We start from the raw sequence: 280,844 nt of genomic DNA on the forward strand, positions 1-280,844 counted from the left end.
AATAATTTCTTGGTCTCGAAGTACCGTGTCTTATTGCAATTGAAGTACTAATGTATTTTGCTAGCAATACATGACTTGATATATCAATTGTGGTAAATTTATTAGCAAAACATAATTCTTTTCTAACTCGAAGACATTTGAATGGAATTAAATATATACTTCGATATCTCCGAGGAACAATGGATATAAGCTTATGTTATTCAAATGCATCAAAATAAAATTTAATTAGTTATGCAGATGCAGAATATTCATCTGATCCACACAAAGCTCGATCCCAAACAGGTTATTTGTTCATATATAAAAGTATGGCTATTTTATGGCATTTTATAAAGCAAACTATAGTTGCTACTTCTTCTAGCCATGCAGAAATTTTAGCAACTCCTGAGCAAGTTATAAATGTGTCTAGTTAATATCTGTAACATAACATATTTGAGAAACGTGTGGCATGTCAACCAATAAGAAAATTCCAATAATGTTATATGAGAATAATACTGCTTGCATAACACAGTTAAAGGAATGATACATTAAAGGCGATCGAACAAAACATATTTCGCTAAATTCTTCTTCATTCATGACCTTCAAGAAAAGAGTGAAATTTGTGTTTAACAAATTCAATCAAGTGACAATCTAGCATATTTGTTCACCAAAGCACTTCTTATTGTAACATTTGAAAAGTTAAAATGCATCATTTTAAAGATCTTTATAATGCAATCATTAGAGAGAGTAAAATACGCACTGTACTCTTTTCTTTCATCAAAGTTTTTCTCACTAGGTTTTTCTTGATAAGGTTTTTAATAAGACAGTATTTCAAAAGTGTATTCTTGAAAAGAATTATGTACTATTTTTCCTTCACTCGAATTTTTTCTCATGAGGTTTTTTTCCCAGTAAGGTTTTAACGAGGCATATTCTTAATATAATGGACATTCAAGGAGGAGTGTTATGAATAAATATGTGAATGTCCATTATATTATGACCCAAGAAGTGTAGACCAAGTTAAACAGCGTAAAAGGTAAGATACAAGAAATGTAATATGATTTGAACTCTTAAATAGAATTAGATTAGAACTATAATTCAAGGGGTTATTAGCCTATAAATAGACTCCTTCACTTCATTTGTAAAATATATACACTTCAATAAGATATATTTTCTCTCCCTAAATACTTTCTTTCTTCTCTTTAATTGTTCTTTCAATTATCTTTATTTGTTCTTTTAAATTATTTTTTATAACAGTTAAAACCTTTTATATACATATTCTATTCTAATTAATGACATTATTGTTGCAATGTTCAATTATGGTCTGACAAGCAACACCACATTTCCACACAGCGTACGTCTACTTGCTAACAATGGAGCTTCCTGTATTGTAAATAAATAAAAAGATGTGTCGGATAGAACAGAAATAAATATTGATACAGTCTATGTTGTGACATTTATATGGTGATGAATAAGATGTAGAGAATTAGTGGTAAAATAAGATTAAGAATAGGAGAGAGAAATGTTAAGCAACAGAGAATTTGAGAGAGAACATTAAAGAAACAAAGCTAAGAGTGAAAGTCAATGTGCCTCTACTCAAAAACTCTCAAACGATAACAATTTTTTTTTTAAAGTTATAATGATTCATTAATTTAAAAAAAAATCATTAGTTAAACTCCAATTAAAAATACAGAAAAGAGCTGCAATTTTAAGATCTATGCGCAGTTCCAAAAAATGGCATAACCTTCAGAATTACATATTTGAGCAACACTGAGTCCTCTACCAAAGTATATCCCTGTATTCACAGCCCCAGTCCTAGAAGGTCAAAAGCAAAAGGATCACAAAAATAGGATCAACCTATACAATAAACGCACAATTCCCACCAACTTAAAGACGGGCTTTAATTTCTGTCCTTTCCACCAGCTTCAGACAACCCTTTTAGCAACTCTCCCCACCTCCGAAGCCAGAGGAACATCAACAGGCCCTCCGCCTGCAATCAAATGTCAAGTCCACAACATGCTGAAATTAAAACCTGCCCCAGGAGATGCACCGAACCAATTGCAATAAGAACCACCATTAATCTCACTCATCAGTCACTGACCCCTGCCCCCACCTCACTTCTCCCGCTTGGTGTGTCATCCCAAACGTTACAATAATGTGGTGAGACTTGTTTGTTCTTGAGTACAAGAAGGTCTTTTAATTATCTTCATATTTGAATCATCAAATCAAACTTTTCAAATCATCTCAAAAGAATAATAACTTATGAATCTTATTATTTGTTTCAAGTTACTTTCACTAATTTTATTCACATAGTTAATTGTTTCACTTATTGTGATTATTATAATTGCTCTCCATATAATGTTATATTTGTTGTAAAATAATTTTTTTTAAATTAATAAATTAATAACTAAAATTTAATATTTATGTCATCATTGATCGATGGAGATGATCACAGTAGAAAAGATGCAGTGACGCTTATAAAAGTTTGTTCGTGAATATGAATTATTATATGGATTGATATTTTTGTTTGTCAAATTTATTTTATACTTTTTACTAGAGATTATAAATTGAGCTTGGAAATAAACAATAAAGCTTTGCTTGAGACAAATGTGTTTTGTTAGGGATGATTTTCTTTAAGTTTTCGTGTTGTGTAATATGTAGGGTGAGTTTTTTAAGTTAAAAATGGAGTCTATACATTCCAACTATAGTCTACAACTTAATAATTTTCGTTCAATAAGAGAAAATTCAAGTTTGTCTAAGTGTTTTAACTCAGCTTTACAGTGTTTGTCTTATTCTATATGAATTTTATCTCTTGCATTAAGTTCATGATTTAATATTTCTTTTAAACAAAAAGGGCTAAGGGATCTGAACTTAGGCCCAAAGGACTTGACTAAGGCCTATGGGGCGGATCGTCCTTCTCTTGCTGATATACCCAGAATGAAGAGCGGTATGGAAACAAAAGAGAAAGGGTGGAAGGAACGAGAAGATGAGTGTATTCGGAGGGGATAGCTGGGGAAGAGAAGCACAATACAGGAAGAGAAGAATAGATCAAGTTGTTATCGAAGGGGTTGATGGGTCATGTTATAAGAAGCTCTCTACGGGCAAATACGTCTGTATTGTCTGCCCTCACAATCCCATCCTCGATTCACCTCTCATGCTTTCTGTACGAACCACTTTTATTCACTCTCTTCCTTTCAATTCTCCTTCAGTTCGCTTCATTCTTTATTCCATAATTATATGTCGGTTTCTACTGAAAAAAAAAAAAGAAAACAGATTATTGAAAACCCATGTCTATAATCAATAATTGGAAAGCAAGAAAAAAAAAAGTTGGTATTTTGGTTATTCGGGTAGCGTATTCCCGTGAACTGATTAGAAGGCATCTTGTTGCCTACTATCATGAATTTGGGATATAAATGTATTCGATAGTTAACCCATTTTCTCTTTTTTTTTTTTTTTTTAAAGAATACCCCTTGAGAGCTTCTGAATTGAGGCAACTTAGGTGGAAGGAAATTTTTTTTATCTAATGGTTACAACTATGTCACCTTCTTTCCTATATTGTAGGGTAGCCATTTGATAAGGCAATTTTCCATCTTTCCATTTTCCTTCCTGCATTGAATTAGTCGCCTGCTTGAATGAACTGGGAGTTTAGAATTCATAGCTTTTTGGTGTTTCCTTGGGATTTTGGTGGAGGAGGTTGTTCTCAAGGCAGCTAACTGATCAATCTTAAAGGCTCAGTTATGTAGTTCGATATGTAGTTGACAGTTTTAATATTTTCCTTGCTTCCTGGTGGCTTGTAATATAGCTCGCTTGTTTGATTTTTGTTGGTTCAAAGGGTTTTTCTCAAAAACTAGTTCTTGATTGTTGAAAAACATTTTGCAGATGCATTGCAAAGGATCACGTCATAGGGCTGCAGAGTCCAAGCTGAAGGAAAAAGAACATATGAGACTAGATGAAATGAACAAGAGGATAGCTTTGTCAAACCCTCCTACTTCCTCTGTTAACTCTAGTACCACCATGCAAAATGCTCATTTAGGTAGCAAACCATTGATTCAAATGGCACAAAGGGCTGCTTCTGAGACACTTACTGATAAAACACCTGAACACAATTTGAGAAATGATTACCATGACATGGTGCTGAGGCAGAATGATGTTAAAAATGTGACACTTGACTTTTGTCAGAATCACTCTTTCCCTACAAAGGAAACATTGGACAAGTCATTACAGAAGCCATTGGATTTTCAGGAACGTCAAGAGAGAGAACTTAAATTTACATCTGCAGGTTGGAAACGTGACTGCCATGGTAAATGGTACAAAGATGAAAATGTGAGCTTCTAATTACTTCATTGTTTGTGTGTTGTCACTTGTTAGCTATGATTTCAAATTTTGAAGCTGATAAAATGATTTTAAATCAAGAAGAAGAAGGAAAGAATAAAAGTCTATGACTGTTGAATAATTACCATTTATGCTATAATTGGCTTCCAGGTTGAATTTGACTCAGATGAAGAAGATCCAAACTTGTTACTTGATTGAAGATTGACTGGGAACCCATTGGAAAACTGGTGCTTACAGATAAGCAATCTTGTTGATATTGGAAGCAGTCCAGTACTTGAGGACTTGGTATGCAAAATTGAGTGCTGGCTGTGTTATACAATACTCAATAACCCTTCTTAAACCTTTGTTTCTATGCTAATGCCTCTCTGGGGCAGTAGGAGCAATGTACTGGATATAGCTATTGAATCATGCTCTGTATCTTCACAATGCAGTTGTCTGATGGATCTACTTCCAAGTTCCATGATGCGGTACATTGTATTTCACTGTTGATATGGCAGGAGTTGTAAGAGTCAAATGAAAGGCAAATAGCTGAGTTTATAATTCTGAAGTATTTTTCGTTATTAGAACTATACAAATACTCTTGGATTTTTCATTTGATCAAGGCATATTCTGAACTCTGTTCATATGAGGAGGGATTAGGCATTGTAGTATTATTTAAGCTAACCTCTGGTGGATTTAGTATAGCTTGAACTTCGACATGAAATCAGTGTAGAACTGGTATGAGAAATCCAACACCACATGCTTTTAAGGCTCATGGATTATGAATATTACTTTTTCCTTTTTTATTAATCGAATGAAACTAGCAATTTTCACTTTCATAATATTCTTCTTTCTTTATTATTGTAAGAAAAATGGTGTTGCTTTTATCAGGGAACCATGTTACCTGCAATGGATGAAATATAGGACGCTGAAATGATCTCTACTCTCGTGTCCTAGTTTTCTTTGTAAATGTTGAATCGGAGGCAAAATTGTCATCAGTTATCCCCCATTTAATTTCTAATGAACCAAAAGGGTCATCTTCTAAAGTACAAACCATCACTGTAGTTACGATGAAAGCGGAACTGTATGCAAGCTCAGGAGACATGCAATGGGTTCGGATAGGATCGGACAATAAATTAACAACCAAGGATAGGTTGCGGACGAGAAATCAATAACGACACTCCTGATGGATTGGCCAAGGATGCCATGCCATCACTTGCAAGCAATATTGACATTTTGACCCCAATGAAGCACAAATTTCACCACAAACTACATAAAAACGACACTGTTATGTGATATTTTCCCCATAAATAGACATTGCTTGTAATGTCATTCTCATCTCTTTTCTATTAAATGAATACGTCTACATTCTGATGGCTGTTTATGTCTATCAGAATATCTTTATTTTCATTGTTCCAAAATGTTTAGGACCATTTTGGAAGTTTTGTTGGTACTTTTGTATATATACAAACTGATTAGTCGTTGTTCTCTCTGTGGTTAGCTTTCGCCCAACCGCTGCAAAAGCTAATTCAGATTTCATGTAGCTTTGAGCATCAAATGGATACGGCTCCGCCTAAGGACCACGGTCAATGAGCTGTCAAGTTCAGCTTTTCAATAGCTGTTCACTGGCCCAATAAAGGTAGAAACTCCGATGATAAATCATTGTATCACCTCTCGTTTTTTCTTTATCGGTCGTTAACGTGTTATCAATCATCCCCAACTCTAATTACTTAACATTGTACTTATCCCTTCTTTTTCCTTCCCAGACTCTGAAAATTTTCTACTTCACAGTTCCAAGTTACAAAACAAATCAACTAGAGTTATACCATCTTCTGATCATAGCATGAATAACCAAATGAACATGTTTTCGCATCTGCCTGACATATAGGGTTATTTTATATCAACGCGTGCAAAAGGTATATATATGGACCAATTAAGGGTAATCGATGCAATCTGAAAAGAGTGACTGATATATAACTGCAATGAATGCAAGAAGATGATATCAGTCCGTAGGGATGTACCAAGTCTATGATGCATAATTCAGTACAGGTGACAAACAAAGAGAAAATTAGAAAGAAAGAAAGAGAAAGAGAAAGAGGAGACTATGATGCATGATTTACGTATGCATTATGCATTACACGTATGGCCATCACATAGAGACGTGTGGGCACCCCAAAGGTAGACAGTCGACGTTTGGGAATGGCCAACATCATCTATCGTGTTACGTAATTAAGTAGACGTGGACTGTCGTCTGCTTTGTTAATTATGTAGTTTTTCTCTTTTAGTCAGCCATCCACGGTGGCGGTGCTAGTTGTTTTCGGAAGTACTGTTCCCAATTTAGCAGTTGAGACTGCATAAGCCTTAAACGCATATTAATAATTTCTTCAGGTTAGTATTAGTTAGTAGTTCAGATCAGGTTGCAAATGACAACAACTTGTTTTGGCAAAGACTTTTCTTGTTTACTCGTATCGCCAAAAAAACAGATATAATTAATTAAATTCATCACTTCCAGTCTCAGAATTGATCCAAAAAAAAAAAAACAATTCTTGATTAGCACTATTAAATGCCATCTTTTCTTACCACATAACCCAATTAATGTATTTCATAATGCTCCAAAAATCAAGCAGCCTTTTCGCTTTCTTTAATTAATAAGTAGTAATATTTTTTATAACTAGTTCACCAAAAGTTAGGCAAGCAAATTTCATAGATACATAGAGTAGTGAAATTACCAAATAGACGTGTCAAAAACTAATTTAAATTTTAAAAATCTGTTTTATCTGTATGAAATTGACTCAACTTGATTTGATCTTTAAACTCATCTAAACATAATTCTGCATTGATCCCTATTCGAATCAATTTGAATCCAAATTGATCTAAATGTGAATGAACCTAAATATGAAATGATCCAAATCTGAATTGATCTAAACTTAAATTAACCTAAATGTTAACGATTCGAAAGATTAATCCGCTTTATCTATCTGAAATCAACTCAACCTAAATATAAAATGATCCAAATTCAAATTGATCTGAATTTAAATTAACTTAAATGTTAATAATTCGAAAGATTAATTCTAAATGACTTAAAAAGGATTTGTAATATGATGTTGAAATTGTCAATTCAGCACTATGATCTCGTCTGCTAATATAACAATATGGGTCTAAGCACCACTAGCTCAATAATTTTTTGAACTTAAATCATGCGGAGTTCAGAAACTTAGACTTTTATTATTAATAATGGTTAATTTAAACTATTATATAAGTGTTAATAATCACATTCACATATGATGTAGGATTGGATATCACATCATATGTTTACAAAAAGCTACGTTGTTTTTAAAAAAATTATCGACAATTTTTTAATTTTTTTAAATAAAAAATTAAAAAAGATTTGAAAAACAAATAAAAAATTGAAAGAAAGAGAAAGGGAAAAAAAGAAAATAAGAAAGAGGGAAAGGATGTGATACCACATCTCACATGGATGTAGATGAGATTGTTAAAATTTATATAAAAAATCTAAGTCAATCACTAAGAGCAATATAAGCTTAAATCTTTTAAAATCACGTGATTAAGGTTTGAAAAGTTACTAGATTAGTGGTGCTTGGACTTGAATCGTTATAATTGGTATCTAGTGTCTACATTGGATTGGTGAGATCTTTTAAGTGTCCCCTTTAACTGTCTTGAGCCAAGTAAATCACAGCTTTGGTTGTGATTATAATGTGTGATTTTAATAAGGACATCAAGAATTTGAATTGATAGGATTATGATATCACATCTCACATTGAATGTGAATGAGTCTTTCTCTCTCTTCCCTTTCTTGCTATTTCCCTTCCATTTTTTTTTTTATTTCGTTTTATTTTATATGGTTTTCTTTTGAATTTTTTTTTGTTTTTTTAATTTTTTAATTTATGACATATTATGATTGGATGTTTTTGGACATATCGCTAAGGATGTCAACGGGTCGAATACCCTATAATTTCAAGGTACCCGAACTCTAATCCTATTAAAAATTAACTACCCTAATTCTAACCCTAATACATTCCTACTACCCTGTAATTACCCTAACCCAATTAAATAAAAAAATTATTAAAATTTTCTTCATGAGTACCCAATTACCCAATTAACTTTTTTAATCTCATAACTTCTCTTTAGATTTATATGTTATAAATTTTTATAAACAAAAATATATATACTATAATTAATAATTTTATGAATTATAATTTTTGTAATGTTAATACAAAATAAAAAGTAAATATATTTATATTTAAAGTACATATATATATATATATATATATATATATACACACACGCATACATAAAAAAAATTTTAATATATAAAATAGTAATTATGTTTCTTATAAATTAACACAATATATAAACTATATATATTAAAAGACATTACAAGTTAATTAATAATAATAGTTTCATGAATTAATTTAATTAATTATAAGAATTTGTTCTTAATTTCATGAAATTAAAAAAAAAACATTTAGGTTCTAAAACTATTCTAATCTTAAAAGCTTTCTTTAAGTATATATATTATAAGATTATATAAATAATGATATATATATTATAATTAATAATTTTATAAGTCATAATTTTTGTAATGTTAATACAAAATAAAAAGTAAATATATGTATATTAAAAGCACATATATAATAGTAATTATATTCATTTATAATATGATATAATATTCAAATTATTTAAACATAATTAACAATCGAATAAATTTTTAATTTAAATATATTAATGTCATTATATTAATAATTAGAGTAACCATACTTTTCATATATTGGTTAGTTTTTAATAAAAAAAATTGCTTGTAAAGTTTATAGAAATTGTAAAATTTTAATTTAATTATTAAAATAATAATAAAATATTTATAAATATTAATCAGTTTCAGGTAACGGGTACTCAATGGGTGGTACCCGAACCCTACCCAAACCCGATTCGGATAGTGAAATCACTTATAGAGTACTCTCACCCGGTGTAACAAGGTGGGGTACCCGTTGGTACCCTATAATAGGGTACTCGTTGACATCCCTACATATCGCTCATTTGACTAAAAGAATCAATCAAAAATTCAATTAGCTTAAGAGAAACAAAGATCAAATACCTAATTATGAATTTTTTTTCTAATATCAAATTAACAATTCCATTATGATTAGAATACTAAACATATAATTAATTTAACACTAACAGGAAGTTATAACGTAAGATAACGAAAAGTTATAATAAAGATTAACAAATAATTGTAACACGTGAGAAAAAATTGTAATAAGGATTAACAAATAGTTGTAACACGTAATAAAAAATCTAACAAGAAATAACAAAAAATTGTAACCAGGGAGTATAAAAAAGTTATAACTATGAGAAACAACAAGTTATAACATATACATAACAAAAGGTCCTAATAAGGAATAACAAAAGATTGTACCAAGAATAAGTAACAAAAATTATGCATTAATAACTAAAAGAAATGCAAAAATTCATCCTCATACTAACTTAAAAACAAAGGAAAAAGAAATGCAAAATAAAATACTGAGAATTGAGAAAGTAAAGGTAGTGCATGTAGATGGGACCAAACCACACAGTAACAGGAAATGCCATTGATTAAGTGAATATATACAGATTGATGGCTTCAGTTGAATGGTCAAAATGGGGTCCCTACATGTCAAAAACATCTTGATGAGAAACAACAATGGCATTCTTTAACCATTTAGTGGGGATCCCACTTGTTTTTCTTCATACACAATCATGGCGGTGAGACTCAGACAAGGGATGAGAAATTTCAAAAAGGGTTTTTTTTTTTTTTTTTGCCCTCTTGAGTGAATAGCGTTGAGGACTCTTTAAGGAACAATAAAGAAATAAACCATAAACAAATGTGGGGATGGTCGACGAATTCTCTCTTTGCTCTTAGATATTGGAAAAGCTTTTACCTTTTTTCTTGACTTTGGTTGCAATTAACTTTGCGAGATTGCTTTCCACGATTAACATCATCTGCCAAAATTGCTTAATTTAGTCATTATCAACAAACTTTTATTAATAATTTTAGTATTTTTTGACGAATTTGTTATTATAATTATCGATGGATTAATTTTTGTTATATTTAAAATTTTTTTCAACAAATTTTTCCATCGAATAGTTTAAAATTTTATCGATTAATTTTTCTTTTTTTTTCAACTTCTATAGCATTATCGATAGTATTTTCAATGAAATTTTCATTGAAGAAAATTTCAATTCCAACATATTTTTCACCTATTTCTATAAAAAAATTTGTGGAAAAAGTCAAATTTTTTTATAATATTGTATACGTAATAGAGAGTTTTCAAGATAAATTATTGCTAAAATGATCATGGTTGGTTGGTTGGCAGATTAATGATTGAAGTTCAATTGCAATATTCATGACATGTTAAAAAAAAATCAATACTTTTAAGTGATTAACGGATTTTTTTTTTTTTGCCAAGAACCCAGGTCGTTTTTTTATTTGAAGAATTATTTAGATGAGTTTTAATTTCTATAGTATATACGTATCAAAATCTCTTTTTAGGGACGTATTACACCATCATCTTTTAATAGATTCTATTCTCAATGTTTGAAACTAATTAAATTAATTTCATATAAAATATTATAATATCTAACAATTGAAATATTTTTCTGCAACGTGTTACTCGAAGTTATTATTTGACTGAAGGGTTTCCAATAAATATAGAATCAAATGCATTAATATCAAAGAAACGTAGTTCTTTGACTATCATATCAATTTGGATAATAACAAATTTAATTTAAAGTTCTAACCATAGGTCTAGTTTCAATGTTTTCTTTCATTTGCATTAATATCTGTTTTCTCTTTCAAAAGGAAAAGGGTTGATATATATATATATAAAAGCCGTTACTCGTTACAATAATTAAGAACTCTTTATACAATAATTAAAGGTCTAATTTGTCGTTTACTAAATCTTATTTTACCTTAATTATCATTAGACCTTTGTCAGAAGGCATCACAAGACGAGGAATTACCTCAAAAATGACAAATACCCTTTTGAAAAATAAAATAAAAAAAGGAGGTAAACCATAAGTCTCATTTAATGTATGCTATATATGGCTGGTACAACGGCAAATACCCTTTGATCAAAAACAACAAAAGGCATGGACTCCATGTGACTTTATTTATGGTGCTTTGCTTTTTTTAAGCCTCAATGGTATATTTAGTGCTCTTAACCCCCTTATGGTCAATCAGATCATGATACATTACATTTATACGAATCTTTCATATCTACATTATTAATCCATGAAACCCATGATTTCTGCTGATATTTTAATGATGATATCCATCCTATTCCACACACAGGAACATGCATTATTGAGATATTTTCATTCAAAGCTTCAACTATAATCCAAGGTATAAATAATTAAGAGACTGGTGACCTGGATAAGCCTCAACTAAATAATAATCAGAGCTGAGAGTTTCCTTACTGACTAAATTTCTTTGTACGTGCAAGTCAATTTATGTTGCTGGCTGCATTGCTAGTACTGCAAGGATTGTATCTGTTTCGGATTGTTTTGTAACTCTTTAAGAGAGAGAGAGAAATATATATATTATCATTTAAAAGAATATTTTAGCTTCTAGTTGGGAGAAGGGAAGAAACAAAGACATTGTTTTTACTAGTTTAGGGTTATATTATAGGGTGGGAAAAGAGCATGGAATAATTAACCCCACAAATCAAAATTTAAATTTGCTATACTGCTTTCGTTAACCTTTGATTAGATTGAGTAAAGTAAGCTTTCATGTTCCATCAAATGACAGGCACCCATGATCTCATAGAGTGGGGGAGAGGAATTTTACAAGAAAAGGTGTGAGAAAAAAAAAAAAACATGCCAAAAAGGAGAAAATTAGAATGCATGTTTTCTTTCTAGGCAACTAACATGGTACAATTTTTTACAATGAGTTCCAGAGGTCTCAGAACCAGAAGTCTAGTGGTCCCAGTGGATGAACTTAGGCTAAGCTGCTAAACCCTTAAAATCTAAGGCACTAAGGCTGCAAACCCCCAAAGTAGTAAATGAAGATGAATCCCTTTTACCTCACTTTGTCCATAATTATGAGCTGTTGCACACCAAAGATTTTATTAATGTAAAAAAGAAAAAAGGATCCTTAAACTTCTCAACTAAGTTATGTAAATGTGAAGTTTGGTCATTTAACAAAATGGGCAAAACTTGGTAAAGTGATCGAGTTCAATAATCCAGCATATGATTGCGCTTTTAAGTAAATGATCGGATTAAGGCAATTTTAAATAACAAGCTATGAGAAGCGGTTTCGATCTCTAAAAAGTAAGAATATTATTTTAAATACTTAAATAATTATTCTAGTAATATTTTTTTTAACATGTAAAGCAATCGGAATTATAGTATTTGTTTTGGCAACGATTGTTATGATTAAAAAATATTATATGTTATCTCTAAAAAATATTATATGTTATCTCGATCGATAAATAATGTACTTTATGTTTCATAAAAATTTATAAATGAATGGATAAGCTAAAGAAAAGAGAAGAAGCAAAGAAAAAAAAGATTAAGCTCCCAGCAATAGATCATATAGGGATCACAACAACAAAAGACAAGCTAAATTGGAACTGTTCCATTGATTCCAAAGTGAGTTAGTAGAATTTAACAGAGCAAAAGCTTGTTTGGAGGGTTTATTATACATTTTTTAAGGGCAATGAAGTATGGGCATTGCCACTACCAAACTACTTACAAACACTTTTACACACTGCTCAAGGAACATTCAAAGCAAAACAAAAAGCTCATGTGCATGACACGTGGATGCAAGCTTGTACGGCTGACGTTAATCACTTTCACTTCTTTTGTTTCTCCTTCCTCTTCTTACAACAACAAACAACAGCAAAATCTCACTTTTCTCTTTGTTTTTATATTTTTTTTCCTTCTCTCATCTCTCTCTCTCTCTCTCTGTCTCTTACAACAGGCTGAACCTCAAAAATCTCTCAAATGCAAGCAGCATTTGCTTGTTGATTTCTTGATTTTGCCTCTGCAATGGGAACCTGCACCTCAAAGCCTCCAAAACCAAACCCATTTGCCTCAAGAGAGAACCAGCAGAATGACTATCCTGCCCCTACTCAACCACCCAAATCCCCTCCTCCTCCTCTCCCTCCAACCACCCCTTTCCTCCCCATCTACACCCCAAGCCCTGCCCACCCCAACAAACCCAAGACTCCTTCAACTCCTCTCCGGTTTTTCCGGAGACCCTTTCCTCCTCCTTCTCCCGCCAAGCACATCCGGGCTGTGCTGAGGCGGCGGAAGGCCAACAAGAAAGCGGAAAATGAGGCGAAAATTGCGGAGGATGAGGAGGACGAGGAGGAAGGAGTTGAGTTGGATAAAAGATTTGGGTTTTCAAAGGAGTTGAGGAGTAGGTTGGAAGTAGGAGAGGAAGTTGGCAGAGGGCATTTTGGGTACACTTGTTCTGCTAAGTTCAAGAAAGGTGAGTTCAAAGGCCAGCAGGTTGCTGTTAAAGTCATCCCCAAGTCCAAGGTTGGTCCTTGTTTCCTTTTCTCTTTTTAAAATTTATACATTTTTACAATGCATATCAAATCTATGTATCTGTAAATGTTGATTTTATATGCTTACAAAATGGTTTTTTTCTTTTGTAAGATTGAATTTAAGGGACATGTGCTTTACTTTCTCATAAGTATTAGATTTCCGTTTTGGCTGATATTAGTTCTCGATTTGTTTATGGTGATCTTTTATTTCCTTTTCCGAAGAGGGGTTATTTGTTTTTATTTTTTTTATTTTTTACATTTTAGTCTTGTATTTTTGTTTCCATTTTCTGTTAAATGTTAATTTCAAGGTGCGTGGGTTGAAGACTTTAGTCTGAATTTGGTATGAAGTGAATAGAATCTTGAAGGAGGAAGAAATCGTGGGGGAACTTACTCCTTCTAGATGGAGAAAATGCGAGGTTAAATTCAGTACTATACGTTTCTGATTTTGAGTGTAATACCTCATAAAGTGACCAACTTGTTTGTTTATTGATTTCTCTGGGTCCATGGTTATGATCGATAATTTATTATGTAGGTCCACCTGACCCCCTGGATTATTTGATGTGTTAAGCTTACCGCGCCTTACCTCGATATTTTAGTTCTAAATCACATCTTGGCCCAAAAAAGTGCACCTTTGCATCACTAAGTTGTATGGCTGGAAGCTGCTGGAAGTGAATATTGTATGACAAAAAAACTGTTGAAATTCTCTAGTAAACTTATTGCCATATCACTTTTGCTGCACCTCAGAATTGACAGCTGCTACTGAAGCACTACTATCCAATGGTTATGAATAGACTGAATTATTGAAAAGAGTTATGGTCTTAAATGGGGTCTTAACTTTGGGCCTGTAATTTAGTCTGGGTCGTGCAGAACCGGTCAACTAATGCCTTATGTTCTGTTATGCTTATACATACAGCCCAGCCGAACAAACAAATGGTTGTAGTGTGATTGCACAGCATTATCTGGATTTGGTATGTAGTTGGGCCCTAATTTTTATTTGGTCAATTGACCTTGAAGAGGTGCTTTGAACCTTTACATGGTGGAGAGAAACATTGAATCATTTCGTTCTTATGCTTTGATTGATACCAAATATTAGATGATTCGTGATAAGAGTGTTCTCAAGTGAGAGAGAGCTGACTAAATCTTAGCTGCAGGTCAATGTCTTATGACAAGGACAAGTTGATTGAATTTACCCCTTCTTGCAAGATGGCTTAAGATTTTGTAATAGCTAATAAGTCGCTGTATTGCCTGCTTTCCTCCTCTCATATGTTAATCTTTGATCTTTGATGCACCTTGTGACTGAATGGAAAAAGAAAGTATTGGAGGAAGGGATAGGGATGAATTTCCTTTTACAATATGCAATAGAATAGAACTGATGAAAGTTTCTTCAAATTGACCTTTTTTTTCCAGTTGCTCCCATGTGACTTAGTCTCAAAGAGGGAAAGTATTCAGTTGATTGTCATTTCTGTAAAATATTTCTTTTCATAGAAAAGCACTTGTATTTTTTCTAGTCAAAGGTATCCACTTATTCTGGGAAATAAAGACGGACAAATGTTATGAAAATTATAATGACAATGTGAGTGGTTAGCATTTGTCAGTTTTTGTCTGTCAACTATGAAAATTATATTGACAATGTGAAGTTGAAGAGAGAGGTCGCTTCTATCTATCATTTTCTTACTTCTTCATTTGAAAATATCAAACAAAGTGTGAAGAAAAACGCTCTATGTCTAGTTGTCTTCGATAAAGTTGTGTTTGTTGGGAGAAGGAAGTTCTAGGTAATGAAGGCTTGAGGCAGTGAGATTATGATCTTATGCTGTATTTTGCTTTTTCTCTTGGTTCTTTTTCTATGTGTAGGTAATGAAGGTTCGAGGAAGTGACATTATGATGTTGAATTTTGCTTATTCTCTTGGTTCATCTTCTATGTGTTTTTCTCATGACAGTTTATTCTTTTTTGTCAGATGACAACAGCTATTGCAGTTGAGGATGTGAGAAGGGAGGTGAAAATATTGCGAGCCTTGACGGGGCATAACAATCTGGTGAAATTCTACGATGCATTTGAAGATCATGATAATGTCTACATAGTAATGGAGTAAGCTTGAAACATGCACTGCTATTCATATGATCCTATTTTAATTTTGCACAGCAATATTGATTTATGTGGAAAAGTCAATAAGAAGCATTAGCATTTATTTCATTTGGGTGTTCTTTACAAACTATTAATCTTCATTTTTTGCTTTCTGGCACTTATAAATATTTTTAAATATTTAATAATCTGGCAGTTGGTCTTCTTACTTGCTGGTTCATTATAAGTTATTGTTGATCTCTGATCTGAGATAAAATTTTGAGTAACATAATTGAAAATGCAGGTTGTGTGAAGGAGGTGAGCTTTTGGATAGAATACTTGCAAGGTGATTATTCTAGTAATGGATGGCTCAAATTTTGAGAATTGTTTATTGTAGCTCTCATACCTACTTAATTTGTTTGCTCTAACTTGAAGGTTTATTATGTTTGTAGGGGTGGAAAATACTCAGAAGATGATGCAAAGGCTGTAATGGTACAGATACTAAATGTTGTTGCTTTTTGTCATCTTCAGGGTGTTGTGCATCGAGATCTTAAACCAGAGGTGGAGCAAATTCTCTTTTCTCTTACTCAATAGTAAAAGCATAGATGCATGACTAGGTAGTGATCTCTAAAGGGTGCAAGATTAAACACATTCTGGATATCTTTCTATAAACACAGAGCATAACAGGGATGTAATGGGAGTTATATTTGATGATTTCCCACACTGAAAATTGACCCGATGAGGGTTTTGGGGGAAATTCTCGAACTGGACAAGGCCATGTCTACTCTCTGCTTAAAATTCTAGGACATTTCTCATGCCACATTATCATGCCTGAGTCTGTTACCATATTTCTATGGTAGATATTGGACATGAATTGGCTAAATAAATTAAGAATTTTTATGTGTTTTTTAATTGTTGCAATCTAAGTAAGCACTTTTCTGGACCAGAACTTTCTATATACATCGAAGGATGAGAACTCTCTGCTGAAGGCCATAGACTTTGGGTTGTCGGATTTTGTCAGACCAGGTTTGTGTTCTGCTCACTCAGCTTCCTCCTGCTCAGCCCTGGGGATTCTTCTAAATTTCTTGTGCTTTATGGTGTTTCCAGATGAAAGACTTAATGACATTGTGGGAAGTGCATACTATGTGGCCCCTGAAGTTCTACATAGATCTTATAGTACAGAAGCTGATGTTTGGAGCATAGGCGTGATAGCATATATTCTTTTATGTGGTAGTCGTCCATTTTGGGCCAGGACTGAGTCTGGAATCTTCCGAGCAGTCCTAAAGGCTGATCCAAATTTTAACGAAGTACCTTGGCCTTCCTTGTCTTCAGAAGCTAAGGACTTTGTGAAGCGCCTCTTGAATAAAGACCCCAGGAAACGAATGACAGCAGCTAAGGCCCTGAGTGCGTGCATCATTTTTACTCATAATAATGTTAGGTTGCTGAAATCATTGCGCTAGAGTAGCTGACCTTAGTCTTCCTTTTACAGGTCATCCTTGGATCCAGAATCATAATTATGTTAAGGTCCCTCTTGATATTTTAACATTTAGGCTCATGAAGGCATATATGCGATCGTCAACTTTGCGTAAGGCTGCTTTAAAGGTGTGTGCTAATGAGAAAAATCCTCTTCTTGTACTCTACATATACCGCTTCTGATAGCTGGTCGTATGACCATTATGCTCATGGTCAAATCATTGTTTGCAAAAATGTACTTTCTGTTTCTTTGCTTATTATTACTTCGTTATCCCAGTAATTTGTCATGCAAATTCAATACAGCATGACACATTGATGACTTGATACCTAAGTGAACTTGTTAGTGTGATGTAAGAAGGCATAAATGATCTCTTGTGCATGTCTTTTACCAAAATGATGAACTCCACAAAGCCCCGGAGAAACAAAGACCTTTTAAAAATTTATTTTTGCTACTAAGAAATAAGCCTTTAAAATCAACTCCAGTGAGTGCTTTTTCTTAGTTTCTTGATCCATAAGTATGTCATCTATGATATTTAGTGGGGAGATCTGATACATGGATTGTTCTTAACGGATTTTATCAGTTTTTACATTCTATTACCTATAGCAATCTTATATCATTCCTGCAGGCATTGTCTAAGACATTGACTGTGGATGAACTCTTTTACCTGAGAGAGCAATTTGCATTATTGGAGCCCAAAAATGGTAGCATAACCTTGGAGAACATAAAGACGGTTAGTCTTCCTCCCTGTCGCAACTCCCCCACCCCACCCCACCCCACCCAAAAAAAAAAAAAAAAAGAAAAAAGAAAAACGGAAAAAGAGAAACAGAAATAAAGGTTTGACATTGTGTTGGTAAATAAAGAACTTGTTCTGATAATTTATTTTCTTGCTAACAGGCCCTGATGAAAAATGCAACAGATGCAATGAAGGAGTCTCACATTCCTGATTTTCTTTTTTCGGTATGAACTTAGTTGTCATTCTTTCTTTATGTAGCCATTCCTTGACCATTTGGTTATAGAATAGTAGCTTATCCAAGTACATTTCATTTAATTTCCATTGCACCACAGCTAAATACACTTCAATACAGAAGAATGGATTTTGAAGAATTTTGTGCAGCTGCATTAAGTGTCCATCAACTTGAGGCACTTGATCGCTGGGAACAACATGCCCGCTGTGCATATGAGCTTTTTGAGAAGGATGGAAACAGGGCTATTGTAATTGAGGAACTTGCTTCTGTAAGTTCAGATTTCTTTTAGATATTAAAGAATAGCTTATGATCTGTGTGATGATACTAAATTAGAAATTGAATCATCGCATGCAAACTGAAGTGGCACTGTACTCGAAGTGACAAAAGTTTGTGAAATTCATTAGTTCTTGGAACAAATTAGACTTACTAATTGATACCATCTTTTGTGAAAATTAATCTTTCAGGAACTTGGTCTTGGACCCTCTATTCCAGTTCATGCTGTTCTTAATGACTGGATAAGGCATACTGATGGGAAGTTAAGTTTCCTTGGGTTTGTGAAATTGTTACGTGGTCCATCCAGTCGAGCCCTTGCAAAGGCGCAATGATATCTTTAAAGGAATTTTGGTGACTTTAGGAAGTATTACCATGTCATGTTTGCTCAAGATTCAATGAGATGCGGCATCAGCATACTGTAATTGGATTGATCTTTCTAAGTTGGGAGACTCCACAGGCATGCTGCCTGCATCCAGCTTCAGCTCAGATGGTGTGAGGCTTTAACTACATGCTAATTCTTTGAGGAGTTTGAAGTCATGGGATCCTTTGAAAGGCAGCAAAGATATCATTGGCATCACAATGTAAAAATATAGTTTAGCTTGCCTGAATGGGCCAAACATATTTGTCTTGTTACACGTTGTGATTATTTATATATGTTCGATTTTTTATTTTCCCAATTCTAGCTTATCCCAGACAGGGAACTATTTGCTTTAAAGGAGGATTTGCTTTGTTTCCAATGGAAGACCAGATATTTTCTTCATGACTTGGTAATACAGGAGCTAAACAATGGCAACAATATTGGTAAGCAATCTCGATGCTACAAAGAAGTAAATAGATAACCATTTACAGCTGGAAAAGAAATAAATAAAAATGTGGGCAATTTAAAAATGAAAAATTCCTTGGGGGCATGGATGGGAAGATGAGCATAAACCCTTCCTAGGCCCAACAAATATAAAATAAGAACAAGAAAAAAGAAACAAACTTGGAAGTTGAAGTAGAAACAACCCTGCAAGAGAGAGAGCTTCCAACTTTAACGGCTCTGCTGGTTCTTCCCGTTGAACCTCTGTTAAACCTTGCCTCTCCCCGAAATGCCCTTATTAAACCTCCAAATTCACCGTTCACTCTCTTCCGCCTCCTCGCCCGCCGATGCCCTCCTCGCGGGCAAAGCCCTAACTTTCCTCAAGCGCCACCCTTACCACTTAAATTCCCTCACTTCCAATTTCACTCCTGAAGCAGCTTTCTGTTTACTTCTCAAGTCCCAAAACGATCAAACCCTAATCCTGAAATTCTTAAAATGGGCTCGTCCCCACCCGTTCTTCACCCCTCAGTGCAAATGCCTCACTCTCCACATCCTCACCAAATTCAAGCTCTACAAATCAGCACAATCCCTAGCAGAGGACCTCGCCGTTAATACGTCCGATGATGAAAAGGGTAGTTTCGTCTTTCAATGCCTCAAGGAAACCTACCATTCGTGTGCTTCAAGCTCCTCTGTTTTTGACTTGGTGGTAAAATCTTATGCCCGTTTGAAATTGATTGTTAAGGCTCTTAATATTGTTAATTTAGCTAAATTTAATGGTTTTATGCCTGGGGTTTTATCTTATAATGCTATTTTAGACGCGGTGATTAGGTGTAAAAAGCCGGTTAGATTTGCTGAGGAGGTTTTTGCCGAGATGATTAGACATGGGGTAACACCAAATGTTTTTACTTATAACATTTTGATTAGGGGTTTTTGCACGGCGGGGAATTTATATATGGGTTTAAGGTTTTTCAGTGAAATGGAGAGAAAGGGTTGTTTGCCGAATGTGGTTACTTATAATACCTTAATTGATGCACATTGTAAGTTGAAGAAGATTGATGGTGCATTTAAGTTGTTGAGGGCAATGGGATTGAAGGGTTTGGAGCCAAATTTGATTTCTTATAATGTGATCATCAATGGGTTGTGTAGAGAAGGTAGGATGAAGGAAACAAGTGAGGTACTTCGGGAGATGAGTTGGAAAGGTTTCTCTCCGGATGAGATTACTTATAATACACTTGTAAATGGGTATTGTAAAGATGGCAACTTTCATCAAGCACTGGTTTTGCATGCAGAGATGGTGAGGAATGGCTTGACTCCAAATGTCATTACTTATACTTCATTGATTAATAGTATGTGCAAGGCTGGGAATATGAACAGAGCAATGGAGTTTTTTGATCAGATGCATGTTAGAGGACTTCGTCCAAATGAGAGAACTTATACTACTTTGATTGATGGGTTCTCCCAGCAAGGACGTTTAAATGAAGCTTATCGATTACTAGATGAAATGGGTAGGAACGGATTTTCACCTTCGCTAGTTACTTATAATACTCTTATTAATGGACACTGTATGGTTGGAAGCGTAGAAGAGTCTTTAAAATTGATACAGGATATGGTGGGAAAAGGGTTGGCGCCAGATTTAGTAAGTTATAGTACAATTATTTCTGGATTTTGTAAAAGCCAGGATTTGGAGAGGGCATTCCGAATGAAGCAGGAGATGGTTGAGAAAGGATTTTTACCAGATGCAATTACATATTCATCATTGATTCAAGGTCTGTGTCAGCAGAGTAGACTTACTGAAGCTTGTGATCTTTTCCAGGAGATGCTGAATGCTGGTGTCACTCCTGATGAATTTACATATACTACCTTAATTAATTCTTATTGCAAAGAAGGGGATATAGAGAAGGCTTTTCTTTTGCATGATGAAATGGTTCAGAAGGGCTTACTTCCTGATGTTGTTACCTATAGTGTGCTCATCAATGGTCTCAATAAACAAACTAGGACAAGGGAAGCAAAAAAGCTTTTGCTCAAGTTTTTTTATGATGAGTCTGTCCCAAGTGATGTTATGTATAATACGCTTATAGAGAACTGTAGGAATATTGAATTTAAAAGTGTTTTAGCTCTTATGAAGGGATTCTGTATGAATGGTTTGATGAAAGAGGCTGAACGAGTTTTTGAGTCGATGCTTCAGAGAAACTTTAAACCTGATGAAGCCGTATATAATGTTATTATACATGGTCATTGTAGAGGTGGAAATATTCAGAAGGCATATGATCTGTATAAAGAAATGGTGAATTCAGGTTTTGTTCCTCATACTCTGACTGTTATTGCTCTGGTTAAAGCACTATTCATGGATGGTAAGACTGACAAGATAAGTCAAGTCATAGCAAACACAATTAGAAGCTGTAAGCTTATTGATGCTGAGCTTGCTAAAGTACTTGTTGAGATAAACCATAAAGAAGGGAACATGGATGCAGCTTTCAATGTCCTTACTGAAATGGCCAAGGATGGCCTTCTTCCAAACAGTGGCTGAACTGCATTTGCTGGGGAAGGATGGGCAGAATGAAATATAAATCGATGAGCCCTTGATAAATGGTAATGACCATGCACGTTATTCATACACAGAGGGCATTATGTAGGAAGCGGGCTGAATGGCATAGCTTTCCTGGTTTCAGTAATCTTCAAATACGAAGGAGGCTTGTCATGTCTGCTACTAATTGTTATCATGATAATGCCGAAAGCCCTTGAAGCACACTGTTGGGATTACATTTTTTGGGACTTTACATCTCTGTTACTGCCAGCAACTCAAGAGGTATTTAAGTTCCATCATACTGTACATGCTTAAGCTGTTTATAACAACAAAAATTATGGCAATTCTACTGCATTTTGTTTAAATTACTTTCTGCTCTATGTTCATCAGTGGCACACTATGTGTGGATGTCCACGACAACTCTACAAGTTATTCTTGAAGCTCCTTTGGGAAGATTGATTCTGTTTTCACGTTAATTTGACCAAGGTTATTATTAAGTTGACAAAGAAGAGCAGCTTGGATACGTACAACAAATGGGAGACTTCGATTAATGATAACTAATCTCCGCACTCTTTCAGAAGGGTTCCAAAACCGTGAGATGAAGCCAGGGGTTTCTTGAAGTAACTGCTGATTTTCTGGCAAATCCATTCTTTAAATGGAAAAATATTTGCGGTTCTTCAACAAGGCACGAAGGACACTCTTCCCATGGAATCCAGTATATCGGTGCTGAACGTTCAAACTTGTTGTCTGCAGTCTGCACTACTCCCTTGGCACTTGTAATTTGTGAAGTGCTTACACATTCATTTAGTCGTTGGATAGATTTATTGAAGCCTTTATATTTTGCCTTTTCTTTCTTTAACTTGAATTCTTCATTCAATTTTCTTCATATTTCATTTTTACCAAAATAAATATCACCGTACATGAATGAACAAGATTTCTTAGTAAAGAAACTGCAAAAAGCAAAGGAGATGTTTGTTTTGAATCCTTTATCTCTTCTAGTGCTGAACATGTAGTAATTAGTCATTGTAAATAACTGTGTACGCTCGAATAGAAATTTCCAAAGAGTCCCTGCACTAAGAATAAGGTAAGCATTTACATGAAAAGTGTCTTCGACATTCAGGCACATAGATTCGAAAAGGGAGAGGACAAGCATGGGGTGGATCTTACTTCTAGCCCAACCTGAATCAAAAAGAGTATCTCATTGACTTGTCCAGGATTCCAAAAATATTCCTCAAGGACTTTATTAAAAAATACATCTCCTTACAACAGGACAGAAAAGAACACTACCACAATTTTACTTCCAACATGTATAGGATGTATCTCTTCATCTATACCACTTATGTAGGTCAATGGAGCTCCGTTGCTTTCCCATATACTTACGCACATCCTCCAGTACCTCTTGGCTTTATCCAGATGAATCATTCAAGCGTATTTACATTAGGGTCTTGTAAACTAGGATCTATGAAACCTACAAGACCATAACTAGGCAGTTGCTACTCCAGCTTCACCTCAAGTTAAAGCAATGATCAGCTGGAACTCTAGCAGCGCATGTCTTCACTGATCAACCTACTAGAGACCTTAGACCTTCAAGAAAGATGTGAGAAAAATGAAGATATAGGATAGGAGCAGGAAGGCATGGTGCCGTTTATTTTTGATGAATATGATGAACACTAAAGATGACTAAGGCATGGGCAAGAAAAAGCTTACAAAATCCCTCTTACAGAACCTAAGAAAAGAATATGTGCCTATTGCACATTGTCGCACTCCGTACAAGGTCCAACAGAGGAGGAGCAAAAGAACATCATATATCATGAAGATTCATGCCAAAAATGACCATTTCATACTAAAAAACAAGAGAGCAAGAAAGCAAATGCACTTGCAGCACAGGGCAGACAGGGAAAGATGCCAGAGAATAAAAGCTAATGCAGATGGGAACACAATACAAGATTGCTCTTAATATATCCTTAAACTAGAACTCCAGAAAAAGAATTCTTTCTATCAAATGCTATAGGGTCAACTTAACATAGTAGTCACAACTATGTACATCAAAGCAAATAATAACTAATCAAGCAAAAGATGAGAAAAGCATCCATCAATTAATAAGATGAAACTAAAACTTTGGCATTGCCAGATTTAAACTCATAACTTTCTTATTTTCAACTTGCAATGCCAGGTTAGTTTGCCACAGCAGTTAATGATAAAGTCCCTACATATCAACTATCAACTTTACTTATCACAAAATCTACTTCTATTGCTTACCAGAAAAATATGAAAAATAGTGAGTGAAATCACACATGTTATCTCATCCATGTTAGAAGTACACAAAAGCATATTCTTACAGATAAACAAGGTTAAAAAAATCAACCTTTTCTCAAAAGTGAACATATTATCGGGAGGAAAGCCTTTGGTGCAAATCATCCGCCAATGCCTGTCTCAAGCTTTCCCCAAAATAATAAAACTGCTTCTCACTCTCAAGCACCCTTGCCAGAGCCCCATTTTCATCAGGATCCTTCCGAATCTCAGGCTCAGGCTCTCTCGCAATCTGACACAAATTATGCAACACACAACAAGCAACAATCGTTTGCGGTGCATGATTGAGTCCCACATTCAAATCTTGAAGAATCCTCCACCTTGTTTTCAGTAGCCCTATTGCGTCCACCACCACAGACCTCCCTTTCATCAGCATCCCATCAAACAAATTTTGTGCCGGTGTCCCAGCCCCATCCGGAGAGAAGGGTGTCATCAAAAATGACAATAAAGGATAACACCAATCTCCAACAATATAAGGCCTAACATGATGACCCCTAACATTGATCATCTTATCCCAGACAATATCCCCTGAAGTAAGCCTATTATACAACAAACTATCCCTAAAATGAGTAGCATCATCTGCCCCACCAGGAGCTTTAACACAAACATCCCAGAAAATTTTTCTATGGTCAGCAACAACCTGAAGCAAAACTGAATCATACCCGTATTTGGATTTATAACAATTCATCAAATTCCTGTCAAGTTTCAAGCCACGGACCTTCATCGGGCTTCCATCAATAGCTCCACAAATGTTGGGCAGTGAAGTAAGTTCCTCGAAACCCTGAGTAGTTTCGATCAACCTTCTGCGAGAAACTGGGATCTTAATGAACTCCGGGTAGAGCTTAGTGGCCAAGAGACGAGTCACCATGTTCGTGATTTTTGAAACGAGGTAAGGGTCCAGAGAAGAGCGTGAAGCGATGGTTTTAGCAGAGTAGCCATGGGAGAGACGGGAAAGAACCATGGCTACGGCGTAATCAGAGGGAAGGGAAAGATTTGAGGCGGTTATAAAAGGTTTGAGCTTCTCAACCACGGTGGTAAAAACGGGGTAGGAGAGTCCGTACAAGGACCGCCATCGGGCGTCACGGATTTGGGCGTCCATGGTCCAGATGTGGTCGGTAGAGAGAGCACGAAAAGCTGAGATGGAGAAGTGGGAAGAAGACGAAGGAGAAGGAGAAGGAGAAGGAGAGGAATTGGGTTCTCTGTTCTCTGACGAAGGTGAAGAATTCTTGGATCCTTTCTTGGAAGAAGAAGTGGCGAGGAAGGAAAGGAGGGAGGCAAGGGTGAAGAAGAGAAGAGGGGCAGGGGAAGAGGAGGAAAGCAGAGAGGAAGGAGAGGAAGGGGAAGGGGAGGAAGTGGGAGGAGGCGAAGAGGAGGCAGGGGAAAGGAGGGAAGTGGTGGGGTCAAGAGAGTTGTGGAGGTGAAGGAGATTTGATAACATTAGCAAGAAAGTTTCATCCATTGAGAAAGGAAAGGAGGGCGACTTACTCTCCAGATTCTGGATTTCGGAGCGTTAGGGTTTTTGGGTTTGGGGAAGAAAACGAAGATGGGGGACTTGGGTGTGAGTTTGGGTTGGGGTTCGTCTTATTTTCACTTGAATGCGGAGAAAAACATCAACTTTGACACCATTATGTTTATCTCCTTTCCTTCTGAAATCTTTCTGCAGAGGGAGGCAAGGAAAAGGAGCTTGGTTTCAGCCGAAGCAACAACCGGAGGGTGTGAAGAGAGTTTTGATTAGCTAGGTCACCTTGTCGGGGAAATCTAGTGAAGGAGTGGGCTCACAGCTGGTGTGGCATGGGAGTCAAAGCAACAGAGTGTCTTTCCTTTGTCACTTGATCGGAACATCATTCATGTTTCAGAACAAACCTCGTTTTTCACTTTGGGTGTTTAAATTTATGCAGCTGAAATCTGTACAATCCTCAATTAAGATTCCCATTGTTCATTACCTGCTCTCTTTTATTGAACTAAATTATCAGATTCTATGCATTACTACATTCCCACTTGTTAATGCCTTTTCTTTTAAATATCCAATTCCAAACTCTTTTCATTTACTTATTCTCCATTTCTTTTTCTCTTTTTTTTTTTTTGTTCCTATAAATGTTTATTGTACTTCAAATACAGTGTGAAAAACATAACAAAGTCTGAGATAAATTTTGTTGATTATGATGAATATATAAAGCTATTCAATTAATGTTCAATTAAGTTTAATATAACAAACTAAAATTCAATTAAATCTACTTCAATGAATATACATATAAAAATAAACATTTGAGAGGAAAAAAAAAAAAGAAGCAGGGAACAACCAATTTATTTTCATAAGATAAACTGCTCATAAATTCTTAGTGATTTAAACTTTTTTTATATCGCATCATGTAATTTGATTTTTTTTATTAATATTTTCTAGATACGTTATATTTTTAAATAAAATTATATTTTTAATTTCACTCAATGATATTATTAACATATTTAAAAGTATTTTCGTAATTTTATTTGATAAAAATAAGAATTTAACCTTTATAAAAAAATGTAATACGGAAAAAGTAAAAATCATATAAAAGTAATTAGAGCTTATATTTGTTTCTTAACTTTTCCTATAAACACTATAAACAAATCTTTATTTATAGTAAAATCACAATATATGGATTTTAAAATCATATTATGATATATCATGAGATATCCTAATTTTTTATATTCAATATTAATTTATTTAACTGACCTTACATAACATAAACTTACAGTAGACAGTAGCCTTAATACAGAAAATACTGTCATCAAATTTATTTATTTATTTATTGCCGAAAGGAAGAAGATACGGCTATCTTTCTTATGAAATTGCCAACGGAAAATAAGAAAAAGGGCCGACCCAACAACCCGGTTGAAGCGAGATATCCGTTTTGTCGGTTTTGGATCCAGTCACCGGTTAAACAGGAAGCAAACCCGCTCGATTCAATTCCCTTTTGAAACAAGGAAGAAAGAATCTAGGGTTTGACAGCAATTCCGAAAATCATCAATAATTACACCCAAATTTTGAATAATTAGCATCCTAACGGTTCAGATTGTCGCAGCCATGACTGAGGTACTCCCCAAAGCTTTCTTCTTTTAATTTTATTCGCTTACAATCAATTAGGAAATTGAAACCTCAACTTTTCACTCTTTTTTTCTTTTAATGCTTGAGATTATGGATGAATTCCCCTGATTTCTTTTATACATTGTATGTCGTGATTAAATTACAGTAAAATTTTGAATGGATTAAGTGCCTTTATTGTTTTGTAGTTCTTTTGTTTTTGCCCAGTTATTTGCTTGTATTTGCATTAATTTTCTTATTTTTTTCTTCTTGTGTTCAGTATTGGGTGAGTCAGGGTAATAAATGGTGTGATTTCTGCAAAATCTTCATATCGAATAACCCATCAAGTATTCGAAACCATGAGCTGGGTCAACGGCACAAAGAAAATGTTGCTAAGAGGCTTACTACTATGCGGAAAGAGAGTGCAGCCAAAGAGAAAGAACAGAAGGAAGCGGTCCGTGCACTTGAACAAATTGAAGCTGTAAGTAACCTAACCTTCTATATGGTTTTGCTTTATGCCTTTTGCTTGTTTTAATAATTATTATCACTTAACAATGTTTGCCAGAAAGCTAAGCGGAGTTATCAGAAGGATGTTGCAAATTTTGAGGCAAGAGATTCTAATGCTCAAGCATTAGATGGTCAAGAAGGTAAGTACAAGTCATCTTCAACTTCCAATCTTTTAAGATACTTGTTATGGTTGTAATCCAAGTTTTTGGAATATGTTAAGCATATGATTATGTTGCATCCAGATCATGGACTATTGTCTTTGTTAGTAAGTTTTTTATGAAATTTTTATTTGCAGTCATTACCTGCCTGATTTTATGGTCTTACAATCATTTTATTCGGCTTTGGGCTATTAAAGAAACTGAGCATGAGGATGACTCACAGAGGAGTGAGAAGTTTGTTTAATTAATTATTGTATTCCGTTTAAATAGGAGAATGTCAAACCTAAGTTTAGCTGAGATAAACAGGTACATGAAATTGAGGCATTCTTCATGCAGCTGTATTACTAAACTTACTTGATTAACAGTGGAGTTTTGGAGTTTGGATTATAGCACAAAAATGAATGTCTAAGCTAGTTTATTTATTACACTTCTTTCAATCATGAGCATGAGTCTTGTTCAACACATTCTGTTGTGCCAATACTTTCCTAGACATGATTCAAGATACCTGAGCTCGAACAGTAAAAAATTTTCATTGGTTGCATTCTGGTCCAAAGTCACTTTGCCTGTTTCTTTGTCTTTGGTGGTTTGCCATGCTTTTTTTTTTTTTTTTTCCAAAAATCACTCTAGATATATTTGGTACAAAACTTACTTTAGATTTTAGGTTTAGTCTTCTATCGCACTACAAAAGCTGCCATGCAGACCCTGCTTAACTTTTGTTTTTGTGCTAACTTGGTAGTTGATGCCCAAGAAGCAGGCCTGATGGATATGTGGCCTTAATCCCTATCAGGTCCAATGTCTTATTTTTGGTTTACAAATCGGGCATTTTTTATTAGTATTATCTGAATGCATATGATTTTATTTGGTTTCTGTATCATTTTTACATTGAGTTTAGTGCTGTTCTAATTGATATAGTTTGATGCAGACTGGGACTATGACAGTAGTTCAGGCTATTACTACAATCAAAGCAATGGTTTATACTATGATCCAAAGTCAGGCTTTTACTATTCTGATGCTATAGGTATGAATCTGCAATTGGACTTTAAAGTTTTTCACTTTCTTTCTTCTCTGAGATAATCTATTAGATTATATGTTATTTGTGGTATATTTACTTAGAGGGAATGCAACAGGCAGGTGGGTGACACGGGAAGAGGCATACTCCACGACTCAAGTTTCATCAAATCCTAAATCAAAAGATCCTGGTTTGAAAAAGTCATTTCCAACTTCAGGGGTGCGACCAGTTGCAGAAAGCAAAAGTGCTGCTAAAAGTCCAAATGACGCTGCAGCTGGGCCTGTCGTTTCAGCTTCTTTAAATCCCATGAGATCTGCTAAAGGTGCTCCATCATCACTTGCTGTTAAGAGAAAAAGGCAAGATGAGAAGCCCAAGGCTATATCTAAAGAAGAGGACGCTGCACTAAAAGCAAGGGAAGCTGCAAGGAAGAGAGTTGAAAAGAGAGAAAAACCATTGCTTGGTCTGTACAATGGATCTCGCTGATTGGGACTGGCTCAAGCAAGCATCCTGCCTCTTCTTGATACAAAGGGTATGCTTCAGCATGCTATTCAACTTCTTTTTTCTTCTCCCAATTTTGGGAGTGGGGAAACTTAAATTTGACCACATTCTACACATGTTGAACAACAGGATGAGCTATAATTGAAGTCTTGTACTCTAATCTCTCTTTCTGCTAGATCCCTATTAAGAAGCTTGTGCCTTTTAACATCTATCCTTTTTTGTGTTCACTATGGAAACTAAGTGTCTTAAAGGAGCAGATGAAACAAATTAGCTTGTATTGTAGCCACATAATTGATTGCCCAGGCTGTTTGCCTTAATGTGTTGATTGTATGATATTTTAAGCAGGAAATTTGGAGACAAAATTGAACGTGTCTTTTAGTTAGCTAAGTTCAAGTAGCTTTTGGTTGTCTTATAATGGTAGCTGCTAATAATTTATGCTTCAGAGGGGAAAGTACTGAGATCAGACCCCCTGGGCTTTAGGCTTTTGTGTGAGAAGAATGGGATGGAGAGATAAGCGGACATTGTTCTTTAGCATGCATCTTTTTTTAATTTCTTCTTTACAACTAGAAATACCAAACTGGTTTATGGTCTTAGGTTGACGTACTTTAATTGCATTTCATTGCAGATACTAGGAACATGTATTAGCAGGTCACAGATATCTTGCATAACATGCATTATGTGTAAAAAATGAAGTAATGAACCGATATGGCAGCTCTGATCACATTCCTTTTATTGTGGAATATTGATTTTAATAGGAATTTGTGGTGTGTGCTAACAGCCAGTGAATTCAACAAGTGTTTGTGATTCTCCAGTCATTTGCAATGTGTAACTTAAAACTCTCCTGCGCTTGTAACATCTGTGCCTTCTTTGTACTTTTGCTTTTATTTTGGAATGTCAGCTGCATTTCAACTTTTATGGAATTTGTTTACAACATTTTAACCAAGAAAATTTGAACCAAATTTGTGTATTTGTTTATATAATTATGGGAATTTAATTTTTCCATGTATCTTTGTTAATGAGAGTCTAGAAGCTCACTCAACCCTTAAGACCCGAGTTCAGTATATTGCTTGTTATGGAAAAGCTGTAGATGATATAGTCTTATATTACTAGAGCATGGGTGAAACCATTGTGGTTAAGCCGGGGCACCTAGATTAGATCTCATGCAGGGCCACTAAAACCAGAATGGAGCCTAGCGAGATGGTTGTGATTCAACAGGAATGCGTATGTATAGCTGATGAATGGCTGCCTGCCTAGCCTTGGTTGATAATTTCTGCCACTTCAGTAAATGTGTGCACCCAAAACCATTGAGCAGTAGAGAAACTTGTTTTGTTGGATCCAGCTTGGGCTATGAAGCAGGACTTTGCTGGGCTTTTTGTTCCCGAAAGGACAGAAAAACGATTATTTCAGACGTAACATGACGTTGACTTCTCAATACAAGGCATTATTTACAAAAGTGCCGGATTATTTATTATTTTATTTAGAAAAGGGTTTTCGATGATTTTTTTTTAAGTAAGAGATTATGTTTTAATTAATAAGTTAAATGTTTTGATGTGTACCGGGTTACTAAATTGAGCTAGCTGCTTTTCTTTTCTTGCAGGCCCCTCTTTCAGCTTTTTCAGCCATCTGTTTTTGCTGCTCCACCCTTTAATTTTAATATATTTGGTTGTTGAAAGCCATGAAATGAAAAAAATATTGCTGCTCATGGAGGAAGCTCTTCTTCCACTTTCCCCTTGTGTGAAAATTTTTATGAGAATTAATTAATGAAAATTATATACTATTAATGAATATGAAGTATATATTTCCATGAAAATGCTTGAAATTGCTAGACAAGTTCCTTTCTTACTTACTCTTCCCACCTTGATTTGGCCCATTTCTTTGACTCGTGAAGTCAAGGAAATCGGCAAAGGACATGTAAGATGACATTGAATATTGGTGTTACATTGACCACGTGGCATGCAATGGTACTCCCTTTTTGGTTTGAGTCAAAAAGATAGTGCCTTGAGTCAACCAGCGTCCGAGCAAATGTACACAGCTCTATTAATGCAACCTTGAAACTTGTACATATTTGGGGCACCATTAATTCATAATTTTATACATTATCACTATGATTTGCACTTTGTTTATTGACCATTTATGATGAAAAAAAAGTTTTCACTTTTTTGAATCTGCTGCTTGTGTTTTTTTCAATATCATCACTCAGTCAAATGGGTAACTACCATTGAGAATGGGGGATGAACCTCCATTAACGATCCATCTTGCAAAGAAATGAAACGAACTGTGGGGTAGGGTACTTATGTCTTGCTTCTCCTCATCTTCTCCTAAATTTGCATCAAAAAAACTACTTTTGACTTGGTCTTTGTTAACTTTCCAAATCCCTTTTCTCTTTCTCTTCCCACGCATCTCCAAGAACACCCATACTCAATCCCTTGAAGATCAATCATTTTCCAAGAAAGTCGCCCAAGAAAATTCAGTCAAAAGATTGTATTCCACGCCAAACAAGGGGCATTGATGAACATTTGATGGAAGTAAAGGTAAAGCTTAGTCGAGTGAACGTACTTGTTAATTAAGCATGAGTGTAGATGTCTTGCTTTGTCAAGCAAGAATTTGGTGCAAAATGCATTAGCTCTTCATATACCTAAAGTAGATGTAGACAGGCAGAGCCATAAATAAATTTAAGTTAATGATCCGCTTTTGTTATAATAAGGGGTGCCCCATTTTCACCATTGACTAAAGTTTGTCATTTTCACTAAGGCTCTCTCCCGTATCATTGATTGGTTCTTGGGAAATTTCGTTCAGATTTACTAATCGCTTGATTAACTTAAACACGATTCTCTCTCTTTGGAAAAGAATGCTTGCATACGAAATATTCCATGCATAAATAATATTCAAATGATCAGGTTATACATATTTAAGCAGGTAAATCAAGTAAGAGACGTTTCTTGGGGAACACAAAAAGTGCAGAATGATGACTGCATTTAGAAATATCAGAAAACAAAGTCCTTGAAAGGGTTTAGTCCATCCCGTATATGATTCTCAATTTCAAAAGTTTTCAAGGTAATAACAAGAATTTCCATTAATTAATCTGCTCTAGCTCTCAAGAAAAAGCTAAGTGTCTTCAGAGATGTAGAGAGGGGTGTGACCAGGCTTATTGATCGTTCAAGTGCTTGTAAATGATATGATAAAACATAACAAAATTGCAGTCCCCTAATCAGACTTGAAACTACTCATGCAGTCATCGCTACAATCATGAATCAATATCATTGTCACCAAACAACCATGCAATGCAAGCCAAGAACTCTGAACAAAAACAGGCACCAACCTTGCGACGTTAACATCGTGTTCATCAACATCATTGTCATTATCATTACCATAAATGAGACAAACCTTTTCTTTTTTTCTAATATGGAAATTTTTTGCATATTAATATGAAGTAGGGTTGGAGCCATTATTGCATCACATATCATAGGCAACAGCCATCCTAGCTCTCCTTTCTTTTTTTTGACCTTTTCCGCTCTAACCACCATGATTGCAGGATTTGATGTGGGTCTCCTATATAATCGACATGGCTAGACTTTCTGTAAAGCTAGCATTGTATGCATGGCTGGTTGCTCCTTCTTTTCCCTACAGTGAGATATAAATCCCTTACAAAAGCAGAACACTGTAGATTAATTATCTACCTCTTCCTTTACTTAACTTTTGTTCTCATTTCTCTAATTGGTATTCATTGCATCAGACTGTAATAAGAAGCGAAAATGAAGTTATCGCAGTCATGTCTATGATTTGGTTACCGGTTATAATGACTAGGCTGCATGCTATATTGATTAAAGACCCTTTTTGGAGCTGAATGTGAACTGTCGTCATCCTAATTATGAACATCTGATAAAAACTAAAACGATGCAAAAATGAAGGTGAACTATCAAGCAAGTCGAATTTTACCCACTTGAGCCTATTGCATTATATATAAATAAAATCCAGTTGCTGGCCAGTAGCTGCTAAATGATTACATTTGTGTGTTCAAAGGTTGGTGGAACTGGGAACTACCTGTACTTCTAATGGGAAGTGTTTTATGGTGGCCATTCTGGAGGTTTTATTATCTAATTTTACTTTTCTATATGTCCTTTTTGTTCCTGGTTTTAAAACAGAGAATGGTACGAACTGAAAGCATCACAAAAGAAGTTAAACACTTCACCATCATTAAGGCAAATTGAGATGATGTTGTGCAAATTTTTCAAATGCCTGCTTTACAATTCTTTACACACAATTTGTTCTTATTTCCTTGAAACTTTTAAGTACCAAGGACGACAGCAAGTTAAATGGGTTGAATTTTTAAGGCAACGCACATGCGTTGAGCCATTTTTAAAATAAGAGGCCGTTTTGGCCAACAGTTCATCATTGCTGCTTGGGGTTTAATGGAAAAATCATATTAATGGTCACAAAATGAAGGGAAAAAGGCAGGTTTTGGTAGTTTGGATTATCTGTTTTGATTGATTCTTTCCACCTTTTGTTTGACTGCAAAAACCCAATTACACTACTTTACACTGTATAAACATCATTATTCCACAACCTAATGATTATGGTATAGAACTAGCTTTCCCCACTCCCATGTGTGGTGCTAATATTCCTTTTTCCTCTCCCTTTTTCCCCTTATCTTTTGGCTAAGCCATGCTGTGTGATATTATTCTCCAACATTTCAGCTTTCCTGAGATCTAGCTTGGAATGCGTAAACTAACGTTTTCATTAAAGAGGAAAACTAATCAAGCAACCATTTTCCCGGTGTAGATTGATTAATCTGAAATTGAAAGTTCACACCTACCAGATATGCAATTTGGAACCCAACCGATCAACTCAACCAAACCAGCGGCTGCTTAAACTAGCCTGGTTTCTATGCATTGAAAGTCTGCCTCAGCTCAAGGACAAGCAGATCTTTAACATCTGCTTTCAAATATAGAAAATGCCATTAATGTTGGCTCTGTTTGGAAATACTAGCACCTGCTATAGTTGACATTAAAAGAAAATGTTATTGGCAGGTCGTCAAGTTAATTACTTGATGATGAACAGTTAAGAACAAGGTTTTGCCTTTTGTTTAAACATTAATACATAACTACCCGAATAAACCCAGCAAAGAAGTAGTTTAAGACATATAATCTATAGCTGTCCTTTTTATCTGTGATGTAATTTCATACAATTTGAGTTGAGGTCCAATTCATGGATAGAGACACTGTATAAACAAACAAATAGATTGTGATTCATAACCATATGTAATTTTTTTTTTTCATTTTTGAAACATGAAAGAAAGAGATTTGAAAACTCTATGTTCAACAAAGAAACACCAGATCAGGAAATCTTGATCATCCACGTGTCAAAGACCCAATACCCCTGGAAATCTCATGCATTCCAGGGTTGAACCCCAAGCATCCAAGGAGGCCCTGCTTGTAAGGCAGAAAAGTCTTCCTCCTCATCTCCTCTGAGTTAGCCCGGTTCACCGTGTAATGCAACTCGTGAGCCGAAACCGGTGCTCTCCTCCTGGAACTGGACACTGAACCAAGGCTCTCAGTGGAGCGGAAGCTCGCAGCTTTGACATCCTCTGGCTCTTTCTTAGACAGCAGGGCATATTTCCTAAGGGGATCTTTACTTGTTGCTCTGCCTTCTGATGCACTCCTAAACAACAAAAAGTCTTTCAACTTCCATTTTCTGTTACCTTTTGAAAATGAAATAGCGGACAGGATTGAAGAAACGTAAGATTTAGGATTGCTTGTGGTGGAAGCAATAGTCTTTTCGGATTGTGATGAATTTTCCTCTTGCTCGAACATAATGTCAGACACTCTAAAAGGAGACAAAGATCTGCTCTTCTTGTGAACGTAGTTGTAGCTCACAGATGATGAAGACGAACCAGAAATTCTTTCTCTCCCTCGTTGTTGTGATTGTATGTTCGTTTGCTCCTGTTCTTGCTTCTGTTGTGGCGGTTCTTTGAGTACTAGCCCTCTTCTACGAGTCTTCTCTATCGCTGCTTCAAATGGATCAACATCTTTCTTCCGAAAAGTTGTTGATCTTGGAGACTTTGGAGACCTCGGAGAAGAAACGGTACTTGAAAACTGTTCATAGCCAGGCGGGGGTTTCAGAGGCCGAATCTTTCCACCATCGAAAAGCTCCTCAGCAGACAAAGAAGTTCTCTCTAACTGCCCACTAAAGTTGAACTCGAAATCTTCACACCCATCACCATCATCATCATCATTGTTGCTCTTATCTTCTCTGTCGACTCTGCCATCGAAACCTTTTCTTTTGGGGGTACCAGGCTTTTCCTCCCATTGGAAAGGAACCGCAGATGAAGAACTGGTGGCATGAGATACATCGTCACGATAGAAAGAAGAGGCACGAGTGGGGCTGGTTGGAGCACTGAAGAAGAAATTGCCAAAGCGTTGAGGACTTGAAGGAGCAGTCATGTATGGAGATGAACATGTGCTATCGAAGTTGAAGTCCACTGCGGGAACCGGCACCACCACTTCCATCTCCATTGCCTACTTGGGTTTTGAGAACCAGGGTAAAGATAGAAATGGGGGAAATTTATAAGGAGATAGGGAGGAAGGAGCGAGGAGGAGAAAGGGAGGAAGGAGAGGGGAAGGAGGAGGGGGGGAGAAAAATTGACTAAGGGGAAATTGGTTATGACTCACGAGGAGCCGCCCTTATAAATCTACCTACTGTTAAATGTGATATAATAATTATTGTCTTCTAATCTAGGTGTTGAAGCTTGCTTTGTTGCTTCAACTCTCACCATTCATTTTTTTTTTGGCCATCCTTCCTTTCATTATATTTTTTACAAAAATCTGAGTTAATTAAAAACCTTTTTCAAGTTCAAGCTAATGCTTTCTTTAAATGTTGGGATTACATTTTTTGTTTTATCGTTTAACTCAAGATTACCATAAAATAACTTTTAGCTCATAGGTTTAATTTCTAAATCAACATATATTAATATTTAGCTCTCCTATGATAATTAAAATTGAATTTAATTACCTAGACCTTAGTTCTCCTTATACCACATGAAACGGGTTGGGTTTTGTTCACATTTTTTTTTGTTATAAATACTTCTAATATAACAATTACCATTCACATGTATATGTAAGATTTAAGTTATTAATCATGAATTTTTCACATGTCAATAGGATAATTGTTATATTAAAAAATATTTATATAAAAATGCAACGAAAGGAGCCGTACCCAAATTAAAACATCAAATTTATGAATGGTTATTGATAATAGTTAAGGTTCGATTATAAAAAATCAAAAGCTACCAAAAATGGCCGCATAATATTTCTTTGTTTATTTTTCCCTTTAATGTTTTTTTTTATTGTGGATTTAATTAAATGGAGAAAAGATGATGATTAATTTGATTACGACGTTTAAAAAGTAGGCAGCCATGTAAGGCCCTGAGTTATTAAATATTAAAATGCTGATTTGGTGTAATAAGATGAGTACTTGTTATTTTGACAGGTGAGAGCATCCATCATCGTGCAGTGTATGCGAATCACAAATATAATTGGTTTGGAACATCTTTTTCCTTGGTGAAAGAAGATTTTATTCTAGCCTGGGCTTTCACTGCATCATTTGGCTGGAATGGGGTTCATTAGGTTGGACAAAATGAGTGCCATTTGGCACATCTCTTGATTGATCCAAAAATGAAAACTAGCTATGGCCGGAAGAGTTTCATTTCAAGCACTCAAACTGGCAATCCAGGCTCCTGCAGGATTTAACAGGCCTAAGTATGTGTAAGGCACCTTGATAATAATCTTGTATTTAGATCAAATTAACACTTAAAATCTCATTTCCTGTCATGTGCTGCAGCCAATGAAGAAAAACTGGTTACCATTCCATGAACAGTTGAATCATGCACGTCCTGCTCAATTACTGCTCTTAAAAAGGGCGATTAGATGGTCCATATTCCATGGTAACAACTAGAAATCATTTGAAAATTTGATAGCTATGGACCCTGCTAGATTTTAGTTTACTTTCAAGCTTTGTGAATAGGGGTCGGCCTACCTATATGATTATTCGATACTTTTTTCCCATCCAATTGTTACGACATATTTGCAGTCAATACTCTTTGGCAAACTGTTTTCATTTATTTTGTTAATGTACTTGAATCTCGTTAAAATCTTCACTTAATTTGATCTTGTAGTTCACGCAGTTCAGACAAGACCAGAAAGACCTTAGCCAGCAGATTTTTCATTTATGACAAGATTTTGACTTTCTGGTCTGTTGGAGTTTGTTGGGTAATGGAGTCAAGTCATCCACAACCATCCCCTGTTCTCACTTCCCTCACAAGATTTTATCATCATGTTCACCTTTTGCCAATCACATGCCCAAAAGGCCATCAGGCCATAAGTGGTAGCAGACATTGAATTGCTGTTGCATGTTCAACGTCACAGTGTTTAGCAATTCTGCTGGAAAAATTTTATATTTTGAAGTGAACAACCCAATTCTACTAGGCTTCCAATAGGAGCTAGTCAAAGCTGTAAGCACTGTAAAATATCCTGACTCAACAATGAAAACCCAAAAATTCTCAGTTGGCATTCATGGCATCTCAACATGTGGCTCAAAGCATGCAGCAGAGTTTCCATAGAAACAACATATTATTTGCAACGGCAATTAAGCTGTAATTACCATAATTTTCAGGCCGCAACATGATATACAGACTGATGCAATCTTTGTTTCACCATTATAAAACTAGTCTACCAATGAAATATTTTCTCTCTTATTAACAGTTTTCCACATGCATTGCAAGGACCCAGTGGAATTCCAAATTGCGGCCAACCCATTTCATACCTTCCTCAACTTATTTAAAACAATTTAGTACTGGCTGTCTAATTTTAATGTTTCCAGCGACATACTAATCTAGAACATGAGGAAATATCAAACAAGATGGCTCTGCTTACAGACAGACATTAATATCCTTGTCCACCATGACAACATGGAAGAAATGCTTTGTCCTGTTATGGACAGGAGGGTTTTCCCTTTGCTTGTCTTGGGCCCGAAGTGAAATCGCAGTAATTATAGACAAGAAATTGGGATGTGTGTCTTTTGCCCTGTAAGATCCCGTTTCCACCCAATTGATTCTGGTCCTGCTTCTTAATTTGATTTTTGTGACCGCTCTTACCATGAGGATAGCTATAGTCTGTGATTTTGACACCCAACTTGCAATTTCTTTTTTCTCTTTATATATCTATATACTAGTAGATAGATACTTCATCGGCGTGGTAAAAATACCATGATATATAATTGAAAATTTTTTTAAAACTATTTAAAAAAATTTAAATGAATTTTATTTTTTTATTATGTTAAATTAGATTTTTGTGTTTTTATTTTAAATCAAACATAATTTTATAATTAATAATTAATTAAATATTATCAATTAAAATATCATTAATTATTTTATGCTTACATGACCTTAATATAGATAATAAAAAATTAAAAAAATCATATGATTATATTATCATAGTCACACTAACATGTTATATTATCACCATTATAACATGTCAATATATCACATTAATATCATATGACATAATATATAATAATAAATAATATTTTAATTAAAAAATAAATAATTAATTATTAGATATAAAAAATTATTTATCTCAAAATAAAAATAAAAATCTAACGGAATTATATTTTGATAGAAATAATTTACATAATTCAGGAAAATTAAATATTGTTTGCCTTGAAATCAACATAACGTACATACCTCTTGATTGACTTCCCGTATTGGCTGCTGGGCTTCTCAACACGTGGTTTCCATTTTTTCGTACCCAAACAATCCATTTAATCAAATCCCCAATTTGACTTCAACAAAACATTCTTAGTAATGTATACATTTTGCAACATGTGATTTTATTTTTATGTCAACTCTGAACATTTTTAATGTCAAATTTGATCAACTACGGGGATATACAAAGCTCAACTCCTTTACTTTCATTTTAAGGAACTGGAATTTGAGGCTTAGTCCAACAATTTTCATCCTCCATGAGCAATGTAATCGTGATGTCATTTGGATTTAACTCATGTGATAGGAATACGGCAAAAATTTTATATTTAAATTATAGTAAATTCTCTTTTTATATTAAAAAAATTATAAACTATGATATAACTTTGCTGATAAACTCACTAATGAGAATATATCTAATATTTCTGTTTCATTCAATACCATACCTATTATTCTAGATCCATTTTTGTCGTGACGTGCGGGTCCGGGAACCCGTCCGTCAGACGCGGGGCGAAAATTAAAATCGCAAGGTGTGGGAGTCGCCACCAATCTTTTTTATCTAGGTGTGATTGGTCACCTATTAACCCGATTCTTAATCGACGAAGTCCTAAATTAATTTTAGGTCCGTCGAAAGAACGAGAACTAGTCCACGTTTTCTAGAGATGGGTTCGGGAGTGCGGTTACGCACGGAGAAGGATTAGCACCTCCGTGACGCCCGTTCTACGAACGGTACCATTTAATCTTAAGTTATCTTAATATAGCCTTTTCTTAGTTTAATCCCTAAAATTTTTATTGAATTGTCAGACTGAGTTTTTCATTTGGTCTTACGTATGCATATGATGCAAGCGTAGAATGATGTCGTGACTTGTTTATTTTAAATGATGGAGTCGGTAATCTTTTATTGGAAAATTATTCGAAGACTATCCCAACGCTTTGGTGAAGTCTCGAAATTCTCCTCACCTAGAGATATCCCCGGAAGAACTCGTCTCTACGAGCTCCTCGGGGAAATCCCATCATCGGGATTCCCGCGCCATTTGCAAAATAAGCGTGGCATGCAATGACAGTATAAAATGATGGTATCTATATGCACGCGTTTAGTGATTGTTTAAAAATTTTGATTATTTATTTATTATTTTTTATTTATATATATACTTTATTTTTTGGTTATTTAAATCCATGTTTGTTGTTGGTCAATTTTTTACTTGTTTACAAAGCTTATCTAAATAATTAATTAATTAACTTTTAAACGATTAATTTAACTTTGTTTAGTAATATTTATTTGAATTAACAAAATCTTTCTACATATATTATTTTCTAATAATGACTATTTGACTTAATGGGTTTTGAAATTTAGAGTTCAGATTTATCTCGACGCTTCGGTGAAAATCCGTCTCGAATTTCGTACTCGGAAAACATCCGCCCGAAAGAGGCAACTCTTTGCCCCCTTTTTGGCGGTAATACTCAAATATTTTCTTCCAATTATATTATTTATTTATTTTTTATTTTATTATTATCTTTTAATTTTCATATTTTATATTTTTTTATTTTTTATCTTAATATTATATAATATATATATATATTTGCATCATAAATTACTATTATTATTATTTATTTTATTTTTAGATTTTTAATATTAAATATAAGTGCCCATATTATACAAATATTTATTCCCTAAAAAAAAAATAAATGCATTTAAATTAAAAATGGGCTAGACCCAAGCAAAACAAAAAGGGTTATACCTTGTTGGGCTGCGATTGGCCCAACTCGGCGACCCGTGGGAGCCCAAATCCAGCACCCCAGCCTGTTTCAGGAAGCCCGCACGATGAAGTCCAAAACGCACCGTTTTGATGCCTGCGAAGCCGCTCAAAACGACGCCGTTTTGCCTGGTCCTTCCAGCTTCTGCTTGCCTCTCAGAAACGACGCCGTTTTGCCCACGAACCCTAGGTATTTAATCCCCTTTTCTCTCTTTCTCTCTTCAGTTTCACTCCTCACTTTTGCTCTCTAGCCGCGGCGCCCTCTCCCTTCTCTCTAAAAATCTTCTTCTTCTCTCTTCGCCGGCGGTCTCACTCCTCTCAAATCTCTCCCTTCCGTCGGTCTCTCTCCTCCCAGATCTCACCGGCTTCCTTGCACCTCTTCCCTTCCGATCGACCTCTCTCCTCCCAGATCTCAGTCTCCCGTCGACCTCTCACCTCTCCGATCTCACCCCCCTTTCCTTGTTTTTCTTTTTTGTTTCTTTTTCTTTTGTGTTTTTTTTTGTTGTGTGTCTAACTTCTGGCTTCTTTGTTTTTGCAGGGTTTTAAAGAGCCGGGTTGTCTAATTTTTTGGACAACCCGGCGAGGGGGGGTTCTGGCACCCCCTGGAGTTGGTGGCCAGAACCCCCCATCCCGCGTAGTGGGTGGGGGATGGGACGGCGACGGGATGGCTGGGCGTACGCCCAACCATCCCGATTTTTTTATTATTATTTTATTATTTTTTTTTATTTTTTTATTTTTTTATTTTTTTTATATATATTTTTTTTATTTATTGTTATTTTATTTATTTATTTAATTTAATTTAATTTTTTATTTTATTTGAGTGTCTACAATTTTCACACAGGATATTCACTTCACTCTTTATTAATTAGTGGTACTAGTTAATTAAGTTTAAAATTAAGGTGGAAGTTTTCCATTCAAGAAGGATGAGAATAGAGCAAGGGCCCGAGCTGGTTCATTGCTTGGAACGTAATGCCCTGCTCCTCTTACGGTCACAAACGTAAGATTCTGGTACCCGACTGCATACCCTCCAACCTTAACAAGGAAAGGAAATTGAGTTCATACTTGGTTATATATATATTAGTATTGAAAAGCTGATTAACAGAATCGATTAAAGCAATTAGGAATGAAAGTAAGGCCATGTTTTACCTCACCATCGGTGTACCAGGGATGCTAGGGAGTCTCAACTGATATATGATCTATTTTTTGGAGTTGTTCTATTGCATATTTAGTTGATGATGCCGGCACTCTGCCATCTGCATCTCCACTGCAGAAAAGGTTCAAACAATTGGAACTACCTATTAATGGATTCAGAGCAAAATTTAAACATCAGAGACTGTTTACCTGTAGAGCCAAACGTTTATCCCGCTAGCCATCAAACGCTAAATGGTGGGCAACACTGTTAAGGGTGAGTCCCCCCAAGCTTGATTAATGCTGCGGCTGTGAAAAAATACCCAAAAAACTTTTCTAGTGCTTGGATACCATTCACAGGCTTTTGTTCTTCAGTATTTGAATAAGGCAGCTTAATACCTGCATGACTGCCATCGATATGGAATCCTAGTGAGATTTGATGTTGGAAAATAGTTTATTTTATAAGGTTCAAACATCCCATATTATCAAGATATATAAAAGGTGAATGTTTTATATATGAAAACCAACTACAAGCTTATTGCAAGTAAGGAAAATAAAGTGGGTTTGTGTGCACACAAGATTAGGTCAAACCTTTAGAAATTTCAAAATTTTCCTCTTGTTTGCTAATATATAGCCTACGTGACTTTTTGTACCTTGGCTTTAATTTTTAAGTTTTTCCCACCTTTGATTAAATCAAGCTCATCTTGGAGAATTTGCTTAACTGGAGTTAGAAGTTAGAAGACTAAAGCCTTAAGAAGTTAGAGGATCGAATACCAAATGCCAGAGTATATTAAAGGCTTAGTAACAAGAGCCATGTGCAAGTCATGTGACTATTTAATGTAAATATATATATATATATATATATTTTACTATTTTACCATTCCACTGTAAAGTAATTATGTAGTTAGCCTAGTCATTAGTCAGTTACTTAAAACAAACTATTATAAATAGTTTACTGGTGATATTTTCTTCCTTTTAACGAAGAATGAAAGAATTTCTTCTTCACCATCATTTTGCTCTCTTTTCCAGCCTTTGATTAAATCAAACTCAAACTCTACCATGCTTACTTGGTTCTCCTAGTTTTGCTCAATATTTATCCTGGTTTTGCTCCAACATTTATCTGACTTAGTTAAATGCTGACCAGGTTTTTCTCAACTCCTTAATCTGGTGCAACATTCACCTTATTTGGTGTAACGTTCACTTCCCTCCATGCCTATAAATACAGCCTCACACCCTCACTCACAACACACACCAAAGCTTTTCTTTTCTTAAGCTTTCTCGACTAATTTCCTCTGCCTTCTTTCTTCTCTTAAGCTTTCTTTGCCTTCTCTCTTTTCTAGCTGGGTTTTCACTTTTCTGCTGTTCTTGTCATCCCTTAATTGTTTGTGCAAACTATAAGGAATGGTCTATTGAATCTTGGAGGATAACTGCTACAGTCCTTTTGCATCGAGTTTTATACTCTGAAAGGGCGAAAATTTTCCTAAAAGATAATGATACCACGCCTCAGACCAATTACTATTTTTACTTGTTTTATTTTCTTTTGTTGCTAATTTTTTTAACATTCTTAAGGATAATGGATTCCCACGTTGATAATACTGCTGCCACTGTTCCTAATGTTACCTCTGTCCCTACTGCCACCACCACTATCAACGGTTCCCCCATAGCTCCGACTCCGATAACCATTCCTCCTATGCCTTTGGCTTCATATGCCAAACCATTTTCAGATATTTTCAAAATAGAAATCTTTGATGGTAGAAATTTCAAAAGGTGGCAAGAAAGGATTTTTTCAATCTTGATGTTCATGGGGTCGCTTTTGCATTAATTGATTTCAAGCTAGATGATGTCAAGATGTTGGAACCATGGATGCATGCAAATAAGGTATGCAGATATATAATCATTAGCACACTTTCTAATGAGTTGTTTGATGTATATAACCTTTACAAAGAAGCAAAGCAAATATGAGAGTCAATGATAGCCAAATACACTGCTGAAGATGTTGGGAAACAGAAGTTCGTGATTGACAACTTTTATCGCTGAAAGATGACAAATGATAAGGACATTAAGAGTCAGATCAATGAATACCACAAGCTGGTGGATGATTTGAAGGCTGAAAAAATCAACTTGCAAGAAGAGTTCGTTGCTGGGTTGTTGATTGAAAAGCTACCAGAATCCTGAAATGGATACAAGCAACAACTGAAACACAAGGAAAAGCAGTTGTCACTTGCAGATTTGATTGTGCACATCATCATTGAAGACACAACCTGCAGGGAGATTAAGGCCTCCAAAGCTAAGGAAATTACAACTAAAGCCAATCTGGTGCAAGGCAAAACCCAGCGTCAATAAAGGTACCCTTACAAACCTGATCATAAACTCAAAACTCATCATCCCACCTTTAAAAAGAAGAGTAGTTGTTTTGTTTGTAGAAAGCCAGGGCATCATGTAGCACAATGCAGGAAAAGAGCAAAGGGAAATGACAAACCTGTTAATCCAAGAGGCAACTTGGTCAAAGTAGATGAATCCGATGATATGATTGTTGCGGTCATTTCACAAGCAAATATGGTGGCTAGTGTGAAGGAATGGGTGGTAGACTCAGGTGCTACCAGGCATATTGGTGCAAACAAAAATGCCTTTACCTCCTATACTCTTGTAGGGGAAGGAAAAGAGAAAATACACTTTGGTGATTCTCGAACTGCTCAAGTTCTTGGTAAAGAGAAAGTCCTTCTCAAGCTCACATTTGACAAGACCCTAGCTCTAAATGATGTTCTTTATGTTCCCAATATAAGGGCAAACCTGGTATCTGTGGCCTTATTAGGCAAGGTTGAGGTGAAAGTGTCATTCGAATCTAACAAGATCGTGATGACAAAAAATAATGTATTTGTGGGTAAGGGTTATTGTAATTAGGGACTCTTTGTACTTAACATTTCTAATGTTTTGAATGAAAATGGCAATTCTTCTGCTTACATGATTGACTCTGTTGATTTATGACATGGTAGACTAGAACATGTTAGCATTCCTTATATTAAGAAAATGTAATCACTGGGTTTAATTTCTAGTATTAAAAATGGATGCTTTAATAAATGCGAAATATGTGCTGAAACAAAATCAACTAAGAAAACTTGTATTTCAGTAAATAAGGAATCTAAATTATTAAGTTTAATTCATATAGACTTAGGAGATCTAAAACAAACTGTGACTAGAGGTGGTAAGCAATATTATGTTACATTTATTGACGATTATTCTAGATTTACTAAAGTTTATCTACTTAGGCATAAAGATGAAGCTTTTGACATGTTTATTAAATATAAAGCTAAGGTAGAAAATCAACTGAATAAAAAGATAAAAAGAGTTAGATCATATAGAAGGGGTGAATATATACCGATTAATGATATTTGTGAAAAAGAATGAATAATTCATGAAATTACTCCATATTCTCCTGAATCAAATGGTGTAGCTAAAAGAAAAAATAGAACATTAAAAGAAATGATGAACTCTATGCTTATTAGTTCCAATGCACATGAAAATTTGTGGGGTGAAGCTTTATTATCTGCATGTTATATTCAAAATTGAATACCTTATAAGAAACTGGTAAAACACCTTATGAATAATGGAAAGGTTATTCTTCTAATTTAAAATATTTAAAAGTATAGGGGTGTCTAGCTAAGGTAATGCTTCCTGAATTTAAGAAGAGAAAAATTGGTTCTAAGACATCTGATTGCATGTTTATTGGTTATGCTGAACATAGTGCTGCATATAGATTTATTGTATTAAAAAGTGATGTTCTTGATTGTAATACAATTGTTGAAACAAAGAATGCTGAATTTTTTGAGCATATTTTTCCATTAAAAGCTGATACAATTTCTCATGTATCTTTTAATAAAAATGATTTTAAAATACAAAATGATGATTTGAGAAGGAGTAAAAGTCTAAGGAAGGAAATTTCTTTTGGTAATGATTTTTATACTTATCTTGTATATAATAATTTTTTAATTTATGCTGATGCAATTTTTTCTAAAGAAAGTTTATTTTGGAAAGAAGCCATACAAAATGAAATTGATTCGATTTTACAAAATCAAACTTGGGAATTAGTTGATTTACCACCTAGAGCCAAACCAATTAGTTGCAAATGGATTTTTAAAAGAAAATTTAATCCTGATGGTTCTATTGATAAATATAAAGCTAGATTAGTTGCAAAGGGTTTTACTTAAAAACCAAATATTGACTATTTTGATACTTTTGCTCCAGTAACAAGAATTGCATCAATTCATGTTTTATTTGCCTTAACTTTAATTTACAAACTTATTATTCATCAAATGGATGTAAAAACCACTTTTTTAAATGTTGATTTAGAAGAAGAAATTTATATGGCACAACCCGAGGGATGTATTCTTCCTGGTCAAGAAAACAAAGTTTGTAAATTGATTAAATCATTATATGAGTTGAAACAAGCACCAAAACAATGCAATCAGAAATTTGATCAAGCTCTTGTTAGTAATGGATTTTCTACTATTGGAGTTGATAAATGTGTGTACACAAAAACTGTTGATAGTGGATGTATGATTATTAGCTTATATGTTGATGATATGCTTATTTTTTGTACATGCATTGATGTGGTCAATAAAATAAAATGCTTTTTAGCTTCTAAATTTGACATGAAAGCTCTGGGAGAAGCTAAAGTTATTTTGGGTATTAAAATAATGAGATGTGATAGTGGCTTAATACTAACATAAGAGCATTATGTTGAAAGGCTACTTAAAAGGTTTGGACATTTTGATGTCACACCTGTGAGTACTCCTTATGATAGTAACATCCGATTAAAAAAAAATACAGGTGATAGTGTAGCTCAGTTTGAGTATGCACAGATTATTGGGAGTCTGATACATTTGATGAATTATACTCAACCAGATATAGCTTATGCTGTATGTAAATTGAGCAGATATACACAAAGTCCTAATAGGGATCATTGAACTGCCTTGAGTAGGGTGATGAAATATTTGAAATGCACCATAAATTATGGTATTTTATATAATGGATTTCCCATTGTATTAGAAGGATACAGTGATGCTAACTGGATCTCAGATTTAGATGAGACAAAATCTATAAGTGGTTATGTATTCACCCTTGGTGGGGGTGCTATAACTTGGAAATCAGCCAAACAAACAATAATTGCTAAATCTACAATGGAGTCAAAATTTGTTGCTTTAGAGTTGGCTGGCAATGAGGCTGAGTGGTTGAGAAACTTCTTAGCAGATATTCCGTTGAGAATGAAACCAACACCTTTTGTGTCCATGCATTGTAATTGCCAAACGGCAATAGCCATTGCAAAGAATAAAACTTTCAATGGTAAAAATAGACACATTCGTTTGACACATGGTGTAGTAAAGTAGCTGCTTAGAGATGGAATTATATCCATTAATTATGTGAAGTCAAAGCTGAATTTGGCCGATCCTCAAACTAAGCCTTTGGGAAGAAAATTAATTAATGTTACATCTAGGGGAATGGGACTTAAGCCAAATGAGGAAATCAACAAATAATAGTAACCCAACCTATGTGATTGGAAATCCCATGAATTAGGTTCATATAGGAAATAACAAGTTATTTGTTGATAAATTAATGCACTATTGAAATTATTGTCCCTCATTTAGTGTGTAAGTAGTGCAAAACTGCAATGTAAGAGAGGTTGAGTTAAATTTTTAATGCATTCCATATCCCTTTTGGATCGTATATTATACTGCAGTATGCACTTGATGGAATCAACCTATATAAGTGTGGAGTGGGGCCGCTCCTATGAGAATTATGGTAAATTCTCTAGAGCACTTATAAATAACCAGGCACACGCATGGCCTATTTGCGCAAAATCGCGTTGAACAGCAAAAATTATGGAGGTGTAATGCGATTGATGAAAACTATATTTCACATAAAGAATTTTGGTTCATATAAGTTACAAATTTCACCAAAATTTTGTTATTTATATTTTATTCTTTCTATGGGTGGTTCATAGCTTAAAAAGCACCAGTCACGATGCATTACACTCAAATGAAATTTAATCCAACGAAACTTCTTCTAAAACCTTATGAAATATGTCAAAGATTGTTGAAAAATAGTGTATTTCATAAGATTCAAACATTTCATATTGTCAAGATACATAAAAGGTGAATGCTTTATATATGAAAACCAATCATGGGCTTGTTGCAAATAAGTAAAACGGAGTAGGCTCATGCGCACACAAGATTGGGCTAAACTTTTAGAAAATATACATGTGGATTGTGCCTAAGTGACTTTTTGTTACACAAAGTTTTATACTCCGAAATGATAAAAATTATCTTTAAGGACAGTGATACCACGCCTCAAACCAATTACTATTTTTACTTGTTTTATTTTCCTTTGTTGCTAATTTTTCTAACATTTGCATGAAGAGATTTTTGTACATGATGAGTGTTGAGGTAGAAATCAACGTAATTTTCTGAACATGGATCGAATCCGCAGCCCTGTTTCAAACAAAAGAATGAGTTGAAAATAACATGGCACTGTTCTGCTATATGTCCCAAGAGTCATTCATAAATGCCCGTCGTGTTTTGTTAGATAAACAGAGAGGAGCACAGAAGTTGTAGATGTCGTTGTTGGAGAGATGCTTCCCAACTTCACCATCGTAAAAGTCAGAGTCTTCTGAATTTTTTGGGGAAGAAAAACTGCAACTCGAAGTAATTCCCTCATGAACTTCATCTGATATAAGAGCATGCGTCCAAAAGAAATCCTACATCCCCTTGTATGAAGTTTCAGAGTCGATTAATGCATTACCCATCTGAAAATAAAATATAATAACACTTCCTTGTAAGTTTTTAAGAGACATATTTGTCTAGTATAATAGTGTAATGGTACAATTCTGTATAAAATATACACAAGCTTAAATATTAAAAAGAATTCTTGAATTATATTTATTTATGATATTAAGCTTTTATTTTTATTATATTTAATTTTTTTATTTTTTATTTATATAAAATATCAATAGACATTTTTTATTTACTTGATATATAATGTGATTTAATAATGAAATCATATGGTAACTTACGTGATAACATGATAACTCATGTTCGAGGTGACTTGGTATTATAACATCACCACTGCAACTACCACATGCTCGTATCATCCGTCATAGTGAATAAAAAGTGACTACTTTATTTAGTTTAATAACTGTTTCTTTGGCCGTCAAATTAATTAATTTCATTTAGGTCTTGGGAAAGTAGTAAGATTAATTAGAGCCGATTCAGACAACTTACAGCAATTCCTTTTAACTTGATGACAGAATGGTTTGTGTTTTGATTATTTTGAAGGATTTTTTGTGCCAGCTGAGGGACATAATGCCCAGCGTAGCTCTCTCCAGTTATGAAGAAATCTCTATATATTTTTATATTCAGGAAACCTTTCCAGCCAAATAATCAGGACAGTATACTTATCTTCCGCTGTTAGGCTATCTCCACTGCGATCATAAATATCAGATGTTGTATTTGAATAAGAAAATCCAACACCACCCGGAGATTCCAAGAAGAGAATATTTGCCACTGTTTTGGTCAAAATGAATGAATATATGTTTAATGTAACGATGGAAATCTCGTTTATTATGGAATAATAACAAGTTTTTTTTTTTCTAGTGAGATTCAAGTAATTAGGGCGGGATTCACCTTTGTTCCATGCATATTCGTTGTAGGAAAGATTTTTACCATCAGGATTAACTCTAAATGGTCCTAGTTCTAACATTGCCCCATTGCCAAATGAAGAACAACCAGGTCCTGATGAAGATTACAAAAGAACATAGATTAGAACGATTTTTACCTTTGTTAACCATAGAAAAAGTTTAGTATTTGGAAATATCTCAAGGGTAACGAGAAAAGTTTTTACCTCCATTAAGAAAAAACAAGAGGTTTCGTGTCAGGTTTCTTCCGAGACTCAACAAAATAAAAGAAGAGTGCCCTCCCAGTTCCAGGATCAACAGTCACATCCCCCGAGAACTGACTGAAGTTGAATCCATCAAGTTGGCCTGGCAGAGCATTCATTTTGTCGGCATCCTTCAAGCCATCTTGACGTCCGACATAAACATTTGAAATTTTTGTATCCTTAAGACAGAGAAGACATGTACACCCCTTTCGATCGTCGAGCCTTGATGAATTTATCAAGAGGATCAAATCTTGTCCCCCCAAAACACAGTCCAAAGGGCACAAAACACGAAAAAAGAAGACAAAGACAAAGAGTGTGGCCTTCGTTTTCTTGTGGTGCATGCTTCTTTTGCATTGAACGTTGCTTGTATAAGCAGCAAAATATGAAGTCGCAGTTGGTTTAGTGATAATCTGTTTTTTTTTTTTTTCAACTGTTGGCGGTGGAATGAAATAATGATGGCCCCGTTGAATATGCAGCTTGGTGATATATATTCAATCGTTTGTTGATATTTCATTAGTGCTTCATCTTAATCTTATCAAAGCTTACGGCTAAAATGGTAAATTGGAACGGATGGCTACTAATTGGCCATCTAAATCTAGACAAGATAAACAAGTGCCAAAAGAATACACAGAGTAGGAAGAAGTGAGCTTATCAGTTAGCTTGAGCCAAATCCAGCAAATGCTTTGTCTCTGCTGCACTAGAGTTGTTGGAAGAAGTTGGATGCCTAAAAATTTGACAATGGCAAGTCGTTTGCCTTGAAATTTCTAGAGGTGTTGCACTAATTACTGATATATATGGTTAGAGAAAGACTTTCTCAGTCTTTTTCCCTCTACTGTAAATGTGTTGTGAGACCTGTCCTCCATTTCTTTTCCTTGGAGATTATCTGTTCATCTTCAATCTGAAAATTAAACCCTAGCTTATTACTTTCACAACTTATTTTTCTTCTAAACATAAGAAAGAAAAAGTACAGCTTGATATAATACCAAACTATTGAAAAATAAAAATTGGAAATTTAACTTTATTAAATAATAAAAAGCAAGCTTTTTGCATTTATATGGAACAATATGTTATGGTTGATATCAAAAAACAGATGTTCAAATCATTAAGGATTATGAAACAGTAATGCAGAGAACTTAGAACAAAGTTAAGAGGAAAAATGACTTTGTAGACATCGAGCTGATCATTAACTCAGGAGAGATACAAGCATTTTTGTACACAATATGCATGATTAACACTTGTGCAATAACACCAAGTGCTTAACAAAGCATTATAGTTAACATGCAAAGCTTACACGTTCATAAACATCAAGAGCAGCATAGGTTCTGGTTTATTAAACCAGTACAGCAAAGCAAAATGGACACATGTCCACTTCTTGATTCTGAAAGCACTCCAAAATATAATTCAAGCTAGTTTTTATCTCAACACAATATTCGAATGAGTAGTGTGAACTTTAACCATTTGTTTATCCTTAACCAGATAGTAGGATTTTACTTTTGAGTATCTGTTTTTCAACAAGTAAAAAGCAAGTACTAAAAGCAGGAACTAAATTGGTGTTCTACATAGAATGAGACTGCCTATAACATGGTCATGGCGCATTGTAGATCATAAACGATGTTAAACAAATGACAGCTACAACACCACAGAGAAACCCAGCCCAGACCCCTCAATGAAGTACAAAAGTAAAAGGCTATGACTTGTAAATACCATAAAAATATAGATTTGCAAAACCAGCATCCGATCGCCTTTCATTCACACTGAATGAAGCCCAACTCAGACGAAAAAGCTGCTCTGTATTTGGCATTAGAGAGACATGGAAGCTTTGCAAAACCTTTTCAGCTGCTGCACGTGAGTAAAACTCAATGAAGCCATATCCTTCAGACTGACCAGTTTGCTTATTGCGTATAATCCTTACAGAAGAAACCTGGATTTTGAAAGACAAAATGTCAGTAAGCAAGGGCATAATGATGATGACAAATGAACATATTTACTTAGGAGAGCCTGTCATCTGGACAAGTCAAGTAAAAAGCTCGAATGGTAATCGCATTACACATCAAGAATATAATCTGCAATGAGAGGCTATCTTCCAAGAAACTAAAAGTAATGAAATCCTTTGCAAAATTTCAACTTTCCATAAAGAGTAAAAGATAAAAAGTCTTTTCTGCTAGGAATATTTTCAAGTAACACAAGCCACGAAAAGAAGAAAGCTTTCTACAAGATCATGGGTACATGAAAACTTTCTCAGAAATTAATACCAAGATGAGCTGAGCACTTTCTTTAAGATGGTGTCCATAACTTCACACTAACACATAACCATCTCAGTAACTGCTGAATCCAAATCAAGGGAATTCTGTTTCATGAGTTCAGCAATGAGTTATCTATGTCAAAGATCTTGTGAACAAAAAAGTCTATTTGAAAGGCTTAGAGTAGTCTGTGTAGCAGGGAAAATTGCATTTTAAGCGAAATTGATTTTGTCATCTGGCCAACCCACCTAACACCCAATATGAAAAGACATTGCATTTCTAGTTTTAGAACAACTTGAGACACTGGGTTTTTTATAATTAAATCACTTTTCAACTGATCATGTTCATTACATGAGATGTGAACTGACTTAACCCAAACCTAATCCTCTAGACAGTAGACACTATAACATAAATGGACATTTCACATTTATCCAGTACTAATATATTATGGCAATCACAATAGTCTGTTCAGCTTAAAGAAACATTTTTTTTGTCTATGCATTAACCAACTTTAATGTTCTTGTCAAAAAGTTTAGGACACAAATGTAAATTACCTGCAACATCTACAACATAACGGTTAAGGTTTCATATAACCTTAATCGTGATTTGTGCTGGTATAGAGAGATTAATTTACTAACAAAACTGTATCATTAAATGAACATCTAAGAAATTTGTATCATTCATATTTTGACTAAAGCATGAAAATTTTTTATGGTTTCATGGCTGACTAATCCCTTGATAAGCATACCATCGTGGTCAAATGTAAGCTGTTAGATTGATCTAGAATATTTTATAATTTAAACTTGAATCTTGTAAAATTTTCTGGAATCAATTTTGAATTTTTATTGTATGGATAATACTAGTTTTAGATATATGACGTCAGACGTATACTCAAGCAATTAGATTATCAAAATTGTAATATTGTATTTAATATGTTGGATGTTAAATTTCATTAGGTCACATTCAAAGATGTCGAGAGTAGCTTTTCATCAAGTAAAAAGCAAGTACTAAAAGCAGGAACCAAATTGGTGTTGTACATAGAATGAGGCTGCCTATAACATGGTCATGGAGCATAGGAGATCAAAAGTAATGTTAAACAAATGACAGCTGCAACACCACAGAGAAACCCAACCCAAGCCCCTCAATGAAGCAACAAAAGTAAAAGACTATGACTTGCAAACACCATAAGAACATAGATTTGTATTTGCTCCAACATGTAGGAATTGGTGACTAAGTCCACCCTTCTTCATTGTCTGTAAAATTCAATTCTGAACAAATAGAAAATTAAAAAAAAAAATAAAAAGAAGGAAGCTTCCCGACACATAAAAAAAACACCTCTCAAGCACAAAACCGAAGTTGTCAATGACATATTAATACAGTTCTAAAACAACTCCAAGATTTAAAATAAAATCCAGCTACAAAATTCTGTGAAGATTGAGCCAAAGCAGCAAGCAAAACCCATCCTACTTAAATAATGAATCTGATGAATAAACTTAAATTCTCTCCGGTAAGTTCAGATTACAAGCCATTGGTAGTTGTCAAACCACCCTTCTTAAGAAGCACCAGGAACAGCAGCCGCAGCATACATGCTTGGGTCCTGATTTGGTGGTGTAGCATAGCCATAACCGTAACCCCCATAGCCTTGCCCTTGATAATATCCTCCATTCCACTGGTTACCAGAATCACCTCTCCACTGTCAAAACCAGTTTTAAGAAGTAAGCTATGATATATAAACAAACAAAAACTTGGATGAGAAGCTAAGCTGAGTTACTCAGGGGAAAACAAACAAAGAAAAACAATTGCAGAAAGGGTGGGGGAAGAAAGGAAGGCTGCATTTCCACCTTTATTAGACTGTAGTATAACTCATGCTATTCTATAAAATATACAATCAAGGGCAAATTAATTAGGACTTAGCAAAGAACTTCCACATTTTACTTTTCATTCTGAAGGACGTGCAGAATATGAAGTAACTTTCTTCTATTCCTTTTCCCCAGCGCCAGATGCGTCAACTGCGTTAGTTCTATTTTAATATAACTCATGCTATTCTATAAAATGATGCAACCAAGGGCAAATTAATTAGGACTTAAAAAAGAACTTCCACTTTTTATTTTTCACTCCAAAGGATGTGTAGAACAAAGAGTAACTTTCTTCTATTCCTTTTCCCCGGCATCAGATGCCTCAAATGCCTGGCTTAGACCTAGGAATTGTACACCCTCCAAGCATTTTTGCTTGCAGGAAGGCAGCATTAGGCCATAAGGGGGTAGCCTACTAAGAATATCGACTTTGGCATAAATTTACCTGCTTGTTTCCTAGACTGCGGCCCCAAGAAAGACGAACAGTCTGCTTGCCTATGGTTGTCCCATTCAAACTCTGGATTGCATCCTCAGCATTCTTCCTAAAAAGAGAACAGAGAATGTGATCATTACATTGCTATGACGATCAGAATTAAATAATAATATAACCATGATACCAACTATCAGAAACCTATCACCCTGCATGACTTAATCTAAAAATGCCCATCAATATTGGGAAGGCCGGTAGAGCTCCAAATCCTTAAAGTAACCACACTTCAACATAAGGTAAGTACAATCTAGTGAAGTAAACATAGGGAGGCACCTGTTTGCAAATTGCACAAACCCACAACCTTTTCCAGGTGGTATTTTTACAGAGATGATGTCACCAAACTGGGAAAAAGGTTGTCTGAGATCATCATCACTAACATCTGAGTCAAGTCCTCCAACAAATATCTGCAGAAACATAACTTCGTTATCAATGCTACATATCAGGGTGAAGATGGGCAAAGGATGCAGAAGGACTCACAGTAGCATTGTTTGAGTCATTATCAGATTGAGAACCTTGGGCCACAGCACCATTTGATCCATGACCACCAGCCAATACCAAAGCTAACAAAAAGGAGAATATAAATATAATGAATTAATTTAATAATTCTTACAAGTTCCTAAATTTAATACAGTGAAATAAGAATTTTACTATTTAGAAATAACTGGCTCATCAGTTATTTATTCAAGTGACAATAGAACATGATGACAAAAACAGGTTTCTTCAAGGAATAAAGAAAATCCTGAGACCTTCATGCACCAAAAAAAAAATTCCAGATGATGAACCATTTTGAAATAGCATAGTTCAAGTTATTAAAATACGCCTCAGATTTAGACTTAATCTTAGAAAGTAATAAAAAGGGGAAAAAAACAGAATACGACTCCTCTGAAATGCCAGTGTTCACTAATGAACAGGATCAGGATGCTCCACTAAGGTCGAAGAGAGGAAGATTTACACAGAAGGCTACCCAAGAATCAATCCCCTCACCCCCACCCTTATTGTGGAAATCATATAGAACCCAAAAAGGGCCCCTATGATTTTTGACACTTCACAATTTTATTTAAAACAAAACCAATTTGGTAAGGATATAATATTAAGATACCTTGTGAAGAATACTGTTGCTGATATCCAGATGCTTTCTTGGGAGTAGCAACACCAATTCTCATAGGTCTACTTGAGCAATACACACCATTCATTTCAGTCATGGCCCTTGACCTTTCATTTTCATCACTGAACCTCACAAAACCGTAACCTTTTGAACGACCAGTATTTGAATCAATAACAACTTTTGCTCCTTTAACAGATTGAAATCTACCAGAAAAGGTTTCATGCAATATCGTATCAGTTACATCCGCAGCCAAATCCCCTACAAATATAGATAGGTCAGAACCAGCATCCGATCGCCTTTCAGTTACACTGAATGAAGCCCAATTCAGACGAAAAGGCTGCTCTGTATTTGGCATTAGAGAGCCATTAAAGCTTTGCAAAACCTTTTCAGCTGCTGCACGTGAGTAAAACTCAATGAAACCATATCCTTCAGACTGACCAGTTTGCTTATTGCGTATAATCTTTACAGAAGAAACCTGGATTTTGAAAGACTAAATGTCAGTAAGCAAGTGTATAAAGATGATGACAAGAAGAACATATTTACTTAGGAGAGCCTGTCATCTGGATAAGTCAAGTAAAATGTTCAAATGATAATGGCATTACACATCAAGAATATAATCTTCAGTGAGCGGCTATCTTCCAAGAAACTACAAGTAATGAAATCCTTTGCCAAAATTTCAAATTTCCATAAATAGTAAAAGATAAATAGTCTTTTTAGCCCCTCCTCCTCCCTGCTTCTTTGCTGCTAGGAATTTTTTCAAGTAACACAAGCCAGGAAAAGAAGAAAGCTTAGATCATGGGTACATGAAAACTTTCTCAGAAATAAATGCCAAGATGAGCTGAGCACTTTCTTTAAGATGGTGTCCATAACTTCACACTAACACATAACCATCTCAGTAACTGCTGAATCCAAATCAAGGGAATTTTTATTTCATGTATTCAGCAATGAGTTATATATGTTAAAGATCTTGTGTTGAACAAAAAAGTTTATACCAAAGGCTTAGAGTAGTACGTGTAGCAAGGGAAAATGCATATTAAGAAAAATTGATTTTGTAATCTGGCCAGCCCTCCTAACACCCAATATGAAAAGATATTGCATTTCTAGTTTTAGAACAACTTGAGTCACTGTTATTGCTTCGGCTTTTATGAACTGTAGATTTTTTATAATTAAATCACTTCCAATTCATGTTAATAAAATGAGATGTGATTTTCAAAAAAGAAAACATGAAATGTGAACTGACTTAACCAAAACCTAATCCTCTAGACAGTGAACACAATGGCATAAATAGACTTTTCACATTTATACAGTACTAATATGATGGCAATTCACAATAGTCTGTTCAGCTTAAAGAAACATTTTTTGTCTTTAAATTAACCAACTTAAATGTTCTTGACAAAAAGTTTAGGACACAAATGTAAATTACCTGCAACATCTACAACTTAATTAAATAACCATTTCTAAATAAATAACCATAATTACATTAACAGATATAAACCACAAACTTAACATTCATTAAATCTTGAAAATGAACTAAACCACAAATCGTCTACAACATACTTCAATGGTTAATTACAGCGCATTTTCCTTTATCCTAACATTGACTAGACCACCATATTTATAAGAAATACTTTCAACTGCGACCCATTTCATATATTCACTTCAATTAATTATTTTTTTAATATAGCATAAACCTCAAACCTTAATTTTCCTTAAACCCCATAAACATGTAAAACCCTCCAAACAAAAAATGACAACGAAGTCACAAAACCAAAAGATTCCTTAAACCACCAAAAAGGATCTAACGTAAGATTCATAACAATTCATATCCATCATATCATGTTAATGGTATTATTGTTTTTTTTACCTCTCCAGTGTGAGAGAAGCAACCATGAAGATAAGTTTCATCCATCCAATGAACAAGGTCACCAACCCAGATCGTTTTAACCTCATCCGTATTAGATCCTTGCTGCTGTTTCTGCAAGTAGCCTTGCTGCTGCTGCTGTTTTTGTTGCTGCTGTTGATATTGTTGGTATTGAAAATGATGATTATTGTAAGGCATGTAATGATGAGGGTACATCATCATCTGCTGCTGCATCATTACCATGGCAGCCGCCGGGTATTGCATGGCTCCCATCCACTGGTTTGGCACCCACTGCGGCGGCTGCTGCAACTGCTGGCTGCCTTGTTGTTGTGGCGGCTGTTGTTGTTTTGAGTTCAGATCAGGACCATTGGTTGACTGCATCTTGATATGTAGATAATATAACCTGATCTGAGACTGGGTTTTCTTTTCTTTCTCTCTCTCCGCTAGTAGGCCAACGAGAGAAAGAAAAAACAAGAGAGAGAGAAGCGTGGGTTAAGGGAATGTAAGCTTATAAAGGGAGGCGGTGGATCTGAGTAATGGGTAAAAATAGTGAGGGCCTCGGTTGCAACGTTGGTGGTTGTTTGCGTGTTTTGTTGCCGTCCCGTGAGTTTTGACAGGGACCCACTCGGCGGTCGTGTGGGGTATCGTGCTGACCTGGACGGGGCAGATGCAACCGGCGGTCCAATTAGACCCTGCTTTTACTAGTGATAAATAATGATTAACTAAGTTAAGGAAAGTTTCCACTTCTTGGATTTGGAAAATATACAAAGACCCAAACTTTCCACATTTATAACAACATAGTAAAAAATTTCCTATTGACTTACATTTCAAGAATTAACAAAGTCAGCCTAGTCGACATGCAGGTGCAGATGTTAACAACAGAAGCTTCATGTTAAAACCAGAAGATTGAAAGCACAAAAAAAGGGAGTTGTTTTTAAGTATACCACATCATTGGAGATGTTATCAGATAAAGGTATCTGTTATTTCTAAAATATCTTAATCTGAATTTTATTATTTGTTAAGATTCATAAACTGTACAAATATTCGATTAACTTGTTAAATTATTATTCGAATTCGTACTTAATTTCGTTATTAAACTGTTGTTTTGTTTTACCTTTTTTAGAAGTAAGGTTTTGACAATAATTTGTGTCTACCTCTAAGCACAAGTACACAAGTTCTTTCTTCAAAAGAAGTAGGTTTTAAGGATTAGCATTGGCCAATATCAAATGTGCTTACTCTTTTTCCATCATATTTGATGTAGTAATTTTTATTCCTTTGTCTGAAGAACCTGAATTTCTATTTATTCTTTAAAAGGCAGATTCCATTTAAAGATTTATTTGATAGCCTAAAAGTGTATTTTTTTTTAAAAAAAAAAAAAAAAAAGGTCTGATAGGTTTTTGGATGTTTAATTTTGGACTCCAACAACCACCCCAAATTTGTTAACCCCCACTTGACCCTTTCTTTATTATTATTGAAAATGAAATCCCATTTAGTAAGGCTAGTGGTAGTGGATTCTCTCATCATTTTGCCTTTCCTGATTTTAGCGCGTACATCTAGTCTGTTAGATGAGATTTATAGAGTGAATCGTTCTATAATTTTGCCTGGAAATGTCAACCGTTGATCATTGGGTGATGAATCGTGGAGTACCAAATTGGAGAGTAGAGGAAGTAAATGAATGAATATACATGGAAAAGACAAAGCACCGTTTTTGTTCACATTTGGGAATGAAATAAATTTGACGAGTTGGTGGGTCAAAAGGAAGGTGGCGTCTGTGGGCTGTAAACAAAACGGGGAAAGCGTGTGTCACGGTTTTTGCCAGTTAATGCTTTAGGCCCTGGAGGCTGGAACCTGGAACTTTCAACTTTGACACAATCTTTTTCTCTTTTGGGGTTCGGACGCCACGCACGTACCCACTCTTTCTTTCCTCGTGCTAATCCAGTCTAGGGCTTTCATTGGTCTTGCCTGGCCTGGCAAATGATGCTAGTAAGACAGCACGTCTTGCCAGTATAGCCGTGAGAGCGACAGAGCAACAACCATTGAAGCAAAGCTGTTGCAAAGCATTTTAGTTGGCTGAAAACACCACCCCTCTCTCCCACTTGCACTATTTGCCAATAGCAACAACTGCACTAAACATCAACAATCCTCAAACTGATTCGTTTCTGCCTTTTCATGTGGATCTACTCCACCTGTAATGTAATCCCAGTGATACACTGTCGTACATACATGACATCTACGATATATAGAAGTATTACTACGTGAGTTATAGAGAAAATTAAAAAGCATTTTATAAAAGGAGGATGACATGAGTAATAAATAAGCTTTTCTTAAACATTCATCACAATAATCAATATTATCTGCAAGAACTGGAAGAGAAAAATGAGAGCACATCAATTTAAATTTATCTATTAGTATACTCAATAAATGGACGGACATGAGCATATACATGGCAAAAAGGCAATTTTCTCCTTTGATTGTCATAAATACAGCAGAGTTTCTCTGTTAAGGTAAAGCGAGAGAAAAACAAGAGGGGGAAAAAGAATGAATAGAATACTAGTTGTGAGGTTTAAGGGGGAAAAAATCAGGTTTCTAAGAAGTTGAAAGCAAAATGAGCATGCTGTAGCCAAAATTCCAACAGGGTAGCTTGACAGGTTCTCTGTTGGCTCTTGCAATGATACAAACAGAAAATAAGGAGAAAAAGGGTCAATAGTAGAATGTACATCAGGCCAGTGCTTCACTTCCTGTAATCTCCATAAAGGTAATTTTCATACTGCGTTCCTTTGATTGCCTTTTGTACATCATCCCAATTCTGAATGTGATTGGACAATGATCCCTTGTGTATCTTTACCTGACGACTCCTTAACTCCATCCTTGGAACCTTTAGGAATTCTTGAACCTCTACTAATTTCTGCGAGATGAACAGAATTAACTATCTTAAAAACCAACACTTGGATAAAAAATACCTTAACCAGAGCAAACGATGAGCTTTCTATAAAATTTTCTTTTTCTTACAGTACGGTTCTTTACTACATCCTCATAGTAAAGAATGATGTGCCGGGTGCTTTTGAAGTACTCCAAAGCCTTTTTAGTTGTCTCTTCCACCTGCCTTAGATTTGGAACAAGCAAGGTTGCATTGACTGCAGGCTTGTACCTAGCAAGTATCTCAGCCTGAAATCATTACATGAGTTAAAATTTTTGGATATGTGAGTTGAAGAGAGAGAGAGAGACAGGGAAGGAGAGGGATGGAAACCTCATGAGGTGAATGAACATGAGACTTGTGGGTTCCATTTAATAGCTTAGCATCCCGATCATAAGAATTTGCTAGTATTGAAATCATCCTGCGCAACAGATTCCTTCTAAAGAGAAAAATGGCTGAAACACCCCGAGTATTAAAGTATTCCACTATTTCTTTATGATGCTGCATCAAGCCCTGCAGTAAAGGATATGATCATCAATACAACAAAGACCAGCATAATCACATATTCATATTACCAATTCCACACTTAGAGCAATGTGTGTTGACAAAATACCACCTTTATAAATTGTTCCAAAATATAGGAAGCTGTATTCGTTAATGAATATTTCATCACAGCCATTGTTCTCAAATCATGAAGAAGACATTTATCTCAAGGGCTTACAGATCTTCATAGGCAAGTTCTAAAGAAATATGACCTCATTGAGGCCATTAAATACATGTTCTCTTGAGTCCCCCAAATCAGCCAATAAGGGGATAATCTCCCGGTTAATATACATCTTTTTCCACTTGTAAATGCAGGTTTCAACTACTTTAGTCCCTCACAAACGCATACGCTGCCATCTCATCTTTCCCCTGCTTTTATTTGTTGCCAGAAACTTATCTCCTGTTTCATTTTCAAAGTTTTCTTAGGTCTCTGACTAAATTCATTCAATGACATATAAAACTGATATCTGTTCACCATTAATGTATGGGTGAATATTTACCGATAATTGTGCTTCTCCTTAAAAAATGAATGGAACCTAAGTAGCTACATCTAATAATGAAACTTTTATCAACAAGCAGTAAAGATTATCTATTCAATTCCAATCTCTCCTGTCTCTTCTAAAGGCAAGGCCTTGAATTTCCTCCACTTCCCTAAATGGACACCCTACCATTTCATGAAAGGAAGGTCACCTCTGGTCTAAATTCTATAGCTCCCTCTTCTACTATCCTGCTGGGAAAGAAAATATCTAGAAAGCTTGACATGATCCTTAAGGTCATCAAATATGTTAGGAGCCTAGAAGAGACATTGCGTTTGTCTCCAGTTTACCCCCTTAACTCATGAACTAGAAGAAACACGTGAAGAGAAAGAAACTCCAAGAACTTATGCAAGAGCTCTCTGCTCTTTAGTGATCCACTTAAGAATTATTTACTGAATTATTATCAGCAATGTGACAGTTATTCAGAAATCCATAGGCTGGGTTAAGAATATAAGGTTGGTGGTATTCTGGAATGGTGGCAAAATCAACAGGATGTAGGGTTGTTTTGTGGGGAAACATGCTAGGATGGTCATGGAATTAATTTTTTGGCATTAGGGGATTAGGTTTATGGTTACAGGGTAAATGCATCTGGTTGCTATGAGAATTACATAAAAAAGTGGATCTTGAATTAAAGATAATGGATAATTTCAAATGTCATTTAGAAAAAAAATGAAAGAGAATGAGATCACGAGTTCACAACCATGCCTCCAGAAACCAACCAATCCACAAGTTGCATTCACCAAAATATTAAAAGCACATGCATATTCATAATATAAAGGACGTTATTCCTGGTTTCTTTCTGCTTTGTCTTTGATCAACTGATTGTAGAGTTTGCTTCAGCACACTATATTAGCCATTGCTAATATGACTCTAGTTGGTATAGCTAAGGCTCTGCATGGCAGATAGAGTGAAACATTTAGTTTACGAGGCTACTCAATTCCTGTTCAAAGTCTCATAAGGGAAAGAATATAATAGATTTCACTAAGACCAAAGATTGCTGCTATAGCCATATTAGCTAAATTGCAGTTCAACTCAAGCAATTACATTTCTGCCATGAGATGCTCACCTGATTAAGCATCCACTTCAAGCCAACTGCAGCGGTGCACTCATTTTTTGAGGCACTACTCAACCAGTCTAAATTATAAACTTTGTCCAGAGTCTCAAAAATCGAAGACACATTACTCCTCCTAACTTTGACAGAAAATATCTCCCCATTTGAGCTTATGTTAGTATGATTGTTCAATAACGTCTCAAACCATCCACTCCCAGATCTCTGCATTGACATTATGGCAAAATACCGGACAGGATGGCATGCACATTCAGCCCTGATCACGCACAACAAATCCCATAATTAAATCTTAAAACTAAAACCAAACTCACAAGCAACAAAATCATTTTGTTACCTGCTATAAGTTTTGGGGTTTGGATAGTGTACGTAAGAAATTTCCCATGGCTGAATATTAGGTTCAGGACACGGCTTTTGAATCACCCCAATATTCAAAAACTCAGTGGTGCTGCCAGTGCTTATCTGCTTCAGACAAATCGAGCATATATACACACCACAAACCATTACAACCAACAATACAACCATCCTCAACAACAGTGGAGACTTCTTTGGCGCCTTTAGGATGAAAGAATCCTGAAATTTAATGAATTAACGAGGTATTAAAAACAAATTAAACCACAAAAAAGGATCACTTGGGTATTGATAATCCATAAAATGGAGCTCTGTGAAAGATAGGATGTGGGTATCTGCTATAGGACCAAACCCTTATCTGATTTAGCTAGAAAATCTCAGCTCTGGGTTGAATAAGACATTACCTATTTAATTTAATATATATTTAGCATTAATTAATTAATCAATCATATTTAACGTATAAAAAAAACAAACCAACATGCACATTATAATCAAAAAAACACATCTTTCATGAAAATGATATCTGGGTGTTGCTTCTATCTCCATGAAGTGATAAAAGCAAACAAACCCCCTAAAAACATGGGTCAAAAACAAAGATCCTTTTCTCTTTTTTTACAGGAAACCCAGATCAGAGTGTTCACATGATAATAGAAAATACAAAAAATTAATAACAGCATCTTCAATCTCACTCCAGATAACGACAATGGAACCAACTAAACATACCAACAAAAAAAAAACTGACCTTAATGAAGAAACAGAGATCGTCGGCCATGGCTTTGAAAGCTCAAAAAGTAAGGTAATCAAAAGGCATTGGCAACTCCTTTGTCTATGGGTTTTCTTTTTTTTTTTTCTTTTTCTTTTTTCACTCAAAGAGAGAAAAAGAAGCTTTTAATTTTCTCTCGTTACTTTCATAGTATCACTCATCATCAATTTAATCCCAAATTTTTTTAAAAGGAAAGCAAAATAATAGAGAGATAAAGAAAAATGAAGGTTATTGTCCCCAAGAACAAAATGATTAGCTCTTTCTTCCCAAATACCGTTGATGAAGAAGGCCCTGCCCTCTGTTTTTTCGCTTTTGCTTCATTTTAACGGATCTCTCTCGTGTAATCTGAACTCTAAAAATGTACCCGGGTAGTGTGAATGTACGGACTCGAAGCCTCGAACGATACCAGACGACGTCGTTGCATGGACGAATTCCCCGATGTTCCTGCTTATGCATACCTGTGGGGATCATGACTTTTTTAAATCTCTATTTATTTAAATATGTTAACGGATTTATGCTTTTGCTAGCCCACTTTTAATAATAATAATCTTACTTTATGATAAAAGATTTATTATTTTAATAATGTTGCTAGAGCTAATGATTTGGATTATCAAAAGCAGATTTTTACCTTTCTTACCAACCTTGTGAGTCCCACACGGTTTACCCTTTTTACTTTTCCTTCTATTTTTTTTAATCTAAAATATGTCTCCTTAACAATGTTTTGTTCAAACTTGACTTGTTCTATCGAATTTAATTTGTTTCTGTAAATACATACATTTCAATGGGAATACATCAAGATGCAAGATTCTTGCCTTTTTTTTTTTTTGGTTAGACTTCCTCAAATATTCTAAAAACAGATTTTCTTTCCCTAAATTACTGACCTATTCACATTCTTTGCTATAGTTTCCCTTTTTGACAAATAATAAAATAAATAAATATCACTTTCCTTTTAATTTTTAGTTATAGTAAAATATTACCACATCTATGTGTAAGTCAACAGCTTCCATGTAAATTTAGAAATTATAGTAAGTGGGTGTAATAATCCTAGAATTAAATTCAATATACGGTACTATTGAACTTGATTATATCATTCTAGTATACATATTGTTAGAACATATGACTGAAAAATTGTAAATGTTAGAAAATGGCTTTAAAACGTGTATTTATGTTACTTTTTTAAAGTTTCATTCATCCTCACCAATTATATATTTAAATGTATAAAAAGATTTCAAGTGATAAACTTTGAGATACAATGAAACTTAATAAGTAATTTTATTTTGTATTGACAAAATCAATTTATTGAGTACTCACCGACGTATGATAAGATTATCAAATTCTTATAAATTTTTTACAACAAAATAATATAGAAAGAATCTAAAAAAATTTGAAGAAGGTGAAAAGAGTGATTGTAAATTTTTTTATTAGTCTATTTTTTAAAAAACAAAAAAAGTTTATTTATAGAGAAATATACATCTTTATACATACATAGTTTTTTGAATAAACATAATTTTTGAATAGTCAATAGATTTTCTTCCTTTCGTTCTTTCACTATGGAAATGTCAAACACATATTATAATAACAGTTTTTGCATTTATTAAAACTTTGAGACTGATTCACGAAGAAATTACTTCTCTTTTTCCTTTTCACAAATTTAGGTTTGCTTGGGACGTTAAAGTAAAAAGTATCTAATGTAGTAAAAATGAGAACAGTCCATATTGTACTTTACAGTAACTGAAATTTATTTGTAAAAAAAAAAAACTTTTATAACGCACACTATAATATAATCAAATCATTGTTTTGTACCTAATTTATTTTAAGGGGAACCATGATAGATTTGCCGGCCACAGCAACCATAATCGTTATGAGAGGCTTGCTTTCCAAATCAGCAACATTGGGAAATCTGATTTCTTTTCTGTTGTTTTTGTTTAGTCCCACTGCCATGGCCAAAACTGGGAGATTCCATTCGAAGATATACAAATACAAAAGGAACTTTCATTTTCTTTCTAAATTATTAAACCCAACTTGTTCTTCATTTTTTTTTTTTTTGTTGATAGTCATGTTGCTGTCATATCTTTCGTATTTTCAAAGTTTCGATTGTTCGTGAATGAGCCTCCAATCTGTTGAACCATTCAAACGAGAGAGAAAAGGCACAAGAAGGATCTATTTAGGGTGTGAATGAAAGAAAAATGGAGCTAGTGTGAAGGGGACGAATTTGATCTGAAATTGTAGGACCCGAATCTGAAATTTTTCTTCTATATTACATTGAATGAATGATGAAGTTTGCTCCCTTTTTTTGTAGATCCCCAAGCCCTGTTACTCGATTCATCTCTTCACTACCTTTTACTTACTAGTATTTTACTTTTGTAAAATAATAAAAGAAAATTGTATTTTATGGGATCATTGTTAAGCATTGCATCAGAAACTCAAAGTCAGTGAAACAAAGGTCAACAAGATTAAGGATAAATTCAACTTTACGCTCTTTATAAATTTAAATTTTTTAAATGAGATTTCATTTCATATTAGTATCTTTTTGAATCTCTTTTCTTTTAATTCTGTTCAATAAAATTATCAAAATATTTTTTAATCTAAAATTATTTTATTTATCCATATTTAAAAATATTTTTATAATCTTATTTCACCAAATTAATAACCTAATCTCTTAAGAGAGTATAAGTTATCCATGTTACTATGTATTGTTAATTGATTATATATATATATATATATATTGTCTGTTTTTTTATCTTATCTACTCCATAAGTCCGATCAAATAGAATATCTATGCTATTATGTATTGTTAATTGAATATATATATATATATATATATATAGTGTCTGCTTTTTTATCTTATTTACTTCATGAATTTTGAAAAAAAATTTAAAAAATTATTTTTTAAAAACAAAATTAAAAAAAAAAACTTTAGGAGAAATTCCATAAGATCTTTCTCTTTTTTAAAAAATCATGTCTTTTTTTATTCGAAAAATGTTATAATTTTAATATTACTATTTATAATCATCTTAACCAAACAGATTATTTTTAAAAATTTTATAAAAATAAAATTATCAAATAATTTTAATTTAATTTTAATAATTATTTTTATTTCATAAAAATTTTATAATAACTTTTAAATTAAAAAAAATCAAGTCAAACAAGCTCATAAACCTTATTTTAAAATAAAAACTTTTGAGTCCTATTGGCCATAGAAAATTGTTAAGACATCATGGCTAATCTGCGCAACTTCGCTTTGGCACTTTCGTCCGCATTTGGTGACAATAAAATTCAGTTAAAAGGTGCAAATTTAGGTCACACGTCTTAAACGATTTAATAAATATTGGCCCTAGCTATATTAAATATTTACATCAATGTACGCGCATTGGGAAGCACACATTAAAGCCAAATCACTTGTTGCTCGTTTTTCAAACGTACCAAAAAATATACGTATGTATGTAAAAACAAGACAATTTTACTTTATTGTTTGTATTTTCAATTCAGGATATGAAATTTCAGAAATATAAGAATCGACTTTGGTTTATACAAATATATTTGAGAGGCAAATTAATTTGATTAAGGAATATTTTGTTTCCATTAGCACTATTAATACGCCTTGTATATGTTCGACTAGCTATAGCCACCGTTTTATACTAACTAGAATTTGGTACATTCATTCTCTAATATCAGATTACATAATAAATTGTAATACTTTTTTATCTCCAAAAATACTAGAAATTAAAATTTTAAATTCTAATCATAACGACATCCTTTTAGAGGCACTGCATGTAATTAATTAATATTTAATTTATGTCTAATATGTTATTTTGTTGACTATTTCTTTTATCTCATTAAAGTATATTACATGATTTCGTATATTATAAATTGATAATTATAATGATGAAATGATCAGCTTTAATTAGTTTGTCAAATGTATTGATTGACTTATAGGTAAATCACATGAATCCAAAATCCTTATTAGTTATATGCAAACGAATATTAGATTTAATTTTTGATAAACTTTTACACGATTGAATTAAATTAATATATATTAATTGGTTGTTAAATTACAATAATTAAACAAATATAAAGAAATACTTAACTATTTACTACTTCTATTTAAATTTTTTAATATTTTAAAATATATATACATATATATATATATATATCAATTGGATACAATTTTTCTCATATGTTAAATAAAGAAAAAAATGCAACTTGATGACAAGGGATTCGATATTTTTCCAATGAACGGAAAACGACGTCGAGTAGAAAATGAATCCCCACCAGCCCGCCGACCTTGCCATCCAATGGTAGAGTCTCCATGACTTTCAGCTCTATGAGACTATGACTATTATCATTAACCTCTATATTTAGAACCACGCCCTTGCAAATTTAGGGGACCAAAACCGGCCATTTCCTCAGCGCCAGATATCGTTTTCTATCACCCACCTTTCTTCCAATATTTTGCCAATGGATTCATTCACCGACAATGAGATAATCCGTGATTGTCCGCCTTTCTTCAAAGTATACAAAGATGGGCGTGTAGAGAGGTACACAGTCACGACGCCTGCTCCCGAAGGCATAGACCCAAAGACCGGAGTCCAATCTAAAGATGTGGTGGTTTCACCAGGCGTCAAGGCCAGGATTTTCATGCCACAAACCAGAAGCCCGGGTAAGAAGCTTCCCCTCCTTGTCCACTACCATGGCGGTGGATTTTCCATAGGATCGGCCCTCGACACTGTCACCCAAAAGTTGCTCACGCCACTAGTAGTACAAGCCAATATCATCGCCATTTCGATTGATTACAGGTTAGCCCCCGAGTACCTTCTACCAATTGCGTACGATGATTCATGGGCTGGGCTACAATGGGTTGCTTCTCATGCAAATGGACAAGGGCCCGAACCGTGGCTTAATGAGAATGCAGATCTGGGGCGGGTTTTCTTGATGGGTGAAAGTGCCGGAGCCACCATTGCTCACTATGTTGCAGTCCAAGCTGGTGCTACCAAACTGGTTGGCTTAAAAATCATAGGGACCCTTATTGTACATCCATTTTTCGGCAGTAAAGAGCCTGATGACATATACAAGTACGTTTGCCCAACAAGTCCCGGCTTCGACCAAGACCCGAAACTGAACCCGGCTGTGGATCCGAACCTGAAGCAAATGGCATCTGATAGGGTAATCGTCATGGTAGCAGAGAAAGATGGATTGAGAAGTAGAGGAGAGCTTTACTATGAAACTTTGGTCAAGAGTGGGTGGGGAGGAAGTGTTGAATTTGATGAGTCAAAAGGAGAGGATCATTGCTTCCATGTTTTACATGACAATGGCAAGGCTGAGGTCTTGAAGAAAAAGATAGTTGATTTTATAAAGAAAGATTAAGATTCTTTTCAGGTGATCGATCCATTATAATTTTACTTAATTTATAGCTCCATGCTTACTTTACTATCAAGCCCGCTGCTCCTCTAATTTGCAAGATAGTCGTCTCTCTCTTTGAAGAGATATTGGAAACCCTTTTGGAACAGTTACGATCTTGGAAATGTTTCAATGGAGGTAAGATCTGGAAATTGGAGAGGAAGCTGAAGATACCGAATTTAATAAAGTAAATAAGATAATTAACAAAGTAACTTACTTACCGAGTTACCATGTCCAAATTCTCAACTCGTTCATTTCTCCTTTTTAGATACCAAATTTAACTTAAACTGAGTTAAAAGTGACATGCATGCAACATTATACATGGTTCAAAACAAATTACTATATGACATTTTATTGTGTACGTACTGAGTTGGTGCAAAGCTGCAAATCAATATGATAAGTTTTTTATCGAGATATCTCCTGATCATTCAGGGTTTTATATTTCCATTGCTAAATTAGTCGAATATGCATCTAGCACTCTCACAAGTTAGTAATTTTTAAACCACGACCGCTGTACCAAAAAGCAAACCATTTATGTTGGTAGGTAGTTTGGTAGTATAATTGTCCTTTATATTCGTCCTACTTTTCGGACTTATTCTTTCCTCTCATTGATTTCTAGAGCCTCTTAGCCTTAGCTAGCTATCTTCTTCTCTAAAATGGCTTCAAACACCACAGAAATAGCCCGTGAGTTCGTCAATTCATTTCCGCTATTCCGAGTTTACAAAGATGGCCGCATCGAGAGACTCCGTGAAACAGAAACAGTACCACCTTCCAATGACCCTCAAACTGGTGTTCAATCCAAGGACACAATAGTCTTACCAGAATCAAGCCTATCGGCTCGCCTTTTTCTCCCCAAAATCACAGATCCTACTGCGAAAATTCCTCTCGTCATCTACATCCATGGTGGCGCGTTTTGCATCGAGTCCCCTTTCTCCCCTCTCTACCATAACTACCTCACTTCCCTTGTAAACAAAGCAAATGTGATAGCAGTTGCCATCCAGTACAGAAAAGCCCCAGAATACCCTCTCCCTATTGCATATGATGACGCATGGACAGCAATCAAGTGGGTCGCTTCACATGCTAACCGAGATGGCCCTGAGCCCTGGCTCAATGATCATGCTGATTTTGAGAGAGTGTTCTTCGCTGGCGATAGTGCCGGGGCTAATATTGCACATAACATGACAATGAAAGCTGGAGCCGATGGCCTGATTGGCGTCAAACTTGTTGGTATGCTTTTGATGAACCCGTTTTTCAGGAACAATGAGCCTGATGAGCTGATAGAGTACATTTTCCCTTCAAGCAGTGGTTGCAATGATCCTAGGATGAATCCAGCTAGTGCCATTAAGGAATTGGCTGGCCTGGCCTGCAGCAGGGTGCTGGTTTGTGTTTCAGAGAAAGATTTCTTGAAAGACAGGGGCGTAACTTACTACGAAGCAGTAAGAAAGAGTGGATGGGATGGGGTGATAGACATTGTAGAGACTCCAGGAGAGAAGCATGTGTTTTATTTATTTGACCCATCTAGCCAGAAGGCTATGGATTTGATGGATCAAGTATCTTCCTTCCTGAATCGTTGATGCCCCCCATGGTCACTAAGACTCAGAATCTACATCGTTGAAATAAAAATCCGCCTGTATAATTTAGCTAATAATAGTGAAGGTACGTAAGCCTTTTCTGCCCAAGTAGTTGGGCTAGTATTTTTTGTTTTCATAATAAAGGTCGGCTTGTCTTCAAGCTCCGGTCTGTTATTTAACCTAATTAAGTTTCCTATTCTATAGAGTTTTTGTTTATTTCCCTCACTCCTCTTTCTAACTCTTGCCGCCTCTCCCTCTCCTACCGGCACAATCCACCTCCAGAGAGATTCCGATCGAAACATACCTTCTTCCACGGACTCCCAAACAGGTGTCCAGTCTAAAGACACGATACTCTCCCACAAGAAAACAATTAAACAATGCTCCCTCTCCTTATACTCATCCATGGCGGTGCATTTTGTATTTCGTCCCCTTACAGTCCTTTCAACCATAATTACCGCAATTCTCTTGTCAACAAGGCTAATGTGGATGCAGTTGCTGTCCAGTACAGAAGAGCTCCAGAGCCCCCTGTGACCCTGTCCCTACTGCATTTGATGATGCCTGGAAAGCAATCAAAGTGATTTGCATCTCATATTCGCAAGGATGGCCCAGAGCCCTGCTGGCTCTTTGAAACTTTCAAAGTTATTTATGATATTCTATCTATACACTGACTCATTTTTTGAATCTATTAAAATTCAATATGTTATAAAATGTTTTTCTGATACATTCCTTATAATTTTTTTAGGATAAATTATGGTGTAAGAAAATGTAAATGAAATTGGAACATGGAAATATTGGACTGACATACAAACTAGACGGTGATAAGATGCAAATGGAGATTGGAGAGAGGTCCAGCCAGGCATGGCAACAACGGGAAGGGAACAAAGGATTAGCCAGTTTGTTTCTTCCTGTGGACTACTAGTAAAGATACTTCTTGCGGTCATTTTCTGTTACGAATTCCATCGTTGGGGATAACGCCAGATGTCGCTACATCCTTACTCATCTTTCCTGACTTTTCGCTCGCAGATAGGAAAAAGTGAACCTCCTATCTCTGAAAATTCAACTCCACGTGATGATGTTTCTTGGTTTTACCGCTCCCTTCTTTCAAAGTTCATCTCCCTTTTTATTGGTCGAAATATTCGCTTGATGCCACTTTCAAACCAAACTTTATATTTTTCCATAATCAACTGCTTCTAATGGCACTTGGTTCACAAAATAAAATAAAATGAAATAAAATAAATATTTTAAGAGAATAAAATAAATTAAAAATAAAATAAAAATATTATTATATAATTTAATTGATAAAAAATAAAATAATAATAATTTATTATAAAGTTTTATTAATAAAAATAAATTTAAAATAATAACAGAATAGAAAATAAAAAGATGAAAATATTTTGTATTATAATATGCGATTATTTATCTTTTAATTAATAATTTAAGTTTTTTAATAATATTAATAATTAATAATTTAAATATTAATATTTTATTTATAATTTAAATATTATTATGATTAAAATATTAATAATTTTAATTAATTTTTAAAATTTGAAATATTATTTTTTTATATATAATTGAAAATTTAAACTTTTTTATAATAATATTAATAATTGATAATTTAAATATTAATATTTTATTTATAATTCAAATGTTATCATGATTAAAATAATAATAATTTTAACTCATTTTTAAATTTAAAATATTTTTTTTTATAATATATAATATATAAATTTTCAAACTTGTGAGGAGTATTTTGATCTTTATCAATTTTTTAAAACCATTTTTCAACTAAAGAATAATTAATATCATGAGAAGATTAGTATTAGCTATTCTTTAATTTTAATTGATTTTAAAAAATAATCATTTCAAAAAAATGACTATTCTTTAAAGTATTTGACAACCAAATAAGGAAACAAATGTTATCTAGAAGCACTGCCCCCAATCCGTCATGCCATAAAGTGTAAACCCCCTAGGGGATGCGTAAAATCAAAAGATGGACGAACTTTTTGGCTCTCATGCTTACCTCTGTCCTATCAAAAGATAAATATTCTCTTCTGTGTTCCGCTTGAATCACTCTATCCTCTACCACGAAACGAGGTCTCTCCATCTGCGTGCTTTGCTGTCTTATTTTTCACTGCCATGGAGTCCACCACGTCAGAAATAGCCATCGATTGCGCTCCTTTGCTTCGTGTATACAAAGATGGTCGTGTCGAGCGGCTTTTAGGCACTCAGACCGTCCCTCCAGGCCTTGATCCCAAGACAAACGTCGAATCCAAAGACGTTGTTTTTTCACAAGAAACTGGCCAATACGTTAGGCTTTACATCCCAAAAGCCATCAGATCCTCCAGCCAGAAACTTCCTCTTCTGGTGTATTTTCATGGTGGAGGCTTTTGCATAGAGACTGCCTCTTCTCCTACGTACCATAATTACTTAAACTCCTTAGTTTCAGAAGCTAACATCGTTGCTGTTTCTGTTGATTACAGAAGAGCCCCCGAGCACCCTATCCCTGTTGCTTACGACGATTCATGGGCTGCCCTTAAATGGGTAGCTTCCCATTTTGGTGGAAATGGTCCTGAAGAGTGGTTGAATTGCCATGCTGATTTTGATAAAGTTTATTTATCAGGGGATAGCGCTGGTGCTAATATAGCGCACCACATCGCCATTAAAATTGGCAAAGAAAAGCTGGATGGTGTTAATCTCGCTGGTATTGTCTTAGCACATCCATATTTTTGGGGCAAAGAACCTGTTGGTGATGAGATTAAGGATCCAGCTGTAAGGGCAAAACTAGAACAGATTTGGCGTTTAGCCTCTCCGACGACGAGTGGTTCCGATGATCCATGGATCAATCCTGTCGATGATCAAAGCTTCGAGAGCCTGGGGTGCACCAGGGTGCTTGTTTGTGTTGCTGAGAAAGATTTATTGAGACATAGGGGCTGGTACTACTACGAGAAGTTGAAGAAGAGTGGGTGGGGAGGAGAAGCGGAGATTATGGAGGCACAAGGAGAGGAGCATGTGTTTCATTTGGCCAAGCCCACTTGCGAAAACGCTGTGGCTAAGCTGAACAAGGTTGCCGCTTTCATGAACCAGGATAAGGCTTGAAACGAAGCACTTGCGGCTTGTATCCGGTTCCAGTGCGGCACCACCGACCTTTTGTCTTGAATTATGTCTTCTTTTATCTTTCGATAATAACATAAATAATATTCAGCCAAATATGAAAAGGCATAAGCAGCCTCTTACTCCTATGGAAATGGAGGTGATCAAATTAGTATAATTTTGATTTCAATGAGAACGCTGGTATTTGGTCATCTAGATTGAATGAAATATGAAATGGAATGAAATCTTATTATATTTATCCTTAATCAGATTTTTGAATTATGATTTTTGAATTCTGATACATGTATTTAGGCTCCCTTGATTTACGTTAATTTTTTTGAGAATATTGATTTTAAGAATGTGCTTAATTATAAGAAGAACAAAGATACATAACTGAACATTTTAAATATAGGATGAAAATAATACTAATAAAATTCATTTATTAGTAAATATAGGATAAGATATAGAATCACATGTGAATGTTTCATTCCATTTTAATGCTATAAATTATAGTAACCCTAGAAAGATACACAATTTTAATTTCTTGCCACTATTTGCTTTTTCAGCTTTGTCTTCTTGCAATTTTTAAATCCAGAAATTATAGCTAATCCAGCTAAATTAAGGGGAAAGATTGGAAGGTAGAGAACATTTAATTGCATTGATGATGCTATAATGAAGTTTGGTGACCAAAAAGAACTACTCCTCACTCCTTACTGCAGCTCCTTCTTGAAACCAGGAGGGAATTGTCCCAACCACCACTTTCGCATCATTTACCAGTAATACAGAGAGATCAGGTATGCGAAGGAGAGAAAAAGAGAAAAAAAAAAAAAATCAGTTTAGCATTACTTGTGGGCAATCATCATCAATGCAGCAAAAGACATGGGCCAAACAATGAGCTAAAAAAACTGAGCTTTTATTTAACACAGTACAAATTTTTGGTGTCAACCTAACAGATTGATTAACACGATGAATCCTGAAGTTTAAATGCATCCACCAAACGTATTAGAAATTCCCTGCCCCATCTCGTGCCTCACTTTTCCCCCCGTTAATGTAATCATGCCATGTGTCCTATATATCTTGTAGTTTTTAACTAGAATAAACTTGTTAATTAACAGCATTTGAAGGGGTTTGTAATATCAAAACGCAAAAAATAATCGAAGAGAAGCCAAATCAACTTAAATTCAAACAAAAAAAAAATCCAACGTAAGAACCTAAAAGCTGAAATCTTAAGAGAGAGGAATTTGGTAGGAAGTTTTTTTTTTTTTTGTTATTGAAATAATAGAAATCTGTGTCAAAGCAAGATGGTACGGCGAGGAGAGCAGTTGTGTATCCAAGCGGAAAGAAAAGATTCGTTTACTATAACTTATTTGGTTATAGCACATAAATTTTTTCGACTCGGTTCTTTGTCACTGCTATGAAGTGAACCTAATGTCCTGATATGATTCCGTAGAGGTTGAGAAATCATGTACTGCATACTGTTGCCCTAACCAATAATCCTCAACTGTGGCAAATTCAACATATGGTTGGATTTGGAAACAACATGGTGGATTTGCTTGCTAAGGCCAGGGTGGGGAGGGAACATGATCTTTTGTTAATTTCACTCTGTCTAGGTTCTATTTTGAGCTGAAAGAATAGTTTTTGGATTTTTTGTTTCTCTCTTCGCATCCTTGGCTTCTTTTTGGGCTCTATTGTGTTCCTTCGATCTGAGTTTCCTGCCCTGTGCTTGGGTCTTGCTGGTTTTGAGGACTCTTGTATCTATTTGATTTTAGATATTTTGTGAGTCCTACTCATTGATTTGATCACTCCCTTGGCTGTTTGGTGTTGTGAATGTCTGCTTGATCAGGTGTTTGTGAAATGATTGTTGATTGCCCCTATTGGTTTTTGCTTGAATCATTGAATTTAAGTAAAAAGTAACAAGATCTTGATGGATGGAAAAGATAGGAAAGATGAAAAAAATATATAATAAAGTCTCTATAAGTTAACATTTTTTAAATTATAAAAATTTATTAATTAATCGAGATATTACTTAATTGATAAATTAATAATTTATTAATTTATATATTAATTAAAAAATAATTTATTAATAAAATTTTTAAAAATATTACACATAATACATGTATTATGCATTGTGATTATATGAATATTAAGTAATTACCGAATTACAAATTATTATTATTCTATATATTTGTTTAATTAAAACAAATTCATGAATGTAATTACTCTTATTAAATAAAAGTTATAAATCTATCTATTTTTGCAACAAAATAAAATTACATATACTTAATTAATATACTTCATGAATAATAAATCAAATAAAAACATTTATAAAAAGAACATATAGTATCACAAACGGTTAAATTAAACACAACGGTTCTTATTTCAAAGTTATAAAAAAATTAACGATGATAGATGAAAAGTTAATGTATTAAAAAAAGGTAAAGATGAGATTTAAGGAGATATCAATTTTAAAAAGAAACAAGTAACATTGGAGTTATATTTTATAAAGGCTTTCTAATTGAGTAATTTATATATATATATATATATATATATATATAATTTTGATGTATAAGGAGATTATTAATTTATATATCAAGTAAGACTTATGTGTTTTTTAAAACGTATTATTTTATAAATTTAACGAATTATTAATTTATCACATTGATTTTAAATCAGGACTAATCAAAAATATTATTTAAAAGAGATTATTAATTTATCGAATATTAATTTATAATAATTTTACTGTATATTTAAAGAATACAACAACAAATTAAAAGCAACACAAGGTTGAAGAAGAACAGTAGAATTCTACTGCCCTTTCCCCTTCAAATACCATTACTCAACATTTATCTCAACGTTAAGGGATAGAAGAAACTTGGCATTAAATTAGAAAAGGGCACCAGCTAGGGGTAGGGTATTTGTTTTCCGATTAACTACCCCTCTTCGATTCCACCATAAACCCTCCTATATTTGGCCCTCTCAGTAATCTGTATTCACCAACGCTGAATATTTTGATTTTGTCTTCTAGATGTAATACCAACTACCAAGTCATCTAGCTCTGCAAATATTAGTCTATATCTTGTTTTGTTCGGTACTATGGCTTCAACCATGCCAGAAATAGCCATTGATGGTTCTCCCTTGCTTCGCATATATAAAGATGGTCGTGTAGAGACTCCTGGGAACAGATATTGTTCCTGTTGAGTTTTAGGTTGACTAAAATTCTAGATCTTATTTGATTAGGATTTTTGTTTGTATACAATATCAAGTAGTTGTATGGTTTTAAACTTCTTATTCCACATCGAATCCTAATCACATTCTACTTTGGACTTTTATACTATAAAAGTGTATTTCTAGGCTTTAGAATTGAAAGTAGTGCTTTGAGAGCTCTAGAGAGGGAACATCTTGTAACTCTATCTTTTGCTTTAGGTGGAGCTAGAGTGGTTTGAGTGAATGTTCTTGGGAGGTTATTGAGAAAGATTGTGCAAGGGATCTTGGGTTGTTTTGGAGAACCATAAAGGTCAATTTATTGTATTAAATTCTCAATAATAGAAGAACAGTTTCACTCCGTGGACGTAGGCAAGAGGCCGAATCACGTAAATTCTTGTATTTTTCTGTTTGTTTATTTTCTCTGAATTTTATCTTTGTTGATTCTTGGGCAATTTCCACAGCAGTTCCTCCATCTTTTGATCCCAAAACCAACGTTGAATCCAAAGATGTCTTGTATTCACTTGAAAGTAACCTCTCTGCCTGGTTATTCATTCCAGAAGACATGACCAACCCTGGCGAGAAACTTCCTCTTCTAGTCTATTTTCATGGTGGAGCCTTTTGCGTAGATACTGCCTTCTCTCCTACCTATTATCAGGAGCGGTTCAGTAAGTTCAAAGATTTAAAATAAAATATTCAATAAGATATTTTTTTATTGAAATTAAAAAAATTATTAAAATTTTATTTTTTTACATTTTTAAAATGTAAAAATTTTTATATTTTTTAAATGATTAATACAAAATCAATGATTAAATTATCACATAAAATAAAGTAATATAACAATATAATATAAATTCTAAATCAAAGTAAAAAAGATAGTAAATATTAAAATAATAGTATCTAATTGTTGAATGCTTATTGTAAACCGCAAATGAGACTCACGGTTTTATGAAGATAATAACATAACAAATTTCTTGTGCATTTTTTAAAGGAAAATTAAAGTTAAAGGAAGAATGAAGAAAGAACAAATGAGAAAAGAAGAATTCAAAAATAGATATTATATATTGAAAAAGAAATAATTGATTTTATATATAAAAAAATAGTTGTTAGAAATTATTAAATATGTTAGATTGAAAATAAGAGAAATAAGTAAGAAAAAAATAATTGTTAGAGATGATTAAATACATAAAATTGTTAGTTAATTGAAAGTAATATAGCATTCTAAAAATTAAAAAGTGATAAAAAATTAAAATTTATTAAGCACATAATTAAAGAAGTGAAAAAATAAATAATTTTATTAATTATTTTTTATATTTTTTAATTTTTATATATTTTTAATATAATAAATTATATTATAAAATTATAAAACCTCCTCAAAAATTGAGACTTGAAGCCTTGGGTTAGGTGGCTTCACCTTAGGACCAGCCCTGCCTATCATAATTACGTAAACACCTTAGCTGTGGAAGCTAAACTCATTGCAATATCAGTTGACTACAGAAGAGCCCCAGAGCACCCTGTCCCTGTTGCTTATGATGATTCCTGGACTGCGCTGAAATGGATTGCGACTCACTCGGATGGAAATGGTCCTGAAGTTTGGCTAAACCAACATGTTGACTTCCATAAGATTTTTTTACCTGGGGATAGTGCCGGTGCTAACATAGCACTTCGAATGGGCATGAAAATTGGCCAAGAAAAGTGGGAGGCTATTAGTATTACAGGCATCGTTTTAGTACATCCCTTTTTCTGGGGCAGAAACCACGTTGGAGCAGAGACTAATGACTTAGCTGTGAGAAGAAAACTAAGGGGATTGTGGCGCTTGTTGTGTCCTACAACAAATGGATATAATGATCCATGGATTGATCCCGGGAATGACCCCAACCTGGAGAACCTTAGGTGCACCAGGTTGTTGGTTTTTGTTGCTGAGAAGGATTTATTGAGACACGGAGGCTAGAACTATTATGAGAAGTTGAAGAAAAGTGGATGGAGAGGAGAAGTGGAGATAACGGAGTCCCCAGGAGAAGACCATGGTTTCCATTTGTTCAACCCCACTAGCGATCATGCTATGGCTATGCTCAAAAGAATCGTTTCCTTTATGAACCAGGAACGAGACAAGTTTACCAATGATGAGAAGGAGGAGACTAGAACAAGTTTTACAAAATTATAGTGCAATCAATTAGCCATTGAGATAAATTAATTTTGACTCGCACAATTAGTTCTTTAGGTTTCTATATTCTGCTTGGCCTGTAGCTATTTTATTTCTTTCCTAGTTCTGTTTTCTGCTCAATAAATTCTTGTCTTTGTCATGGCATGAATACCCATCATTTTCTCGTAAGTCAAACGGGTCAGCAGCAGATCCCAAAATTGGCATTGTTCCTTACAAAGACGAAAGATTTTGAGAAAACTTACGAACTTTTTTCAGAGAATAACAGAGTGCCTATGGCTAACATACAATGAAAGAAGAGACTATGCTTAATTTGTGAAGACAGTCTGTTGGTTTAAATCGCTGCTAACCAACTCTCTTAGGCGCCGTCATGTGATTGAGACTGAGATTTCCAACGGCCATCAAACTGAGTTCTAACTTCTAACCAGTAACTGATGATCGAGGGTTCTCCCAGTAGACCATTTCCAGGCTTGTTTCAAGATGTTGGAATCCTCCTTGCACTGTACTCGACTAAAGGAGATTACCATAGCAAAGGGTTTGCATCATGAGATCAAAACAAATAGCATGTGCAGCTCATAGACAATTGCTCTTTTAAACAAAGTCTGTAGGCTTTAGACAGTAATTGGATTGATAATACAATTATCCCAACTATTTATGATATTCAACATAGTAAATCAAAACTGACATTGTCTAGTTGCAGCAAGCCTCAAGCACTTTAGTTTAGATCAAATGAATCCCAGCATAATATCAATGAAAATTGATGGTTCCCAGTCAACAAATAAAACTCATATTTTAGTAGCTAAATTTCATGCACGATATGCAACCAAAGGCTATTGGTAACAGAGATGACCAAAGATGCCGAAGGGCAAAGGAGATCATAGTACCAATAGAGGTCCATTTGATAAATCTTAAAACATATCTCAATTTGCTTCTCATCTCATGAACGATCGATATAGGTAATCGTATCACATGGAAGCAGCCTTGTCTTGATTAATAAAAGATACAAGCCTATTCATAAGGGCTAAAGCCCTCTCCGATTTTTGATTGAGCAATTGAAAAGCATGATCCTCCCCTTCAGTCTCCACAATCACCAACTCTCCACCCCAGCCACTGCTCTTCAACGTCTCACAAAAGAACAGCCCCCTCTCTCTCAAATTATCTTTCTCTGCAAGAAAAGTTAGCACCCTGCCACACCCCAGCCTGGACAACCTTGAATCTACTGCCGGGTTTATCCTAGGATCATCGAACCTACTTGTTGGAGAGACAAACAGCCAACACTTGTCCACATGACCATCTTTCCTCCCAAAAAATGGTTGAATCAAGCAAATTCCTAACAACTTCACCCCAGACAGGTCTTCAGTTGATGCTTGGACCGCCATGTTGTGCACGATATTGCCTCCCGCACTATCCCCAACTAAAAAAACTCGCTCAAAATTGGCGTAATCCTTCAGCCAAGCCTCGGGGCCTTCACCGGAGCAATGAGAAGCTACCCATCTGAGTGCAGCCCATGAATCTTCATAAGCTATGGGAATAAGATGCTCTGGGGCTAACCTGTAGTCAACAGAAACAGCGACAACATTTGCCTCCGAAACGAGAGAGGTAACATAATTGTGATATTCGGAACAGAATGATGAACCCATGAAGAAGCCTCCACCATGGAAATAGACAACCAGGGGGAGCTTTTGGCTTGGTTTAACGGAACTCGGGATGAAAATACGCGCTGACACGCTTGTCTCTGGAACAATTGTGACGTCTTTGGAGGATACACCATCTTGAGGATCGATTGATGCAGGAACTATATCGGAGCCGAAGAACCTTTCCACTCGTCCATCCTTGTATGCGCGAAAATAAGGGCGGAATTCGTGGGCTATTTCACTATCTCCTGAACTCATTTTTGAAACAAATGTATCAAGTTAGTAAAAATGATGGTGTATGAAGATCAATAAATTCTCGCTAGAATTCTTGCAATGGCACTGTAATTAAATGAAGTTATTGGTGGTTGATTCCCTGACTCCCATCCACTAACTTATAGAATAACTTTCATTGTTTGGAGTCAAGTCGTGTTTCACAGATCGACCCCATGGCCAATGGGGCATAGGCCCCAGAAAACACTTGGAAGTCACGTTCCTTGTCAGGTAGTTATCCAAGTTCATGTATACTTTTTGGTAGGTAGAAGAAACTCTCGGATTCCTCCTATTTTGCTGATTCGGAAAAACAAAGTAAATCGAACCTGTTAGATTGGCAGAATTTGAATTCTGCTAAACTAAATTGCATATATACAGAAAGAGTAGCCACAGTATAGATCAATAACCTGAAATATTCAGCAGAAAACTGAATTTTGTTTTTCATTTATACTCAGTTACACACATAATCACCTAAGGCAATATTTAATTTTCTGGAGAATGGACTATTTTAAAGTTCTAATGAACAAGAATATTACTAGTTGACAGTAATTGGTTTATCAGAAAATACATGGCAAGTGCCGGCGAAGAAAAAGTTGGATTTCAACGTGAAACATGCTAAAGTGAATGATACTCTCTCTTGACTAGACAACCAACAGTCAGTCAAAAGAGTTACTAATATTTTTTCTCTTTTTTGTGAAGGTTTGAGCTCCGTTTTTTCCTCCTTTTTGGGAGTGGACGACTTGCCAATTACCGACGAACAATGGCTGGTCCCCGGGCCAGTACCAAGGAATCACTGTTCAAGCCCACCTTGGCCCATTTTCATTTTGTTGGGGGCATTGAAGGTAATGGATGTGGAGCTTCACGGTCCTGCTTACCTTTTTAATTCGAAAATATATTTATTAAATGAAAAAAAGTTTGTATTATCTTGTTTTTGATATAAATTGCGTGACCTTTTTATCCACTTAATTTATAAGAGGAGCAACTCTCTCATTGTATAGAATTTTTCACTTATAGAGTAACTTGAATTAATGTAGATTTCATATCAATAGAAAATTGGATAAGTTCTAATATTTCTTTTCAAGAATTTATATTTTCAATTCAAAAAATATTTTTTAGATATATAGGAGAATTTAGAAAATATTTATTAAATAAAAATTTTATTTACAAATTTAAAATTTAGCTCATCTAATATAAGATTTGTAACATCTAAATATGACGTGTTTGACCTTTCTTTCGTGTCCAAGTGTCCAATAGAAAATTAAAAAAGAAGAAAAAAAAAAGAAACCATTTTCAAAAAGAGAAAATTTTGGCAAAATGACTTGGCCGATAAACAAGAGAGAAACATTTCTCACTTTTCCTCCAAGAAAAGAGAAAAATAGTGTTGCTGTATTTATTTGTATTTTTAGATTTTATTTATTTATTCCTGTCTTTCGAAATTTTTCTGGGCAAGAATTAACCAACGGTTCAGACTTCAGAGTGCTCAAGCAACCTTGTGATATTTTATTTTCCCTCCTAACATAAACCCCCAAGCCCAAGTTAGGCCAGGGTTTCTGAAAAAAGGAAAAAAAAATCCATCAAATAATTAATATAGAACTAGTAGTTATTGTTATCGTCATCTCCGTCTTTCCAGAAAAGGAAATCACCGATGGAGAGAACAGCGCTTCTCCGCTCGCTCTCCTGTTCCTCTCTTGCCTGCAACAAGTTCCTCTTCTCGGCTCCCAAACACTCTCGCTCATTTCTATCCAAATCATCCACCGTCTCAGCCGCCGGCCGGTATCACCGCCGTCTCATTCCCAATCGCTCCCTTATTCGACGCAACAACTGGAGGTCACTCTCCGTAGCTTCTTCTCACTCCTCTCTTCGCTTCACTTATAGCAACAAAAATTTCAGTTCCTTATCCCCGCGCGCCGTTGCCTCTCCTACACAGCCTTCTCCAGGTAATGTGTTCTTCTTTTTCTATTGTTCTTCTAATCTAAGTTAGATGAGTTAAAACGAGTTTTGGTTTTCCTTCTTGGTTAGATATTGCTGGAGTTGAAGATGAAGTTGCGGAGAAGCTTGGATTCGAGAAAGTATCGGAAGAGTTCATTGGAGAGTGTAAATCAAAAGCTGTTCTTTTCAAGCATAAAAAAACTGGTGCCGAAGTCATGTCCGTTTCAAACGATGATGAGAATAAGGTTTTCGGAATTGTTTTTCGAACTCCACCGTAAGTTCTTCGTTTTTTTACAAATTCCCTCTATAGAATTAATTAAGCTTCAGCTTAGTACATTACACATTCTAAATTTACCATTGTCTGTTATTTATGTTTTGGAAAATGGTTTCTTTCATGGTTAATTCTGAATTTGAATTGGTAATGGTGGAGTGCTTGGATTCAGTAGCCGAATAATGATGTTCAACATTTAGAAGACTTTTATGTGATGATTGGAATTGATAGTTGCATGTGTTCATATGATTTCCTATGTGCCAATGCAGGAAGGATTCTACCGGGATTCCTCACATCTTGGAACACAGTGTATTATGTGGCTCGAGAAAGTATCCATTGAAGGAGCCATTTGTTGAATTGTTAAAAGGGAGCTTGCACACTTTTCTGAATGCATTCACATATCCTGACAGGACTTGCTATCCAGTTGCTTCCACCAATGCAAAGGTAAAACTTTTGCTTCTGATTATATTGAGAAATTGCAAAAGAGAGGGCAGCCTGATACACAGTAGATGCAAGATAGCACCAATCGGAGCTCCTTCCCTGAACTTCCCAACACTCATGCACACATGTGCAAACACTAATTTGAAGGAGAAATTAGTTAGTATGTTGTGAGAATGAAATGTTTAATGTTATTAATTTTTCAGTTTTTGACTTGGTTTTATTTTCTGAACAGGATTTTTATAATCTTGTTGATGTATACTTGGATGCTGTCTTCTTCCCCAAGTGCATTGAGGACTTCCAAACTTTTCAACAGGAGGGTTGGCACTATGAGCTCAATGATACTTCAGAAGACATAACTTATAAAGGTGTGTATGTTTGTACACTCACGCCTTTAGCCTCTAGAATCCTCTGCTTGTGTGTCAAACATTCTTTACCCCTCAGCAATGTGCTGGTCCTTCATTACTCTTGATAAAATTTTCTTTTTCCTTTGTGTTTTCTTGTAGGAGTTGTTTTCAATGAGATGAAAGGTGTCTATTCCCAGCCTGATAATTTATTAGGGCGCACAGCTCAGCAGGTAAGTTTTCCTTTCTTTTCTTGCTTATTTATGCATTTTTCTTACATTCTGTAATATAGTGCTTATATAGTAATCAGCAGTCTATATCATTTTTGAAATGCTGCTGATGATTTGAGTATTTAAACTCTCATGGCTAATTTAAGAAGCTCCTGCCCCCCTCCTCTTCTCTCACATGCATGGTTGTGTGTGCAGGAATGCAGCATAACACATATATTAATAATACATAGCTAGGGAACTTTGATAAGTTTTCCTTTTCCATTTACAACTGTTTCATGTAACTTCTGTGCAGCTTTTCCATTTACAACTGTTTCATGTAACTTCTGTGCAGGCTCTCTTTCCAGACAATACCTATGGTGTTGACAGTGGAGGTGATCCGCAAGTTATTCCCAAGCTGACATATGAGGAATTTAAGGTAGGCTGCATTAATTACTTTGGTAGACATGTTTTAATGTTTTGAACTTCTAAAGGTGTGTGATGACTGATGAGGCATTTTATCTTGGTAAAGAGTACAACTTGTTATGTTTGAAACCTAGACTACATCATTCTAACTTAATGCTACCTAAGCTATGGAAAAACCATTTTCTTTTTTGGGATCATTTTTTTCTCAAAGTGAAACTTATTTTTTAACAAAGAACTTTATTTCTAACCAGGAAATGCATTTTAATTGTTGAATTTGGGATGTCTATAATGCCTATTTCAATGTCTTGGAGATGCAGAGTGAGACTTAATAGGATTTGAAAATGGAATGTTTTACAAACACTTATTGCATATGAGTACTGTTGGTTTGTTTACATGAACTTTTTATTAAGGTTGTGGTAAATGCAATTCTTATTAGCCTCGAGTTCATAGTTCCAAAATGATATGGCTTATGATGTCTCTTGCATTTAGTTTTATGTTTCAACTTCTGTTGGTTACAAGGCAAGACTCTTGGTCTTTTTCACTGAGTATGGTGTGTGTTTGGGCGTATGCTTTATTCTGGTTCATCTGTATATTCATAGGTACTCGTGCATGTAGATTATGGATTTATGTGTTTATGTCTGTTGCTTTAGTGGTTATTACTTTTGCTGATGGTAAATATGGTTTCTCTCATTTTGTGAACCAAATAACAGGAATTTCACCGCAAATATTACCATCCCAGCAATGCTAGGATATGGTTTTACGGAGATGATGATCCAATTGAACGCTTGCGTATCCTAAGCGGTAATAAATGACTATTGCAGTTGTTGTTCATGTATGGATGGCACTTTTCCTAATAGATAGCCCCTTATCTCCCTTGAAATATGTGGTGACTCTGTTCAAAAGGGAAGTGATGCAGAGTGGAATTGCATATAAGGATATTATAGAGACTGGAAGCCTCAAAAGAAAGAATAGGCTTTGAAATTGTTGCCAGCTTGGCTGATTAAATGACAAAATGATGCCCCATAATATAAATTGGTTATGCAGTAGGTAGTTTTATTGCATCTTTTTCAGCACAGTATGGTACTATAATCTTTTAATTGTTTGGGTATAATTATGTATCATATTTATGTTCTTAGACTGAAATTCAGTATAAAACAGCTTTTTTCTTTCCATTTCCTTTCCCCTGCAAATCAGACAGTTTGACGAAGTATCACAACATTTTCTCTTCTCCAGTTTATAGATATATAATGCTTGTTTGAGAAGCCTTTCTTGGTCTTTTACCATTATATTTATTTCAATTGTTTATTCTTGTGGTCTTACTGATTGTTATATTCTATGTAAACTGTAACATTTTACTCTTTCTATCTCAGAATATCTAGATATGTTTGACGCAAGTACCGCTCCAGATGAATCAAAAGTTGAACCACAGAAGCTTTTCTCAGAACCAGTCAGGTTTGTTGAGAAATACCCTGTTGGTGAAGGTGGTGATTTGAAGAAGAAGCACATGGTATGCCTTAATTGGTTGCTCTCTGATAAACCCTTGGACTTGCAAACTGAACTTACCCTTGGGTTTTTGGATCATCTTATGCTGGGAACTCCTGCTTCTCCCTTGAGGAAAGTGTTGCTTGAAAGTGGTCTTGGAGATGCCATTATTGGTGGCGGGGTGGAAGATGAACTTCTTCAGCCTCAGTTTAGCATTGGCTTGAAGGGAGTTTCTGAAGATGACATCCCAAAAGTAGAAGAATTAATAATGAGTTCTCTTAAAAAGCTAGCTGAAGAAGGTTTTGACACAGATGCTGTGGAGGCATCTATGAATACGATTGAGTTTTCACTCAGAGAGAACAATACTGGGTCATTTCCTCGTGGCTTGTCTCTGATGCTTCGCTCCATTGTAAGTTTTTCCATTCCTAGCTTAATTTAAATTTTAGAATATTGTCCATCGTCTCATTTTTTTTTTCTTTGCAAATGTATGATTTTATCTTGCTTTTACTTTGAAGGGTAAGTGGATATATGATATGGATCCTTTTGAGCCATTGAAATATGAGAAACCTTTAATGATCCTGAAAGCCAGAATAGCTGAGGAAGGCTCCAAGGCTGTTTTCTCTCCTTTAATAGAGAAATTCATCTTGAACAATCCCCATTGTGTTACCATAGAAATGCAGGTATTGCTCTAACCTAAAACATCCCTTCCTATGTTTATTTAATTCTTTACAGTAACTAAGCAGAAACCAATGAACTTCTTTTCTGTTAGCCTGATCCGGAGAAAGCCTCTCGTGATGAAGCTGCCGAAAAAGAAATTTTGAATAAAGTTAAAGCCAGCATGACAGAAGAAGATCTAGCAGAGCTAGCACGTGCTACTCAGGAGCTGAAACTTAAACAGGAAACTCCTGACCCTCCAGAAGCCTTAAGAAGTGTTCCAAGCCTATCTTTACATGATATTCCCAAGGAACCAATACGTGTTCCCACAGAGGTTAGCATAAAGCTTAATGTCCATCTCTTCCCCTAAATGTTCTCTTTCAGCTTTGTGTGTGCTAGGTTTCTGTACATCTGGGTGTAGGTTGGAGATATCAATGGTGTAAAGGTTCTGCAGCATGATCTCTTCACAAATGATGTCCTTTACACTGACGTTGTTTTTGATATGAGTTCACTGAAGCGAGAACTTCTTCCTCTAGTACCATTGTTTTGGTGAGATGGATCTTGCCTCAAAAGCTAGTTTTCTTTTTCTTGTTATGAAGGCTGTTCTCTCCTATTTGTTTTTTGTTCTAAACATATTAAGTTATTTTCAAGATTAAACTGAGACAAGATAGTTCAAATCCACTTGCTTTGCATAAACAATGGTGGTGTTTTCCTTTTTATCTACCACATAGTTTTGCTAAATTGCTGATCATTATTTGAATTCCTTTGTAAGTCTCTTACCGCTTGATGATGTATCTGTGATCAGTGTGTATCGGCTTTTGGATGTTTAATGAAATCTTTGCTTCTAAACAGAAGGGCAATTCTATATGTTGTAGCATCATTTTAGATATTAGGGTCCTACTTCAATACTCTTTTTCTGCAATCACCATACTTTTCTCATTCCAATTGCTTGGTAACCAGTGTTATCCTTATAAAGCACCTAAACTTCAAGTAGCCATACTGCCTAGTTAGGTGAAATTTATTGGCCTTCATTTCCATAACCAAAAACCTCTTTGCAAACTTTCTGTTAGAAAACAGCATCTTTAGTCAATCTATAGCTTGACCTTCAGCAGCTATTTGCTCTATAAGTCTCTCTTTTAATATATGAGAGAAGAAGTGTCTACTCTGAAATCAGTTTATAGAACATAATAGTTGTAATGCAAATAAGTTATGACCGACTTCTTTTTTTTTTTTTATTTGTTTAAAAGAGCTATCAACAGCATCTCACATTTCTATTTCCATGCATAAACTTTGGCAGTCAGTCATTACTGGAGATGGGTACAAAAGACTTATCCTTTGTGCAACTTAATCAATTGATTGGAAGGAAAACTGGAGGAATTTCAGTTTATCCATTCACATCATCTATACAAGGCAAGGAAGATCCCTGTAGCCATATAATTGTTCGAGGCAAATCAATGGCTGGGCGTGCTGATGATCTATTTAATCTGGTATATCATTCTTTTCTGATTTTGTGAACAGATATGATATATTGTTGCAACATGTCAGTTTGTGTACCAAAAATGGTTCAACAAGTTGTTGATTGATTGCTTTCTGCTGATTATAGTTTGTTTTTGGAAAATATGTTCCCTTCAAAAGATTGATTGTCCAAAGGGTTTTTTCTTGTCATTCAATTGTAGATTAATTGTGTTATTCAAGAAGTACAATTTACAGACCAACAACGGTTCAAGCAGTTTGTATCCCAAAGCAAAGCAAGAATGGAGGTATATATTTTGGATTTCTTAGAGGGGTTTCTGTGGAAATACAAGAACTGAAACTTAATTTAGTCTAATGGTTTATACGCATTTCCAGAGCCGATTGAGAGGCAGTGGTCATGGAATTGCAGCAGCTAGGATGGATGCAAAGTTAAATGTGTCTGGGTGGATTTCTGAGCAAATGGGTGGAGTCAGGTAGAAATTTTGGATTCTTTATGTTTTCTTTTACATGCTAATCTTTCACGTTACAAGGCCAAGCAATACCTTAACAGTTCGAAAGTTTAAAGTATCACACTGTGCAGTCGTTGCTTAAGATTTGTCTTTGGTTACAACTTTACAATGAAATACAATTTTTCTTGTAGTTATTTAAGTAAATATTTCGCTTTCTTTCTGAAGTCATTTTATTCACGCATGTGTGAAAAATTCTAGTACTCCACGTACAAAAGTATTATAATGAATGAATTTAGGAAATTTATTGTATTCATATTTTTGTTTCCTAGTTACCTGGAATTCCTACAAGGGCTGGAGGAGAGAGTGGATAATGATTGGGCAGGAATTTCATCATCTCTTGAGGAGATCCGTAAATCCTTACTTTCCAGGGAAGGTTGCTTGATAAATATGACTGCTGATGGGAAAAATCTCTCAAACACAGAAAAGCTTGTTAGCAAATTCCTTGATTTGCTTCCTAGCAACTCTGTTGTTGAAAGAGCTAGTTGGAGTGCTCGACTTCCTTCAAACAATGAAGCCATTGTGATACCTACTCAGGTGAATAAATTGTCTCTTCTTGTGGTCAATCACTTTTTCTTTATTTATCTGAATAATTACTTGCAAGCCTCCACCTGTTACAGGTAAATTACGTTGGGAAAGCAGCTAACTTATATGATGGCGGCTACCAGCTTAATGGGAGTGCTTATGTTATTTCAAAACATATTAGTAACACATGGTTGTGGGATCGTGTACGTGTTAGTGGCGGAGCTTATGGGGGTTTCTGTAACTTTGATACTCATTCAGGTGCAATAGGTGCTATATTTGCTGGCAAGCATCTTTTATTCCCACTTTTATGATCTTACCTGCAGATTTTCTCATGTAGGTGTATTCACCTTCTTATCCTATCGAGACCCCAACTTATTAGAGACACTTGATATATATGATGGAACTGGGGACTTTCTGCGGGAATTGGAAATGGATGATGATACACTTACCAAAGCAATTATTGGGACCGTTGGTGATGTTGATGCATACCAGCTGCCAGATGCTAAAGGTTACAGTAGGTATGGAGAAAGCCTCTGTATTTTTCCTTTCCCTTATGTTTTGTTTACTTTATTTGGTAGATTCTTTGATTTTTTTCCTTAAGTCAAATCATAGGAGACATTATGAATGAGAAAACTGAAATTTGTGTTAGTTGTTCTCAGGTTTCTCATCATTTATCAGGTTAAGTATTCTGCATCTCCATTTTTTAAACAGTCAGATTTTGTTTAATAAACTATAGAGGGCTCTTTATACAGTTGAAATATGTTTATAGTTTACCCATGAATTCTTCATTTTCTTTTGTGAAAGCAATAAATGTTGAAGACTGACATTTTAGTTCTGCTTCTGCCTCAAGGACCCTAAACCAGACAGTGAAGTTAGTGCCTTATTGTTATTGTTATTGTTAAATCTCAGAGAGAATTTAAAGATCTCTAAATCTACTTTTATTGTTCCTGCTGCTGATTTCTATCTGCTGCTCTGAGCATTATCATGCCGTATACTGACTTAAACATTTTTCCGGTAGCTTGGTACGATATTTATTGGGGATCACTGAGGAAGAAAGGCAGAGGAGACGAGAAGAGATATTATCAACAAGGTAAAATGATGCTTTTGACTGATGGTTTATGCTAACTGCTGGGATTGTGCTTATAATGAACCATGGTAGTTTGTGATATCAGAAAGGATGATAATAAATGTTGTGGGTTGCAAAGATGTGGTAGCTTGGTGGGATATTTATTGGCGATCACTGAGGAAGAAAAACACGTACATGGAAAATAATGGCCATCTGATTTTTGAATTGATTTTTATTACTTTCTGCCTAAGCTTCAATTTGATGTGGGTTACAAAGATATGGTTTTGATGCCTTGCACGATGAATTCACATTTTTTCCCTTCTCTTTGGGAAGTATAAGGAAATGAGTAATATTATGAAATTATTGGTATCTTTTTATCCTAGTTGAATCTCATGACTTATGTTTGTCTAAAGTAAGTTCTTGGATGTATTTAGTCATCTATAAGTTCTTTGCTTGCAATTGTCTATTGAACTCGTTGTGTTTATGGCTCATTCATGAAAACTGTTCTTTTCCGAATGATTGGTTTTGATATTTAAACCATCTTTTCACCCCTAACTTTGTCGCGTCTGCTCCACAGTTTGAAGGATTTCAAGGAATTTGCGGAGGCCATTGATGCTGTTAAAGATAAAGGAGTTGCTGTAGCAGTGGCATCACTGGATGACATCGAGGCTGCAAACAGGGAGCGCTCCAACTTTTTCCAAGTGAAGAAAGCTCTCTAATGCCCTTTAACAATTGCTTCAACCACGACCAAATCTCATACTCAAAAAGCATTTATTTCAATTTTGTCATACTATGGTACGAGTAGATGGAATAATAGTAGTGAAATGGAGGGAAATCATTGCGGCATGAAATCTGTGCAATATCAAGGCTTATAATGGACTTAATATTTCTTAAAAAGCCAATATTTGTTTCACTTTGAGCAATGCAGGTTTCATCTAATCTTTATACTTCTCACACTTTGTTATTAAACTGGTTGATCCCACAATGTAGAGTGTTGAGCCCTTTTGATCAGAATGTGATCATTATTATTAGGTTGACAACAAAACTCTATAACTGTGATGTTAAATTAGTCTATAGTTTCCCTTAGAGGTTAACTCCATGTTAATGTGATTAGTTTCGGGTTTTGAACTATTTTTTCTTTAATATTGTTACAAGCATTGGATTATTTATATAAAAAAAATAGATTTGTTTATGAATGTAAATGGATACTCTATACATCAGTATCTTGTATTGTATGTATTAATAAATAAGATCAAAATTCATTACTTGTTCTACTTATGAGTTTAATTAATTTTTTCATGAGTTATTTTTAATTTATTTTATTTAATTATTATTATAAATAATATACATAAAATGTTATTTAAATTTATTTTAATTGAGTATTAATGCGGACGGATATTTATAATATTCGGTTATGAATTCGAGTATTTTTTCAAATAATTGAGTTCAATTTAAGTCATCGAAAAAATAACAATACTAATTGACACGTCTAAACTTGTTGAAGCTTCTAGTATTGGGCAAATAAAAATTAAGAGGTTGTTGGGCCTAGTGCGGTAAAAGCAGGCAATCGCCGTTGGTCATGAGGGTCTTTGTTCAAACATTTTTATGACAACAAGAGAGAGTTAGCTAGAGCAGGCGGAGTTGGATGTGTCTTGAAATTCCTTAATTGTTCCGAGGGTTATTCCCGCTTCAGATCATCATCTACACTTGCAAACTTTAGTTCCGAGTGGAACTACTGGTGCAGGATTTAATTTATTTATTTTTATTCTTGAGAGGCTTGAATGTTCCAACTTTCTGAGTTAATTGAATCAGTTGCCACGAACAATTTTGTTACAATGTATCTTTTGTCAATTCCTCCCGGTCACTTTGATGTAGGGTATAAAGTTGAATGCCAAACATCTAAGTTTCATCTACTCTCATTCATTCAACTGGTGAGATGGTTCAAAAACCAATGTTGGGGTCTTAATACCTCTCCTAACTCCTTCCCCCATCCTCTCAAAGAAACTGTAACAACATTAATGGTGTTGAACACTGGCTTTGAAGATCGGCCAATTATATGTCCTGCTGCTGCTTCTTTCCAGGGCTGATAACTACCAATCTCTTCCAACTCAGGGTTGCTTAGCATGGCACAATATTACATCACATACCTAATTAGTTCACACAAGTCAAAATCAGGGTACGTAGAACAACTCCAGTAAATTCAATAATAATCATCATCTGTCAAAATGAATCATCGTCACTCACAATTAACCTTATCCGCATGCAATAAATGATTCGTCTACAGTTCTGATCTCCTCTCTGACGATTTAAATTACGACCTGTTTTGAGCTCTCCAGGCCTTGCTGTCAATATAGAATTCTACCATTATTGATGCTGTTAAGCAATGCATTATATATATGTTATCTACCAAATGGTACCTTGAGCACAATCCCCATGGATCCCTTCCAGCACCACTAGTGTCTTGTCATTCAAAGTACAGGTCCTACCTGGGCTACCTCATCTGCCATCCCAAAATGATCTGTCTTTCGTTTCCTTTTCCCAGTCCTCCAGGTTAATAATTTGCCAGCGTGGAGGTGGCAGTGAACGAATAGGTCGTTAAATTCTACTATAAATTTTGTCAAATCATAGTACCTAATTTACTTGCATTCCATGATTTCTCTGGTAGCCATTCGTAATCTACATTTGCACACTTTGAGGTGGACCAACTATTTTATTTATTTATTTATTTATTTGATTTGAAAGAGTTAGGTCATCATCTTCATCCATTTCTCTTTGATATTTCTTCTTCGTTTAATAGGTGAATCATCCGCTTAAAAATAATATGAATCTTAATTCCTTAAAAAGACACTAAATATATGAATGTTACTCAGAACTTATAATCAACATATTACCATAAAAGAGTATATATGCATAGCACACTCTTAATTATTCGAAGTTATATACAAAACTATTTGTTAATTATATCAATAACTAAGTACTTTATATATTTCACTAACCTTAAATTAGTGAATATTTATAAAAAGTTTCTACAATAGATGCAAATTACCTCGAGGACAGAATATTTATTTAATACTCAATTTAATTTGGGTTCAGATCGTTGAGAATACAGGTGAAATCTGCCTAATCCATGGAAAATAGTTATTCCATTGTGTCTAGTACTTCTTACCCAAGGAAAGAGCGTGCACATGTGTACGTGATTTCCAATTAATTCGAGGTCCCTAATGACGTAAGTATTTTCATTGTGAATATCTCTAAAAAAATTTAGAGATAACTGTTAAGAACCTCCACATTCTCCGAATTAATGTGCTATCTGCTGCGACTGTGGATGTAAATTGTCCCCAACCAAATGTTGCATTGTTCTCACTAGATAAGAGCTAGTACAAACACCAGCCAAGAAAAAGGAGAAGGAAGAAAGAAACCTAACAGCATCTCAAAAAAATAAAAAAATAAAAAAAACCCCATAAATCCAAGTTTCAGTACGAGGTATGAACAGTGGGTTTTTCAGGCCCAAAATGCTTACCTAATGAAGTTCCCGCGGAGGCTATGATTGAAATAGGAACAGTATTCATCTGATAGTAGATTTCGTAATTCATGTATTCATATTGTGTAAATATAAAATATCAATAGTTATACGAGTAAATATAAATATAATATGATTAATTAATCGTATTAAAATCTTAAACACGACGTGCTGAGTTAAATTTTATACGACATCACGTGATTAATACGATCAAAATTTGTATGATTTATGACATGTTGTTTATACGACTTAGATGATTAATAGAATTAAAACTATTTAATTAGAATATATATGAGTAAAATATGATTATGTTATTCAAATTTATAATAAAAAATTATAAATATCATAATATTTATCAAGTATAATAAAATTTAATATCAATAAATCTTAATCACCATTAAAATATTTGTATTTATAAGGATAAATAAATAGTTACTAAACATGTCCATACAATACATGAACATAATTAAATAAATAAGTAATAAATGAATCACAGATTATACAAGTATATGATAACACGATTAACTAATCATGCTTTAGACTCGATTTATTCGTATTTTTATCGTGTCTATATGATTAATACACGAAATATAATTAGCTTAAATTTAAATCTGTTTAAACTCGTATCGTTTTTGAATCGTATTACCATGTCATACACAAAATTATCAAATCTATCTTATTGAAAGGGGATAACAATCGGTATTTAATGAATAACTTCTTTAGCCTCTAAGACGCAGCGTATTCTCAGGCTCTTGTCTCTACCTTATAAATCACCAGGTAGGGCTTTGTGGCGATGGGCAATTCACCTTATATAATTCAATTAAAACATAATATAAAAAGTGTTTATATGTTAAAGATTATGTAATATTAGATCTAATTTTTTTTAAATATTGACTAATGGTGTTAACAGTCAATGGACAAAAAACATTATTTTGAAACAAGAAGAACAAAAGTGTTATTTTGAAGTGTTTTGAAGAGTTTTTTAAATTTTACTCAATTTGTTTATGTATATAGATTTGTACTTGTTAGAGAAATAAGTACTAGTAATAATCAGTTTAAGCTGATTTATATATAAACCTGTCATCGTTAAGTGTTACTATCTTAATTAACAAAAAGTCAAATAAAAAATTTTAATCTTGTGTAAATGATGATATGATATGCAGTGTATATATGGGCATTATTGTGTTATCAATGATCAAACCAAGTCACAAGACATGCTAACAATAGGAAGATATATATATATATGCATCGTGACCTCAAATTACAAGAGCAATTTTACATGAGGTATTGGTACAATTAACACTGAAATCTTGTTTGTCATCTGATTTAAAGGAAAAAAATTTGCAACTATGGCGTCAAAAAAATATGGCAACACAGTACTTTTCATAGAATTCAACTTTTGTCATGCAGTGGCAAGATGCATGTTGATGATGTTGCAAAGGGGAAAATGATGACAAGTCGAGAAATAAGGATAAAAACAATAAAGAGCACAGGAAAAGCAAACCTGGCCTTTTGAATGTAGTACTAGTAGATTAGGTGAGTAGGTCAAAACAAAAACTAGTTGAAGCAAGTTATTCTAACATGGCACTTTAATGAGTAGACAGTGAGATGCACGGTGCATTTATATGACATTGTTTACACGTTTAATCAAAGTAAAAAAATTATTCTTACCCTTTTGCCTTCCAAGTTATTGCAACTGTATTGGATTATAGATGTTAATAGGTCCAGTTTAGCCCTGTTGAGATGGGAATAAAACAAGAGAGCAGCTGGGCATGGATCTCACATCACCTACCGCCCAACATCCAACCTTTCCAGAGACATTTTGTTTTTTTTTTTTTCTTTCATTTTCTTCCTCAAAAAGCACATTCAAACTCAACACTTTGAAGGGTGAATGACTTGATGTTAGCCATAAATGTAGACTTTTTTTAGGTCTTTTTTAACTTTTGGTTTAGGACTATATTAGGAGTTGGTTCTGAAACTGAGACTACTTTTGGGTAACACATGGTCCACTTGGCCGCTTGCCTCTGTTTATTGGAATTATTGGGCAGTACTGTACCAGGTTTCGAATCCGGTTTTCTGGATTTCAGATTGTTTTGGCTCCAAACAAAAATAAAATTTACAGGTTTTACATTTTTCGATTTACATTGGCCTGTTAGAGATATAGAGACATATATAAGAATGCCTTTCATAGGAACAACAAAAGAATTGTATGGTCTGTACCCCTTTTCTTTCTGAAAAGCACAGAAAGGAGATGCTAAACCTAGCTAGTTTCAAACACCTCCATTCTGAAAAGACAAAGTGCCAATTCTTTTAGGATAGAAGGAAATGACATAATATGCCAACTTTTTAATTAGATGTTGCTTACATATATATGTACGCCTAAACTGCTGGACAATTTATCGTTTCAGGCATGTACATATGGCTGATGATTAAGCTTCTGATGTGATTAGAAATTGTACTTTTCACCCAACTTTCGATACATGAAAATATACCAGAAGCCCCCTGTTTTCTCTCGCAAAATTTTCTCCTCTCTGGATTTCAGTAAAATGTCGGTGACTAGATACGGTATATGCTTATGAACACCTAGCTTGAGTTAGCTGCTTGATGCGGTTAGATCATAAATGTATCAATAAGAAACTCTGCAGAGAAACACGTGCTGGGCTTCAGAGTTGGAATTCAAAACCTTACCAGATTACCAGTACAGTTACAGTTTCTCCGCGTAAACTACGAGGTTGGGACCAGTACTGCTGATTATTCCCAAAACCTCCAAAATGGTTAACTTAATACATTTGACGTGATTCAGTATTTGCATACATCTGTGATAATCTTTTAAAAACCTACTCATATCTGTCAAGTGTCAACCATCTCTCTGCTTCCCTAGTGTGAATTGCCTGTTTATCTTTGGTGCATACGTTTTGGATGTTCAATGCGCATGCATCAAGATTTTATCTACTCCGAAACTTCCTAACTTATCTACCTCTGACACTGCTATAGAAGTCCAGGTGTGTGTCCAAACGGGAAAATGACCAGACGCCATCCCTTTTATCTCATGCTTGATAGTAAATCAGTTTCTGCAGCTTTCAACGAAAAAGATTGATGCTCACTGTATGTCTTGCCCCTGCCGGGGGCCTCGACGACCCTGGCTCACTGTTGCAGGGCGGTAATATTAATCTTTTCAAATGTGCTCATGGTGACATGGTGACATGGTTTGTATATCTGGGTACGGATAATCACAACTATGCATGCAGGGCTTGGAATTCGGAAGATAAAAAAAAATGTAAATCCGGAAGGTACATAGCTAACTGACTACCTACAGTAAATCCGTAAATCTGTCAACTTTGGTCAATCAACAGAGAATCCTAATCAGAATATGTCCTCGAATTCCCCCACTTATCCCTTAATGTGGCCAGGGCTGCTGTCCAAAGCTCCAGCCTTTCTATATTTCCCCGCCAGTGTGCAATTTCCACCCCTAAGCCATCTGCCAATAATAGGATCCACATAGGTAATTTACTTGCATGATTTAGGGGTTGTCATACATCTGTCAAGTTGTAATGCATCAGAACCGAAGGAAGTAATTAATGAAAAGAATTACTTCGATGTCTAGATTGCTCCAAGTAATCTATCGCAACGAGCCAACAATTTCCTCGATATCAAACTTTGAACGTGTGTGTATTCGTAAAGTAAGGTTCATGCCAGAGAATACGATGAAGGGCTAAAGAGTTACTGTTTAATTTTCTTTAATTACAGCGAATGGGCGTTAACATTAATAGCAAAAAATACGTGTTGTCACCCTGTATGGTAAATGTGGAGGATGCCCAAAAAATCATTCAACTCTATAATAGGATTAGTTGCTTTTATTAACTTCGTCCTTAAACTGTTTGTCAGGCATCACTTTATCACTACATAATTTTGCATTGGAGATAATCTCGTAGCCATCGCCCTTCCACGGACAAGTCATAACAAGTATACCCAGGATCGTCTTTTTTCTCTTGGTTTTTGGTATACTATTACATATACGTATACATATACATACATGTTGATCTGAATTCAAGTATTTTAAATGCAAACAAAAGAAGATAAATACATCAGGTGTTAAATCTTTTAAATAGTTATAGGGTTGAAGTAATGGGTGGAAGGTTGTTATCCCAAAAGATACTGTTAACAAATGCAAAACTGAAGCAAGTGTGGTAGTTAATTTTTTTCCTTTCCTAATCATAGCCATTGATTTGCCTCCACCCACCGGCCTACATTTTCAACATTAAAATTGAAAGTAATTGTAGAGCTAATTTCGCCTTGAGGCTTGTGAGAGACCCGAGGGATCATATTCATTCTCTCTCAAGTCGCTCGACAGTCCATGTACTCAACTCATTTATCACGTTGCTTTGGGATGAAGACGAAGAAAAAAGAAAAGGTGGATGGAAAGAAAAATATGTACGTTAGCCGCAAAGGTTTCCCTTCGAAAAAGGCTTTTACAGGGTCATCAACTTTTGGACATACTAACTAGATATAGAGATATGCTTTTGAAAGGGAGAGCACCTTATTTTGTCTTCGATGACTCTCTCAATGTCTTATCTGGTCCTCTTCACCGTCTCTAGTCTTGGAGCTAAAACACATACGGATATGGCAATTCGAATGGGGTTTTTCCTTTTGTCAATCTGTTCCTTCTGCACTGCCAGCTCAACTCATGAAGTAATTAATGATAATTCAATGTGAACATAGAGTGTTTATCTATCTCGTTTTTTCATATATTATAAATAGTTCGTAGGCACAAGGTACACCAGAAAAGTTTCGAATGAACAAAAGCCTCTCATTTTTCCATTACCAAGGTGCTAATAAACGTAATGCATGCATGTATATTCCATAGTTATGATTCTGCCATGCATATATAAATCAAAACTAATTAATTTCAACCTCTAATTTCCTCGATACTTCACATGCAATTTTAACTTTCTTCCTTTCTGATAGCACAGCAATGCAATATCTGAGAATATATACTGTTTACCTGATCAGCAGATACCAAAACTTTCACCAATACCTTGCGTGAATAGATCAGACAAGTAGCTATACATGCATGATGCATCTAATCTAGCATCTAGAGAGAAAGCTATAGCTACGAATGAAGATAATAATCATGATCCACATCTCCTACAACAAAAAGGCATGCAGCAGCTATGCTAAGTTTCTGATGCCTTGAAACTTAGTTGTATAGCTAATCCCATAGCATCTTCAGAAAAAACCCAGGCCTAGTTTGATTGATGATTAAAATTTGAATCAGAAGTAATTAGTAACCAGGACCCCATTCCTATGGTCCCAACTCCACCTTCACCTTTTAAGGGCCAACCATAGTCTTGGCTGCTTTGAATAAAAACCCCCCTCCTGCTTCTCTTCCACTATATGGATTACAACATTTCCATGTGCATTTATTCCTGTATTAATCCGCGTAGCGACTCTAATAACTAAGCCAAATGTTTACGCTACCAAAATTCCCACTTGTTTACAATTCAAGTATGGTGTTCGTATAATAGACACAGTTAATAAATTTACAGTTATTGTATGTCAAAATTTCAATTTCAATCATATATTAATTCTGTTTCCCTGGACATGGAAGCAAACTTAAGTGAAGATGGCGACGTTTGCAAAGAGGAATATCTTATCTTCTCTTCTTTTCCCCCCATCCCACCATTTTTCTTTTTTGTTTTGTTGCTTTATTATGTGCTTTTCTCTTTATACACAAGCACATAATTGATTCCATCAGATCGGTTTGTTGCATGGCATTGAGATGTTTTACTTTTCTTCTCATCCTTTTTTCTTATGTTTTCAATTTAGATTTTAGGCACATTTAATTAGTTTCAAATATTCTATTGCTAGTTTGACGAAAAATATTAACTCTTAAAATGAGAGTAAATATGTACGTATTATTGAATTGGATATATGATCATGTAGTCGTAATATATTTTTATAATAAAAAAAATTAATTTTAACATTCATTATTTATAGAAATTTAGTTATTTCATAAATTAAAATGTTCAAACTATATACGATTTGTGAACAATATTTTCATTCAACGTTTACTTTTCAGATGTTCGTCAATATAAAGTTTCGTACAACAAAAAGTAAGCTATAATTGAAAAAGGAAAACCGAAATAAATTTAAAAATATTTATGAGAGGGACAGAAATACCTTTCTTTTTTACTAAACTCCATTAAATAATTCACGTTTCACACGGCACTGGCTTAGCCATTTATATGCCCATCAATAATCGTCTATACCTATGCCCCTTATTTAGGCTTTTAGGCTTTAGCGGTCCTCCCCTACACCAATCAAAAAATATATATATATATAGCAATTACCATTTCTTTTTTTAAATATGTTATAGATATATTAAATTCTTTGGATTAAATTAATGAAATTAATTCAGATTAAAATACTATATAATATTAATGTGTCATTAGTTAAGCCAATTATGTTAATTGGCTTTCCTATGTGTAGATGGGTTAATTAATGAGTATTCAAAAACTTAGAGGCCAATTTTAAGGGAGATGACATGGCAAAGGATTCGATTTTTCTACGTCAAAGTAAAAGCGTGAGAGATGGCCACCGTGTCATACATGTCCCCGATCACGGTGTCACGAATAACGGAGATAGGACCACGTATGATACACACACAGTAACAAAAGAGAGAAGAGGAAAAATTACAAAATAAAAATAAAATCTGCACCGTTGAACAGATCAACGGCTGCGGACGCATCATCTCCTTAGCCGATCGCCTTTTTAACACTCTCTCCTCCGCCTAAAGCCCGAAAAGGAAACAATGGTTTTTTCCTTTCTTTTAACTACAACCAAAAGAGAAAAGAATGGGTGATTGTATGAGGAGCTGCAAACGAAGTGCCGAAACAGCAGAGATGGAAGCCTCGAGCACAAGCTTCTCATTATCAAAGAGAAGAAAAACCGTTGATTCTCGAGAATTGCAGGAATTCGAGTTAACTTCACCGGATATTGAGCTCGAAAACCCTCACTTCCTTTCAAATTCCCAGGACAAGCCTATTACCGTTGCCACCTCCTCGAATTCCGGTGGAGTACTCGCTGGCGACATGTGTTCAAGCTTCTGCTCCGGCGAGTCATCGGCTTCTCGTTGTTCTAGCAATGAGTCTTGTGATATCGTCAACGATAGCTTGAGATTCGTAGATCTAGAGGTGAATTTCGAATTTCCGTTTCGTTTTTCTTTTGCTTTTTTTTGTTTTACCGTTTGGTTGCTGAGAAAAAAAGAACGAAGGAAATGAACAAAGTGAAAGCCTCTCTATTCGTCAAAAGATTGCCGTTTCGCATGAGCTTTAATTGATCGTTTTTAGTATATGTTAGACATATTAATTAGTTACCTAATCATAGTTCATGAATGTGCTTTTGCAGGCCAAGAGTTTCGAAACTGAAATCTCAACGTGCATCAATATCAACAAGTTCAGGTTAATTTTCACTAATTCGTTCATTAAATACTACTATCTTTCTATTTATTTTCATTTATATCCTTCAAATTTTCAAAAAAAACCGAATCGTTTCCCATAACTCTCCCGTTTTTATGATCTCCATTATTACTCTTTTATTTTTTCAGTAGAGAAACAACTCCATTAAGCGAGCTCTGCGGAGACTCAGACGAAATGGAATCGCCTGAGAAAAAACCGCCACCGTCCCCGGCGAAGCCACCGAAGAAGCCGTCCCAAGAGGAGATCGACGAGTTCTTTTCCTTCGCTGAAAAGTACGAGCAAAAACGATTTGCAGAGAAGTAAGTGTTCTTTCTTTCTTTCCTTTTTTGGTGGCATAGGATAAGGAGTGTCACCACAAATGCTCAATGGCGCATTTTAGCATTCGTAGGATCAGGAATCCGAATCTGGCAATCTCTAACTAACTAACAAACTTTTTATTTTTGCGCGATTTTTGCAGGTACAATTATGATATTGTCAAGGATGTGCCTCTCGACGGTCGATACCAATGGGTTCGGTTAATGCCCTGAAGACAGAGAAACAAAGAAAGAAAATGAAAGAGAGAGAGAGAGAGGGGTTAGAGTAACACGAGGTAGCACGGAGATTGCATTTGACAAAGAAAGAAGGGTTGGCCGGTAGTTTGTTATTTGTACAGTTCTTTTGCCACTATCTAATGTAAGAAAAAGCAAGCAGGCTCACTTTTTTTTTTTTTTGCTTTTGTGTACAACGATTTTCAAAGGAGCTTATTCTATGAATCCTTTTTCAAGTTAGACGAATTTGGAAATAAAAATTTATTAATATCTATCATCTAATTTTAGACCTGTATCCCTATATGGGTAAATGTCTGTTTTCTGATATTGTTGCATGGCAGTAACTGTCAGTAATTTTTTTTTTTATAAGAAATGTAGAGCATTGATGGGGATTTGGTTCTATATTTGAAAGGTGGTTTTTGTTTGAGCTTCTTTTGGCTGTTTTTGTATTGTTGTTTAATTCTTTTTCAGCCTTTCCTTTTTTTGCATTTTTTTTTGTTTTGTTATTATTGTTCTTACTTTTTTATCTTTATGGCTTTTTTCCTCTTAGGCCAGCTTCACTTTCGAAATTACTTATTTGTTTGAAATAGCGGAGGACTGGATTCCTTCAGGTAAATAATATCATTCCGGACGAATATGGCCGGGGGACCATTAAGAAAGGAAAAAGCATCTGTTTTGAGAGTAACATCATACTACCTTTACTCATTTGTGTACAAAATGCCTAAACCCATTTCAATCATTTCAAGTTTCAGTATGCAAATTCACAAAAGAAAAACATCAACACTTTTTCATTAATTGAGTAGTTTAATCTGAAGCTTTGGGTGTTTTTCTTTTGAGAGAAAGTGAGAAACTTTTTGCCCCCCCCCCCCCCTCTCACTAGGATAACGCAAAAAAGTTGATTCTCTTTTTTTATGGGGATTGCCCAAAGAGGAGGAATGTGTAAATCGGGTCGTTTCATGATTGCACTTGCGCGTTTTTGTTTTTGCCGTTCAGAAATATTCCAAATGTTCACGCTTCAAGGGAAAGGAAAAGGCTACTTTTACCAGGAAAGTACTGCAAGTGATAACCGTTCATAAAATAAAATAAAAAAAGGGAACAAACCACACCTTTGTGTGGGTTGTGCACAGAAAATATTCGACATGAGGAGATGACTGAGCCAACAGTGTGCAGCCAGCCAGCCAGCCAGCAGGAGATTTAAAAAAAAAAAAGAAGAAAAAAACTAAACAAACAAAAGGTGGCAAAGAAGGGTACTGTCGGAAACAAACAATGAACATTTGAGGCTAATGCCTAATCGGCTTTCAACACAGTAGTCGTGTCAAAATACTAGCCTACCCTTCGCGTACCCAAAGCTCCAAGTGAATAAAATAGCAGTCGTAGTAGCAGTACTTTATTGAGAAAGAAGGTGGGGGTGAAAAAGAGGGAAGGGGGAAGTTTACACGTGCAATGGTGGAGTTTTGGTCTCCTTACTTGTATGGTTCGCTTTGGATCTGATGCGCCTTAATTTCGTTGCAGCCAGAGTGATGGCGGGGATAGAAAGAATGTTGCTTATTAATGAAGAAGGGGAATTGCTTCGATTAGAATGATGCTTCTTACTACTACGGGGAAAAAACCCATTACGATGCTTACAAGGGAATTACCGTGTGATTCATTCTGTTCAAGGTTGTCGATTCCTGTGTTAATTTTTTGTTTCAATCTTTATTTAATTGTTTCATCATCTCTTGGATTTAGACTTCTCATACGGAATGAAAAAAAAAATGCCGAGGAGCTGAGTGACAATGTGACAAAGTTGCAAACTCTGTTCTTTTTTTTATTGTTAATTAATTAATTTATTGTATTCTTGGTCAACCTTGAAAATGGACCCATATTTTTTTTTTATGTTTTGCATTACAAAAAATATATAAAATTAATATATATATACACACACCAATGCTGCAAGTGACAACCACTCCAAGTGCCATGGCCTGCAAAAGCAGCAGGCCAGAGAGAAAGCTGGCAAAGAAGTATATCCAAGGTGTCTAATGCCTGCGTATGCCAAATGGAAGGGGTTAAAGTGGCTTAAAGATTATTTATTTAGTACAATTTGTTTAATAAACATAAAATCACTTTCGAACTTTGCGAGTAATTCATTAACTCAACTTTAACTTAAAATTCTCCTCCTTTGTTTTTGCATTTAAAAGGGGAAGGTGGTACAACCGTTTGTAGTGAAAGTGTCCAAAGTAAAAGAAAACAGGGCTCCCCCAAGCCCTAAAGTTCTGACAGACCGTTGGGCCTTATTCCCCACGTACGTGAACCCAGACAACGGAGCCTGTCGTCAATGGTCCCATCGGACCCTTATATAGCTTGTAAATGCATAGTGCTAGTACTCTATATTTCAAGAGTGTCGAAAATGAAAATTAAATAATAAATAATACATAAAAAAAACAAGATGTCACGACACATATGAAAAAGAAAACAGCGTTTGAAGCTTGGTTCTTCCAACAACTGAAATTGGAGTACTATTTTGACATCAATAATGTGAAAGTCCAGAAACGTGTCATATCAGACTAGCGTACGTTGTCTCATTTTTTTCATACAAATAAGAAATTTGTACTTATTTTTGGATGTCCAACACTCGTCTTTATCTCCACAAATACCTTATCCAAACTTTTTCTAAACTAAATAATACTACTGCTGCCGCTGCTGCTGCTGCTGCTGGTTAATCTCAAAGTATATATTGAAATTAAATTTCTCATGTTTTTATCTCGACAATGAAAAGACATATTTCTATAATTGTTAATTATTAACTTCTAGATAAACGTCGAAATTCAAGTCTCATCATGTCGGAGTTTTATTTTTTATTATTATTTATATAAAAATAATATAATATTTCAAAAAAATTAAAATTATTTTAAAAAATTTAAATAAATTAAATTTATTATATTTAATCAAATATTTACTTTTTAATTTTGAGTCAAATAAATCTTTATGATTAATAGTTAATTTATTGTCATTCGTCAATATATTACTTGTCAATTTATACTCATATGACACTGATATGGCATTAATGTAAAAAATGAAAAATGTCATATAACCATGTCATCGTATCACGTTAACATAACACATTATCATCAATTATGATATTCAAGCATACCACATCAATATCATGTGGCAAAAAATTATAAGTAATACTTTAACTAAGTCAAATATTGATCATAAAAGTTTATTTGGCTAAAATAAAAATATAGAGATTTAATTGAATATAATAAAAAAATAAAGACTTATATAAATTTTTTTGAATAATTTAAAAACTTCTTTAGATATTATGTTATAAAAAATTTATTCACACAAAAACAGTATAGAAACATCAAAACTACATTTAAAAAATGATATTTAATGTGCAATTACATTTCTATATTTGCTTTCTGTGCTTCTAACTTCTTACAAGCGATGTAATTTTCAATTTTCAAATTCATAAATTGTTTGATTAAAGGCATAATTTTCAATTCATTGTATAAATTATAATTTTTAATAAAATTTTTATTAAAAACAAAGAAAGAAAATTAGTTTTTAAAATTATTTGTAATTACTGTCAAATTAAAATTTAATTAATTTATATTATAATTCACTTACGTCGTAAGGTTATTAAAGTTTATTTTGAATTCAATTATATATTGACTTTGAGACAATGTAATAAATTATTTAATTAAAATAAATTAATTACCATTTGTGTGAAAAAAAATTAATGATAAATAAATGGATTAAAACAGAAAAAATTGAAAAAAGGAGAAAAAAAGGAAATATAAACAAAAGAGGACATTTTAGTTTTTAAGTAAAATTTGAACAAATATTAATTTGAATAATGGTATTTTAATATCAACTACTTTTTAAAAAGAGATAAAGTGTATTTTCAAAACTGATGGCTAAAGGTTTATTTTCGATAAAATCTCATGCATGACAATTTTTTTTTCTAATTGAATAACATATAATTTAACATATTTAATAAATAGTTAAATTATAGTTTAACTTAATTAAAATTTAATTTGATAGTAATCAATGGTGATTTAAAACTAATTAAATATTTCAATCGTATTTATAACTAATTAAATCTCACAATTTGTAAATAAAAAAAAAGTTTTGAAAAAAATAAGAAATACAATATAAATGAATAAATAAATAACAAAGAGGTATATTTATCTTTTCGTTTAAAAGTAATTTAGGTATGAACATTATTACATTTTCAAAACCAAATATCGAGAAAGTAAAAAGGTGTTTTTGTCACGGGCTAGAACTTTAGATCAACCTCTCATGGTCTTGAGCCATAAAAATAGAGCTTAAGTAAGCACATAAATCACAAGCCCACTTTCCTAACCTAAAAGATATGTTTAATAGATGGTGGAAGACTTATGTTGACATTCTATCTCACTCAATTGTGCAAGCTCCCATTGCACTAGCTCGAAAGGGAACCTCGATCCTTGTATCTTTTAAGGGGACCTTACAATAGAGAATATCTAGATTTGCTTTAATATCACTTGTCATTAATTGGAGTTTAAAGCTCTGGTTTGAGAGGGAACCTCAACCCTTGTATCTCTAATAAGGGGCTCACATCAGTGAAGATTTGAATTTGTTCTAAAATCACTTGTCATGAACCGAAATTTAGGCTCAATTCCGTGTAGCCTTAAGCTATGAAAATAAAGTTTAAGTAAATTTATAAATCACAAATCCATATTATCAACTTAAAAAATATATCTGATAGATGATGAAAGATTCATATTTATATACTTAAAATCTATCTTATCTCTTATTCATGTGAGATACGTAATATTTTTCAAATTAACAAAAATAAATATATTTTTTAATTATTTACCCTAACAGTAATTATTCAACTATTTAGAATACTTATCATACGGCACCAATGGGCTTAAGCTTCAAGGCCGCGACCCGAAATGGACGGTCAATTCCCATTCCGTTACGCCAAAAACCAAATCCACTTACCGGCGTCGTTCATTCACCTAAATCCGGTGCACGATAAAAAACCTTATCCTAAAATGCGCTGGACTGCGTAATATCCAACGTGGCAAATGGCATCTTTACAGCACCTCCTGCACCAATATCACAAAATTTCTATTCCACAATAAAAAAGAAAAGGAAAAACCCGACGAGAATTCACCAACTAAAATCTTATTTAAGTTCTTGATAACTGGGTCCGGAGAATCGTTGGAACCAAAAAAGGAAACCTAGGAATTGGGAAGTCTTGAAGATATGATGGGCGGTGGAAGTGTGTATTGGGGAAGGAAAGAAGAGAGTAAAGAAGTGAAAGGAATAGTGGTGATATTTGCTTGGGTTTCGATTCACGACAAACACCTTCAAAATTACGTGGATTTGTATTCGTCTCTCGGTTGGAATTCCCTCGTTTCTCGTGCTGATTTTCTTAACGCGTAAGTTTCTTTTATAGTTCAGTTTGGTTATTGAGGAAGTAATTTAGAGTGGGTTAAGCTTAATTTAGCTATTAATTATCTAGATTTTATCATAATTTCGAGGATAATTTCATAGTTTTTTCTTTGTCTTATTGGTGGTTCTCTGGTCCAGGATTCTCATAAAATGGGTGTTTGTAGGTGAGCTTGTGCTTCTATTTTGATGGTTGAAGTTCAATTCGAGTTTTTTTTTTTTTTGTCCTGGTAATGATTGTGATAATAATTGGCTTATAGGGGTGTTGTAATGGGATTAGGAGAGTAGTTTGCCAATGAAGGGTACTAATTGTTTGCAAAAAAAGAAGCCCGAAGCTGTAATCTTAGTTATTGAGGAGGGGAAGATAGAAGATTTGGGAAAGTAAGGACCTCAGCAACAAGTTGTTTGGTTTGGGGTTGGGGCTGTTCCCAAAATGATGGCTTAAATGAGTGTTCATTACTGCTATGAAGAATGAGTTGCTCGCTTACATAGAACACATAGAAGATATGCCTTGTCGGGGAGGAGTGGTAGTTGTGTGTTGTATAAGTTATTTGTGGGTTTGTACAGATTAGAGATTTTGGCATTTGTGGATGCTATTTGTTAGATTTTAGGATCTTGAACTTGGCATTTCTTTACTGCACTTTTAGCAAGATGCTTTTTCCTTGTTTTCTTTTCATGTTTTTAAAGTCTCATGTTATATTCTTTATGCAGATATTATCCTGAGAGGGCTATGTCCTTAGCATTTGTTCTTCTAAATGAACTTGTGGAGGTCAGTTTCATTAAGTTTACTATCTCTCAAGATGTCTTAAAATTTCAGTCGGATTTTCAAGAAAATCTTAAACTTAAAATACCTGTTGGTTTGGGGATTGCAGGAGCTAAAGTTTAGAACTTGTCCTGTAGTCTTAGTTGCTTTCTCTGGCAGTCCTAAAGCTTGTATGTACAAGGTGTTTCAGGTACATTTATTGAAACTTTAGGTCTCACTTCAATTCCAAATGATTCGGAAACTTTGTGTGCTTTTATTTCCGTTGTTGCAGTTGAAATAATTTGCTATGTTTGATGTAGATTATTCAGGGAACAGGTGACAGTCAGCTTAATCTGGTATCCTTTCTCTCTCTCTCAATTACTTTTAGTGACTTACAAGTTAAATATAATGTTGTTCTAAAATCTCTACTTCTTAGAGAGGGATAATGTTACATTAGGCTGTATAGCATAGGAAAATGTCTAATGTGATATCTATACTAAAAAACATTCAATATGGTTAAAAGTATTCAATGTGGTACTTGAACTTTCATTCTGTTTATCAGTGTGCCCCTACGCCCAAAATTTTTAATAAAATTTACTTATGTCCGAATAGGACAATCAGCAAGCTCCATGGCGTCAAACAAATGCCACTTCACTTTATAGGTCAATGATTAGGATAGACATGTGGCGTAACCCATTGGTTAAAATTTTAAACTTTTATTCTTTAAAAAATAAAAATTGGAACTTTTAAAAATAATTTTTTCTATTTTTAAAATTAAAAAGCTGAAAATTTTATAAAATAAATTGCTATTCTTTTGAAAAAAAAAACTCCAAAATTTAAAGAATATTTTTTATTTTATGAACAATTAATTTTTATATTTGAAATAGAAAATGCTGAAAATTTTCCTTTTATCTATTTAAAAATTTTTTTTTTTCCTTCTTTCCTTTATTTCCTCTTCTGTCTCTCCTTCTGCATGTTGCCTGAATCGGGCCATCATGAACTTAGATCTAGACATTGGAGGCCCAATCTGGTGTCAATTTGGTCAGATCCGACTTGTTTCAAGTTGGAAAATGGCTTGAAAGTAGTCCATTTTAGGGCTGAAAACTGGTCTTTTCCAGCCTGAAATGGGCCGGATCTGGCCTTACCTGTGTTGAATTGGGTCTTGGCTGGCCAGATCTGGTCGGATTCAGCCTCAAAACAGTAGGGATGGCTGGCAAAGAGAGAGAAGAAATATGAGAGAAGAGGATGGAGAGGAGAGAGAGAGAAAAAAAGAAGAGGAAATTATTTAATAAAATTTTCTGTTTTTTATTTTCAAAAAATAAATTTAAAATCTTTCAATAAATGGCAATCTGTCACCTGTCCATCGTAATCATGGATCCAAAGAGTGATGTGTTATTTATTTGGCCACATGGTGCATTTTGATTGATCCATTCACATGTCATCAGATTTCCTTAACAGTGTTAGATGTTGGATCACATTGATAGATAGAATGAAAGTTTTTTTGTAGTACAGGTACCACATTCTACGTTTTCCTATATTGTAGGGGCCAAATGTGACATTTTCTTTTTTAGAAATTAAACTGAAGTTTTGTTGTTAATGTTTTTCATTTTGTGAAGGATGGAGACCAGTTGGTTAGAAATTGTGTTTCTGGACAAATCTATGATTCTAGTCCAGTAGATTTTGCCAGTGATCTGAATGCCCAATTTGCTTTGCATCCCTCCATACGCAAAATGCCTGGACCATCAAAACTTGTTTCTTGGATTGCAAAAGGTGTTGCTTCTGGTCTGGATGGTCTCTATCTAACTGGGTTTCAGTCTCAACGTGCTGAGTATTGGCAGACCCTTTACTCCTCAGTTGTGAGTTTATTCATTCCTGTACCTTGTTAAGTTGTTTTTGGTCTGTTTCCATCAGTTAATTTTTCCCTCTCCTCTTTTGTAGGATTTAAATGCTCCATATCTCATTTTATGCTCAGAGAATGATGACCTTGCATCATATCCAGTTATCAGCAATTTTGCTCAATGCTTACAAGATCTTGGGGCAGATGTTAAGGTTGTAAAGTGGAATGACTCTCCTCACCTAGGTCTGTTCCAAATCATGTTTGGTTTATTATTACTACCAAGTATTGTTGTCTTTCATAAATTATTATTTCAGTTACCATATATAAATATCAGGAGTATCTGCACGTACTATATTATGGTTTTTTCCATCAGCTGAAATGGAAAATTCTACCCATTCAGTAGACCCTTAAAGTAGACTGGCCATGTTTGGCGATTATGTTTAAGATCAAGTTTTGGGTATTTATCTAGTCTATTCAGCTTTAGGGCTGATAGCTAAACAGGACATCTACGACATCAACCCCATATCAAGGGCATTGATGAGAGTAAATTGGAGACATAACATCTTATGTGCTCAGTTAATAAGAATGTAAAGGGATAATCAGCTGATTTATTGTAATAACAGCTCATTTTATGTTTTCTTGTAGATTTATGAAAAGCTGAGGTTGCCTCACTCTAAATTGAGAGTAAACAGCCAAGCATAGTCTGTCTTTGTACTTTTAAAATGTTCAGTTACTTCTGTGTTTGTGACACATGAGAAATGACCTAATCTCATTCTTTGCTAGTACAGAACACTACAAGCATTATCCTATCCAGTACAGGGCTGCTGTGGCTAGTTTTCTTGAGAAGGCGACTTCAGTTTATTCCCATAGGATCCAGAAACTTCGAGAAAGAAATGGTATGCATGATGAGATATCTGAGTTAATCTGTGACCTGCAGAAAGCAGCAGTCAACTCAAACCAAAGCCTTAGGAGAGTTGCTCTTGGACCTAGTGACCACTTTTTCTTGCCAAGTTCAGCTGAATATCGCAATGGTAGAGAGTCGGGGTCTCTACAAGATGAACAAAGAGAAAGACTAATATCTCTGCCTGTACCCCCGAGCATCAATGCTCATAGTGTCCTTGGCCAAATTCTCTTTGATGCTTGTGTTCCGAAGAATATTGAAGGTTGGGACATTAGATTTTCAGGTTCTGTAAAAGGACAGCCATTTGCAGCTGCCCGTAGACATTCACCTTTCCTTGGTATCAGGTGCAATCGTCGTTCAAAATTGTAATGTCTCTTAGATATTGAATTTGAGGGGAATCACATCGGCGTGAATGTTTTTTTGGATGCTGTCTAGAGAAATTGAAAGCAAAACACTCCCATCTAGATGGTGTATTGAACATGAGGTCTGTGGACATTTTGTGGAAAATTGTGTCCTTTTGTTTGTGATCTAATCCTCTGGCAAGGAGTATACAGGTAGCATAGGAATATGAACATATGTATTGTATGAATATATATGTATAGGACTTTTTGCATGTATGAAATTGTACAGATGGTAAGTTGACAGTTTGTCTGCGTCTAAGAAGCAGTCATGATGATCATCAGATGGAAAGCCCCGGAAGGAAGAAAAAGGTCATCAACTGGGCTTGGATTGGGAGAATTTCCAGATGTAAATAATAGAGTATCAAGGTCTGTACAAAGATGTCAGCTTCCCTCCGCCCCTTCGGCAAATACCAAATAATCTGCACGTAGAGGCTCATAGTAAAGAATTCAATTCGTTTCTTCATTAATTTTATCAGTCAACTTGAGTAGTCTCAGTTGGATCTGAACATTTAAATGCATATAATAGCGATTTTGATTGATTTTACTTTTTGTTGTGTTATCCTTTGTAAATTTAACTGAAGCCTTTACCCCCTCCGTCCCTTGCACTGGAGCTTAAAGTTGTTGGTAAGTCATGATGGCCGTGTATCTTTTCTCTCTTGTTACATTTTCCTTTTCTATCAATGTCTCTCAGCTGCAACGTAATATTGTGAGGTGGCCTAACATATGCTCTACAATTACCTTATATTAATTTGTGAAACATAAACTTCGATTTCTTTCACCTTTCTTCTTCATTTTACCACATGCAAATGCAGCGTACCATAGCAGCAACGTAGCAAATGTTAGATCCTTGAATTTGATTGATTAAAATGGACGGCCCTCATACGTCTCACATAATTTCTCATCCAAAGTTCCAAAGGGAAGCTAGGCTACACCTTAGCCCCGGTAGCGTCTTGGTAAATCTGAGCCTTTATATCCATCCTTAATTCTTTGTAATATACTTTATAAATACATGTATGCATTGTGCAAGGAGATAAAAGAGTGACAGTGAGTGATCATAAACAGAAATTTGGGTCTTCATTATCATTTTGCTAGCCCACTTGGATCGAGGTTGGAATAGAGGAAAAAAACAAAGAAAACAATGGGAAAGTAAGAGAGAAATTAATAGAGGCTTTGTGGCGTCGATGAATGATGATGCACATGAAAATGAAAGTGAAGGTGGAGGAGGAGGAGCCCACGCAAATGCAGCAAGAGCCTTTGGTTGATGAAGATGAAGAAGACCATCTGCCCATTTCTCAACTTTTTCAGCTCCTTAAACAACGCCAACACCAATCTCTTCTTTCTTCTTCTTCTTCTTCTTCTTCTTCTTCCATGTCCATGGTATCCTCTCCCTCTCTTCACATACATAAAACGTGTTATGCTACATAACATACTCTGCCATGTGCATGTAAAGTATGTATGGTTTTGTACGTAGCTAATTTGATCCAACCATCAGAGACTATTTGCTCCACATTTTCTAATATTCTTTTTTTTTTTTTTGTTTATTGTTATTGGTGGTGATCTCCAGCTACTTATACTTATCTGCTCTGGTTTTCTTTTCATGTAGCCGAGGTTTTCATGTTTCCTTTTCCATTTTCCTTTCAACTACGTGATCATACCAGAAAAACTACTCTAAATATTGGAGAACCACCAGAATGTTTTATGGACTAAAGCTCGTTTGACGTTCTTCATCTTATAGTTTTGCTTGTCTAGTGTTTGCTTTAGGAGCCATATATAAAGTGCAAAAAAATTTAGCCATTAAAATGCTTGAATGCATTTGGAAATTGATACCCAAAACCAGAAGCCAGATTGGAATTGGTTTCTCCCTTGTGTGGCAAGCTGAATTCGTGCATGAATCTGGCTGGATCATTCTATCGTATTTTTGGAGTATCCCGAAACCTAAATTGATTTTAATTCAAACCAAGGAATAATGGGTAATTGGTTTCTTGAGCAGGAAATTCATGATTATCCTCAGAAGGCTGCAAGGTTGGTAAATTCATCGGTAACTTTTTTTATCTATTCTCAGTATTGTACACAAATTTGCTTAAGTACCGTTGATCTGGTTCATCTTTATGGATGCAAAAGGAAGAGGCCAAGGGCCAAGCATTCCAACGATCATGTTATCAAGGCTTTGCCAGCTGTCAAAGTGAAAGCGGAAGAGGCTTGGGCGAACTCCTCTGTAAACAAGAGAGCAGAAGAGGTTCAAGCAAATTTACCAGCTGAATTCCCTAGTTTTTTTAAGATTATGATCCCATCAATGGTTTGTGGTTGCTTTTGGATGGTAAGTTTATTTTAAATTTATTCCCCAAGCCTAATAAAGTTCATTTACCACGCTTATCGAGTCCAGGAAGAAATTTTTGCACTGATTTCCTTTTCTTTTTCTTCGCTGCCAGGCATTACCTAAGGAATTTTGCCAACTGCATTTGCCAAGTCATAATACGACCGTAGTCTTGGTTGATGAAGGTGGAAAAGAATACAAAACAAATTTTCTTGTTCAAAGGAGGGCGCTGAGTGGTGGGTGGAGGAAGTTTTCCCAAGAACATGGTTTACTTGTTGGGGATGCTTTAGTTTTCCATTTGATCAGGCCTTCCAAATTTAAGGTATTGCCTCTCATACTTTTCTCCATTATTGCATTAAGAATTAATGGATGAAAGGCATTCAAATGATTGATAAAACCAAGTCATCGTGCAATTCAGCTGCCAGTATATTGAATAAAAGTGCACGGAGAAGGACACTGGTGTGGCTGTTTTAGCCCATGCTTTTTTGTTTCTTTTTTATGTTAGTTTAGAAGAGGAAAGCTGAACTCTTATTAACGGACTAATGGCAGAATAATTTTTCAAATTGGAACATTTGTTTTGACTAATAAAGACCCACAATGTGTGAGGGAGCCAACTATACGTATTGGCTGGAGCAGAGCCTAATTCCCATACTTGTAATGTGTGATTTGTGGTTGATATTAAAGTTGTTGGCTGGTTCAACTTTTCCATTATCTGTTCCTTTGTCAAATTTACAGGTGTATATTTTGAGAGTGAATGGCTTAGGTGAAGTGGACGCTGCTCTTGGCCTACTCAGATTAGAGACTAGTGCAAAGCAGACATGTATTAGTAAGTCATATAGTTATCAGCTGTTCTTCGTTAGCATTCATGTGTAGCCCGTCAAAGTTGATTCAGTTTGATTATTTAACTATTATCATTAACTGGAAACTGAAAAAGATCATGCAGGAAAGAATAATGCAGAGCCTTTTGCCCAAGATATTAATCAATACGAAGTCCACAGGAATAGCTTGTCTTATCCTAGTGCTGAAGAAAATCAATCAGACAATGGCAGTTTTGGTATTGGCTCCAGTGAAGTGGAAGGCATTAGGTCATCACCAGAAGCAAATGCTGAATTCGAACAATCGAGAGGTACTGAGAAATTCACTATTCTTGTGAATGGTTTGGCCACAGATTCTCAGCTTTCTAAAAGGCTTAGGAAAAAATATTTATGAGCTCTGCTGTTGCCAGAAATCATATCTGCATGACAATCTTCACTAGAATATAAAAAGTACACTGGCAGCTGACATAATTACTGAGACTGTTAACATTGCAGATGCCATTGGAGCTTCCAAGATTTCCCCCCCACAAGCTGATTTTGTGGCTTGGGACAACACTTTGGCTGGCTTTGAGCTTTTGGGTATGAATGTTGGTGTTTTACGCAACAGGGCGAGCCGGCTTCTGGACCCTGCTTTTGAATCAAAAACACAAGTGAAATCAAGGAGGTTCAAGGAAGCCGAACCTGAGAGAGCTTATGTAGAACAGGAAGCAAGGTCTCTTAAATTGCAGCTTCTGGAAAAAAGGGAGGAAATGGGCAGGCTGGATGCTGATATAGAGGCATTGAAAGTGAATGCTAGGAGGCATAAGCTAATGTTTGAGCCAGTTGTTAATGCTCCATGGTAATGAGAAACATTTTACCCTGTTGGTATATACAGCATAGTATTAATGCTTAGCATAGACTTCTTAACTACACATCAACTATTCATCATTTCATTTCATATAGGAAAAATTAACTGATACTTTTCTCTTTCTTTTTTTTTTTTTTTTTTTTTTTCAGCATGGGGATTTAGGTAGGTTTTGGATATGCCTGAACTTAAATTTTTTGAACCCAATATTGTACTAATTGGGATTGGGTGATCAATGCAAAATTTAAAGTGGCAGGGGAATTGATAATTCTTGAAGATAGTTCATAATTCATAACCATAGTACATGGTCTAAGTGCTCTAATATTCTGAATGCACTTTATAATTGATTTTATGGGCAGTGTGGAAGATTCTTGAAATTCTCTTTTTGATAATGTTGAATAAATTTTTGGGGGATTGGCAGCTCACCAGTGGGCCAGAAGTTAAAAATGCAAACTTTATACATATATTATATAATTTGACAATTTTCAAATTAAAAAAAAATCAATTACACATAGTTAAAAAATTTTGTATTTGGTTAAGTAACTAGTATATGATTTTCTTGTTCAAAGGGTAAGATTTGAATTTTCTTTCTTTTAGATAAAAAAAGTTTTTATTAAAAATGCAAGAAGGTACCAAGATAACTAAAACATAACTAAAGATAAAATTCAATTGTTTAACCAAAAAATTATTTTAATGATAGTCCTTGCCATGCTTCGTTTTTAGAATAAAAAGTAAATTTATCGTATGTTTGTAACTTTTTAATAATATTTATTTTTTATTTTTATTCATAATTTTTTAAATTTATTTCAAAGTTGTTCATCGATTAATATACTTTTAATTTCCGGATAAATCTTATCATGTAAATGTCCATCAAAATGTCAGCTGATAAATTGTCACTTTCGAAATTTGACGAATATTAACAAATGAATGGATTTGGAATCAATTTAAAAAATTATGAATAAAAAACATGAATATGTAAATCATAAATAAAAATAAAATATTATGAAAATGTCAAAAACTAACAATTAATGAAATTTACTTTTGAAATAGAAATCTTGAATTTGAATTTGTGTGCTCCTCGATAAAACAAGATTTTTTTGTTAACAACAAATTCATGCTACCTTAAGTTTTATTTAAAATATATTATATTATATATATATATATATGTAAAATTACATTCAAATGTATAAATTTAATATTCAAATGATTTTCAAATTCAACCCCCATATTCTTTTTAAAATTTCAAAAAACATTTTTTAATCAAGGCGCCCAAATCCACGTCAAAATTTTATAGTGCTAGCCATCAAAGTGTTCTATAGGGCTCCTCCAAGTAAAGCAGGTGTGGTGAACTTGTTCGTTTGAAAGACTCCACAGTGTGTAAATTGGGATCGTTTTCCGTAACCGTTTTTCTCTTTGCCAGCTGAAAACAAATTTCCGAAACTAATAATCGTCTAATCCACTAATAGTACCTAAACGATATGGTAAATCCGTAACACTCCTGAACATCCGACCGAAACATGTCTTAAAACTGAACATCTGCCCTGAATTAATATCTTGAAAAGGGTATCGAGTCTCATCTTGTAGCCTGACCCATTGGATCGGCAGGGCCACTAATTCGCTTCCTTATGTTAGGACATAATGGAGACCGAGAAAAAATAAACGGCAAGTCCTGACTCCTGGAAGAGCAAAAACCTGAACACACTCCACAACTTCAAAACAGTGCCAGGTTTGCAAATTTCACCAGTTAGCAGGCTCCCCCATTTCTCTCTTCCTTTGTATGTCTGATTCAGGTGACTGATTACTGTGAATCTGTTTGTTCGTAGCAAGATTCTGACAAGTGAAGCCAATGGGAACCAAGATAGAGGAGCCCCAGATTTCTGAAACGTCTTTGGATCCTGATAATGTTAACCGACAAGTAAGAAGTTCTTTCTGCCATGCTTTTTCACCTCCTGATGTGAGATTAGTGTCAAATGTTGCTTTTCCTGTTTAGGTTATCAAAGAATTATTCCTGGGTTTTGCTTCACTTTTTGTTCTGTTCTTGTTTCAGCTTCTTGCTTTTGTTCTGGGATTTACAGGGTTTGGTGATTCGGAATTTTTTTAAATAGATAGCAAGATATACAAAAATGTGCCCAAAAACCCGTACATGCAGATGGTTCTCGTTCATCTGTCCGATGTCAAGAGCAACTCTACCTCGAGTTAGCTTTCGATTTAAGCAGTGGCTGGATCTTTTCCATTCCCGAGGTTGTTGTCGTAGAAACAAGACGGGATCGAAGATCTTACCTAGAACGTCAAAATACTTTAGCAGCTAAGATAGCTGATGTCCTTCGACATCAATGCCAACTCGAGCAGTATTCTGGTGGTGGGCAATTAGCCATCCCCGGACTTGCTGCTCGATATATTTTCCACTCGCAGTAGCATTCGCCTTTTCATTTCTGATCGAAATCTAATTGCGTCGCACTATTTTTGTGCCAAGGAATTATTCAGAGTTCTCCAAACTCAAAAGTGAGTCTCACCTGGAACCTCAGGATTGAACATTGTTCCAGTAGCAGCAGCTGTAGCCCGTAGCCAACTACTCCTCCAGTCCACCTTTCTCCCCAGTGCATCACTCTTCACCCTCCCCCTCAAAAGAGAGGGATAAAATATCCATGGACTAATTGATGGAATGCATTAAACAAAGCTCCGTAAGTCTATTATGATTAGAAAAACAGTAAAAGATTGAAATAATGTTCTTTCCAATCATGGAAGTTTTATTTATCTAGGTAAGCCTTATCAGGTTCTTCTGTTTCTTTTCTGACACTGGGATAATTTCCACATTTTAGACGGATACTTGACAACATTTGTCTAGTAATGTTTAATTGCCATAGACCTATAAGTGACAAATTTAAAGTTGAGCCGATTTGTCTTTGACTGGTCAGCTGGGTTCCACTGCAAACTTAAATGATCTCCTTCCCAGTTTCTTGAGCATTTTGGTTGGTGTTCTGCTCCATAAGTTCAAATGCTAAAGTAACAGATAAATTTTTTTTTGCAATCTGGAGCAGGTAGGTTAGTGATATCATCTTAAGTCTTTGGTTTTCTAATTAACAAGAAGTCAAAGTAGGAGTTGCCTTGTGTTCATTACTTCATGAAATGAAGCTATAAATAAAGGAGATCTCTGATAATTTGTGATCATGCCAAGCCTTCTGTTATGGAGCGAGTGGAGGAGCTTCAAGCAAATCTAGCTGCCGGATTCCCTAGCTGTATGAAGACAATGGTTCGCTCAAATGTTAGACATGGATTTTGGCTGGTAAGCCCAAAATATGTTAACAAGTCAAACATGAGATGATATCCATCATTCCAGAAAGCTTTAAATGTTCTAACTTCTAACTCTTATGGTGAGTGGTTACAGCATCTTCCTATGCCATTCTGCAAATTGCATATGCCCAAGCATGATGCAACAGTAATTTTGGAAGATGAAAGTGGGGAAGAATACAAAACAACCTATATTGCAGAAAGGACAGCATTGAGTGCTGGATGGAAAGCATTCTCAGCTGGTCATAAATTAGTCGAGGGGGATGTTCTAGTGTTCCATTTGGTCAGTTCTTCAAAGTTTAAGGTACTGTCTGAGTTTTTTCTCTTGTATTTGAATGTCAAAGAATGCAATTCTTGAGAAATTTTTTCTTTCCATCATGTCCTAAACTCTGCAATGGAGCTGGATTGATTAATTTGGATATTGATAGAGCAAACAACACCTTCAGGGTTTTTGTGGAAGCAACGCTTCTCCTCCCCTTTTACACTTTTTATTTATCTTTTTATTTCTTGTGCATCAAGTGGTCTGTAGATCCTCTGAGGATAGTTGACTTACTCCTTTTTGCCTTCCATTCTATTCTTGTAGGTTTACATAGTCAAAGCATTCAAATCAAACAAACTAGATGGCAGGTTTGGCTCACTAAATGTGAATGTTGATGCAAAACCAATTAGGTCAGGTATGTTCTTCTCGTTGAACTTCTTTCTTCTCCTTCTTTTTTTTAATTTTTAAGTTTTTTTCCTTTTTATAAATGGGAAGGTTCCCTAATGTTGTTGATCCGATTGTCCTTTCTTCTTGAAATGTTGAACTTGAAACAACAATTAAAGTTCGCATGAAGAGGAGAAAGAGAACCTCTAAGAGGGCCAAGTGTTTGGAGCTTCTTCCACTCAATCATGCACAAGACAATGTTGACAATAACAGCCTGATGGTATTAGACACCAAGAATGAGCGTTTAGTAGATCAATCTGATAACGACAGCAAGGATCTTAGCTCTGGCCTTTTTGATGGTATCAGATCTTTGGCATCCATTATTGATTTTAATGAGGTCAAAAGCATTGACAGTTTCGTCATTACTGTGAATGGTTCAAGAATAGACTCCGAGCTTTCAGAGTACCATAAAACTAAATACTATGAACTCTGCTGCAGTCAGAACTCATTTCTCCATGATCATCTTCTCAAGAGTATTAGCAGTAAATTGGCAGCTGAAATAATTACTCAGACTGTTAACATTGCAGAGGCCGTTAAAGGCTGCAAACTTTCCTCCTTTCAAGCAGATTATTCACTCTGGGACAAGACTCTGAAAGGATTTGAGCTGTTAGGCATGAATGTTGGATTTCTTCGAGCTCGATTGAACCGGTTGAAGACCCTTGCCTTGGAATTACAGGAGGCTGTGGAGTCAGAGAGGCATAGAGTTAGTCTTGAGCAAGATCACATGAAAGAAGAGAAAAAATCTCTTGAAATGAAGCTTGTGAAACTCAAAGAGGCAATGCATAGGCTTGATGCTGAGATAGAAAACCTGAAAGCGAATGCTGAGAAGCATGAGCTTATATTTCAGGAGGAGGTTAATGCTGCATGGTGATCATTACCTGTGAGATAGATGATGTCCACTTAATGTAATATATATATTCCCCCATCCATGACATGTTTGGGTCATCAAGAGTGTGTCTGTCCATGTAACTTTTACAGGCAAAATGTTGTAGAAATGTCTCAAGTTCTATTTGCATATGACGAGACCTAGTATTGAAAAATGAGCAAGTTTTCCAATCTGGCTACCATTTTACAGTCGAATGTCATTTGATTTTAAGTCCAGACTAGTTAATGAGTTGTAGGGTATTATTTTCTCTTCCATATTGATTTCTTCTCATTCTTCCATTACATAACAACAACTTTGCACAACGCTTACAATCCTGATGATTATCAGTATACCAGGAAACTGCACAATGTTTCAAATACATTCATTGCAAAAGTATTTAATTTATTTGTGAACATTTACAATTGGGTTTGCATGATTTAACTTTTTTTATTATTATTTTTTGTAAGAGGATTGAAATCTTAAGTTTGAACTTTTCGCTGTTTCCTGTACCTTTCCAATATACACAAAAAAAAAAAAGAAGAAGAAGAAGAAAACCTCTCAATAAAAATAATTAATTTATTACTAATTTAGTCAACACTTTTTACCATTTAATCCACTAAAAATTATATTAAACTTGACAAAAACCTTCTATATTATATAGAAAAGGAAGTCTCAAACGGTTTCCACACTTGGCCAGTTATAGTAAGAGAAAACATAATTAGATACAACACGGAAGCAGATAATGTTTTGTTCGGTAATTTTTGGTTAACAGATTTCAAATCAAGCGGTCTTTTCATCTTCTTTCTCCTTATGTACTTCTTCAAAGTTGAAAGTCTTTAATTAAACAATATTTTTCAATGAAAGAAGATTCAAATTTTTGGTTAAATTCAAAATTTTCGAATACCCCAAATATAGCTTTTGAGTGACTGTAGCACCCACCCTTTACCAGGCCATGGCTGTTTCTCCGAAACAAAGAATAAGCCCGGTCAAGGTCTCTTTCTCATCTATCCAAGCATCATACATACGTACATACGTACATACATACATACATGAGCATCATTCACAATGTTTTATGTATGCACGTATTTTTATACGTATGTATGCGATGGTACCATGCATGTTTTTGTAGGAGTATCCGGGTGTGTGACTGTTTTTTTGCTTCTTTCAGGTTAAGCGAAGGAGGCCACCCAAGTACAGGTTCTTTAGGAACAAGCTTTCAGGGCTAGACAAAATGACTCCTAATCAAGTGAGCATCATATATCTCATTTACCCTTTTTTTATTCTGTTCATTGTGTAGTTTCTTTCCCTTAATGTTGTAGACTGTGAAGTTACTAAGCAATACGATGATCTCATTGTTGAGTTTTGAAAGAAAAAAAATACCAACTTCCTAACTGAGATGGACACGGGATGCAGCAGCACCATCTGAATATCATGTCCTTTGACTGTTTTCTGCTTTTGAAAACAGGGAGTGTATAAAGGACTGGGTTTTTGTAAAGGAAACTGAAAAGGGCTGTTTAGTGAATCTGTAGAAAGTTAAAAGGACCCTTGTGCTTGATATTTTATTTTGTAAAACCAACTCTAGCTTCCTACAGGAATGATCCAGCTTCAATCATGTTATCCCATGCTGTTCCTAATGCGTTACTTTCGCATTTAAGCTTCCTTAAGGCAGTCTCTAGACCAAGTCTCAGACTCTCAGCAATGTGTATAGTTAACTGATGCAGATATTTTGTGAATCTTTTGACAGTTCGTTTCTCTTGGAAAGGAGAAGGCCCAACGGTAGTTTAATTTATTTCGAAATACTTCTTTAAGTCTTTGAACATTCTGAAATTACATTGTATTCTGATGATGTTGCCTCTATAATTTCCTCTTAGCCATAAACGGAAGAGAGTTGATGACATGTATGAAAATGATCAAGTCAAGTCTGCTGTAACGGAACGAGCGGTGGAGGTTCAAACTAATCTATCATCTGAATTCCCTAGTCTGATTAAGTACATGCTCCCATCACATGTTACTGGAGGATTTTGGCTGGTATACCTCAGTTTTATCGATGCTTTTGTAATTTGGACTACGTCTGCATTAGAATATTGATCTATAGATGTTCAACTTTTCAAATGGCAGGGTCTTCCCAAGGACTTTTGCTTGAAGCATTTGCCAAAGGAGGACAGAATGATTGTTTTGGAAGATGAAGAGGGGAAAGAGTTTCAAGCAAAGTATTTGGTGGAAAAGACTGGTCTCAGTGGTGGATGGAGAGGGTTCTCCATTGCTCACAAATTACTGGAGGGAGATGTCTGTGTCTTTCATTTAATCAAACCCTCCAAATTGAAGGTAATTGTTTGAGCCATCTTATGCATTACATGTCTGGCATTTTATTTGATTCTCCTATGATTGTCTGTTTTAAATTGTTTTTTGAAGAAATTCGATGGAAGGACAAATTGAATGTACCAAAACGCTGTCTGTTTGCTTTTCTGATCATAAATTTGCATGAGAAGTACATATTGCTAATTTTGCATGGTATAATTCTTGATTGTTTGGTTGAATTTTTAGACTTGGTCTTTCTTGAGAAGTAGAAGAGGCCAACTCAGGCTTTGTGCTCTGAGTATTGATATTCTGTTTCCAGTTATATTTTCACATGTTTAAGAGTGGATGAAATCTCCACATGTTTAAACCTTTAACCATCTGCTTGATTACCTGCATTCATTTAGGTGTACATTGTTAGAAGAGAAGGTTCAGATGAAATGAATGTTGCCCTTGGCCTTCTGAAATTAGAGTCTTCCACCCAACCAATGGACCTTGGCAAGTCATTTCTATTCCCAGTAGCAATTTTTATCTTCTTTATCAATTGTAACTTTCTTGAGAATTATACCTTAATTAAGGTCTCTCAATGATCAGTGAAGGAACCCAAGATTTGTGAAGGAACAAGAGATGAGTCTTTGGGAAATTATGGGGTGGAGGAAAACAGGATTTGTGTAGAAACAACGGGTAAACCTTTGGAGGTCCTTCCACTGGGCATTTATCCAAAAACTATTCATAACAATGACCCGACACTCTCCAGCACTAGTTTGGGACCTACTCCATATCACTCTGAAAATGATAGCGAGGATCTTGGGTCTGAAGTTTTGGATGGAATCAGGTTGTCTGAATCCATTGTTGATTTTAAAGAAGTGAAAAGCATTGAGAACTTTAAAATTCTTGCCAATGGTTTAATCATAAATTCTGAGCTTGCCAAATATGTTCAAATGAAGTACTATGAGCTTTGTTGTAGTCAAAAGTCATTCCTTCATGATCATCTTCTCGAGGGACTCAACTATAAGTTGGTTGCTGGAGTTATTGCTGAGACCGTCAATATTGCTGATGCCATAAGAGCTGCCAAGCTTACAACCTCCCACCATAATTTTCTGACTTGGGACCAGACTTTGAAATCGTTTGAGGGGTTGGGCATGAAAGTTGGCATGTTACGCTCTCGATTGGATCGACTGATGAACCTTTCTTTGAAGGCAAAGAGACACCAAGAGGCTAGACTTGAACAAGTTCATGCAAAGGAGGAGGAGAGGAAACTTGAAGCCAAGCTTCTGGAAGTAACTGAGGCACTAAATAGGCTTGATAGAGAGATAGGGTCATTGGAGGAGGAGAATGCTGACAGGCTTGAGATTCTGTTTCAAGAAAAGGCAAGTGCCCCTTGGTGATAGTGGGCACTTTGTGTTGGTGGCCTATGGTTTTTGTGCTGAAACATGAGCCTTTTGTTTTGGAAGAAAGTTCCATGTTTCATGGTGATCCATTTTCTGAAAGATCCCGGCTTTCATGCTTTGGTGAGTCTCTTTGTGGATCCCAGGCACAGCAGCAAATAGTATTTTGTGAAGAAGACATCAGTACATGTACTTATATTTTTGTGAGGGAGGTATTGTATGTGGTCCTCAGAAGGAGATAGCTTTTGAATTGCCATAAATCAAAAGTGTGTACTGTTGTATGTTTATAAATCAAAAGTGTCCAGTGTTTGATGTAATCATTCTGTTTTGCTCTCCATTTTCTTACTTTTGGAAGTGGATTTTTGTCCATTTGTTTAGACTTAAAGACAAATATCCATATCCTAGCAGCAGCAGCAGCAGCAAGGGGTTCAAACACTAAAACCAAATGTAGGATATCTATGCTTTTGTTCAACCCGAACAAAAATTCTTGAGTATTTTGTAAAAAGTTAGTAAAAGCAAAACATGGTCCTGCCATCCAAGGTGAGAAATTTCCACATGGCTACTTCAAATAGTGGCAGAGCCACTTTACCTCTGGACATTGCAAAATTTATGCTTCATAACACTTTTAAGTTATCCAAAATCCTAATTTCTCAATTCTAATTACAATGCTAATAAATCATTTTAGATATAATGTTTTAAAAAATTTCTAAATTATTTTTAAAAAAATTTAAATAAAATTTTTATTATTTTATTACGTTCTATCAAGTTTTTATATTTTTATTTTAGATCTAATCGACTAATTAACGTTTGAATGTAAAAAAACTACTTGATCAAAACATCATGTCGCATCTACTTTTGTTATGACATAATAACATGTCATATTAATATCATGTAACATAATTTTTGAATCAATTAATAGTAATAAAAATTTATTTGATTTAAAATAAAAATATAAAAACTTGATTGAACATAATATAAAAATAAATTTTTTTTTAAATCATTTAAAAAAAATTTCAAGTGCTATAACAATATATTAGTATCCATATAATTTTTTAAATTAGACATATTTACTTATTCATGCTTCAAAATTTATCTTTTAAAATTTTTTATATTGAGAATTTTAAATTTTCTTTTTTTGAATTAAAAAAAATAATTTAAATTTTATTCTTTAAATAAGAAGATTATGTATCAATTAATAAGTCAAATACCTAAATACATATTAAGAATTTTAAATTTATATTACTCATTTTACTCATTTTCAAATCTACTAATCTTTGTAAAAACTGACTACTCATTTTCAGTCGGGTCCTCAAAAAGCCTTTTGCCGCTGACATCAACATGGTTACATTTGAATTTCAAAACTCCGACCTAAAGAAACAAACCGCGCACGCTCAGACATCAAGACACCGTACTGTGCTCCTCTCCCTAACCAAAACCCCAGAAACAGAGCATTAAAGACTGGGTTTCCTTCCTGGGTCTAAACCATAAACCCAAAGGTCACCCCTTTTTTCAGTTTTCTCTTTTGGACAAGAAAAGAAGAGAACCCCTTTCAATCCATTTCTGTTTTCGATCATTCCTGTTCCATTTCCTGAATCCATCGGCTGAAACAGAGTGACAAAGAAAATGGTGGCACCAAAGGCAACGTATGAACAGATGCGTAAAAGGAGATTGGAGGAGAACAAGAAGAGGATGGAAGAACTCAATCTCAAGAACCTCTCCCAGGCTTTGAAGAATACTAGCCCCAAGCCATCTCCTGTGAGTGTATGCACCCGTGTTTTTATTTGATGGGTTACATGTTATAATATGACTATCTATCTCCAAGGATTTTGAGTTTACATACACGCAGATGAAGCAGATGAAGCCCCGAACGCCTCGGCAACGAGTGGACTTAACAGCAGTGAGAAGGTCTAGCCGTGTTGCGGACAAGCCCAAACCGAACTACAAAGATGTAAGCTTTCTCTCTCTATTAGCAACAGGATTGAAATTTTTGAAAGGTGGAAGTGTTTCACATATTTAGCAATACTCTGTTGATTGTTAATGTTGATGGCCCAATTTCTTGATGGTTGGCAGATCCCTCTTGAACCTTTGGAGAGACCCAGAAGGTTAAAAATGTTACTCAATATTCTTCTTTTGTTGTTGTGCGTGCGTTTGGCCATTCGTTAAGCTTCTAAGGTTGGCCCTGTCTGACACTTCATAGCTAGAGTTTACTTGCAGGAGCCACTCGCGGAGAAACCTGTGGGATCGAGTTTATGCTTCAGATGAAGAAAGAGCCTATGCAATTGAAAGAGCAGAACAACTTGAATCTACTTTAGAATCTGATTATCCAAGTTTTGTGAAGCCCATGCTCCAATCACACGTAACTGGGGGATTTTGGCTAGTAAGATGACAGCTCACTATCTTTTTGATTCTTTTGATTTTTGTTGTCCTTCCTACTAAAAAATATCATTACATGTATTTTGATTGCTATGTTCTAATAGGAAAATGAAATGGTATTAATTTGGCTTGCCTTGGTGATGAGATATTGTTTGTGACATGTTCAACAGGGTCTGCCAGTCCAATTTTGCAAGAAGCACCTGCCTGATGAAGACAAAATGATTACTTTGGTGGATGAGAAAGGAGAGGAGTTTCCAACCAAATACCTTGCTGAAAAAACGGGTCTTAGCGGTGGATGGAGAGGGTTTTCAGTTGATCACAATCTAGTTGATGGGGACGCTTTAGTATTCCAGCTTGTCACCCCTACAGAATTTAAGGTGACTAACAAACTCAAACTTGAATTTTACGCCTCATTCATTTTAGCTCTTGTAGGAGCACCTTATATGTTGCTACTTTCTTGTAAATTAAGCTTGACGAATGAAATAAATGGTCTTGAGCTTTTAGTCTATGGATGTTTACTCTTCTATAAGTTATGTCAACCACTTTTTTTCCTTAGGTGTATATTATCAGGGCATACGAGTCAGAAGACAATGAAGATGGTGAACCTGGAGAAGATGACAAGGAGCCAGAACCAGATGTCAAGCCAGACGTCCAAGTTTTGGACAGAAGTGCAAAACGAATCCGAGCAAGTAACTACTTTCTGCTCCTCCTAAACCTTCAATTTGTAGAGCATGTTCTAGACTTTGTTTTTCCACCAAGCTCTTCAGTACAAAAGAGATTTGATAAACCAAGTCAATCAGGCTTACAATATCTTTAAAATCCCAGATTTTTTTTTTTTATTTTTTTGGAACGATTGGGTTGGAAGTGTGAGCTGAATCTGAACCCTATTACTAAAGGACAAAGAGATACAGCTAAATGTTTGGAAAAATGCCGGAAATATTGATAAAGCATAAAATGTCACTCCCTTTTTGCATTTGAATAATTTGATATTTAAATGTTGGCACTCTGATTTTGAACTGGTTTTTGCAGGGAAGTAAAAGACATTCTACAGCCGACACCTCATGTATGGCTGCGGAGAAGCGATGGGGGCAGAAGTGATAACAAAAAGTTTGAAAGCACACAAACATTCAGCTGAGGACTTGTACGGAAATTCGCCAGCTGCTTGACTGTTTTTGGATCTTTAAAGTGATCAAACACAAGATAGTTACTCAGGGATTACGAACCCAGACAAGGTGGGAAAATGATTGTCATTAGCTGATGACTAGTATGCATTTTGCACATATCCAATTAGGGATTGAAAAAGATTGGGTTTGGGTGAAATTATTTGCTTGATTCCACACATTATTTCTGAGTGGCTGCGCTTGACATTAATTAAAATATGAATGGACTGAGATTTAACAGTGATATGTTCGATGTATAATTAACCATGAAATTTGTCTGATATCCATACAATACAGAGAAAGGGCAGTAGTGAATGTGATTTAGGTGTTTGATAAACCAACTTTTTTCCCTTTCTATAAATCTCTTATTATAATCCTCTATCCATTTTATTGGAACACAATCCGGCTATATTTCCAATAGAATGTGTATATCTTGGTATGAGATGCAAAGAGTGTAATACAGCTCAATTTCTTCTCACGTGTATACTTATTTGAAGAATTGGGAGAGACTTCACCCAGAAGGATGTTTTTTTCATCATCGTCACATCATAACTTAGCCATTTGCTGTTCAAAGGTCGGATCGATGCAAACAACCACCTGTTAGAAGTTTATAGTTACATAAACGCATTAAAGGCCTAGATGGTTTGCCTGAATGCTCATTTTAACAAGGATCAACTGAATAAACAAGCAAATACTGACCTTGCCTGCACTTTTACCCGAATGGAGATACTCAACAGCATCTGCAACAGAACGCAAGCCCAAAAATCTTTTCGGGTCTATTGCAACCTATTACAATTCAATTAAGAGCATGTAAGGAATTCAAATCACTGCAAGTAATCAATTCAAATGGTATCAAAGAAAAGAAAAATATGACTAAATAATGCATAGATAACTGATCATTTAAATGATCTTATGCATCCTAAATAGATTGAAATTTAGACTGTAATTCATATTATTGAGGGAGAAGTATATCAAACATAAAACATGATATATATTACCTTAAGCTTTCCCGAAGAGTAAAGTTGAAATAGTCTATCCAGGTGTTCTTTCCATAAATGGCTATATTGTACCAGGAAAAAGCCAGCCTGAAAACAAAAACATTGTCAAAACAATCAAACCGCAAGATTTTCATGCCATGTGCTTCTCCCCAGCCCACTACCCCACACCCCTACCCTGAAAAGGAATAAGGTTCAAAGAAGACAATATGAGCTACAGTCTTAGTTGCTTCAATCACCAGAAAACGAAGAAAAGAATATTGCTCAATAAATTTTCCTAAGTCTATTTGGCTAACCCATGTTGGCATTTTTATAGTCTCAGAAGTTAGTGGGTCATTATTACAAGACCCTTTTTCTTGTGTAAAGGAATCATAACCAAAGGACAACTTCTAAACAGCTTAAAAGTTCATCATTTAGCAATTACATACCACAGTTTGGCTTTTAGACAAAAGCTTCTCAACAAGTCCAGGATAATTTGATGGCTTCCATCCATGCTCCCCTTGATACTATATAAAAATGAATTAGTTTGATAGGACTAAATAAGAAGTATAACATCAGGCCCCAAGAAAAACATCAGAAGCTATAAAAGTTGCATACGTGAAGATTAACTAGATTGTATTGGGGTAAATTAACAATTCAGTAGTAACAATATTACGTAAGATTGGGCCTATAAAAAAATATATATTTTATGTAAGATTGGGAATGCATAGTTTGTTCAATTCTCTCACAAACACAACTAATATATCCATAGAGTGCAGAAGTGAAATAAATAAATCTGCACTCCAAATTCTTACAAATTTAATGTTTTTTTTAACAAATATCCACCTTTAAAATTACCAAAAAAAAATCAAATATGAGCTAAAGAGATAACACGCAAACTCGATATAAAATATGTTAAAAACTAAAAGCTATGTGTCAAAAGTTCTTTAAAAATTGTAAGCTCATTATAGGAAAACAACCTGAGATATCATTCCTATCACAATGAGTCGTCCATGGATAGCCAAAGCATTCAAGCATAAATCAAACATGTCCCCACCAACAGATTCGTAGACGATGTCCACCCCTTTAGGAAACTCCTTCTTGAGAACCTGGAAAACTACAAAGTCATAGATGTTCCTTCTGTGTTGAGATCAATCTCAAAAGTCGGGGCATGGATGATGATTGAAGGATAGCACCCAAGATCTTAGTCACGGAAAAGGTGTTGAGATCAATCTCAGAAGTCAGACCATGGATGATGATTAAAGGATGCAACCATTGGAGAACCAGCTAAGTAGACAACAATCCCTCTTAATTGAGAGTTCAAATACTTCAATTATATCATACAGAGACAATGAGATACAACAGTACTTAATGTTAAAAATCTTATAATCCAAAGTGATCGAGTTAAAACAGTTGCACTCATGTAATCAAATTTTATTCACTAAAATATTTCTTTGAATGAAACCAATGAAGTTAACTTCATCTTCCTAACCTGAATACCCCTGCCCCAAAAAAAGAAATAAGAAAAGAAAAAGGTAGAATGGTGAAAAAGGAAGAAAATTTTAAAATAAGAGTTTCAGATACGTACAGTTTTGATATCTTCAATTTTATAATCTATGACTCGATCAACACCCAATTCTTTCAAAAGCCTTGCCTTTTCTTTCCCTCCGCAAGTGGCAACAACTTTATTGCCTGCCAGTTTTGCAAGCTGCATATGTATTTATGATTAACATTTTTACTTACTGCCCAAAAAAGGTGGGGTTAGGAGCTTACAGAAGTGATATATCAAGGAAATAAAAGGCAATATTATGTTGAAAATACAATCATAAGACAACACTAAACTGAACAAGTACAGAACTACATTTGCCATAGAGGAAGGAATTATGATGGTCATATAAAATATGTGTTTGATGTTTTAGCAAATGAATGAAATATCATAATTCACTATGTATAAAACTAAGATAAGCATGAAAGTACAATAAGATAATAATAAAATAAAAAAGCTGCACTTTATTCAAACAAACAATAGGGAAAAAAATGAATTGATAATGTTTAGTCCAGATTAAAGTTGGCAACTGTCAAATACAGCTTATACAAATTCAAGTAATGAGAAATATCTTCTTGTTATTATACGAACCTGGACTGCAAATTGTCCAGTCCCTCCAGCAGCAGCAGTTACGAGGACAACTTTTCTGGATTCCATCTGACCAGCCTATAAGGTCAAAAAAAAGGAGATAGAAAAGGTTTCAGAGAAAAGAAAACAACTGAGGGCTACAACGTAGAGTTAGAAAAAAATGAACAAAGAAGAGAATATGGCCACAAAATCTTACAAGGGAGCAGAACTCAGACACATACAGAGACGTGATGAGGGAAAAAGGGGTCCATGAACGATAAGGGGGGTTGGGAGAATGGGAAATTTTACTTCTAAATAAGAAAAATTAGAACAATGAGGTACCTTGTCCAAAGCAATTGATGCTGTTAATCCTGAAGTAAGCATAGCAATAACTTCTGGGTCAGGTCTACCAATGGGAAGTATGTGCTTTGAAGGGACCTGTGTTTTGTTCAATATCCAATAATATTTATTAACTTAACAATTTAAATTAGTAGGTTCATGATTAAGTAGGAAAAGGTATGAAAAAAATATTGAAATAAGTTCATTATAAACATAATAAACAAACAAAAATGAACATTATACCGTTATGAATTCAGCATAACCTCCATAAGTCATGACTGCAGCAGGAGTTCCGACTTTCAAATCACTTACAGAATCTCCAACGGCAGCAATTATTCCCACTGCCTAGAACAACAAAATAACATGAAGTCAACTAGCTATCACATGCAGTGATGATTTTACAACTAATGAACCACAGGATATCAGCATAATTGAACTATATTACCAAATTAGCATTTTAAGTTAATATTTTTCCCACACCTCAAATCCGGCATCGAATGGAAGAAGGGAACTAAGGTCTTTATTGCTGCCTTGAAAATAACGACCTGAGCTAAAGTTCACCTGTGTGTAACATGTCATTCAAGTATATACATGTAAGTAGATAGCACATAATTATACATCAAAGAGCAGTCACTGACAAATTTATTTGAACAAAGGCAGAAAAATACTCAGCATAGTAATATTTACTAACGAACGGTAAGCTTAACGAAGAAAGAAGAAGAAAATCATGAGACTTGTTCTCTTTCATACCTCACCCATACCCTCACTGTCTTTGTAGGAAAAGAAAGATAAACCGAATTGTTTTTGTTATTTAATAATAAATGAGGATAAACAAGCGGTTTGCTAACCATTTTTCCTTCTTACTTTCCCAAGCTTTGATCCTTCAGATGCAAAGAACCCACAGCCACTAGTTCCAAGTAATCTGCTTTTCTCCCCTTGGCTTGAAAGTATCCCGAAATTAAGAAGGAATTCCTTTCTTTCATCCATCTCTTCTCTTTCATTTTCTTTTCAAAATGTCTACACCCACCGTACTCTCTCCAAATATATATCCTACATTCTCAAACTCAGTTAACCCTTTTCTTTAATCCACACAATCCAAGGCTATACTCTCAAGAACATGTTAAGATGCCAAATCTCTCCTTACAACATCTATCTACATGATTTTGGGTTATCCTCCAAGCCTCTAGACATTTCACTCTATTAAATTACTTGCTTAAAGGTGATTCCCCCATCCTTTGCTGTGCATGTCCTAGTCATTGCCATCTAAGCTGTGCTTTCAATATTTAGTCAATTGGTGTCATCTCTACCTTCTTACATATAGCTTCATTTCTTAAACAAGAGTCTTACACATCTCCAAATAAATTAGAAACGATGAGTGCACACAAACATTTAATTAAAAAAAGGGGAAAATAAAGGAAAAGGCAAAATTAAATTAATCATTTAAAGGATACTAAAAAGCTTACATCACTCGCGTTCACACCAGCATAAATGATTTTCAGAAGAACATGATCTGATTCAATAGGTAGTTTCAATGGAACACGTACTATATGAGTAGCATCACGAAAATGGTGACTCAAGGTATGCACAACTCTGAAGAAGAAGAGAAAAAAGGCACCGGTAAGTAGCTGTAAGAAACCAACAGACACATCCTACTTTTTACAATGATTACTGGTAATTAATAGAAAAGAAAGTTGACTGGAAAATATTTATGTAAGCTTACTTCTGTGAGTTAAGAGTTTGAGATTAATGATCAGATGTGGAAATCTTAAACAGTAGGACAAAAAATGATAAAAAACGTAATGCACTATTAGTTAATTGACCAAGGCCAAGGCCATAAGTTTGAAATTAATAAGCAGATGTGGAAATTTTAAATAGTAGGACAAATGATGAAAAAAGTAATGTATATTAGTTAAATGCTGTAAAAGCAGTTGACACTTGACAGTAGATAAGCTTACGTCATAAATGCCCCTCAGTATTCAGCCTGCCAAGGTAAATTTAGCAGTTCACCCTGTCTATACTTTCTATATTCCACAGACCTATCTTTCAAGATTTATTACATTTCACCTACCCATCTATTTTTATTCAAGATTTATTACACTTCACCTACCCACCTATCTTGTTCTTCCTGAATCTTTTTCTATCTTTTTACTGTTTTGCAGCTTTACTATTAGATTAGTGTAGACATCCAGAATGAGGAGGTATCAGATTTCAGGATGAACTGGAGGCAGTTGTTATAGTTTGCTGCCAATGACATTTGAGGGCAATAGAAGGAAAAGTGTTTTTACGATTTTCTTTTACACGAATGGTTCAGAATAAACATCATCTTCAGTAATTTGAGGAGTTCACAATTTCTAAAGACAAATGGGTTACTTAAAAATGGAAGGCCTTGGTAGCTGTCTCAATTGAAGCAGATCTTGATATTCAACCTACGCCAATAATAAAAGTAATCAAGTTCAAAAATGTCTACTAAATAAAAACTTCTAGATTCTTACATGTTATCCCAAAATTATACCTTTCTGCAACCATGCAAGAACCAAATCTAGAGGTTTTACGCTGGCCAACCCAAGAATTGTACTTAAATAACTCAAAACTGAAGCAATATGACATTTAACTTACACTTTCTCAAAACTCGGAGGAAGTTGGGTGCTTAAAGGAGCTTGTAATGAGATTTTTTTCCTGGAACTTGCGGAAGAACGCAACAAGTATTTTGCTTCTTCTATTGGAGTGGGCCAATACTCCATGCCTCTGCGATTTGTAATCCATAGGCAAGAACCAGCTCTGCTCTTATCCATGATAAGCTCCAAAGCACCTAGAAAAGCAAAGGTGCTTAGAAAATAGGAAATTAAGTTTTTCAGAAGTAGAGGAAGTAGAAGAAAACTTTTGAGGAACAAGACGTGATCTGACATGCAAAGCCTTGATTTTAATTTCATCGTTTATATAACTGAAACTTTGTCAACGACAAACCTCTGAAAAAGAAAATGACAAGCAAGTGGGACCTAACCCATAGTCTTTCTTTCGATCAGATAGAGCTCATCTTTGATTGGGTCTCAAATAAATGCACTGATAAACCCAAGGGGGAATACATTATTATGTTTTCAATTAATTAAAGCATCTTGCTTTTATACTTGTCATTGCATAAATAAGGAAGTAGAAAGGACTTGAAAAATTCTTAATCTGGAACACAAAATAAGAATTTCCTGACGCTCATTGCTCCAAATAAGATTTCACTGAACAGAGACTATTCCATAAAAGATACCTTTCACCACCATTTCCATTGGCACAAAGCCTCCCATTAGAGAAATAAATCTGTGGCCCAATTTTTCTCCCATCTCTGTTTGAACAAACTACATCCAAATTCAAAGGCAAGTTATATAATAGAAATAGTTTGTAGACATAATAACATCCTCCAATCCCGAAAGAACCCCCCCTCTCACCAAAAAAATATATATACACTAGTAAAAACAAATCACTGATTATTTTTATGACATTTCAAGGAGTCTGTGCTAATTGAGAACGTCCAGAATTCTTAAAAATAGAGTTTTACCTCAGGGCAAAGAACATTGACGCGTATTCCCTGACGTTTGTAAGGAGCTAGTGATCTAGTAAACATGACAACACCAGCTGGAGAAACAAATATTTTAAGCAAATGATCAAATTACATAAATGTGTTACATGCAAGAATTATGTAGATAGATATCTTCTGCTTAGATCTTTATCCAGACCAACCCTTTCATAATTTATCCATTTGCCCTTTCATGGCAATAATCTCATTATCTCAGCAAATGGTATCAGAAAATATGAATTGGTGATAATTCCTAACCAATTTCCTTATAAATGCATTATTTAAAAATTAAAAGATATGTGGAATTATGTGTGTATAACGATGCAAAAGAAAGATTATAAGCTAACTTAAAAGATCACTGAAAACAGTCAAATTGAGGCAAAATGAACCCACAAACCTTTTGAGCCAGAGTAGATGGGGTCCACATACGCTGGATAAAGACCTGCAGCGGATCCCAGATTGATTATCACCCCTGGCTTTTGCAAAGCTTGCATAGTTTTAATCTGTTCAAAAACTCAAGACTATTATCCATTGCTGCACCTAGGACTGCTATCAAGGAAATTCCAGAAAGTCCGAGTTGAAGCATTACCGCAAGGCGTGTACAATCAACAACGGCAATGAGGTTGACATTAATTGTATGTCTCCATGTTTTGGTGCCATCAGTTTCATCCTTCTGGAATGGTACTGGATTACTGATGCCGGCGCTATTAATACAAATATCCAATCCTCCATATGTAGCCAAATGCTTCTCAAATGCAAGAGTTATATCTCCTATTCAAATAAGAAGCAAAAACTTATAAAAAAAAGGTATTGCAATTATCTGAAACAACCAAGTCTCTTAGCAGTTGAGAAAACGGAGATCAAATGGAACTTACTTGTGTTAGTAACGTCGCATTTCACAAAAATAGCAGATGGAAACCCTAAGTTTCCGTGGAATTTGGAATTCTCTTTCTCAACCAGAGATGCAACTTCCTTTCCTCTCTCTTCGGAGAAATCCACAACTGTCACGAATACTCCTTTCCCTGCCAAAGCTAAGCTCAAGGCTTTACCTGCACATAATTCAACACAAATTCAAATTAATTCATCTGCTTCACAATCTTAAGCGTAAGCAATTCAAAAGCTACTACAACAAATCACACCGATCAACTGATGAATTCTTGGAAGTTTATTTCCATCGAAGACAGTGAAATTAAAACTGCACATAAACTGAAATAATCAATTCTGGATAAAAATATGATCAAAGAAAGGAAAGCTTTGGAAAGTTTACCAATCCCGGAAGCAGCACCACTGACCAGAGCTGATAAGCCAGGTTTAAGCTCCATTTTTTTTTCTTTTTGGTTCTCTGTGATTCAGGGGTTCGTTGAATTATTGGAAAGAAACAGTCCTTCCCCAATTGTCAGTACTAGGATTGGATTTTGGTCCTTCCCTAAAGAAATATTATTCTATCTTGCTGTTATTGTTCTTCGAGGCATCGGCTATGAAAGCAAATATCATTACCATTCACCAAAACACAAAAAGACGAGGAAACGCCGGCCTTCTTGTCTTCGCATCTTGGATTTTGTCGAAAATGTGATGTAATTATCCGGACGAACCGATAGATTTGCCTAACCACGTTTCTCCGCGCGTGACATCCATGCGTTATGATTGGTGACTTCCACCTTGAGGTCACTTTGACCTTATTTCTAAAGTTATCAAAATCAATCATTAGATTAATTTGCAAATAAATAGAAGTAAATGGGTTATTTTTTAATTAATATTAAATTAAAATTCCTTCTCTTATTTTTTAGCTTTTTTTAAAATAATTTAATAATAATTTATATTTTTAAAACTAAATATAAAATATTTTACATGAAAAATACAACTTTACATAATTAAATAAAAGCTAATATTAAAAAATTATTTAGATTATAATATAAACATGTCAAGATAAGAATAAAATTACATATCATCTTAAATAAAATGTGTAAGAAATGTTGTAATCAAATAAATTATAATGTTTAAATGCAATAAAATATAATAATAAAAATAAATTTATTAAATTAGTAATTTGTATGATAACATAGAAATTTATTTCATAAAATTTTAACGTAAATGTGTAAAATTAAAAATAAAAAGTCATATTACTTATCATAAAATAAAAAAATATTCTTTAATTTTTGTCTAAACAATTTTAAAGTAGTTTCTATCTCTCATTCTAGCTACTAAAAATTTTTACACAAAAAAATACTTTCACATGATTAAATAAAAATATTAATATTAATAAAATAATATTTTTAAATTTTAATATAAACATATGAAAATAAAGATAAAGATACGTAAAATCTAATATAAAATAAGTTTAAAATATATAATTAATTTAAAAGAATTATAATTTATTTAAACGTTGCAATAAAAATAATCTCATTATTATTTAACATACATTAATAAAATATATTATAAAATTAAATTATTTTTAAAATCTTGTCATAAATGTGTAAAAATATAAATAAAAATCATATCATATACCGTAAAATAAAAAAATTAATATTCATTTTTTAATAATTTTAAAATAATAATAAAATAAATATATTTTAAATGTCAATTTATCTGTTAATCAATTTCATTTTTTATTTTTAAAATATTATTATTTTAAGATAATTATAACTTTACCGTGGCTGGGTATGATTACATCACGATGGACCCACATGCTTTTTCTCCTCTTTGGCAAGTGCAGCCCATGCCGTGCAATATGTAACTTGTCGTTTTACATTTTTAAATCGTTTTTGATGTGGGTTTTTGGAGGCTGGATTGCAGAATCTAACTATTGGTCCGTCTCGACATACCTTCCCTCCTGGGTCAGGCCCGCCCAGCTTGGATGTCCGACACTTGTGCCTATCATTGTCTTTAGAGGTTTAATACAATTATATTGAATTTCAAATACTATAATACATCTTTAACGCTAATAAATTCAAACCCATAAACAAAAGAGCAGTGAGGAATGCTAATTTGGGACCGTAGCTAGACACTCACCATTCTTCATATGTCTTCAATGAAACCGATTAAGTGTGGATTAAAAGCGATTAGTGTCAACTATTAAAATTATTTACACCATTGTCACATTCATGGACCGTTTACAAAGTATCAAAACAATAATTAATAGTCACTTGCTACACCGTTGATCTTAACTATTACCAACAATATGTTACAATTTTAAATGATGTGAAATTCACATCCCAAATGCTTTATTTAAATTTTGTCCGCATAATACTTTAATTAATAAATTTAAAACAAAAAGGTGAGATATCAAAAATATTTGTCATTTTGCACTTGAATATTTATTTAAATAGTAGAATTCGAATCATCTTTTTTTAATTATAAAAAAAATTTACCATTATAAAAAATATACACAAATGATGAAAAGACATAATATATAAAAAAAATTTAAAATAAGTTTTAATTATTTTATTATATTCAATTAGGTTTTTGCATTTTAATTTTGAGCTAAAGAAGTTTTTATAATTAACGATTGATTAATTATCTTTAATTAAAACATAATTTATCATTTTACGTTATGTAATGTTAATATATTATACTTTTTACTTTCAACATTAACATAATGTATATATAAAATAACAAGTGATATTTTGATAAATAATAATTTATTAATATTAAATTACAAAAATATATTTAATATAAAATAAAAATATAAAAATGTAATTAAATATAATAAAAAAATTTAAATAATCTAATTTTTAAAAAGTATAATGTCATGATAAAAACTCTTCAAATTTGAAGTATCTTTCACAAAATTGAGAAAGAAGAAACAAAATTAAAATTCATGTGAGGATATATTTTGGAGTGTCAAGACAGTTTTTGCAATCACGTGCTGGAATTCAGAACCTGGGATAACAATATAATATTGAGGTTTATTTTTCTTAATTAGTTGCTTGTCGTGACACGGCGTCAGTCTTTTGTTTCAAGGAATCGCCGTTTTAATGGTTCAAGGAATCCTTGCTTTAAAAGCAAAGTTGGAAAGGACAGAAAGACGCCTGTATTTAACTTTAAAGGACGTTTTCTTTTAGGGTCGCTGAATAATTGGCTTCCAAAGCTTCGATCCTATTTCAACTAAGATAAAGGAGAGATAAGACTTTGGGTTCCAATGACTTGGTAACTAAGTAGATCAGTATAATCCAATAAATTTGAAATGATGCAAGCTGTCAAAATAAAGCGACAGGTAAAAGGAAATCTTTACTAATAGCGTAAAGAAATTACTATTTTTGGTTAAATTTCAATATTGAAATGATCTGCAGCATTTCCAAATATAGAGTTAAGAGAATATATATATATATATATTAATTATAAATATTAATTTTTACATGACAAGTTATTAGAGATGAAATCTCAACAGTAAAGACGTACTGTCTTACACTATTTAATCCAAATTTTTAAAGGGAGTTTTAGAAAGAAAAGAAATGGGAGATAAACTCAATGGTGGTTCCAAAAGTCAAGACGTAACCCAAGAAGCTGGTCACTTATATTAGACCAAAAAATAACAGGTAAATATTTGTAGCGTACATAAGGGACAAGGTAGTCTCCGATTCCAAACATCCCAAAACTTTGAACAAAAAGTCATTCAATTTCATCAAAATCAAACCACTCCCACTTCGAAATAAATCCTTATATTTTTTTTCTCTCTCATCACAAAATCTTGATTCCCTCTGTCTCTCTCCCTCTTCGTTTCGCGCTCTTGATGGAAGTCGCAATCTTCCATCACGAGCACAGAATTTACCCTTTCAAAACCCTAGTCTCACCCTGAACAGCAAAACCGGAGCAAAAGAAAAAGAGACCTTCCTCGCCTTCTCCAATTCGCTGCGAGTTTGGATTGGAACGGCGGCGAATTTTACAAAGGACAAGATGTTTGGCGCGTGGAATAATATAGCGAAATCGGCTGAGGCGGTGTTTTCTCGGTGGGCGGTGAAGAGGGTGTTTAAATTCTTGTTGAAAAAGAAGCTTGGGCAATTTATTTTAGGGGATATTGATTTGGACCAGCTTGATGTTCAGCTCACTGAAGGCACCATCCAGCTCTCTGATCTCGCCCTTAACGTCGATTATCTTAACCAGAAGGTACGCCGCTTTTTGCTGTGCCTTTATTTTTTTTTTTTTTGGGTTCAATTTTAAATTTACGTTTCCATGAAGCTGAAGAAGAAGTATGATTAATTATGATTAAGTCTTCAAATTCTGTGAACTTTTTATTTGAAGGGAAAAAAAGAAGAAGAAGAATATATACAATTGTCTTATGTTAATTAAGTAAATTCAATGTTTGTTTGCTTTGAACTTTCCTAAGAGCATGTACTTCGTTAGAATTCAAACTAGTGTTTATATGAGTATAGGATACAGGCATCACATCTATCTGTGGAGCGGAAAAAATCCAAAATGTAGATCAGTGGAACCAAGTACTCATGTACTTCTTTTAGATAAGAGTAGCAATGTTGTTAGAGTAGGGTTCAAGTTGTATTTTATTGCCACACGAGACTCTAGGTTGTGGCTCTAGGTTTCTGGTACGCTTTTTTGTAACCAGGGTTCTGGTAAGGATATTAGCAGAATGTTGAGGGCAATACTTTATTTTTCTTAAAAAATTTAGATTATTCAATCTGTTTTCTCATGGTTATATTGCTCCTTTTGTGTGTGATTTTCCAGTTTGGTCCAGCAGCATCTTTGGTTATAAAAGAGGGGTCCATAGGCTCTTTATTAGTTAAAATGCCTTGGAAAGGTAAAGGATGTCAAGTCGAGGTTGATGAACTTGAGCTATTGCTTGCTCCTTGTTCGAAGAATAATTTTTCAACTGCAGATGAAAATTGTAGTTCTAGTGATGATGGTAACCACTATATGCACAACGGCTTGGGGAAATTTTCAAATGACATGGCAGGAAGTGCTGGGAAGTCTGAGGATGTCCATGAAGGTGTAAAGACTATTGCAAAGATGGTAAAATGGTTTCTTACCAGTTTTAATGTAAAGATTAAAAAGTTAATTGTTGCATTTGATCCATCAATAGAGAAGGATGAAAAAGTGGGCTGCCACAGGGCTTTGGTGCTCCGGATACCAGAAACAGAATGCGGGACTTGTGTTTCAGAGGATGCTGGTTTAGCTTATGAAGCTAGAGCACAGAGTTTTCTTGGAATTAGTCAACTTATGAACTTTGTTAAATTCCAAGGAGCTGTACTTGAGATCCTTCATATGGAGGATGTTGACAATCAATCTTGCTCTCCACGCACGTCAGGAATGACTTTTTCTGGATTGTTTTCAGATTGCTTGCCTTCAAATGCTACTACTCCAATCATGTCAGGGAAAAGAGGTGGATTTTCAGGGAATTTGATGCTAAGCATTCCTTGGAAGAATGGTTCCTTGGACATTCGCAAAGTGGATGTGGATGTTTCTATTGATCCTATAGAATTAAGATTTCAACCTAGCACAATTAAATGGTTCTTACTTTCATGGGAAACTTACAAAAGTTTTGACAAAGTTGGGAGGAATATTATGCACTATGAGACAGCGGACTCTATATACTTAAATTCCAATTCTCAATTCCAATCATCTGTACCTGCTGTGACTATAATCGATAAAGTGATAGCAAATCAGGGTAGTTTTTCTGCAGATTGTACTTCCTTGCATGTGCAAGAACCTGTAGCTGAAGCTGTGCTACCTGGTTCACATCTTATACCTAATTGGGTACCAATTTCTGTTGGCAAAAGCCAGAGAGACTGTATTGGAGAAGAAGTTGATTTTGGGGCAAGGTTGGTATCACTTTATGGACAACTGAATTTTCTGTACAGTTCTTGTGAAAGGGATTAGGAACTTGCATCAGAAATTCTAGGATTCTATTTTTCCTTTATATCATATCAACAAGTGGTAAAATTATATAAAATGCCATGAAAAAAATGCAGTCCTAACATGCATGTAGTATTAACAATTCTTGTTCTACTTGTTATCTCTGTTTATTCACTCCTTTTTTTTTCCTTTGGAGTCTTATGAATTTCTAATTAGTATCTAAGCCTTAGTTCTTGACAAAAGCATTTCTAGAAATTTATAAACAAGAATGAAAAAAGTAACTTCCTTTAATGCTTCTACCTTTCAAGATCTTGTATCATAAATCTTTAATATGTATTTCGTCTTATATGTTGGCTTTCTGGCCTCTGTATAGTGTGGACCAATTTTTTGAGTGTTTGGATGGAATGAGAAGTTCACAATCAGCTTTGGGAAGCAGTGGAATGTGGAACTGGACATGTTCTGTTTTCAGTGCGATAACTGCTGCATCTAGCCTTGCATCTGGATCTTTGCATGTTCCTTCTGGTATGTGCTATGTTTTCAACTTTTGTTGTTCCTGATGGAAATTTGGTTCTTTTAGAATGAGTTGAAAGGATTTAACTCTTTAAGTAATAATTTTGTTGTAGAAAAAGAAAAAGCCAAAAAAAAAAAGCCGGCATTGTGTGCATCCATTTTTAATCAACAATGCCTGTTGATGTTTGTAAGCAAGACCGTTGATTAACATCTAGGAGATATAAGTGCACTTTGAGCATGGTTGATTTTAATGCTGCTGCTCATATATGGTCATAATTAGATCTTAAGGCTACAATCTGATCCATGTAGTTGACACCTGATGAAATTGCTATCATTGTTGTTATCTTACACGTCCTCATGAACAATTATTTCCAGTCTTTGGCAGATGTGATTTTGTTTAACATTTATTTTCCCTTGTTCCTAAACAGAACAGCAGCATGTTCTAACTAATCTTAAAGCAGCCATTGCTGGAGTTTCTATTGTGTTGTCCTTTCATGATGAAGTTTGGGATCGTTTGTCTAATCTAAATGGTGATCAAATCAATATCAGTTCCAATATTCATTATTTGGGCATGGAATGCAGGGATATCTCTCTTGTTGTGCAGGTAATATTTTACTTGGAGAATCCCCTTTTCCCTTCCCCTTCTATTATTGAAACATATTTTTTATGTTTGTTCTTCACAATATATCTACACTAACTTGAAACATGCATAAGGTAAACAGGTATGTCCTCAAGAAATGATTTTTGAAGGAGTAGTGAAGCATGTTGAAGCTGCTGATTATTTGTGCTGTAAGAAGGATGGGGGGCATTGTGGCAAGAACATTGACAGTCGAACTTGTTCAATCAGAAATCTGCAAGCTGAAGTTCAGCGTGCTCTCCCTCTGTTTTCCTCATCTGCTGGAGATCGATCATCTGATGAATTTGATGGGTTTGTTTCTGCTGATTTTCCATTCATAGGCAAGGGTGATCTGGTCAAAATTATGTTGTTTACAACTTCTGGTGCCACTCATTACCAATGTACTGTGAGTTCTAGTTCATCGGATAGTAGTTTTTCAGGGCCAACATCGTTCTCCTTGAAACTTCCACCTCTTATCTTTTGGTTTAACTTCAGCTTGATAAAGACTTTGTCAGATCTCTTGAAGGAAGTTGGAAAATCTGGTGAAATGGGTAGTAATAGTGAGAAGCTCTCATCTGATCATTGCCATGAGAAGTGTGAATCATCTCATCGGCATGTGAAAAGAGGTTCTGGCCCTAGCATTAAAACCTTGTCTTCTGCAGAAACTTTGCGAGGTAACATATCAATCCCCAATGCAAGAGTAATTCTGTGTTTCCCTTTTAAAAGTGGTAAAGATGATGGAGGATACTCTTCATGGAATCAATTTATTATTCTTGATATTTCTTCACCATCAACATTGAAGGATGGAATGCAAGATGATAGTCCACATTTTGATGGAAGTTTGCAAAAGCGGTTTACTTCATCTACCACATGTTCTTTGCACTTGAATATTGGTAATCTTTGCTTTTATTTGGTTACATCTACTCTTAAAAACGGTATTGGAATTGACCATGGTGGTATGCAGAATCATAAATTTTCTGCTCAAAAGATTTTGTCTGTCAGCAATAGGATTGGGTGTTTTTCTGTCATTAGTCTGTATTGGCAGAAAGGTGATGTGACTGGCCCTTGGATAGCTGAGAGAGCCAAGTTCTTAGCAACTCTAGAAGAAAACAGGAGCGGAAATAAATGCATGGGGAAAGGTTATGAGTTTGCAACTGTTACTACTACTGTGAAAGATCTGGATGATGTAAGTTCTCAAATCCGACAGGAGATAATTTTCAGCTCTGCATTTTTTATTCACATTCATCTGTTTCCTGTTATAGTTGATCTAGACAGTTCTCAATATAGTGGCGTATATAACCTTTTAAACCAGATGATTACTGGATTATCATGTTTCTTCCATGATGCAACCTGTAGCAAGGAAGAGCATTCCATGTCGCAAACTTCAGTTCTACTGGAATGTGATTCTATAGAAATTTTGATCAGACCAGATGCTATTGAAAATGCAAAAGGTCTAATGCAGAGTGAGCTTCCAGGATCATGGGGTTGTCTGAAACTGAAAATTCAGAAAGCTGATTTGCTGTCTGTCTCAAATATTGGGGGTATTACGTGTTCCAGTTTCCTATGGTTAACCCACAGTGAAGGTACATTATGGGGTTCAGTCTCTGGGGTTCAAGATCAGGAGTTTCTTTTAATCTCATGTAGCAACTCAACAATGAAACGCGGTGATGGAGGAGGTTCCAATGCTTTATCATCTAGGTTGGCTGGTTCAGATATTGTACACTTCTGGGAGCCAGAGAGGTGCCAAGATTTTACATCTATAACTGTGAGATGCAGCACAATTGTTGCGGTGGGTGGTCGTTTGGATTGGATGGACGTGATATCCTCCTTTTTTAGTTTGCCTTCGATGGACTCTGAACAATCGGTTGATAATGGTTTACAGAAAAGAGACTTGGACACACCCTTTCGCAGAGTTTCTTTTGTTCTTAAATTGGTTGATGTTGCCTTGAGTTATGAGCCGCACTTAAAGAATTTGGCTTTTCATAATGGAGTTCTTGCTTCAGAGTCTGCTTCTTTAAATGCCAGAGAAGACTTGTCCGAACCCTATGTAGCTTGCCTCTTAGCTGCATCTTCCTTCAGTCTTTCGAATTCAGTCCTGGCAGATTCCATGTATAGTGAATATAATATTAGAGTACAAGATCTGGGTCTTCTTCTTCGTGCAGTCTCAGAGTGTGACAAACTTGGGGGTACTTACAGTGTTGATCAACTTAATCAGTGTGGTTATGTTAAAGTTGCTCGGGAGGCACTTATTGAAGCTGTTGTGAAAACTAACTGTAACAATGGCCTTCTCTGGGAGGTAGGATGTTCTAAATCTCAAATTTATGTGGAAACCTGCCACGATACCACATCTGGTTTGATTCGCTTGGCTGCTCAACTCCAACAGTTATTTGCGCCTGATCTGGAGGAATCAATTGTCCACTTACAAACACGGTGGAATAATTTTCAGCAGGCACAACAGAGGAATGATGAGAAAAGTAGTGTCTTAAGTTGTGACTCTGGCCCATCAACTTCTCAAATTCATACTTCTGATGTAGATATAGAGAGTAAATGTGGGGTGATTGGCTTGATGGATGAGATATGTGAAGATGCATTTTACTTGGATGGAAATAAGACCTTCCAGTTTAATTCTTCTGAGTCTCAATTTCACCTTCCCCTTGAGGAAAGTGTTGCTGAAGAGGCTTGTAGCTTAAGTTTTGAAAATGCTGAGATGTTTTCTCATGATCTACTTGCGAATGTGGTAGGTCTTGAAAGTAGTCAAACTTCCATTTTACCAAAAGGTTGTACCCCAGAATTCATAGAAAATTACTGCTTATCTGACTTACGCCCCCTTACAGAGTTATCTACCAGAATAAAATCATCAAATGAGGTCCTTAAATACAAATCCATACTTGTGGGGGAGGGAGATCTTGAAAGGGAGAATTATGGGTGGTATAACAATGCTTGTTTAAGAATTGTAGAAAACCACATTTCAGAACCAAGTGAGCAAGCTGGTTTGAAACAAATTGTGGAAGGCAAGCTTTCATATGGTGACTATAGTTTACCTGATGATAAGGTCAATGTCATAGGACGTGTACTCCTTAAGAACATTAGTGTTAGATGGAGAGTGTATGCTGGCTCTGACTGGCGTGAAACTAGAAAAGATAATAAGCAGTCCAAAAGTATACATGGAAGGGATACAACTGTATGTCTAGAGCTTGCAGTATCTGGGATCAGATTTCAATATGACGTTTTTCCAGCAGGTGGAATATCTGTGTCCAAGCTTTCTCTTTCAGTCCATGATTTTCATCTTTATGACGAGAGCACAAATGCACCATGGAAACTGGTATGTAAATTACCATTATACTTTGAGTAATTGACTTTACCTGCCTTACATGAACAAAATTTTGAACTTTTCTTATCCTTGTTTAACTTGTAGGTGCTAGGATACTATGATTCGAAAGGTCATCCTAGAGAATCCTCTTCAAAGGCATTCAAACTGGACCTAGAAGCTGTCAGACCAGATCCTTTTACCCCTCTTGAGGAGTACCGGTATACTTACTGCTTTACTTATAATTTTGAATGAGCACTGAATCTTTTCTCTGATGTTGCATTGAGGAAACTTATGTGTAAGCCTTTCCATGAAACACACTGCCATATGCATGTCCTAAATAAATTATCATTTAGTTGATCACTGTTCAATTGGTGAGGACTCGTTTTCTAGTTGAATTGGACACTTTACTTTTCATAGTTTCAGGTTTTGGGCTGGTCTGTCCCTCATGGGTCCATCACCGTCTGCTTAGAGTTTCAGATGCTGATCTGATAGTAACCTTAGTGACAGCCTTCTTTGTTATCACTTATTAGACCCTCAATTACTTATCATAGTATTACAACAATGGAAGAAAAAGAATTGAAAATCACTTTATTAGTCAACATATCTACGAAGTAGCGTTTTAATTCTATGTGCTGTATTCTTCTAATGGAGCCTTGCTTTGCTAATTATTTTTGTAATAATTTCTAAAAGACAAGAATTTGTGTTATGAACATGGTATAGGCTGCCACCACAGGCTTGACCATAATTTATTATTGTGTTAGATGCAATTCATAACAGAAGCAAATGTTAGAACCACAGTTTGTTGTCACCATTATTCTGCTTGTTTTATTTCTGTTTCTGAATCTATCCATTCGCTTCTGATGAACCAATTTGATTGCTTTGCTTTTTGTTTTCTTTCAGGTTACGCATTGCTTTCCTTCCTATGCTATTACATCTTCATCAAAGCCAACTTGATTTTCTCATCAGCTTTTTTGGTGAAAGAAGCTCATCAATTGACCAGTCTACAGGTTGTCCTCAAGATCCTGATCTGTTGGTAAGGAAGAGCGATAATCTTGCTGGGCATGGCATTGCAAATGAAGCTTTGCTCCCTTATTTTCAGGCAAGTGTGGATGAATTCATATTTTTATTAAACTGGCAAATTCTTGCTTCACTTTTAAATTGGATTTTCATTATGAGTCCTTTTGTGTGTGTTGGCACCTTAGTGGCTGATGTAGCAAAAGAACATGTGATTAGAATGTATCAACATTAATTATGATATGATTCTAGTTATGGTAGGAGAGGTTGGCAAGACAAAATTTTTTTTCTTTATTCTATCTTTTATCCCTTTGGCATTATTTGTGTTATTCTGATGCCTTGTGTCGTTTTTGATGAGTAATTGAATGATCCAACTTGGGATTTGGGCTAATCTGTGAGATAATTTTGCTGGTTAATCTATGGGTACTGTAACTTTTTTTGCTTTTTTTTTTTTTTTGGGGGGGGGGGGGGGGGGCGGGGGGCGTTGTGTGTGTGTGTGTGGGGTGGGAAGGAGGTTGTGATTGTTATGGGTAGGTGGTCGGGTATTGGTTGGATTTTTTTATTTTATCTACTTATTTACTGAATACTGATTAAACAAAATTTTTTTCAGAAGTTTGATATATGGCCTTTTCTTGTTCGAGTTGACTATACTCCCCACCATGTTGATCTGGCTGCACTGAAAGGTGGAAAATATGTGGAACTTGTAAACATTGTTCCTTGGAAGGTGAACTGTTTCTTCCTTTTGCCACTTTTTTTGGGATGCCGTTATGTATTTTCCAGTTTTACATTTGATGCTGTGACTGTTTATTGGTTTTGTTATGTTTTATTTTGGCTTTTTAATTTTTGAATAGTTCACATCTTAATTAAACTATTAGTGAAGCAGGACAATATTTCGATTTTACACTCTATATATGCTGGCTATGCGTGATTTCCATGGCATTTTCATTAAGGAGAAAGGATCTATAAAATGTCCTATTCTAGTTTGTTACTGTTCCAAACACATGCTGGACCTCCTGTTTATGTGAGCTTTTACTGCTCTTTTATTTTCCTATCAACAATATACATTAATATCACCAAAAATTCTTTTAAATTTCTTCTTTTTTTGTTGCGACTTAAAAGACTGTTGTAGAGTGTGCTTTCTTCCTAGCATTATTAATGATGCTCCACTTCCCTCAAGTCGAAAATTTATTTGCAAAGATTAAGCTTTATCTGTGTTGATTTGAATTTTACTGCTGTTGCTAATTGCATTCTCATGTTTTTTAGTTTTCTCTTTGCTAATATAACCATAATGATACAATTTTTGCTTTGAACTTATACCTGCCGCACCTCTTATTAACTAAAAATTAGTCCTCTCTCTCTCTCTCTCTGCCCTCATAAATGTACATTAACCTTCAACTGTGTGATTGCAAAGAGATGTTATGTGTTTGACTTGTCACTATCATACTGAAATAAAGTTTTGATGCAGGGAGTTGAGCTAGAACTTAAACACGTTCATGCTGTTGGTTTATATGGTTGGGGCAGCGTATGTGAAACAATTATGGGGGAGTGGCTGGAGGATATTTCTCAAAATCAGGTTTTACCAGCCTTCTGAGTGTTTATTGAGAGTATCAATTTTGTTGGTCTTCTTGCAAATATTTTATTCATAATATGCCCTTTCTTTTTCATAACATAGATTCATAAAGTACTGCGTGGCCTTCCTACCATCCGATCCTTGGTTGCTGTTGGTGCTGGTGCTGCAAAGCTTGTTTCCTTGCCACTTGAGAACTACAGGAAAGATCAGAGGGTACTGAAGGGAATGCAAAGAGGTAGGTTGTATCAAGCAAGATTTTTCATTTAGAATTTGGATTCGCCTTGTGTGCAATCTAAGATTTGCTTTTCAGGTACAATTGCATTCCTCCGAAGTATATCAATTGAAGCTGTTGGACTCGGTGTGCATTTGGCAGCAGGGACTCGTGATTTTCTGCTTCAAGCTGAGTATATGTTCACAAGCACCTCTCCTCCTGTATCATGGCCTTCACAAGGCAAGACGAAGACAAATGTGAGACATAATCAACCTCAAGATGCCCAACAAGGAATTCAACAGGTAAGGATTCCTTACCTGAAAAGGAATTCATTACCTGAAAATGGCATTTTCAACAGATAAACTGGTTCCTCCTTGTTAATGTTGGTACATATGTTTTCTAGAAGAATTAAACATGTCTTTTCCAGTATTAAGTATGGGTAACAAAAACATGTATGTATATGCTTTATGCAAATTATATTTCAAAGAAGGTTTTGATGGTTTAAATTTGGCAGGCTTATGAGAGCATCAGTGATGGCTTAGAAAAATCCGCCTCTGCTTTGGTTCAGACACCTCTGAAAAAATACCAACGTGGAGCCAGTGCTAGTTCTGCATTGGCAACTGCTGTTCGGGCAGTTCCTGCAGCTGCTATAGCTCCAGCTTCTGCTTGTGCAAGTGCAGTACACTGTGCTCTCCTCGGACTCAGAAACAGGTATTTTATCAATGATCTAGGATTAGGTCAAAGGAGCCATGGCTCTCTCCCAGCCACCCCCTTTGACTTTCTTGATTAATTTACGAATTTATTAGACTAGGATTTTCAAGATATGAAGCTTTCAAAATATTTTTTATGATTTATTACCTTAATTTGAAGTTTTGAACTCCTTACTGATCTAAACTATCTTTTATGCTGCTTTTTTATGGATTTGATGACTGAAAGACATAGAATTTAAACTAGAAATGAGCCCACGAGATGCTATAGTTTCATTTTTTATATATTAAAATAGGTAATTATTATATTAATTTTAATACTTTGTGGTTCATTGAAAGTTTTGATATTCTATTTTAACACAATTAAATTTTATCAATTGTGATTGTGCATTTAGGAGATAAATTGTTATTAAAGGTTTTTTGGAGATAATTAAAATTTCATTTATATAAGAAAGTAAGGAGATGGCTTATTACAAAGATTGTTATTGAAATTACAGTGTGTAAAGTGACCTGTAATAAAATCAGGACTATAATTATAACTTGCAAGAATCTATGCTACATGTGGGGACTAACCTTAATAAGCATCTTCCTGTATATGGAAGCGTTGATTAATTGAGCAGCAATTTATCAGTATATTTGCTTTGGCTCGCCATGATTCAAACCCAATTCTGCCTTCTTTTATCATTTATTCGTTGTCTTCTTTTTAAGTTTTTCTGACAAATGAGTTCTAAGTAACATTCTAAATCTGGAATGAACAACTAATGGTGCTGTCCTTGCTTGCAGCCTTGATCCTGAACGCAAGAAAGAGTCGATGGAGAAATATTTTGGTCCCACTCTGCCACATGATCAAAACTGATCGTGTACCCAATAGTATAAAAATTCTGGTATTTTACCCGTACTTGCATCTACAGTGGAAATTTATTTTTGGCTTATCCATTGTGCATCAGAAGAAATTTTGCAGTTTCTTGTTTTTGTCTTCTTGTTGGTACACAGGAGTATTGTGATTGACTGAAGAGTGTTCTTACCTCAACGACAAAGGGGATTGTCATTTAGCTCTATTTTGCCTGGCTAGAGTTCCTCTTTTCATGTAAGTTGAACCTTTTAAAGTTTTTTTTACCGTAGAACAAAAAGTATGCATTTTCTTTGGTGTTGAAACAGCTTCAGTAAACGTTTTATTGTAATTGTATTTTGTTGTGAACATGCTATTGTAAGCATTTATGGTACACTGCTTCTAAGGTAAATGTCCATTGAGGCATGTGGCAGTCACAAATCAAGTTCTGTCCAGACCTGATATCGAACAATACCTTGTTAGCTGGATTTACTTGACAGTTTCCATAAAATGCGCTGTCTGAATTTTGAATCTACTGTATTTTCTGGTTGCAGGTGTACAGTTAATGAAGCCATCACACTGATTCTTTCCCGTCGGAGACGGATGAGGTGGTAAATTTTGTACAAAATGTAAATATGTATATTGGTAATTTATGAGCCAGAGTTATTAGCTTTTAGCGACACAGATGAAGTCTTGTAATCATAGGCTTTCCCACTGAAAATAGTGAGTTGTACAGTGTTAATTCTTTTCCAGCTTCAGGCAACTGTGCATATTGCTTCAGCTTGTTGTACATAAATTCTTTGTCATATTTGTTATTGAAAAAGAAATGGGGAAATAGGAAAATCCATTTCCTCTGTCAAAGCCGCCTTCTTCTTCATCTGTTTTTGTTTTCCCATAAATTATGGCTGGAGCCACCTTTCACTGTATTTTAAAACGGGAAACAGGCCTACTTTGTCTTATTTGAGACAAGAAAAAAGAAACGAGAGGGTAAAGAGGCAGAAAGGTTCAACTACATCCACCGGTAGACATGAACTGAAAAATGAGAAATGGAGAAACAAAGCAATAGACGACGTGGATCTTCTTATGTAGAGATCTTTAACTGCTGACATTTATACAGAACCAGAAGGAAAAAAGGACAAAACGCTAGTCTACTTCTTCTTCCTGGGAAACTCAGTAGGGGACAGGGTGTTTCTTCACACTAAACTGAAAAAACAAAAAAATAAAATAAAAATGAAGCCAAGGGAAACAAAAGAAGTAAAAGAGAAGGAGAAGTCTCTTCTGAAGACTAAATTTGCCAGGATTTTTCTCTTTCAAAGGCCCAATCTTCCTCTTTTATGTTGTTACCCTATACAGTTAGCAAAGGAAATTTTCCCATCCCCTTAAATTTGCCAATCACATCATCTGTGCTTGTCCACTACACTCGTATGCCTCTTCCCTGTGATAATTAAACCAAGAAAAAGAAAATAGAAAAACACATCTTTGAGACTTTCCCAACTGCAGCAAAAAAGGGGAGATGTACACTACTGTATTGTAATTCTCTCCTACTGCTACTTCATTTAGTAGAACAAAAAAAAAAAAAAAAACAAAAAAGAGATAAGGAAGTATAATCTCACCTATGGTTTGTTTGCTGACAAGATCTTCATGGTAGACAAACGTAGGACTAATTTTGTCTTCAACTACTTTCTCAAGAATTGGGTCATTCCTATTCCCTTTTTGAGATGCAACGTTAGTCCTTTTGAGCCCCAACCTCTCTTTCCACCAGCCCGAACCCTTGTGCAACCTTGGGAGTGAGTCCTGGAACTCATCATCTACAAGCAGTGTATCTCGCAAAGTCAGCTTTCTCCCTTGGTCAGTCCCGATATTATCTTTCGAGGGCAGCAACATGCCCTTGAAGAAGATCTCATCTGCTGGTATCATGGCATAGTTTTTGACAGAGAATTCGAAGTCTGAAGAGACTGGAGCTTCCCTATAGTTGCTCTCATATTTGAGACCTTGATGAGGGTCTGCAAAATCATTGGAGAAGGAGATTCTTGGGTCCATAGTGGGACTGAAGAGACCTTGCTGCTGCTGTTCATTGTTGAACATCTTTAGGCATGCTTTACATATTCACAGCACAACCTCCAAATTAAAAACTTAAAAAGTTGTTCCTTCTCTCGCAGTTTTTAGAATCCACATGCAGATGTTTGCTTTTATATTGTGCTTTCTAGACATCTCATGTTACTTAGATTTGTCACCTAGTGATTAACTAATTTGGGCAAACCCTTTTCCTCCTAAAAATAACTTTGCATTTGTTTTTTAACGGCTGTGCAAATGTAAGCTGGCAAAGCCTACATAGACCCCAAAGGCCTAATTGTTTATCACTATCCCACTAGCTTGGGTGTGGCCAACTCATGATTCTTTTTCACAAAAAGAAAAACGACCAGACAAAACCAAGATGGTCCCAATGATTATTGAAACTCTATCAAACTGATGATATGTACACAGTTTCTAAACTGCCTGATTTTGTCAGTATAAAAAGAGTTACTCTCAATCTAAAGTCGGTTGAATTCTAAATTCTAGCATCTTCATGATTGGGTTAGGATCAAACTAAGTCATCTCAGATTTATCCATGGAAACAAAAGTTTTTTCTTATTTAACTAATGATTTTTACTTACATGTTGGTGGACTTTGTACATGTTGTTTCTATGGCTGGTTTCCCATGTTAGGGCTGCTATATTTTAAGTTCATTTGTTCTTCATTTCCATCCATCTTACAGTGTTGAGAAGTTTTTCAAAGACGCCCATGTGGACCTTAGCTGGTGTGATCTTTGAGCGTAAAGATTAAGTAGATATAAAGTTTCTCAACTCTTACCTACACAACAAAACCAGAAAACTTTAATTTAGTCCTCTGTTTGACCATCAATAATTTGTGAAGATGAATGACATTTTCGTTTTGGCCCTCTATTGACCTTCCACATGCTTCATTCATTCTCATCGAAATGGAATTTTCCCCCATTGATTCCCCCAAATGGGAATTTGACAAGTGTTCGGTTCCCAATTTGATGCTTCAAGAGTGAGAGAAACTATGGATTAGCTAGAGACAATGTGCCAACTTCATGGATTAGTAGAGAAAATGCTGGTCTAATTGGCAGTATGTCTGCTTTTGGTCTCCCACTTCGCTAGCAAACTTGTCTTTTTGTACTCTTAATCTAAGAAGAATCTATCTTATATTTCGTGTTCAATACAAGGCTCTGTTTCCAATGTTGCATCTCGGAGAGAACCTCTACTTTCTTATTCAGGTGCTTTGAATGTAGACTACATTATGGTAAGTTTTGCTTTGTATTGTACCAAAATAAACCACGCACTAATCTTGGCCTTTAGTAAAAAAGCCAGAAGAGGTATAATGAGAAGTAAGGAGCATGCTTTGATTTGATTTCCCATGTTTTTGTCTTAATGTTGTTTAGAATAAGTTTTAGCTTAGTGAGGGCACAAACAGCTCAAAATCCTGCCTTTTTAGTGAATGAAAATCACCATAGCCCATCTGTCTATGACTGCACTTTACTTCCATTTCCAGAGGGAAGGGAGGGGAGGCAATAATTTATAATGCTCTATATAGGCTGCCAAAAGCTTCATTGAAAATCATCATCATGTTCTACAGAAGCAGGGGATGATCTTTTCAGGGGTAATTGATTTCCAAGAGAAAGTTCACCCTTTATTGTCTCATGAAGTTCACCTCTCAGGGAACTTCTCATTGATTTCACAATTTGCCCTTGGAAAGGGGTGGAGGAAGTAACGGGTGTTACCCTCAAAGAATTTTGATTTCGAGTGGAAGAAACAGAATTTAATAGGTTGTGATGTTTGGACAAAAAGCTTGACTTAGAATCCAGGTTTTGATTGGCGGCCTTCTGGATCTTAGTTCCTTCTCTTTTGAGCACGTTTGCCTTTCCAATATTTTGGCTCTTATTTCCTTCCTTTTCCTGCATCCTTGGGTTTACCTTCGATTCAATAGGAACAAGCTTCCCATCTACTTGATTTGTGAAGACGAATGTGACCTACAACATGAAGTTAGCACTCGCATTACAAATTTTATACTAAATGAACAAATTTCACAAGAGGAAGCTCATTCTTCAAATGCTTCAGACCATTAATTTGCATAGACTTGCAGCATAGTTTAGGGTTGTATGACAACATAAAACTTCTTGGTTTTGGATGCAAAATGAGGCTTTTTTGATATTCCAGTTCTCTGTTTCTTCTGAATATGTAATGTGGAAAAAGTAAAATGGCAAGTATAATATAAAAGTGCCAAACAGTCAAAAGATTTAGAAAGAAAAAAGAAACTGGAAAATTCCTTCTCATCTTTCACAAGAAAACATTTAATATAGAGCATATCTTTTCAAATAATATAAAACACTTCTAAAAGTATTTTTCATACATACGTATATGTATGTATGTATGTATGTATGTATGTATGTATGTATGTATGTATGAGGGAGAGAATAAGCATTTCTGCACTGTAAACTGTTCACCGTCAGGTTAGACTTTAAATTAAGACATGCTCCATTTAGGTTTCCAGTAATCTGTGCAGTTGTTCTATGATTGGCAGTCAAAGATACGTGATTGGAGAGAAATAACAACCCTTAGATCCAAAAATGTTTTAGCACAATAAACCTCATCAGTCAACAGAAAAAATGACACTTCATAAAAATTGGCATACCTCATCACCAGCTGAAGCTTGAAGAATAGCATCAGGAACTGATTCTGAGCGAAAATGATGCCCCCAACTAACTAAATCCTCTTCTAAGGGAGTTCCCACCTGAAAACCATACCCAAGAAGATAAACAGAATCAAACATATTAGAAGGAAATAAGGCACCAGTATATTCACTAACTCAATAATAGCCAAACCTGTTTTTCTGAGCTCTTTAACTTATCCAAACACCCAGCTAATCCTGCAAATCCACCTATGTCAAAAACCTCTTGATCAGATGCAGAACTTCCATTTTTTGAGTCGTATTGTTCCTGCTCTCCTATGTTCTCAGGGCCAGTATCATAATTTTCACAACGGTTGCAATTCATCTTTTCATGAATTTCAGACCTGCGTAGTTTATGAGATACATGGTCATGTTACACAAGCATGAAGATGGACTGGGGATTGCTCCAGCTAAATACATTGTAATCAATTGTTCAAAGATAAAGTGAACTGGAACAGCATAGCTATGTACAAGTGAAATAAGAAGTGGCATGCTTGATAAAACCAGCAAAACTAATTTACTTTTTGTCCATGTTACTACGTAAGCCATGGCCATGCTCGACTTGCTGCCAAAGACAACGCAACAATTTTCATTTTGATTTCTTTATTCCTGTGGTAATTTGTAGCCTTTAGTAACAAAGAGACTATTGTCTGAGCTAATGTCATGTCTTGTTGCTGAAAGTTAAGAGGCTCACAAGATGCTTATGCTCTTAGTTCATATTATTTGATAACAAAATACCCACAGTTTGTGTAACCTCACACTCTTTCAGGTTCACTACTGAAGATGTTACCCTAATCCTGATAAATAAAAAAACAATATTATGTAATGCATTTAATAGTATATTACAAATTAGGGAAACACAATACCTCACATTATCATAAAATGTGAAAAGGTCACGTAAATCTTCTGTTGAGAAAAAGTTTCCCTGCAATCAAAAACAGTTGGTACATGATGAACTAAGATCAAGTTTCAACAAAAAGCATGAAAAACCAACAAATAGGAACCTGTGCCATAAGGCTGTCCACTTGCTCCTGCTGGATAACTTTTTGAAGCCCTTCCTTTGACATTTGACGCTGGTACACCTACAGAAATATAAATATGCCCTCTCATTCCAACTATATATATATTGGAAGTTTTATTATGCAAAAACTGATTTATATTCAGTTAAATTGACATCAAAACCTTTTCTTCAATTGTTCCAGTACTTAGGAATCTGTAGATGTAAACTCTCTTTTTTTGCCCATCTCTCCAAACCCTTGCAGCAGCCTAATTTATGTTTGCAAATAGTCAGATATTGGGTCAAACGACAAGTTCCTACTTCTTTAGTGACTTTAGAAATAATCAGAGCTTAGAAAAGATATTACTTGCTTATCATTAGCAGGGTTCCAATCAGGGTCAAACAAGACAAGCCGGTTACCACCTATCAAATTGAGACCACAACCACCAGCCTTGCTACTTAATAGAAACACAAACTCATCCTGCAAAATGTTGAATCAATCTGGATTATGAGTATAAGCCCTCCAGCAAAACTATGAACTAGAGAAGCCTTATCCACAAATGTATTCATGTAAGAAATATCATACCTTGGTTGGGTCATTAAAACGATTAACTAGTTTCTGCCTTTTGCTAATTGATGTGGTTCCATCAAGCCTCAAGTATGGATATCTTCTTTCACGACACAATTGAGCAAATAGGTCCAGCGTCTGATGCACAATAAATTCATTTTCGCCAAAAAATTAACTAGATGATGATTTATCCCCAGAAAATCTATTTAATGCTCAACATAAACGTTGATGCAGGTTGCAATAGGAACAGAAGTGGTCCATGAAAAAGTGGTGTTTCCCCATGAGCAAGTTTGACAAACATGAATGTTTTGCTCATTTATGATGTTCTATATGATTCAAATAAAAAAAAAATTGCTCTATACAACTGAACCACATTTTTTAGCCATTTAAATTGACCTGTGTATAGTTTGAGACAAGAACAATGCGGTCATCAGTTCTCTGACGTAGATGAGCCAGCAATCGGGCTAATACATGCATTTTCCCAGACAGTTCAACCCAAGCCCCATCACCACCAGTCCATGATCCAGATCTAAGAATCAAAGGAGAAAAAAAATCATATGAGACCTTAGACTATTGACATGAAGCATAAAAATAACAGAAAAGCGAGAAGCCTACCTTCCTGAGAACATTTCTGGTGGGAAAAAGCGCATACAGTCCTCAAATCCTGTAGTTCCTGGACTTCCACTTCTTATAGTATCATAAATGAGCTACATAAAGAAATATCATCCATGAAAATAAAGTGATTTTCTGAATGTTAGAAATAGAAGAGAAATCAAATAGAGAGGTAAACAAGAGAAGTCAAATAAAACAAATGCCTGTGCATCCAGGTCAATGTGAAATGTTGAACGCAGAAAAGGACATCATGTCGAATATGGAATGCTAAATGGAACAAAAAAAAACACCAAAGAAAAGGACATCGTGTCCTCACAATAAGTACGAAACTCAATTTTCACTAAGAAACATGTCCAGAAATCTGTTTTTCCCCGAAACTATAGTACCTTTGGATGATTGCATAGCTTCTTAAGAGCTGTAATATAAGCCAATATCTTTGATTGCTTTGCTTCTTCAGTGATGGCTCGTTTAACCTGTGTTCAAGAGGGACAATATAACAATTATTTCCAGTCTAGACATGGTGCATATTCAGGTGGTTCACAGTAAATCAATAAAAAATAAACCTACATTTTTGGAGTGTATAAAATGGTTGTATAACTCGGACTGTAGAGGAGTCAACTTGCAGCAAACTACTTCAACTATCTGAAAGAAAAACAAAAATGTCCAACAGGGAAAATTCAGATAAGCCATTAAATATTTATATTTTAAATAATAAGGCTTTAGTAAAAGATTAAAAAAAATGTAAGAGGATGGTGGTATGTAAAAAATTGACAAGAAAGTCAACATAAAGGCCATACTTTTGGAGGCAGATGATTTGATAGCAACACATTAGTCCTCCTCAATATGAACTGCAATAGTGTATACTTTTAGTCAATTGTGAAAAACACAGGAAGCAGTTATTTGAAAAGAATTACAGTCATCATCAGTACAAAAAGTGACTTATTTCAGGAAGAGAGAAACTACTGGTCTACTAAATAATTGTCAAATACCAGTGAAAATGCCAATATAATCCTCAAGAAACTCTCTTCAATTGCCCTATTGTTCAAGATAATAATAATGAACTTAAATCACCTGATTCACTTTTGCACTTAATTCTGAAGAGCGTTCTGAAGCTAGCATCTTCTCTTCTTCGCTAGCAGTTGGTTCTCTTCCACAAATAATCGGTGCCTTCATTATTCGTATGCATTAGAGTATATAAAACAAACAAGCACATGTCCATAGAGTGAAAAAAAAGAAAGAAAAGGAAAGAACAGGAATAATTATGTGGTCACCAATAATACAACTTAGTATACATTCCTAACAGATTTATAATCTCTAATTCTTTATTTTTTTTGAAAAGCCTAATTTAAATATGTATAGATTAGTTTAACAAGACACTATAATGGTTTCCACCATGATACTATATCCTTCATACTTTAGGATAGACAGTATGAGTTTTCAATTCAAATACATAACTTGAAAGGTGATTTTGGAGTTAAAATACTAAACATCTTGAACTCGCCCAGAGACATAAATTTCCATGTGCTCTTTGCATTTCATATTTAACCTCTAAACTACAATGTCAAGGGATCAGCATACCTCATAGTAGCGACGAAAGTATGCAACATCACCCAAAATCCCTTGATTAGTGAAGTTGACCATTGCAAAGAACTCTTCAAGGTCATTCTGTTTGGATACAAAAGGAGGGGGAATTTATATGTTAGGAAGACAAACTGAAGTCCATAAAGCATATTAAAAATCATATGCAAATGTCTATACCTGCATGGGAGTTCCAGATAACAGAATCCGGCGCTTACATGAGAGAGCAGCCAATGCCTAGTCCAGAGACATATTCATGGACATTGTTAGAAAAGTAACAAATAAAATGACTTTTTATATGTTTGGATGGTCAAAAAGAATTAGCTAGCTAGCTGCTTTAGTGGGGGATATTCCCTTTAATGTACCTTTGGTAGCAGACTTGTGCTGCCTTTTTTGGACATTGGAAAAATTCAATTCAATTATCCAAAAAAAAAAAAAAAACAAACAGACAGACAAGATGACATCTACCAAGCACGAATAGAAGAGAAAGGCATTTCTTCAGAAACATACCCGGTTTGTTATTGTCTGGTCATTTTTCAGCCTGTGAGCCTCATCACAAATGAGAAGATCACAAGACTCACTTTGGCAAAATTTTGATGAATGCATCCTAAATGTCTCATATGAAACAATCAATACCTGGAAAGGATTGATTAGATTAATAAATATTTTCAAAAATATTACCATATCAATCATTGAGTACAAAGATTACCTGTAAAGAGCTGCAGGGACTTGTGAAGCTGTCAATTCCACAGACAACATCATCTCTGCTGCTTTCACAGAGAGCTATAAGCTGAACTCTTTCTCCAACCCACTTATTGATTTCTGCCTCCCAGTTACTGACAAGACTGGTTGGGGTGACAATAATGGCCTTCTTAACCATAGGCTTCCCATCAAAACCTTGACGTAGAAGAGTATATAGTAAAGCGATTGACTGCAATGTCTTTCCCAAACTGCAAATATGAAAGTTATGTAACTAACATAAAGAGCAAAACAACTGAGGTCACAAACTCAGTGTGCAGGAATTTACCCTGAAGGGATAAGATGTTTACCCCATATCATCAGCAAGAATGCATCCATATATATTAGCAGCACTATATAACCCGGAAACACATTCAAACATGAACTGAACCCCTTCTCTGCATACAAAGTGAAAATCTCATGTCACCAATTACAAAAAGTAAGAAGAGATAAATCCATAATCTAAACACCAGAGTCTATAACTGTTAACATGCTCATTCTAAATCTAATGTCTTGCCTGTCAATGACCACAACGATACCCAAATCAAATCCATATAGAGACAGGTAGCAATGTGTCCCAATTGGCTATTAACTACTATAGTTTAGAACTGAACGTGTTCATTTCTGAATTCCATCTACATGACACATGCATGCACACACAAACTTACAAATATAAACACATAAAAATAACGTACATAAACACATCCTGCATACACCAAAATTGAACTGCAGGATTCTCACTGATGAACAATACCTTTGATGGGGTCGAAGAAAACGAACAAGCAAGGGATCAACTGCTATTGGCACTAAGTTGTTGGGTCCATCTTCAGATTCTTCAGGTTGCCACAATACCAGAGGATCAACACCAGGTGGCAGAGTCACAATTTCTTCCACAACATCAGTCCCATCTGTTCTATTTACATCCAGCCGATTGGTTATTGCTACTAACGCTGGCCTTGAAGAGCCCCAAGGAACAAACCGCTTCCGGGCCCAAAGACGACGTGCAAGCTGTTCATTCCCATTACCGTAGCCGTTAGAACATGGGAGCTTGAATGGTTTCCTACAAACTGCTGCTCCTTCTGTCACTGAAAGAACTCGCGGAAGCAGCGGTTGTCTCCTCACAATAAGGTTGCCCCTAATAAATCATTACCTTAGAATTCAATTTCACAAAACTGAAGAAAGTTTCCATTAAATTATTTGACTATATCGATATTCTGGGTGTCACACACCATAAACGATATCAAAAGAATAATAAAAGAATTATTGCATAAACAAATTTACCCTAGATCAGACATTATTTTCATTTCAAACTTATAGGAAACCAAAAACGAAACCCTAGATTAATTTAAAAGGAAAATTTTCTCTGGTCACTCGAGTTCTTCGTTTTTCTATTAGAGGTTAGGTATTTGATTTTGGAAATGAAGAGTACCTTAGCAAAGCATCGACGTTTTTAGATTTGAGATCTTGATCGGACGGTGGATGGTGAGCGGTGGATTGTCCACCGTCACCGTCGTCGTCATGATCGTTCGCTTCTTCTTCTTCTTCTTGACGATCAACGGTGTATTCGTCGCTTGAATAGCTCGGGTCGGAATCGGAGAAAATTTCTTCCTCCTCTTCTTCCTCCATTGATGACGTGGATTGTGTTTCTCTCGCCATATTTGCGGTGTAAGAAAGAGGGGAGAGAGAAGGAGGGCTTTTTGAAAATCACGAAATTTGGCGGTAAAATGAAATGAATGAAAGGTTGGACTTGGATCTGGAAAGATTGCGGTATTGGGCAGGGTGCGGGAGGACTAGGGCCTTGGTGACTATGGTTCAGTTTGGTTCATAATCCCACAAAGCTCAATCCATTATTAATAAAATTGTATTAAAAATATAAAGTCTATATTTGATGCATTAACATATCATAAATAATGTCATTTTATTAAAAAATAATTTTTCAATTTTTAAAATCTTAAAAATATATATTATTAAATTTTAAAAATAATAAAATATATTTTTTTTATCTTTCTCTTTTTCTTTTCCACCGTTATAATCTTTTAAAAAAAACTATTTTTTTTAATTTAATTTGGAGAGTGACCAATTTCTTTCTTTTTTTTTTTTAAAAGATAATAATAAGAGTAATCAATTATCAAATTGAAAGAATTCTAAAAGGTTGTTGTCTTACTTGCAATTTAATACTAGAAAGCTATATTGATTTTAAGATAAAAATTATATAATTTGTTAATTAAATACTTGATTATTATTTTGGAAAAGTATAGTGAGAATGTCATTGGGTGCTGTAAAGGGGGTTATTGTGATAGGGAAATGAAGCATTGCAAACAAGTAAAAGGATGCGCCAGAGGTGACAAAGAGGAAAATTGGAGCAATTCCTGAAATATTGAGTGTTGTGGCAGGTGATAGAGAATAATAAGAGAATTCACGAATAAAAGAGAATTAGAGAGAGAAGCTCTCAAGCTAAGAATGTGTTAGCTCGGATGGGGGGAGAGAAAAGTCCCCATAAATGAATTGTGAGGCTCTATATATAGTGGTAAAAGTGACAGTTACTCAAAAATAGACTTTAATGTGCCTAATGAATGACATTATTATGAAGAACATTAATGTGAGTAACCGTTACTGTAATTGGATGTAATAAGACTTGTTCTCAAGTAAAAGGTAATAGAAAATAAGTGTACAAGAATAGGTACAAGAGAATAAACTATACGAGAACAAGTACAAAAGAATAAGTTATACATGAATAGGTACACGAGAATAAGGTAGAAGGGTGAAACACTTATGTTTCAGGAAAAGGTTAAGAGGAAAATCTCTTAACTACCTCCATATCTGAGCCACCAAGCCGAACTCTCCGAAACATCCTAAGATGAAAGTAACCCATGAACCCTACCACTTATTCCGAGTTGTTTTCACTGTCATCCAAGTGAAATGGTTATTCTATTCGACGTAGCTGTTCTACTTGTATTAGTTGTTCCATATGGAGTAGTGCTTTACTTATTCTAGTTGTTTTGCTTTAAGTAGTACTTCACTTGTTATAGTTGTTATGCATGAAGTAGTGTTTCACTTGTTCTAGTTATTCTACGTGAAGTAGCATTTCACTTGTTCACGTTGTTCTCTGTATAATATTATATTGTAACATGATTCTTTAGAGAATAGGTATTAACAAAAATCAAGTATCTACATTTTGCCCCATACATAATAATTCATTATTAAAAATAATTCTTATGTATTTATTTAAAATGTCATACTGTATCACTTAGAGTAGCAACACCTTGGGCAATATCGCCTTAAACAGTAACATTGTAGCCAGTAATGCTTTAGGTAGTAACACGTTACTGCCTTGTGTAAGGTGTAATGCCAATATTTTTTTTGTAATATCAATATCTTTTGCAATAGTTGATTGATTATGCAATAATATTTTTTGTATATAAAATAAGATTTTCAAGATACAACTAGTAAAAGGAAAGTTAATCTTTTTCATAAAAAAACTTTGATTCTATATTGCCTATAAATATCAAGTTACTATGAACAATTTTCTTCATTCATATTCAAGGGAAAGCAAAACAAATTTCAGAGTAAAGTCGATTCTTTTGCGAATCTTTTCAAGCAAGTAAGTTTTCTTCTTCTTGTAATTTTTTTAATCGATTGAATTTCTTTTTTTTTTTTCAATCAGTTAAATTTCTCTTACTTGTTGCCCCTTGCATGAAATTTTTTTAAATTGAAAGATGGGGAAAGAGAAAAAGAAAAAAAAAATTTCATACATGAGATGATTTTTTTTATGTGTGTGTGTGTATATATATATATATATATATATATTCAAATAAATAAATAAATTATTTGATTGTAGAAAAAAATTACAAAGCAAGAATATTTATGTTACCCTGACTTTGTTTCAATCCTTTATTACCCTGGCTTGTTACAAGGTGTTTGTTTTTAGATCTTACAGCTTTGAGTAATAGGCTTCTTGATTTATTTTTTTTTAAAGTATAATTTATTGTTTTATTTTGACGTGTAGTGTCAAATAGAAAAGAGAAATATTAGAATAAAGAAAGCAAGAAAAGGCTAAAGTGAACCGCATGCCAGTTAGAGAGAGAAACACTAGAATAAAGAAACAAACTGATAAACGCATAAAAGCTAGCAAAAGCTGCATGTTTTTCTATTTTTTTTTAATATAACTTGACGTTGACTTGTCTTTTGTTTTGCATAAAGGCTAACAAAAGCTGCATGTGTTTCTATTTTTTTTTAATATAAATTGACTTTGACTTGTCTTTTGTTTTGGTGCAGCTTTTTACTTAGCTTTTTGTTTTTTAAATTGAAACTCTCTTTTAAGTGAAGCTTGCAGCATGTGTCGCAAGCTTTTTAAAGTAAAGCTCGCGGCATGTGCCGCGAGTTCTTTTAATTATTATATATTTTTTAAAATAATATATATATTTTAGTTTTATTCATTATTATTGTTATTTATATATATTTATTATTTTTTTACAAGTACATAAATAATAAAAATTATTGTGTATATATACTTATTTCTTTTTTCATGATCACGTTTGTAGGCTTTTTTTTCATCTTCCCTTATGCTTAAGATGCGTCTTACTCCGAAGATCCATTATGGTGAGCCTGAAAGGGCTGCAACAAGGAAAAAATCACTACACATAAAAGGAAGAATAATGATTCAGAATTAGTTGCTCCCAAGAAAATTAGAGTAGGAAATAGTGGTGAAGTTTCTCTTGTCCTTGAAAATTGAGAAGATAAAATTATTAGAGAACAAGGAGAAGATCGTTTTGGGGAAGAAATTCGTGCTAAACAGGTTGACGAACATCCCTCTGAGCCCGTTGGATATGATTGGAATCGTCTATGCTCAGAAGCACCTCCTTATAAAAGAATTGGTATTCCAGGACAATATATTCTGAAGTTCAGGTTTGAACGTGGTGAGTTTTCCCTTTATGCTATTAAGTTAGGCTCCAATTATGAATTTGTTCATGGTTGGAATGACTGGGTGATTAAGGTGTTGAAAAATCCTTCTTATGTTAAACTTCTCTCTTCTGCTGGGATACTTGATGTTATACGTGTCATTTCCAAGCTTAATATTTGTAGAGAAAAAAGGATGAATGTATGGCGCGCTATTCTTGCAAGGTGGAGCACTTTTTTTCATACTATGATTGCAGCATGGGGGGAATTTACCTTCACTCTGGAAGATGTATGTGTTCTCTTGGAACTTCCTTGTATAGGAAAACATGATTTTCACTCTATTAAACTTTTTGAAGAAAAGGTAGGTATTCGAGACTTTTTCCTTGATCTACTTAAGAGTCTAATTAAAACTTCGAAGGTTGCACAATTCTCTAATTGGATAGGGATTTTTTATAAAAAGTTCAATGCTAAGGGAATTGAAATTGGTTCTCTTGAGTACCTAGACCATAAGCATGAGCTAATGGCTTTAATAATCTTTTGGTTGGCACGACACATACTCCCAGGGTGTCTAGATGATGGTATCTCTCCAGCAATTGTTCCTTTAGCAATAAAAATTGTTAAGGGAATGCATTTTCCTCTTGCTCCACTGTATTTAGGATCTCTATATAAGAAATTAGACTTGTACCAACTTAAAACTGTTGAATCAGCTGGGTATTACAAAGTTTTAACTTATGTGGATGCTTCCTTCATTCAGATGTGCCTATAGGAAAGGTTTGGTATTTGTGCTCTCGTGCCTAATGCATATCCTTTTGCATCTTTTTTCGTGAATAACCCTTTATCCAGGAACAACTACAGAGCTTCGGCACGACATGATCAACTTTCGAGAGGTAATGTTCTTGAAATGATGGATGTGACAAAAGAATTCAATCCCATACCTTATGTGCAGCCCATAAATGGATTTAGTGATCCTGAAATTTATTATGATCGCCACCCTCTACAGTTTGGAAGAATGAGTTCATACGGTATTAACTTTTATGTATGGGTTCATAGTTCCCAATTGCCATCTATGATTGAGAGTTCCAGTTCAGGTGGAGATAGAAATATTCTTTCTGTTGAGGTATATTCTCCTTCTAGAGTGGCATGCCAATTTGAGTTTGACCAACCAGCTCCGCCTGACTCTTCTTCAACTATCAGTTTTTCTTCTTGCATTTCTTCATTCCTCATGGTAGGACTTCAACTCCTTTTAGATAAACTTAAGAGTTGTACTGTCTCAGCTTTTGATAGAGTTGGTATCCACACTTTTAGATAGTTTGCTTATTGGAGGAAGTGTGTTGAAAAATGGAGATCTTTTATTATGCCTTTGACTAATCCCAGAGCTTGTCTCTACACTCCTCCTATAAGTAACTCCCATATATCCTTATGCTTGATTTCTCTAAAAAAGAAAAGAAATGTAATTGAAAAAGAAGATGATGTTCCTCACGCTCTTACTCATCAAATAAAACATGTGCATCGAAAAGTAAGTTCATCATTTACTTATTCTTTTACTTTTTTTTTAAATTCATTTCCTCATCATATTTTTTTTTTGTAGAGAGAAACAACTGCGAAAGTAGAACTTAACTCGGTTGAAGAGGAAGAGACTTTTGAAGCTAAGACTAAGGAAGAATCATATGACTCTGAACATAGTAATGAATTTGATGATGAGTCTGTTGATGTTGATGAAGCTGAAGTTGAAGGTGAGCTAGTCCCTTTTGATAATTTCATTGATTTGGATGTTCTAATTCCAAATTGTGTTCAAAGCTCTACCATGAATCAGGTATAAACATATCACTATGTTACTCCGATTGATGTTGTTCCATTTTTTTTTTTAAAGTTAAGATTATTCTTACTTTCCAAGTTATTTGAGATGGGGTTGTTCCTGACACTGAGACTATTCCTGTTGTTGAAGTTGTCCCTGAGGCTACTCCAAATGTTGAGGTTATTCATGATGTTGGAGTTGATATTGATAGTGTTGGAGTTGATATTGATAATGTTGGAGCTATTCCAAATAATCCTCGTGCTTTTTCATCCCCAGTGCCAGATCATAGAGATGCAAGTAGTGCTTCTGGCACTCAAGTAGCACATACTGAACAAAGTGATAAGAAAGTTGACTTTCATGGCTTTCAAGTTTCATTGGAGTAAGTGGCATACTTGGAGCATGTTTTCAATATAGAAGGAGAGTTTTGGAATACCTCTTTTGTAAAAAACGTAGACGTCATTTGCTTAATGATGGAAGTGTTGGCTCGAGCTTTAGCCATTTCCCATGCTCCACTAATGAGTGCTTCATCAGAGGAATTGCAACAGATGTTACAGGATTTCGATGATGCTTGTAACTTTGGATTCAAGCTTGAGTGCCTCAGTGATTGTAAATCTAAAGTCAAGATTTTTCTCAACAAGTCTTCATTGGAAAATGAGTTAGAAGACATTGAAGCGAAGATAGCTTTATTGAAAAAACATGAAGCTGAAGTACAAGAACAATTAGATGAATTTGTTAATAATAACTTGTAACGACCCGGAACTCCCATCGAACCAGTGACAACCGCCGCGACGTCCCGATAAGCACTCATTACCCCGAATGCCGATCGAAACCCCGCAAGGCTTAGCATCAACTTTCGCATCTCCCCGGTGAGCGACAGTTATTAAATCTCGCATTTCAAGAAAACATAGTTGGTTCCAACTCAAAACAATAAAAATATTATTTTCTAGCTCACAGGGGCATTTTCGTCAATTTTTTTTTAAAAAATTTTGAAATCCAAAAAATGTAATATGTAAGTGGAAACACATATTTCATAATTTAAATTAAATTTTGAAGTCTAAAACATTCGTTTAAAGTAAAATTATAGCTATTTGAATATAATAAAAACATTAAATAAAATATTCTATTTTCTTAAAACACAATATTTTCAAAGTCTTCCTAAAATAACTTTTGTAGCGTAAGAGTAAAATAAATTTATTCATATAGTAATAAAGATAATTAAAGTATGAAATTTCGTTTACAGTGACACGTGGGCCCCTAACTAACCAAGAAAGTGTAGAGCTACGAACCCTTACTTCTTATGATGCAACTTCGAGATTAATTCTCGTCTTAATCAACTATCAACAAACTGTCCTGAGCCTGAAAAATGGATAAGAAGAGGGGTGAGATTAAATAATCCCAGTGAGTAAACAATTACCATCAAAAGCATCTAAAGCCGAGTAGATGGAGATAATATAAAAACGTTATATCTCAATAATGTTCATAACACAAATTTCGTTTCAATCTATACCAAACAATTTATTTTCATCAAAATTTCTCGGCTTATGAATTTCTTAAACTTGGCCCCTGCCAAAATCATTCTCGCAGGTACCTTCGTCAAGGTATCCCACTGAGACCGCCAAGGCTGTTCAATGACCCATACCCATAAACATGTTTTCACATCTAACACACAGCCGTTCTTTGGCGTTGGCTGAGTCTCACTCTCACGTGGTGGCCCGAACGTGAGGTGCACTCAAATCATACCTTAGGAGATACTTCACCCAACATCTCCCCCCGAAGGTAAGTATATAATTGAGTTACCGTGCCCCTATCATAGGCAGTCCACGGAAACCCCCACCACTGCAGTGACCGTGAGGTGCATTCAAATCTTACTTCAGGAGATACTTCATCCAACATCTCCCCCCGGAGGTAAATATATAATTGGGTTACCGTGCTCCTCTCATTGGTAGTCCACGGAAACCCCCACCACTACAGTGACCATTTAATATACCACCAGACCCATAAAAATTTTAGTAGCATAATATGGTGAATAAAATGTAATTCAGTCTACCGAGACCAATCCAAAACTGTTCATATATTTCATGCCAACCCCAAAAATTTAGCCATCATGCTACCATAGTGTCATAAGCCCCAATTTCAATAACATATAAAATCATAAATTTCAACACAGTCTCCATATACTCAATTTTCCCAAAACAATATTTGATTTCAAAACCAATATAAATCTCATTTTTATTAAAAAACATTTTATTGGAAAACATAATATTTTATAATTTAAATTCACCATTCAATAAAAGCATCAAACAAGTATAATTACTCTAGATATTTAAGGCCATAAATTGTCCACTCATAGTTTTAGGAGTTGATGTATTCCTAATCCCAGTCTTCAAGCACAATTTCTGTACTTTTACCAGTGTAATTTGCTCACCACCTATCCACAATGTACAATACATAATTCACCACATCAATGCTTGACCATTATAAAATCAATTCAGGCTCGGTATATATGCATGATATGACATGCAACTTATCCGACTACCGCTTAAATGCGGTGCTAACCTAATTCGACCTATTACCCGATTAAATTACTAACGCGTCCAATTTAATCTCAAATTAATTTTTTTTCAGTTTCTATACCTCAATTGCACCCAAATTGACTTAATGTCCCTTAGTGTGGTGCAAATTATCAGTCCCGATAACAAATTACGAAAATATCCATAATGGGTAAAAATTCGTATTTTTGCTCCGAAAATTCCCATTATTTTTCTAAACTCATAATTCATCATTATTCATCATAATTGCTCAAGTAAACATCAAGATCATCAGCCAATATTCCCCTAAAAAATTCAGCCAATAATGGTAATGGAGGAAAATAAATTCTTTTCTTGTTGTTTTGTTTCTAAATATGCTAAACTAACTTAAAACACTAACATAATTTAAAATCAAATTAATCTAACAAGTTTCTCTCTCCTAACCCATTTTTCCAGAATTGAATTCATCCTCAAATTACATGATTCAACCATGGAAAATGATGGGAAATGCATGGGAAAGGTAAAGCACAAGTCAAAACCAAGAAATTTTACCTTTTGTCACTTGTTTCCTTGAATTTTCACCAAATTTTCCTTGAATTTCTCCCCCTAGGTTTTTGTTTTTCTTTTCCCCTTTGTTTTCTTGCTATGGCCGGCCATAATGAAGAGAAAATGGTGGTGTGGGCTGATTTTTATAGTTAAATAATATAATAATCTAAACTTGCCACATGTCACTACATTATTGGTCTATTTTTTATATTCTTATCTTTTAAGCTTTAAATCTCCACCACACATTATTCCTTAAAATATCCATAACTTAGATAAAATTCTCAAACTTATCCAAAGTCTTGGTGAAGTAATTTTTGAAATTTACACTTTTGCCCCCGTAAAAATCAAAAATTACATTTTTGCCCCAAAAACTGAAAAATTGTCCATAGACATATTTTTCATCCCTTATACTCATACCATTCTCCAATTTATCAAATGTGATCTAAATTCTCTCAAAATCTCAAATTTTGTCCGCGGGTGGAAAAATTACAATTTTGCCCCTAGATAGTGAAAATTTCGGTTTGACTCCGAATTGATCCTCGAACTCCTAATTACCGTTTTGAGTCATCCCTGAACTGTGAAACTCTTAATTTCACCTTAAAATTCCAATTTGAACTAGTTCGAGGCTTAATCGACTTAATGATACCATTAGGGGCAATATCGTCTTTTAACGATTTCTCGAACTTCTTAAATATACAAACATTCTATCGAGCATGTGAATGATATTATAATTATTTTACACAGCAGGGTTTGACATAACTATTCTTTATGGAGTATGTAATTGACTAGTCTTTTGCTTTTCCTTTACTCTTTTTGAAAGCTCATTTGAGTTAGTACTTCGCTATTGATATATCACATTTCTTTTCTTTTGCAATAATAATAATGTCATACGCTTGTTGCGTATTTATTCACATTTCATATTATTGTATGTGGTCAAAAGGGAACTCTCAACTTTACATCACGGAGATTAACTCTAACTTGATATAAAGAGATTAATTCAACCCTTAAAATAAGTAAGCGTAAAAGCTGCGGCCAATTCGTGAGTAATAAGCTAGGGCTAAGAAACGAGCGATAAAGATAGCGACTAATAGCATAACATCATTACAGCCAAATTATGAGCGATAAAGCTAGTGGCTGGAATATGAGTAATAAATTATGGTCAAAGAATAAGCGATAAAGCTTGCGACCAATAGAAAAATATCATTGCAGCCAAATATGAGCGGTAAAGCTTGCGGCTGAAGTAAGAGTGATAAACTATGGTCAAAGAATGAGCAATAAAGCTGGCGACCAATAATATAATATAATTACAGCCAAAATATAAGCGATAAAGCTAGCGCCTGAATATGATTTTTTTTTTAATGTCAAATTACATTTCATAAAGTAATGAAGAGTTAAAGTCATAGAAATATCATACATGATCAGGAAGCTGATTGTTCTGGACCTTGTTGTTCTCAATCAATAACTCTTCTGCTTGCATTTTCTTGTGGAATATTCCCTTCTGAAAAGGATCTCTTCTTTCTCTACCTCCTTCTTAAATTGCATTCACTGTTGGAGTATTCCTTCTATCGAAGCGAGTAGCTCCCTTTTGTCTGAAAACCGTATTATTGGTTCTTCGTGCCATTTCCACTAAGGTAGCAAAAGTCAAATTAAAGAGATTAACCTTATCTTAAGTAGAGAAGAAGAACTTCTCCTTGAACATCCACATCAATTGCATTTTCTCCATTTCTTTCATTCGCCTTAGTGTTTGTAACTACAGGTGCACTCTCATTAAGGTGTATAGGTTGGGCTTAAAAAGTGATGACAGTAGAGGATGCGAGTTGAGATATAGTATCCATCATTCACCTATTATTGTCCTCCAATGTTTGCATCCTCTCTTGAGAAGCTTGGATCATTCTCATCAGATCTTGAATGTAACAAGGAACAGGTGCATCTTGGTTGCTAGTGGACCTCTCCATTTTTTTCAATAACAAGAAATTGTAGCAATAAAAGTCTTACTTAATGCAATCACTCCTCCCTAGTGGAGTCGCCAAAATGTAAATGGGGTTTTTGTGAAGTATTGCAAACAAGTAAAAGGATGCGCCAGAGGCAACAGAGAGAAAGATTGAAGTAGTTCTTGAAATATTGAGTGTTATGGTAGGTGGAAGAGAACAATAAGAGAATTAGGGAATAGAATAAAATTAAAGAAATAATTTAAAGAGAGAAGCTCTCAAGTTGAGAATGTGTTAGCTCGAAGGGGGGAAAGAAGAGCCCCCTAAATGAATTATGAGGCTCTATATGTAGTGGTAAAAGTGGCGGTTACTCAAAAATAAACTTTAATGTGCCTAATGAATGACATTATTATGAAGAACATTAATGTGAGTAACCGTTACTGTAATTGGATGTAATAAGATTTGTTCTCAATTAAAAGGTAATAGAAAATAGGTGTACAAGAATAGGTATAAGAGAAGAAGCTGTACGAGAACAGGTACAAGAGAAGAAACTGTACATGAGAACAAGGTAGGAGGGTGAAACACTTATACTTCAGGAAAAGGTTAAGAGGACAACCTCTTAACTACCTCCATATCTGAGCCACCAAGCCAAACTCTTCGAAACATCCCAAGATGAAAGTAACCCATGAACCTTACCACTTATTACGAGTTGCTTTCACTGTCATCCAAGTAAAATGGTTATTCTATTCGAAGTAGCTGTTCTACTTGTATTAGTTGTTCCATATGGAGTAGTGTTTAACTTATTCTAGTTGTTCTGCTTTAAGTAGTACTTCACTTGTTATAGTTGTTCTGCAAGAAGTAGTGCTTCACTTGTTCTAGTTATTTTGCATGAAGTAGCACTTCACTTGTTCTAGTTATTTTGTATGAAGTAGCACTTCACTTGTTCACGTTGTTCTTTGTACAATATTATGTTGTAACATGATTTTTTAGAGAATAGGTACTAACCAAAATCAAGTATCTACAGGTGCCAAAAAATTCTCTTTGTCATCCATCTTTTTCCTTGAAAATTTGAAAAAAGAAATTTCGAAATTGTATAGCAAAGAGAAAGAAAAAAAATTAAAGACATGATTGTGAAATCTCAGTGCAAAGGGTTTTCCTTTTGCTTGAAAAACATAATCACCATAAATACGAGTAAAGGTTGGTTTTAAATTACTATTATGAATTTCCTAGCATTTATGTCAAGTTATACATAAAACATGACTTTTTTTTTTGAAAAAATTTTATAATATTTATTTTTAAATATTTCAATACATCATCAATGTATCAAACATAAATTTAAAATATATATCTGTGATGACTAAAGATCTTGACTCGAATAAGCTTATACACTCATATTTAAAGATGAAAAAAGGTAAATGATAGAAAGAAAATAAGTTGGATTTTGCATTCTTTTTTTTTTTTTTTTGTGGGGGGGTATTTGATAGGAGTAAAAAATGAGGGAGAAAAAGGAGAAATTAGAATTGTAAAATATTTATTTAATTTTTAATCATTAGACCTGAATTATTTTGTTAAAAAGAGATGGCATCATTAAAAACAATAGCAAGAAATGCTAACCCCTAGGCCAGGCAATAGAGGATGAACTTCTCCACTTCAATAGCAGAAGAAGAAACCTTTGCAGTAAATTATAAATGATTTTACCAAAATAATGAATTCAACAAGCTGGATTTGTTGAGCATAAAACTATCATGAGTGTCATCTTCGGCTTAGATCATTTCTTACCTGCAAAGAAAGGATCCATGGAGGCCTGATCATATCTCGTGCAATCTAGTTGGCGGAATGGCGGCCATGGAACTCGTTAAGGAGCCGTGAAGCTTCGTCGAGGACACGAGGTGAGTATGTTCATTGGAAAAATACCAATCTAGAAAACACAGCGCAACCTCCAGGGATTATTGTCAGTATTCCTAATGACTTTTGACTTGGTCTAAGCAAAAAGAACTAACAAAAATGGTTGATTTTACTTTTAAAACGAACTAACAAAGATGGTAACAATTACAATACAAAAATTTTAATCAGTCCACGAAGCTTGTTAATTTGCAAGTTGGGGGTTTTAGTTTAATCCTTCTTCTGGAAACAACGACTAAATCTGTGGACGAGGAGCTGCCACGAGTAAATCTGGCCCTACATCCGATAGTCGAACAACGGAATACTTCCCAGTTGGCTTCCTATTTTAATTTTTTTTCTCTCTTTTAACGCAAATTAATATTTTTTGTCCTTAGTAGGCATTGACCCAAACTAAATGATGATTAGGATTGCTGCTGTAGAATTCAGGTCAGCGGTTAAACTTCGTACACTATTTCGTTGGTAACAAGGAAAGTCATAGGAAAAAAGAAGTGCAATGAAAATAATATTTCTTTGGTTCTCTTATTTTGTTTGATATAAGAAAGAAATATAAGGGAGGAAAGAAAATAAATGAATTTATGCTTTTTTTTTTAAATCTGATCTTTTAAAATTGAGAAAAAAATTCTTTCTATTTAAATTAATTATTTTGTTTACAGCTAAGCTTTAGACATGAAAAGTCAAAATTTGACAACTTAGCCCAGCCTGAAAATAAACCAGGGAGCCAGAGTTTTTTGGTTCTGCGGTTTCTTCGGTGCTGAGCTAATTTCAAGGCTCCCATGCAAAAGAAGCAAGCATCACAGAGATTGAGCATACGAGTGGATTAGCAGGAAGGAAAAAGGTAGTAATTTTCAGTACTGCATCTTCATCTGTTTGGAATTAAGAAAAAGGAAGCCCCTTGACAGTATTAAATTCCCCAAGTCTTGGTCAATTTTAAATAATGTTGATGGTCTTCTTCCTATCAACTTCATCTGTTTGAAATAAAGAAAAAGCCCCTTGATAGTATTAAATTCCCCAAGTCTTGGTCAATTTTAAATAATGTTAATGGTCTTCTTCCTAGCAACTTCATCTGTTTGGAATTAAGAAAAAGCCCCTTGATAGTACTAAATTCCCCAAGTCTTGGTCAATTTTAAATAATGTTGATGGTCTTCTTCCTACCAACTTGTATAGAACACAGAATACATGCTTCAATCATCTCCTAATTTTATAATAAAGACATGTGGAAGAAGTTATATATACCTTTCTACCTCTCAGGTTTTTAATGCCATGGAAAAGAATCTGCATTATTGTTCTGTTATGATGGTTAAAATTAAATAATTGAAAAGAAAAATTTACAATGATTTACTCGAGAGCATCACCTGAAATTGAGCATTTTAAACCTTTGACCATATGACAGTTTCCACCTCTTAAAACTTTCCAGCAATATCATATATATATATATATATATATGTAAGAACTTGTATCTTACAAAAGTCTATCCATCGCAAATTGAATCCCACAAAATGTATCCGACAATGAATGATCATCCAAGCTATTCATATGACAGCCATATGGGTCCTGTCCCAGCTTCAGGAGTTCCGGACCCTAGCCCTGCACAGCCTTATCCTGTTCACCATCATGCATATATCTCCAACAGCTTGCCCCGGGCTCCCCCGGCTCCTGTATCCGGGCAGTGGACATCTGGTCTTTGCCATTGTTTCGATGACCCTGTCAATTGTAAGCAGATAAAAACTCTCTAGCTTGACCATTTATGTGTTTCAGCTGAAACCCTTTATTTTGCTTATTTCAAACTTCTTCTTTCTTTTCAAATTTTTGTCAGGCGTGATTACTTGCGTTTGTCCTTGCATCACTTTTGGACAGATTACTGAGATCGTGAACAGAGGATCCAAATGTTAGTTTACTTAGCAACCAACTTCAAAAAGATGTTGAAAGATTTCATGATGATCATCTTTAATTAGCTTAAACTTTTTATTTTTGATGGCGGGTGTTTGCAGCTTGTGTTTCAAGGGGTTTGCTGTTTGGGCTGCTGGCTTTAACCGGCTGTGCTTGCTTTTATTCATGCTTCTATCGCTCAAAGCTAAGGGGACAGTATGACTTACAAGAGGAACCATGCACTGATTGCCTAGTTCACTTCTGCTGTTGGTCATGTGCTCTCTGTCAAGAATACAGAGAGCTCAAGAATCGTGGGTTTGACATGGGGATAGGTAACACTTTTTCAGCTCATCAGTCGATATAAAATGTGTAAAAAAAATAAATCACTAGCCTTGATACTATAACAATTTCACTTTCTAGCTTATGTTATATGGTAGTGACTGGTAAGAATTTGTGTGACACTTGCTAATAGGTTTCTCCCCCACCCTTTGTGGTCAAACTATTCTTTTTCTGATGCATTTAGGAGTTTTGATTCTGGTTTTTGAGTAGAAATCCTTGTCTGGCTTAAACTAGTGTAGCAGTTCTGTACATATGTCCAAGTCTATCCTTTTTTCCTTCTGTAATGGCATGCAATCTGTAGATTGACTTAAAAGCAGTTTTATTATCAACCATGAATATTTAGCCAAGACATGAGATGAATTCTCCTTGTTTGAACAAAGTATGTTAGAAAATTTTGATATTACATCCTGGATTAGTGATCCTTTTCTTCAAGCATTAGTAAGGTTTGACGAATGCTAGTTTTTTAGCATATTTTTAGAAAAAAAAAACAAATTAAATAACTGTGTAGTAGGGTGCATATCTATTTGTCTATCTAACTTTATATTTGACTATAGAAAAAAAATATACTACTACAATATATATTTCTAATAAATGTCCCCTAAAGGCTAAATTTGCAATAATAAACCATCTACAAAAGTTTATTATTGCAACATGAATAACGAACAATGTGACAGGATGACTAGGTCAACATGATCCCGATTATGCATCTTCAAGGATGAAGACGTCCTATCAGCTAATCATAAAATCAACCCACAAAACTTAGTTAATCATTATATTTGGATTTGTCTCCATTAGTATGAAACCGAAAATCACCCATGTTGAAATTTTTTTTAAATCTTATTAAATAAATTAAAAAAACCACTTGTTAGGTTGATTCTAGTATGTTTATTTATTTTATTTAGTTTCGTGCATTGACTTGAAACTTAGTAGTTTTACTACTGCTAGTATTATCTAATGTAATATTTTTTTTTTTATTTTTTGTCTTTTTGGATTGTTGGAAATGAAGGTTGGGAAGCCAACATGGACAGACAAAAGCGTGGAGTTACGGTGGCTCCTATAGTAATTCCCGGAATGGCAAGATGATAATTAACATCTTTTATTACGTCTCATAGCTGACTTGGCTTCGCTGCTGCTGCTGCTGCCTCCCTCTGTGTGCTTGTGAAGCTCCCTGTTTTTGTTGTACATATGCTATTTGCCTCCCATTTGGTGTGTGCTTTATCCATCTGATATTTGCAACAGATTAAAAACAAAATGAATAGAGGTTGTGCCTTGAGAAAACAGGTTCAATCAAATTTAGTTTCGAAATGCTTCTCGAATTCCTACAAATGTTCGTCTTTTTTATGAAATTCAGTCACATAAAGATTGTGTTGGGTTCAAACATATATCACGGATTTCACGTTAGTAAAAGATGGGGTGTATTTTGGATATGTAAACATAGGTTTTCTATCAATTATCAGGCATATATTTTGAGTTGAGAATGTGAACTCGTGATTTATAAGTTTACTTAAGTTTTATTTTCAGAGTTTAAGGTCGTACGAGATTGCTAACTACAGCTCGTGACATTTGGTACTAAAACAGACTTGAATCTTCATTGATGGAAAGCTCTTATGAGAGATACAAAAGTTGAGGTAGACTCGGATTAGTGTAAGAGTCTTTCTCTTCTACTGGTAAAGAGCCAGTGCAATCAGGCTGTATGAGACTGGGTTTAAGTTTCAAGTTGTGACATTTGATATAAGAGCAAACCTGGATCTTTACTTATGTAAGGCCGTTATGAGAGATATGAAGGTCAAGATAGATCTAGATTATTGTAAGAGTCTCTTTCTTTTATGAGTAAAGAGCCAATACAACGAGAGCGTGGGATAGAATGTCACGGATCCTACATCAATAAGAGATGAGGTGGATTTTGAGTATATAAACATGTGTTTTTCACTATCTGTCAAACATGTTTTTTGAGTTGGGAACGTTAGTTCATGATTTATAGACTTAACTCTATTTTTAGAGTTTAAGCCACATGAGGTTAGACTTAAATTCCAAGCTGTGACACATAGCCCATGCTCAAGTTCAACTTAACCCACAAGCTCGCCTTATTAACACCTTTGATCCACTGATAAACTTATAAATAGATTGTTGAATTTTATACCAAATATAATAAACTAATAATAACTCTCAAAAAATATAATTAACCATATAATAAATGAAGTACGTATATCACAAATATAAAATTTAGACATAACGCTAAAATAAGTCCTTAAACTATTTAAAAATATTCAAATAAGCTCTTATTTTTTTATTACGTTTAATTAAAACTCTCTACTTTTATTTTCAGTTAAAGAAACCACAAATAATTTGATTAATTGTCATTAGTAAAAATATCATTTGTCATTTTATATTCACATGGCACTGACTTGACATTGATATGAAGGGTGAAAAATGTCATATGATCATGTTATTATATCAAATTAACATGTCATATCATCATCAATTATGATATGCCATATTATAATCAATTATGATATGTCACATTATAATCAATTATGATATTTTAACACTCTACATCAGCATCAGACGACATAAAATAACAAATGTTATTTTGACTTAGTTAATCATTAGTTATAAAAGTTTATTTAATTCAAAATAAAAAATACAAGAATTTATTTGACTCAAAATAGAAGAACAAAAATATGATTAGATACAATAAAAGTATAAGGACTTATTTGAATTTTTTTGAATAATTTAGAGATTTTTTTATATATTATGCCTGAAATTTAATAAATTAAAACTTATAAATATATAAAATCATGGTAGAATTAGATAAGTATTGTTGAAGTGTTTAGATTGTGACGCGACTATCTCGCTCTCTTTTAATAGGATTCGCCATAGTAATTCAATGCTAAAACGATGTAGTGGTTCATCTTCAACGTGTTATTCCCGAGAGGCAACAGCCCAACATATACCTTCGTGGTGAACACTACAGTAAGTTTAAACTTACTGTAAGGTCAATTAATAAAAATTTTAAAAAATAATAAAAATCGGTATAATAGGTTAACAGGTAAACAACATATTTAATTTTTGAACTTATCTATTTTAAGATAATAACGTAGATATTTTTTAAACTTAGTTTATTTTAAGTTATTAAACTTTTAAATTTATTTTATTTTTATTATAAATTATAAAAGTATTATTATTTTCATATTAAAATTAAATTTATTTACGTTAGCTCTTATACTTTTACATTAAGATTTTAAATCTGATTATTACACCTTCGTAAGATTTTACGTCAGTACTTATAACTTTACGACAAACCCTTCTAATAGTAACTTTAAACTGTAATTATTATTATCTTTATTATTCTTTATTTAAAAATTAAAATTTGTATATCGTTAAACACTTTTAATCTGAGAATATAAATTTAAATATTATATTTTCATTAAATTGAGATTATTTTTACTTAATTGACTTGTTATGTTAACTTTCACACATTTACGTTAAGATTTAAAATTTAGTTATTCTACATTTACAAGTTTTTACGTCAATTCTTACTGTTTTACGTCAAAACTTTTTCATGTCAACTTTGAATTATCATTATTTTTACCCTTGCTATTCTTTATCTAAAAATTAAAATTTGCACATCGTTAAACACTTTTAATCCAAAAATATAAATTTAAATATTTATTTTTCATTAAATTGAGATTATTTTTACTTAATTGACTTGTTATGTTAACTCTCACACATTTATGTTAAGATTTAAAATTTATTTATTCCACCTTTACAAGTTTTTACGTCAATTCTTACAGTTTTTACGTCAATTCTTACAGTTTTACGTCAAGACTTTTTCATGCCAACCTTGAATTAGAATTATTTTTATCCTTATTATTCTTTATTTAAAAATTAAAATTTGTACATCGTTAAACACTTTTAATCCTAAAATATAATTTTAAATATTTAGTTGTCATCAAATTGAAATTATTTTTACTTAATTGACTTTTTACGTTAACTCTCACATATTTACGTTAAGATTTAAAATTTAGTTATTCCACATTTACAAGTTTTTACGTCAATTCTTACTGTTTTACGTCAAGTCTTTTTCATGTCAACTTTGAATTATCATTATTTTTACCCTTACTATTCTTTATTTAAAAATTAAAATTTGCACATCGTTAAACACTTTTAATCCAAAAATATAAATTTAAATATTTATTTTTCATTAAATTGAGATTATTTTTACTTAATTGACTTGTTACGTTAACTCTCACATATTTATTTTAAGATTTAAAATTGAGTTATTTCACCTTTACAAGTTTTTATGTCAATTCTTACTATTTTACGTCAAGGCTTTTTCATGTCAACTTTGAATTATTATTATTTTTATCCTTACTATTCTTTATTTAAAAATTAAAATTTGCACATCGTTAAACACTTTTAATCCGAAAATATAAATATAAATATTTATTTTTCATTAAATTGAGATTATTTTTACTTAATTAACTTGTTACGTTAACTCTCACATATTTACGTTAAGATTTAAAATTTAGTTATTCCACATTTACAAGTTTTTACGTCAATTCTTACTGTTTTACGTCAAGGCTTTTTCATGTTAACTTTGAATTATCATTATTTTTACCCTTACTATTTTTTATTTAAAAACTAAAATTTGCACATCATTAAACACTTTTAATCCAAAAATATAAATTTAAATATTTATTTTTCATTAAATTGAGATTATTTTTACTTAATTGACTTGTTACGTTAACTCTCACATATTTATGTTAAGATTTAAAATTTAGTTATTCCACCTTTACAAGTTTTTATGTCAATTCTTACTGTTTTACATCAAATCTTTTTCATATCAACTTTGAATTATCATTATTTTTACCCTTACAATTCTTTATTTAAAAATTAAAATTTGCACATCGTTAAACACTTTTAATCCAAAAATATAAATTTAAATATTTATTTGTCATTAAATTGAGATTATTTTTACTTAATTGACTTGTTACGTTAACTCTCACACATTTACGTTAAGATTTAAAATTTAGTTATTCCACTTTTACAAATTTTTACGTCAGTTCTTACTGTTTTACATCAAGTCTTTTCCATGTCATCTTTGAATTATCATTATTTTTACCCTTATTGTTTTTTATTTAAAAATTAAAATTTGCACATCGTTAAACACTTTTAATCCGAAAATATAAATTTAAATATTTATTTTTCATTAAATTGATATTATTTTTACTTAATTAACTTGTTACGTTAACTCTCACACATTTACGTTAAGATTTAAAATTTAGTTATTCCACCTTTACAAGTTTTTACGTCAATTCTTACAGTTTTACGTCAAGACTTTTCCATGTCAACCTTGAATTAGAATTATTTTTATCCTTATTATTTTTTATTTAAAAATTAAAATTTGTATATCGTTAAACACTTTTAATCTGAGAAAATAAATTTAAATATTTAATTTTCATTAAATTGAGATTATTTTTACTTAATTGACTTGTTACATTAACTCTCACACATTTACGTTAAGATTTAAAATTTAGTTATTCTACCTTTACAAGTTTTTACGTTAATTCTTACTGTTTTACGTCAAAACTTTTTCATGTCAACTTTGAATTATCATTATTTTTACCTTTACTATTCTTTATTTAAAAATTAAAATTTGCACATCGTTAAACACTTTTAATCTGAAAATATAAATTTAAATATTTATTTGTTATTAAATTGAGATTATTTTACTTAATTGACTTGTTACGTTAACTCTCACACATTTGCGTTAAGATTTAAAACTTAGTTATTCCACCTTTATAAGTTTTTACGTCAATTCTTATTATTTTACGTCAAGTTTTTTTCATGTCAACTTTGAATTATCATTATTTTTACCCTTACTGTTTTTTATTTAAAAATTAAAATTTGCACATCGTTAAACACTTTTAATCTGAAAATATAAATTTAAATATTTATTTGTTATTAAATTGAGATTATTTTACTTAATTGACTTGTTACGTTAACTCTCACACATTTGCGTTAAGATTTAAAATTTAGTTATTCCACCTTTACAAGTTTTTACGTCAAATCTTTTCATGTCAATTTTGAATTATCATTAATTTTACCCTTACTATTCTTTATTTAAAAATTAAAATTTGCACATCGTTAAACACTTTTAATCCGAAAATATAAATTTAAATATTTATTTTTCATTAAATTGAGATTATTTTTTCTTAATTGACTTGTTACGTTAACTCTCACACATTTACGTTAAGATTTAAAATTTAGTTATTCCAGTTTTACAAGTTTTTACGTCAATTCTTACTGTTTTACATCAAGTCTTTTCCATGTCAACTTTGAATTATCATTATTTTTACCCTTATTGTTTTTTATTTAAAAATTAAAATTTGCACATCGTTAAACACTTTTAATCCGAAAATATAAATTTAAATATTTATTTTTCATTAAATTGAGATTATTTTTATTTAATTGACTTGTTACGTTAACTTTCACACATTCACGTTAAGATTTAAAATTTAGTTATTTCACCTTTACAAGTTTTTACGTCAATTCTTACTGTTTTACGTCAAGTCTTTTCCATGTCAACTTTGAATTATCATTATTTTTACCCTTACTATTCTTTATTTAAAAATTAAAATTTGCACATCATTAAACACTTTTAATCCGAAAATATAAATTTAAATATTTATTTTTTATTAAATTGATATTATTTTACTTAATTGACTTGTTATGTTAACTCTCACACATTTACGTTAAGATTTAAAATTTAATTATTTCACCTTTACAAGTTTTTACGTCAATTATTACAGTTTTACGTCAAGTCTTTTTCATGTCAATTTTGAATTATCATTATTTTTACCCTTACTATTCTTTATTTAAAAATTAAAATTTACACATCGTTAAACACTTTTAATCCAAAAATATAAATTTAAATATTTATTTTTCATGAAATTGAGATTATTTTTACGTTAACTCTTACACACTTACGTTAAGATTTAAAATTTAGTTATTTATCTTTTATGAGTTTTTATGTCAATTCTTATTACTTTACGTTAATGATTTTTAATCGTACCGTTTAGGTTATTTAATGACAACTTTAATTAAATTACATGTGTTTTATTTTTGTTATTATGCATTTTTAATTTTGATTTTCTAATTTGTTATAGTGTCAATCCTATAAATGTGAAATTTCCACCACTGAATAAAAGCAAAGCAAATAAACGGTTTTTATTAAAACCCTAAAAAAAAGTCCATCAAAGGAAGGAGTTTCCCCAGTGAAGGAATTTTCTGCCAGAGGTTGGAGGTGGACGACTCTCATATTCACGTTCAATAACTGGACAATTTTGCTGTATTAGCTTTACAACAGCAAGCCCATCCTTTGTCAAATAGTTTGCAGATCAAGATACTATACCAAAGCTTTACAGGTATGAGCTTTTCCCCTTATGGCCTATTAAATTTTCATTTATCCTTTTTATTTTCCCTTGATTCTTAATGTGAGTCTGTTTTCAAAATTTTTTGCAACCGGTCAAAACAGAAATTTTATTTATTTTTGCATGGCAAGAATGTGCGTCAAGTAGCATAACAATTCTTGATTAGTCTTTTTCTTCTGTGTTTGCATAATTTCAGCATCAGACTTTTTCACTTCACGCCAAATAATTATCATAGGAAATGGCCGTACGCCTTACCTTACCAGTATTCAGAACCTTTCTCATGCTCCTAACTAGTTCCGTTATGGTCTCCTTAGCCCCGTTGGTTTATTGTCTTCGATGGCCCTTTACCCTTGTCTTCTATCCTGTTGTTTTCAGCCCCAGACAGATCCAGGAAAATTTTGTTGGCCAAGCAAATGAGACTTTGAATTTATTCCTGGCATCTGTGAATTACAAACTCAATGATAAATATGCATCAACTTCTAGAGAACCTAAATTGTTTAAAAAAATGAACAGAAAATAGTATTGAAGATGAAAATAAGGTCTGCACATTTGCATTCGATTTCAATGTATTTATATATTGTAGAAGTGTAGGACTTGATAGATTGTTACAGAAATAAAATCTTATTAGAAAATATGTTGATCTCTTGAGATATTGAAGAGATTGTTAGAGAAATAAAATCTTATTAGAAAATATCTTATTAACTATTTTAATTTTCGAACACTTTTCAAGTCGTCTGTGTCTAACCGCTATTGGTATTTAACCTTCCTTGTGACTTGCTCTAAAAATCTAAAGGGGAAGGCAATGACTTGTACCCTCGGAATTGCACTTGAATGAGACTTGTAAGTTTGCTTTGCTAGTGATGGAATGGACAACCATGTTTTCTATAATTTCTCCAATATTATTATAGTGTAGTAAGTTTTTTATTTAATATTTCATGAGTATTTAAGGTTGTAATTATATATTTTTTATGTTTAATATGTGTAGGTTAATGGAGAATAAAGAAAATAATTTGTTAGATGCAAAATATTTGCATAAACTTTCAAAAGATGATATACTGGGTTTGGAGTTTGATGATTTAGAAGATGTTTATGAATTTTATAAAGCATATGCTTGTGCAATGGGCTTTGGTGTTCGTAAAGGTGGCTGTAGGCGAAACAAAGATGGAATTGAAGTTATGAAGCATTTTGCTTGTTCAAAGGAAGGACATAAGGCTGAAAAAAGGGAAAAGCTAGAAAATCGGGCCCAAGAGCCTAAAAGGTCATCTAGAATAGATTGCAAGGCTAACATTCGGGTCATTTTGAACAAAGATATAGGAAAATGGTATGTTTCACATTGTGAACTTGAACATAATCATCAGATGGTAAATCCCGCTCAAATATGTTTCATTCGTTCGAATAGGCAAATTAAAGTAGCCGATGTCTGTGAAGCAAAAGCTATGAAAGTTGCAGGTATCAAAACATGTCAAGTAATGAATGTTTTTGCAGCTCAAGCAGGGGGCATTCAAAATGTTGGTTTTACTCGTGAAGATTTTTATAATCGTATGGCAGCCGAAAGACATGCTGAAGTCAATAATGGTGATGTTCAAGCGACGCTGTTATATTTTGGAGTGAAAAAAGAAATAGATAATGGCTTCTACATGAAGCATACGACTTATGATGATAACAAACTGAAGAATTTATTTTGGGTTGATTCGATATCAAGATCAAATTATGCTTGTTTCGGTGATGTTTTGGCATTTGACACAACTTCTAAGAAAAACACATTTAATTTGCCTCTTTTGGTTTTCATTGGTGTGAACCATCATCATATGACCACCATTTTTGCATTAGCATTCTTCACAAATGAAGATGCTAAAAGCTATATATGGGCTTTGACCACATTTTTGGAATGTATGATGAACAAAAAGCCAATATCTGTGGTTACTGATGGGGACCGAGCTATGAGAAAGGCATTGAAAATGGTGTTCCCTGGAGTACGACACAGGCTATGCTCTTGGCATCTTGCCCCGTAATGCCCAAGCAAACATACCACTACTTGGATTCATTCAGAATTTTAAAGCTTGCATGAAATCTTGGTGGACGATGGATAGCTTTGAAAGAGAATGGAAAGAGATGGTAAAAAAGTTTGCATTACAAGGACATCAATGGATAGATGAGATGTATAAAAAGAAGCATATGTGGGCGCAATCACACTTGAGTGCTCATTTCTTCGGAACAATTACAAGTACATCATGTTGCGAAAGTTTGAATTCTTTTATAGCTTCTCTTGCAAAAGAGAGGAAGACGTTATTGAAGTTTGTTAGAGCAATTGAAGATGGAATTAAAAATATTCGAAATAATGAAATTGGTGAAGATTACATATCCATCCATACAGAGCTAGTTTCAAGCTAAATTTTCAAAGATATTGAAAAGCATGCTGCAAGTGTTTATACAAGAAGAGCATTCAAAAAGTTTATAGATGAGATGCGTCTACATCAATTGTTTTACCATGAATGTCGCTTCGAGGATGAGCCATCTATACAGGTGTACCAGTTGATGAAGTATGGAGATCTTTCTTAGCTAATACGTGTGGAGTTTCATGTAGATGATGAAAATATAAAATGCTCATGTCTTAAATTTGAAACAAATGGTATACCATGTCCACATATCATTCATGTGATGATTTTAGAGCAATTAAATAGGATCCCTTTGAATCTCATAATGAAAAGATGGACAAAAAATGCCAAAGATGATGCACCTGCAGTTGTGGATGATAATGTTGATCCTAAATACCAGACAATCCTACGGTATGCTTCTCTGAGCTCTCACTGTAATAGATTATGTCATGTCGCTTCTCAATTCGTTGAGACATTTAACAAAGCAAGGAGTGAAATAGCTAGTTTAACAAGACGATATGAAGAGATGTGCAAAGTCAATACAGATGGAATTTCTAATTTGACAGAGCATGTTCGTGATCCGACTAGAGTGAAAGTTAAGGGCAAAGTTGGAGCTAAATCTGAAGGGAAAAAAAAGCCACGAAAATGTGGCAATTGTAGGATGGAAGGTCACACAAGGAATAAATGTCCACAACTAGAGCTAACACTTTGTAGTTTGGACTCAAGCAGTTGCCTTCTTGATGATAATGATGTTGATGTATATGAGAGAAATAAAGAAATATGGCCATCTCAATTGGGAACACTTTTTGGTGGTGATTCATCGGAGGTATAATAATATAACATATATTATTATTAAACGACTAATGATGATAATTATTACATATTTGTTTTATTTATTATCTGTTTTCTTTTTTTATAGGAAGAATAACGCATAAAAATGACAATGATGTTCCAATGAGAAGCTGAAGCAAGATACTGATGAAGATCGGTTAGAATGGAAAATTTTAGCTCAATCTCTCAAGGTTAGAACTCTCTCTCCACCTTTTTTTTAGTTTGTATATCCTATCCAATGAGTTGAATCATCTCAAATTGCATCTAAGCTTTGCTTATTTCTTTGGTTTATTTTTAAGCTCGGCTTAACCATTCCTGATGGAGAATAAGAGCGGAGACCCGCAGATGGCTTTGAAATCTGCAGCATGAGCAGCAGAGATTTGGAAATGAAATTGAAGGCTAAATTTGGATCACAGTTTCAGCACTTAAGGCGTCCACAATCAATACTAACCTTCATAGGCTCCAGCCTCTACCATTCAAAACAAATTACAAATAACACTTTGAATTGGTTTGACTGGTGTTTTTATTATTTGATTTTTACTCTAAAGAATTTCGATTCTTTTATGTAAAATAAAGCTTTAGTTGACAAGTGCTTCGTGGTCCTCTCATTAAAGAACAAACCAACAACCATTCATATAAGAACACATTCAAGGACACGTTGATCTGTTTATGCATTGCGAAATGCTGTAAATGCCGTCGTATCATATAGATTTTGTTTATGCAGTAGAGGCTAGCCTTGGCTTTACGGGCATTTACTCAGTCAACAAACAGTAGGAGACATATGCAAGCTTCAAAGTATCTGCCAACTTGTAAGAAATATTTAGGAAGTGTCCAAAATGATTAATTGTCTGCTTGCATTTTGAGGTACACCACAGCGGCCAGAGGCCCCACGGAAGACAATCATTAAGCACCATAAGTTATAGTTTTGAAGTAAAACAGGCCCCTCCCGGGATTTTGAATTGTTATCTAACAGTTTAACAGAAGCCTAACATGCCTAATCCAGGGTACTTTATTATAACAGTTGTAATATTGTCAAGCTACCAGTTTTTTCCTTCTCTCTATCTCTCACAGTATGCACACCTATTCTCTTTGTGAGTAGCTCTGACATTTCTCAATGGCTGTTGCTTTGAACTCCAGGGCACCTAATTTATGCATTCTCGTGCAATTCAGGAGACAGAGAAAGTTGAGGCTAGCTCCTTCATTTTAGAATAATCCTAAAACAACTTTAATTTAATAATATTATAAAAGATGCATCCGATAATGACCTCTTTCAATAACATTAAAACTTTTTCGAACTATTAATATAACAATAAAGTCAAATAATGAAAAAGAATTTATTATTGATGAATGATTCATACATTAATAAATGAAACATAAGTTTAAAATCGTTTTTTTTATCTCATTTCATATTTTCTGGTTGCATCATAATCGATGTTCTTATTATGCAAACCAGTATGAATAGCATTCATCACAACGGAACGATTTTTGTTATGAGGGTGCTTAACAAGATAAGCCAACAAAAGACCGATCTAATTCCTCTACACACTGCAAAAAGTAAATAATATTCAAAAAATATTTATTGAGTATGAAATGAAATGTAATGGACTTACCACTTCATGGTAGTTATTGAGGTGCACAGTTTGCATAAACTTGCATACATACATGCCACAATCATAGTTGCAAAAATTATAAAACTTGAGGATCAAATTAAGATATATGTTTTAATAAATTACTTTTATAATTTAATAAAATTAAATATTTTATTATGCATTTACCTGTTTGACTGTCGTGGAACATCATTGGGGACAACAATTTCCCAACAAGTTTCTTTACTGGCAAATAAAGTTCCTTTAAAAAGCTTTTCAAAATATGCGGCCTGCACCAATTTTAAATATATGTACATGAAAAAATCATACAATTTATATAATTTAATCATGTAAATTAAGACATTGTGTTAAATTGATTGTTTACCACTTTTTTTATCGCATTCAATCTTCTGGTTTCACCTTTGGATAATGGTAAGGAGTCAAACACTTTAATAACCTTCTCTTTTAAGTTTAATACACATAAATACCAATGCATATTACTGTCATTTATCGGCATAAAGATATGAAAAATACACGATATAAAATTCAAAGTAATTAAAAAGCAATTACGTGAATTAAAACTATTTTTATTAGCCAGCATACTGAAATCTAAGTGCAATATTATAAAAACCTGTATTGGACCAGGCCATTACAAACATAAAAATAAATGTTGAACAAATTTATATTACCATTTCATAATTTTGTCTGGAACTCATGTATGGCTGGAGACCTCATTGGTTTAAATCCTTAAAGTCAATTACTGGATTGCGTAGGATACAATCCTATTGCAATACAAAAACCATCATACATATTGCTAGTATACATTATTCATTAAATTACGTAATCAAAATAATTGAAAAATTATAATATATTTGATAAAAATATTAATGAAATTGATATCTTACAGAAACAAAACATGGCATATACCATCTTGTCCAAGGGTTTGATTCTTCCTTGGCGTTTAGCATGCACGCATAACCCACCATATTAATTACCTTCAACAATTTTTTTTGGGTCAAACATGGAGAAAAAACTACAAACATACCCATATATATATATATATAATTAAACCATAACGAACAATTCAACTTACTGTATCATCAAGCCACTTCCTTGGTTCCAATGTCATCATCTCACTCCTAATTGCATATGTATCAATGAAATCAACAATTTTCTCCTCACTACGTTAAGAAATAATTAATCAGTATTTTTAATTAAAAATAAATAAAATATGAAAAAACTATTAAAACTACCTGTTTGAATGTTTATTCCACACATAGTTGCATATATCGTTTAAATCATCGGATAGTTTATAAGGTAATGAAACACTTGGACTCTGTGGACAAACCTTTATAATAATATAAATTTCATTACAGCATTAGTATAAAAAAAATTCAACAAAATAGAAAAAATGTTATTATCTCAATACCTTTGACCTAGACTTCTTAATTGCATTTTTACGCACTTTCTGCTTAACATTAGGGATTTGATATGACAAATGTTCTTTATTCACCAATGTAAGAGCAAAGGATGCCGTATCCAATAGATACTTTTTATCACCTTCACTGGACCGAATCGAAACTATTTCAATGTTCTCTAAGGTCTATGAGAATTATTAGCAGTGTAGCGAATTTTGAATAAGCTATTTAAAAACAAATATTCTTTACAAAACACTGCGTTAGCAAATAATTCATGCATATCATTCAACCAAAATACATAATTAGTAATCTATATTCATACCTTTATATTTTCCTTTCTAGCTATGTATCTCTTTACTTTGTCTTTCATAGGAGCTGTTGGAGATGACATATTTTCTTTCAAAGTAGGGCATGGAGATTAAAAACATTTATCATTTACTATTGATGGATGATGCAAAGTTAATTCCTTTGGGAACTCTTTAGGTGATTCATTGGGAAAATCCTGGATAGTATTATAGTTTCCCAAGTTATCACACCATAAAACAATATTAAACCCTCTTTCATTGGCTGTTGGTGCATTGGATTGACTATAATTTGAACCATTTTCCTTACATAAAGATTCTTCTCTTGCATGTTCGTCGCTCGTAGGATTACCACCATGTGATGTAGTGCAAACAATTTTAGGCACACAAAACTCTTTAAATCGAATAGCTTCAATATCAGCCTTTATTGTCGTTATATCATTTTTTAAGCTAGCGAAAACCTCATACTCTCGTTGCTTCTCTTTTTTTTCACCTTTTGATTATTTTTTTCATACTCCAATAATTCCTTCAACTTTTCAATTTCACACTTCAAACTCTCATACTCTTGTTGCTTCTCTTTTTCTTTCAGCTGTTGATTATTTTTTTCATACTCCAATAATTCCTTCAACTTTTCCATTTCACACTTCAAACTCTCATACTCTTGTTGCTTCTCTTTTTCTTTCAGCTGTTGATTATTTTTATCATACTCCAATAATCCTTTCAACTTTTCAATTTCATACTTCAAACTCTTAATTTCACTCTTTAATTCCTCTTTGTTATCAACACATTTACATATATCCTACAAAAATGAAATATAAAATTTTAACTATAGTAAATAACAATTACAACAATGCAAATTAAAGTTATAAATACATACTTTGATTTGAGAGGATAAATGAGAATCAAATGATAACTTTCCCTTTGACTTCATGTCTATAGTTGGTGTGATGATATATGCCTACAGATTCAACCAATATATATATTTCTCAATATGAGAGAATATTTAAACCAAATTATATTAACTTTTATTGTAAAAAAATATTAATCACATCACCTGAACATTTTTTGAATTTTTAAAATCTTTGATACGAGTCAACCATCCATCAATTTTTTCTTGGTTCCGTATAGCGATCTGAGGTAAAAAATGTTAACCATATTTATTGTCAAATCGTGCACCATATATATAATCTAAAAAAACTATCTGTAAAAATATCATAGAAAGAAAAAAATACAATATCTAATATAAATTTTTCACAAAAAATACAATATCATAACACGATGTAAAAAAAAATATATTTTAGCACCTAAACTGAAGAATCAAAACACATCCACTCAACCATGTTGTTTTTCCATCCTTCTTCTTCATCCTATTGCGAAAATTTGATATTCCCGATAACAACATTTCACACACATGCTTCGATAAGTTCATAGTTGTATTACAACCTATATTATGTAGGCAAGATATGTATTTTTTTTTTCTGTATAGGTAGATGTTGATGGGCAAAGCAAACAACCTATTGCATACAAAAAAAAATTACCTTTGAACTCATCTGAATCTTTATGTAACATTGGCAATTCCTTTTCTAAATCACTAAATTTTATGAATCCATTATTAATAATTTTAAATTGATTGCATAAACTTGTAATTGTACGATTATCTTCCGCAAAAGCAATAAGGGCCCCTTCAGTTGACAAACCAATAATAATTGACACTATCTCAGATGTCAATGGAATCTCATAATCATATAATTTCAAACACCCATTGTTTAAGTCAACCATTTCAATCAACCACAAACAAAGATCCCTATTTAGTTTATACTCTTGTAGATGAATCAAGCCTCCAAGTCCAATAGTATGAATTGAATCATTATATTCAGAACCAATATTTTGTAATAACTTGTAGAACCGAAAAGGACTACAACGTGTATCCCAGCAATCCTACATTACATTTAAAATTATAATATAATAGTATCAGTGTCATGAATAAATAAAATGTATTGTAGCATTCACCATTTACCTTTTTGGCCAACATTATTAATTTTATAATTTTAAATCTTTAATAAAATTGATAAAAATTAAACAATCAAGTAAAAATGAATTCATTCAAAAATTTGAGAAGAAAACAATAACTTTATTTAGACATACCTATAAATTAAATAAATTATTAAAAATATATATCACTTCAAATGTATATTATTCTAATATTAAAATTCTAATAAAATAATCAACATGACACTTACCTTATTAACCTTTGCATTGAATTCTTTTTTTTCCTCCAGATATCGCAAACGGTCTGCTGTTGCTAAATTTTTAAAAACTAACTTCCTCTCATCAAGAAGAGATGCAAAAGTTTTTTAAATATCTCCCCTAACCTGTTAAAAGATAATTAAGATAAAAGAATTATTCACAATCATTCACTCCAATTTGAAACTATATTAAAATTATACATTTCAAAAGGTTATATTTATACACCTTATTTGTCAATTTCATCTTTTTACCCTTTTCGTTTTCACCACAAATGGATTCACTGTCAAGAAAAAAAATAATTATTATAAACTAAATTTAATCGTCAACATAGACATCAATATATAATAAATTTCTCAATGTAATGAACAATAATACTTACAATTATGTCAAATAAAAAAAAGTAACATATGTACACACTTACTAGTAAAAAATAAAGGCATTCTTAGGTCGCTTTTGATGACAAAATTTGTTAATGACTTGGCCTTTGTTGCCATCTATGTTTTCATGGTTTTCACCTTTTTCCAAAACGAAATCCATGCAAGAAGTTTTTGTCATAGTCTCAACATCTCTCATTATTGTTGTCATATATTTTCTAACAGTCGTATCTATAAAACTACATTACAAAGTAAATATAACCAGCCTTAAATAGGATTATGAATTGAATAATTGTTATGACAAACATCAATAACAAATACCAAAGCATAAATTAAAAAGTTATACAATAATGATGTTCAAACACAACTAGATTTTTGTTAACTTATAAATCATATTATTTTTAAAAAATTCTAATAAAAACTATTAAAAAATAGGTTAGATGCAAACTATTCCCATAAAATTTTAAATCAATTTCCATAAGCTAGTTATTGATATGAATGACATTCAGAGCAGTGAGTTCAAGCATAGGAAAGTAACAATGATTCAGCTTTTCTTTTCTTTCAAAATATTCCTGGGCATATTGAACATGGGTATTTCAACATTTATTAAACCAAATGCAGGCCATATATCATTCATTAAAGATGCAACTGCCACTCGACCACTTGAGAATCTTCATCACCGGCTTAAAGTGCTTCAAACAATTTGTATTAAATTATCATGCAGTAAAATAGGAAAAATCAAGGTAAATACAATTAATACCGGGCCTCCAGTTGTTCTTGGGATGACAGAAATGGAAGCAATGTCTACATATGTCTGAATAGTGACAAATACGTCAACACAGACTTGTTACATGTTTCAATATAAAGAGCATGGTCAGAAAAATCAATCATAGCCACAGATATATGTAACCAGCAAAATTTTCAGCAAGCATTCACTAGACAATTTTTTTTATCATATTACAATGATATCGAGGACAAAAGAAATCACTCAAAGTTTACCTGATACTCAGCAAACTTAATTGCCATTGTCTTGAGAATTTTGTCAGTAGGTTGCAGTAATTTATGCGCCTCTTAATCAAACAGAAAGTTAAAGAATATTCTTGCCATTTTGCAAGGTTTCGATGCTGATATCGGTTAGAGTGAAAAACCTTCTAGGAAGGTTGACATTGCAGGAGAAGGTTCGGCTGTTGGTAAACAATGCTGCACCAATTCCACGGCTCAAGATCAAAGGGTACGAATGGTGGTGATATCGGTTAAAGTGAAAGACCTTCTAGGAAGGTTGACATTGCAGGAGAAGGTTAGGCTGCTGGTAAACAATGCTGCACCAGTTCCACGGCTCGGGATCAAAGGGCATGAATGGTGGTGATATCGGTTAGAGTGAAAGACCTTCTAAGGAGGTTGACATTGCAGGAGAAGGTTAGGCTACTGGTAAACAATACTGCACTAGTTCCACGGCTCGGGATCAAAGGGTATGAATGGTGGTGATATCGGTTAGAGTGAAAGACCTTCTAGGAAGGTTGACATTGCAGGAGAAGGTTAGGCTGCTGGCAAACAATGCTGCACCAGTTCCACGGCTCGGGATCAAAGGGTACGAATGGTGGTGATATCGGTTAGAGTGAAAGACCTTCTAGGAAAGTTGACATTGCAGAAGAAGGTTAGGCTGCTAGCAAACAATGCTGCACCAGTTCCACGGCTCGGGATCAAAGGGTATGAATGGTGGAGAGTCCTCATCTTCCCTAACTCCTCTATGAGAGAGAATTCTTATTTCTCTTAACTTTTTAATTTTATTTTTTTATTAACCGGTTGAATTGGTTTACAGGTTTCTTTATCAGTTTTAAATCAATTGTCACAATTTAATCTCGTAAATTAAACGATGTTTATTAATTGACCTTACAGTAAGATAAAAAATAATAACCTTATTGCAGAATTCACCATACTGTCGTTGTACACATTAAAAAGTGTGCATCACCCAAGACAACACCTTTTTTCTTCATTCACTATCTTGTATAATATAATATAAGAGAAACGTGGAAGAAAAAAAGTCTACATCACCTAATGAGTAAATAGCCCTAAGACAACCTATAATATAATAGATTCATAATATAATATAAGAGAAATGCGGAAGTAAAAAAAGTAGGACACAGATGTAGAAAATGCGAGGGATGTGTAAATGTCAAGGGATCATTATCGTTTTTAAAAAATAATTATTAAAATATGTAATAATTTTGTTTATAAATATAAAATTTTTCATTTATTTGTTTAATGTAAAATTTCATAACATTCTCTCATTATTGCAACATCTTTATTTTGAATTATATCATTTTACATAGTGTACTTATTTGAACACTTGACGTGACATTGAAATCGAATTTGAGTTAATTTTGTTATCACTTTATTATGAGGTCATTATTTTTTTTTTTGAAAAAAGTTAACATATTAAAATGTACAAAGTCTTTGTTTATAAATTTAAAATTTTTTTATTTATCCGATATAAGATTACTGTATCAACTAGTTAAGTAGGATAATATTATTGGTGTAAAAAGGTTAGGTAAAAGGCCTAATAATTCTATTAATAAATTCATAAAATGAATGGATCTTGTAACCTTCAAAAGAGTAAATGTCCATATTAACTAGACTAATAATCTTTCAACAAATAGTTTGGTTTTTTTAAACTTGGGTCAAGACAGTTATCGTGTTACTCATAATTTCATTGAAGTAAACAAAGCCCAAATGAAATTTGTGCTCATTAGTTCCAACATAGATTACACCTTCTTACAAATTTTATAAAGGCATTACTACATGTTCTTTTTTATTTTTGGAAGTTAAAGAAATCATTATTTTTAGGGTAAAATATTTTTACCTCTTAAATTTTGATTTAAATTATACGGAGATTCAATAGTTTTTGAAATGGACACCCCCTCTTAAAAAAATATTTTTCGTGAGATACGTAGGTCTAGCTATTAGTCAACTGTTAATATTTTCGTCAACTTGTTGACATGACAATGGTAAAAAAATAATTTTATCATTGATTAATTTTTATAATAATTATTATATTTTTTATTTTTTATTAATTAAAAAAGCTACCCATGTGGGAGCATCGGTGGTCTCTTTTTTTTTAAATATAATAATAATTTTTAAAATTAATAAAAAAAAAGATATTTTAGTTTTTCATAATTTCTATTAACGGTGTTTGTATTATTTGGATGAAATGTTTATTTTGAAAATTAATAAACTTTCGTGTATTTTCAATTAAAACTTAGGGAGTAAGAGTATTTTATCCTTATTTTTATCTCATTGTACAACATAGTTGCTAATTCATCATAATATCAAAAAGAGTTTTTGTAAAGATTTAATAAGTTTTAAGTTACACAACTTAACAATTTCCCATCTCACCAATTGATTGCCATAATTTTTGTATCTCATAAAAAAAATCTAAATAAAATTTTATATTTTTGTTAAAATAAAAAAATAAAATGTAATAGTAAAATTTGATATAATTAAAGAATAATTATAAAATTTAATATTGACAAATTTATTCTTAATCCAATTTTAAAAAATAATACTAATTAACAAAGACAACTCGTCATTGTGCTAGGTTTTTGCGTGGAGGGCAAATGGAATCATGAAGCGTCATGTTCTCAAAACCCAACCCCAAAACGGACCCAGATTAATGTACACCGAAGAGGGAGGGCCCGGGAAGCCCAACAACATAAAATTACGAAAACCACAGCCTCCTGTCACCCTCTTCTGTCTAGGGTTTATTAGGGGTTTTATTCAGGATCCTCCATTTCCCCTTCGAAATAATAAAAGAAGAGCAAAAAAATGGCGTCCCTTATGGCAATACGTTGCGGACGGAGCCCATCGCCAACTCTTTCTTCTCTCCTCTTCAAGGTACGTTCTAACTGCGCTCATTTCACTTTCAGTAGCCACTTAGACAGAACCCAGGTTTCCATCCTAAACGCAAAATCTCTTAGCACCTCCCCTATCCCAGACGAGTACCTGATGCCACCAGTGCAACACCACCAAAACCAACAACCGCCAACGTCATCTGATCCTAGGGTTTTTCATGGCCAACAAAGCCCTAATTTAAATCTCCAGTGGACCCCACAAAACCAGGGTTACCACCATCCTCCGCAACAGCGCGGAGGTCCTGGTAATAATCAGTTTAATTATCAAAATCAGGGAAGGGGATATCCTAATCAGGGTCAGGGTTATCCCAATCAAGGACAGGGCTTTCCACAACGTGAAAGCCCTAATCAGTGGAGTTCCCAGATGAATACACAAATGCCCAGAAGCCCAATATCAAAATCAGTGGAATTCCAGCAGAATCAGAGCTATCCTCAATACCAAAATGCTAATCAGATGAATACACAAATGCCCAGAAGCCCAAACCAGTGGAATAACCAAAATCAAGGTTACCCTCAAGGTAGAAATTTTAATGAAAGGGCCCCGAACAGTCAAAACCCTAGTCAATTGCACCAGGAGAGCCGGAATCAAAGGCATGTGGTGGAGCATCCGCAGCCTGAGCCAGTTCCCTCACTACTAGATTTAACGCAGTTGTGTCATGATAGGAAAGTCAAAGAAGCTATTGAATTGATGGATAAAGGAGTTAAAGCGGATGCTAATTGTTTTTCATCTTTGTTTGAGTCAATTGACAATCCTAAGTCACTTGAGGATGCAAAGAAAGTTCATGATTACTTCTTGCAGTCGACTTGTAGGAGTGACCTTGGATTGAACAATAAGGTGATTGAAATGTATGCAAAATGTGCTAGCATGACTGATGCGCGAAGAGTTTTTGATCACATGCCTGATAGGAATATGGATTCTTGGCATTTGATGATAAATGGGTATGCAGACAATGGCTTGGGAGATGATGGGTTGCAGTTGTTTGAGCAGATGAGGAAATTGGGGTTGAAACCAAATGAGCAGACTTTCCTTGCAGTTCTCTCGGCTTGTGGCAGTGCAGAAGCTATAGAAGAAGGCTTTATACATTTTGCGTCGATGGAGAGTGAGTATGGAATTTCTCCGGGGTTTGAGCATTATATGGGGCTTATAGGTGTTCTTGGAAAATCTGGCCATCTTTATGAAGCTAAAGAGTATTTTGAGAAAAAACTGCCTTTTGAGCCAACTGCTGAAGTGTGGGAGGCATTGAGGGATTATGCTCAAATTCATGGAGATGTTGATCTTGAAGATTATGCTGAGGAGTTGATGGTTGCTCTTGACCCATCAAAGGCTGTTGCTAATAATATCCCCACGCCACCACCAAAGAAGCGTACTGCAATCAGTATGCTGGATGGAAAAAATAGAATCAGTGAATTTCGAAATCCAACACTTTACAAGGATGATGAAAAATTGAAGGCTTTGAAATCAATGAAAGAAGGAGGTTATGTGCCGGACACAAGGTATGTGCTTCATGACATTGATCAAGAGGCAAAAGAGCAAGCTTTGCTATACCACAGTGAGAGATTGGCGATTGCATTTGGTCTAATCAGTACCCCTGCAAGGCAAACTCTGAGGATCATCAAGAATCTCCGTGTATGTGGTGACTGTCACAATGCCATCAAGATCATATCTAGGATTGTTGGGAGGGAATTGATTATTAGAGACAACAAGCGTTTCCATCATTTCAAGGATGGCTTATGTTCTTGTGGTGATTACTGGTAAAAGGCCTCACTTTGTATGTCATGAACTCTTCCCGTTTTAGATTTGACATGTAAAGTTCCAAAATTTTAGGTGATATGCATCGCTATGAACAGAAGAGCTGTTGTTGCTAGTGTTTGGAAGTGAACGGTTCACTATCTTACGTACTCTTCTGCTTGTTCTGATGCTCAATTAATATATATTTTTTTTATGAAGTTTTTAGTGACTGCCTTCAACATAACCATTTTCTGAATTCAATTGTCTGGAGATTTCTGTCTCTTCAGTTTAGATAATCTTAGAAGCTAAGGGGTAGAAACTTTCAAGAAGCGGTGACTAGTTCATTAGACTTTCAGCAGGAGGGATCGAGAGATGGCATTTAACTTTGGCTCCATTGTAGTTTTCCCCAGGACTCAGAAATATAATAACAAAAACACATTGGTCCCAACAGTACTCTAGGCATTTATAAGTCACATAAACTTGGTGGTAATGTGTTATTGATTTGGCATCTTGATCTGTTTGACTGTTGCAGTGAACCGAATGTTTGGATGTGAATGCTAAACAGTAGAGTCCAAGGCAAGTGAATTTACCAATATCTCAAATGCTAAAAAAAAAATGTTGGCAGTTATGTACGTGATAATATGTTGCAATCGTGCAACTGAAGCGTTTGACATGGAATGTAACATCAGTTAACCATCCTGTGTGTTTGTTAGAGCAAAAATCGAAAATTAAATACAATGCTTAGAGATGTCTGATTGCTGGAAGAGTTATGAAAAAGATGTTTAAAGTCAGAGAGCTTTATTCCTAGCGTGAATTTGATCTACAGCCTGTATTTAGCGAGCCTGGTTATATCAAAATCATCAATCAGAACAACAATGCGTCATGACTATTAGTTTAGACAGTGATTGTGATTAGAATATAAATAAATGTGCTGCAAGTTCTGTTCTTTGAAACATACAACTGTTACCTGCTAAACAGAGAAAACAAAGGTAGCACCAAAACGGCATTTTTACATTGGGCTATTAAAGAAAGAAACCCGGGGAATATAACAGAAAGGCCCCTTTTAGTCAAGCTTCATAGTGCGAGTCATCATAGTCATGAATTCATCCATGCCAACCATACCGTCGCCATCAGTGTCTACTGCTGCCACCATTTTCTGGCAATCTTGGATGGTGCACCTCTCCCCAAGCCTCCTTAATATTTCCATCACTTCCTCTGCACTTATCTTTCCATCACAGTTGAGATCAAATGTGCGGAATGCGTTCTGTATGTCCATGGTCTTAACCCACCGCTCCTCCTTTGCACTTCCACGAAGTCTTTAAAATTGATAAACCCATCTCCATCAATATCTGCCACCTGGAAAATCTTGGGCACATCTCGAGTCGTGTTTCCCTGCCCTAGAGCCCTCAACATGGCCTTGTACTCCACCTGAGAAATCTTCCCATCTTTGTTGGAGTCTAGCTTATTAAAAACTTCCCTTAGCTCATTTAAATCGGGCTGGGAAGCAGGTAATAAGCCCAAGTTCTGCCTGTCTCTGGAAAATAAGCGAGATGGTTTGGGGAAGAACTTGTTCTTCGAAAGCTTGTACTGGAATTCAAGAAAACTAACATTTGACATGACTGCTGGAGCTGTGCGCGGATGAGAGCCGGAAACAGAAATATGGATGCAATGCTTAGTACATTACGTAAATGTAAACAGCTTTCAACGTTTGAATTGCGTAAGTCAGGTGCCTTTCAATTTTATAGAATGTTCGGGTCACATGAGACTTGTTATTCTGATTCTAAAGCAAGAGATAAATTGCCTTTGAGGTTACTGTTTCTTTCTCGATCAGCTTGCAGGCCACCAATGAACAAAAGATTCTAAAGTGACAAAGTAGGATGAGAACAGAGATGTGGCAGAGGAAGAGAACCTTAAGAATACATTCTTTGATAAAGTTACAAGCAATTCCTTTAGCCTCTGATAGGTGTCAACCAGACTAATCTTTTAACCTAAATTTTCTCGCAAAGAGGCTGCCTTTCACCTCTATCCATGTAAAGGGTAATCTACATGAAATGTTGGAAAAAGGTGTTAAAAGAATAGAACTCAGACAAGCTGTTTACAAATTATTCCCGCTTAAAAAGAAAAGCTATATTTATGTCACGGTGGTTTTCCATTATCCAAATCCTCCATCACTTCAATGTCCTTACGAGCTGTTATCTTCTGCACGTAACCTGCAATGGTGACAGTATTGAATGTAACATTCTGGTCGGTATTTGAAAACAAAAGCCAAAAACTTGTTACATTAGTCATCAAACAATCAAAGAAAATTACTCATCAAATTCAGCAACTTTGTTCAGTGTCTACATTCAAAACCAAGGTTAAAGAAACAAATAATATTAACAGAAGTTATTCAAGATTTTCTCAATATCGGACACATGCACACAGAGCTGGAGAACAAAATCCTGGAATCTAAAATGTAATCAGATAATGACTCAATCCAAAGCCTTCAAAGCACCCCCCATAAATAAAGTTTCTTGATAAGTTAAAATCTTAATGACTGCTATATTGTCAAGTATTCTAATATTTCCTTCTAGAAAAACATGGCAAAAGGGGTTACCTTTACTCCTTTCAATCAAATTTTAAGTACTACCAACAATAAGACTATTCAAGACATGATCAGAACAGTAAAAAAATCACAGAAAACAGAAGCATACGATTTAAATTTCTCAAAAAGCATCAAAATTCGTATTAGATGTGTTAAACCAACATACGCAGTTCATCAAAACCTTGGAAAGCTTCACGTTTACAACCAATGCCAACAAGGAAAGAGGACAAGACAAAAAAGAAGAAGTTTTAAACATACATTAAAAACCTCTACTACATGAAATGACTAAAGCTTAACCAGCAACTTTTGTTTGAAATCTAGACCATATGATGACCCATAGTTGTAACTTGAGGGACTCTCCAGATCTCCTTCTCATCAAATAGCTTGAATCGATAAATTGCTTTACTTTTTACATGTTGAACTATGCTTCCTAGTAAAAATAATTAAGTAGTATCATAATTGAAGTCATAAGAAAAGGCAGAAACCTTCCAAATTGGAATTCAATTTCGACTTTCTGGTAGCAAATAAGAAGAAGAAGCATTTACCAATTCCAAGGCAAGGTATACATTTGCAAATAATCTCTTTGCCTCTTTTATTGTAGTAGCTGACAAGTCCAGTCCCTTGACAACTCCTGCACTCCCCAGTCCATTCATATACCACTTCCTTACAATCCTACAAACAAAACCAATAAAAATTAAACCAATTCAATCTCTAAAGCTAAAACTTTAATGTTGGACCAAATTTAGAAAGATCTAAAAGAAAAAAAAAAGAAAAGACCTGAATTTTGGGATCACATTGGAGTCGCTTATCAATTTCTTCTGGGGTAACAGGGGAAGTATCAGGGTAAGTCATGGGAAGAGGGAGAGGATCATCGTCATTACTCAAATAACTCTCTCTGTTCCTCGACCATTTCTTAACCTTAATGCTGCTACCCGCGGGAGCTTCGAGGTTGTCTTGTCCGATTCGGACACCTCCTCCGAAAATGTCGGAACTTGCCGTGGTCGAGGTCGGGAAGTGGAACCACTTGGGGAATATTAGGCCGGCGGGAATTTCGCCGGTGGCGGAGCAGCGGAGGGAGGTCCGGGATAGGCAAGGGAGTAGTGGGGATGGCTTTGCGTGAAAAAGGCTAGGGTTTGGAGGTAACATTCGGGTAAAAAATAAAAACAAAAGGCAACTTTGAGACGATTCTACTAATGATTGTATCGTTTAAAGGATGCAGAGAAAGTGTGAAGTGGGGAGGCAAAATTTGGAGAGCGGAGACTGGTGACCGACAAGAATGGGAGATTTTGCAAAGCTTCGCCGCAGTTTTGGCTATGGATTACCCCGAGAGGATTTTGGCGGGCCCACTTCTTAATTCTCTAACCAGATTTTTGGTCCTAATCGTACAATGTCACAATATCAGTTGACCTTTTTACACAGAAAAAGTTGATTAAATAATAAGAAATAAACAAAAAGATCAAAGAGACACTAGCTATCAGCTTTCACCATTTAACTCTCAAAGGAGTTTTAAACTAGTATATGTAATGCAAGCAGTACGTTTTTTACTGTATACAGGATTTTTGTGTACAGTTACAGTATGTTCCTCAGCTCAATTTTGATTTATCAAGACCAAGCAATTCTAGCATTGCATAATTACAAGGTGAGATCAGACACACAGAAATATCTAAGAGCTTCCCGCAAGAAACAAAGCAGCCGATGGATCTCTCTCCACTGTCCTCCTGCTGCAGTTGGTTCCCACTTCCCAGTAGTCCCAATGCAATCTTATGCTTGGTGCTGAAACTTTTGTTACTCTCTCTTGTAACCTTCTTTGTTAGCATTATGCTGATAGATTATTTCCAGGGGACACCCTAAACCCAGAAGCATAATCAATGGTTCAATCCAAATTAAGTCTTGCCATAAGCTTTGGAGAAAGCAAATCAGACTCATTCTAGAATTTCTGTCTATATTAAAAGAGAGAGAGTTTAAGGAATTGTTATTACTGAAGATTTATGCCCTTTTTTCCTCGTAGTGCTTCAGGGATCGGACCATCAAGATTGTTGTTCTGAAGCAATCTGTCACCATTCACAAACCATCCGGTTAATGTTTTAAAGTGAAAAAGGAGACTATTTCGTAAGGATTTCGATTTTTGTTCCCCCTGGCACACACTTACATCTCACGTAGACTCCCAAGTTTGCCTAACGCTTTGGGGATTGGCCCTGTAAAATCGTTGTTCTCCAAATGCCTTCCAGGGATAATGAACAACACCAGATTAATTTAATGCAATAAATTGAATAAAGCAGAGAATAAAATATAGCAGGGAACACAGTCAGCAAGCATTTGTCAAAGAACATACAGAGTTTCAAGCCGACCCAATGAATTCATCTCTGGGATGGAACCAGAGATGTGATTCCCACCTAACCAACTGCAAGCAGATGATTCCAATGAATAGCAATCATTGCAACTTGCAAGCAAAGAACAGGTGAGGAGGTAGGAGAGTTTGGTAGCATAACTGAAGAAGCTAGTTTACTTACAGATGGTGGAGAGCAGTTAAATTATCTATACTTGGATGCAGAACGCCAGAGAGCCCAAAGTTTGTAAGATCCCTTCATATCATTAAGGGGAAAAAAAGGAGAAATACAGCGACAGAATCAGTATGTAAGTGACCAAATATGTGTTATAATATACTTTTCGCACCCCCTTTTAGAGATATTAACTGTGCTCAAGGGGCTGCTTGAAATGATATCAGTAATTCAGCACAACTTACATAGAGACAACTCTAGCCATTTCATCGTTAGAACAAGTAACTCCTGTCCATGAGTTCTCCCGGGGCAGGCATGGATCACCTGTCCAATCAGGTGGTGGGTTGTCGAAGCTTCTCGCCAATTCTTCCATAACCACCACTGGGAAATCCAAGGAGCACACATTAGTAAAACCAGTCAAAAAGGGATTGTTATGATGGATGCATGGTTGGTGAAACAAGTGACTGAGAAACAGTTACCATCTCTTGTAAGAGTTCTTCCACCAAGAGGCAGAATCTGATAGACTTCACCAGCATTGATTAGGGGCCCAACAGAACTTTTAGTGTCAGAAGTCAGGCTGATCTGTGTCTGCCCAGATAGAGGCCATTGCGATGCATACACAGTTACACCATCAGTTGTGACATTGAGATTACTGTAGAAAGTCTTCCCATTTACTGAAACACTGAAGACTCTCCAGCTATTTGTGCTCGGTTTTCGATTGTCCTGGAAATACAATGAAATGTGATAGTTGGTGCTTGGAAGTGACAGAGGTGGCCACTGGACTTCAAGTTTCTTCCCTGGGCTTGTTGTGATTGCCGTTTCAAATGCCTTGGCTGGTGGCTTGTTCCAAAATTCTGAAGTGCTTACACTGGATTGGCTTGAAACAAAGGAGTTATTGTCCTTGAATGGTTGCCACAACCGATATTGTGGATCATCTGGAAAGCTAGGTTCAAAAGATTGCACATTTAACTCCTGATCAATTCTTCCAAGCTTGTAGTTCTACTTAATTCCTCTTTCCTTCTTTTATCTTTTGCTTCATTTCCAAAATTCAAGGTAATTGCATGTGCAATTCAAATTAAGTGTATTTAATTTAAATCCAATGTATGATATTGTTCCTAATTAAGACTCTTCTAAAGCCAATTTGGGAATTCAATTTGTTCCTATTGCCATATTCTCTATTTTTCAGGCATTATATCCTGAGATAACATTTCTAGAAGTGCATCTATTCTAGTGATGAAACTATTATTTCTCAGAAAGCTTCCTAAGCAACCATCATTGATTGCACATATACATACATATAAACACAACAATATAATCAGCATATGCTTTCAAACTGAAGGGGAAAGAAATGGTTTAGTTTCCTTACCTGATGCTGTCCTCATTTCCAAAGGCACCTCTTGCCACAGTAACAAGCGCATAGTTAGCAAAATCTGTGGAATTATACATAGAATCATCAACAGTAATCACTTCAATAGCTGATATAAAAGGGCTGGAAGCCGTGTGCGTGTTTCTTGCAAGGCAAACGCTCAGGGTTTTGGTAGGGGCAACCACAATAATCTCATAAAATGAAGTCAGTCCATTTGCATAATCCTCCGTGGTATTAACAATGCTCCATTTAGTCCCTCCAATGATCTGATCAAACACCGGCGGCTCTTTCCCTCCATCAAAACCTCCATAATAGTAGATAGTTCTCACTAGATATTTCCCTCCTTTAATTGCTTGGAATTTGTAGCAATATTTTCTGGCTGACTTGTCAGGAAAGTATCGCAATGTTGTCAATACGGGCAGCAAATCTTTGTTCTTAAGAGCTGTTTTGTTTCCGACTAATGTGAAGCCATCGTCAGGGATATACGTGACTTTGGTGTCGGGTACAGTTTGTTTAACCGAGGAGCCGCAGGTTATCAACAGACCTGCATCAAGGCAAGGCGACCATGCGTAAACGAAACAGAAAGATATATATATATATATAGGATAGCACTAATAGAAAGAAACATATACTTCAATGACCCAGAAAGTATGCTCTGCAAGTAAAATTAAAAGACAAAACAAAGTAGCCAAATTGGCAAAATGTGTATTTCTTATCCTGAAACGTTACGAATGTATATATTTTGTAGAGAAACATGCATGCATTGGTAAAATATGTTACCTCTAGGCTGATCAGGGGAAGAATGGACCAACAAGGGAGTGCTGACCAGCCATAGGAGGAAGATGGAGAGAGACATTGTCAAGGGGGAAAGCAAATTAACCTCCAGAAAGAATATGATTTTGAGAGGTTCTTTTTTTATTTTCTTGGGAGAGGGAATGAGAAGGGAAGGTTGGATACCCGGATGCTTCCAATTCTTCAGGGGTTGACACGTCAAGCGCTATGCATGAATATAGAAATGCAATTCAGAATCCATGAACATGCTTGACCAGGTCACCCCAATGACCCACCTTTTCCATTCTCTCACTTCTTAAAAAACTATGTAATAGCTAATTACGGTTTTTATTGGATCTGTATATTGAGAATTCATCCTTTTATTTATTATTATTTTTGTTAAACCATCCATACAACTTGAATTACATCATGCATCAAACAAATAAGCTTCACATGAATATATATTAGTTACAGTTACATTATATACAACCAAAGCGTCTGTAGCTCAGTGGATAGAGCGTCTGTTTCCTAAGCAGAAAGTCGTAGGTTCGACCCCTACCTGACGCGAAATTTCGGCTTATTTTTATTTTTTTGTCTTTTCCGACTAAACGCGCCGTATTTGGTTCATATGCAACCTAAAACCCTAGCGTCCATTACCAAGGCCCTGATTGTTGCTTTGGCAGAGCAGAGAATAGAGATGAAGGTATTTGAAATCAATGGCAACACTCTCTCTCTTGCCCTCTTCACCGACGTCACCAACTCCAAGTACTCTCTCCCTTTCCTTCCTTATCTCAAAGCCAACCGCTTTATTTTATTAGTTTAATGGAAGATTTATGCAGTGGTTTCTATTTGCTGTTATTTTTGTACCATTCTAAATGTTGGACAAACTCTCAAATTTGTTGATAATTTATGCAAACGTGGTATCTTAGGGCTGTTCCAACCAATATGAGGTGTTGGTCTTTAATTCCATTAGCCTGATTAGGGTATTCGAGTTTTTTCACACCCCATGAAGCTCTTTTAGTATGGGATTTCTTGGAAAATAGTACTGGCAACTATTCTTTTATGTGCTAACATTGGGTAATTAACTTGTCAAATTTGATACAAAATGCCTCCAAGAGAAATGAAGAAACATTTTTGTTTTTCTCCAGATAAGAGAAAGAGTTTGTTATATAAACTTAGTTCCTAAATTTGCTTCTCATCTCGCAGGGAACTCCTAGACTCAATGCAAGCTGGGAAACTGGATCCTGAAGTTGCATTTCTTAATGCATCACTTGTATGATCCCTGAGTTCTTATTTCTAGCCAATTCTAATTTTGCTCTAGTTCAATGTCCTGATTTTTTTTTTTCTATAGGTTTTCTGATATCATGTGTATTGATGATTGAGACAGATTCCAGATGTTTTCCCTGTTCTAGCTGCGGCACATAAGACACTTATTGTCAAGTCGCGGGAGTCATTGACTACACGCACACTACATTCTGAACTTGTTTACAATTACTCAGGATCTAAGCATGTAATGTTCTTCAAGCATTTATGACTCTAGTTCATTACCCAATTTTCAGTTTTTGAGATTTAACAACCACGAACACAAAATTTATCTCAGATTACAGAGTCATTGAAAAGATGTGGTATCTCTGACAATTCAAGTTATGTCCTTGCTGCCCGATTTAATGCTTCTCCTGATGAGGTAATACTACATCATCTGCACGTACTGATTTTGTTTTCAAATATATCCCTCCTACAATATGTTAATGATTTATTAGAATCCTGGTAGATGAAAGCTGTGGAGAAGCTTATCAATGGAAAAGAGATTGATTTAGAGGAGTTGGAAGGAAGAGCAGACCAAGCTCAGATACAAAAGGTTTGTGAACTTGATCTCCCGGATTTGTTTCTATTCATCACGTTTATCCTTCTTGTAGCACTCGATGATCAATTGATTATATTCTGGTAATTCTTCAGCACTACAAAATAACTGGCCCAGAGCTAGGGGTATCCACCCTTGCAGATGCCATAACATGTCGAATTGCTGCTCGGGATGCTTTATGAGAACGGTGAAGTTGCTGTCTTATCTTCATCCTTTCGTTGTTTTTCTGGCTTCCTATGCTTCTCTTGTCTTTCAGTAATGAGGATTAGTGTTCTGTAATTACAATGTCGATTCACGAGGCATTGCTTCTTAGGGGATGGAGCGAAAGAAATGGCAACGCCGAAGTATTTGTGGTTAAACAGTTCTGGTTAAAATGCTTGGAAATTTAGATTATGGAATTCTATGTAACGCTAGAGTTCAAACATAAACTGTTATTTTTTGTGCTATGAATCATGCTATGTTGCAGCTTCTTTATATGTCAAAAGTTGTAAGGCGTTGCCCTCAAGTGTTATTTATATGTTTAATGGGGAAGGAAAACCCAAAGCTGTTTTGGACTTTCTTCAAACACGACCCAAACACGTACTAACGGTTGCGTTCTTATAACGCGAGGCAAAGGCGAGCTTTGGCCAACGCGGCGTTTTTGCTTAGCTGCGAAGATTTCGCACCACGTTATTATCGACGCTGGTAACCGGTAATAGCCGGTGCTTTAGCGAAATCAAGGTAGCATTTTATTTTATCAAGAATAATTAATAATACCCTTTCCAATATCTCTTTAGATGGGCATGGGTCCCTCGATTTTCCCATCTACCCTGGTTTTGAAACTAATTGGAAATGTAAACTAAATTTTAAGATTGCTATTATGTAATACTAGCTACCAATTTCTAAGTCAATGCCTTCTCAAATGAACTCAAAACAAACTAAAATCACCTTACACCTGTTTCCAATTACCATATTGGGATTGAATATAGCACTGCAATGCTTTGGGTATTATCATTGGCCTCCAATTTAGCAAAGAAATATGATGAGTTTGTTGTCTCCATTCACACTTACCAACAGTCTTAAAAGCCATTGTAAAATAATGAATTTATTAAATTATAGAAGAGAACTGCATGTAACAAGATATATGTGAGTGAAATATATTAATAATTAAAAAATTAATTATTATATAAAATAATAAATTTATTAAATTATAAAATAACACGTGAACTGTACATAATAAAATATATGTGAGTAAGATATATTAACAATTAACAAATCTAAAAGTTAATTACCATGTGCTCAAAGAATTAATTGATTAGGAATTAGTTAATTTATTTTTGTTATCTAATGATTAGGTGATGCTTAACAAATGTAAATACACAATTAGAAGCAAGTGTATATATATATATAATTATTTAAACAGACTTTATGAATGGCAATACAATTAGTAACTTAATTTTAAAATTCTCAATTTTGAATATAAAATCAACTTTTTCTCATTTTAAAATTGATACGTAATTGTGACGAATTTGATTGAGAAATTTTTTTGAATTCAATCAATTCAAACTCCCATCTTAATTCAATTAAGAAATTCAAACCTTACAAAGATATCGATTATTACGATCATCTCAACTTTCTCATCCAAATGTTGATACGTAATACACACATCAACATTTCAAATTCTTAGGCAGTCTGCCTCTTCTTTTCTGAGTAATTACTTATCAATTTTTTTAAATAAAAGAGGAATTTAAACAAAAGCAAAAGAAAAAAAAAAGAAAAAGGCACATTAAAGAAGGAAGAAAAGAGGTACTAACTGGTAATAGCCGGTCACCAAAGTGGCAAAGTCTAGTTTATAAAAGCAATAACCGACTGCACCATAATCTGAATCGGCAATCATAAGCTCTAACTCCGAAAAATAGTTTGAAATTTTGCTCTTTTCTATCATATCTGCAAATCAATAGAATCTGACAAATGGGCACTTCTCAAAGCCGGGAAGATCGCATCACAGACTCAGAATCCGAAGAAGACTATGAAGAAGAAGAAGAGGAGGAGGAGGAGGAGCAATACGACGACGCTTCAGGCGATCACCAAAACCCTCAATCTTCTTCTTCTACTTCCTCTTCAGGTACTCACAAAAGCATCGACGATATCGATGCTAAACTCAAATCCCTTAAACTGAAATATAATTCTCGTCAACAACAGCCAAATCCTAATCTCAAAAACCCGGTAAAGCTCTATCTTCACATAGGAGGAAACACCCCCAAAGCCAAATGGGTAGTTTCTGATAAACTCACTTCTTACAATTTCATCAAGACATCGAAAATTAACGGTGATGATGATGAGGATGGTGATGAATCAGATGGTGGAGGTGGAAAGGGGGAGTCTTGGTGGGTTTTGAAAGTGGGGTCTAAAGTTAGGGCTAGGGTTTCAACTGAAATGCAATTGAAAATGTTTGGGGATCAAAAAAGAGTTGACTTTGTTGAAAAAGCTGTTTGGGCTTTGAAGTTTTTAACTGATGAAGGGTATAGGAATTTTGTGACCCAATTTCAAAATTGTTTGTTTGAGAATGTTTATGGCATGGAAGCTAGTGAGGAGAATAAGGTTAAGGTTTATGGGAAGGAGTTTATGGGGTGGGTTAAACCCGAGGCAGCAGATGATTCGATGTGGGAAGATGCAGAGGATCATAACTTGGATTCAACTCCTGTGAAAGGGAGCCAAGAATTGATGGAGGAGTTTGAGGAGGCGGCAAATGGAGGTGTTCAGAGTTTGGCGTTAGGTGCATTGGATAATAGTTTCTTGGTAAATGATTTGGGTGTTCAGGTTTATAGGAACTTTAACCGTGGGATTCATGGGAAAGGTATTTGTGTTAAGTTTGATGGTGGGAGTTATAGGAGTGGGGTAAATATGGAAAATTCAACCCCGAAAAAGGCACTGCTGATGAGGGCTGAGACAAATATGATGCTTATGAGTCCGGCGAATGAAGGGAAGCCTAATGCTACTGAGCTTAAGCAGGTTGATATAGAGACAGGGAAGATTGTTACAGAATGGAAGTTTGAGAAGGATGGGACTGATATTACGATGAGGGATATTACCAACGATACCAAAGGGTCACAATTGGATCCATCTGAATCAACCTTTTTGGGCTTGGATGATAATAGGTTGTGTCAGTGGGATATGAGAGATAGGAAAGGGATGGTCCAGAATATTGCCACAAGTGGTTCACCTGTATTGCATTGGACACAAGGGCATCAGTTCTCAAGAGGGACGAATTTTCAGTGCTTTGCAAGTACCGGTGATGGATCCATTGTGGTTGGGTCGCTTGATGGGAAGATCAGGTTGTATTCAAAGACCTCAATGAGGCAGGCCAAGACTGCCTTCCCAGGGCTTGGTTCGCCAATTACTCATGTAGATGTTACCTATGATGGGAAGTGGGTGTTGGGCACAACTGATACATATCTGATTCTTATTTGCACTCTTTTTACCGATAAAGATGGAAAGACAAAGACTGGATTTAGTGGTAGAATGGGGAATAGGATTCCGGCACCCAGATTGTTGAAGTTGACTCCTTTGGATTCGCATCTTGCTGGGAACAACAATAAATTTCATGGTGGCCATTTCTCATGGGTAAGATCAAATTACTTTAATACGTGACACATTCCTTTATAAGTTTTCATCTACATTATTATTTTTCAGCCTTTTCTTGTAATCTGCTGAACTGAACTTCCTGTTTTTTTATGTTTGGATTCTTATTTAACTAAACATTACTTTGTTTAATGTGCATATCATTCGATGTCTCATGTATTAGCCTAATAGGTTTATTTAATCTTTCTTTTTATATTTCCTTGATGTCTTAAACCTCACATCATATTTTCATTCATGTTTAGCTTGATGTTTTTCTTCAATATGAATGTGCTTCTAAATGCATCATAATTATTGCATTTGTTATTGGCATATTTGTTTTACCTGAAGAGCCTATACACATGTTTGAAAATTGTTAGTTGCTTGGGCCAGGCCAGGCTTTGTGTTTGCTTTAAGTCATATAATGTCATGGTGAATCTTATTAAATAATTTTTCTCCATTCTTAATCATTGACATTGGATAGTTTAAATGTCCATTTGTGTTGCTACATCTTGTCACTCTGATACTACATGACATAAATTACTTTTGGAACTGACTTTCGTGTACTCACTTTAGGTCACCGAGAATGGTAAACAAGAGCGTCACCTAGTTGCAACTGTGGGCAAGTTCAGTGTGATATGGGATTTCCAGCAAGTGAAGAACAGTGCTCATGAATGCTATCGGAATCAGCAGGGCCTCAAGAGTTGTTATTGCTACAAGATTGTATTGAAGGACGAGTCTATTGTAGAGTCTCGATTCATGCATGACAAGTTTGCTGTTAGTGACTCACCGGAAGCTCCGCTGGTTGTGGCAACTCCCATGAAAGTCAGCTCGATCAGCCTCTCTGGCAGACGGTGACATTGCTCAACACCTTTCTTTAGATGCTTGTAATCCCAGCTGTTTGTAGGGTTGCTTCTACGGCATTAATATACTTTGTTTCTGTATCTAAATTTGTTTAATTTTTTCTTTTTTTTTTCCCCATAGCATACCAAATCTTGGGTTTTTGTATCTATGATTTTCATTCTCTGGTTGATACATTTGCAAATAGTTATAGGCTTTATAGTTGGTGAAAAGAGCTGGGATTGATTGTTCTTGCGCTTGTAAATTATCTTTATGTGAATTTCTTGTTAGTGAAATTTATTTTGATTGGTTCACCAAAGGCAAGAGAGACTAGGATCCAATCCATTGCCCTGTGATTTGTGCTTGAGGTGCAATTCAGGCCCAAATAACCGGAGATTGGACCCAAACCTTAAGGATTGTGTTGGGCGGAGACCTTTTCCTTTAACGGGTTATTATGGTTCCATTTCCATTGAATTGTGATCAGATTAGATTCGGCATGTTATCTAACGTGACCTACTTGGGCTCCTATTGGGCTAATAGACCTGACTTTTTCCATCCAATTAAAACAAACAGCCGCACTAAACGAACACCAATAAAGATGGAGGAGGTGAAAATCACGAAAAGCCATTAGACCTAACTTTGATTATTAAAAGTGGGTCTAACATCACATTGATTGATATTTGACAAAGTGAGAAACTAACCTCCCCCTAACCCATTTAGATTTACGTTATGTATGGCTAGTTGGATGGCAGCTGCAAATGCTACACTTACTTATAGTTTTGCAATCTAATTGCAATGTCAAATCAAATCTCAGCCGACATGGGTCGGTTAGTTCTTCAAGAAATGGGGCTCATTTTGAACCCATTTGCTGTCTGCTCCTGCACAGAAATAGTAATCTTCGTCTCAGAGGGAGACCATGAATCATATCAATCCCAAATTCCCAATACCATGATGTTTGAGATTGCGTCTCTGTGTCTTTACGTTTAAATGACTGATGATATAAGACTTTTGTCAGAACAGTAACACTAGGATATTGAAGAACAACTCCTGATTAAAAATATATGAAGTAGATCTTTGTTGTCTCCACGTTGATCACGTGGAAAATTCCATTTGCGGGTAAAGACTATTATTGGATCTGAAGTGGGAGAAGAGAAACGGACCTACGAAAGGGGATTCCTTGGACAGCCAGAAAACGGGCGTGTTTCCTCCACGTGAGCTTGCCCCGTCTTGTTGCTTGGTCTCTTCGTCAAGGGACAATGCTGATGCAATTCAGCACCAAGCCGTCAACTTTCGGCTTTAGCCAAGTATTGAGTCCCCCAGGCCCCTGGGCCATGCGACTTTTTCCGAAATGTACAAATCATAAAATAAAAAAGGAAAAAAAAAACATTTACCTAGCTTACCGAGTATTGTAATTCTAACAAAAGTTCAAGATACTCTCGTTCTCGTATCATATTCTCTCTTTTTTTGAAAAAAAAAATTATTATGATAAATTATAGTAACTTCAGATGTAACTTTATTTAAATTTTTTGTGATTTTCGCGTGATATATTGTAAATTTTTTTTTCAATTAATATCCTAAAGATATTTTTTTCTCAATTAATATATTGTGAATAACTTTTAATCTCATAAGGGGTTAGATTGTAAATTTCATTCAATAAAATTACAAAAATATCTTAAAATGTGAACAAATAGATTAACCTTGAATGAAGAATATTTTGATAATTTTATTAGATACAATTAACAGCTTAACTCTTATAAAATAAAAGTTATTCACAAGATGCTAATTGAAAAAAAAATCCACAAAATGCAAATCGAGAAAAAAAAAAAAAAACATGGTACAATGTGGGAAAAGTTAAAATTATAAGAGGTGTAACTAAAGTTTGTCCTAATGTTTATCCTATTCTTCAGGCGAGACGCTTGGTTTGAAAAAAAATTACGTATGTACGAAAATTCAGGATTCATGATAACATAAAGATTAGACCAAGGTAGGAGAGTTTTCGATTTTCTTAAAACATAAATATGAAACGTTTTTTTAAACATAAATGTGAGTTTTTTGGCGCATTTGACAAACGGAAATTAAAAAGAAATGTATAGCTTCATTTCTTTTTGTCACATTTATCATTTATCATTTATAATTTCTTTTTTTAATTATTATCATCACAATTTAAGATCCAAACCTGTGAAAGTTAAGTCCACAATCACATCATAAGACCAGATGCAAACGATGGCAACGAGTGGGATGAACAACGAAGCGAGTGAAGTTAGCGTGTTGTTGCTCTTTAAAATCAAGTAGAAGTAAGACTCCTCCACTAGCAGGCACCTACTAGCTAGTATTTTTGACTCCGATTGAAATGACTTGAAATATAACCACTTGGCAGGGGTGGGATTCCGCCACTATCTCTCTCTTACTTTTATAAGATTATCTCATAAATATGCAGCAGGACTCTCACCTCATCTCTTTATTTCTTTAGTGCTTATGGTTTCTCTAATCGTAAACCAATTAATGAGCACGTGATGAAATTGGGCACATGTCAAATGTGATCAAAACCGAAAATCTTCTTTATAGTATTATTGTGCTCAATTAGTATATTTTTTTCTTTTTCTACTTTAAAGTATTGGAGTTTGGAACAAGCATTTTGCAGGTGTTGAATTAGAGGGTCCCACTTGCCAAACATTCCCCTTGCACACGTCGAGGTTTTTTAGATCCTCTGACTCATGATTACAGCGGCGGTCCCCACCTGGTGGGCAGAAGCGAAACTCCCTCTGCTGCTTTCATCAGGGGAAGCTAAACGTTCCTTTCCTACCCAATCTCATTCGGAGTTTGTGGGTCCCAAGTCAAAGTCTTTGAATTAGTCCTGTGGGTTCTCAGCAGCCAGGATGAACCAAGTACGCCTTTTTCTTTTTTGGGCATTTTGCAGCGTTCTTCCCATAAACATGAAGGTCAAAAAGCGAAAACCATGATAATTTTAGGAAAAAAAAAAAAAAAAAAAGAACAAAAGACCCAAATCTTGCAAAGAGATTGTAGTGATTAATAATGAATGATCTACAGCAGAAGTACGTACTAGCTAGCAGACAAAGAGAAGTGACAATTATGCACTAATTTAATTATGTAACATCCTACAAAGTTTTATCACCTTGATTGAACTCTTTCTTGCAACTAATAAAAAAAGAAAGAGCCAACCGCCCGCAGATAATTTAATAAACCTCCTCTGCAAACAGCGTAACTTCCAGTTCTTTACTGGAAGCCATGAGGAAAGAAATATGTAGAAGATGAAGTTGCCTGCTTACACCAGATTCGTAACTTTTGGCCTCAAACTTAATAACTATTAGCATTCCCGGTAGTCGTAGCAGAATCTGACGAATTATTGTCCCCACCAAAATCAGTCATCGTCATCATCCATTGCTGAATCTCATCTAATTCGCCTATTCCATCCCAAAACTGATCAGTCCCGAACCCCAATTCCGCGTTCCTTTCCAAGCTAATCGCATTTCTCTCACTCTCTTGTTGCACATGTAGCGAGCTACTGTTTCGTTGGTCAAACCCAGCAGCGGTTGTTACTGTTGTTGTGGCTGTTCCTGGTGGTGGTGGTGGTGGTGGTGTTGTTGTTGTTACAGTGCCATTGCTGCTGCTATCAGGAAATGGGAAGTTGAGTTTAGCTCTGGGTCCACGGAAATCAATGGCTGCTTTATCGTAAGCCCGAGCTGCTTCTTCAGCCGTGTTGAAGGTTCCAAGCCATACCCGTGTGGCGCGTCTCGGATCTCGAATCTCCGCGGCCCATTTGCCCCATGGCCTTTGCCTTACGCCCCTGTAGTTTTTCTTTACTCGTTTAGTTTTAGTAGTACTGCCCTTTTTTTCTTCTTGCTGACTTGGCGGGAAAAGATTGCACCCGAGACAACCGTCAAATTTGCACACGTGGCACTTATCCATGACTTCACTCGCTTGGAGTACCATGTTTCCACAATCAGCGTTGTACCCAGCAGCAACAGAAGAAGTAGAAGCCCCGGAGGCACCTAATTGGAAAGGAAAATCAACGGCGGTTCCGGTGAAGGTAGTGGGCGTGGAACCAGTGATGACGTTTTTGAGGGCCGAGACCATGACCGAGAGTTCTTGTTCAGGAGAAAGACGATGATGCGGTGGTGGCGACGGCGACATTGAAGGCGGAGCTGGGCTAAGTCTCTGCCTTTTCATGTACCTCTGCATAAGCGTGGTATCGACTTCTGGTAATTGTTGAGATATATTTTTTAAATTTTCGGACTTCTGACTTGCGCTTCGCATATGAGTTTCCAGATTTCGATTCTCGTCGGACAAGGGAAAAGAGGGTAAAGGGGCATTTTATACGGAGACCTCTAAGGATGCCAACGTGGCATGCCAGCTGCCAACACCGATAACACACGGACACGGGTTATGAGATTTTAAGAGGGGGCACGTGGTATTATTTTATAGGATAGCAAAGGGACAAAGAAAACAAAGCGATCCATTTATTACGTGGCAGATGACGTCATTTATGGCAGTGACACAGCAATAAATATACACGCGGGATTTTGGACGGTTCAAAATGGAAACACAAGTGTGGTCTCAGATAAAATGTTTCTGCAAATGGGTGAACACACTGACAAAAATTCCAGTGTGGATCAGAGGCTAAGAAGTTTCGCTCAACCAAAGCCTCGTGAAAAGGACTTCCTCCTTTATTTTTCTGTACTTTTCATTTCATTTCATTGTTTGACCCAGTAAATATTCAACCACAAACAAAAGTCTAATCTTCCAAAAATAAAAATTTTAATTTTATATTTTAATATTTCAATAACTTTCATTTATCTATTTAGTATCAAACGATATCATTTAAATTTCAAATAATTACTCTAAAAGATATTATCAATTACTAAAAAATATATTTATTTTTAATAAAAACTAATAATTAATTTTTATTAACATAATACTCAAATAAGTCTCTGAACTATTTTAAAAAATTCAAATAAACTCTTTATTTTTTTATAGCCAAAAGACCTATCTAGTTTATATATTTTTCAATTTTATCCAATTTAATCCTTGAACTTAAAATGGAAACAATTTAGTAATTTGATTTTAAGAATTTTTTCAATTTAGTTTTTTTTTCTAACGGCATTCAATTTTACCATTAAAAAATGATTAGGTCAGCACTAATGTGGTATATTTTGATTACGTGATATTAAGATGATGACGTGGCATGTCGCATGGCACTAATGTGATGACGTGATAATGTCACATGATACTAATGTGATGACGTGACAATGTCACGTGGTACTAATGTGATGATGTGGCAATGTTGGTGTGATATTGACATGTCAGCATGTCAGTGCCACATGACAGATAAAAAAATTTTTCAAAAGAAAAATTCTGTCACATTATAGGTACTAAATTGAATAAAAATATATAACATAGAGACTAAATAAAATAAAATTCAGATGTTGAGGAACTGAATTGAGAAAAATATTTAAAATACTTTGATTTAAATCAATCAAAGTACATAGATTAATTTGGTTTAAAATAAAAGTATAACGATTTATTTGATTCAAAATAAAACTAAAAGAGCTTGATTAAAAATAATAAAAATATAAAGATTTATTTAAATTTTCTTGAATAATTTAAAAGCCTTTTTGAATATTATGTCAATTTTATTTATCTTTTTTATATGCCTTTACAAAAATGATATGTTCTTCTCTTTTTATTTATATGTTTATACATGAAACTATCTAATAATGTTACCAGTCGTATCTCTTTTTTTTTTCAAACAAAGAAATTGAAGTATTTATATTTAATTTTGTATTCCTAGCACTTCTCCTTATGAGCTAGTCTGTATCAGGAACGATGTTAAGCCAATGTGTAACCTTTCCTGAAGAATAATTTTTCAGAACGGTCCCCATTAAGGTCATATAAATTCACTTTTGAGACATTGACTTTTCATTAATTTTGACTTAAAATACATGTCTCTGAAAACAAAAATTCCGTATGTTTTAGATAATTTTTGTCACACCTCAAATTTACAGTTTAACTTATAATTCAAGTTGTGAACATCTTAACATATATTCAGGTCACAACTTATCCAAATAGTTTAAAATAAATGATTTAATGTATCAACTTAATGTTAAAAGTATCTTTTCATACGTTCACATGGTTTATACATCATTTTCGTATATAAACACAAGGTTAAATTTCAAAGTTACAAGAACTACTCTAAATACCAAGAAATTCCTTTTTAAATTTAATATCATTTTCTTGCAAACCCTTGTTGAACACTCAAACTTGCATCCAAATCAATGTTAAACTTAATCTAAAAAAATAAAATAAAATTTGGTAAACCACAACGCCTAACAAGTAGACTAACCATTGTTAAGAAAATGACATCCAAATACCAAGAGGAAACAAAAGAGATCAAATTGAGACATTTCTAATTATTTTTAAATATGGTATTTTAAAAATTTTAAACAAGTCTTATCGAATTGTTTAGAGAGTAACTCTCATAAGTAAAGTTTTTTTAACTTATGCAATCATAACTTTAAAACAAATGTAGGATGCAAAATATATATATATTTAAAAAAATATTAATTTTTAGAATAAATGTTAATGTAATTCCTGTTCTCAAAAAGTTTATGAATAGATCTCAAAGTGGTATTGGTTTATATAAAACAGATTTTTATACAAATAATTTTTATCATAGCATGATTTTTAAATTAAAAAACAAATAGAATTATTTTAAAATATCCAACATATACAAAGATCATTTGACATGATACTTTCTCTTAATATAAATTTTCAAGTAATTGGTACATGTGAAAATTAGGGTAAAAATTAAAAAGTCCAACTTCCAATCCTTATGGATTTAGGAAATAGAAAACTCTTTTGCATTAATGTCCATTTTAATTTTGGGGAAGCATTTAAACTTCACTGACAACTCTAGCTCATGCAATTACAACTAAGACTTTCTCAAACTGTTTTAGTTTGGCAGTTTGTTGTCAGTTTCATGACAGCTACCATTTCTATGGCGCCGACCCGGTGCTCTTTCCGTCGCGAGCTTGAAGAGCCAAGACAAAGAAACAAGGACGTTACTTGACAGCGGAGAAACAGCTAGCCGGCAACTGTAAGGATATGTACGATGGACCAAAGTTGAAAGAGACTAAAGCATCCCTCTTGCTTTGACTAATTCAAAATAGTAGTAATAAAGAAATACAAGGCGTTGACCATTCTGATTTTACGAGTCAAATTCTGGAGCGTCTGTTGAGAGACTGAATGTAGGCGCAAAAAGTGAACCCAAGGCGCCACATCGCAGATGGCAGCTGTTTCTATGATACAGCCGGAACCATAGCGAACAGGTCAACCGGGGCAGTGAAAGCGATGCTTTGAATTTGGACGGTGAGGCCTTAAACAGGAGACGCAACGCTGCGTTTAGAACATGCAAGAGGATTAGATCGTGGCAGCTGGGGTTTTGTTTTTATTTGAGGTTGTTAACATGAGAAAAACAATTAAAATCAAATTAAATAAAATTAAATATGGTTTGACCGAATAAACTATGGTTTCATGATCTTAGGATAAGTACGTAGACATATTTGAATATATCATAGAGTAGGTTCACATTACTAAGTCCTAGGGCAGATAACCTTATTTTGTATAGTTCTTGATCATAATTAAATGTTAGTATTTTACTAATTATTTCAATGGTGATTTCTTTCCAACATTGGAAAGTTTCTTTTTCTCCTGTGTCTTTGTGAAGTGATTGTTTTCCACCAAAAGATCGCCATCAGGCTTCAACTGTTTATAAGATAAAAATGACGTTGTGCTGGAAAGAATTACCAAAAATCGAAGAATAGTCCTCTTTTAACAAAACAGTAATCGGGTCTGCCGAGATCCCACTTTCCACACCTATATGATTCAAGGTACATGCTCATTTATTGTTGTCCCCTCCTCCACTACACCCATATTACACTTTAATTTTGTGGTGTGATTCCATGTCCTTATTCCTAAAACGAAACAACAACAACCACAGCAAAAATGTCATTTCGTGTCGGGAAGGTATCCACAAACAAAAGTTGCATCCAACCCAACAATCGAATTGCAGGCAATGCTCCCTCGAGAAGAAGCCACAGTGTTGGAGAAATTTCATCGAAGCAATGCGGCATGTGCCCAGACAAGAAATTTTTGTCATAGACTGGCTAGCTCAGCTAGCCGAGCAGCCAAGCCGCTTTGAAATGTTCTTCTACAGTTTTCTCCCTGTTTGTTTCTTTGCGTGAATACTGATGAAATTAAAGTCGTTAAGATAATATTTTTAAGTATAATCACACCTTACTTACAAAAGAAAATTTAAAGAGTTTTAACCCCCCCTTCTCATTGTCTTTTCCTTGAGATGAATGTTAAAGTAAAAATGTAGAAATTAAGACTAATTATAAGGTTTACATATATATACACTCATCAACCTTTTACCAAAATGAATACCTGTTGATTTATTGAAGCACATTTATATGTGTTAATTTCCGAGTTAAAAAGGATAATAATAATTTACTAGCGCATCAATAAAAACTTATCTTCTACTTCGTATTTACAGTTAATATGTTCATATTTGCTAGAAAGGCATCCTCCCCTAGAAGTATCAGAAGAGATAAAAGGGCAGCCTATCCAATTTCAAAGGGCTTTCATACCTTGATTTGATTCTATTCACATATATATATATATATATATATATATATAGTAAGTTTGGTATATCACGCAACCCAAAGCGACCTATGCATGGTATTTGTTACTAAAAACAAGAGAAAGAGACACATTCAACAAAGATAACCTTCCCTTGCATTCATTTCTCCTTATGATGACTAATCCCAAAACAGGAGTTTATCCAAAGAAAACAATTATACAGTAATTGCCTATTATTTATACAGCAAAAAAGAAATCAAGGCATGCTTGATCATCCTACTTCCTACATCTGTACCCCGAGAAGAATCAATCAAAAATTGAAACAAATAGAGGATTTTTCACCCAAAGTAATATGACCAATTGAGTGCAGAGAAAAACCTCCAACAAGTAATCTCCTCAGGGCTTTAACATTGCCAGCAAGAACAAAAAAATTTTATGAAATCTTCTGTCTAATCATCATCCTCAGAATCTGCATTTAACATAGACAAATAACAATTATCAAGTAAGATGAGACAAGAGCTGAAATTGCTCATTGGGAGTATATGTATAATGATTTTTGCAAATTAGACAAACTGAATTCGAGAATTCTAATTTTATAAATCAAAGAGTTTTTATTTTTATTTTCAAACATTTTTGGGCCAATATTACAAGTTTTCCTCGTTTTACAAGTCTAATATCAACTATGAGATAAGAAGCCACATGTAGCCAGTACCACAGAGTTAGATAAGAATTAGTAGTTTTATCAATTACAAGTCTAATATCAAGTTTTCCTTCTTTTACATTGAAACTTAAATGATGTTACCATGCATTCGGTAGGTATATTTTTGAATGTTGTTATTTATTTTACATCATATATTTAATTGTTTTAAGGTGCTTTTAAAATTGTCTTCCTATCAAGAATTTTTAAATTCCAGCACTTTCATGGTCCTGCTCCTGCTCTCATTCCTGCTTTCTATGACTCATGTTTGGGGGGAGAGAGAAATTTTAACAACTTCCAACATTAAATGACAATAGCAGACAGAAACATTAACAATTTCCAAGGAATAAAAATATAAAGTTGCAGACAATCTCCTTAATATCATAAAACAAGAGACAGATTGATTTTTCTTTTTTCATTTTGAAAAAAAAAAAAGGCTTACCAGATCTAATATCTTCTCCAACCTTTCCTCTATTGTTCAATTGTCTGCTGATCATGGAGCATATAAGAACCCACCAGTAGACATGGAACACAAGTAACATCAGCAACAGAGTATTGCAAACATAGTACAGGAATCTGGGGTATGACTCTGAAAGATTCAAGTACTCCCTTACATCATAGCTGTCAGAGGCCAACCACAAGAGTAGTTAAGTGATCAATCACTATGCAGATATCGTACTGAAACTGAATTATTAACCATAAGGGTAAACCTTGAAGTTCTGATCACCCAAAATGGAAAGAATATTAGACGTAACAAGAGCCAAGAGATGGCAAACAATCCAAAGAACACACTTGCTCCAAGCTCCCTTTCAGAATATTTGAAAACTTTAGCTGCTTCCATAAACACATCACTTGCATCATGTAGGGCAAGGATAATTGTACCAATGCGGAAAAACCTGTAAACAAGCAAATTCAAATCTTCTTCCACTTGGATCTCTTCAAGTTAATTTAATTTATTAAACCAACTCTTATGAAGAAAAGTGTAAAACTCTCAAGTCCTATGTTCTTCCCTCACAAGAATTCCATTAAATACTCCTCAATTCTGATGTAAGCATCTATTCCTAAAAACTTGCAAGTAATAGCTTTCATTGATCTTATTCATTGATTAGGTAATGACTCCAGCACTTGCAACATTAAAATAAGATGCTGAGGTTATGAATGTGATCATAGCAATGAAGAAGTGGAAAAATGCCTGCATTTTCACCATGATTTGATGAAAAAAGTTAACATATCACAGAAGATTTTAAAAGAAGGCATATACTTTCTTCTTAAGAGTATGAAATAGCAAAGCTGCCATGTTGCCTTTTGCCAAAAACTACTAATGATCCAAATAATGGCAATATACCACAGTGGCATGCTACAATCTGCCTGCTTATTGAGGCTTGCTGAAAGTAAATTGAAAGAACAACAAATTTATAGTACATTGAACCAGGGACACACTAATTTGACCATACCATACACTTTTTCAGCTATTGTACCCCACAATATATGGATACAGATAGCAAACAATTTTAGAAAATTTGTATAGATTAATAGAAAATATTAAAATTTTCAAAATGTAGCATTCAAAATGACAATAAAAACGACCAACAAGAAATACTAAAAATTCTTTACAACCAAAGGTTAGATATCCAGATCAAAATTATGTGATCTGGAGAAAATGGTCCAATGATGAGATTCAAAAGATGCCAAGAGGTAAGCAACAATGACTACCAAATAAATATTTGCTTTTCAGATATGTGGTAATGATTGGCAATTTGGTGCACTTCTGCAGAAACTGGTAAGTTACCTTGTAACGTATGAGTATCCAATCAGGATAACAGTAATTATATGATGAGACATCATCACAGCAAAATCCTTCCTTCGAGTCTCCCAAGTAAGGAGTGCCGCAATGCTATAGATGTAGAATCCACATTGGCACATGTAGTAAAGGCTTAAGGGAAGACTGAACCAAAAAAAAATGGAAGACATTAAGCTGGCGTTTGGTACTTTACAATGCAATGTGATTACAGGTAATGTGATTGCAGGGAAAATAACATTACAGTGTTTGGTATGCAAGCAAAATAATGATTAAAATGCAGGGAAGATAACATTGCAGCATTTGGTTTACAAGTACTTTGTTGGGAATAAAATGTTAATTTTCAAAATTACCCTTATTTATTAAAATATAATTTTAATATACTTGTATTTTTTATTGTTAATTTTTATATAATATCATCTCTTAAATATGTTTTTAATGTCATATTTTATTTTTATGTTTTATTATAATCTTATATATTTTATTTTTATTTTTTTTTAATATAATTTTTTATATTGTATATTTTATTTTAATTTCTTTTACCTATATTATATAAATTTTAATTTCTTATATTTTATTTTATTGTAATTTTTTATTTTTATATTAAATATTTTATTTTAATTATAATGCTACAAAATGTTTTTAACAAGGTAATAAAGTTGAGGGGTAAAAGTGTCTTTAAAAACATTGCAGAGTGCAATGTAATGTGAATACATTAGTTTTGAACTGCAATCACATTACATCCCTTGACTGTAATGTGATTGCATTGCAATCTTACATTGCAGTGGTCTGTTGCAAAACAAACATTGCAATGTAATTTAATTGGGCACATTGCAAGGAATGTGCTCCCACTTCCCTCATACCAAAAGCTATCTAACATTCAAATAGGTTATCAACAGGTGTAAGAAGCCCTAGTCCTCCACACCATGCAGCACTGAGCAATCAAAGAAAAAGGAAATTTAAAGAGAACAGAACAAAATGAGTTGGGTCATGCATCCAGGGAAAGGCAGATAATTTTCAATAAAATACTGATAAAGCAGATTTATTCCTTGAAAGAGAATAATATCCCATGAGAAAATGTTTTGCCTTGAGATGCTGACAAGCAAGATACTCCAGAGTCAAAACTGATACATTCACTCAAAGGAGGGTAAGAGAACATTTAAACCAACACTAATGAAAACTAAAGACTAAATCAAATCACAAGTAAAACAAGCTGACAAGCTCATTTGAAGATAACAATATGTACCTCAATGAGTTTAACTTAGGCTTATCTGCTAATAGTGAAAGGTAAAACGTTAAGATTTGTATCAGATAGGAGGACAAACGGTGCTAAAAACAAAACAAGAATGACAACAACAAAAATCAGATGTTGTATGCAAATTCGCTTTCAAATACAATAATACAAGAAAGATTACACATTCACAAAAGCTTTACATAGAGGTGCACGTAAGTGAATACCATCTTTTCTACAAAATTGTCTACAACTAATTTCAAACAGAGTTTTTTTTTAAACTAAAAAAAAGGGGAAACATTTTGACCACATGAAATGCACAGATTTCACATACAAAAATAAACCATTCGTCTAATTAGAAAATAAGATAGGGAATCTTTTTTTCCTTTCGAGTACAGATACATCCTTTCCATCCATAAATAGAAGAGTGGTTATCAAAGCATTTTAATCCCTAAATACAAGAGCAATAATAGTTTTGGCCATCCTCTCTTACAAGAATAATTACAAACAAGAGAAGAGCCTTTCATGCAATATCAATGTAGAGATCAGAAAAGTAGAGCCTCGACATCTAAGACAAACAGAAACTTTCTGTCAATTAATGACAAAGACAATATATCTTAGTTAAAAAGTCACACGACTGCATACAGGCACAAAATATGAGATTGATAAATACAACAGCTGAATATAAGTCCAGGAATATAGGTAACTCACTTCAACTCTTGATCTGGCCAGCCCCTGAAGTACTCTTTTGTATCTCTGAACCATGGCTCATAGTAGGTGATTCTGAGAACACATGTTTCAACAGTAGCATAGTAGGCTAGCTTCCACATAGACTCCGAGCATTTCACAATTTTTGCCTGTGTAGCCTCATTCATCTTCAAAGGACCAGATCCCTTACTCAACAACCAGATGGCCAACCTCTTAAAGAACATAAGGAAAAATCAAATTGTATTAACAAAAGATCAAGTGTTTTATATACCCAGTTTTTATGCAGATGCACTTGCATGTAATATAAAAATGAAATGAAACTATTAAAAGAACAAATCTGATCTACTGTGTATTATGACCAATATACTAAACATAGTTATTGCTTTCTTTACTATTATAAGCAAGGCATTACATTTTAAGCAGAACTTTCAAATAGACGCACATCATTTCTAATGAAAGTAGAAATTTCAAATATCAAGATTGAGGGACAATCAACTTATGGAACTGAAGCATAGATTGCTGGCTACTTAGCCAATAAAGCTCATTTATCCATTCCCTACACCACTTTAAACTGCAATATATTTGCTTCTTCACTTGGAAAGCAGAATAGCCTCCAAGAAATTGTACTAGGAAAATACTTGGAGCAACTTAATGCTCATCCATAACTTAAAATTCAATTTTTACAAGATATTGAAAGCAAAAGCTAGCCGTTGCATTACTAGCATGTTTGCTTTCAAGAGCAGAGGAAGAAAAGTATAACATGAATGCATAGGCTAGATAATGAGAGATGTAGTCGATGACAAGATGGAGAAATGTCAGGGAGGAGCATTCTCTGCATTAAGAAACTGCCACTAAAAGTTCATTTGTATTTTTCGCCAAAGCCTCCAAAAGTTTATTTAACACAATCCTGACGTACATCATAAAGGTTTCTACAGCTACACCTTGTTTGGGTACAACTGAATCAATACGGTACAAATGCATTTGATTCAACTTCCACCTCACAAAGTGTTGCTGCACAAGAGAGAACTTTCTGAACAGTTACCAAATCCTTGAATAGCAAATATTGTGGTGGCCTGACACACTTCTTTTAGTCTCTCTAATCCAAATTCCACGATATCCTTGTATTTTGTTTTGATGAGGCTTGATAATAATTTTACAACTGTGAAATATCATGGGAGAGCTATATATCCTAAGGCATCCAACTGGAAAACGCAACAAAGAAAATTCTGTGATTCTACATTGTATTGCACTGATATCTCCCCACCCGACTATTAGCATGAATAATGACCATATGGTACCCAAGTCGTCAATGCAAGATTTAGGAACAGAAATGTTTCTTCAATTCCCAATTGAATCAAACATTCATTCCCATGATATTTCTTGAAATATATGATGAGGATACACCTTCTTGGTGAAACATACACTTCATTTAGCATGAGCTTTTATGCAAAAGGATAATTATCTATCAGTGTAACAAGTATAGTTGAAATCACCCATGCCTAAGCCCTGAGACACAAGGACACTTAGAGTAACAACTTCATTTAGGATTTTGAGACATTGTTACTTAATACACTGCAAGAAAATCCTCTGCTCTGAAAACTTTGATAAATCAATCCAAAGCAGCCCACAAATATGGCAAAAGATTTTCTTAAATTTCAGTTTTGCTGAAATAGCCAATTATTTTTCAAGGTTTATAAACAGAGGCTGAAACTTCGATTGAAAAGCAGGTAGAAACAACTTGAAAAATCTAATTATTGCAAAAGACACTAATCTGTTAGTAGTACTTACATTGCACAATGACTTCCAGAAGACAAGGAATGTCTTCCCTGCACTTTGGTTTCTAGTCGAAATCTCATCCTCAAAATTTTAGGTTGGATCGGGTGTAACAGGTTATGGTTATGGTAGGATAAGACAATATGGATGAGTAAATTAATTTCATTTTGTCTTTTTATTTATGACTAAAACGTTCTCATCTCATCCGACATAATCCTGTCCATGTGGAATTATGGAATTCTACCTTTCCTTCCATAGGATTGTGTAATTCAACATAAATACCATGATGCAAAAGAGGTTCTAAACATTTCAGTCGTGCATATAAAAAAGAAATGTAATAAATAAAAGGACAGTTACTCATATCCTATATAATCTAATGCATCAAACACGACCTTAACACACTTCAATTAACATAGCATATGCTTCTTCCCCCCATCTTCTATAAACTTTTCAAGGCTTAAGCACATTTTTCTCTAAATCTAACCATTTCATCAAAAGATCATCCTTACATATGTAAAGCTCCAAGAAATTCACCTTGGATATGACCATCTTAACCTGAAAACGACTGAATTGCCTGGTGCCACCCAACTACCATTAGACCCCGTCTCTCGTCCTCTCTTATCTTCTTTATTCATACAATGCTTTCGTTCTTTCATTCTTTTTTATTATTGTTCTGTCAGTAGCGACATACTTTATTAACATATCCAGACCAAGACTCAAGTCAACGCACTATTCATTAAGCTCAACCACTAAAGATAACTTTCCTTCCAAATATAAACATAAAAAAAAAAGAGAACCAAGATTTAAAGAATGGACCTCTGTATAATCAACCAAAGTTGAAAACGGCCTTTTGGATACGAGGAATGTCCATTCGAATTAAAAAAATTTTCTATCCTTTATTTAGCTTATCCATACAGAACGAAATATTATAAAAACTAAAAAAGCAATAAGTAATTTAGGAATCAAAGAACACAAAGAAAGAGATAAAAGAATCTTACGCGAAAAATGAATTTGTCAAGGAAGAACCTGGCGGCAACGAAACCGAACGCGAAGTAAACCGCCAAGAGGAAATGCAACGCGTCTGGCTTGGCGTTGCGGCTCCAAATAAATGACTCCATCAGACACCAGTTTCAAAGAGAAAGCACCAATCAAAATGACTCCAAAATTTCGTGAAAGAACCAGATTCTTAATGCAAGAATCCCATGCACTGCGCTTCCATTGGAGAAGATGAAGAGAGATCTGGTTTTCTAGCCCTAATTTTTTGCAGCTAAAAGAAATAGGATGAAGAAAGCAAAAAAAAAGTAAGTAAGAGAGAGAAAGAGAAGATTTGAGCTGGTTTTCAAGAGAGAGAGGGAACGGGAAATGATAAAAAATAAAATGAGGAAAATAAAAAGAGAGACTTTGAGGTTAAGATCTCGCGTGCTTTATTTAACAAACACAACAACGGAATGTTTTTGTGAGGCGCTACTTAGCTTTGCTGGATTTTATTCTTTTTTAATTTTTTTATTTCTTTTTTTCATTTCTTGTGCCTTCGAGGGTTCAGCCAGTTTTCTCTCAATGTGGGTCCTTCCTTTTCCACGGCGTGACATGTGGCACCAAAAATTTTGTGTAATTGGGATTTTCTTTTTAATGGAAAAAAGCTCATTCCTTAGATTTGATTGGTTGGCTTTGGCTAACGATATTCCAATATTTAGTCAAATTTGAGCACATTATTTAGTACATTTGACTGCTGAATAGTATTCTACATGCTACACCAAGGAATGGAGTGTCACGATTTGCACATCCGTGATTAGTCTAATCTGTATAAATTGTCAAGTCAATTCACATGTAAGGGTACATTTACCTTAGTAACCAAGAAAAGTATTCCAAGACAACTAAAATACTTTTCAAAAGTAAAATCTTCCTTATTGATAATTTATTCGTCAATGAGATATAGTTTTAAGATTTTACTTTTTTTGTACTATAAAAAAATTTAGGTTAAATACTTCCGTATTTATTTTTACTTGAACACCAAGTTTAGGTTAAATGAGCTATTATAAGTAGCACATTTCGGAGTCATTGTAAGGTAATCAAATTAAGTTTGCCGAATTAGGTAATTTACTTAGTTTGTCAAATCAAACAATTTACTTTGTGCATAGATCTTAGGTATTTTGTTTTTCTCTCATTGAAGAATAATACTTATTTATTCTCTCCAATCTCTTTTCGTGTCGATTGTCAATAAACTTCGTTTAGGCTTGCTTTGTCTTATGAACACGAGACTACAGCGTCACACAAAACTTGACTAAAATTCCAAGCCCGTGACACAGAGCCTCCTTATAGGAATTTTAAAAATTTTTATATACTATATAAAATTTTTAAAATTATTTATAAATTTTAATAATTTCCTTAAAATAATTTTTAATTTAATAATTAATATAAATAAATAATAATAAAATAATTTCATATGTTTGACTCAATTTTTAAGTTTTTTTAATTTATATCAATAATATTTATTTTTATTTTTATTCTATTTACTCATATATTCTAAATCTCTATAAATTTTCTTTCACAAATTTTTACGAACCATCAATCATATTTTTTTCTTTTTTTTATGATGTTACATATGAATTTTATCTTTTACTTGTCATGTTTTTGTTTTTTATGTTATGTAAATTTTATTTTTTATAATTTTAATCTTTAAAAATAAATAAATTATTATATAATTTTTAAATATAAATTACAATGTTGCATTGTTGTTAAGAATTTCATTAATACATTATGTAGAGTGTTGCACTCTTGCTGTAATGTGCAAGTCTAGTAGTGATCATAGCCTACATTTGGTTACCTTGGTGAACATATGCACAGATGTCAAATTACTTACTCCGGGGTAAGGTAAGAGTACCCTCCGAGGTAAGACAAAACGTGACTGGTGAGAGTCATGTATCTCAATAATTTCAACGACTACCTAGTACAATTACGATGCAAATGATATAATATTCACATTTATTATAGCAACCTCAAAACCTTAAGCCATGTCTTCAACACATCGCTGGTTTTGGGTCCACCAACGATTGGATTTATGGTCCATTCAATCTTGGAAATCCAATTTGAAGCCCGAATCATGGTTGATTCATAACCAAAAAAATAATAATAAAAAAAGACTGTTCGATTTAGTGATAATTTTATTTTATAAAATTATTTTAGTCTAATTTTATTTTATAAAATTATTTTAGTCTAATTTTATTATAAAATATAAGCTAAGTTCTTAAATTTAATTATAATTTACTTATTTTTAGTTATTTTATAATTAATTTATTTTTAAGTTAGTTATTTTAATTTTATGTTATTTATTTTAATTTGATTATTATTTATTAATTTTTATATTTTTCGTAGAAACTAAATGAATTGACTTAATTTTGAAAAGTAAGGTGTTGAAAGACCCGGAAGTTTGCTTGCATATACTTCAGTGTTTTAGCCCTAACTTACGCTACAGAACTCTAAATATGCGATTATTGGGCCATTGGAAAGCTAAGAGATAGAGCTACAACTTTCATGAAAATCACTTTATCCAGTTCTGACTCGAAGATAAAGAAAATCGTGTTGAAAAATAGTTGGACGTACTGTGGCAGGAATGAAAATTTTTAAAGGCTGACAATTGATTTTTTGGACATCTCATTACACTTTTAAGCCCAATTAAATCAAAAATCAACTTAGGGAACTATAGGTCATGTTTATTAGTATAAATAGGATGTTAAGTTTATTAGTATAAATAGGGTATTTTTAAGAACATTAGGTGAGATAACTTTTGAGATTCAATAAACTAGAAGTTAAGGTTGAAACTTAAAGAGCAAAACTGTAAATATTTGTTTTGTTTTATTCCTTAACTTTTATTTTTCTTGTTACTCTCAATGGTTGAAATGATTATAATGTTATTTGTCTTTGCAATCATGAGTAGTTAATTTTTTTTTCTAGGATTGTAATTGAACTCACATGTAATTTAAATTTTTAATCTCTTTCTTACTTATTTTCAATGAAATTTGAATTATTTATTTCAATTTATTCTTAATTAGGATGTCAACGGGTACCCTGCGGGTATCTTACTCGATTACACTAGGTTAGGGTACTCCATAAATCGGGTTCGGGTAAGGTTCGGGTAGTGAAATTTCACTACCCAAATCAGGTTCGGATATTACTCCTTGGGTACCCGTTACCCGAACTCGATTACTATTTATAAATATTTTATTATTACTTTAATAGTTAAATTAAAATATTATAATATTTACCAACTTTACAAGCAATTTTTTTTGTTAAAAACTAACAAATATATAAAAAGTATAGTTACTCTAATTATTAATATGATGACATTAATATATTTAAATTAAAAAATTATTAGATTGTTAATTATGTTTAAATAATTTGAATATTATATCATATTATAAAGAAATATAATTACTATTATATATATATACTTTTAATATAAATATATTTACTTTCTATTTTGTGTTAACATTACAAAAATTATGACTTATAAAATTATTAATTATAATAAATATACCATTATTTATATAATCTTATAATATGTATACTTAAAGAAAGCTTTTGAGATTAGAATACTTTTGAAACCTAAATGTTTTTTTTTTAATTTCATGAAATTAAGAACAAATCCTTATAATTAATTAAATTAATTCATGAAACTATTATTATTAATTAACTTGTAATGTCTTTTAATATATATAATTTATATATTATGTTAATTTATAAGGAATATAATTACTATTTTATATATTAAAATATTTTTTATGTATACATGTATATATATATATATATATGTACTTTAAATATAAATATATTTACTTTTTATTTTGTATTAACATTGTAAAAATTATAACTCATAAAATTATTAATTATAGTATATATATCATTGGTTTTTTTTATATAATTGGAGGAGGGAGATTCGAATCCTGTTCTTTAAGTAAGGGATCTTGCACCAACCAATGAGCAAAATGCTCGGGTGCAATATATAAATCTTTGTTTTATATATATATATATATATAACTTTGTTTATATACCCATGAAGAAGATTTTAATAAATTTTTTTATTTAATCAGGTATTTAAACATGTTATGGTAATTATAGGGTAGTGGAAATGTATTAGAGTTAGGGTTAGGATAGTAATTTTTAAATTATTTGAGTAGTTAATAAAGTTAATGTATTTGATTTTTAATAGGGTTAGGATTCGAGTACTTCGAAATTAATGGATACCTTACCCGTTGACATCCTTATTTTTAATATTTTTAATTGCTTGGTCACCAATTAAATTGATTTAAAAACCTAAACAAACTTGGGAAAGGAAGTTTAGTGTAGACTAAAATTGGGATAGCATATGATCATTTTAATTGATTTGTATATAGGATAGGGATATACCTATAGGCCATATGCAGCCAGATTAGAGTATGAACTTAATGAATCTGTTTTAATTTCAATTCATATAGAGATATAATGTTTTGGTTAAGATATATATTTTTATAAGATAAGTCAGGAAACTTTTATAAATAATTTAAAACTCTAGTTTAACAATTAAACCCATTGAATTTATTTAAGAAAGAGAGGTAAGATTTGGATGAAGTATGAGGGATATTATGATCATAAGCTTATTTGATTTGATATTACCAAAGTTATTATTACTATGATTTTTTTTAGTTTAAATTTTGATTAATTAGTTTAGTTATTAGAATTTGATTGTTTGGATAAGATTAAATTATTATAATTTTAGTATTTAGTAAAATTTTAAATTAATTTTTTGTGAAATCGATACTCTACTTGTTTATATATTATCTATTCGATACGTATATTTATATACATTTAGATGGTGAGGCTTGAATTAAATTAGTGGAACGAATCCTTATGAAAAGATGTGATCCGATCACGGTTGTCCAAAAGGGAGTCCTGGAATTTCAAAAAGAAAACTTTATACCACCAGAAAGAAATATTTCCACTCAAAATATGCACCTGCTGAGAAAGCAAAGGAAAAATCTTAAAGCAGGATGGTTATATTCGGGGCCTAACAGCCCAATAGCCCTCCAAGTCCAAAAAAGGAAAAAAGAATGGGCGACTTGGCGTTTGATTAACGAGTTGTGAACGGCCTACAGCTACAGTAACTAGATCAATATTAACGTCAACAGATTCCAGTGTACTTCTCGTCGATTAGGCTTTCATGGATTTGCATCTTCCAACGAGTTTCAATGCTGTAAGTGTGGTACTTTCTGATCGCTTTTGTTATAAAATAAACGCTTCCCCGTGATTTTTTGTAACGAAGCATTTATTTATTAAGTACATAATAGATCTACGCGGACGCGAATCAATGCAGGAGAATCATTGGATACAAAGGTTGAATTTTTTTATGTGTGTTATTCTTTTACTGCATGTGTCGTTTTACTGTGATTTGTTCTGATTAGTTAATTGGAGAAAGTTGATTTGTTCTGATTTGTTCTTTGAGTTTATCTTATGTTCAATGGATCCCAACTGGTGCAGGCAGCTTCGTTCTTTGCTTTCTGAAAGTGGAATCAAGGAGGGCAATCACTTGCATGTTCATCTGTTTCTGTAACTGTTCGTGCTTCTAACTTTACATGCTTCATCAGTCCTTCTTGCATTTCATTGCCAATATCTTTTAATTCTTTTAATTTACGTATAAAATTTTAATTTGTAATGACCCACAACACACTGGATTACTTACACAGCATTTTTATTGATGACTTCTTTGATGGTTCTGTTATGAAGGAAGTTGTCTAGTTACTTACCTGTGTCTCCATCTGTTAAAAGAGTCCATTTTGGATACAAGTGTTTTTTATCCTTTTCTTTTATAACATGTGAATATGGACTGTTATTCGAATACTTGGCAAATAGCTTCTAGAAGTAGGTCATTAAGTGTAGTAATTTTTTAGAGCATATTGATTCTGTAAGTAGCTTTAGTGTGATCTAGAAATTTTGGTTCACCATTCTCATTCAGCCAAAAGCTTTGATAGTTTCAAAAATTGAAACCAAGAGTTGGACAACTGGTATCCTGGTATAACTAGGTGTATCATCAGCAGTAGTGAGTGGGGGAAAATTACTACAAAAAGAATTCAACAGTCGAAAAATCATAAATTATGGTGATTTATCTTGAGTTTGGTGATTGTTCTGTAAATCAAAATCTCATCACACAAGATTGTTTATTCTTTTTTTTTTTTAACATATTTTAGATAATCAGGATCCTGATTTTCCCTTTGCTTGGATACAAGGACTTATACTTTTGCTGTATAAATGTAATATCTAGACTGATAAGCCGACATTAGATTGGTACAGCATTGCAAGTAGAGTTAAGGACAAGCCTGATTCTGTTAATAGACAATTTTGTTTCTCAGATATATTTCCCAATTAGTTTTGTTGGTGCTCAAAGGTTATGATCCTTCATACTAATAGAGATTAGAAATTTATTTGAGATAGTTTGAAAGGTCTTTTTATGTTTTGAGCAAGATCTTTGTTTATTCTAATTGCTCAACAATGACATGATATACTTAAATTGTGAAACCTTAATCATGGTATTATCCCTTAACAATGGGATGGTGTTGGTTGAGAGATGTGGCTATAATTGCTGTAGAGTATGATAGAAAGTGCGATATTTAAATTCTAAAACCATAACTATGTGATTTCTTCTTAAAAAGGGGATGAGGTCAGTTGAAAGATGTGGCTATACTGGCTGTAGGAATATGATTGATGGAGAATTGCCGAACTGTCAATACCGTTCTTACAATGATCTTCCTTACAATTTATTTCTACGATTACTCTACATGGGAGTTAGGCACTTACATGTCGTGTTATGACCAATCAATGCAACATTTCAGTGGATTTCATACACATTACTAGAATTTCTGAAATATGGAGATATTTTCTAGGACTTGAGGTGTGGTACAATGCTCATGGCTGTGGTGATAAACAAAAGTTAATCAGCATCTTAAGTTTTCCCCTCAAGTCTTGTTATGATGTTTGTCATTCTGAAGTAGTCTTAAGATATTGAGTATTTCTAGCCATTATAGATAACTATGCTGGACGTACTGTCGGCATCTGATAACATGCAGCAAGCAGCAGTTGGCACCTGTGTGAGGATGGAAATGTTTTAATAGTATTCCGAACTTATAGTCTTGATGTTGATGGGTCCATGTGAATGTAGGTACAGCTGTGGCACTGTGATTCAGTAATGATGATAATAGGATCCAGTGTAAAAGATCGTAGTTTGGTATTGCTATGATGGTAGTGAACCAGCTGCTGATGGTTGTGATACATCTCATGTTTTAATAAGGATGGCACTGTTTTAAGGCATGAAGGTGGCAGTGCTAGTATTGCTTTTGGTTTTATCCCAACAAGAGTAAATAATCTGTTCTTTGGAGGAAAGAGTTTGTAAAATACCTAAGTTGTTGGTTAAAATTATCCCCGAGGCGCAACAGGACAACAAGTGCCATTCAGTCTTCTGTTCTCATGTGGGCCATTAACAGTATGCTTATGAACTTGCACTGTTATGCACTGTTCTTTGTCCTTCCTAGAGAATTGATTGAAACAAACCGGGACGGCTATATTGATCTCTAGTTAATGACCACCAAGTAAAGCTTGAGTTTGTTTTTTATACTGTTGTTTTGCCTTTCACTCTGCTGCTTCATCCTCCAGAATGGTTCAATGTTGTTTCAGATTGATTTACCCTCGAATTTAGAGGTTTATACTTTGTTTTCGAGTACTGTAGTTTGCTTCTCTTTTTTTCTTTCTATGATCGTAATCTCTACAATTTTTATATTGTTTCTTCAAAGCTACTTTTTAACTTTGTGAACTTATCTTCTCTTGTTAAACCTCTCTTTCTCAGTTTTCTTAGTCGTTTTCAAATTGTCTTCTCCATCACATTCACGTTCCTATGCAGTATCATTTGACTGATCTGATTTTGAATCGTGTCTACTTAGCTTAAGCAATTACCTTTGCTTGAAGGGATAACTGGTTGGAAAATTCCAGATGAAGTGTGGGGGACAAGTACTTTGGGCCACCTGTTAGTGCACTGCCCTTGTTTCTTAGGTCATTCCAACAAGAGTGCCTTCATTCGCAAGCAGATTCGGGCCTTGGGAAAGATCATGCATTGGGGCCACCAGCAAAGGCACCATGGCCTTCGAAGTTGAAAGATACATAGGTAGGCCCATTGAATTTGTACCTCAAAAATAGAGGTAGGCTCGTTGTGACCCGCTTTGTTCCATGAGGCCCCCCCCCACCCCTCCTCAGTCGTCACCAATGTTTGTGCCCTTAACAGAGAATGTGCCCTCCAGCCAAGGGCACCTGTCTTTTTTTCACACGGGCCAATCGAAACGACAGACACGTCGCCTATTTACGGGCACTTCTGCCGACTGCCACGTGAATCAAGATGCACATGTTGGCACGTGTTTTTTATCCAGTGGGTCATGGCGGGTTGCAAGCTTGCAATGTTTTCCTAGTAATTCTTATATTTATTGTCTAGTTGAAATGAAAGTTACATAACAATCACGCATGGCTACAGATATAGAGATCAGAAAGTTGGGAATATGATTTCTTTTTCCCATTAATACTCTTGTTTCTCCTTATTACTACATAATGATTAGTATACATAATAAAAGTTACAATTACTAGCTGCAAGAATAACATGAAGGATAAAGCCGATACGGACCCATAAACCCCATGGTGAAAAATAGTAGGGTTTGGTCAGGAACAGAAAAGTTTTGTTGCTGCAATGCTGGATGAATTCTTTCCCAAATCTGTAACTAAAGGGCATACATCTCTGCTGGAATCTTTCCAAAATCTGGTAGGGAGCCCTTGTTGAGGGACTGGGAATGGGCCATATTGAATCCCACTTTGAGAACCCACCACCTCCCACCTGCAAATAAACCATCATTTCATCCAAACAGAAAGAGACTTGTCAAAATTATTTAGCACAAGAATTTTCTCTTTTTTTTTTTTTTAACAAAATCTTATGCCACTTAAGATTATGACCTATCTTTTGTAATACTAAACTGCGAGTAAAAAGTACCTGAATTTTGTTACTAGATGGTGGATCAAAATGAGCGCCTCCAGCTTGGCAAGCTCGTTGCCCGGGCAAGCGTGAACACCGTTGCCAAATGGCATGAAGGTATTGGGTTTTGGAGCTACCTGCTTGAAGCCATAGCCAAGGAAATAAATTAATGTAAACTAGTGTGTTTTACTAGATGAAATTATGCTTTAAACGATATGTACAAGATTAGGTACCTCAAATCTAGATGGATCAAAATCATGCGGGTCAGAAAAGAATTCTGGATTGTGATGAATGTTCCTGAACAATGGCATCACTTTCCAACCCTTCGGTATCAGGTACCCTGTAACATTTAAAATTGAAAGAACAGTGATGATACTAATTATTGGGAAGCCCCTCAAATACAATCAAGGAAAAGAATATTCCAGTTGTAAGCCTTTAATTACCCTTGTATTCCACATCAACTACTGCTTCCCTGAATGTGAAAGATATGATGCTTGCCATCCTCAAGCTCTCTAGTACAACCTGAAAATCAGCCAAAAAAACTCTCAGAAGTTTCTTGAAGTAGGCTTTTCTTAAAACAAAGCTACACGAACTTTAGACAGTACATACCCTATATGTAAGAGGCATGCTCCTTGTCTGTGCCCATGTTAGGGGCCTCTTTCCTCCATCGTTCGAGTCGTATATCGCCTTTTGCTCTGCCTGTAATGATTGTGGGAATCATGAATTGAGACAATTCGATTTATCTGATGACAAAATTCTGAACTTGCGGGAAGGTTTCTGAACTGGAATTCTATGATTACCTTAACAGCTTCTAGAAGTCTAGGGTCATCACGGAGGAATTTGAGAATCCATGTTATAACACTGGCTGTGGTGTCCTGGGCAGCAAAAAGTACTCCAATGATATTATCGGCTATTTTATCCTCAGTCAAAGTTTGCCCCTTTTCATCCTTGAAGTTCAACAAATGGCCCAACAGATCTTTCTCCACCAGCCCTTTCTCCTTCCTCTCGCAAATTATTTCACCCAGAATCTGATTTAATCTTTTTCTAGCCTTTTGAACACCAAAAAAGTTTACATCAGAATTGCCTCCAAGTGATCAGATGTGTTTCTCTGATAGCGACAGAGGAAATGCTTTATCTTACCAGGAGTGCTTTGTGATATGCAGTTCCAGGAATGTTTGTAGGAAAAGAGTTGTAACCTTTATCTACTATCCGGTAGTTCTCCTTCAACTTCTCTCTGTAGCCTCTATCTAAGTGACCAAAAATGGAAAGAATGCCGACGTTGAAAGAGAACTGTGCAGAGTTAAGGCAACCCACATGTTAGAAAATCATGATCCAAACAAAGTGGAGGTCCCAGGTTCAGAGCCAGCATCAATAAAAACAAAATTCTAAAAGAAACCCATGTAAAAAAAGTGAGGAATAGGACAAGAGAATCAAAAACTCTTCACTTGATTAAACGATATAGATGAGCCAAAAAACCCTTTAAAAAATGTTTTAAGCACCATGAGGTTCACATTAGAAATATGGTCTAATCCAATTTTGTAATACTATCTTTCTTTTCTAGTTAAACAAACCTTCTTCATCTCATAAAAGGTGTTTATAACTTGTCCCGAGCCAGCCCACGACTCCAGGGCAGAAACAGCTATGTCTTCGATACCGGGTATTAGCTTCCTGATGGTATCAGGGGCTAGCGAGCTTTGAACCAACTTCCGTAGTCGAGTGTGGTATTCACCCTGGTGAAAGAACAGCGCGTAAGGGCCGATCATCTTCTCTTTGCTTTTGGGGTACGTTGGCTTGAACAAGCGAGCATGAGTCACTAGCACAAACCTTGCAGCTTCGGGGCTAGCCAGCATGACACAAGGGCAACCAAGTATGTGGGTTTTGAAAATTTCTCCATATCTGAACATGAAAAGCAATGGCACCCACCAGCCAAGTTCAGTACCACATGCAAAAGCAGAGAGCTAATAAAGAGAAGGGAAATGAACAAGAAAAAAAATACATATCCTATAGAGTAATTAATAAGGTAAGAACCTTTTTTGTTTTGTTGAAAAGAAGATATTTGGGTCTTGAGAGTAGAGTTGGAGAGTTTCTCCAACATATGGCCAACCCATTGAGCCTGGTGGAAGCTTAAATCTGTTCATAGGAATAAGTCCTCTCTTTTGCTTCCTTAGGAAAGGATACGAGAGAAGAGTGGAGAGAAACAGAATTACGTATAGTAAAATAGAAACAGTCTCCATTGAGAAATGTATATGTTTCTCTCCCTCTCTTTCTCCTATCTCTTTAAATTCCCCCCCCTCTCTCTCTCTTTCTCCCCAATGAGATTTTGGTGTTGCAGCGCTAGCGATGTGTGACTGCCAAAGTATGATCAGTGGATATGCTGAACGACTGCTTTTGTTTGTGAAGATGATATCAGTTGGGGAGAAGGGTGAGGTGGTTCGGGGTTTATATAGAGTGAAAAGAACTTATGTAGCCTGAAGTTGATAGGGACAACAATTTTTGTGGATATAGTGGATTGCTGTAATTCGGCTTCGCTAGTGTTTGATTTGTAATATTGACACTAAAGCTACACAGCATTACATTGACGTACCCCAGCTTTTTCGAGTCGTAAAATGAAAGAGTGACTCCTAGAAATTACTCAGGCCTGGATGAACATCAACGATTAGTGACCCGCTGACTGGGGAAAAAAATTGAGTTACGAAAATGAGCTGGGGAGTTGACTTGCGACTCAGGTTGTTAACAGTTGGGAAGATTCTCTCCAATATTTTTAGTTTCTTGTTATTGAAGAAAGTCATAGGCATTGATAACATCTACTGCATATGGTGAAGATTTTTGTTTTTGCCAATTTAATATTGGAGAATTGCTATATGCATTCTCCAAGGTCATAATTTTGAACTTTGTTTTTTAAATAAGAGATTATGCATCAATTAATAAATTAAATATTGAGATACAATTTCTCTTTATTTCTTGAGTCTTAAGCATTAGAGAGTGAATTTTCAATACCCAAAAAAAAAAAACAAAAAGAAATAATGGGTCCTAAGTATATTCTAGTTTATGAAAATTATAGACAAAAAAGATAAGGAAAATAGTTTTTAACAAGTAAAGATATTAAGTTGTAATTTTTGCTCTTTTAGATTGTTTCGTTATTTTGGATAATAAAATTTTGATAAATGTTTTAAAAAGTTTTTAAATTATTTAAGAAAATAAAAATAAATTTTTATGTTTTTATTATTTTCAATCAAGTCTTTATACTTTAGGGGTGAGCAATTGGACAATTTGATCAATTTGGTCTGTCATAACTAAGAATCAAATAAATCAAATATTTTTAAAAAATTGACTAAAACCGACTAAACATAAAGAAAAATCAACTCGACCAAACATCAAATTGGTTTGGTCAGTTCAGTTTTGGACTAAGAGTTCAAAATTTTGTCACCTTTTTTTTTTACAAATTACAATATTAAAATTTATAAACTTCATCCATAATTATAAAATATACAAATAATCTAAAAAATATATAATATTTGTTCCTTCACTCACATAATTATGTTTTTTACATAAATCATCAAATTAACATTCAAGATTCAACATACCGAAGAGTCAAAGATAATAAAATTAACATCCACAAAATAAAACTATCTAACACAAGACCATTAACTATCGTAAATTATCAACTTGTTTAGAGAGTTTAGGATTTCAATTTAGGTTTTGAAGAAAAGAAAAAGCAAAGTATAAAGGTGACTAGGTGAGAAAAAAAGAAAGAGTAAAGGATGAGTGGTTAAAAAATAAAAATGAAAAAGTGAAAGGTCGGAAATGTAACTTAGTAAATAGTAATTAAAAATTAAAAATATTAAATGTATGTTATATTTTATATAAATTTTAAAATAATATATATTAATATATATAAAAAATTAATTTGGTTTTTGCGTCAATTTGGTCTAAAAATTTTAAAATTAAGAATTGACCAAATAAATTAATTGGACCAAATGTTTTAGATTAATTGACCCAATAAACCAATTGAACAGAGCTGTTTTACCCAAATTGCATTTGATTCGGGTGGATAATTAATTTAGTCCAGTTTTGTTATCATAGTTCTATGTACAGTGATACGCATAACCCACAAAACTAGTTGTGATAGCAGCACAAACAAGTGCCGCACACGTCCTAGGATCAAAAATCGATCTTGGGCCAACATCGATTAGGGGCCCATCGACAACCAATAGGTCGCAGACACACCATGCCACCTAGTCTCGTATTATGACTTTAGGCTAATCGTAGAATATTTATTTACTTTAATCTCTTATTGCCTACCCTAGTTGTATTAGACCATTAGAAGTAGAGTTGTTCTAGGATTAGAGAAATCTTATTATAATTAGAGCCTTAAGATATTAGGCAAAGGCGATTAGAATCAATTGCCCCAATAGTCTATATTCAAGCATTTAGGCATTATGTTTTTTTTTTAATATAATTGGAGAAGAGGGCATTCGAATCTTGTTCTTTAAATAAAGGGATCATTCACCAACCAATGACTCAAATGCTCGGATGCCATTTAGGCATTGTGTTATTTGCTTAAAATTTTATGTATTTGTTTTTCACTTTGAACAATATAATTATTTTTTTTCAAAGTCTTTTTTTCAAATTTATTGAGTTTTCGCTTTCTGCATGTTTGTGCAAAAGAGTTTTCACCTTCTGCATCTTTGTGCAAAATTCTAAGTTAGGCTTGCTTAGACTTTTAATCCCCAAACCTTAAGCACCGCACGAATTTTGATTAAAGTTCCAAGCACGTGACATTTGCTCACCCTATTATATTTTTATTTTAGATTAAATTGTTAGATCTAACGATTAATTAACTATTTTTAATCAAATATGATATTTACATAATAATGATGCGAAGGATGAAAATGTTACTTGATAATATTATTATGTCACATCAACATATTATATCATTATTCATTATGATATACTAGCATATCATGTGAATGCTACGTGATATAAAAAAGATTAATAATATTTTAAATTATAATATTTAGTCAATTGTTAGTTTATATTTAAATAAAAGTTTATTTAAATTTTTTATTAGTTTAGAAATTTTTTTAAATATTGTACATAAATTATTTCATCAATTTAATTAAATATCAAAAAATTGAATGGATCCAAATTATAGAAGGGTATCAAGTTGTTTGAAAAGAACGTAGTGTTAAAACATTTGATTGGGTAAAAAATCTCAGCTAGCTTAGCTGTGTGTGCATGGACACACGCAATCGCATATAAAAGAAACAAATGAGACGTGGCAGTTAATTTGCTCATTGCATTGTTCTTGACATTCATTTTTTGGGATATTATAATGTTGAGTGTGGAATATTTAATTTTGCAGTGCCAAGTAAAGTAAGATGTTTTATAAAATGAAATTGGTTGAAATCAAAACACACATGCCAAAAAGTAGACGCAGCTATGAATAATGATGTCTTCCTTTGAAAATTATTTAGTAAAGTTTGTCAACTCATGGAAATGGAAGTACTCTCGTGATTCTTTTTTTTTTTTTTAATGCTTATAATATAGAGATCATTTTGGTCTTTAATTTGATTTTCTAATTATACGTCTTTTTCAATTTTTTCATTATCTCCATGTATATATTCATTTTGATTAGAGATAAATTTCAATTTTTTACAAAAGTTAAACTGTAAATTTTATTCAATAAAATTACTAAAATACTCTTAATTCAAAGTTAACCTATTTATTCACATTTAAGAATATTTTTATAATTTTATTGAATAAAATTACTTTTTTACCCACAAAATTTCTTCTCATTTTCATATAAACTTTTACTTGGCCCCCTGAATAATTTCAACAGTACCATTTAACCCATTAAATTTTCCTCTCTTTTTTTTTGTATTAATCCTTACAATAGTCGTCAATGCTTTTAGTTTTTATTTATTTATTTTGAAATTAAGTTTTTTCAAACTTTTCAATTAATGTTTTAATTTTTATATATCAACACAAAAATTTAAGTACCTTTTAACATATTCAACATACAATATTTTTTTTACTTCTAACTATACACTTTTTTATATAATTAGCTTGACTTCTTCAATATACATTTTAAAATTTTTTAAGTGAATCCTTTGGTTTTTTTATGTTAAATATAATTCTATTAATTACAATTTTGAAAATGAAAAATGAAAAATCTAAATTATTTTGTGTCCGAAAATTTTTTTATTTCTCTACATATTTATTTTTATGATAAAATATTCTCACCTTTCATAATTTTGATCGAAATTACAGAGAGATCAATTAGTTTTCAAAATAAATACTTCATCCCAAAAAATATTTTTCATTGGAGAAGTAGATCCAACCGTTAGTATTTTCGTCAGTTTGATGACATAGCAAGAGTGAAATGATAATTTTACCCTTAATTAATTTTTAAAATTACTATTATATAATTTTATTAATTTTTATTAATAAAAAAAAGCTCCCATTTGGGGAGCACTGGAGCTCCCTTGGGAAGCTTGATTTGGGCTACCTAAAGGAGCACCGGTGCTCCTTTCCCCTAGGGATCCCTATTTTTTTATTTTTTTAAAAAATATAATAATATTTTTAAATTAATAAAGAAAGAAAGGACATTTTAATCTTTTTATAATCTCTGTTAACGATATTTGTACTTTTTGAGAGGAGTGTCTATTTCGAAAACTAATAGACCCACTTGAAATTTCGATTAAAACTTAAAAGAGTGAAGTATTTTACCCCTATTAATTTTTGAAATGGACATTTTGTCCCAAAGGTGTAAACCCCATTAACACAAAATATGAAAAAACTAAAATACATTTTTTCTTTATTAATTTAAAAATTTATTATCATATAATTTTTTTAAAAAAATTAGGGAGAAATTAATAAAAAAGTTATATAATAGTAATTTTTAAAATTAATAAAAAATAAAATTATCTTTTCAATATTATCACGTCATTAAATTAACAAAAACACTAATGGTTGAATAACAACTGAATCTATGTGTCAAGCGAAATATATATTTTTTAGTCGAATTAAGTGTCTATTTTAAAAATTAATATAACAATTTAGAATTTCGATTGAAACTTAAAAGGATGGAGGGTATTTTACCTTTATTTTTATCTTGGATAGTGTTTGGATAACATTACATAAAATAATGCAAGAACTTTTATGCAGATGAACTTTAAGCTAATTTATTTATTTTTAAATGTATAAATAATTAAATATAGATTTTATGTAATGTCCCTGTAGTTGTCGTAACGTGCGGGTCCAAGAACCCGACCGCCAGATGGGATGTGAAAACTCACTAAAAATTAAACTAGGAGTTGCCACCAATCTTTTTTTACTAGGTGCGATTGGCCACTCATTGACTCGATTTCAATCGATGAAGCCTTAAATTAATTTTAAGCCCACCGAAAAGAACCTTAACTGGTCTACATTTTTCTAGATCTAAGTTCGGGAGTACGGTTACGTCCGGAGAAGGATTAGTACCCCCGGGACGCCCATTCCATGAACGGTACCATTTTTAGATTATCATTTTATTATATTTCCTTAGTTATGATTATCTTATTTTATCCCTTATTTATCCTAAAATGGAATGCAAATGTGAAGTAAGATGAAATGCATGGCATGAGATAAAAATGCCAGACGAATAACCTTTTATCGAGGATATTTTCCCGAATCCGCCCATCATACTGGTGGGACTCGGGATATTCTCTCACCTAGAGAATTATCCGAGAAACTTACCTTCTCAAATTCGACGAATAATTCCCGTCATAGCGGTCATCGTACGTTTTCTTTTTAAAATAATATTTTTGTGCATAATGAACCTAATTCGGGCCAAAACCTTTTATTAAAGATATTTCTCGAGCCTTCCCATCATACTGGTGGGACTCGGGGGCATCTTTTCACCTAGGAAACTTTTCGAGAAATACTCACCTTCGCAAGATATTCGAAAAATCCCATCATCGGGGCTTAAACTCGAAAACAGAAATATTTATATGTAATGATATGTATGATGCAATATATATATGCTATGCTAATGCAATTATCTATATTTTTTGTTATTATTAATTAATTATTATTTTTATTTTATTATATTTTTTATAAGCAATCTTTTATTCAAACCTAATGCCTAAGATCTTATTTTATATATATATATTTATTATTTTTTTTATCTTTGTCTTCACATTTTTTATAGTTTATGCCACTTAATATTCAATGCTTAATTTTAAATTAGTTATTTTTATTATTATTTATCTATTTATTTTATTTTTTATTTATTTAATGTCATGTATATTGTATTTTCACAAATTAATTATTTATTATATGTTTGAATTGTTATTATTTTTTATCATTTTTTATTTATTTATTATTTTTATCAAGTAATTTTTTTTTGGTATAGTCAAACTCTTTATTTATTAAGAATTTCGAAATTTTGAAATCGAGGCCCTCCCATCGTACTGGTGGAGCCTTGATTCGGATTTCGAACCTAGAGAATATCAGCCCGGGATTACGACTTCTCGTATCCCGACCGATTATCCCATCATCGGTATGGTTTACTTGTAGTTAATGTAATGATATATTATATATTTTTTTATTTTTCTTCTTAAAGAGTTAACTTTCTAATATGGATTCTCATACTTATTTTATTATAATTATTTTAATATTTAATCTATTAGTTTCTAATTCATGATTTAATCTATATATGAATCTTTAGCCTACCATTTATTTCATTCATTTATGTATTATTATTGTTTTATTATTTTTATTCATTGTTATATTTGTTCTCTAAATCTAACACTATAAATATATTTTATTTAGCAATCTATTTTTGTTTTGCATATATGCTTCATTTATTTAAGTGCAAATATTCTTTTCATTTTTAAACATCTTTATTACTATGTGTACATATATATATATATATTATATTTTTCAATGGATATTTTATTTTAATATTTGTGTAGTTTAGAATATCAAGTTAAGACTATTAAATCTAGATCATACCTATTTAAACATTAATCCTAAAACTCAATATAATAAATCACCCAACAAAATTTAAAAAAAATGAAAAGGTTTACCTTTGTGGGTCAAGTGGACCCAAGCTGTCAGGCCGACCCGCGACCTGTTCCCAAAGCATTGTCCGACCCGGCTTAAGGTGGATCGGGCTGACCCGAAAAGCTTGTAAGCCTGCCTCAAGAATTTAGCCCCCTGGTGCCCAAAATGGTATCGTTTCAAGCCTTTTTTTTTAATTGTTTACAACCCTTTCCCGAAACGACGACGTTTTAGCCTAGATCTGAGTATAAAAGCACTATTTCTCCTTCAGATCTTCATTTTCTACCCCCATTTTCTCTCTCTATCGCCAGACTCTCTCTTCCCTCTCTAAAAATCTCACCTTTCTTTTAAACGTTACCCGCCGGCTTCCTCAAAACTGAACCTCCCTTCGTCTGCGTTCTCTCCCCTACCTTGCTGTGGGCTGCCTTTCATCGGATCTGGTGGCACGATGGTCGGCAGCACCAACAACCCACGGTCCCTCGGGCTTCCTTGCGTCTTCCTTTCACCGGTGGTAGCAAGACCCCAACCTTTCTTTCTTCGTCCGGCAGCGAACCCACACACCAGATCTCCTTTCCCACAACCGGCGGGACTCCCTCAAGCTTCCTATCTTCTCCTCCGATTGGGACACCTATCCAGATCTCCTTTCACTCTCTCTCCCTGCCAATCGACTTTCCCCTCCTCTCATTACGCATTTTTTGATTTTTTGGTATCTTTTTTCTCTGATTTTTTTTTTTTGGGTTGTGGATCGTTGTGGTTGCTAGTGAATATAGGGTATTTTTTTTTTGCAGATTTTTGGCTTTCTCTTTTGCTTGCAGGTTGTGGCTTGTTGCTGGTTTTTCGGCTGCTAGGAAACTTAGGGAATTTTTTTCGTTCTTTGTTCCCTCCTCCCCCGATTGTCGATTTTTGGCTCTACTTTATACTCACATTTTTTTGCTTTTGCAAGGTGTCCTCCCACTACTTTGCCAGACGCGATTTTCACGTCTGGCACTGTAGTGGTTGTTTGGTGCTGGCAGAGGCATCCTCCCACTACGTTGCCAGATGCGATTTTCACGTCTGGCACTGTAGTACATCCCTGCCAGTACCTTTTTTTTTAATTAATGGTTTTATTATATATATTTTAATTATCAAATCAATTAATTTTTGGTTTATTGTCTATTAAAAGTTGAGTGTCTACAATAGTGCACCATATAATCTAACTCAAAAAGCAGGATTTGAATTTTTTTGGTTTCTCTTACATCAGAAAAGAAAATATCAACCTCGTTAAACCCATATTTAAAAAAAATTGTTTGTTGCTAAGGGATCTTGAACAAAAAAATGTGGACAGGTCCTTGTATTTCGAGTATAATAAAACCTAGAATAAAGAAGTCTTTAAGTTTTCTTTTTTTTTTTTCTCTCTCTCTCTCTCTCTTTCTCATCCGTCTCACTCCTCTCCCTAAATTTTTTTCGTCGATATCCTTTAATTATTGTAATCGATCTAATGTTTCTAAGGATCAAATCTGACAATAGGAAAAAACGATTTAGTCATGAGGAGCACTAAATCGGTGCTTCATTGCATCGATCACATCTTTGGTGTCAAGCAATAGAAGGGGAAAGAGAAAAAAAATGAAATGAAAGTAAAACTATATTAAAGTTTTAGCTATAAATTATAGAAAATATATTTCAAATTAAAATTTTAATTATGAATTAGTAATATTTTAAATAAATTATAAATTATTAAATTTTTTTTATATATATATTTGCGAGAAAGAAGATTCGAATTTTACTCTTATTAAGAGAAAAATCATATACTAACCAATGAGTCAAATGCTCACATGTATAATTTTTAATCTTTTAAAAATAAAAAATAGAGAAAAAATAAAATAAAATAAAAATAAAGTCACATCAAATGTTTTAATTAAAAATTAGAAATAATTTTAATAAATTATAAAAAATCAATATCAAATTAAAAATCATAAATTTTAATAAAAAGTATTTTTTCTTTTATCATATAAATTTTTACTATTTCAAAATTATTTTTACCGATCAAATATTAAAATAAAAAAATAAAATAACAATTTCAATTTCAATTTATAAATGAAGCACATAAAAATTATTTTTATCTTATTTTATTTTAACAAAATAATCATTTCATTCCCGTTGTAATTTCATTAAACGTGTCATAAGATGCTATCATTTCTTCTATGTACAGTTGCGTAGCGAATCTCGTTGACCAGACCAAGGAAAAGATAGGTAACTAAAAAGTACTCCTTTGATACTTTGAATTTAAACACCTTCCTCCAAAAATCAAAATAAAGCATACTTATGAAAGAATTCACAGATAAGGTTAAAAGCTTTTGCATGTGTAAAGTTACTCGCACCACATTCCTTTGCCTGCATCTTGCATGTTGAAATTGATATTTGCCAAACGAGAAAAAGATAATAAGTTCCATATCCTATTGGGAGGTTGATACTATGCTTATCTTTTTTTTTTTACACTTAAAAGAAATATATGGCTAAAAAAAATTTAAGGTATAATACTCAAAAAAAATCTTTGAAACATTCAAAAAAATTTAAATAAATTTTTATTTTTATTACGTTAATTAAATTTTTATATTTTTTTAATCAAATAAATCTTTATAATTAATAATTTATTAGTCTTCATTAATTAAAATATTATTTTTTATTTTATATTCATATGCTGATAATATGATACTGATGTGAAAAGTGAAAAATGTAAAATGATCATGTTATTATGCTAAATTAACATATAACGTTATCATTAATTATATTATATCAATATATCACATCATCTATTATGATATGTTAGCATTCATGTCAGAATCATATGACTCAAAATAATAAATAGTATTTTGATTAAGTTAATTATTAATTATAAATTATTTAACTCAAAATAAAAATATAAAAATTTATTTTATTTAAAATAAAAATATAAAAAAATGATTAAATAAAATAAAAATATAAAAATTTATTTAAAAATTTTAAAATAATTTAGAAACTTTTTAAGTATTATGCTCAAAATAAGAAGACCATAATTAACGATTATGATTAGCATAAAATTGGCTACAGTTTTTGAAAACAAAAAAGCTACACCTTGCTAAAGACATAAAAACATTAAAATGGGAAAACCGCGGGGGCAGGTAACGACACCCTGGACTGGGGCGAGGGGACCCATGGAGGACCGAAGAAATTGAGATGGCGGTGCACCACAGCTCACAAGTTCGCGCCGTATGATCTTCTTGATCAACCAAAACCAATCAGCTGGGCCCACGCCACGTCAAGTCACATTTCTGAAAGTGGGGCCCAACGCTACGGACAATTGCAGACCTGGAAGCTTCAAGAGTATGCGGGAAGGGTGGCTGAGGGTCCAGGGCCCACTAGGAAAACTTCCCATAAGTCAAAAAGACTGTGACGTCATGATCAGTTCGGGGGAGCGAACCATCAGGTAACTAAAGTCACGATCGGAGCAGAGCTGCATCGAACACCTGTCGTGGATCTGCTGGTGGAGATCGAGAGAGTTCGGAGACGGAACCAGATCAAGCATTTCACATCCAAGCCGTCCGATTGCTCGACATGTTGGTTACCAAATATTATCGGTCATTGCCTCGTGTTGTTTTGTGTGATTATGTCCAGAAAATGTAATATTTCGCATATTAGGCGAAAAATCTGAATTTCTATCACCTCTTTTATTGTTTTTTGGACAAATTTTTATCATTAGTATCTCCTTTATATTTTTTGTTTTTTAGTCATGTAAAGTCAATGGAAAATTAAGTGCATATTTAGCCTAACTTTTTTTTTTAACTTATCTACCTCTTAAAAATAAAAATTAGATCAAATATGATTTTTTGAATTTTTTTTTTTAAAAATAATTTTTTTAAAAAATAAAATTTTTAAAAAAAGAGTTTAAAAAAAGCTCCAAAGAGAAGTTTTTTCTTCTCTTCTTTTAAAAATATAAGAGAATTTTTATTTTTGTTTCAAAAATATCCTCATTTATTAAAAATAATTACAATATTACCTTCTCAAAAAAAAAATACCTTTTATGATAATTTTAACAAAAATTATAACTTATAAAAAAAACTTATAAAAAAAAATTTATCAAACAACTTTCGCTTAATTTTAAAAACTATTATTTTTTAAAAGAGCTTCATACTAGTTTTTAAGTTAGAAAAAAATTAAACCAAACAGGCTTTTAAAAAAAAACACACATCAATAATTAGATTACGTGTATACCTACGCATAAGTGAAACCATTGTCATTCTAGTAAAATTTTTCTTGTAACTTGAACACATGTCAAAATTTTGATGGGAAAGATCAAGAAAGTTTAGAAGAAGAAAGACATAATGTTCAAATAAATTTTTAAATTGTTTAAAAATATTTAAATAAATTTTTATTCTTTTATTAAGTTTAATTAAGTTTTTTATTTTTATTTTATCAAATAAACTCTTATAATTAATTATTAATTAATTATCATTAGTTAAAATATTACTTACTATTTTATATCCACATGGAGTTACATGATATTGATGTAGAAAGTAAAAAATTTCACATAATCATGTTATTATGTTAAATTAACATGTCATATCATTATCTATTATGATGTATCAGTATGTCACATTATAATCAATTATAAAATTTTAACTTACCACATCAATGTCACACAATATAAAATAACAAATGATATTTTGATTAAATTAATAATTAATTATAAAAGTTTATTTGACTTAAAATAAAAAATATAAAAGTTTATATGACTCAAAATAAAAATACAAAGATACGATTAAACGCAATAAAAGTGTAAAGATTTATTTAAATTTTTGTAAATAATTAAAAGACTTTTTTATATATTTTGTCAAGAAGAAACTTTGTTAGTAACCAATGGCAGAACCAAGACTTCATGCATAAGGGGCGAAAACAAAAAATTCATTGTTTGTAAAAATAAAATTATAAAATTTTAATAAAATAAAAATAAAATTTTAAAATTTTAAAACTTTGAAAGGACAGGCTCTTCTAGCCCCCCCTCGCTCTGCCTCTATTGGTAACTAAATGCAACTCTTTCCATCTCATTTTTTTAATATCTCAAAATTATATAATTTATTATTTTACACATTTAATTCTTTTACTTTTAAATATTTTTTAAATTATTTTATATGTTTATATATTTTTAAAAGTAAAAATCTTGAAACATTAATTTTATAATAATAATTTAAAAGTTTGATGTAAATACACTAAAATTAAACTTTTTTCTAGCACACACTGAAAGTTAAATAAGAACAAATAATATGCGACGAAGGAAGTATTTGACACTTTTTCTATCTCACAAATATTGTCATAATTTGATTTTCTTTTAATTAAAACTTTTCAAATTTGACTTTAATTGTTTTAAATATTTGATTTACATTAAGTTTTAACAAATATAAATTAAAAAACTATGTTATTCATAATTGTTAGGATAGTCTTGAATTGAGATTTAATTAGGATTGTTTAATTCTAATTAAATTAGTATACCTTATAAAATAGTCTTTAAATCTAGTTAGACTAGAATAACAATTCCTAATTCTATTAGGATAAGATTCCTAATTATATTAGGATAAGGTTATTGTATTTGGCACTATAAAAGGACCCTATGGGTTAAAGAATAATAATCACCTAAATTTAGAGAGAGTGATTTAGGTGTACATGGGATAAGGGTTATGAGTTTGAACTGTTCTTATAATCTTCTGATTTTTCTCTTAATGGATTTTTTTCTGTTGTTGTGCCCGTGGACGTAGGTCATCAAAAGACCGAACCACGTAAATTCTTGTGTTCTTGTGGGTGTACTTGATTTCTTTCTTTCTTTATTTTATTGATTGAGTTAGATCTTGGGCAATTCTTTAGAGATAATTCCGTAATTTCTCAACAAACTGGTATCAGAGCTTCAAGGTCATAGGTCAATCTGAATCTCATATGACAACTTCGTCGACCAAGTATGAGATTGAAAAGTTTAATGGAAGAAACGATTTCAGCCTGTGGCGTGTTAAGATGCGGGCATTGCTAGTGCAACAAGGACTGTTGAAGGCACTGAAGGGAAAAGAGTATCTTCCCTCGAATTTATCTGATGGTGAGAAAGATGACCTTATGGAAAAAGCACATAGTACTATTCTCTTTGCTTTGTCTGATGAGGTGTTAAGAGAAGTCACGGATGAAGAATCTGCTGCTGCAGTGTGGTTTAAACTCGAAAGTATTTATATGACAAAGTCCCTGACGAATCGGCTTTATATGAAACAACGATTGTATACTCTTAAGATGAGTGAAGGTACGTCCGTTAATACCCACATTGATAAATTTAATAGAGTTATTCTTGATTTAAAGAATATCGATGTTAAAATTGAGGATGAAGACTTAACCCTAATTCTTTTATGTTATTTGCTTCCATCGTATGAAAACTTCGTGGATACTATATTATACGGCCGAGACACTCTCACTTTCGAGGATGTAAGGGCATCTTTAAATTCCAAAGAATTAAAGAAGAAAGTTGGTGGTATCCGGAATGAAAATCAAGCAGAAGGTTTGGTTGTAAATAGAAGTAGAGGTAAAAAGAAAGGCTTAGACAGAAAAGGTAAATCTATAGCAAAAGGGAAAACTTGTTGGAATTGTGGTCATAAAGGGCATTTTCGTCAAAACTGTACCAAATTCAAGGATGATGAAAAGTTCAATAACTCTGAGAATACTGCAAACGTGGTTGGAGATGACTTTGATACTCTTGAGGAAACTGATAATGTTCTTGCAATTACTAATTGTAACTTGATGGATACATGGATCTTGGATTCGGCTTGTTGCTTTCATATATGTCCTAGGTGTGATTGGTTTACAACTTATCAATCTGTTAATATGGGCACTGTACAATTAAGAGATGATTTCTCTCTCTTAGTTGTTGGGCTTGGCACAATTTGAATCAAGATGTTTGATGGTATGGTAAGAACACTTGAGGTAAAACATATCCCTGACATGAAAAAGAATTTAATATCCTTGAGTTTGTTAGATAATAAGGGCTACAAATATAGTGACCAAGATGGTGTCTTGAATGTATCTAAAGGAGCCTTAACTATCATGAAGGGCAAGTTATCCAGTGACATTTATTGTCTAGTGGGTGTAGACACTAAATTTAAAATAAAAAACAGAGTGAAAAATATAATGAAAAATGAAAAAATGAAAGAATGAAAAAAGGAGAGAGGTACGACTGGCAGGGTGCGGACGCACCCTGCCAGGCACCTCTCTCACCTGCCAGACGCGAATTTTTCGCTTCTGGCAGGGTAGTGGAGCGCCCCCTCCAAAGCCCAGAAGTCGGGTATAAATGGGAGGGGGAGAACCTGCAGCAAAGGGGGAGAACCTGCAGCAAATGGGAGGGGGAGAACCTGCAGCAAAGGGGGGACCAGCTTTCTAAGCAATAAAAAGCAACCAGAGAACCAGAAAAATGGAGAAGGAGAGCTGGGCAGAAAAATAGAGAAAAGAGGGAGAGGCGTTCTGCTGCCGGCGCAAGAAGAAGGAGCACCGAACGAAGGAAGAGAGAGAGGAGCGGCGGCTGGCGCGACACCAGAGAGAGAGGAGCGACGGCTGGCGCGGCACCAGATCTGCAAGTGACGCAGTGCCAGCGACAGTGAGGATCGGGCGAGAAGGAGAAAGGGAGAAGAATGGTGAGTGAAGAAAGAGGGAGGGTCCAAAGGTTAAAAATGGCACCGTTTTGACTCACCCAAAACCCCTTTTGATTACAAAACGACACTGTTTCGGTGTTGGAGGGAGTGGCTATTCATAACAAGGTAAATTTTTCATTTTTATTATAGATATATTGGCTTGATTTTGTGGTGCTAAGTTTGACTTAAAATATATATATATATATAAAATAAAAAAAAAGAGGAAGCTAATTGGTTTCGTTAGAGTATTAATTTAGCTAAAGAACATATAATATTTAGCGGATTGTTTGTTTTAAAAAATATATATATAAATATGGGAAAAGATGAAATGTGGAACATATTTATGAGATTCATAGTCATGAAAATTTATGTAGAGATAATAAGAGCGAAAATAAATTAGGGAGAACTAGAATTAAAATATGATGAAACAAAAATGTGGAAAAATCAAATTAGGTAAAAAGGTAGTTCTATATAAATGGAGAAAGAACAAAATAGAAGAAGATAAAGAACTATTTAATATAGATAAGATAACTGTTCAATTTGATGCCGATGATGGGATAATCGATCGGGATGCGAGAAGTCGCAATCCCGAGCTTATGTTCCCTAGGCTCGGAATCCGAATCAAGGCCCCACCAGTATGATGGGAGGGTCTCGTTTTCAAAATTCCGAGATTCTTAATAAATGAAAAGTTTGACTATACCAAAAAATTACTTGATAAAAATAATAAATATATAATAATAATTCAAACATATAATAAATAATTAATTTGTGAAAATACAATATACATGACATTAAATAAATAAAATAATAAAATAATAAAAAACAACTAATTTAAAATTAAGCATTGAATATTAAATGGCACAAACTATAAAAAATGTAAAAAATAAAAAAAAAATAAAAAAACAATAATAATAATATATGTATGAAGTGAGATCTTAGGCATTAGGTTTGAATAAAAATCGCTTATAAAAAATATAATAAAAATAAAAATATAAAAATATATATATAGTACGATAAAAAAATATATAATTTTTATTCATTAAAATAACACAGAATTATAAACAATTTGTCTAACTATAAATGAAAAACAAAGAACTTAGAACAAAAAAAATGTAAAGTATAAAAATAATAATAAGAATAATAATAAGAAATAAGAATAGGAAATAGGATAATAAAATATATAATAAAATAAAAATAATTAATGATAATAAAAAATAAATAATTGCATTAGCATAGCATATACATATTGCATCATACATATCATTGCATATCAATATTTTTGGTTTTCGAGTTCAAGCCCCGATGATGGGATCTTGCGGGGATCTTGCGAAGGCGGGTATTTCTCGAAAAGTTCCTTAGGTGAAAAGATATCCTCGGGTCCCACCAGTATGATGAGAGGGCTCGAGAACCATCTTTAATAAAAGGCTTTTGCCCGAATTAGGTTCATTATGCACAAAAATATTATTTTAAAAAGAAAACGTACGATGACCCCGATGACGGGAATTATTCGTCGAATTTGCGAAGGCGAGTTTCTCGGATACTTCCCTAGGTGAGAGAATATCCCGAGTCCCACCAGTATGATGGGCGGATTCGAAAAATATCCTCGATAAAAGGTTATTTGTCCGGCATTTTTATCTCACGCCATGCATTTCATCTCGCCACTCATTTGCGTTCCATTTTAGGTTAAATAATAAAAATAATAATTAAGGAAATCTAGTGAAATTAAAAATTAAAGCCCAATATGATGATCTAAAAATGGTACCGTTCATAGAACGGACGTCTGAGGGGTGCTAATCCTTCCCCGGGCGTAACCGCACTCCCGAACCTAGATCCAGAAAATTGTAGACCGGTTTAAGGTTCTTTTCGGTGGGCTTAAAATTAATTTAAGTTTGCATCGATTAGAATCGAGTCAATAGGTGGCCGATCACACCTAGTAAAAAAAAAGATTGGTGGCGACTCCTAGTTTGAATTTTTTAGTGAGTTTTCACATTCACGTCTAGCAATCGGGTTCCCGGACCCGCACGTTACGACAGCTGGCGACTCCACTGGGGACTAGAGAGTCGAGCCATAAAAAAATAATAATAATAGGTTATCCAAGGCTTTAAATAATTCACTGTTTTCTTAACATTAATGATTTGTACTGCATACTTTGTTTGGTACATTAGTTTATTTCGCATTTATTACTTTATTGCTTCTAATACTTGTGGGGATTTATGGTAGAGGGATGTGAGATTGTTACTTTGAACTCATGGTTTCCTTCACACACACAGCACATTTTACATTCATGCATAAACCCTCCACCCGGGTTATGTCCTTTTTAGGAGGGAGTTTAGTAGCTACGCTCTCGTGAGGTGATAACCTCCGCACGGGCTAGTGAAGACTCTCACTCAAATCGAACCTAGTCCGTTTGAAGCCTGTAATGGGTGAGGACCGGGGTGCCTTACTAGTCCGTGTGGACGACAGTGAGGAACGATTTGGGAACCTTAGCTCTGTTTATAAACCCCGCTCAGCATATAGAGTACCGAGAGCAGCTTAACCTTAGAAAGAGCCATACCCGTGAGAATATACCTTATAAATAGGTACACATGAAGGAATTTCTTCTACTCCCTCTATTTTAAATTATGCCCCGAGATAATAAAGTATCGTGGAGTAGACAATAAAACCCATGATATTGCTTGGTATTCTCTCATTATTTTTAACATTCCATTATTTCTTTTTACCATACTAACTTAAGTTTATTTTGCTTGTCATGCGCATGTTACATGTTCATTCGCATACATCGTAATTGCATATAGGAGAAATATTGGCTACACAACATTCAACCTAAGAGATCCCAGTTATATCCATGGCATCGTCATCAGCAGGCCCGCTCAACATATACAGAAATGACTATGAGATAGAGTTACAGATGAGGCAGATTCAACAGGAAAAAGGAGACTGTTTGACCCAAGGACATATCTCAATTTTACCCGAGAGAGTTCACTTGGATCTTCAGCAGAATGACTTTACAGAGATGGTAGGAATTTGGGAACAATGGAGACGTGCTCACCGAGACAATTTTCAGAACAAGTATGGACACATTGCATGGCTCCTATATGTACCAGTCGATGACCAGATGCTCCGAGCCATTATCCAGTTTTGGGATCCCTCATATGGTTGCTTTGTCTTTAACAAGGTGGACATGACCCCTACCATAGAAGAATATTCCTCTCTGCTCCGGATAGACCATATGCAGCCTGACAAGATCTATTGGAGGGCCCAGAAGACGGGACACCGACGAAAGTTGGCCAAGTTATTAGGAATGACTACGGTGGAAGTGGATCAGCATTTGAAGAAGAAAGGAGACACAGAATGCCTTCCGTGGAGTTTCTTGAACGGATATATTAAAAAACACATGGAGGATGAACAAGGTCTCTTGGCTTTTGCGATGGCGATTTACGGCTTAGTGGTCTTCCCGAAGGTTCTAGGTCATGTGGAGGTGTCAGTCATAGACTTCTTTGATCAGGTGACAAGGAGCATCAACCCGGCCCCGTCCATCTTAGCTGAAACCTTCAGATCCTTGAATTTCTGTCGACGCAAAGGTGAGGGACGATTCATCGGATGTGCTCAACTCCTAACCATATGGATCAAAAGTCATTTCGAATGCAAAGAGAGCAAATTTCGAAAGCTTTATCTGTCTGCGAGTTGTCCTATCCTTGAGTTCTGCGAAAGTGAATGGCCCGACTACAAAAGGAAAGAAGAGTGGGTCACAAGGCTCCGGAGGTTAATGAGCATTGAAGTGACTTGGAGAGCTCCATGGATGCCACGAATGCAAGTAATGTATAAATGTGGGGATAAGCCGTGGGTACCACTGATGGGACCTTGGGGAGCCATCAGCTATGCCCCAATAATGGTGCGGAGACAGTTCGGATCTGAGCAATTCGTGCCCATGACTCACCAGCTCGACCAGTTAGAGTTTACATATGGAGAGCCAGAAACGCTAAAGAGAATTGAGGAAATTGCTCAAGACTGGAAAAAAACTTGCCGAGTAGATCAGGGAAGGGTTACTGATGAAGTCACCACAGGATATCATACTTGGCATGACCAAAGGGTGAAAAATGTCATACATCCCCCGAAGAACCCATCCAAACATCCCGTAAACCCAGAACCTCAAGACGTCCTGTTGGAGAGTGAGTTAACGAGGAAAAGACTTGAAAAGGAGATGATGAATATGAAGCGTAGGCATGAGGATGAGCTAGAAGAAGTGAAGAAAGAAACTGCAAGGAAGGTACGGGTGGCTTTGAAAGAGCGGGATGAGTGGCAAAGCAAGTTTGAGGAAGTGAGCGTGGCAAATTCTTCTCTGTTAGCCCGAATACAAGAACTCCAAAGTGCCAACAACGCTTTGCAGCACGAGGTACAAAGGAAAGAACAAACCATCCAAGAGTTGAAAAATGACTGCGACATGTTGGAAACTGCCATGGAGGGCTATAAGGCACAGTATGAAGCAGTAAGGCAAGAATATTTCCAAATGAGGGAAAGAAACAATTCATGCGCACAAAGCCTTTAAAGGAAAGAAGCTGAAATGCAATGGATACTGAGGCAGATGAGAGAAGTGGCATTTAGAGCTCGAGTAATGGCAGACAAGACTGAAGAACTCAGGCGGGAGATCCTTCCCAAGGATGAATTGAGTGAGCGGTTGATCAGTCACCTCAAGATGGTTAGGGACCAATATGACAAAGTCGGTTTTTCTTTTTGATAGTTATGTATGGTTTTAGACAATGATGTAATTGGATATTTAAGTTTTATGGATGCGGATTTTCTTATGGTAAATGTTGGATGGCCAATATTTTTTCTATTCAAATACATTTCATTTGCATCATAATGCATGATTCAGATAAAAATAATAAATAATAATGCACTCAATATAAAATTCTAACTTATTCCTTGAACTAATAGAACAAAATTCCAGAAAAACAAATTCTCCACAGATACAATACAAGAGCCCGTTCTAAGATCATGGGGGACGAGCATTCAGAGAAGATGGATAAGATTGAGAAGAAGCAAGAAGAAATCATGGGTCAGTTATCAAAAATTTTGGAGTTAATATCTACAGATAAAGGAAAGAAAGTGGCGGGGAGTTCTGGTACACCAGAAGCCGTTCAACAGACAGAAACCAATACAGACCCCGTGTATCCACCAGGATTTACACCTCCACCTGCAAGGAATGCTTCTATTCCCATGCCATCCATGGGTCAATATCCATTTTTTGGGATGCCAATAGGACCACCACCGACTTATGCTCAACAAAGGCCAATTGGAGGGACAAGTCCTTCAGATCCCATCTCTGTGCCTGATTTGGATGATCCAAAGGAACAAGAGAAGCTCAAATGTGGATCCGTTGAATCGAAAGATAATCCCGATACTCATCAAAAATTTGACCTTTTTGAGGAAAGACTGCGCATGGTAGAAGGAATGGGAATGTATTGTTCTATGGATGCAATTGAGCTTTGTCTGGTTCCAGATGTGGTTATACCCCCAAAGTTCAAAGTTCCAGACTTTGAGAAGTATGATGGAACCAAGTGCCCGGTCACACATATCACCATGTATTGTAGAAGGATGGCCGCATATGCTCATGATGACAAACTCTTAATACATTGCTTCCAAGATAGCCTTACTGGTGCTGCAGCAAAATGGTACGTCCAACTGGACCGCAATCGAATCCACACGTGGAAAGACCTTGCTCGGGCGTTTGTAGCTCAGTATAAGCACGTTACAGATATGGCTCCGGATCGCCTTTCTTTACAAAACATGGAGAAGAAAACCACTGAAAGCTTCAAAGAATACGCTCAAAGATGGAGGAATGTGGCCTCTCAAGTTCAGCCACCATTGACTGAGAAAGAAACCACTGTAATGTTTGTCAACACCTTGCGAGCCCCTTACTATGAAAGATTGGTTGGTAGTGCCACAAAGAACTTTGCTGATATGGTGATTTCGGGAGAAATGATAGAAACTGCCATTAAGCAAGGGAAGATAGAAGGAGGTGATATGGCAAACACCAGGAAAGGGGGAACTTTCAAGAGGAAAGAAGGAGAAGCCCAAGCCGTTACTTCAGGACAACACCAAGGAGGAACATACAACCCTTACCAGCCATACCTACCATACCCCTATTACCCAGCTGTGCACAACACTTCACAAAGCCCATACCCATACCCGTCTATGCCAAATGCCTTCCCTAACCCGTACCCATATAATCCCATCCAACGGACACCTTACCCACCTGCTTCCACACCTGTTACAGCTTCAACCACACAACAAACAACACCTTCAAACAACCATACTACCGGTGAATCAAAAGGATGGCGAAACAAGCAAGAGAAAGTGCAGTTTGACCCTATCCCAATCCCTTATGCTGAACTCTTCACTCAGTTGGTTGTAAACCATCTAGTAGCTCCCTTATACATAGAGCCATTAAAACCTCCATTCCCAAGATGGTATGACACGTCCGCCCATTGTGATTATCATTACGGAATCGAAGGTCACTCGATTGAGAATTGCACGGCATTTAAGCATAAGGTGCAAGGGTTGATCAAGGCAGGAATCCTAAACTTTGAAAAAAAGCCAGAACAGAATGTTAACAACAACCCACTGCCAAATCATGCTGGGGCAGGGGTAAATGCAATCGAAAGGGAGGTGTATGTTAAAAGGAACATTCGGGAAGTGGAAACCTCCATGGAGAAAGTATTTGAAGCCTTGGTAAAAGCCGATATGCTCGAGGTGTGGCCTGAATGTCCTAATGTGAATGACTCACGAGATATCCAAAGACTATGTTGCTTGTACCACAAAGGATGTGTGGGACATTCAATCCAGGGTTGTAGTTCTTTCCGGAAGGAAGTGCAAAGAATGATGGACGAATCAAAGATCGAGTTCTATACGGAAGCTTCAGAGTCAGCAGTAAACATGATATCCAAGGAGTCTACTCACCCAATGAAGATAAAACCTTTGACCATTTTCTACGAACCAAAAGGAGAGCTTGTGGAGGACAAAAACCATGCCAAGATGGTCATCGAAGTCCCTAAACCCTTCCCCTACAAAGACAACAAAGCTGTCCCATGGAACTACAACTGCAATGTACAAGTTTCGGAAGCGAAGAAATGGATAGCTGAATCTCAAGATGATGCTGCCAATATAACTGGTGTTGGAGGGATTACCCGCAGCGGACGCTGCTATTCACCGGAAGCATTCGAGAATCTCAAGAATGAGAAGGGAGAGGAAAAAGAGCAAATTCCTAGAGAAGAAAAGGTACAACCTCCGGAATCGACAGATGGCTCAAAAAGATCGGTGACAGAAAAAGAAGCTGCCGAGTTCCTCAAGTTCATCAAACATAGTGAGTACAATGTAGTTGAGCAATTGAACCGGATGCCCGCTCGTATTTCACTACTATCTTTGCTCCTCAGCTCAGAACCACATAGGAACTCTCTGATGAAGATTCTGAACCAAGCATATGTGGATCATGATATCTCAGTTGAAAATTTGGACTACATTGTTGGGAACATTTCGGTGGGTAACATAATATCCTTTAGCGATGAAGAAATCCCTTCTGGAGGTAGAGGAAATTACAAAGCCTTGCACATCACTACCAAGTGTAAAGGTTGTACCGTCGCAAAGGTACTGCTTAACAACGGATCGTCCTTAAATGTGATGCCCATGAGGACCTTGGCCCGTTTACCCATCAACATGTCCTACATGCGAAAGAGTCAGATGATCGTAAGAGCTTTCGATGGAACAAGGAGAGAAGTAGTAGGGGACATTGAGATACCAGTAGAAATTGGCCCATGTACCTTTACCATTGAATTTCAGGTTATGGATATTGCTCCTTCATATAATTATTTGTTGGGAAGACCTTGGATACACATGGCTGGGGCCATACCTTCATCTCTTCATCAGAAGGTCAAGTTCATAGTGGAAGGGAAGATTGTCTGTGTTAACGGGGAAGAGGACTTACTCATAAGCAAGCCAGCAGATACGCCTTACGTGGAAGCGGCGGAGGAAGTGCCTGAATGTTCCTTTCGATCCTTCGAGTTCGTTAACACCACGTATGTGGGAGAAGGAACCACATCGCCTATTCCGAGGCTTTCCAAAACCACCAAGATGGTTGTCAGTCAGATATTAGGAAAAGGATACCGAGCAGGGGCAGGATTGGGAAAAGAACTGCAAGGTATTAGAAGTCCCATACGCACTACCAAAAATGAAGAAAGGTTTGGCCTGGGGTACAAGCCAACTAAGAAGGAAAGAGAAGAAATGATAGCCGAAAGAAGAAAAGAAAGGTTGGCTCGCTTTAAGGGGCATGAGTTGGAAATCCGAGGAATGACATATCCTCATCTTTACAAGACATTCCGATCTGGAGGTTGCATCTTTCCTGAATCACTCACCGTTGAGAACCAAGAATCAGTGTCAGCTCTAGGAGGGACTTTTTCTGATTTGTCAATATGTGCAACGGAGGAAGGTGAAGAACAGCCAAGAAATGCGGATGAGATTCCTACTACATACCTTGGGCCACCGAATCTAAAGCTGAGCAACTGGACCACCATGAGTTTACCAGTCACTTGTGATTCAATTTCAAAGTAATGCAAACTAAACATCCATGCTTATGCCCAAAAGCATTGGAATTTTATGTATCGGGCTTTTTATCATTTATCATTTTAATAAATTGACATGCGTAGTGCATTTCTCATATCTCCTCTCATAATTAATCATTTCCATTAGTGTCGTTTCATCCTTTTATTTTAACTATTTACCTATACAATAGCTCTACATATTTCAATTCCCTTTACCTTCCAGGATTCCAAATAATGAATGCAAAGATGATAATGACAGTGGTTTTGAAGTTGATTTTGAAAAAGGTACAAGTGTCAGTGAACTTGACAGTACAGAAAACGTGGAGGATTATGATTTAACTCCGGACTTGTTAAGGCTAGTAGAACAGGAGGGGAGACAAATTGTCCCACATCAAGAGATACTTGAAACAATTAATTTGGGAGATGAAGAAAATAAGAAAGAAGTTAGAATTGGTGTGACGTTGGTGTCAATGGAAAAAGAAAAACTAATAAAGCTACTTCATGAATATGTAGATGTGTTTGCATGGTCTTATCAAGATATGCCAGGACTCAACACAGACATTGTAGCCCATAAACTGCCTTTGAAACCTGAATGCAAACCGATTAAGCAAAAGTTGAGAAGAATGAAACCTGAAATGTTGTTGAAAATTAAAGAAGAAGTGAAAAAGCAGTTCGATGCAGGATTCTTGGAAGTAGCTAAGTACCCTGAATGGGTTGCAAATATTGTCCCAGTTCCTAAGAAAGACGGGAAGGTGAGAATGTGTGTGGATTATCGAGACTTGAATAGAGCTAGCCCAAAAGATAATTTTCCTCTTCCCCACATTGACACCCTTGTTGACAATACTGCCCGCCACTCCATGTTTTCCTTTATGGATGGCTTTTCAGGGTATAACCAAATTAAGATGGCACCAGAGGATAGAGAGAAAACTACCTTCATAACTATGTGGGGGACCTTTTGTTATAAGGTAATGCCATTTGGTTTGAAGAATGCCGGGGCAACTTATCAACGAGCTATGGTGACTCTCTTCCATGATATGATGCACAAAGAGGTTGAGGTGTATGTGGACGATATGATTGTAAAAGCTCGCAAAACAGAGGACCATGCGACTAATCTTGAAAGATTATTTAAGAGGTTACGGAAGTTCCAGCTCAGATTAAATCCGGCAAAGTGCACTTTTGGAGTCACTTCAGGAAAGCTACTGGGTTTCATCGTCAGTGAAAGAGGAATAGAAGTTGACCCAGATAAGGTTCAAGCAATCCGTGATTTGCCCCCTCCCAAGACGCAAAAAGAAGTTAGAGGATTTTTGGGGAGATTAAATTATATAGCCCGGTTCATATCACAACTCACACTCAAATGTGACCCGATCTTCAAACTCCTTCGCAAACACAATCCGGGGGCGTGGAATGAGGAGTGCCAAGTTGCTTTTAACAAAGTTAAAGAATATTTGTTGAGTCCGCCAGTATTGGCACCATCTGTGGTCGGGAGACCCCTCCTCTTATACTTAACGGTAAATGAAGGATCCATGGGATGTGTGTTAGGGCAACATGATGAAACTGGTAAGAAAGAAAGGGCAGTTTACTACTTGAGCAAGAAGTTCACTGAATATGAGTCCAAGTATTCCTCGTTGGAAAAGATGTGTTGTGCTTTAGCATGGACGGCGCATCGACTCAGGCAGTACATGCTATATCATACCACTTGGCTCATTGCAAAATTGGACCCGATTAAATACATCTTCGAGAAACCTTCCTTATCAGGTAGAGTGGCAAGATGGCAAGTGTTATTGTCTGAATATGATATTGTATATGTGTCCCAGAAAGCTATCAAAGGAAGTGCAATCGCAAATTTTCTTGCAGAAAGGGTGGAAGAGGATTATGAACCAATGGAGTTTGAGTTTCCAGATGAGGACTTGATGTCAATATGTCAAACAAGTGGGGAGGAATCAGAGAAAGAGAATTGGAAGATGTTTTTCGACGGAGCTTCGAATGCCTTGGGGCATGGCATAGGGGTCGTGTTAGTATCACCAGAAGGAGATCATTATCCCGTTATAGCTAAACTCAACTTCTATTGCACCAATAATGTAGCTGAATATGAAGCTTGTGTCATGGGCATTCAAGCAGCAATCGAGAGGAAAATTCACATTTTGGAAGTGTATGGGGACTCTGCTTTGGTTATTTATCAATTGCGAGGAGAATGGGAGACACGTGACTCAAAGTTAGTTCGGTATCACAAGTATGTATCAAAGCTGATTGAAAATTTTGATGAAATTTGCTTCAATCATTTGCCCCGAGAGGAGAACCAAATGGCCGATGCATTAGCCACGCTGGCGGCAATGTTCAAAGTTGGTACCAATGTCAAGATCCAACCCATCATGATTAATCTTCGAGAGTGTCCCGCGCACTGCTCTAGTGTAGAAGAAGAAATAGACGGGAAACCGTGGTACCACGATATTGTGCATTATCTCAAATTTCAGCAGTACCCGGATCAAAGCTCAGAAAATGATAAGAAAACCATTAGAAGGTTGGCAATGAATTTCTTCTTGGATGGGAACATCTTATACAAAAGAAGTAGGGATCAAACACTTTTGAGATGCGTGGATTCAACTGAAGCTCGGAGAATAGTCGAAGAAGTTCACGAAGGAGTTTGTGGAGCACATGCAAGTGGACATAAGTTGGCGAGACAGGTCATGAGGGCAGGGTATTACTGGCTCACGTTGGAAAAGGATTGTATAGACTTCGCCCGAAAGTGTCACAAGTGTCAAATATATGCGGACAGAATCCACACCCCTGCTAATTCACTGCATGTATTGGCATCACCATGGCCATTCTCAATGTGGGGCATGGATGTGATTGGGTTGATAACCCCGAAGGCATCAAATGGGCATCGATTTATTCTGGTGGCAATTGACTACTTTACTAAGTGGGTAGAAGCAGCATCTTATGCCAATGTGACCCAGAAAGTGGTATGTAAATTCGTCCAAAAAGAAATAATATGCCGCTATGGTCTCCCAGAAAGGATCATCACGGATAACGCTAGTAACCTCAATGGTTCGATGATGAAAGAGGTTTGTGCCAAGTTCAAGATCAAGCATCACAATTCAACACCTTATCGCCCAAAGATGAATGGAGCAGTGGAAGCAGCCAACAAGAACATCAAAAGGATAATTGAAAAGATGACAAATATATACAAAGATTGGCATGAGAAGTTACCTTTTGCTTTGCATGCTTATCGCACAACAGTCCGAACTTCCACGGGAGCTACACCGTTCTCTTTGGTATATGGGATGGAAGCAGTTTTGCCAATTGAAGTGGAAATCCCTTCCCTTCGGGTCCTTAAAGAAGTACAGTTGGAAGAAGCCGAATGGGTTAATGCTCGTTATGAGCAATTGAATCTCATAGAAGAAAAAATGTTGACAGCACTTTGCCATGGGCAGTTATATCAAAAGAGAATGATGAGGGCATATGACAAGAAGGCACACTCTCGACAGTTCCGAGAAGGAGAATTAGTATTGAAAAGAATTCTCCCGAACCAGCATGATCCTCGCGGGAAATGGACACCGAATTGGGAAGGACCATTCGTGGTGAAGAAAGCTTTTTCAGGAGGAGCACTAATTTTGGCGGAGATGGATGGAAGGGAGTTTTCCAACCCGGTGAATGCCGATGCTGTCAAGAAATATATTTGTATAAAAAAAATGAATAATAAAAAAAAAAAAAAGAAAATTTTCAAGTTGAAAACCTGAAAAGGCAGCTTGAATTTGGGAGATGTGTTTAGGGCGAAAACCTGAAAGGGCGGTCTAGACACGAAAAGGTCCAAATACTACAAATGCTTAACACAGAAAGGGTGAAGCTCATGATCCGAGATGTTCATGCAAAAGGCAAGGGAGCTGACAAATGTGCCTATTTCGGGATAAAATTTTGAGACTACTGTTAATATCTATCGAAACAGTCATTAAGAAAGGAATATATCCCGTTTGTATTAATCAATTTTCCCTTGTTCCTTGTCATTATACTTGATTGTAGAAACTTCACTTTTTTCTAATGAAAAATAGCCTTTCACTCCCAACAACACCCTCATTTCCATTCTGCCAAAAGAGGAGATATGAGTACATTGCATTGCATTTGCCATAAAATTAGAATGATACTCAATAAAGAGCATGATAAAGTAAGAAATGTTTGCAATATGTTGAAAAAAGGATCATAATTGACAGGGAATGAAATGGAGTCTAAGAAGGGAAAGAAAGGAATGTAATTAGCAATAGAATGGAGCACAGTTAAAATGTGAAGAGTGATTGGAACATGCATATGATAGAAGAAGAAAACAGTTATGAGCAATGAATTGAGGAAGACGAGAGATCAGAAATGTGATCGATTCATCCCCCATTGATCAAAGAAAAGGCTCTAAAAACACTAAAAAAGGGGAAACTGATGAAGATGAATTGACATGTTCAAAATTTTAAAACAATTGAAAAAGAGGGAAATTCATCTTTAAAATTATATGAATTTCAGATGAGGAATTGATTATTTTTCACCATTTAAAAAAAAAAAAAAGGGAAAAGGGTTTCGTTGCCTCAAGTTTGAAGAATTCATTTTTTAAAGGTACGTTGCCTCAGCTTTGAGGAGCTCATTTTCAAAATCTCGTTGCCTCAGTTTTGAGGAGTTCATTTTGAAGTTTTAGTGCCTCAGTTTTGAGGAGTTTATTTTCAAAATCTCGTTGCCTCAGTTTTGAGGAGTTCATTTTGAAGTTTTAGTGCCTCAGTTTTGAGGAGTTTATTTTTAAAATCTCGTTGCCTCAGTTTTGAGGAGTTCATTTTGAAGTTTTAGTGCCTCAGTTTTGAGGAGTTCGTTTTTAAAGTCTCGTTGCCTCATTTTTGAGGAGTTCGTTTTTAAAATCTCGTTGCCTCATTTTTGAGGAGTTCGTTTTAAAAGTCTTGTGGCCTCAGTTTTGAGGAATTTATTTAAACTATATATATATATAATAAAATTTGGTAAGAGAATTAAAGAGTTTAGTCAAATACAGTGTCTACGTCTTTGCACTATTTCGAATTTTCGAAATGTTCAAAGAGGGGCAGCTGTAGACACTAAATTTAAAATAAAAAACAGAGTGAAAAATATAATGAAAAATGAAAGAATGAAAAAAAGAGAGAGGTACGACTGGCAGGGTGCGGACGCACCCTGCCAAGCACCTCTCTCACCTGCCAGATGCGAATTTTTCGCGTCTGGCAGGGTAGTGGAGCGCCCCCTCCAAAGCCCAGAAGTCGGGTATAAATGGGAGGGGGAGAACCTGCAGCAAAAGGGGAGAACCTGCAGCAAATGGGAGGGGGAGAACCTGCAGCAAAGGGGGGACCAGCTTTCTAAGCAATAAAAAGCAACCAGAGAACCAGAAAAATGGAGAAGGAGAGCTGGGCAGAAAAATAGAGAAAAGAGGGAGAGGCGTTCTGCTGCCGGCGCAAGAAGAAGGAGCACCGAACGAAGGAAGAGAGAGAGGAGCGGCGGCTGGCGCGGCACTAGAGAGAGAGGAGTGACGGCTGGCGCGGCACCAGATCTGCAAGTGACGCAGTGCCAGCGACAGTGAGGATCGGGCGAGAAGGAGAAAGGGAGAAGAATGGTGAGTGAAGAAAGAGGGAGGGTCCAAAGGTTAAAAATGGCACCGTTTTGACTCACCCAAAACCCCTTTTGATTACAAAACGACACTGTTTCGGTGTTGGAGGGAGTGGCTATTCATAACAAGGTAAATTTTTCATTTTTATTATAGATATATTGGCTTGATTTTGTGGTGCTAAGTTTGACTTAAAATATATATATATATATAAAATAAAAAAAAAGAGGAAGCTAATTGGTTTCGTTAGAGTATTAATTTAGCTAAAGAACATATAATATTTAGCGGATTGTTTGTTTTAAAAAATATATATATAAATATGGGAAAAGATGAAATGTGGAACATATTTATGAGATTCATAGTCATGAAAATTTATGTAGAGATAATAAGAGCGAAAATAAATTAGGGAGAACTAGAATTAAAATATGATGAAACAAAAATGTGGAAAAATCAAATTAGATAAAAAGGTAGTTCTATATAAATGGAGAAAGAACAAAATAGAAGAAGATAAAGAACTATTTAATATAGATAAGATAACTGTTCAATTTGATGCCGATGATGGGATAATCGATCGGGATGCGAGAAGTCGCAATCCCGAGCTTATGTTCCCTAGGCTCGGAATCCGAATCAAGGCCCCACCAGTATGATGGGAGGGTCTCGTTTTCAAAATTCCGAGATTCTTAATAAATGAAAAGTTTGACTATACCAAAAAATTACTTGATAAAAATAATAAATATATAATAATAATTCAAACATATAATAAATAATTAATTTGTGAAAATACAATATACATGACATTAAATAAATAAAATAATAAAATAATAAAAAACAACTAATTTAAAATTAAGCATTGAATATTAAATGGCACAAACTATAAAAAATGTAAAAAATAAAAAAAAATAAAAAAACAATAATAATAATATATGTATGAAGTGAGATCTTAGGCATTAGGTTTGAATAAAAATCGCTTATAAAAAATATAATAAAAATAAAAATATAAAAATATATATATAGTACGATAAAAAAATATATAATTTTTATTCATTAAAATAACACAGAATTATAAACAATTTGTCTAACTATAAATGAAAAACAAAGAACTTAGAACAAAAAAAATGTAAAGTATAAAAATAATAATAAGAATAATAATAAGAAATAAGAATAGGAAATAGGATAATAAAATATATAATAAAATAAAAATAATTAATGATAATAAAAAATAAATAATTGCATTAGCATAGCATATACATATTGCATCATACATATCATTGCATATCAATATTTTTGGTTTTCGAGTTCAAGCCCCGATGATGGGATCTTGCGGGGATCTTGCGAAGGCGGGTATTTCTCGAAAAGTTCCTTAGGTGAAAAGATGTCCTCGGGTCCCACCAGTATGATGAGAGGGCTCGAGAACCATCTTTAATAAAAGGCTTTTGCCCGAATTAGGTTCATTATGCACAAAAATATTATTTTAAAAAGAAAACGTACGATGACCCCGATGACGGGAATTATTCGTCGAATTTGCGAAGGCGAGTTTCTCGGATACTTCCCTAGGTGAGAGAATATCCCGAGTCCCACCAGTATGATGGGCGGATTCGAAAAATATCCTCGATAAAAGGTTATTTGTCCGGCATTTTTATCTCACGCCATGCATTTCATCTCGCCACTCATTTGCGTTCCATTTTAGGTTAAATAATAAAAATAATAATTAAGGAAATCTAGTGAAATTAAAAATTAAAGCCCAATATGATGATCTAAAAATGGTACCGTTCATAGAACGGACGTCTGAGGGGTGTTAATCCTTCCCCGGGCGTAACCGCACTCCCGAACCTAGATCCAGAAAATTGTAGACCGGTTTAAGGTTCTTTTCGGTGGGCTTAAAATTAATTTAAGTTTGCATCGATTAGAATTGAGTCAATAGGTGGCCGATCACACCTAGTAAAAAAAAAGATTGGTGGCGACTCCTAGTTTGAATTTTTTAGTGAGTTTTCACATTCACGTCTAGCGATCGGGTTCCCGGACCCGCACGTTACGACAGTGGGAAACACGATCATTGAAACTGTTTCTGTGGTCTCATCTAATGATCCTGAAGATGATGTAACACGTTTATGACATATGAGATTTGGTCATATGAGCGAGAGAGGGATTAGAAAACTGAGTAAGCGTAGTTTGCTATGTGGTCAAAAGAGTGAAAAGCTAGATTTTTGTGAGCAACATATAGTGAAATTTAACACTACAACTCATCAAACCAAGAATGTAGTAAACTACATCCATTCAGATTTATGGGGTCCTTCTTCGGTGGCATCAAAAGGTGAATCATTATACATGTGGATCTTTATCGATGATTTTTCAAGAAAAGTGTGGACGTATTTTCTAAAGGTTATGAGTGAAGTGTTAACCACTTTTTTGTATTGGAAGGTATTGATCGAGAAGCAGACTAAGAAAAGGATCTAGAGCTTTCGAACAAACAAAGGTTTGAAATTTTGCAAAGGTGAGTTTGGTCTATTCTACAAGAATGAGAAAATCGTTAGACATCGCACTGTCGACAAAACACCATATCAAAATGGTATTGTAGAATGGATGAAGAAAACACTTTTGGAGAGAGCAAAATACGTGTTCTCAAATGTTGGCCTCACCAAAGTATTCTGGACAGAAATTATCAACATGGCTTGCTACTTGGTAAATCGGTCTCCATCAACTGCAATTGAATTTAAGACTCCCAAGGAAGTTTGGTCTGGTAAGCCCGCTGATTACTCTATATTGAGAGTATTTGGTTGTCCTGTTCATGTTCATGTGAGTGATGGTAAACTTGAGTTGAGGGCGACAGAGTGCATATTCCTAAGCTATGCATATGCGGTGAAGGGTTATCGGTTGTGGTGTACTGATTGTAAGTTCTCCAAGTTTATAGTGAGTCGGGATGTTACCTTTGACAAGTCTGCATTACTTTGTGGGATAAAGTCTAGAATTGCAAACACATCAGACCAAGAAGTTGGCAAGCAGGTGGAGCTTGAAATCAATGCTCTTGTGACAGTGCGGGATGATAGTGAAATCCAGAATGAATTGCAAGAGGTACAAGAATTGGTATCTCAACAAAGCATTACTTATATTGATGGTGATTCTGATTCTTATGTTTTATTTATAGAAGTAGAGATTGATGAGCCTTACTTTTATCATGAGGAAATTACATATGACGAGTCTTCTAAGAAGATTGAGTCTCTACACTGGGATCAAACATGGGAGCTTGTGAAAACACTTAAAGTTACTATTGAAGTTGGCTTAGTATATGAAGGAGGTGCAAACACTAGTTGTAATGTAGTTGGCTTCTCCGATTCAGATTTTGCTGGTGATCTAGATAGTAGAAGATCTCAAACGGGGTATGTGTTCACTCTCTCAGGGGTTGCAATCAGTTGGAAAGCAGTTCTTCAATCAACTGTTGCTTTGTCTACAACTGAAGCTAAATATATGGCTGTGACCAAGGCAATGAAGGAGGCTTTGTGGCTTAAAGGCTTGGTTAGTGATCTTGGTTTTGGACAAGCACATACAGTTGTGTTTTGTGATAGTTAAAGTGCTATACATTTGACTAAAAATCAGATGTTTCATGAAAGAACCAAACACATCCAAGTCAAGTGTAACTTCATTCGAGAGATTATTTCTAAAGGTGACATTGTAGTAAAGAAAATAGCTACAGATGAAAATCCAGCAAATATGCTAACTAAGTCAGTTTTTGGGATAAAGGTCAAGCATTGATCGATGTTCATAGTGCTTGAGGCCTTTTGGGGCATTGGCGGTGTCGACAGAGATTGGTTCGTAAGGTGGAGCTTGGTGAATTCAAGCCTAAGGTGGAGATTTGTTAGGATAGTCTTGAATTGAGATTTAATTAGGATTGTTTAATTCTAATTAAATTAGTATACCTTATAAAATAGTCTTTAAATCTAGTTAGACTAGAATAACAATTCCTAATTCTATTAGGATAAGATTCCTAATTATATTAGGATAAGATTCCTAATTATATTAGGATAAGGTTATTGTATTTGGCACTATAATAGGACCCTATGGGTTAAAGAATAATAATCACCTAAATTTAGAGAGAGTGATTTAGGTGTACGTGAGATAAGGGTTATGAGTTTGAGACTGTTCTTATAATCTCCTAATTTTTCTCTTAGTGGATTTTTCTCTATTGTTGTGTCCGTGGACGTAGGTCATCAAAAGATCGAACCACGTAAATTCTTGTGTTCTTGTGGGTGTGCTTGATTTCTTTCTTTCTTTATTCTATTGATTGGGTTAGATCTTGGGTAATTCTTTAGAGACAATTCCGTAATTTTTCAACAATAATTTTCAAAGATTTTTTTAATTTTATCAATAATAATTTATAAATAAAAAGTGGTTGAACTTAAAACAAAATTGATTGAAAAAAATCAAACTCACACATTAATTATGGGATACAGTACTTATCTTGTGTATTTTGTAACCCTTTTTCTTGAAAAATAAATGTTTTCCTCAGGACTATGATATGTCCAAAAAATGTAATATTTCATGAGAAATTGAGAGTACCTTCTTTGGGTCTCTATTATTGCCTTTTAATGCCAAATGCTACACGCCCCTTTCCTCCCCACCCAAAGAAAAACAAATGAAAAAATAAATTGAGACAAAAATAATAAATGTTTTTGTTGTTTGCAGACTCAAAATAAAATCTAATAAAACTCTCACCCACTTTAACATTTAAAAGTCAAAGCCCAAATCGTTTAACAAAGATTTTTAGATAGAGCACCTAATTAATAAAACACTCTCCATATATACAAGATTTTTGCAACACATTTATTTATTTATTTTTTTAAAATGCAACAAATTTATTTAATTGGTAACCTGATAAGAAATAATAATAAAATTCTAAAAAAAATAAATGAAATATTTCCAAAACTTTTGTTCTATGATGTAGGTTCCGGAATATATTTTTTATTCTATTGCAATTTGCACATACTAAAAAAAAATCTAACCTTACTTTATTTTTTTTAATATTTAATCACGTCACTTAATATATATAAAAATAAGTGATGTATTGGCTAACGCTATTTTTTGAACTAAAAATTTATTTTATTTAAAAGTAAAGAACTTATTTAAATTTTTTGAATAATTTAAAAATGTTTTAAGATATTATGTCAAAAAAAATTTAATTGACAACACATTTTGGTTAAAGTAGTATGTTCTTAAGGAAGTGGAGGTTATAAAAATCTTATAGAAACAATGCTAAAATTTTGTGGTCCAAAAGCTACTTTAATTTCCCCCAAACACCTTTGTGGCCTGAAATCATGAATAATACATTGCTCACTCGCTCTTGATAACAGCTAAGGCTTGCAGGAAGTCACCAACCTGCAAAGCTGGCATCAATTATTTGATTTTTCCTTTTTGGGTTTTTAGGATCATGAGTTGGCAACTTTGTATCCATTGTTAGTCTTTACTACTTCTTAGGAGCAAACAAACATTTTTCTTTGAATAAGAATATAATATTTTGTCCTTCGCCGACATTGTTGAAAATTGTTTTTAGTATTTGAAATGCAATGAAATAATTTATAACTTTTTTTTTCAAAATTAGGTAACAATGTAACAGGCTAATTAACAACTGAACATTAACTGAAAGTTATAATGAAAAAAAAAGTCTATCAATATTTATAACAATAAAAATTATGTTTATTTTAGAACTTAGAAGTATTAATTGCTTGAGGGTGTGATAGAAGAGGTGAACATTCTCTAGATTTTACTGATTTGCTTTGTCATTGGGGTGTAATAGAAGTTAATTAGCTTTCGTAATTTAAGTTGAATGTTTTAAGATGTAGTGACATGGTTTATAACATTTGAATCGTCGTTATAGTGTAATCTCAGAATTTTTTTTTAAAGTTGGGAATATTAATTCTTTTTTATAGAGAACTCATTGTTGAGATTGAGCCGCCATTATTTGCATGAGTGGTGGATCTTTTTGTAATTGTTTTGTTATCTTCTTCCGTAATTTAATTTAATATGCTACTATAAGTCTTTTATACAAGATTCAAGACTTGTTGTGACATGTAGGTTATGTTAAGTTAATAAACTCATTTTTCAAAAAATAAAATTCGCTTGATTACTAACATATATAGATTAATAAAATCATATTCATAGGAAAAGGAATCCTACAATACTCACTCCCCATACCCAAATGTCATAAGTACATTAAGAATTGGATGAGAAATTACAAAATGTGGGTGTGATGTGATAAATGAATCAATGATGGGCCATGCGAAAGGTAGTTACATTTGCCAATTATCATATAAGTTATATGAATTAATCCAAAAAGAAAGAAACGAATGATATATATATATACATGTATGATATATAATTAATCTCATATGGACCATCCAATTTTGGCAAAGCTAAAACTATATATATACGTGGAAGCAATTCATGCACTTCAAACTCAAAAGATGTTTAGGTAAAAAGAAGATAGCTTTAAAAAAAAAGGCAAGGAAAGCATGTCCCTGAAAACGATTCTAGAATTAATTAATTTGCTAGCTCTTTCCTCATTATCCTATTCTTCACAAGTTCTAATTCTTGATTTGTTTAGCTAATCAGACATGAATAACCCAATTTTCTAACTATATATAACCAGGCACACATGCATTCGATATCCCTTTTTGACGTGAACAATTAATCATGCGGCCATGGAATATTGAATTATTCCTTAGGCACACGGTCTCTTTGGTACTTGTAATTGCTTGGTTGGTGCATGTCACATTTCAAGGTCTGCCATGGCCACCATGGGTTTAATCAATAAAAGCTTAGGCAAACTTGAACAAATTGTAAAAGAAACAGGACACTATGTCTAGGCAGTCGTACTTGAAGCTTGTGTGACCTAAATTGATCGCACTGATTTGACTAGAATTGGATACCAAGGATGTTTGAGCCATTATTGTACTTGATATTGCATTCAAGAAATAATATTATCAAGGAAAAACGAGCAGAGCAAGGACAAATAGGAAAGAAGTACATAATATAAACGATAAAAGCATTATAGAAAGATTGGATAACACATCAGTAAAGAGAACTGAGATCCTCTCGTTTTCCAAATATCTCTTAAAGATATATATGCTACTGAGCTAATTGTTGGATCAGCAAGGAGAAAGCAGCAGTAAAGGTTATAGCAACTGATAAACAAGAACATTGCGGCTGCGGATAGGTATCCCATGGTTCAATCGATTCATCATCTTATGGGTCCTTTTTGCGTAAGATATTCAGAAATTCGAATCAGAATGGGCCAAATAAGATCATCCAGGGGAAGTGCTTTCTTCTTTCTTTCTTTCTCCATGCTTGCAATCATGCCAATGTTTACATTGAGCACATTTTGGACATGTAGCTTACTAGGTGACCTCCAAATAGGTAAAGATTGAAATCTTCAATTAGATTTCCATTTGAGAGAGATTGCCAGAGCAGTACGGCACTGAAGCATCCCTCTCAGTTATGATAATTTCAGCATGATTCTTAAAGGATGGGCTGTCCACCCACTTTTCCTCCCGAGACTGTGACCGATCACTTGAACAAAATCCCCTCCCCCAAAAAAACCATTGCCCAAATGCACTATTCCCTCCACTTTAATCCACTCAAATCTAGCTCACAATTATCCACAAAAGCTGTGACACATTGCACATGTTATGCTTATGCATGAAACAACTAGAACCAAAAAGCTACTATAACATGGTGAACTTAAAATGTTACTAAATTTCGGGAAAACAAATGTCCTTTTACCAATTTCAAGGGAATTTTTTTGTCTGTTAGCTTCTATATATATATATATATAAAGATTCAGTATATCTATATTGATCTTAGACACAATCACTGTCAAGAAGCTTTGGTGTCGTACGCCTCTTGTTTGCTAAAAGGGATAGAATTAATCCTGGTTGACGACACTGCAATCTATTCGCAGTAGATGTAAGAACACATGGAGCTAAGCTACTGGATTTCCGAAAAAAAGTGGGCTGATTTGCATTTCTGAATTCTATCCAGCAGCCCTAAGATATGCCTAGATTAGGATATTCATTTCACAAAGTCGAAAATCCTTTTGCAATAGTCTATTTTCCATTTTAAGTCATGCAATGCAAGATTCGCTAACCCACCTAGCTAGCTAGTTATCGCTTTCATTGCTATGTCAAAAGGCTTTTCTTTTTTCTTTTTTGTTTTGGCAAGGTTAGCTCCTCTATCCACAAAGCTTTATGGTTGGCTAATTGTATCAGTACAAGTGGGAAATATCTGATGGTAAGACCTTTAAAAATGAAAAGCGATAACTTTCTTTCCCTCTCCTGCTTGTCTTTCTTAGTAGATTCTGTTCTCTTGTGATCCCATAATAATTACTAATTAGTTTCCCGAATTGAGACTTATTGGGTTATTGTTTGACGTTTCATGGACACATGGTTCGCACGAGTTTGCTGATTGCTTATCATTGGATTTCAACTTTACTCGTTCCAATGTGCACATCCCACGTAACTTGGTGAATGAAAGAATGCAGAAAGCAAATCATTCAATCAACATTTTTAGTTCAATTATTAAGTTTGCATCATCCCTTTTTCCATAATATATAGTCTTAATTTTGGTAGTTAGTGAACACTAAAATAATCTCTTTAGTGTAATTACTATATGGAATATAAAACTAACAAGCCTGATGGTCAATGTCAACTACTAAAATCAATTCCTTTTGTGTAGGCCAAAACTTACATCAATCCTAGATAGAGGAGTGGCAGGAGAAGGAAAAAACAGGCGAGGCTGGCTAGCTAGGGGGAATCAAAATCCAGAAAATCTGGAATTATCAAAGGAAACAAACAGAAGAGAGAGTGCTTTCGGATACCCAGAATGATGCCCACATCCACCTAAAATCGGCCAAGCAGTGACCCTTGTCACTTTGGCCTCTGATTCCATTTTTGGAACATACGGCGGGTAATGAATGAACGGTATAATCATCTCTTTCCTAACTCTCCCAACCCACCCTCATAGTCACTGCTTGACCCCATGCCCATGCCATCCATGATCTTGAAGTTTGATCGTGATAGGCAGTGAGAGACAGAATGGAGAGGTGTTTGTATTTTGCACAATTCTCTTTTTTTCAGCAAATCATACTCACCCTCAATACACATGGCTGTAATCCAACGTTCCAGTTACATTGGAACAAGTGCCCCTCAAGTTGGTCCCTGCAAACGTGGCATTAGGGCACAGCCTACGCGATCTTTGCTGTTTTTTCTTGGTCTTGTTCTTGTCTGGCACTAAATTGAAAGTACATTTCTTTTGCCCCCAAAGCAAAACAAGTAATCTTTTTTAATTATTCCATCGAACGTTAGGTAAAATGTCATTACCAGATGTATCGAGATTATCTATTGACCAAGCTGATAGTAGTAATTATATATAGCCTTTTAGTTTTTATCAAAGTAAAATAATTTTTTTAAATACAAAAAAACCTCACGATTCAAGTTAAATTTGATAAATTGTATTGTGTGAGTATAAGATATTAACAATGAATATATACGAACTTGACACGATTAATTAATGATATTAAAATTTTAAATATATATACGAATACATTTAATAAATATATAATACGATATAAAATAAATAATATATTTATTAAATGTATTGAGCTAAATTTTATAAGATACTAAACGATTTATTTACACGATTACAATTTATATAATTTATTAATCATTTATACGATTAACGTTATTGAAACGATTATCATACACTTGATACGATTAAAACAATTAAATTAAAATATAAAATAACAACAAATAAAAATGTTGTTTTTCCGAAATTGTATAATGCACACCTCTAATTGCTAACCTAGTTTTTGAGTAAGTACAAATTTTTTTTTTTGAAAAGTAAAAAAGATATTATTGATCACGAAGAAAAAATCTTTGGAAAAAACAGAGTCATGCAAAAAAAATACCAACTCGAAAACAAAACAGCATAAAAGGAACAAAAAATTATAACAGTTGACATTAATTGGTCAATGAAATAATACCAACAAAAAATTTTCCCACTTTGGTTGCTTTATCTTTAATTGTAAATATGGACAAAAACGTGGATACATGCTGATATGTTACCAATCACTTTGAAACGCTTGCAGTGGACTACATTCAAATTTTCACTGTTTCATACCATAGGATCTGCAAAAGTGAACACTTTATTATTATATTGAATTATTGAAAATTTTGGTGTGTGGAATCCAGATATCTTCACATGTCACATTGCAGACTAGCAAACACTGAATAGCAGTGGCCCCCCAGACATGAAAGATTTGCTTCTTATACATTGAATTCCAGTTTTCAGACTTTTTCCGTTCAGAAGAATATTTATATATAAGATTATAGTTAAATTAGCAGTATTAAGAGTCAAAGCGATCTTATCTTAGAAAAATGAAAGAGGTCATGAAAATCCAAGGTCGTAAATTTAAGGTTTACCATGTGTTGGTTTAGTTTAATTTTATGTTGAATTTATCTAATTAACTATATATATTAGTTTATTTGTCTATCTGATATAATTTATTGATTGTTTTTATGAAATGTAATATTTGGTTGTGATTGTAATTTCTACTTATACTTATAATTTCATAAAAAAATTATAATATTAAGAAGTTTCATTGTCATCATCATCAATTGGATACTCTAGCTCTTCAATTACGGTTTTCTCTCTACTAGAGATTATTGATCTCTTGAGATTTCTAGGTAAATTTGTATATCCTATGTCTCAAGAGAGAAGTCCAACATCCTTTTATAGATAGTCAATTATGTAACATTAGTACATAAGTTAAAAACAATAAATTAAATTTTAATAAAAATTGCTTTATTGTGAATTAGATTTTTTTTTAATTTTTTATGCCTAAATTATGTCTGTAATGTTCTTTATAGTAAGGATGACTTTGTATTTTTTATTAAAGCAATTTCAACCTTGATATTTATGAAAAAAAAAAAAAGCTATTTGTTAAAATATAAGCATGAAAAACAATTAAAAATAATAAAAAAATTTAATAGGCATATGAAAAGCGGTTTAGAAATATTAAAAACAATTAAAAGTAATGAAAATCTTAATTGGCAAATGGAAGACAGCTTAGATTGACATTGAATTTATATTAAACAAGAATTTCAAACTATCATGCATTTACTTCCTAACCTTGAGGTTTTGGTTAAGTCAAATAGATTGTTCTATTTTCAGCAATTTCTTAGGCCATTATATGGAAGAATAGGTGAAAGAAAATAAAAAAATATTTAGTACTGAAGTGATTCACTATTATCTAAAGTACGTATATCAATTCTAATTTTCATGTTTTACCAAATTTATTTTCAATTTTCAAAATAGTTAATTGTTAAATTTTAATTTTAAGTATATAGTACTAAAGTACATATATTAATTCTAATTTTCATAAAGCACCAAATTTATTTTCAATTTTCAAAATAGTTAATTGTTAAATTTTAATATTAAATATATAGTACTAAAGTGATTCATTATTATCTAAAGTAAGTGTATTGGTTCTAATTCTCAAGCGGTACCAATTTTGTTTTCAATTTTCAAAATAATTAATTGTTAAGTTTTACTTTTAAATATATAGTACTAAAGTGATTCATTATCATTTAAAGTACGTATATTAATTTTAATTTTCATGTGGTACTAATTTTTTTTTCAATTTTCAAAATTGTTAATCGTTAAATTTTAATTTTAAAGATATAATATTAAAGTGATTCATTATTATCTAAAGTACATATATTAATTATAATTTTCATGTGGTACAAAATTTATTTTTAATTGTCAAAATAGTTAATTGTTAAATTTTAATTTTAAATATATACTACTAAAGTATATATATTAATTCTAATTTTCATGTGGTACCAAATTTATTTTCAATTTTCAAAATAGTTAATTGTTAAATTTTAATATTGAATATATAGTACTAAAGTGATTTATTAATATCTAAAGTAAGTATATTAATTCTAATTTTCAAGCGGTACCAATTTTATTTTCAATTTTCAAAATAATTAATTGTTAAGTTTTACTTTTAAATATATAGTACTAAAGTGATTCATTATTATCTAAAGTAAGTATACTAATTCTAATTTTCAAACGGTACCAATTTTATTTTCAATTTTTAAAATAATTAATTGTTAAGTTTTACTTTTAAATGTATAGTACTAAAGTGATTCATTGTCATTTAAAGTACGCATATTAATTTTAATTTTCATGTGGTACCAAATTTTTTTTTTTCAATTTTTAAAACTGTTAATCGTTAAATTTTAATTTTAAAGATATAATATTAAAGTGATTCATTATTATCTAAAGTATGTATATTAATTATAATTTTCTTGTGGTACAAAATTTATTTTTAATTGTCAAAATAGTTAATTGTTAAATTTTAATTTTAAATATATAGTTCTAAAGTACATATATTAATTCTAATTTTCATGAGGTACCAAATATATTTTCAATTTTCAAAATAGTTAATTGTTAAATTTTAATTTTAAATATATAGTACTAAAGTACATATATTAATTCTAATTTTCATGTGGTACCAAATTTATTTTCAATTTTCAAAATAGTTAATTGTTAAATTTTAATATTAACTATATAGTACTAAAGTGATTCATTATTATCTAAAGTAAGTATATTAATTCTAATTTTCAAGCGGTACCATTTTTATTTTCAATTTTTAAAATAATTAATTGTTAAGTTTTAATTTTAAATGTATAGTACTGAAGTGATTCATTATCATTTAAAGTACGTATATTCATTCTAATTTTCATGTGGTACCAAATATTTTTTTTACAATTTTCAAAATTATTCATCGTTAAATTTTAATTTTAAAGATATAATATTAAAGTGATTCATTATTATCTAAAGTACGTATATTGATTATAATTTTCATGTGGTACAAAATTTATTTTTAATTTTTAAAATAATTAATTGTTAAATTTTAATTTTAAATATATATAGTACTAAAGTGATTCATGTTGGTCTTATAGGTATCATAGAGGAGAGTGAATAGTACTAAAAATTTTGAAATTAGCCTTTTGAGCTTGTAAAGCTCTTAATCAACTATAAGAGGACGATTTAAACTTCTTAAAGTTAAAAAACACCAAATAAAGAAAGGTAAAAAGAAGTGGACAAAATATAAGTATTTATAGTGGTTCAGTTCACCTAACCTATATCTATTACCTTGATCTCTCAATTAAGGATTTTCAACCCAATTTCATTAAACTAGTGAAATTAACAGTTTTCACCAAAGCTTTTACAATACAAGCTTCTAACCCAAACTCTAATCTTTTATAATAAATTCTAGAATACTTCTCACACTTTAATCAACTAAGGAAAAAGAAGAAAAAGGAGCCCACGTGATCACCTTTGCTAATTAGAAATGAATACAATCAAGCTCAAACACTTTTAGAATAATCGGAATGGAAAATAGAGGTGTAAGAGAGGTTATTTGGTTTTTTTGCTCAAAATATGATCTTGAAAGCTTTTCTTTTACTCCTTTGACCGTTGGAGCTTCAATTTATACTTGAGAAGTCAAATGTTTCTGTTAGAGATAGTTTCTAGTTATTGTGAACATATTTGATGTCATACTAGGGGTTATTTTGCCTTCTAGCATTCAAATTCAAATAGGCAGACAATTTTTCATTAACTAGTTAAAAGTAGGCTTTAACCAATTAAGCTTTCTTTTGCTTGCACTGTTTGACAATTCTATTCATTGTGTTAACCGGTTAAAAAAGACTCTAACCAATTAAAAATTTTCTATTTTCAAAGTTCTTTAACCAACAGACCTCCTTTAATTGGTTAATCCCCTTTAATTGAGTGAAGTTTTTCTTCCTTCAACTTTAACTGATTGAAATAAATGTTAACCAATTGAACTATCTTCAAATTTGCCCTTCTTCATTTGACTCCCTTCAACGGTCAACTTCACTTTGAATTGAAACTTTGGTACTTCAAAGTGCTTCAAGTCTTGCGTTTTAATTGATTAACCCTTTTGTTTAACCGGCTAGTAAGTTTTTGTCTTTAGCTTACAGCACTTTCTTAATTAGTTAAGCCTGGTGTTAATTAATTAAACCCTCTCTGCCTTACTTTTATATAGCGCTCAGTTTTACCTTAACTAAATAAGGCTCTACGTTAATCAGTTAATAGTGTTTTGTTATCGTTAACTTTGTCTTCTTTCGCTCTTTAATTGATTAACCCATCTTTTGAGTGAGCAAGTGTCTTGACTTGTCTTTAAACATCAAAATTATTAAAGGTTTTAAATTTTATTCTGCACACTTAAATAATGAAGTTAAACATCAATAAATAAGAAATCTTTTTTTTATTATAGAAAACATATGGAGTCAACAATTCATTATTATCTAAAGTACGTACATTAATTCTAATTTTCATCTGGTATCAAATTTTTTATTTCAATTTTCAAAATAGTTAATAGTTAAATTTTAATTT

General features: G+C 34.2%; 31 protein-coding genes, 3 long non-coding RNA genes, 1 other non-coding gene and 5 pseudogenes across 51 annotated transcripts; 23 read left to right on the forward strand and 17 right to left on the reverse strand.

The window, feature by feature from the left end:
- Positions 1–2,936: 2,936 nt before the first annotated feature.
- Positions 2,937–4,845, forward strand: LOC18607897 (uncharacterized). 2 transcript variants are annotated; one of them, XR_001926363.2, is made up of 4 exons: positions 2,937–3,136; positions 3,853–4,296; positions 4,456–4,590; positions 4,737–4,845. XR_001926363.2 is itself a non-coding variant. In XM_018114725.2 (3 exons), exons 1-3 carry the CDS (start codon positions 2,960–2,962, stop codon positions 4,501–4,503), a joined length of 669 nt encoding a protein of 222 aa, XP_017970214.1. In that variant the 5' UTR covers positions 2,937–2,959; the 3' UTR covers positions 4,504–4,845. The 2 variants fall into 2 exon arrangements, 1 of the variants encoding a protein (XP_017970214.1); XM_018114725.2 differs by having other exon boundaries at positions 4,456–4,845.
- An 8,326-nt stretch (positions 4,846–13,171) lies between these two features.
- LOC18607898 (CDPK-related kinase 5-like) lies at positions 13,172–19,280 on the forward strand. Of its 3 annotated transcripts, XM_018115463.2 has the most exons (11): positions 13,172–13,824; positions 15,788–15,918; positions 16,196–16,237; positions 16,344–16,452; positions 16,839–16,917; positions 16,999–17,295; positions 17,381–17,493; positions 17,991–18,095; positions 18,260–18,322; positions 18,431–18,598; positions 18,795–19,280. In XM_018115463.2, exons 1-11 carry the CDS (start codon positions 13,330–13,332, stop codon positions 18,933–18,935), a joined length of 1,743 nt encoding a protein of 580 aa, XP_017970952.2. In that variant the 5' UTR covers positions 13,172–13,329; the 3' UTR covers positions 18,936–19,280. The 3 variants fall into 3 exon arrangements, with proteins under 3 accessions (XP_017970952.2, XP_017970951.2, XP_088660200.1); XM_018115462.2 differs by having other exon boundaries at positions 16,839–17,295; XM_088804074.1 differs by lacking the exon at positions 18,795–19,280 and having other exon boundaries at positions 18,451–18,598.
- A 104-nt stretch (positions 19,281–19,384) lies between these two features.
- EMB2745 (Tetratricopeptide repeat (TPR)-like superfamily protein) lies at positions 19,385–23,151 on the forward strand. Its single transcript, XM_007042309.3, has 2 exons — positions 19,385–22,208; positions 22,317–23,151. The coding sequence occupies exon 1, from the start codon at positions 19,692–19,694 to the stop codon at positions 21,927–21,929; it is 2,238 nt and encodes a 745-aa protein (XP_007042371.3). The 5' UTR covers positions 19,385–19,691; the 3' UTR covers positions 21,930–22,208; positions 22,317–23,151.
- On the reverse strand, positions 23,143–26,216 carry LOC18607900 (PIF / Ping-Pong family of plant transposase). Its single transcript, XM_007042310.3, has 2 exons — positions 24,292–26,216; positions 23,143–23,510 (listed from the first exon to the last, which is right to left on the reverse strand). Exon 1 carries the CDS (start codon positions 25,693–25,695, stop codon positions 24,313–24,315), a length of 1,383 nt encoding a protein of 460 aa, XP_007042372.3. The 5' UTR covers positions 25,696–26,216; the 3' UTR covers positions 23,143–23,510; positions 24,292–24,312.
- A 756-nt stretch (positions 26,217–26,972) lies between these two features.
- Positions 26,973–31,254, forward strand: LOC18607901 (C2H2 and C2HC zinc fingers superfamily protein). Of its 3 annotated transcripts, none has more exons than XM_088804086.1 (6): positions 26,973–27,309; positions 27,578–27,778; positions 27,863–27,944; positions 28,885–28,980; positions 29,090–29,500; positions 31,067–31,254. In XM_088804086.1, exons 1-5 carry the CDS (start codon positions 27,301–27,303, stop codon positions 29,452–29,454), a joined length of 753 nt encoding a protein of 250 aa, XP_088660212.1. In that variant the 5' UTR covers positions 26,973–27,300; the 3' UTR covers positions 29,455–29,500; positions 31,067–31,254. The 3 variants fall into 3 exon arrangements, with proteins under 3 accessions (XP_088660212.1, XP_088660213.1, XP_017972103.2); XM_088804087.1 differs by lacking the exon at positions 31,067–31,254 and adding an exon at positions 30,095–30,322; XM_018116614.2 differs by lacking the exon at positions 31,067–31,254 and having other exon boundaries at positions 29,090–29,831.
- Positions 31,255–34,692: 3,438 nt separating this feature from the next.
- Positions 34,693–36,144, reverse strand: LOC18607903 (calmodulin-binding protein (DUF1645)). Its single transcript, XM_007042313.3, has one exon. The coding sequence runs from the start codon at positions 35,979–35,981 to the stop codon at positions 34,818–34,820; it is 1,164 nt and encodes a 387-aa protein (XP_007042375.3). The 5' UTR covers positions 35,982–36,144; the 3' UTR covers positions 34,693–34,817.
- A 5,727-nt stretch (positions 36,145–41,871) lies between these two features.
- On the reverse strand, positions 41,872–50,375 carry LOC18607904 (serine carboxypeptidase 1-like; annotated as a pseudogene).
- Positions 50,376–51,564: 1,189 nt separating this feature from the next.
- LOC148763952 (uncharacterized) lies at positions 51,565–52,538 on the reverse strand. The gene is made up of 2 exons (XR_016024594.1): positions 52,287–52,538; positions 51,565–51,955 (listed from the first exon to the last, which is right to left on the reverse strand). It is a non-coding gene; the product is annotated as an uncharacterized LOC148763952 (long non-coding RNA).
- A 1,055-nt stretch (positions 52,539–53,593) lies between these two features.
- On the reverse strand, positions 53,594–58,133 carry RBP47B (RNA-binding protein 47B). Its single transcript, XM_007042315.3, has 6 exons — positions 57,587–58,133; positions 55,717–56,197; positions 55,095–55,177; positions 54,891–55,021; positions 54,573–54,669; positions 53,594–53,967 (listed from the first exon to the last, which is right to left on the reverse strand). The coding sequence occupies exons 1-6, from the start codon at positions 57,962–57,964 to the stop codon at positions 53,827–53,829; spliced, it is 1,311 nt and encodes a 436-aa protein (XP_007042377.3). The 5' UTR covers positions 57,965–58,133; the 3' UTR covers positions 53,594–53,826.
- Positions 58,134–60,023: 1,890 nt separating this feature from the next.
- Positions 60,024–64,166, reverse strand: LOC18607906 (P-loop containing nucleoside triphosphate hydrolases superfamily protein). Its single transcript, XM_007042316.3, has 6 exons — positions 63,736–64,166; positions 62,980–63,215; positions 62,643–62,901; positions 60,831–61,010; positions 60,593–60,748; positions 60,024–60,488 (listed from the first exon to the last, which is right to left on the reverse strand). The coding sequence occupies exons 1-6, from the start codon at positions 63,763–63,765 to the stop codon at positions 60,315–60,317; spliced, it is 1,035 nt and encodes a 344-aa protein (XP_007042378.2). The 5' UTR covers positions 63,766–64,166; the 3' UTR covers positions 60,024–60,314.
- Positions 64,167–68,111: 3,945 nt separating this feature from the next.
- Positions 68,112–69,131, forward strand: LOC18607907 (2-hydroxyisoflavanone dehydratase pseudogene; annotated as a pseudogene).
- Positions 69,132–69,282: 151 nt separating this feature from the next.
- Positions 69,283–70,949, forward strand: LOC18607908 (putative carboxylesterase 5 pseudogene; annotated as a pseudogene).
- Positions 70,950–72,677: 1,728 nt separating this feature from the next.
- On the forward strand, positions 72,678–74,080 carry LOC18607909 (putative carboxylesterase 12). Its single transcript, XM_018114579.2, has one exon. It carries the CDS (start codon positions 72,861–72,863, stop codon positions 73,818–73,820), a length of 960 nt encoding a protein of 319 aa, XP_017970068.2. The 5' UTR covers positions 72,678–72,860; the 3' UTR covers positions 73,821–74,080.
- A 2,821-nt stretch (positions 74,081–76,901) lies between these two features.
- On the forward strand, positions 76,902–79,179 carry LOC18607910 (putative carboxylesterase 7 pseudogene; annotated as a pseudogene).
- Positions 79,180–79,940: 761 nt separating this feature from the next.
- LOC18607911 (putative carboxylesterase 12 pseudogene) lies at positions 79,941–81,592 on the reverse strand (annotated as a pseudogene). Its single transcript, XR_016024532.1, has 2 exons — positions 81,488–81,592; positions 79,941–81,377 (listed from the first exon to the last, which is right to left on the reverse strand). The product of XR_016024532.1 is annotated as a putative carboxylesterase 12 pseudogene (transcript).
- An 886-nt stretch (positions 81,593–82,478) lies between these two features.
- Positions 82,479–91,313, forward strand: LOC18607912 (presequence protease 2, chloroplastic/mitochondrial-like). Its single transcript, XM_018116010.2, has 19 exons — positions 82,479–83,017; positions 83,100–83,283; positions 83,550–83,724; positions 83,954–84,086; positions 84,225–84,295; positions 84,624–84,707; positions 85,405–85,495; positions 86,065–86,585; positions 86,692–86,856; positions 86,946–87,164; positions 87,252–87,379; positions 88,128–88,317; positions 88,507–88,590; positions 88,679–88,776; positions 89,082–89,346; positions 89,430–89,592; positions 89,672–89,852; positions 90,353–90,424; positions 90,978–91,313. The coding sequence occupies exons 1-19, from the start codon at positions 82,726–82,728 to the stop codon at positions 91,117–91,119; spliced, it is 3,258 nt and encodes a 1,085-aa protein (XP_017971499.2). The 5' UTR covers positions 82,479–82,725; the 3' UTR covers positions 91,120–91,313.
- A 9,386-nt stretch (positions 91,314–100,699) lies between these two features.
- Positions 100,700–102,102, forward strand: LOC18607913 (cyclin-dependent kinase inhibitor 7-like). The gene is made up of 4 exons (XM_007042327.3): positions 100,700–101,113; positions 101,328–101,380; positions 101,527–101,697; positions 101,856–102,102. The coding sequence occupies exons 1-4, from the start codon at positions 100,775–100,777 to the stop codon at positions 101,923–101,925; spliced, it is 633 nt and encodes a 210-aa protein (XP_007042389.1). The 5' UTR covers positions 100,700–100,774; the 3' UTR covers positions 101,926–102,102.
- Positions 102,103–107,020: 4,918 nt separating this feature from the next.
- On the forward strand, positions 107,021–111,774 carry LOC18607914 (peptide methionine sulfoxide reductase (Protein of unknown function DUF829, transmembrane 53)). Of its 2 annotated transcripts, XM_088803857.1 has the most exons (8): positions 107,200–107,339; positions 107,491–107,516; positions 108,061–108,118; positions 108,222–108,302; positions 108,412–108,447; positions 109,708–109,947; positions 110,030–110,171; positions 110,717–111,774. In XM_088803857.1, exons 2-8 carry the CDS (start codon positions 107,503–107,505, stop codon positions 111,196–111,198), a joined length of 1,053 nt encoding a protein of 350 aa, XP_088659983.1. In that variant the 5' UTR covers positions 107,200–107,339; positions 107,491–107,502; the 3' UTR covers positions 111,199–111,774. The 2 variants fall into 2 exon arrangements, with proteins under 2 accessions (XP_007042390.3, XP_088659983.1); XM_007042328.3 differs by lacking the exon at positions 107,491–107,516 and having other exon boundaries at positions 107,021–107,339.
- A 462-nt stretch (positions 111,775–112,236) lies between these two features.
- Positions 112,237–115,491, forward strand: LOC18607915 (B3 domain-containing protein Os01g0234100-like). 2 transcript variants are annotated; one of them, XM_007042329.3, is made up of 8 exons: positions 112,237–112,607; positions 113,221–113,252; positions 113,352–113,547; positions 113,660–113,866; positions 114,280–114,370; positions 114,479–114,670; positions 114,855–115,197; positions 115,356–115,491. In XM_007042329.3, the coding sequence occupies exons 1-8, from the start codon at positions 112,416–112,418 to the stop codon at positions 115,366–115,368; spliced, it is 1,266 nt and encodes a 421-aa protein (XP_007042391.3). In that variant the 5' UTR covers positions 112,237–112,415; the 3' UTR covers positions 115,369–115,491. The 2 variants fall into 2 exon arrangements, with proteins under 2 accessions (XP_007042391.3, XP_088659423.1); XM_088803297.1 differs by having other exon boundaries at positions 113,352–113,466.
- Positions 115,492–116,654: 1,163 nt separating this feature from the next.
- Positions 116,655–120,250, forward strand: LOC18607916 (B3 domain-containing protein Os01g0234100-like). 2 transcript variants are annotated; one of them, XM_018114550.2, is made up of 6 exons: positions 116,655–116,929; positions 117,031–117,118; positions 118,379–118,486; positions 118,589–118,795; positions 119,075–119,165; positions 119,314–120,250. In XM_018114550.2, exons 2-6 carry the CDS (start codon positions 117,050–117,052, stop codon positions 120,063–120,065), a joined length of 1,227 nt encoding a protein of 408 aa, XP_017970039.2. In that variant the 5' UTR covers positions 116,655–116,929; positions 117,031–117,049; the 3' UTR covers positions 120,066–120,250. The 2 variants fall into 2 exon arrangements, with proteins under 2 accessions (XP_017970039.2, XP_017970038.2); XM_018114549.2 differs by having other exon boundaries at positions 116,657–116,929; positions 117,027–117,118.
- A 761-nt stretch (positions 120,251–121,011) lies between these two features.
- Positions 121,012–124,087, forward strand: LOC18607917 (B3 domain-containing protein Os01g0234100-like). Its single transcript, XM_088803332.1, has 7 exons — positions 121,012–121,050; positions 121,228–121,305; positions 121,804–121,835; positions 121,931–122,087; positions 122,178–122,384; positions 122,762–122,852; positions 122,949–124,087. Exons 1-7 carry the CDS (start codon positions 121,012–121,014, stop codon positions 123,740–123,742), a joined length of 1,398 nt encoding a protein of 465 aa, XP_088659458.1. The 3' UTR covers positions 123,743–124,087.
- A 987-nt stretch (positions 124,088–125,074) lies between these two features.
- Positions 125,075–127,222, forward strand: LOC18607918 (AP2/B3-like transcriptional factor family protein). Of its 3 annotated transcripts, none has more exons than XM_018115952.2 (7): positions 125,075–125,503; positions 125,589–125,690; positions 125,813–125,844; positions 125,957–126,119; positions 126,286–126,492; positions 126,672–126,804; positions 127,145–127,222. In XM_018115952.2, the coding sequence occupies exons 1-7, from the start codon at positions 125,366–125,368 to the stop codon at positions 127,150–127,152; spliced, it is 783 nt and encodes a 260-aa protein (XP_017971441.2). In that variant the 5' UTR covers positions 125,075–125,365; the 3' UTR covers positions 127,153–127,222. The 3 variants fall into 3 exon arrangements, with proteins under 3 accessions (XP_017971441.2, XP_017971443.2, XP_007042396.3); XM_018115954.2 differs by having other exon boundaries at positions 125,075–125,497; positions 125,598–125,690; XM_007042334.3 differs by having other exon boundaries at positions 125,076–125,497.
- A 286-nt stretch (positions 127,223–127,508) lies between these two features.
- Positions 127,509–135,905, reverse strand: LOC18607919 (ARP protein (REF)). 2 transcript variants are annotated; one of them, XM_007042335.3, is made up of 18 exons: positions 135,531–135,902; positions 135,139–135,312; positions 134,853–135,034; positions 134,661–134,766; positions 134,246–134,322; positions 133,958–134,045; positions 133,318–133,510; positions 132,165–132,291; positions 131,182–131,262; positions 130,945–131,046; positions 130,705–130,800; positions 130,387–130,461; positions 129,838–129,957; positions 129,230–129,358; positions 128,699–128,776; positions 128,274–128,360; positions 127,975–128,061; positions 127,509–127,872 (listed from the first exon to the last, which is right to left on the reverse strand). In XM_007042335.3, exons 1-18 carry the CDS (start codon positions 135,583–135,585, stop codon positions 127,822–127,824), a joined length of 1,908 nt encoding a protein of 635 aa, XP_007042397.3. In that variant the 5' UTR covers positions 135,586–135,902; the 3' UTR covers positions 127,509–127,821. The 2 variants fall into 2 exon arrangements, with proteins under 2 accessions (XP_007042397.3, XP_017971440.2); XM_018115951.2 differs by lacking the exon at positions 129,838–129,957 and having other exon boundaries at positions 135,531–135,905.
- Positions 135,906–138,841: 2,936 nt separating this feature from the next.
- Positions 138,842–150,695, forward strand: LOC18607920 (autophagy 2). The gene is made up of 15 exons (XM_018115624.2): positions 138,842–139,366; positions 139,940–141,033; positions 141,441–141,589; positions 142,006–142,181; positions 142,300–145,515; positions 145,609–145,721; positions 146,404–146,602; positions 147,128–147,241; positions 147,983–148,090; positions 148,190–148,322; positions 148,398–148,600; positions 148,813–149,009; positions 149,789–149,889; positions 149,999–150,092; positions 150,389–150,695. The coding sequence occupies exons 1-13, from the start codon at positions 139,157–139,159 to the stop codon at positions 149,859–149,861; spliced, it is 5,985 nt and encodes a 1,994-aa protein (XP_017971113.2). The 5' UTR covers positions 138,842–139,156; the 3' UTR covers positions 149,862–149,889; positions 149,999–150,092; positions 150,389–150,695.
- A 143-nt stretch (positions 150,696–150,838) lies between these two features.
- On the reverse strand, positions 150,839–152,072 carry LOC18607921 (uncharacterized). 2 transcript variants are annotated; one of them, XM_018115625.2, is made up of 2 exons: positions 151,448–152,072; positions 150,839–151,037 (listed from the first exon to the last, which is right to left on the reverse strand). In XM_018115625.2, exons 1-2 carry the CDS (start codon positions 151,917–151,919, stop codon positions 151,033–151,035), a joined length of 477 nt encoding a protein of 158 aa, XP_017971114.2. In that variant the 5' UTR covers positions 151,920–152,072; the 3' UTR covers positions 150,839–151,032. The 2 variants fall into 2 exon arrangements, with proteins under 2 accessions (XP_017971114.2, XP_007042403.3); XM_007042341.3 differs by having other exon boundaries at positions 150,839–151,269; positions 151,448–152,069.
- A 1,334-nt stretch (positions 152,073–153,406) lies between these two features.
- On the reverse strand, positions 153,407–160,822 carry RAD54 (DNA repair/recombination protein). The gene is made up of 21 exons (XM_007042342.3): positions 160,485–160,822; positions 159,810–160,190; positions 159,367–159,453; positions 159,027–159,267; positions 158,828–158,953; positions 158,498–158,554; positions 158,318–158,404; positions 157,811–157,906; positions 157,537–157,587; positions 157,307–157,381; positions 157,126–157,212; positions 156,743–156,834; positions 156,524–156,656; positions 156,146–156,265; positions 155,927–156,040; positions 155,745–155,828; positions 155,567–155,644; positions 155,429–155,487; positions 154,717–154,906; positions 154,527–154,625; positions 153,407–153,864 (listed from the first exon to the last, which is right to left on the reverse strand). The coding sequence occupies exons 1-21, from the start codon at positions 160,709–160,711 to the stop codon at positions 153,442–153,444; spliced, it is 2,907 nt and encodes a 968-aa protein (XP_007042404.3). The 5' UTR covers positions 160,712–160,822; the 3' UTR covers positions 153,407–153,441.
- A 6,089-nt stretch (positions 160,823–166,911) lies between these two features.
- On the reverse strand, positions 166,912–168,923 carry LOC148763953 (uncharacterized). The gene is made up of 2 exons (XR_016024776.1): positions 168,827–168,923; positions 166,912–167,102 (listed from the first exon to the last, which is right to left on the reverse strand). It is a non-coding gene; the product is annotated as an uncharacterized LOC148763953 (long non-coding RNA).
- Positions 168,924–174,091: 5,168 nt separating this feature from the next.
- LOC18607924 (protein PLANT CADMIUM RESISTANCE 2-like) lies at positions 174,092–176,339 on the forward strand. Its single transcript, XM_007042348.3, has 4 exons — positions 174,092–174,360; positions 174,464–174,535; positions 174,639–174,848; positions 175,862–176,339. Exons 1-4 carry the CDS (start codon positions 174,147–174,149, stop codon positions 175,936–175,938), a joined length of 573 nt encoding a protein of 190 aa, XP_007042410.3. The 5' UTR covers positions 174,092–174,146; the 3' UTR covers positions 175,939–176,339.
- A 6,941-nt stretch (positions 176,340–183,280) lies between these two features.
- LOC18607928 (protein FAR1-RELATED SEQUENCE 5-like) lies at positions 183,281–184,303 on the forward strand. Its single transcript, XM_088803333.1, has one exon. The coding sequence runs from the start codon at positions 183,281–183,283 to the stop codon at positions 184,301–184,303; it is 1,023 nt and encodes a 340-aa protein (XP_088659459.1).
- A 10,866-nt stretch (positions 184,304–195,169) lies between these two features.
- On the forward strand, positions 195,170–197,279 carry LOC18607931 (Tetratricopeptide repeat (TPR)-like superfamily protein). The gene has a single exon (XM_007042355.3). The coding sequence runs from the start codon at positions 195,247–195,249 to the stop codon at positions 197,086–197,088; it is 1,842 nt and encodes a 613-aa protein (XP_007042417.3). The 5' UTR covers positions 195,170–195,246; the 3' UTR covers positions 197,089–197,279.
- Positions 197,280–197,883: 604 nt separating this feature from the next.
- Positions 197,884–198,816, reverse strand: CML30 (Calcium-binding EF-hand family protein). Its single transcript, XM_018115983.2, is given in 2 exon segments — positions 197,884–198,345; positions 198,348–198,816. Coding segments are annotated over 2 exon segments (552 nt in total). The 5' UTR covers positions 198,679–198,816; the 3' UTR covers positions 197,884–198,124.
- Positions 198,817–198,953: 137 nt separating this feature from the next.
- Positions 198,954–201,043, reverse strand: SCO2 (protein disulfide isomerase). Of its 2 annotated transcripts, none has more exons than XM_007042359.3 (3): positions 200,423–201,038; positions 200,191–200,317; positions 198,954–199,271 (listed from the first exon to the last, which is right to left on the reverse strand). In XM_007042359.3, exons 1-3 carry the CDS (start codon positions 200,789–200,791, stop codon positions 199,198–199,200), a joined length of 570 nt encoding a protein of 189 aa, XP_007042421.1. In that variant the 5' UTR covers positions 200,792–201,038; the 3' UTR covers positions 198,954–199,197. The 2 variants fall into 2 exon arrangements, with proteins under 2 accessions (XP_007042421.1, XP_088659795.1); XM_088803669.1 differs by lacking the exon at positions 198,954–199,271 and adding an exon at positions 199,285–200,075 and having other exon boundaries at positions 200,423–201,043.
- A 418-nt stretch (positions 201,044–201,461) lies between these two features.
- On the reverse strand, positions 201,462–204,365 carry LOC18607933 (Leucine-rich repeat (LRR) family protein). The gene is made up of 9 exons (XM_018115982.2): positions 204,290–204,365; positions 203,510–204,053; positions 202,623–203,086; positions 202,389–202,524; positions 202,156–202,227; positions 201,978–202,046; positions 201,795–201,866; positions 201,625–201,696; positions 201,462–201,492 (listed from the first exon to the last, which is right to left on the reverse strand). Exons 1-9 carry the CDS (start codon positions 204,363–204,365, stop codon positions 201,462–201,464), a joined length of 1,536 nt encoding a protein of 511 aa, XP_017971471.1.
- Positions 204,366–204,774: 409 nt separating this feature from the next.
- On the forward strand, positions 204,775–204,847 carry TRNAR-CCU (transfer RNA arginine (anticodon CCU)). The gene has a single exon. It is a non-coding gene; the product is annotated as a tRNA-Arg (tRNA).
- Positions 204,848–204,927: 80 nt separating this feature from the next.
- On the forward strand, positions 204,928–206,609 carry LOC18607935 (EKC/KEOPS complex subunit tprkb-like protein). Its single transcript, XM_007042360.3, has 6 exons — positions 204,928–205,045; positions 205,487–205,553; positions 205,668–205,790; positions 205,881–205,964; positions 206,052–206,138; positions 206,237–206,609. The coding sequence occupies exons 1-6, from the start codon at positions 204,978–204,980 to the stop codon at positions 206,321–206,323; spliced, it is 516 nt and encodes a 171-aa protein (XP_007042422.2). The 5' UTR covers positions 204,928–204,977; the 3' UTR covers positions 206,324–206,609.
- Positions 206,610–208,009: 1,400 nt separating this feature from the next.
- On the forward strand, positions 208,010–210,897 carry LOC18607936 (Vacuolar import/degradation, Vid27-related protein). Its single transcript, XM_007042362.3, has 2 exons — positions 208,010–209,744; positions 210,315–210,897. Exons 1-2 carry the CDS (start codon positions 208,092–208,094, stop codon positions 210,594–210,596), a joined length of 1,935 nt encoding a protein of 644 aa, XP_007042424.3. The 5' UTR covers positions 208,010–208,091; the 3' UTR covers positions 210,597–210,897.
- A 2,688-nt stretch (positions 210,898–213,585) lies between these two features.
- On the reverse strand, positions 213,586–214,894 carry RRTF1 (redox responsive transcription factor 1). The gene has a single exon (XM_007042363.3). The coding sequence runs from the start codon at positions 214,851–214,853 to the stop codon at positions 213,894–213,896; it is 960 nt and encodes a 319-aa protein (XP_007042425.3). The 5' UTR covers positions 214,854–214,894; the 3' UTR covers positions 213,586–213,893.
- A 4,475-nt stretch (positions 214,895–219,369) lies between these two features.
- On the reverse strand, positions 219,370–226,851 carry LOH2 (LAG1 homolog 2). Its single transcript, XM_007042364.3, has 6 exons — positions 226,442–226,851; positions 223,674–223,882; positions 221,723–221,878; positions 220,644–220,829; positions 220,376–220,554; positions 219,370–219,705 (listed from the first exon to the last, which is right to left on the reverse strand). Exons 1-6 carry the CDS (start codon positions 226,559–226,561, stop codon positions 219,686–219,688), a joined length of 870 nt encoding a protein of 289 aa, XP_007042426.3. The 5' UTR covers positions 226,562–226,851; the 3' UTR covers positions 219,370–219,685.
- A 4,712-nt stretch (positions 226,852–231,563) lies between these two features.
- On the forward strand, positions 231,564–234,884 carry LOC108661001 (uncharacterized). 2 transcript variants are annotated; one of them, XR_016024668.1, is made up of 4 exons: positions 231,564–231,669; positions 231,754–231,809; positions 231,954–232,028; positions 234,404–234,884. It is a non-coding gene; the product is annotated as an uncharacterized LOC108661001 (long non-coding RNA). The 2 variants fall into 2 exon arrangements; XR_016024669.1 differs by having other exon boundaries at positions 234,429–234,884.
- A 29-nt stretch (positions 234,885–234,913) lies between these two features.
- On the reverse strand, positions 234,914–237,905 carry CYP707A4 (cytochrome P450, family 707, subfamily A, polypeptide 4). 2 transcript variants are annotated; one of them, XM_007042365.3, is made up of 9 exons: positions 237,502–237,905; positions 237,045–237,369; positions 236,614–236,763; positions 236,274–236,522; positions 236,083–236,172; positions 235,917–235,995; positions 235,707–235,813; positions 235,492–235,610; positions 234,914–235,338 (listed from the first exon to the last, which is right to left on the reverse strand). In XM_007042365.3, the coding sequence occupies exons 1-9, from the start codon at positions 237,705–237,707 to the stop codon at positions 235,167–235,169; spliced, it is 1,497 nt and encodes a 498-aa protein (XP_007042427.3). In that variant the 5' UTR covers positions 237,708–237,905; the 3' UTR covers positions 234,914–235,166. The 2 variants fall into 2 exon arrangements, with proteins under 2 accessions (XP_007042427.3, XP_017972083.2); XM_018116594.2 differs by having other exon boundaries at positions 235,492–235,613.
- Positions 237,906–280,844: the final 42,939 nt, after the last annotated feature.

This window comes from Theobroma cacao, chromosome 2, assembly GCF_053813885.1.
Source record: "Theobroma cacao isolate CCN51 chromosome 2, ASM5381388v1, whole genome shotgun sequence".
NCBI lineage: Eukaryota > Viridiplantae > Streptophyta > Magnoliopsida > Malvales > Malvaceae > Theobroma > Theobroma cacao.

Excerpts from the sequence above, each read along its gene's own strand:
- LOC18607897 (XM_018114725.2), top strand. The coding sequence starts at position 2,960 with ATGAGTGTATTCGGAGGGGATAGCTGGGGAAGAGAAGCACAATACAGG. Across the intron at positions 3,137-3,852 it reads ATTCACCTCTCATGCTTTCT|ATGCATTGCAAAGGATCACG; the intron begins GTACGAACCACT and ends AACATTTTGCAG. Across the intron at positions 4,297-4,455 it reads AATGGTACAAAGATGAAAAT|GTTGAATTTGACTCAGATGA; the intron begins GTGAGCTTCTAA and ends ATTGGCTTCCAG.
- LOC18607898 (XM_018115462.2), top strand. The coding sequence starts at position 13,330 with ATGGGAACCTGCACCTCAAAGCCTCCAAAACCAAACCCATTTGCCTCA. Across the intron at positions 13,825-15,787 it reads AAGTCATCCCCAAGTCCAAG|ATGACAACAGCTATTGCAGT; the intron begins GTTGGTCCTTGT and ends CTTTTTTGTCAG. Across the intron at positions 16,238-16,343 it reads TTGGATAGAATACTTGCAAG|GGGTGGAAAATACTCAGAAG; the intron begins GTGATTATTCTA and ends TTATGTTTGTAG.
- EMB2745 (XM_007042309.3), top strand. The coding sequence starts at position 19,692 with ATGCCCTTATTAAACCTCCAAATTCACCGTTCACTCTCTTCCGCCTCC.
- LOC18607900 (XM_007042310.3), bottom strand. The coding sequence starts at position 25,695 with ATGGATGAAACTTTCTTGCTAATGTTATCAAATCTCCTTCACCTCCAC.
- LOC18607901 (XM_088804086.1), top strand. Across the intron at positions 27,779-27,862 it reads CACTTGAACAAATTGAAGCT|AAAGCTAAGCGGAGTTATCA; the intron begins GTAAGTAACCTA and ends AATGTTTGCCAG. Across the intron at positions 28,981-29,089 it reads TTACTATTCTGATGCTATAG|GCAGGTGGGTGACACGGGAA; the intron begins GTATGAATCTGC and ends GGAATGCAACAG.
- LOC18607903 (XM_007042313.3), bottom strand. The coding sequence starts at position 35,981 with ATGGAGATGGAAGTGGTGGTGCCGGTTCCCGCAGTGGACTTCAACTTC.
- RBP47B (XM_007042315.3), bottom strand. The coding sequence starts at position 57,964 with ATGCAGTCAACCAATGGTCCTGATCTGAACTCAAAACAACAACAGCCG. Across the intron at positions 55,022-55,094 it reads ATGACTCAAACAATGCTACT|ATATTTGTTGGAGGACTTGA; the intron begins GTGAGTCCTTCT and ends ATGTTTCTGCAG. Across the intron at positions 53,968-54,572 it reads GCAGTCTAGGAAACAAGCAG|TGGAGAGGTGATTCTGGTAA; the intron begins GTAAATTTATGC and ends TGGTTTTGACAG.
- LOC18607906 (XM_007042316.3), bottom strand. The coding sequence starts at position 63,765 with ATGGCCGACGATCTCTGTTTCTTCATTAAG. Across the intron at positions 63,216-63,735 it reads ATCTCTGTTTCTTCATTAAG|GATTCTTTCATCCTAAAGGC; the intron begins GTCAGTTTTTTT and ends ATTAAATTTCAG. Across the intron at positions 60,749-60,830 it reads ATGTTCATTCACCTCATGAG|GCTGAGATACTTGCTAGGTA; the intron begins GTTTCCATCCCT and ends TAATGATTTCAG.
- LOC18607909 (XM_018114579.2), top strand. The coding sequence starts at position 72,861 with ATGGAGTCCACCACGTCAGAAATAGCCATCGATTGCGCTCCTTTGCTT.
- LOC18607912 (XM_018116010.2), top strand. The coding sequence starts at position 82,726 with ATGGAGAGAACAGCGCTTCTCCGCTCGCTCTCCTGTTCCTCTCTTGCC. Across the intron at positions 88,318-88,506 it reads CTGATGATCTATTTAATCTG|ATTAATTGTGTTATTCAAGA; the intron begins GTATATCATTCT and ends ATTCAATTGTAG. Across the intron at positions 89,853-90,352 it reads GATGCTAAAGGTTACAGTAG|CTTGGTACGATATTTATTGG; the intron begins GTATGGAGAAAG and ends TTTTTCCGGTAG.
- LOC18607913 (XM_007042327.3), top strand. The coding sequence starts at position 100,775 with ATGGGTGATTGTATGAGGAGCTGCAAACGAAGTGCCGAAACAGCAGAG. Across the intron at positions 101,381-101,526 it reads ATCAATATCAACAAGTTCAG|TAGAGAAACAACTCCATTAA; the intron begins GTTAATTTTCAC and ends TTATTTTTTCAG. Across the intron at positions 101,698-101,855 it reads CAAAAACGATTTGCAGAGAA|GTACAATTATGATATTGTCA; the intron begins GTAAGTGTTCTT and ends CGATTTTTGCAG.
- LOC18607914 (XM_007042328.3), top strand. The coding sequence starts at position 107,164 with ATGATGGGCGGTGGAAGTGTGTATTGGGGAAGGAAAGAAGAGAGTAAA. Across the intron at positions 108,119-108,221 it reads TTCTAAATGAACTTGTGGAG|GAGCTAAAGTTTAGAACTTG; the intron begins GTCAGTTTCATT and ends TGGGGATTGCAG. Across the intron at positions 108,303-108,411 it reads GTATGTACAAGGTGTTTCAG|ATTATTCAGGGAACAGGTGA; the intron begins GTACATTTATTG and ends TGTTTGATGTAG.
- LOC18607915 (XM_007042329.3), top strand. The coding sequence starts at position 112,416 with ATGATGATGCACATGAAAATGAAAGTGAAGGTGGAGGAGGAGGAGCCC. Across the intron at positions 113,253-113,351 it reads TATCCTCAGAAGGCTGCAAG|GAAGAGGCCAAGGGCCAAGC; the intron begins GTTGGTAAATTC and ends TGGATGCAAAAG. Across the intron at positions 114,671-114,854 it reads TGAATTCGAACAATCGAGAG|ATGCCATTGGAGCTTCCAAG; the intron begins GTACTGAGAAAT and ends TTAACATTGCAG.
- LOC18607916 (XM_018114550.2), top strand. The coding sequence starts at position 117,050 with ATGGGAACCAAGATAGAGGAGCCCCAGATTTCTGAAACGTCTTTGGAT. Across the intron at positions 117,119-118,378 it reads CTGATAATGTTAACCGACAA|CCTTCTGTTATGGAGCGAGT; the intron begins GTAAGAAGTTCT and ends GATCATGCCAAG. Across the intron at positions 118,796-119,074 it reads TCAGTTCTTCAAAGTTTAAG|GTTTACATAGTCAAAGCATT; the intron begins GTACTGTCTGAG and ends CTATTCTTGTAG.
- LOC18607917 (XM_088803332.1), top strand. The coding sequence starts at position 121,012 with ATGGCTGTTTCTCCGAAACAAAGAATAAGCCCGGTCAAG. Across the intron at positions 121,306-121,803 it reads ACAAAATGACTCCTAATCAA|TTCGTTTCTCTTGGAAAGGA; the intron begins GTGAGCATCATA and ends ATCTTTTGACAG. Across the intron at positions 122,088-122,177 it reads TTACTGGAGGATTTTGGCTG|GGTCTTCCCAAGGACTTTTG; the intron begins GTATACCTCAGT and ends TTCAAATGGCAG.
- LOC18607918 (XM_018115952.2), top strand. The coding sequence starts at position 125,366 with ATGGTGGCACCAAAGGCAACGTATGAACAGATGCGTAAAAGGAGATTG. Across the intron at positions 125,504-125,588 it reads CCAAGCCATCTCCTGTGAGT|ATGAAGCAGATGAAGCCCCG; the intron begins GTATGCACCCGT and ends ACATACACGCAG. Across the intron at positions 126,120-126,285 it reads TAACTGGGGGATTTTGGCTA|GGTCTGCCAGTCCAATTTTG; the intron begins GTAAGATGACAG and ends CATGTTCAACAG.
- LOC18607919 (XM_007042335.3), bottom strand. The coding sequence starts at position 135,585 with ATGGAGCTTAAACCTGGCTTATCAGCTCTGGTCAGTGGTGCTGCTTCC. Across the intron at positions 128,777-129,229 it reads TGATAGGAATGATATCTCAG|TATCAAGGGGAGCATGGATG; the intron begins GTTGTTTTCCTA and ends ATTTTTATATAG. Across the intron at positions 127,873-127,974 it reads CGGGTAAAAGTGCAGGCAAG|GTGGTTGTTTGCATCGATCC; the intron begins GTCAGTATTTGC and ends AACTTCTAACAG.
- LOC18607920 (XM_018115624.2), top strand. The coding sequence starts at position 139,157 with ATGTTTGGCGCGTGGAATAATATAGCGAAATCGGCTGAGGCGGTGTTT. Across the intron at positions 145,722-146,403 it reads ACCCCTCTTGAGGAGTACCG|GTTACGCATTGCTTTCCTTC; the intron begins GTATACTTACTG and ends GTTTTCTTTCAG. Across the intron at positions 149,010-149,788 it reads CTCCTCGGACTCAGAAACAG|CCTTGATCCTGAACGCAAGA; the intron begins GTATTTTATCAA and ends CCTTGCTTGCAG.
- LOC18607921 (XM_007042341.3), bottom strand. The coding sequence starts at position 151,919 with ATGTTCAACAATGAACAGCAGCAGCAAGGTCTCTTCAGTCCCACTATG. Across the intron at positions 151,270-151,447 it reads TGTCAGCAAACAAACCATAG|GGAAGAGGCATACGAGTGTA; the intron begins GTGAGATTATAC and ends TAATTATCACAG.
- RAD54 (XM_007042342.3), bottom strand. The coding sequence starts at position 160,711 with ATGGCGAGAGAAACACAATCCACGTCATCAATGGAGGAAGAAGAGGAG. Across the intron at positions 156,657-156,742 it reads CCAGAAATGTTCTCAGGAAG|ATCTGGATCATGGACTGGTG; the intron begins GTAGGCTTCTCG and ends TTTGATTCTTAG. Across the intron at positions 156,041-156,145 it reads GTTTTAATGACCCAACCAAG|GATGAGTTTGTGTTTCTATT; the intron begins GTATGATATTTC and ends AACATTTTGCAG.
- LOC18607924 (XM_007042348.3), top strand. The coding sequence starts at position 174,147 with ATGTATCCGACAATGAATGATCATCCAAGCTATTCATATGACAGCCAT. Across the intron at positions 174,361-174,463 it reads TTTCGATGACCCTGTCAATT|GCGTGATTACTTGCGTTTGT; the intron begins GTAAGCAGATAA and ends AATTTTTGTCAG. Across the intron at positions 174,536-174,638 it reads CGTGAACAGAGGATCCAAAT|CTTGTGTTTCAAGGGGTTTG; the intron begins GTTAGTTTACTT and ends GGGTGTTTGCAG.
- LOC18607928 (XM_088803333.1), top strand. The coding sequence starts at position 183,281 with ATGGAGAATAAAGAAAATAATTTGTTAGATGCAAAATATTTGCATAAA.
- LOC18607931 (XM_007042355.3), top strand. The coding sequence starts at position 195,247 with ATGGCGTCCCTTATGGCAATACGTTGCGGACGGAGCCCATCGCCAACT.
- SCO2 (XM_088803669.1), bottom strand. The coding sequence starts at position 200,791 with ATGTTACCTCCAAACCCTAGCCTTTTTCACGCAAAGCCATCCCCACTA. Across the intron at positions 200,318-200,422 it reads AATGTGATCCCAAAATTCAG|GATTGTAAGGAAGTGGTATA; the intron begins GTCTTTTCTTTT and ends TTTTGTTTGTAG. Across the intron at positions 200,076-200,190 it reads TATACCTTGCCTTGGAATTG|GAAGCATAGTTCAACATGTA; the intron begins GTAAATGCTTCT and ends TATTTTTACTAG.
- LOC18607933 (XM_018115982.2), bottom strand. The coding sequence starts at position 204,365 with ATGTCTCTCTCCATCTTCCTCCTATGGCTGGTCAGCACTCCCTTGTTG. Across the intron at positions 203,087-203,509 it reads GGAAATGAGGACAGCATCAG|CTTTCCAGATGATCCACAAT; the intron begins GTAAGGAAACTA and ends TTTTGAACCTAG. Across the intron at positions 201,493-201,624 it reads AAAAAGGGCATAAATCTTCA|GGTGTCCCCTGGAAATAATC; the intron begins GTAATAACAATT and ends TTCTGGGTTTAG.
- LOC18607935 (XM_007042360.3), top strand. The coding sequence starts at position 204,978 with ATGAAGGTATTTGAAATCAATGGCAACACTCTCTCTCTTGCCCTCTTC. Across the intron at positions 205,965-206,051 it reads TTAATGCTTCTCCTGATGAG|ATGAAAGCTGTGGAGAAGCT; the intron begins GTAATACTACAT and ends GAATCCTGGTAG. Across the intron at positions 206,139-206,236 it reads ACCAAGCTCAGATACAAAAG|CACTACAAAATAACTGGCCC; the intron begins GTTTGTGAACTT and ends GTAATTCTTCAG.
- LOC18607936 (XM_007042362.3), top strand. The coding sequence starts at position 208,092 with ATGGGCACTTCTCAAAGCCGGGAAGATCGCATCACAGACTCAGAATCC. Across the intron at positions 209,745-210,314 it reads ATGGTGGCCATTTCTCATGG|GTCACCGAGAATGGTAAACA; the intron begins GTAAGATCAAAT and ends TACTCACTTTAG.
- RRTF1 (XM_007042363.3), bottom strand. The coding sequence starts at position 214,853 with ATGCGAAGCGCAAGTCAGAAGTCCGAAAATTTAAAAAATATATCTCAA.
- LOH2 (XM_007042364.3), bottom strand. The coding sequence starts at position 226,561 with ATGGAGTCATTTATTTGGAGCCGCAACGCCAAGCCAGACGCGTTGCAT. Across the intron at positions 221,879-223,673 it reads TGGCCAGATCAAGAGTTGAA|TCTTCCCTTAAGCCTTTACT; the intron begins GTGAGTTACCTA and ends TTTTTGGTTCAG. Across the intron at positions 220,555-220,643 it reads TGGGTGATCAGAACTTCAAG|CTATGATGTAAGGGAGTACT; the intron begins GTTTACCCTTAT and ends GGCCTCTGACAG.
- CYP707A4 (XM_018116594.2), bottom strand. The coding sequence starts at position 237,707 with ATGGAGACTGTTTCTATTTTACTATACGTAATTCTGTTTCTCTCCACT. Across the intron at positions 236,523-236,613 it reads CATATCACAAAGCACTCCTG|GCTAGAAAAAGATTAAATCA; the intron begins GTAAGATAAAGC and ends GGTGTTCAAAAG. Across the intron at positions 236,173-236,273 it reads GACTTCTAGAAGCTGTTAAG|GCAGAGCAAAAGGCGATATA; the intron begins GTAATCATAGAA and ends CAATCATTACAG.